Source organism: Nothobranchius furzeri, chromosome 6 (assembly GCF_043380555.1).
Source record: "Nothobranchius furzeri strain GRZ-AD chromosome 6, NfurGRZ-RIMD1, whole genome shotgun sequence".
Lineage (NCBI taxonomy): Eukaryota > Metazoa > Chordata > Actinopteri > Cyprinodontiformes > Nothobranchiidae > Nothobranchius > Nothobranchius furzeri.
In genome coordinates, this window is record NC_091746.1 from 53,467,480 (window position 1) to 53,735,800 (window position 268,321).

Below are 268,321 nucleotides of genomic sequence, written 5' to 3' on the forward strand. Positions count from 1 at the left end.
TGGGCTTGATGGAACCTGTGACATGGTCAAAATGGCGGTGGTGGCCACCTCCCATTTTAGCTCAAAAACTTATTATTGGAGTCTATGGAAACCCGTTGTCCAATATTTATATGTCGATGGTCCCACCTCAATGTCTGCACCCTGGATGTTTGCCGGTGAGTGAGGACTATTTATCTGGAAGTCAGTCACTATTTCCTTTGTCTTACTGTTGTTCAAGCAAAGGTGGTTATGCTCACACCAATCCACAAAGTCCTCGATGACTGACCTTACTCCTGGTCATTCCCCGAGACACACAGCTGACAATGGCCGGGTCATTCGAGAACTTCTGGAGGTAACAGCTGCTGGTGTTGTAGGTGAAGTCCAAGGTGTAGAAGGTGAATAGAAAGAGTGAGAGCACTGTACCCTGTGGAGCTCCTGTTAGGTATTTTGATACTGTCTTAAATGCTTCTCTTTAAGTAATCGTACGTTAATAAGAAAGCCACAGGGTTTTTCTACTTTCCTCATAGCTCTGGAATGTGGGCTGATGAGCATGGGTGTTGGGGAATTAAGAGTCTGCAAGTTGGCTTTCAGCAGACCTCTGCAACTTGAGATTTCCTCTTTAGAAGGTCCCGCCTTAGAAACGCTGTAATTGGTTAACTGTAAACAGTGATGAGTGGTTCTTTGTCCTTCTTCCCTGTGTTTCAATAAAACGGTGCAGAGAACATGCCAGAGTTGATATGACAGAGGCCTGGAGAAGCTTCCGGCCTGTCTCTCTCCACTGTCTCCAACACAGCGCAAAACCTACTGACGTCTCTCCTGTGTGTGGTTCATTTTGGGTTTAGTTTCAGGATCTAAGAAATACCCAACAGCTCAAATACAGACTGTATTCAATAATACAGTCAAAGAACAGAAAGAAAATAAATTAAAACAGGTAACACTTATCAAATTGACAGAAACATCACAGAATCAACTCTGAAGAGTACCTTTCAAAATAAAAGCATGGAGTATCTTCCTCAATAATAATTTTCCAGGCCAAGGGTATATCTGGAACTGGAAGTCCTTTATTTTATTTAAAAAAACTATGTCAAAAACATCTCAGTAATCATCAAGTGTCAACTGATACTCATTTAGAAGTGAAGGTGTTTTGGTATTCCTCTCACAGATTGAAAAGCGTCCATCGGAGTGCCTGAAATAAATCAAAACCAGAAAGCGTCTGGATCCGTCGAGCACAAGTGACTTTTCAACAAAACACAGAGAAAAAGACAAAAAGTAACAATGGTGTAAAAAACAAACTAGAAGTGCTAGTGTGATAATGTCACTGTTTCCCAGTTGTGTAACATAAAAATCCCAATTATATTTAAATCCCTACAGGCACATATACTACACAGCTTTAAACATAACCAGTTATACCAATGATATTTTAACACAGGTGGAACATACATCTAAACGTGTAAAACAAGGAGTTTAAAAGTCTTCAGAGCTCAAAGTCAAACAAACAAATTAATCTGGTGGTAGTTAGAATTCCAAAAAACACTTTATTAAGAACATTGTCAATACACTAGTTTCCAACATTCACTTTTATTTTTTTACAGAATTATATTCAGATATAAACATGTTTAAAGGTCAACTATAATACAGTGGGAGTAAAAATCAAACATCCAAGTTGCTGCACAACAGCGAAGGAACTCCCACACAATGTTTTCACAAACATATCCTTCTCTGCTTTTTCCTGTTTAACTTACACACACCCATATTTAGAAAGTTATGCTTTTGCAATATAATTCCTTCACCAGAACTTTAAAATCTAAACATGTTAACTTTCTTTCTCTGTGGGTAACATAACAGACCCATGGCTGTGGACCGTGACGGCTGTCTTTTAGAGTTATTAACTCTTAGTCCCCTCCTTGGCAGCGTACAGCGCCCGTAACGTCTGTGCCACTTTGTTTGAGAGCCTTTGTCCACTTGTCAAGGGGATCTTCTTGTAAATAATGTCTGACTCCTTAATATTATCCACCCAAGGCACCTTTTTGCGACCGTCCCGTTTCTTTGCCACAGCCCACGGTCCAGAGTACGAACCGGTCATCCAGTGTATGCTGTAGCCACTTCTGGTCTTCTGAACGACCTGGGCGATCTGCGGTCTGTCTTTGTATTTGGGACAGCAGATGGCAACGACGTCCATTAATTCCACTGTCTCTGTCATGTGACCCGAATCCTCAGCTGAGTCCTTGCCTTTCCTTGACTTTTGCTGTGGATTGGACACGCAGTGTCAGTTATCATTGATACAGAATTATGACAGAATAGAAAAGACAAATGTTTAAAATCAGTGATCAATTTCTTCACTTGTAATTTCTCAGACTGCAATTAGATTATATTGTATCATATAAGCCACTTAAAGCTGGAGTACATAGTGTAAAGGTCAACTTTACTCATATCTTTAATACATTTGCAGTGGTCTCTGGTAAGAATGAATGCCTTGTACACCGTACTCTGGGGAAAAAAGCTCTGGTGCGTCTAATGAAGTGTTCAGCTGGAGGTGAAAGTAGCTTCAGACGACAGGATTTGGAGTCTTGATTTTTGATTTTTGCCCATCTCCAGAGAGTGATGATGGCAGAGAATTTAAGTGTGCATCTCGTAACGAAGGTTGTGGGATAGAGTCCTGCTCAAGCTGTCGCAGTTGTTGTGTCAATGAGCAAGACCTTTAACCCGCCTTTCCTGCTGGTGGGGTCAAAGGAACCAGTAGCGCCAGTGCTCAGCAGCCTTGCTTCCGCCAGTGCGCCCCAGGGCAGCTGTGGCTAAAAATGTAGTTAACCACCACCAGCGTGTGAGCGCATGGGTGAATGCCTGATTGTGTTGTGAAGCACCTTGAGGGGTTGTAAAACCATAGAAGGTGCAACATAAATTACAAGCCATTTACCACCATGCCTTGGATTGGCAACTTGACTCTACTACTGACTCCATTTGCTTTGCAATGTTGATGTTTTATCTCCACAATATGGAGGAGCTGACATGTTGTGGAGTTGCAAATGCTAACATTTAACTTCTACTAGCCGAGACGTTCTCTGCTGCTTCCTGGATGCTAAATTTTCCCTTTCGGAAGTCAAGATGGAAAAGTCCATGAATGTTAAGTAACAGTTTGACGTTGATCTGTCAGGCTTTTCTAATCCTAGAGTTTCACCGATAGGTGTAGGAGATTATCTTCATGTTCAGCTGACTGATTATAATCAGAAATAATAAATAAAAAATGGGTTTTTCAGTTAAGCAGCTCCTGCAGAACCCGATGAAGGCTGAGAGGATAACTTAGTAGTTAGATTCAGGTGTGTCTGAGCAGGAACGTAACAAAAACATTACTTGATCGTAAGCACTACAAGGCTATTTATGAGAGTATGCACGGTATGAGGGGCTAATTTCCTTCCTGAAGGGGAGGGGGAGCATGAGTGGGAGCTATACCGTTCAAATTTCAAAATCTCTTCTCGATGACATCACGCTACAGACCCCAGCTTTAAAGGAAAACGTGTAACACCAGATCACAGCTGAGTAACCATCAAAACCAGCTACGAAAAGGTGTGATGCTTTTCATGTAAAAATAGATGGATGTTTTTTGCTGCCTCAAACTCTCTTTTTAAACGTTTTACTTTTATAAACTTTTTATTCTCTTTACTTTTTTCAACAAATACCTCAATCATGCCAATAGAATCATTCTCAGTGATGACCTGCAACAGTTTTGCCCAATTTCCAGTCTTCAAAAATGCTGTTTTCTGCCTCAATTCCTAAAGTATTACATGTAATTGTTCCAGTCGACTTGTATTCACACTGAAGCTCATTTTTTCATCACTTTGAGTCGAAAACGGTATTTTACTTTGGATCAACAAAGACTGACCCTTCAGATCAGATCATTTCCAGTCAGGTCTTCTACGATAAAAATCTAGAGCCGGGCTATTCAATTCTGGTCCTGGAGGGCCGGTATCCAGAATGTTTTAGTGGTGTCTCTGCTCCATCACACTAGATTCAGTGGTTGAATCACCTGTGCAGCAGCTCATCAGGCTCTGCAGAAGCCCGTTAATCACCTGCTGACTGAAATCAGGTGCATTGAAACAAAAGCGTACTGGATACCGGACCTCCAGGCCCAGAATTGAAAACCCCTGATCTAGAGTTTCCATCCTTACCGCGGGAGGCTCTTCCTCCTCACTCTCCTCGTCGTCTGTTTCCAGCGGAGCAGTGTGATTACTGTGGTTCTGGTTCTGGGGTTTTGGGCCCTTCAGCAGCGAATTGATGGCTTTGTTTCTCGCGTTGGCATTTGCTTCGCCACCTTCCTCATCTTCTTCCTCGCGATCCAAGTGCTCCATCAATACCTTAAACTATGAAACAGAAAAAGTTGGCAAAACTTTTATTTAATCTCAACTGGAATTTAAATCCAACACTTTGCGTCTCTTACATAAGTGTGCATCCAGAACAATGAAACACGACGTACTCTAGAAAGATAAAAAGAATAAAAAGTTTGCTTACGTCCAGAAATTGTTTGACGATATTCTTTTTTGTCTCATGGCTGAGTTCGGTGTTGGCCGAATCACTTGTCAGATAATTGAGAGTCTGACGAGGGTTGAAGTGCACCTTTGATTTCCTGTTCACTGCCTTGTCATACACCTTAGCGGACTCAGTAGGAGAATATTTCTGGATTTTGCTGTGAAAACAAAAATGGTGTTGAGAGGCCTGCACAATGAATTCATTTAAGATTTGTCTTGTGGACATTTCTGACCTGTCTGAGAAGCCATAAAGGTTTTTCAGATGCTGTTTGAGCACCAGCAGAAGCAGAACACCCTGCGAAGCATTGGCAAATTCCATCAGCGGGGCTGCGTTTTCAGGCAAACGGTCCATAACCGCGTCCTCATCTTCCAAGTCCGAGTCCGACTCAGCGACTCCAGGCTTCTTCCGTCTGTGGATCTCTTCATCTTCCTCATCGCTGCTGCTGGATGAGCTGCTGCTACTGCTACTGCTGCTGCGCTCTTCATCCTCATCATCCCCGTCGGAACTGTTTCTTCTGTGGTGAGAGTGCTTCTTCTTCCTCTTTTTAGTCTTCACTTTCTTTTCATGCCTTATAGGCTCCTTCCGTAAATTCTGCCAAACAAGAGAATCACATAAAAATATAATTTGTAGTTTACTTGGCTGGTTCTAATCTAGAATTTTAAATTATGCAGCAACGAAAGAGAGCTGAATCTAAATGTTTTGGATTCTACTGAGGCATCCAGGAAAAAAACGACCAAATAAGAGGAATTTCTGTATAATTTAAAATTACTGGTTATATGTTTGTAAATGTTTGACCTTGACAACAACACTGATTTAATTTAATAAATGTTTTACAGAAATCTGCCAAATTGTCAGAAAAGTTATAAACTCAGAATTTCTGAAGCAATCGAGGCAGTCTGACGAAAAAGATAGCAGCAAATAATCCTATTAGCAAGCAGTAGCTGAGTTTCCCCAGCTGTAAATGATTCCCACCTCCTTGAAAGACTGGAGCAGGTTGCTGCCAGAGATGGATAGAGTGATGTCTACGTGGTGCATGATGAAAAGAGGCTCTTCCTGGGTTTGGTAAGGGAAGCAGGCCAAGTTGTCGGCTACAAAGAGCAGCATGTTCACCTCGATTTTCTGCAAACAACATATAAAGAATAAATAAACCAACCTTTTTTACACCAGAACATTAAAGAGTAACTAAACCCCAAAATAACTTTTTTTGCCAATTAACTGTATAATTGGGTCTTTACAAATGCTATCTTTCTGTTTCTGTGCATTTTTTGACATGTTTGTGTAAACGTAATTAAATCTAGAATGTAGGTCTAAAAATGTCTCAGTGGGCTGAACTGTGGCTACTGCATTTTAAATTTGTGATTGACTGGGACTGGTACAATTTCACCTCATCGGTAGACTCCTCCCACTCCTCCTCCCTTCCGGGAAGGAAATTCCCCACACTTGGCCATGCCCATCCGTGCCTCCTGGCAACGCCCACTTTCGTAGCATTTTTCAAATCTTGACTAGGGGTGGAGTTACATTTTCTGATGGTGTGCAGTCCCTCTTTAATGAATGAGACAAACTTACAGAGCTGTCATCAAACAGGTTGAGCAGAGAGATGAGGAACGCCCGTCTGTGCTGTCGGTTTCCCCGGACCATGGTGTAGAGGTGGGAGCAGAGAGCCGAGTCTGAGTCATCGTGACGAAAACCTCGGATCACCACTTTTTTGGATTCGTTTATGGCCTGCTGCACCTGATAGGACATCTTCAACCCTGCAACAGCCTTCATCTGCACAGAGTTTCATGACCAATCAAGTATGCAGATTACACAAAAAATACTTAAAAGTACTTTAATTTGAGTTGATTTAAGCAAAGCCTAGTTGGAGGAGTGGTGGGCAGAAAACAGCAGGATTTGGAGTCTTGGAGTCTTACTCATTACTATTTATGATATGCAAACAGTGTTTCCGTTAGATAGGCTTCCATGAAGACCCCGAGAGACGGAAGGGAAGCATTCAGTGCGTTCCCTGCTCTCACGGACGATGCAACTCACCCCCATCATACTCGTGTGATCTTCTCAGTCCCTACACCCCCAGCAGGTCCCTGAGGTCCAGTGACCAAAGCCTACTGGTTGTGCAGCACCAGGCTAAAGACCAAAGGTGACAGATCATTTACTGCTGTGGCCCCCTGACTCTGGAACTCTCTCCCCCTGAGCCTGAGATCAGTGGACTCAGTGGGGCGACGGTGGCACAGGAGTTAACTGCTCGCCTCGCAATCGGAAGGTCGCAGGTTCGAGACCCGCTCAGTCTGTCGCTGTCGTTGTGTCCTTGGGCAAGACACTTAACCCACGTTGCCTGCTGGTGGTGGTCGGAGGGACCGGTGGCGCCAGTGCTCGGCAGCCTCGCCTCTGTCAGTGCGCCCCAGGGCAGCTGTGGCTACACTGTAGCTCATCCCCACCAGTGTGTGAATGTGTGTGTGAATGGGTGAATGACTGATTGTGTTGTAAAGCGCCTTGGGGGGTTCCAGGACTCTAGAAGGCGCTATATCAAATACAGGCCATTTACCAAAAACAGCTGAAAACTCACCTGTTCAGATTGGCTTTTGCGTGACCTTCTGTTGATCACTACCTTCTCTTTGTACTGCTGTTTCTATCAATTTAGTCTTTTTTGGGATCCTGTGATTACTTTTTTATTTTTTCTTCACATTTTTTAAGTATATTTTGCCCTTTCCCCTCCCTTTTTTAATTATATTTCCAATTCAGTTTTAATTATTTAAAAAAATATATATTGTGATGCGCCTTGTGACTTTTATCTTGAAAGGCGCTATGTAAAAAATAGTTTCTTCTACTTGTTTCTTGAGTCAGAAAAGGGTAGAATGCCTTCTCTGGGTCAGGGATGAGGTCCTGCCCCAAGTGGAAGAGTTTAAGTATCTCTGGGTCTTGTTCACGAGTGAGGGAAAGATGGAAGCATGGAAGCATTGAGTCCCATTGCTAAGGTCTTTGATATGACCTGACCTAGATTTGAACCCTGATCTCCCAGTCCCAGGGCAGACACTCTACCACTAGGCCACTGAGAATGTGCTGCTGGTGATGCGTCTGCAGTGATGCGGGCGTTGTACCGATCTGTCGTGGTGAAGAGAGAGCCGAGCCAGAAGGGAAAGCTCTCAATTTACCGGTCGATCTACGTTCCTACCCTCACCTGTGGTCACAAGCCTTGGGTAGTGACAGAAAGAATGAGATCACAGATGCAAGAGGCTGAAATGAGTTTTCTCTGCAGGGTGTCTGGGCTCTCTCTTAGAGATAGAGTGAGAAGCTCGGTCATCCATTCTGCATTAGCAGCTGATAATACCAGTACTCTTCATCGATGAAGGCAGCATGTAAATCCTCTCAGTTTTACTTTTATCTGCACAGCAATCCTAGATACTCCCACTTCAACTCCTATATGGTCAGAGTTTGCTAAAATAAAGTTTTTTTTTAGTTTTTGACTGATTTCAGTAGCGGTAAAGCAGCAGCTACTCACATGGATGAAACCTGAATATTTCTTGTCAATCTCCACTAGTTGTTGGTCTGCTTTGTTCTTCATGGCTGGCTCTGGGTCTGTTCCAATCGCAATCAAGTACGGTACACACTACAGAAAAGAACAACATTTACATCTTGTGAACTCTAATGTCTTGTTTTGTGATCTGCATGCTTGGTTAAGATTGTGAACACACCTGTACAGGGTGGATGAGGCCCTGGCTGAGAGTCAGCGTAATGACATTCAGCGAGTAATGCCGCACCGTAGACTGAGAGTGGAAAAAGGACTCCAACACCTGCTTTAGGTAAATCTGCATGATGGAGCTGCTCATGCCCGATGAGATGTCCCCCATTTCCTTCAGATCTTCCTGTTTGGCTTGGTTCTTCCCTGAATGGACAACATCAGCAGCATCAGTAATGACGTATGTGTGGACAGGATCTGTGTGAGCTGAGAGTGGTCCACTCACATTCTCGATCTGCTTCTTGCATTCGAGAGTCCTCCTCCTGCAGGTATGTCTGCAGGTTTTTGAGCACCTGGATCTTCAGATTGACTGTACTGCTCTCATCTGACAGGATATTGTTATACAGAACCTTCACATCCTGCACAAACATGAGCTCTGGGTGCATGATGAACTGGAAGCCTTTAAGGAAGAAACAGAAAAATCCCCTCTGAGAATACCAAACTCAACTCAATAGGCAACAAACAGATTAGAAAAGCTACAAACAGCAAAATTACAACATAAATGTTGTGTTATCTGACTGACCTAGCCCTATAATGGCCTTGATCTGGACTTCCTCATCTTCATGAGAGGTGAAATACAGCAGAAGCTCCAATACTTTGTCCTTAATGACAATCTAAAAGACACACATAAAGCAAGATTCATCAAAAAAAAGCTCTAAAAGCAACTTTTAGGGAAAGGACGAGTGTTTACCTTGTTAGAACCCTTAAATTCTTCTTGGTCAAAGTCAAAGTGTCGACAGAGAGCCCCCACGGTGAACAAGGAGCGCAGCAGGGTGGGTTTGCTAGTAGCCAGAGTGGAGCAGCTGGAGTCCTCCTGATGCTGCGTCTTGAGTTTAGCCAGAGCTCCTGAAAAATGAGCGTAAAACAATGAATATAACATATGACCTGTGCAATCTGACTCAATCTGCAACGAGCAGTGGAAACGTACCATAGTACCGGTTAAAACAAGCCCAAACAAACTTGTAGTTGTGTGTGACCTTGTTCACAATGGCGCCGAGACAACTCACACAGTGTTGCACAACCTGAGGAGCACACACAACAAAGAATACAATGATTTAGTGATCACTTTTTTTTTGTTTGTTTTCCAAGGAGTAAGGTGTAACAGCTCTGAGCTGTAAATAAGACTAACCATCATGCCGTATTTCATGATGAGCTTCATCAGGTCTTCCTCTGTGGTGGTGAGGAAAGTCTCACTTGGGTTTTCCATCAGAGGAATAACAAGCTCTAGGATTTTGGCAACATTACAGATCACCATGACATCATTCTGGGTCTGCAATCATAAATTAGAAAAAGGACAGTTATACTTTTTGCATGAACTATGATTTGACCATTTGCAAGAAACAGTGGCAGCTTCATGTAGCTGCCACTAGATGGTGGTATTGTACAACATAAAAGGTTTGTCCAGCAAAAAAAAAAAAATCTACGACTCAATCAAGTTAGAAACTTTGCATGACTGAAAATAAAATAAGATGGTTCTTACAATGCATTTGTTGGTCAGGTAGGGCTGCAATGTCATGGTGTGTTTGACCATAAACTGTGATCTGATTTTAGTGATCAGGTAGAGAGTGGTGATGCACGCCACCAAACGGCTCGAATTGACCCCTTTGTCCTCACAGTCTGAAAAGCACATATTAAAATGCTTTTTATTACCAACAAATCAAATAAAAAATCACTACATTGTCGCTAAATACAGGACATAGATTACTGTTAAAATAAACTGTACCTGCAATGGACTCCTCGTATTTAAGTATATGTTCCACTAAATTGTCCACCAGCTGGACACAGGCTTTCTTGGTAGGTTTGTATGAAGCGTTCTCCTCTGATTTCAGAAGCTACACAATCACAAACAGTAGTTAGAACGACTAAGTAACAAACAAGGATCTTGTTGGTGAATTACAAGAGTTACAAATCTCACATTTTGCAGAAGCTGCTCAAACCAGTCGTAACCAGAATCTCTGCATGCCAACACCTGGGATTAAACCAAAACATGAGTGAAGTTAGATCACAGCAACATCTAAAATAAAAAATGCTTCTTTTGTTTTGTTTTAAATAGCACTCACCACATCTGTGACGTTCAGGACCTTTCTGGTCATGGCGTCTCTGTCGTGACCGGGTGTGGGGGAGAACCAGAGTTTCTGGAACGTTTCATTCACCAGTTTCTGCAAAGGGAACCATGTTTGGGTATATATAATGTATCTAAGCAACAAAAAAGGCCCATATGTACAACACACACACTCACACACACACACATTCATCAAAACACAAACCTTGATCCCTTCTTCGTCATTGACCCTTCGGATCATTTTGACACACATCTCGGTAATCTTGTGGAAGTCTGGCTGCTCCAAACAGATGTCCCTCAGAATCTTAATGACTCTTTTTCTCACACTGATACCCGTGTCCTGCGCAAACGCAAAATGGCATTGGCTACATAACAAAGTGCTTATTTACAATGGCTGCTCTAAGTCATAAAATGTGACTTTACAGTAGACAGATCACAAGAAAAGAAACCATTTCCCATTCCCTGTAACTACTCTGCCATTTTAATCCACAAAGTATTTTTAAACATTTTTATCTCTTAAAACGTGTATACTCATAATCTCCTTTTTGCTCCTTTAATGAATAAAATTACTGTAATCAAAATGTTTCATGGCTCAAAACAGAACACTTGAATGAGTGAACATTTGAACCGATTTGAACACAGCCTCCTGCAGTTCTTCCTTTGATACATAGGTGGTAGCGTTGGGAAATGATCTAACCTCAGTTGAACTTTTGCACTTTAAATGACCTTTTTTGTACAGAATTAGTCAAAGATCCACTTGAGACAGCTGTGTGATAGATGTCTTCTATTTCTCTTCACAAGTCCCCCAAAACAGGACACTAATGATTGCTACCCTTCCCAGATGTGTGTGTGTGTGTGTGTGTGTGTGTGTGTGTGTGTGTGTGTGTGTGTGTGTGTGTGTGTGTGTGATGCACTTGTGCAGTAAAAAAGAAGATTTTTAAAATTACCAGTATCCTTTCAATGAGCATGTCATAATACTGTTCGATGAGCTCAGGTCGACTAAGGACAAAGCGGCCGAGAAGCTCCACAGCTGCCTCTCGGACGCTTGAGGAGTTGTCCATGAGGCGGCAATGCACCCCACGCTGCATATCCAGCTGTGAAACAAACGTAAGCGGTTGGTCCCACAAACTTTAGATTGGGACTGCTTTCGTACAAACAGATAAGAGACAGAAAGTGGAAAGACCCTTCTCATGCGTGAACATTGATCAAAATGTCTCTCAAACAGAATGGATTAACACTGGAGTGTCGGCTTTGACTGACAATCCTGAACCTGGCTAAGCTAAGCTATGCTATGCTAAGCTGCTGTCCGCGTACGCTGAGTAACTTACTCGTGCTAGAATACTTGGATCCACAGCCACGACCTCTGACAGACACTTCATGGCTTTAGTTCTCACTGCAATGGCGCTCTCCCCCAGGACTCTCAGAATCTATAGTAAAAAAATTGAAACATAATAAATATCTGTAACATCAGGCATATTTATGTTACATTTATCATCTTACCTGTGATAAATAAATGTCAAAGCTCTGCGCAAACGGCCTCATAGAGGCCAGATATCTGACAACTAGACACGAGTCTTCATAGTCTATGGTGTCAGAGTTCACCCTGCAAAGAAAAGTCACGAATACTATTAACTTTTATTATTGGTATTATTAGTTACTTAAAAAGAATGAGTACTTACCTCACAGAACTGAAATCCGTCGGTGTCGTCTTAATGATCTTGCGGAGGAACTTCTTCCGGATCTCGGCCATCTGCACGATTTCCTCACTTGAGTCAACATCCTTGAAATGTCGCCGACCTTTAGGGTCCTCGTCGTATTCATTTTGAGACTTTATCGCTTTTTCTACCTCGACTGTAGTGTCCCTGTACCACTGGGCAATATAAAAGTTCCTGGCGAACTGTGTAAAACAAATGCAATCATAAAGAGTATTTTACGCTTAAAAGAAAGTTAAATAAAGTCAATTTTAATCAGTGGAACTCAAAATTCTCACCAGTAAATCTGGTTCTGTATCAATGTTTTCATCCAGGAAGTCCAACAAAGCTTTTTGGAGTTGCTGTACCTCATCGCTACCTGGACTCTGCAAAAAGGGACAAACATGTCAGGAGTGTGTTGAAAACAGATCCCATTGCTCTATTAGTTTATAAGTAATAAACCCTTCCAGTAGCTCATCCACCTCTTTAAGAATGCGATCAATAGCTCTTTGGTTCATCTTGCTAGTAAGAGCATCTTTACGCAGGCGTGAGGCGACCGTGCCGAGGTAGTCCAGAGATGCCACCCTGAGCGCCATTTCTGTCTGCTTGTTACTGAACTGGTGAACCTGGAGTAAGAAATGTCATAATGACAACAAATGATGTAAACAACCAGACGGATGACGAGTGAAAAGTGTCACTCACCAGCAGGCGGCCCAGCAAACTGAGCAGCAGTTCAGCTGCAGGCCACTCAGGCTTACTGACAGCAGACAGCAGGTCATGAACAAAGTTCTCAAACAGAGGCCTGTAGTCCTCCTCTCCCTGTTTACTCCCACATCTGAAACACACCACAATCCTCTATTAAAACGCCTTTGTGAACAGCCGCCTGGTTGATATGAGTAATAAAAAATATAGGTGACAGGAGGGAGCTGAATTTCAAACGGCTGTAGGCTGACACAAGAAGAGAATGGAAGCAGACACATTTCATGTTCCAGAAATAATTACTTACTTCTTCAGAAACACTGAGAGAAAGTTCTGAGCTGTCCTCATGGCGGTTTCATAGGTGTTTGTAATGAGAGCGTCTCTATCAAGCTAAAATCCAAAGTAACATTAAAAAAATATTGTTTATTTTTTTCATGACAATAATGACAAATACAAATCGATCCACTTGTTTATGGTCACCTTTTTGTTCTGCCCCTCCTCGGCCTCTTTCTCAGAGGGAAAGTGAACGATGCACTGGATGAGCTGAAGGACGAGGGCCGACACCATCTGGATATACAACGGCTCTCCGTCTGAGTCAATGCTGTTCAGCCTAATAAAAACGAGACGTTAGCGTGAACAACTAAGCCATAACTCATTATTCTGATTTATGTCACCTTACTAAAAAAAAAAACAAGACAAGTTACCTAAAGTTCCTGAGATTGCGTTTACTTGTAGGAAGCTTAGCCAGGGAGGTGAAAATGTCCTCAAGAATGAGCTGTCTGTGCTTCTCGTAACGACTGAAGACCTAAAGGGAGAAGCACAAACAATAAATAAAAACAAAAATTAATAACGCCACCATGGAGAAAATTTAAAAAGCACGCCAGCTCCAACTTACTGCAGTGACAAGTGTGATGGCACATAACTGCAGTTCACTGACATTCTCCACAAAAAAGGGTGTAGTACCAAGGTTAGACACCTAGAAGAGATGAGCACACAAAAACACTCGGAGGTGACATGAGGGCACACACCTGAGCCTCAGAATCAAAACAGAGAATAAAAACGAACCTGGAGGATTGTGGTGTCGGTGAGCAGCTGGATTTCTAGGAGCTCGGAGATGCTGCTGATGATATCACACACTTTGTTGTAGAGCACCACGACCACTTTCTGTTTGTGGGCAGAAGACTTCGCTCTCTTGGACTTTGATGTGCCACCTGGGTGAAAAACAATAAATGGGAACTGAATTAATTAATTTATAAGACAAGAGACACTTGAAGGAATAGGATATTGCACATGTCAATACTGCAATATGTAATGAGACATCAAGTGTGTCCAAATTCATCCTCGTGAGGACCTGTCCTACCCGGTCCATGTAGGCCAGGTCCTTCCACAGCCGCTAAGACCAGAAGTGAGCGGCTGTGAATTTGGACCATCTAGCCTTTTTATTATTCCCACCTCTCCCTCAGCGTAGATCCAGTCGCCTAGCAACCACGATGCCACTAAGCAGAAGTTAAAATTAAACTTAGCAGCTATAATGAAGAAATACCTGAGACTCCATGCAAGCTCGTTTACAAGAATTTTTCTTATTATTTTTGACCCCAAAAAAAAAAGCCTGACAACACAACCACTTTAAGTTTTAATTCTTTTAATATCCTAACATTTAAAATCATAATCCTCTCCAGCTTTGTCTGCTATTATAACAAGAGCAAAGATCTCACGTTCGACCTGGAATGAAGACCTGTCCTAATTCAGGGACAGTTTAGTTGCTTTGCTGTGACGTCATCAGTCTTAAAATGCGAACTCGAATCGATGCAGCCCCTGGATTTGGACACATCTAAACTGTCCTAAACTTCCTACTTTGTAATCCACTTCCATCTCGTGTTAACTTGTCAAACACAATCTGACAGCTCCTGCCTAACAGGTAAAAAAATAAAATAATGGTGTACTTTTTTTCCTGCTAACTCGACATTGTCTCAGCCACAGAAATGATAAAAATGGCCTGTATTTGATAAAGCGCCTTCTAGAGCTCTACAACCCCACTCCCAAGACATTTTACAACAGTCATTCGCCCACTAACACACACACACACACACACCCTGGTGGTGATGAGCAACAATGCAGCCACAGCTGCTCTGGGGCTCTGAGGCGAGGCTGCCGTACACAGGTGCCACCTGTCCCTCCGATCACCATGGTGCACGCAAAGTAGGTTAAGTGTCTTGCCCAAGGACACAACAGCAGCGACAGACTGAGTGGGACTTGACCCTGCAACATTCCGATTACGGGGCAGATGCTTAACTCCTCGGCTACCGTCGCCCCACAAGCTAGTTCCTTCATATGTTTTTATTGGCTGCAAGCATCACAACAACAGCTTCCTTCCATTTCTTGGCATCTAAAAAACCAGAAGACCTCAGGGTGGAAAGTCACTCCTGAGTTTTATTGCAACATTAATCTCAGATGCAAAAAGGTGCTATTGAAAGGAAAGTGTTAGTGCTGCTGACCTCCGTGGCGATCCCCCCTGTAGGAAGAGTCATACTGAGGGTACACAGAGTTCAGCAGGTGAAACTTGGTGAACTGCAGCACCCTCTCAATCACATCCTCTATGTAAACCACTTTGGGCATGTGTGGAGACGTCATTATGTTGAGCGCCGTCACACAGGCATCGGCCGACTTGGTCACACGCTCCATGATGAGATCACGCCACAAACGCTCCTCGTCCATGGAGTCATTATCCTGCAAATGTGTTAAAATCATAAACAATAAAATCACTTTTGCAGCTTAAAAGTTGAACCCCATCAATATCGTCAGGCCAAAAACGTACATGGTTGATCAAGGTGGAAAGGGTGACGCTGTCCTGAATGTTTTTTTCCAGAATATTCAGAATTTTCACCAGTTTACTGGATGAAATCTAAGAAGAAAACAAACAAGATCGACAGGTTATTTTCATACAATGCTGCTATGGGTTTGTAGTGTAAAAAACAAGACAAAAACACTTTTTTTTTTACCTTGTTGAAGATTCCCATTGCTTTAATCTTAGTAGAATCGCTGCCCAGCTCATTCAGTTGCTGCTTTCCAAGTAAGATCTCTTGAGGTATCTCATCATCATCTATTACAGAGAGCAGGGGATGTTTCTCAGCTTTCCACTTCATCAAACCCTAGTAGGTTTGGAAAAACTGTAACTAGGGTAGTCACGGTAACCGTTGTAGCGGTAAACCCCGGTACAAAAGTTAACAATAATAATAACCGTCTTGTTTTTAAAAAAAATATTATCTCGGTGGATTACCGTGGCTGCGGTGTAGGCGCAGTGACCCTTACCAGCCACCGTATCATCTACTGATGTTGCCGGCGGCACATGCACACTTTGTTGTTTACAACCAAAACTTTCTTGAAGCTAAAGCTGAAATAATGGCCAAAGGAGGAGACGGCAGCGCTCAGGACATTTATTATCCCTCAAAGAAGACAAAGTGGGAAGTACGGGCATTTTTTGGATATTTGAAGAATGCCGAGGGACAGTTGATAGAAGACGGCTATCCTGTTTGCAGCACGTGCAGAAAAAGTGTCTGTGAAAGGCAGCAACGCTTCAAATCTCATGACACATCTGCGTGACCATCACTCACAACCCTACAGTCAACGCAAGGCAAGCTAATGTTAGCGTTTTAGCTAAAATGCGTGATCCGAGGATTTGGGTTGAGGGAGAACGCAAAGAGTCGCTATATAAAGCAGCCGCAGCGTCGCTACCTGCATATAAACCGTGTCGCGGACACCCCCATGTTGAAATGACGCTATGCATTACGGGGCTCCCAGCGGCAGATAAGAGTTGGTCTCTCTCCGAGAATAATTATGAATTTAACAATGATTACTGCCTGATGACATTTTCCCACATCTGCAAAGCTCACTGGAAGGACACAAACCGAGGACAATATTTTCCTGATATAGGGTTTATTACTCAAGTAAGGGTAAAAAAAAGTATCTGATTAGAAGGCTACTTGAGTACTGAGTATCATCTGATCTAATATTTTTAAATGATGACATCAAACAGACAAAAAATAAGAAGTTATGGGCAAATATTGGTATTTTAAAGACTAAAGGGGAAAAATGTAAACAAATAAAAAACTACATAATTACAAAATCACAAATTTTAGGCAACATTTAGACACAAACTGAGGACAATATTTTCCTGATATACAGGGTTTATTTAGTTGTCTGTAAATGTTACATGTTTAAAAAAATACCGCGATAATACCGAAAACCGTGATAATTTTGGTCACAATAACCGTGAGGTTAAATTTTCACACCGTGACAACCCTAACTGTAACACTTCGTATTTACCTGCTTCAGTGAGGTCCACGTCCTCGAGGCTTTCGAGAATGGTGTCCATGCTGGAAGTAAATCTCTTAAATGGAGATGAGTCCATCATTTCTGTAAAAAAACAAAAACAACCCAAATAAAGCAAAAATCTGTAATTTTACAGTCATTATGAACTTGCTAGCATCATACCAGAAGTAAACTTGATACCTTCTAATGACATTTTGGACTGGTACGCCATCCTGTTCTTCTGTTTCTCCTTTTTCTTCATTTTTATTGCAACTGAAAACAAAGACAACAGTTTAATGAAATACAGCTTTTTACAAGACCTGTATGAGCGGACCATTCCACAGGACTACAACACTCATGCACATAAACTATTTCTATTCTGACGTTCGTTATAAATTCTCACCATCACTCAGGTTTGGCGGTGGACTGTCATTATCAGAGTCATCTGAGCGCCAATCCCGATTACGGCGAGAGTTAGAAACCCCACTTCGCTTGTGATCCCTGGAACCCTTCTTCTCCTCAAACTTCCATGTCTTGTCGCGATCCCTCTTTTTTCTTTTTCTTGCAGCTGAAACAAAAGCAGAGACGTGTTTAAAAAAAAACTCACAAACTTGAATTCAAAATGTTTGGTTTTATTTTGAACTCTACACGCATTATCTGTCAAGTAACAAGCTTGTGTCTGAATGCAAAGTTTTCAGGTTTAATACTCACATTCGTCGTCAGAATCAGACGTTTTGTCATCCCCATCCTCCGAGTCCTCTTCAGCATATCTGGATCTCTGACTAATCATGCTGTGCCTTCGCTTGTTTGCTCTCTCACAAAACGTCCCTGTAAGCAAAAGACAGCTAGTTTTGAGCTAATTAATCTGGAGTGATTTGGGATTAATGACTTAAATGCCAGCAGGCTTCTTTCACCTGTATCTACTGTGTTTTATTTTGCTTTATAAAAGTGTACAGCAATTTAATGACCTTTTACTAAAAATCACATAATCGCTCATGACCTTTTTCTAAAAATCACATAATCGCTCACACATGCTCTTTTTGGTGATGAATCTAATGTCTTATAAACGGTAGTTCCTAATTAGCATTAATAAACACCTTGCCAGACTCCATAAAAACACTAGAAGTTAGCCAGAAGAATGGGAGGCAGAAGATGGCAGGCTGAGCCTTATTTCTTGATATTCGCATGATTGTCTAACAGCAACACGACTCTAACACTGACTTCATTTACTTTGCAACGTTGATGCTTTTTCTCCACAAATAACACAAGCCTGAAGGACCACTGCCATGTTGTGGAGTTCTTCATCTTCATCTTCCTCCGCTTATCCGGGTCCGGGTCGTGGGGGCAGCATCCCAACTAGGGAGCTCCAGACCGTCCTCTCCCGGCCTTGTCCACCAGCTCCTCCGGCAGGACCCCAAGGTGTTCCCGGACCAGATTGGAGATGTAACCTCTCCAACGTGTCCTGGGTCGACCCGGGTGCCTCCTGCCGGCAGGACATGCCCGAAACACCTCCCCAGGGAGGCGTCCAGGAGGCATCCTGACCAGATGCCCAAACCACCTCAGCTGACTCCTTTCGATCCGGAGGAGCAGCGGTTCTACTCCGAGTCCCTCCCGAATGTCCGAGCTCCTCACCCTATCTCTAAGGCTGAGCCCGGCCACCCTACGGAGGAAACTCATTTTGACCGCTTGTATCCGCGATCTCGTTCTTTCGGTCATTACCCAAAGCTCATGACCATAGGTGAGGATTGGGACGTAGATCGACCGGTAAATCGAGAGCCTGGCTTTCTGGCTCAGCTCCCTCTTCACCACGACAGATCGGCTCAGCGTCCGCATCACTGCAGATGCTGAACCAATCCGCCTGTCGATCTCCCGATCCCTCCTACCCTCACTTGTGAACAAGACCCCGAGATACTTAAACTCCTCCACTTGAGGTAGGACCTCTCCCCCGACCCGGAGTTGGCAAGCCACCCTTTTCCGGTCGAGAACCATGGTCTCAGATTTGGAGTTGCTGATCCTCATCCCAGCCGCTTCACACTCGGCCGTGAACCTACCCAGCAAGAGCTGAAGGTCAGAGCTGGATGAAGCTAGGAGGAGCACATCATCCGCAAAAAGCAAAGACGAGCTTCTCCTGCCACCAAACTCGACACACTCCACACCACGGCTGCGCCTAGAAATTATATCCATAAAGGTAATGAACAGAACTGGTGACAAAGGGCAGCCCTGGCGGAGTCCAACCCTCACTGGGAACAGGTCAGACTTACTACCGGCTATGTGGACCAAACTCACACTCCTCTGGTAAAGGGACTGAATGGCCCTTAACAGAAAGCCACACACCCCATACTCCTGGAGCGTCCCCCCACAGGGTGCCCCTGGGGACACGGTCATAAGCCTTCTCCAAATCCACAAAACTCATGTGGATTGGTTGGGGAAACTCCCATGCCCTCTCCTTCACCCTTGCAAGCGTATAGAGCTGGTCCACAGTTCCACGGCCAGGACGAAAACCATATTGCTCCTCCTCAATCTGAGATTCAACTATCGATCGGACCCTCCTCTCCAGTGACTTGGAGTAGACCTTTCCAGGGAGGCTGAGGAGTGTGATCCCCCTATAGTTGGAACACACCCTCAGGCCACACTTCTTAAAGATGGAGACCACCACCCCAGTCTGCCACTCCACAGGAACTGCCGCCGATGACCATGCAATGTTGCAGAGATATGTCAACCACGACAGCCCTACAACATCCATAGCCTTGAGATACCCAGAACGAATCTCATCCGCCCCCGGGGCTCTGCCGCTGTGTAGTTGTTTGACTACCTCAGCAACTTCTGCCCCCGAGATTGGACAGTCCATCCCCAGGTCTCCCGGCTCTGGTTCCTCCTCGGAATGTGCGTAGGTGGGATTGAGGAGCTCCTCACAGTATTCCTTCCACCATCCGACTATAGCCCCATTTGCTTTAGCAGCTCCCCATCCCCACTGTAAACAGTGTGAGCGAGTTGCTGCCTTCCTCTCCTGAGGCGCCGGACAGTTTGCCAGAACCTCTTTGGAGCCAATCGATAGTCTTTCTCCAAGGCCTCACCAAACTCCTCCCACGCCCGAGATTTTGCCTCGGCAACTGCCACTGCTGCAACCCGCTTGGCTATCCGGTACCTGTCTGCTGCCTCCGGAGACCCACAGACCAGCCACGCCCTGTAGGCCTCCTTCTTCAGCCTGAAGGCTCCCCGAACCTCTGGTGTCCACCAGCGGGTACGGGGGTTGCCACCACGACTGGCACCGGCCATCTTGCGACCACAGCTATCAACAGCCGCCTCAACAATCGTAGAGTGGAACAGGGCCCACTCGGAGTCAATGTCCCCCACTGCTCTCGGGACGTGGTCAAAGCTCTGCCGGAGATGGGATTTGAAGACCGTCTTGACAGGTTCTTCTGCCAGGCGTTCCCAGCAGACCCTCACTATGCGTTTGGGTCTGCCAGATCCACGCGGCATCTTCCCTGCCATCTGATCCAACTCACCACCAGGTGATCAGTTGACAGCTCCACTCTTCTCTTCACTCGGGTGTCCAAAACATACGGCCACAGGTCAGATGATACGACTACAAAGTCTATCATCGACCTGCGACCTAGGCTGCCCTGGTACCAAGTGTACCAATGGGCATCCTTATGTTCGAAAATGGTGTTCGTTATGGCCAAACTGCGGCTTGCGCAGAAGTCCAATAACGAAACACCACTCGAGTTCAGATCAGGCGGGCCGTTCCTCCCAATCACACCCCTCCAGGTCAAACTGTCAATGCCCACGTAAGCATATAAGTCCCCCAGCAGGACAATGGAGTCCCCTGATGGAGCACTATCTAGCACTCGTCCCAGGGACTCCAAAAAGGGTGGGTACTCTGAACTGATATTTGGCCCATAAGCACAAACAACAGTCAGGACCCGTTCCCCAACCCGAAGGCGCAGGGAAGCTACCCTCTCGTCCCCCAGGGGTAAACCCCAACACACAGGCAGAGAGTCTTGGGGCTAACAAAAAGCCAACCCCAGCCCTCCGCCTCTCACCCGGAGCAACTCCAGCAAAGAAGAGTGTCCAACCCCTCTCAAGGACTTGGGTTCCAGAGCCAATGCTATGTGTCGAGGTGAGTCCGACTATATCTAGCCATGTTGTGGAGTTGCTAATGCTAACGGTTGGTTTCAACTAGCTGAGACGTTCTCTGCTGATTCTTAGACGATAAACTAACCGTTTGACTTCCCCGTCGCGAGTCAAGATGGGTGATTGCAATTGTCACAGGCTTTTCTAATCTGAGCCTTTCAGCATCTATTTTCTGTCAGACTTTTAAGCAGGAAATAGGGCTAAGAGACTATTTTCACATTTAGTCTGCTTGGCAACCTCAGAGTGACCTATCGTGTTTCAAAATAACAAGTAAAAAAATGATTTCTAAGTGAATTTGCTCTTAAGACGGAGTGTCTAACTACATATTTTAAGACAGTGCAACAGATTAAACTGAATTACAAAATTGTCACAATATCAGACACATAAAAGTAAAATAAGGTAAAGCAAATTAAACTGAAGCATTTCTCACTTAATGTTTTATTACTTGTGGTTTCTTTTTGGAAACTCAATTTTTTTTGTCATTTTAATTGTTGAAAGTTACATTAATAGCCTACAGCCTTTGTGTATTCACCTGTATTATTAATTTTTTCTTCTTGCCTATTCACTTAGTGTATATTCTGCCTTACCAGGTGAAATTCCTCATTGTGGGATCAATAAAGTCTATTCAATTATTAACCATGTGGTAAAAGAGTTCTGCTCATTGATTTGCTAATAGAACTAAATAATTGTATTAAAAAATTGAACAGCTTTCTGTAATTTACAGTAACTCAATGATTTGAACCCAGTTTCCAGTCAAGTCCAGTCAAATATGCCAAGCTCTTTGGTAAAACAAATATTATGCACATTTCCCAGGAAGTGGCGGACCACATTTAGAGGTTAGCTTAAAAATGACAGATAAGTTGTGGTGAAATGTATCTAAAACTTTGGTTTAATGAGCTTCCCTGTCAGGCTGATGCTGCAGCAACAAGAATTCTTTGGGTTAATATAGATTATATTCGGTTTAGGATTACAGGACTTTATCGTATGTTATTAAAGTAATTTATTCACTGGATGTTTGTGGTTTGATGAATTAAAACTACGAAACAACATTGACTCTACAGTAATCTAAACCATGTAAAATGTTTGAGAGCATTTGTTATGCAGAAATGTAAATAATAAACATTTAAATAACCTTTGGGTGCCGGTGGATTTGCCTGACTTTAACCCGCTCAGGCTCAAAATAAGTTTTGATAAAAGGATGAACAACTAAGTATGAACTACGTATGTGGAGTAACCAGGTAGGTAGGTTTTAACGTTGCAAATCTGCAACGCCTGCCTCCAGAGGGTTAAATTGGCTCGAAAAACGAGGTATGATGCTGATATATTAAAAAATCATAAATATCAGCCTGTTATGGCCAACCGATGTATCGTCTATCCTTCTCTTTGAAAAAAAAAATCCTCCACCAATGTTGAACTTGTGGAGAACTGTATGTGGGGACTTAGATCAACATTTCTTATTAGTTCTCAAGTAAATGAGGCGACCTAAATCTAAACGGCACCTATTTACCTGTTTTAGGTATTTGCCAGTTTTGATAAAACAGAATATGTGAAAAGGTACTTGAGAATTTATTGGTATGAAAAATCGAGCCAATGAAAGAAAAACAAAAGCACCATGGTCACATACTGACCTAGACTCCATACGTTAGAATAAAGGAGCTCGTACCTCTTGCCGAGGACATGTTCTTGGATCTGTAGCGGCATGCCTCTCGGTTTTCTTTAATCATCCTTTTGACGTCTTCGATGCTGAGTCTCTTCAGCACCACGACTGGTTTAGTTTTTTTGTTCAGCGTCTCCACCAGAGACACTCTCTCCAACCTCACGCAGGGTTCGGCCAACCCCCTCAACAGTTTGCTTTTGATGCTTTTATCTGTTCCATCTCTGCTCAGTTTAGGAATCACAAAGTTCTTGAGGCTTCCTGTGTTTCCACCCAACAGGAACGAGGGGAGCTCGCCAGTCTTCGTCTCGGAGGTTGGACGCTTGTTTCCAGCTATGCAGCTAGTGTTGCCCCCCCCACTCGTTTTATGGTTCTTGTTTTGGGGGTTCTGAAGACTGGAAAGGCCCGTCCCCTGTCGGCCGCTGAGATCTGCTGATTTTCTGCCTCCATCTTGCTTCATCCTGGGACTTTCAGGTTTAGTGTCCTGATCGAGGGGGTTTCTGCTGCCGTTTTCTCTTGACAATGTCCTCTGTTTTCTGTCCCGGTCTTTGTTTGTGTCCCCCTTTTCTTTTTCTCCATCTGTGTTTTTATCTTTTTCTTTGTTCCTGTGTTTGTCTTTATCCCCGTTCGTGTCATTCTTGTCTGTTTTCAGATCTTTGTCTCTGTCCAAAACCTTTTCTCTTTTCTTGTCTTTACTTTTCCTTCTGTCCATGTCTTTACCTTGGTCTTTGTCTGTGTTTTTATACCTGGATTTATCTCTGTCTTTGTCTCTACACCTGGATTTGACTTTATCTCTGTCTGTGTTATTGTCTTTGTCCTTACACTTGTCTTTGTTTTTAACAGTGTCCCTGTCTTTGTTTATTCCACAGTCTTTAACTCGATCTTTGTCCAAGTCTTTGTCCTTACACTTGTCTTTGTTTTTAACGTTGTCCCTGTCTTTGTTTATACCACAGTCTTTAACTCGATCTTTGTCCAAGTCTTTGTCCTTACACTTATCTTTTTCTTTGACAGTGTCCCTGCCTCTGTTTATACTACCGTCTTTACTTCTATCTTTGTTCAAGTTTTTGTCCTTACACTTGTCTTTTTCTTTGACAGTGTCCCTGTATTTGTTTAAATCACTGTCTTTACCCTTATCTTTGTCCGAGTCTTTGTCCTTACATTTGTCTTTTTCTTTTACAGTGTCCCTATATTTGTTTAAATCACTGTCTTTACCCTTATCTTTGTCCGAGTCTTTGTCCTTACATTTGTCTTTTTCTTTTACAGTGTCCCTGTATTTGTTTAAATCACTGTCTTTACCCTTATCTTTGTCCGAGTCTTTGTCCTTACACTTGTCTTTTTCTTTGACAGTGTCCCTGTATTTGTTTAAATCACTGTCTTTACCCTTATCTTTGTCCGAGTCTTTGTCCTTACACTTGTATTTTTCTTTGACAGTGTCCCTGTATTTGTTTAAATCACTGTCTTTACCCTTATCTTTGTCCGAGTCTTTGTTCTTACACTTGTTTTTGTCCCTACACTTATCTTTTTCTTTGACAGTGTCCCTGTCTTTGTTTATATCATGGTGTTTACACTTATCTTTGTCTGAGTCTTTGTCCTTACACATATCTTTTTCTTTGAGAATGTCCCTGTCTTTGTTTACACCACTGTCTTCAACTTTATCTGCGTCGTTGTCTTTAAACCTGTCTTTTTCTTTACCAGCATCCCTGTCTTTCTCCCTGTCGCTTTCTCTGGTTCTGTCTTTATTTCTAACTTTGTCTCGATCTCTGATTTTGGTTTTGACTCCACCTCTGTCCTTCTGTCTATCTGTGTCCATCTCAACATCTACTTCTCTGTCTCCGCCAGTGTCTTCCTCATGTCTGGAGTTGCTGTCTAACTTGCTTTCAGACTTTGGGGTTTCAGGGTGGGTGAGAACAGAGCGGTGACTGTTGTTGTTCTTGCTGTCTTTGTGGCGTGAGTCTTGAAGTCTGTCGTGTCTCTTCCGTGTAGTGTCTGACCGCCTGTCCGCCGAGAGTCCCTTGTCACTGTCAGTTCTGGCGTCGTGTTTGTGTTTTGATTGACGACGGCTTTCCTGTTTCTGCTTATGGGTTTCCTGGGAGGTGTCAGGGAGCTGTTTTATGATCCCAGGTGTGTTTTCTGTGACTTTACTGACCTTTCCTTCAGCATTTTTCTTCATTTGACGTATGTGACCTTCAGACAATGGCCGTGATTCCAAGACAACTACAGGTTGTCCTATGACTCTGCCAGCATGCTGTAGATCGATACTGACCATCAAGGCAGGCCGACTGGCGCCGTTACTTCCAACACTCGACTTCTTGGGTGTCAGCTTATTGACATTTTTGGCCCCGAGTACAGTAGGTCCCTCACTTGTCTCAACTTCAGGCTCCTGAGGAAATGTGTCTTGTTTCCGTTTTTTAAGTGGCTTATCTGCAATGGAATAAAAAAACAGTAAGTCCAGAGTCTCTACAAGCATTGTAATAAAAATAGCTACAAAAATGAACAAAAACAAACAAATAAAAATACACCTTTGTCTTGGACCTCTTTAGGGCATCGTTCTCTCTCACTGGCTGATTCACGTTCTAATCTGTCAATTTCTGTAAGTGTGTCAATCTCAGAGTCCTCAAACACACTGATGATTTCCGTTTCCTTAGCATTTGAATGCAAGCCGACCTGTTGAGCGTTAGTTTGCTCCTCGACTTCAGACTTGCGCAAAAAGTCTTGACGTGTACTAGACAACTGATTGTTATTGTTCAACAAAACTGTTTGGGGGTTTAAGTCCATATCTGATTGTGGATGGAGCTCTTCAGTTATATTCGTGTCTGGAATCTTCACTCGGGAAAGTTTTAAAGTCAGCTTAGCAGAGTCCTTAGATGGAGAACTAACAATGTCGTAGAAGACATTTTTGTCCACGTGCTCATTTTCTTCTTTACTCCTGTCTCTCTGTTTCTTTTTGCGGTCGGGAGTTGTGAGAAGCAGGTCCGGTGATGCACCTTGTGGCACTTCAAGTGGAGGTGACTGCATGATAAGAGATGGCCTGGACTCTGCAGAGACACAGAGAGGTCAAAGTTAAACTGCACCAGAAAATATATCTTTGCAAAAGAACTGTACGATGGGGTGGAGCTTTTGATTCCAAATGAACTTGACGCTAAGGCGGCATACTTTTTGCTGTCTCTTCACCCCCAGCAGGGGAACACGCAGAATGTGATGATTTCACAGGAATTACGGCAACCTTCATGGAAGAGTCATTTTCCTGTTTGAACGAAAAACAGTTGTTACTTCTAACAGTCGGTGTCTGCTAAAATCATGTTCTTCAGTAACACGGCTCACTGGCTTACCTCATTTCCAAGTTTGTTAGCGGTGTTTATGTAGTCTTCATCCAGGCCGAGCCTTGAGTTGTGATTAGATGATTTGCTTGAGGGCTGTCCAGAAACCTTATTGTCATGCAGATTTCTCACACCACTAACAACTAAAACAAAGAGGAAAAGTAAATGAAAAGAATGATTAGTCGCATCTACTTGTTACATTGGTTAGTCGGACAGAAACGTACAAACAGCTGTAATTTGACCCCGCTCCAGGAAGATAACGCCTGATCAAGGGCTTTTTTTCTTGTTACTTTAAGATGCATAATTATATTATTCGAGTTAGGTTTATTTTTGATAGTGCATGAACACACACACACACACACACACACACACACACACACACTTAATTCTAAAATGTTTCGAAGTTACAGTTTATAAAAGCTGCTAACAGTGGTGGTTGACCTGTTGTTTTATTTTTTTATAAAATTCAATAATTAAAGCACCAGGAAGACATTTCACTATCTAAAACAAGGGCAACTATTCATTTCTTAGAATTTCTTGTCGTTTCAAAGGTGAAGATTCCTGCACTTTCAGCAACAGTTCTGGTTGACCGATTTCTTATTTCTACATCCCACTCCCACAATCTCATTCGTCTTGCTTTCCATCTCCAATCTGTTTTGTGAATTCAGTACATTTAGGTTGTCCTACAGGAAGTGCTCATGTCTGATGAAATATTAAATCTCAGTCAGTCCCTTCTGACCCTGACTGGGAAGGAATACTCAAAGAGGCCAGAAGGAGATTGTGGGAAAAAGAAGCAGATCTGTAGCCTGGAAATCTAGACAGACGGCAGCCAAAGCAAAATAATGTTGCTCTGCATGTCGGTCTAGCCACTCTTCATAGGGGCCTCAGCATGCCAGAACAGTCTTGTGTCTTGCCAGTCACAGCGCTCTATTTGTTTGGTGGGCGGGATGATGCGATGGAGGACAACTGAGATGATATTGGCTCATTTGAAATGGCTTCGGTATCAACTTTGGACTATATAGACTTGGGCTTTTCTTTGTGTCTAGAGCCGATAGAGGTACTTAAGTCCCTTATTTAGAAAAAAGATGTATTTGCGCCTTCTTCAACAGTGTATGGTGGACTGCCCCACGACTGACCTCTGTCTATGGGTCGTAGTTAGGCTGTATATTCACATATACAGGATGTCTTGCCAGGCTAACAGGTGTGAGAAGTTGTGAACATGTGTGGGCGACGGTAGCACAGGAGTTAAGTGCTCGCCCGTAATTGGAAGGTTGCAGGTTCGAGCCCCGCTCAGTCTGTTGCTGTCGTTGTGTCCTTGGGCAAGACACTTAACCCACCTTGCCTGCTGGTGGTGGTCGGAGGGACCGGTGGCGCCAGTGCTCGGCAGCCTCACCTCTGTCAGTGTGCCCCAGGGCAGCTGTGGCTACACCGTAGCTCATCCCCACCAGGGTGTGAATGACTGACTGTGTTGTAAAGCACCTTGGGGGGTTCCAGGACTCTAGAAGGCACTATATCAAATACAGGCCATTTACCATTTAACATTACTGGGGCACAGGAATTAAGTGCTTGCCCTATAATCAAAAAGTTGTAGGTTCAAGCCCCACTCAATCTGTCACTGTTGTTGTGTCCTTGGGCAAGACACTAATGTTTATGTTTATGTATTTAGCAGACGCTTTTGTCCAAAGCGACTTACAAGTGATAATCGGCATGTTGCCCTTGAGGCTAACAACAACAACAACAATCAATAAAACACTTAAACCATCTTGCCTGCTGGAGGTGTTCAAAGGGAAAGGTGCTGCCTGTGTACGGCAGACTCACCTCTGTCAGTGTGCCCCAGAGCAGCTGTGGCTACAATGTAGTTCATCACCACCAGGGTGGTTGCACCATTAATTTCAATCAAAAACAGAAACAATAATCAATAAATACTTTCATCTTTTTAATTTGACTTGAATAAATTGAGTTTATTTATAAAGCGCGAAATCACAACAAGAGTCATCAAAGGCACTTCACAAAGTAAACATTCCTGTTGAACCTACGTATCAGTGCACTGAGTTCAGCTCATTATTCCAATTAATTATAAGTTTCCTAAGAAAGAAAACCCAGCAGACTGCACGGAGTCACTGACTTGTGGCAGAAACTTTACAGCAAGTCATCTTACTAAACAAGCATGTAGCGACAGTGGAGAGGAAAAACTCCTTTAACAGGAAGAAACCTCCAACCCAATCTGCCGTGACAGACTGGGGGTTTGATAAGACAGAGCAGACACACATACACACACACACACACACACACACACACACACACACACACACACACACACACACACACACACACACACACACACACACACACACACACACACACACAACAATGAACCAGTAGTAGTACATTCTGTTGCTGGGTTTCACTCATGTGATCCTGCAGTTGCATGAAACTGAAATCTTTTCCATTTAGTAGGGTTGGACAAAAAATTGAAAATGTATCGTTATCAAAATTTCTAACTATTATTGAGATAATTTTTCCCATGTCAATAAATTTGATAATAAAAAAATGAAAAGATGTGTGTAGGTTGGCAACATTCATATTCCATTAAGATGCTGTACCACCTTGAGTCGCGTAACAATGTGACTCAATGTACTAGCCCCATCTAGTGGACAACTTTTGTTTCTGCACGTACCTGTAGTTATCGTTATCGAGGTGAAATCCTCAATATATTGTGATATTGATTTTAGGCCATATCGCCCAGCCCTACCATATAGTTTATAAAAGTTGGTTTTCATACACTCTGGAGGATTTACACTGCGTCGAAGCGATAAGCTACCTCATGCTGCATGCCTCATATTACACTGCAAACCAACTGAAAGCCTTTTATGAACCCGGAATGCTACAGCTATTTTATTTCAGGTTGGGTTAACCATTTAGGATCCAAAGAAGCTTTAAATGGTTGCTGTCTTGTTTTTGCTCGGGGAAGTAGTGAGTTGTGCTATTTTAATTCATTAGCTCATGATAATGATGCTATCACTAATGCTAACGATGAGTATGTTTATGTGCTAGGATCTACTTGTAAATAACTTATTATGCCTTTTTAAATCCAAATTTCTGGTACATTTGTTTGATTCTAATTAGGCACAAAACACCACAATACAACACTAAGCTAACTTCTAAAAACATTAGCACTAATAAAGCTATTTGCTGTACAATAATTAGGACATGTGAAAACAGTATAAAACAGTATACCAGCCATTTAAATGGCTGTTTCTTATTATCTGTTCCATAAAATGCCATAAAAACATTTGGTAAACACTTAGAAAGTGATGGCTGCAAACTCTAGCTCTGTTTTCAGCTGGAGATTACTGATTCACTTCTGCCGTCTTCTTTCAGTAACCTTTTTTTTAATTAAGCTCCTTGTGATGCACTACATTTGGGACATGGGAAAAAAAACCAAGTCCACAAAGTAAAGAGGGTTCTGCTCAGCAGCGGCTACTTCCTGAACCCTACGTCATATGAAACCCAGCAATATTAAAGAAAGTAAAAAGTTAATATTAACTTCACTCTCACCTTGTTGAGTCTGCTGATGGTGAGGATAACTGGGTGGATTGTACTGTAAGTAGTCGGCGGGGCTCTGAGGGGTGTAAGGACTCGGCAAAGGACTGTTCTGCTGAGGTACGAACTGAGTAGCTGTCCCACACTGAGGGGATGTAAAGCATCTGTGAAATAAAAAAAATGAAAGTCAATCTTAAAAGTACAGCAACCTTCACGTCTTCATTGTTCGACAAGTGCTAGAGTCATACCCAGAGGGGCTTTGAGCAACAGTGGCTTGCTGATAGTTTGATGCTGGACTTCCATGAACTTGATTCTGAGAAATCTTATACTGCTGTATCAGTGGCTGCTGTAATGCACCTAAAAAAACGAGTTGAATAAAAAGTGCATTATTAGACTATACACAATCAAACTGAACACATAGCCTGTAGCTCCTGGATCTAATGCTACATTCCTCTAATAATATCATAACCATTAAATGATGAACTATAACCTCTAATATAAGATAAAACTAATTACACGGTGCAGACAAAATGTAGAAATTAATTTGGGAACAAAATCAGACTGCATAAATGTGTCCACCTTTAATAACATCACAATAATGTATTTAAGTTATTTAATCTGTTTAATTTAGAGGCAAAAAAGTTTTGTTTCTTCTGAATGTTCTCTGATTCAGTAAAAAAGAGAAACCTTTGTTCAATGCATGAACTTTCTTTGACAAAAACAAAAAGCAAGACTATTTGGTGAAAGGAACTGGAAGCTGAGCTCTACAGGAAGAGGAAGAATGTGCTTTAAATTCAGTTTCAAATCTTTTAACAAAAATTTTTTACAAATATATATTTTCACGAAATCATATTTTATCTTTACTTGCCTAAAATTTTTGAATGTCTCCAAGTCACTTTAGAACAATATCAAATAAAGAGTTATTGAGCCAGTTGAATTATGTTTTTGGTTTTGTTTGTTTTACAGGAAAATCAAAAGGTCATAAATTGATTTAATAGTTTATCTTGAGCTTGGTTCATACTGTGTGCTTTTCAGCTGTGAACATGAGCGTGACTCGTGAGTCTGTGGCTGTCCAGTGTGACTGACCCACCAACAGCTTATTGAGCACACTCTCACAACTAAATCCAGCCTCTTCAAGCATCGCAAAAAATCTACAGCTCCTGTCCGCAATCGACTAATGAAAACACACCCAAGGAGTGACGCGAAAAACTAATGACAAGAATGAAATATGAGAGTGCAAGTATCCATACCATGGAGGCTACGCACAAGAAAATGTGAAGTGCTCCTTGGAGTTTTGTTTGCAGTCTGATAAAATCCCTCTCATTGCTGGACATTTGTCGGGTTTAGTAGCGTGCTTATCAGCAATGCATGCTCGTGACACTGGTTTGTCCTTCAAGAGCACAACGTCATCCAGACTGACTCACTGAAATCTTGGGACCCTGTAGTGTACCACCTCTCAAGAATTTGCACGGTGTGACAAGAAGACGTCCGACGGATGAAGAAAGCTGCATGAACCGGGTTTAAAAAACACAGCCCACCTCAGAGACGGTCATGGAAATATTCCTTTACGAAATAAGACATCTTTGTGGAACCAATAACTAAATCTTTTAGCAACTGGGTGAAGCCTCTTTAAGTACAAGAACCGGTTTTATTTGAATTCTTTAACTGGGAGGGAATTGGCCATAGCATCAAAGAGAACTTCAATTGTGTTGCGAGTTATAATAGCGCAAAAAACCTGGAAACCCACCCGTAACAGTAACAGACCCAGCTGCTACTGATCAGTTCAACAAAAGCTCTGGTTAACTGAGCTAAAGCCTACAGCTTGGTTCAACTCTGAACTAGAAAGCAAACACATCCTTACCATCCCAAACCTCATACGAAGTTAGCTTACTTTTATCCCGGAAGATTCTGGGGTTTCTGGACAGTAAAGTTTGAAGAAGAACTGGCATGTCACCCTCAGGTTCATCATTTCCCAGGTGGTCCTTCAGCTCTCTGGAAAAACAAGCAAAACAACCAAAAAAAAACAACCCAACCTGTTATTTAAGGTAATGCTGCTATACCGCTGCAAGTTGCTGGTCTATCAAGTAAAGTTGTGGCTGTGGTCACTGGATAATTTTAAGGTCAGCATCCTTTTGCAAAATAAAATTTCAAGCTGGTAGTGCCTTTCAGTATCAGAGATGATGCTTACATGTGTTCAGTGGAGACTTGGTTAAGGCTATGTGCCAGCTGAGTCACCAGAGTCTCATCTCGACACACCAGCAGGCTGCTGACCTCTTCAGAGATCCTTCCATTGTAGAGCAGACTCTTAGCAGTGGTGGCCGGAAGAGGAGAAGGCAAAGGCAGCTGGTTCAACACTTCAAGGAGATTGGGGAAAAAATGAAACAAAAGAAAAAAGATCACGTAAAATAAAATGTCACAATTTAGGTAAGAGAGAATGTTTCTGTATGAATGATTGTTAGATTATAATCAAGTAACTGTTCCTCTTTTGCAGCTAAAATCAATCCTAACTTAGAATTCAATGTCTTTTTTAATGTTTGCAAACTTTTCCATCAGAATGCAGTTTGTGAAGAGCTTTGTGTGAATGTCAAAAACTTTCCAGTGACCTAAAAATACATAATAAAATTATTAAAATACAGTCTATTTCTGGCCAAGATTCACTTCATTTACGTGTATTCTGCAACATAAGTCACTTTGTTGCCGTCTGCATGGGGGTCACAAACTGTGATTATTATTATTTTTTTTTTTTTTTACAATGGGTCACTCAGCTCTGGCCTATTTATCGGTTAAATCTTGCCACATTTCACCCTAAATATTAGTGTTAATGCCAGGGGTACCCAATGGTGGAGGGTTGGCATCCAGCATGTTTTAGTTGTTTCCTTGCTTCAACACACCTGATTTCAATCAGCAGGTGATTACCAGCCTTCTGCAGATACTGATGAGCAGCTGAACAAGTGATTCAGCCACTGAACCAAGTATGCCGAAGCAGGGAAATAACTAGAACATGCTGGGTGCCGGTCCTCCAGGACCCTCCAAAATTGGGCACCCCCAGCTTTAGGCTGTGTGATTAGTTTGCAAAGGAAAGATGTTACACTTACAGTCTGTTAAGCTAGCAATTCCAGCAAGAGTAGTGATGGGAACATGAGGCATATCACCATTCATGCTGAAGATGAGGTCAAGAGGTCGTGTCAATGCACAGGCAGCTAAAAGTCACTGATCCCTTCCTAATCGTCACATCTCCAGTGTGCTGCAAAGACATAGTGACAAATTAAATATTCATCATTGAAATGGTCAAAAGACATAAAATGTAATACTTTTCCATTATAAGCTACTGATATAAGGCCTAAATGTCCTGATGAAGAGGCAATGTTTCTTTGGAAATGGGGAGCTCAACTGTGCTTGGGGGGGGGGGGGGGGCATTATTCGTGTACTTGTGTTATTATAACTGTATCAGACAGTTTATACAGGCCCTTCAGCAAGCATAGACATGTTGTTATGGGTGATTGATCAAACATGTCAATGAAAATATTCTCCCCGTGTCCTGGTCCCTTCATTCATAAATACAGGCCATCAACAAATTCACCTTACCTCGTCCTAAATGTGTAATGCACTGGTTAAAAAAGTACGTCTTCCATTAAACATAGCACGGAACGTGACTATTTCGATGTGATTAATGACCCTGAAAAGTTGCAACAGTTCTGTGTTTTGCGTCTGTCTCTACCTTCAGACGTATGCGTTTTCTGAGTGTTTACTTTCATTATTTTAACCGTCGAAACGTTTCGAACAGCAGCGAAACGCAGCGTGTGCAAACGTTAAATTTGCTAGCTTAGTTATGTCTGATTTTCTTCCTTTTGTTGTCGTGTCAGTTGAGATTACCACAACTGTCCGAAGCCACAACAGCGTCATTAGCTCATCTTGACAACAACTGCGACTGTATTATTACTGTGCTCTTACCATTTCTCCGGTTTATAGACGCATTTTGTGAGGAATGAGAGCTCGTCGACGAGTGAAAAAAAGTGAGCAAAATCAACTCACGGTTGGCCCGGCTAGCAAGAACTGGAGATGTAGCTAATGTATGCTAGCTGGCTAGGAGTAGCCTTAATTGTAAGCGAGCGTGCATCAAAGCCTGTTAGCCGCGGCTTTCTGGATATTCTTCGCTCTTTCTATCACATATACTCGGATACTGGTTACAACTCTCACCACCTCACGCTTGCTATGGCCTTCATCCGCGTATCTTTACCTCACAAAGTGGACCTCGGACTTGCCTAAAGGAAGCGTAACCCCGACCCGACGCCAAGGAGGCAGGGGTACAAAGCAAATCCCCCCATCACAAATCAGAATGATCTCCTTTGGTCAATTCAGCTAGCGTCTGTCTGCTGGGTCTGCTAATGCGGAAACGCGCAGGAGGGCAAGCGATCAGTCTAAAAATAGAACGTTACTATTGAATGGAGCTTATTATTTACCTCTGGATGTGATGAGAAAGAGAAGTGGTTGTGGTGAAGGAGGAGGAGGAGTAGCAGCTGGAGTAGGATGGCAGCTGGAGCTGGAGAAGAGACTCTAGCTCCCTCTCCGTCCTACAGTCCGAACAGCTCCTCCGTGGAGCAGCGACACACTTTCTGGGGATTGCTGCCCTTTCTCACGGCTCGCATATTTTCTGGGAGGCAGCCTCATGGACATCGTTTAACGATTTAATTTGACGTTTGAGGGATACTGTCACCAGCTTACGTTCGTAAAAAAATAATAAAATCAGGAAAAAAGAAATAAACAAGGGATTTATCGGTGTTGATCAGAGCGTCACCTACCGGTTTATCTGCAAATCCTCCAGCAGCTGCAGCTTTGTCCAAAAAAATTAGACAAACTTGATGTCTCTTTTTTTTACAGAAGATAGTTTGCTCCCATTTTGAAATAAAAATTTTATTAGGTCCATGTGGAAGGTTATATTTCAGTACTCAAAAGCAATTAAAATATGGAGAAGTTCCTGTGTCTTTTTAATAACCCAAAGGAAAGAAAAATAGATATTTTTAGGTTTCCCGGGTTTTCAATCTTAAGGCGAAAGGTTAGGATGTTATTTTTTTAATCAGCACTTTATTTATGATTAAGTTATTCCTAGTACTTTTCATCCCCTGAAATTTTTTATGCATCAAATAATCGAAATGTTCTACCTCTTTTTTTCATTTGAAATAAATCAAATGGGATGTGAACATGTAGAAAACTATATTTCATTAAGTTCAGCACACATGTAATTTGGCTTCCAAACAAATACTCTGAGGCAACCAAGTGTTTGACTGCTAAAAAATATTTTGTTAAGAGCAAGGCCAGATTATTGAATGGCTGTTACGGTAACTATTGGCCTATGAAAGGCTGGATCATCCAGTGGCTAATTTGGGCACAGACCCAGGGGCCCACTTCTACTAGGGGCCCGTGCAAAACAAGATTATCCAGTGGGTAATATGGGTACAGGCCCAGGAGCCCACACGGGCCCACAGAAGACCAGATTATCCAATGGTATTATGGGGTACAGACCTAGCGTCCCACCCATATGTTCCCATACAAAACTGGATTATCCATTTTGGGCCCAGACCTTCTAAAGGTCTGTGCAAGGCCGGATTATTCAGTGGGTAATATGGGCACAGGCAGAGGGGCCCATTCTAGGAGCCAATGCAAGGTTGAATTATCCAGTGGTACTAGGTTCATGCTCAGGGTCTCATGCCTAATAGCAGCCCATGCAAGGCTGGGTTATCTAGTGGGTATAATGGGAACTAGGAGTCTATGTAAAGCTGGATTGTCCAATGGGTAATATGTGCAGAGCCCAGGGCCTCAAGCCCACTAGCATGCAAGGCCGGATTATGCAATGGATATTCTGTGCACAGGCCCAGGGGCCCTTGCCTACTAGGGGCCCGTGGAAGGCCAGATTATCCAGTGGTTAAGATAAACTCAGGCCCAGGGGCCCAGTTTCAGGAAGAAAATAAAGGGTTGTTTTCAACTTTCCATGGTTGATTGTGATCATATGTGCTGGTAGATCACAAGACATAAAAACGTTGTGCCCGGGGCCCTCTGCCATTATAATCCAGCACTGGCTAAGAGCTATGAATACACTTACAACCCACAATCGGAACCATCAATACAAAAACAATAATAAATAAAATAAATTGAGCTTGAGGTACAGCATTCTCTCTAGGTTTAAAATCATGTTGTGGTCTCCCTCTTGTGGACAAAAATAAAATGGTTTTTCTCATTTCCACCCAACTGATTTCACTATTGTGGAAATAATTTGAACATTTAAGACATTTTCTGCACAATAGAATGTTTTCAGAGTATAAGCCAATCAAACTGGCTATCAACATATATTTGAGAGTGATTAATTGTCCACACATACACACTCACTTCTTCACATGAAAGGCCAGCAGCTGATGTTTGGAGTTTCACGAGTGAGCAGAAATGAAGCTTTTTGGGCTGCAGGGCTTCACGGTAATTACTTCATTTCAATGGATTTAACCATGAGTCTGGAACCCGTGACGGTCATGAGGGGGTTCTGCCCCCCACTGCTTTCTCGAACACCAAGTGAAATGACTCAGAGCTTCTCAGACCTAGTGTTGAGAGCAGGCTTTCAAATCAGGACAGGTTTTCGCTGACATCCAAGAATAATTTGGTAAGAAAATGTACCTTTTGTCCTACGTTTTCTCTGGAAAAGAATCAGGGATACGACTGGTCCTTAAAGAAAATATTTAAACTTAACTAGAAACTAAGCAGGCTGCAACAGGTGTCTGTTCTAAACTGGAGGGACTTACCAAAGGCTGCTATCTTTAAAAATTGACCTAACTGACATTTCACTTTATAGGACTACTTTCACAGTGACTTGGTGACTCCAGTGTAGTTTTATCCAATAGGAGGTCAGAATTACTCTTTAACTGGATACTTTTGTTTGGTTGTAATGACAGCAAATGTCAAAACATTATTTTTACTTCTATTAAGCTAAAAAAAAGTATTATGTTGCCCCCTGAAGTACTCTCCTGTTGACTTTCAGCTTGATGTTGTGCAATCGTACAGACGGGATGCCTCGTGGAGACTTCAACATCTATTTTGCGAGTGGTAGAAGAGGAAACGTTCGAGCTGAGGAGTGTGTTATTTTCTATTTATGCCGTTTTACACCGGCAGGTTTCACACACACTCCTGGTGGTATCTTAGACGTTTGCACTCTGGTTTACAGGCAGTAAAAACAAATGCTGCACTAAAAAACAACTAAAAACGTGCTGTCGATTCATTCCAGAGCGGTGGGCATTGCTCTCCTGGTGGTGATCCTTGCAGGCCTCTTCATTCTGGGCTGCTGGTATCTCAAGAAGAGGAGTGGCTACAGAATAATCAGGGTGAGACAATTATCTTCACTTTAACTATTTTTTTTTGTTATTCCATCTTATCAGCCTACATATTTAAAAAGTAAAACCTGCTATTTATAAATTCATTTATTTAGTTGTAGTTTGTTCTTTCTTTCTTGTCCCTCTTCTACAGCAGGGGCGTGTCCAGGGAGTGGCCTGGGGTAGCACATGCCACCCTTAGATTCTGATTGGCCACCCCAGGTGCCACCACACTAATTTGCCTTTAAATAGGCTTTTCACTGTCCACATAAAGCTTGGGGCTAAAGCAAAAAATAAAAGCATAACCATTGGTGCCACCCATGCACAAAGTTGTGCCTCACCTGGGCCACCCCATTTTAAAAGATCTGGACACGCCACTGTTCTACAGTAAATTAGTCTTTTTCTTTGTTTTGTTTTTTACCTGCAGAACCCAAGATCTGGATCACCAAGTTTCACAGGAGGACAGTACTCTGAAGCCGGACCTTCAGCAGATAACAAAATGCCTCTCACTGACTTTGGGAGTTTCCGATCCGCGGTGAGTCAACTTAAATAAATAAAACAGCTGATCTTATTTACAACTGCTGAGCAGTCTTTTGTACATATTATTCTTTAGCAGCTTGAATACAAAAACACGTGAACATTTTGCTAACATTCAGGACAGAGAGCCCTTGTTCAGAGTTGTGAGCAGCATAGAGCATGTGAAGCGAACGCAATGCAGCAGATGCCTGAGGGAGATTATTTTGTCACCAGGCTAGGCAAAAGGTATTAAGAATGTCTCATTCCCAGGGAAGGCAAGAGAGCCAGAGGATCAAATCAACTTATATTCACTACTACTACTTTACTATGTGTGTATGTCATAATGCAATTACAAAAATCACCTTAACTAGAATATATGATCAGTAATGTTATAGAACTCCAGTAATCATTTAATTTAAACTTTCTATTTTTTTAGGTACCAAATGCTCCTCCTGCCTATGAAAAAATCTCCTCAGGAACACTCCCACCTCCTTACTCCCCGTGAAAGATGGACAACTACAGGATATATGGAGAAATGGACAACACTAAGACCAAACTAAGAACTTATTTGATGAAATAAGACATTACTGTCAATGTAGTTCCTAATCTTTAGTTTCAACAAACAAATGCAAAAAGACCTCACATTCTGGCTTGATAAGAATCTCAAACATGCTTGTTCGGGACAGTTACAATGTTTATTTTCATGTAGAAATGTCCACTGTTGTTAAATGAAAATGTACCTAGTAAATATTACTTTTGAAATATCTATAATGGTAAAAATAAATAAATGTGACTCTAAAATATTTACAGACTCAGACATGTAGTACAAATCCACGCATTGGTTAAGACTGCTAGAAATGATAAATGTAGTTTTCAAACTCTTGCTATTTGAAAAGAAAAAGAAACCATGACAAAAACACGTAAAAGGATGTAGACAGCTGTATTTTTTCTGAACAAATCTAGAAGAGCAACTTGTAATAATGAATAGTAAACCGCTGGATATGTCTTGAACCAATATCTAATAAAACTGCAGAAGCTCAACTTGAATTTTTTTTTCATCTACTTCTCACCTTACGGATTTGTTGTATTTACTGGCCATGAAGTGAATCCTTGCAAGTTTACAACATTCGTCTCAAGAGGATTCAAGTTGCCACTTGACAAACCCACAGCATACAATTTCAGTATGAAAACACAAGTTCATGTGGAAAATCATTTAACCAGAGGGTAAAATACTCTGCCTAAAATATAAGATGACTCAAAGTATAACTGGAAGTAGCTATTGGTAGAGGGAACAAACAGACATCCTGCCAAAACGAAATGAAAACAAAAACAAAAGAAAATCAGTGTTCTCACTTCGCTGGCTCAGTGCTGTTCTGTTGGTTCACTGGTGTCTGCCCGAAGAGGGTGTAAAGAGGAATCATGTGTTTGTAGTGCTCCAATAGAACTGTTGGAGGAAACCACCAGTGCATCAAGAGGCTTGGGGGAGGCATTCAGATTTGCTGGATTTACCCGGCACTGAACAGTACTCAAAACGGCACCATCAGGACTAACGAGCAGCTTGGATGGTACTCTGGTGTGTGTCCCCAAGGCTGAGATCTGCACAGAGTCTTTTCTAAGGGCTTTATTTGCCGGTATGACAGGTCGTTGGATGGCATTTCTTGATGCCATAGATGTGATTGGTTGCACTGGACTAACTAATACAGCGGTGCTTGCTGGAGCAGCCATGTTCGCAGGTGCCATTTCAAAGGTGCTGACAGTGCTCCCAACTGGTGGAACAGTAGCAACAGGCAGTTGCTTCATCCTGGTCACTGTATTTACAATTGTTGGGACACTCATTGGTGGCAGTATTTGTGTCTTTGTACCAGAAAGCACCGGTTGCAGAACTGGTAAGTGGTTTTTGATCAGAGAGTTTCCTAGCCCAGTTTGCACTAAACTCTGTGGATGAACAGTCGAAGGCGCCGCAAATCTAACTCCAGTCTGCTCTGGCTGTGTAGTGGGTCCAAGACTCATCAATCCAGCCATTTCCTGGCCAGGAAGACAAGGTGCGTCTGTAACCGTCTGAGCTGAAACTGAGCAGAGAGGTGAAGAAACAGGTATAACAGGGCTAGAAAAGGCGCCCGCTGATAAGCTGGGAAATACAGGTAAAGATGATAAGGCTCCTGACAATTTGGGCAAGGGAGTTGATATTGGAGCTATTGTAGAAGAAGATGTAGTCTGGGTAATTGTGGCAGCAGGTATTCCGATTGTGGCTAGTGATGAACCAAGAGCAGGGGCACTAGTTGTTACTGGGGAAACGACTGCTGGTACACTGCCTAACCTTGGCGGGGAAGAAGCTAGAGTGGATGTACATACAGAAGGTGATCCGAAGTTACCTGCATGGACAGATGGGAACCTGGGAAGAGCTGATACTGCATGTGTTTTGCTGGTTATCTGTGTTGAACCCAGGCCAGATGCTCCGAGTCTGAATGGTGTGACATGTGGTGCACTTGGTAACAAAGCAGGTGTGCATGCAACTAAAGAAGAACTTACAGCTGGCACTAAAGGCAGCTTGGCTGAAGTTTGGGGTAAAACTGGTGCCAGAGGGGTGAAGTTGGTAGGGCTTTGCCCTTTGAGAGCTACTGATGGCCCAGTGATGGTATGAGTGGCAGTAGGCACTTGTGGTTCAGGGCTAGATATAATAAGTACATGACTGCCTGGACCCAAGCCCTGGGGAGGGACAACAAATCGTGCATTGTTGAGGAAGATTTGTGTGCCAGCAGTAAGATGCGTAGAGGTGTTGATGATAATCTTTTGCTGAACTGTCCCAGTAGTCAAAGTGGGGAATGAAGCGCAGGTGCTTGGTGCGAAAGAGAGGGTTGTTTGGGTTTTATTATGAGCAAGTTGAGAAGAGGGAGGTAAAGCTACGTGCTCTTCATGTAAAGTGCTTTTGAAGAAATGGGGCTTAGGGTGAAGTACAGATGTCCAAGTTTGGGCTGGGCTACCCCCTGCAGAATTGGTTACCTGAACAGGAGAGCTTCTGGGCGATATACTTGTAAGGATACAAGGGTCATTCTGGTTCAGATTTCCTTTAAGCAGGCCAGGACCAGTAGAGCTAGTGCAGCTCACCTGGGAGATACCAGAGATGGCGGCTACCCCCTGGAGTGGAGAGCTGGTAGGAAGAGAACTGCAAGTGCCAAGCTGGGAGGAACATCTTGTAGCAGAAGTTGTGAATGAGACCTGTCCTGTGGTGATGGCAGCTGTGGAAAAGCTTGTCCCCAATTCAGACACTGGTGTGGTTGTTGAAGAACAATGTGACAGGGCACCGATCGTCTGTCCAATAGAAGTCGTCTTTCCTAACGAGAATGCAATGCCTAAAACAAAAAATATTCTAATTAATATTTGTGAATGATATTTAAAGATTTGGTTATAAATCAATAATGAGCTGAACTGTATTCTTCTTCTACACACTTTAGCAAATTCTATTTGACTGGAGTTTGTCAAAGGCAAATTGGACTAGGTGAATGCAGCAAAGCATAACATTTTCAATCAGCTCCCAATCTGTGATATACAATATTCTTGGTACCTCATAAAACACAACTACCTTACACCACATTAATGTTTAATTTACAATCTAGATCCGACCAGAATAGAAAAAAAAAATCAGAAAATTAAACCAGAAAATTCAAAAAATCAATCTAACACCAAACTTACTTGAAGGCATTGTCATGTTGTTGGCCTTCGGCGATGCCTCTGGGCTGGAGCTGGCATTTGTTGATGATTTTGTTGTTAGAGTCTGACTTGATACTGAAGAAATCATTGACTGTCCACTCCCGGTTGCCATCACCTGCTTTGGTAAATTTCCCATGAAAGTGGCAGTCGAGGTCACAGAGGGCTGACTGATGAGCACAACCTTGGAACTGCTGAAAGATTTTGGGGATGAAGGTGTGTTTTTTGAAGTGGCTTCGTTTGGTGTCATGGAGGAAGATGGTGTGACTAGAAAACGCTTAGTAGCCTGGGGACTCTCATCTGCACTGGGTCGTTTTGCACCAGCCTTTTTAATGAACTCTTGTGTAAGAACTTGCGAAACACCACAGCTACTTAGTGATGGTGCACTGTTATTAAACCTTGAAGCTGGAAAAGAAGAAGCAGAAGTGGATGTGGGCACCAGTTTGGAAATCTCTGTTTCAGCCATAAGACAATTAGAGATTTTAGGGCCTGGACTTAAAGCAACATTAGCGCTTGTAGTTTGGCTGTCTTGGCCTGTCAGAGGAATGCGACCAGTGAGTGTGGTGGGTGTAGAATTTGTAGGGTTGGGACTGTACTTTTGGGCTGTTGAGATACTTGTCACTGTTGAGGCGGAAGATGGGGGTGTCTGAGAGATAGCAGAAGCAGAGAAGGTAGGTAATGCCTTGGATACAAGAAAGGCTTTTAACTGAGGAGAAATGGTGATAATTGGACTGGTAGGAAACAAACCAAGTGTATTGTGGTCTGAGGATGTCTGGACCTTGACAATGCCTGTGTTGCCTCCTCTAGTTGTTACCAGGATGGACTGAGAGCCACGAATACACATGGTCTTTAGCTCCTGTTTAGGTTCTGCCAATTTAACAGTGTCAGCAGAAACTTTCGGAAGAGTTGTGACAGGTGAAGTTGTTGGTACACTACCTTTTGGTGTGGTGGTTTGGACATTGCAAACTTGTGTTTCATTATATCCTACAGTGTTTAAAGTCCCTTTTTGCAAGGGAAGGGGGAAAAAAGGACCAAGATTTTTCCCAGGCTTGGCATCTTTTAGTGTGTCCACATGTTGAACAGTGACATTACTCTCAGGGATGCTAAAACCAGGCACGTCGGTTGATATACATACAGGGCTAGCCACCGTAGAAACTGTAACCTGAATGCCCTTCGATTGTTTTGGATTCAAAATGGGTTTTTTTGTTTCAGTTTGTTTAACGAGAAGGTTGGAAGGCAGAAATACCACCTGCTGCATAACCTTCTCTGCAGTTTTCTGGTCCAAAACTGAATGAACAGACATCTTGACTGGGTTGCTGTTGTCTTTTCTTACAAGGTGACCAAATCCCTCAGGTGCCTTATACACTACTTGGACAGGACTTTTTTGTTCACTTTGGGATGTTTTGGCCTGTGGTGGTTTAGGAAGAGCAGCTGCTTTTGTACTTAGCTGCTCAAGGACTTGTGTCTGCTGAGATGACTGTGCCGTCATTTCCTGCAGGCTCTGTTGGTAAACGGATGGGAAGCTTTGTGCTTTTACAATTTTGGGGTTGGCCACTGTGGAGGTAGAAACCAAAGACCCCTTTCTCTGTTCATCTGCACTGGAACTTAAATCAGCTGGTCTTTTCATCAAGGTCACTTTGTTTCCCACGCTCTTGGCCAGCAGGGTCGGAATGGGCGTGTAGCCCTTGGGTAGTCCACCAGTCAGGTTTAGAATGGGGTATTTGGGTGACAGTGAAAGATGTGCTGGTAGACCTGGTGTCCACGCCGGATCCCTGGATTGATTCATTTGGATTGGCTCCAATTTTAACTCTCTTCTCGACTCCGCAGTAGTGGTGCAAACACCTTTCTCTTTAATGGTCAAAGGGTGTTTGGGGTGGTTGGCAGGTTCGCAGGTTTCTTCTGCAGCAGACTTGGCAACAAACTCCGTGGTGTTTGCTTAGAACAAAACAAAGATATTCATTAGATTTATAAAATTATGTTATCCATTGAAATGCTTTTCTGCAAGTCAATCACACATCACAAGATTGCTCATGTATGGGGCAAAATGAAGTAGTTGCACCTGTTTGTTTTAGAAAGCCAAGCTCCTAAAAGACAACAAACACATAACCAGAAATTGCCAATTATTCCACAGAAATTATGTGTATTTAAATATTTGGCTATATGCAGCTTTTCTTTGATAAAAACAACAAGCTTGTTGTTGACGATGCAAGTAAAATCTCAAGTTAAGAGTATTGTCAGGATTTTTTATTTTCTCACGAAATTCAATGACAAGATGAATAACAATAATAATAAAGGAGTGGTAATCTTTAACTGACATAAAAATATAAAGCAAGATTGCTTAATAATAACTACATAGAATTTACCCAAGCCGGTAATAACGCTAAACTGTTAAATGGCATTTTATTATGAAAAACCAGGTTATTAACGAGCATTTTCTGCTAGCTGCCTTTAGCCCCATGGTTGTAAATAATGTTGCTAAAATTCTAACAATGATACACGCTGAATATTAAAGGTTGAACATGGAACGCGGACAATCTGGTTAACTCTGGTGTTCAGAGGTGGCATCGCAACAACAGAATTAATTTTGCAGCCGTTGGGATATTGATTCACTGCTGACACGTTCCAGCACCATGTTCAGTGACAAATTATATAGGATAAGGACTAATTTATACAAATAAGTTCACTTTACAACAGCATTTACCGTCAGAACATCTTGTGGGCTCAGAAGCAGCTGCTTGACTTGTCTCTGTCAGTGCGCCCCAGAGCAGCTTTGGCTACATGGTAGCTCATCTCCATCGGTGTGTGAATGTGTGTGTGAATGGATGAATGATACACTGTAGTGTGAAGCGCTTTGGAGTCCTTACTCTGAGAGGCGCTATACAAGTGCGGGTCATTTATCATTTATTAAGTCTGCCATTTTACACAATCCCAACCTTGCCTCGCTGAGTGGACTTTTTAGCACAAAGGTGCCCTCTAGTGGCTGGTAGATATAAACATAAACCCAGTGATGTGCCCGTCAAAATAAAATTTTAATAAGATTTTTTTTTTGTTTAACTTTTAAAGTGAAAATTGCACATACATTCTTCACACCTCTAAACGCCTCGTGGAGGTTTTATTTTTTTAAATATATCTTTTTATTAAAATGTTCCATATTCCACCTTTAGTTTCAAGTGTCCTATATTTGATTACATTTTTCATAATTAACAGTGTCATTTATTTGCATTAGTCAGGAAAAAAATGTTATCTTACTTTACAGTGACCAAAATATGAACATTACGATCGTTCCAAAACAGTCTCTTTACCTCCAATCCAAAGGCCTCTGGGAACGGCATGTTCCTGGTCGTTCTCTAATTCTACACAACAATCCTTCTCCAAGTCCCTCTCTTCATAATCATAATCGGATGATGATGATGATGATGATGATGATGAAACACACTCCTCACGCACAAAGCTGTTGTACTCTGGGTGCTTCTTGAAATCATCAAACTCCTTCTTTAAACGAAGCCTGCATTTGCAGAACAATAAGTCTGTTTTAGCTGACCTAAGTTTTTGAACAAGCATTTCATAAAAAACTGTATTATGTAACTTGAGAGCTGAAATTACAAACCTGTTTCTTTGGCAGGCCTTAACGAGTTTGGGTTCCCATGGTAAAAGTTCGTTCAAAAGTCTGATCAGAGTGCTGTGGAGTTCTTTCACGGCTTCTTTCTTGTAATACCACCGACCCTGCCGGTCAACACAAGGAGACAATATTAACACGGGGCTCTTCTCTGTAGACTTTTGGAACAAATCATCTGGACAGAGGAATGACCGTTACCTACCAATCTCTTCTTCATGCTCTCCAGTTCATCAAGCTCATCTTCAATCTTACTGATAAGCTCTCGTAGTTCATCTAGACTGCTGCACACCAACTACACAGGACAACAAATGTAATGAAAGACTGTAAACCGTTCCTTTGAAAGGACTTTTTAAATTATTCAGTCATTTAGGCTACAGAAAAACAAAAAGTGTTCATTACAAAGAGCTTGAGCCGCATGGCTAATGCACATTTAAAAAGCAGCCATTTATTTCACTTTTATTTTATTGCAAACAGACTAAACCTAATATTGTGTTTAGTCTCATCTGCATGTCAGATCTGCTTTACATACTAAAAAACGTGATGAGATCATAAATGCCGTTTCAAACTGGTTATTTTAATTACATTTGTCACAAAAGAAAATTACAATAGCAGTTCTTATAACTGTTTCATATAAACTTGTACAACTGTTATAACAAAAATTTTATCTTTAGGGTTTTTTCTTAAGTTTTTATTTCACTTTATTTTATTTTATTTTATTTCTGGAGCTCTTCCAACAATGTGTTTCATGAATGTGTTCACAATGAAGTCTCAACGGCAGCTTAAAAACACTACAGTGGACTTTACGTTGACGAAAATCAAAATGCTTAAAACTTCTCTGTGCAAAAATAAAAGATTTCTCTGGACTCAGGACCTCAGGAAACTTAAAATAAAAGTCACATGTAGATTTGTAGAGAATCAGCTCCTCTAAATCTGAGACCATGGTCTTGAATCAGAAAAGGATAGAATGTGTTCTCCAGGTCAGGGATGAGGTCCTGCCCCAAGTGGAGGAGTTTCTTGGGGTCTTGTTCCCGAGTGAAGGAAAGATGGAGCGTGAGATTGATAGGCGGATTGGTGCTGCGTCTGCAGTGATGCGGGTGTTGTATCGGTCTGTCGTAGTGAAGAGAGAGCTGAGCCAGAAGGCAAAGCTCTAGATTTACCGGTCGATCTACGTTCCTACCCTCATCTATGGCCACGAGCTTTGGGTAATGACCGAAAGAACGAGATCGCAGATACAAGCGGCCAAAATGGGTCCACAGGGTGGCTGGGCTCTCCCTTAGAGATAGGGTGAGAAGCTCGGTCATCCAACAGGGGCTCAGAGTAGACCTGTTACTCCTCCACATTGAGAGGAGCCAGTTGAGGTGGCTCGGGAATCTGGTTAGGACGCCTCCCTGGTGAGGTTTTCCAGGCATGTCCAACCGGGAGAAGACCCAAAGGAAGACCCAGGACACGCTGGAGAGACTGTCTCTCGGCTGGCCAGGGAACTCCTTGGGATTCCCCTGGAGGAGCTGGCCCAAATGGCTGGGGGGAGGGAAGTCTGGGCCTCCCCGCTTAGGCTACTGCCCCCTACAATTCTAATAAATCATTCATACTAGAGACCACAGCAAAGCCTTTGTGCTCCATCCATGAAGATATAACAAAATCTTTTAAGTTTGTGGAAAAGAGCATTACAATAAATAAATCACAACTTTTGGGGGGATTGTAGGGACTGAAACGCCAGAATGTATTTTACTAAAGTTAAAATGTGTATCTGGTTCATTTGGTTTGCCAGAATGACAGTTTAGAATCCTTTTTTTCTGATTTGTGTCTAAGTGCATTTACCTTAAATGATGGGAAAGGGGGAGCAGCTTCTTTAGCTTTCTTCAGTGACTCAGCTTTTTTCTCTGTAAGCAATAAAACCAGATAGGTGAAAAAAATCTGGAGATAAACGCAAAAGTAAAGGAGTGGATTTACATCAGCATTAATAATCTTTCTCACCAGTCTTGTGCTTTCTCTTCTTCTCTTTTCTCTTTATCGTTGTGGCAGATTTCTGAGCTGAAGACTTGGCAGCCTCGGTCTGGGACAGCCTCGTCTCTTCGTGGAGCAGCAGATGCCCGCGCTCCCGTTTGACTCCCACCAGCTGTTCCCCTGCCCACTTTTTCTTCCGCTTCTTTTTGTTAGTCCAGCTCTTGTCATTCACCCTCTCTTCACTGGAGTTTTGAGTACTCTCAGAGGACAACGGTGTTGCTAGTCTGGACATACTGCAGCAGTAGATGTCCCCTGCAGATTTAGCATCACTAGCTGTGTTTTTGCAACATTCTAAACAGGGGGACATTTGGTGTCCCTGACTGGGACTTACTTCCTCCGACTTCACTCCCAGGAGTTGAGCCAGGGATCCCAGACTTGCTGAGGAAGCAGGCGACCGGCCCATATAACTGTGCTCTCCTACATTCAGACAGGGATCTTCAGTTTCTGCTTTGAAGGTACGTTCAGAAGCCAGTGAGAAGACTCGCTCCTGCATAGATTGCTGCCCCACAACTGAAATCTCATCTTTCATTTTTACATCACACTCCCCAAATAGTTTGCTTTTTGTGACAACCAAGGAGTTAGCATTTTGTTTTGCACCTAATTTAGAGTTGTCACAGGAGTGTCCGTTGGAGGATCGTAACTCAGACGGGGACCACAACTGAAATCTGTGTTTATCTTCTTGACTGTTGCCTTCCAAATTTTTGATCAGGGTCTCTGTTGTCCTTTTTACAAAATCACATTCTTCTGAGTTTATCTGTGCTTCATCGTTTCCATCTTCTTCACTTTTTATTACATCCGACTCTTCACCCTCTGTCCCGGCTTCTGTTTCAACTCTTTTCACCAGAACAGAAGGAAAAGGAAAAGCTGGAGGTGTGCTGGGGCTCTGGCAGTAGATCCTCAGGTCTGCTCCACAGAAATGTGGGAAATGTATGTAGGCATTTTCTTTGCCGTCATAGCCTAGGATGGACTCCCTACATTCATGGATGGGTTGGGCCAACACGGCGTCCTGTACGTCCCTCTGTGTCTCATAGACGTGGTCACACAGGCCCTTCAGAAGCCAAACCCGCTGGTAGAAGGGCAACAAATGAAAGGGTTTCTCCTCCAGAGGACTCGCCTCCCCCAGGATGCTAAAGAACTGGTGACAGAGTCCCAACTGCTCGGCGCGACGAGGCTGATCGCGGGAAGCCCCGATGGCTCGGTACCAGCCTAGAATGCGTTGCCTCAGCTCCGACTCCCAGCGGCGGTACGGCAGTGCAGGCCGGCGGTGCAGGGTCGCCCTCCGCTGTGGAGGGGACAGCAGGGAGGACATGATCTTGGACAGGAGCAAGCTGCAGCGTGGCATCAGCAAACATCGTTCCAGCTCAAAAAACACTATCTCAGGGAGGTTGAGGGCAGTCTGAGCGAGGCAGAGAAAGTGTCCGACAGCAGGGAGTTCCCACACGGTGTCCACCGTGTGGGGGGAAGCTTGGGATAGCAAGCCCTGCTCCCAATCCTCCACCTCCTTGGCTGACATTTCTTCTGCCTCTTTCTTCTCAAGCTCACGTTGCCTAAACAAGTGCAGAGCGAGGGATTTATTATGGTTTGCACAAAACTTTGAAACTTTTCTCCTAAACAACCACTGACCTCTTTTCTTCCTTGGCTCTCTGCTGCTCTTCCAGACGTAGCGTCTGAACCATGACAGATTCATGCCCGCCAACAGTAGCTGTAGCAAAGTATCGAGATGCCTGCCTTTTCCTCGTGGATGTGCCCCCCGAGCCCCGCTCCTCCTCTGCACCAAAACGCCCTTTTGAAGTCATGGCCAGAGTTGTTTTTTCTCGCAGCGTCCTTGTTGGACAGATTGAGAGAACGACAAGCGTCACTATAGGTGCAAATCTGTCACATTTGTTGGAGTAGTATATTCCACAATCACATCTTCCAAGGCCGAATAAACATCTGAACATTAAAAAAAAAAGCATCTCCATACCTGGAAAGCAATGTAAGTTTCTGCTCCATCATAGTTTCCAGCTTTTGAGCCTGCTTGGAGATCCAGTGGTCCACGCCGTAATAGCGATAGCAGTTCTCCAACATGAGCCTGAAGTCTGCAACAAACTCCGTTATGGTCTCGTATTCCTGACTGATAAACTTCTCCTCTATCCTCTTCAAGCACATGGACTGCCTGAGCTGAGACTGAACACGGCCCTGATGCTCTCCATCACCATGACGGGTCTCATGGCGACCGATTGGATGAAGAAATGAGCCGGTGATTCCTTTGTGCTTGTCCGAGAGAAAGCTAGTAAATATCTTATAGGCTTGTTGGACCTCATAGTTCATATCATCCTCAAAGCTATCTCTGTTAGAGGAAATGCAGACCTCGGGCAAGAGGGAATCACTGTCAGGAAACTCTGACACCAAATCGTTGCTCAGAGTCAGATGTTCATGCCCAGCAGTAAAATGTTCCCTGTCTTCAGAACAGCGTAATCCTAACAGAGCCTCCGCCTCACAGGATCCATTGCTGAGCCTGTCTTCAGATGGGTTATCTGAGCTGTTGCTCGCCCGTTTGGATTTTGAAGACATAATGCGAGACGTGGACTGTTGAGGTGCTGAGATACGGTCTAACGCAGTCCGATCCTGCTTAAGGGGCCACTTCTGGCTACAGTCAGCGCCGACTCGGTCTGTCATGTCCTCCTGATCCACTACACAGGTGCCTACAGATTTATTTGTAACAGGGGTAAAACGTTGATTTCACACCAACATAAGTTGAACGTGTTTCAATTAGGAAAAAAGTAAACAGGACGGACAAAGGTTTATACTTGCAGACTTCCTGAAGGTGTCAATTTAACAACATGATTATGATCACTTTAACTTTGCAAAAATAACATTTGACTTGTGCAACTAATAATTTTTATTTTTTATTTGCTGGAAAAATCAATTAAACACACATAGACTGAATGTTTTAGATAACTGTACAAAAAGATTTACGATCAGGGTGAATGCTGGGTGCAACAAGAGAAAAAAAACCTCGATGGTTAAGTAAACATTTTTTGTTAGCCTAAAGCAGGACAACTCAACAGAACATGTCATGTGAATTTGTCACTTCTTTAACATCTCTTGTTTAGATTGTGAGACTATGCCCCAAACAAAATCACAGATGGGTTAAACGGTCAGGATTCCTCATATCTCAGGACGTTGTATTTTTACAGATTTAATGGGACACATGTGATCGAGGTCAAATTACAACCACGTACTTTTCTGATCACCCGAACTTCTGAAAACTTTCATTTTTCCTGAAAATAAAAGGGGTACTTAGCTCGAAGTTAGCGCCGAGTAAGCTAACCCCAATGAAAACAAAAGTAAACAGAAGTTTGTTCTGCTTTGTGATTAAGAAGACTCCCTTTGCGCGTTTCTAATCCTGATCACGTGCAAAACAGGAGCAAAACAAAGCCAGCAGAGACTGAGTTGCTTCAACAACATACCTTGACGTTTTGAGTGCGGCTCCTCATATACACCTTACAGCTTTAGCAAGCTTAGCAGCTACGACAGCTTGCTAGCAGGCTATTGTCTCCAACGTGAGGCCTGCAGTTGCTGCGTTCACTTTCCATATTATTTAGTTTAATCTAATTTTATCTCCACGAGACAAAAAAGTTACGCAGGCTAGTCAATGTCGTCATCGCACGGAATGATGTCAGTGACAGCGGGGAAGCTATTGTAGCTTTAGCCGAAGTAACAGCAACTACTGTTTGGTAATAAATAATAGTTCATTCTCACTAGCTATTCCGCTAACTACGGCGTGTCAAGTTTACAGTTACTTCGTGACATGTGAAAATTTTTACGGTCGCTTCAGAGACAATTGCATGCCATGTGTCGCGTTGGGAAGCCTGGTCGATTATTCCGGGTAACGACAACTGGGCTATCTCTTCTCCAGCATAGATGCTCTACTTCCCTGCGTGCACTCGATGCAAATGTGTCCAACCTGACGTAACAGGCTGCTTCTCATTTTTATTATTATGGAGCAAAAACATTCTTACCCTATTTGTATCTTCGTGTAATTTGTGATTATTTTGATAACTGGTGAAAGAAAACAATTTTAATCGGTTGTTAAGTTTAAACAAACCAAATAAAATAAAAAACAAACGAAAAACTACACTACAGATTTTGTGTACGGCCATTGTTATTTTCGGTAACTCGTGTAAGGCACGAATGCACAACTAGTGCGATTAAGTGACTTTTTTTGGGTACAGACAACAAAGAAAACACTTTTAGGTACAACGAATTTCACTTTATAACCGCTAGATGTCGCTTGTCATTAGTGTACTACGATTGTGTCATTTTATGACAAGCCATTTTATCATTTAAGTGTAAGTAGACATAATTTCGGTTGTCGCTGACGATAAGGATAAAGTGAACTATACACATTCAATTTAGCTGAAATAAATTCAATCTAACTAAAACTAAACATTTCTATCTAATGTGTTTTAGTGTTACCAATATGATCCTTAATGGGTAGAAATGCAATATTCATTATGTGTTCAATGTCAGGACTCAGGTATCTCCCGGCTGACCTTCGGACCACAACTCCCGACATGCCCCTCGTGGGGAGCTCCCAGAGTGCTCCTCGCGGGGATTCCCTCCACGTCACAGCCAAGCAAGGCTATATATGGAAAACGCCGTGACCGGCTTCTCATCTCAGTCATCGTTTCTTCCTCACAGAGATACGACCAGAGAAATAATAAAACTGTTAAACGTCTCACCTTGTTCGTCTCCTTCATCCAGTCTGATCAGCCTGACAGGATGACTGAGTATTGGGGTCGCTCAGTCTGGGTCTTCTTCTACCCCTGTCGCTACTAACCGTCTCCTTATTCCTGTCACCCTCCTCCATGGTGAGGCCTCACTCCACGTAAACGCATTGGTGGACTCGGGGGCCGCGGACAATTTCATGGACCTAGATCTGGCAAAACGCCTACGGATCCCCCTACAACCCCTGGAGAGAGTTATACCAGTGACCTCGGTGGACGGTAGGCCTCTCCAACCCTACCCAATCCAAGACCGAACCCAGTCACTCCGTATGATCACCCAAGGCCACCAGGAGACCCTCCATTCCCTGGTCATTTCTGCTCCCTCTTCTCCTCTAATCCTGGGGTTCCCCTGGCTCCGTCTCCACGACCCTCATATTTCCTGGTCCCAGAACCGCCTGCTGGGCTGGGGGACCTCGTGCCAGACCCACCTCGTTCCTCCTCCATCCTCGGCGGGTCTTCCGGACGGGGGCCCCGGCTCCACACCGCCCCACCTGCCGCTGCCCTATCGGGACCTGGCCGCGGTGTGCGACAAGCGGCGCGCCACCTCCCTGCCACCTCACCGGCCATATGATATGGAGATCAAGCTGCTACCCGGAACCAGTCCTCCCCGCGGGCGCCTTTTCTCTCTCGCGCCTCCTGAGACCAAAGCGATGGAAGAATACATCGCCCAGGCCCTCCAGCAGGGGTTCATCCGACCCTCCTCCTCTCCGGGTGCCGCTGGCTTCTTCTTCGTGAAGAAAAAGGAAGGCGATCTTCGCCCCTGCATAGACTATCGGGGTCTGAACAAGATCACGGTCAAGGACCGCCATCCTCTGCCGCTCCTCACTACCGCTCTGGATGCCATCTCCCAGGCAGAGATCTTTACGAAACTGGATCTCCGGAGCGCCTACAATCTGGTCCGTATAAAGGCCGGGGATGAGTGGAAGACCGCGTTCATAACACCCACCGGCCACTGGGAGTACCTGGTTATGCCCTTCAGACTATGCAATAGCCCTGCTGTCTTCCAACGTCTCATTAATGATGTCCTCCGCGACATGCTGGGATGGTGGGTGTTCGCCTATCTGGACGATATACTGATCTACTCCAAATCCGATGCCGAACACATCCATCATGTTCGCGCCGTTCTGACCCGGCTCCTGGACCACAACCTGTACTGTAAACCCGAGAAATGCTCCTTCCATCAGCAGTCCATATCCTTCCTGGGCTACATGATCTCGGACGAAGGGATAACCATGGACCCTCAGAAAATCCAGGCGGTGAAGGACTGGCCCTTGCCAACCAGCCTGAAACAACTGCAGAGTTTTCTGGGTTTCTGCAACTTTTACCGCCGTTTTATAAAGAACTATAGCACCCTCGTAGCCCCTCTCACCTCTCTCACTCGACCAGGCTCCCCTGGCCAGCTGTTTCGTCTAACTCCCGACGCCATTCGGGCCTTCCGCCACCTGGTCACCCGCTTTACCTCGGCCCCGATCCTCCGCCATCCAGATCCTGCAGTTCCCTTTGTGATCGAGGTCGACGCCTCTGACGTCGGCGCCGGCGCCATCCTGTCTCAAGGCGGGCCCGACGACAGGCTCCATCCCTGCGCCTACTTCTCCAGGAAGTTTTCCACCACCCAGCAGAAGTACGGTGTGGGCGACCGTGAGTTACTGGCCATAAAATGGGCATTGGAGGAATGGAGGCAGTGGCTTCTGGGCACCACTCGGCCTTTCACGATCTGGACTGACCATCAGAACCTGACCCACATTAAATCTGCCAAGCAGCTTAACCCTCGCCAGGCTCGCTGGGCCCTCTTCTTTGAACCCTACGACTTCCATCTCGCCTACCGCCCGGGAGCCAAGAACCAGAAGGCGGACGCCCTCTCCCGCCAATTCACCCACTCCACGCCCTTGTCCGAGCCAGCGCCAATCCTCCCGGAACACCGCTTCCTGGGCCAACTGAGGTGGCCGTTGGAGGAAGCTATCCAGAACGCCCTCCGGAACGACCCCGCGCCTCCAGAGACCCCCGCGGGTCGCCTCTATGTCCCCACGGCCTGTCGCAGCGAGGCGTTGTCCTGGGCCCACTCATCACGCATGTCTGGCCACGCTGGTTTCTCCAGAACTCTTAAATTCCTCCAGCGAGCCCTCTGGTGGCCAGGCATGGCGAGGGATGTGAAAGAATACACCAGCGCCTGTGACGTCTGTGCCCGCTCCAAGAACCCCAACCAGGCCTCGGCTGGTGCCCTCCGACCTCTTCCGGTGCCCAGCCGCCCCTGGTCCCACGTGGGGCTGGACTTCGTCACGGGTCTCCCGCCGGTCAATAACCTCAACACTGTCATGACGGTTACGGACCGCTTTTCCAAGTCTGTCCATTTCATCGCCCTTCCGGGTCTCCCCTCAGCCCAACGCACAGCGGAACTGTTCCTGGAGAACGTGGTGCGCCTCCACGGGTTCCCAGTCGACGTGGTCTCGGATCGGGGGCCCCAGTTCACGGCCCGGTTCTGGAAAGCTTTCTGTCGGCTGATGGGAGCGTCGGTCAGTCTATCTTCAGGCTACCACCCGCAGACCAATGGCCAGACGGAGCGGGCTAACCAACAGCTGGGTCGGTACCTTCGTTGTTTTGTCTCGGCTCAACCCTCGCAGTGGCCTAAATACCTCCTCTGGGCGGAGCTGTCCCACAATCTTCACACCTCATCTGCCACTCGGCTGTCCCCTTTCGAGGTCTGCTATGGCTTCCAGCCCCCGGTCTTTGCCCACCAAGAACCCGAGGTCGCCGTTCCGGCAGCGGAAGCCATGGTGAGACGCTGCAAGAGCGCCTGGATCAAAGCACGAGCCTCCATAACCAGAGCTAACACCAGCTATGCTCACCAGCATCTCCGTCGACACCGTCCTGGTCCCTCCTATGCTCCTGGGGACAAGGTCTGGGTGTCCACGGCTGACCTTCGGGTCCGTGCCGGGTCCAAGAAACTCGCCCCTCGGTTCCTTGGCCCATACCCCATCCAAAGGGTCATCAACCCGGTCACGTACCGGTTGCGGCTGCCGGCTACTCTCCGCATCCATCCCACCTTCCATACCTCCCGGCTCAAGCCCTACGTGGAGTCCTCCCTTCTCCCGCCTCCGGCTCCGGCGCCGCCTCCTGCCCGCTTCCTCGATGGTGAGCCTATCTACACCGTCCGGCGCATCCTGGACGCTCGCCGCAGGGGTCGGGGCTGGCAGTACCTGGTGGACTGGAAGGACTATGGCCCCGAGGAACGCTCCTGGGAGCCGGCTCGGTCCATCCTGGACCCTTCCCTGATCTCTGACTTCTGGGTCCGCCGGGGTCGCGCTGGGACTTCTGGAGCCGTCCCTGGACCGGGGGGTCCTGTCAGGACTCAGGTATCTCCCGGCTGACCTTCGGACCACAACTCCCGACATGCCCCTCGTGGGGAGCTCCCAGCGTGCTCCTCGCGGGGATTCCCTCCACGTCACAGCCAAGCAAGGCTATATATGGAAGACGCCGTGACCGGCTTCTCATCTCAGTCATCGTTTCTTCCTCACAGAGATACGACCAGAGAAATAATAAAACTGTTAAATGTCTCACCTTGTTCGTCTCCTTCATCCAGTCTGATCAGCCTGACATTCAATACTCATTCAATACCGGATTTACATAGTATGTCAGTGTCTCTGCTGCATGGTGTTGGAACCCAAGTTTTTTCCTTTTTAATCGTGGTTTTTAGTGGTCGAAGGTAACAATTCTAGGCGACTACCTATGTGCATATGCATGTAACTTTGTTCTTATTTTTCTTCAAACTATCCTCTTAAAGAGCAAGTCACCCCCTATGTCTTACTCCACTCCCACTTCCTGTTTGAAAAATGCAACAAATGTTGTTGCCTGGCAGACCGAGAGGGCGGAGCTTGAATTAAATTCAAAAGCAGTGCAGAGTATTTACCTGACGACAGCGCAACACCGACCGACCTAAGGCACACTGGAGGCGGACGCGCCACGTCCTCACTCCACCCACATTTTGAGGATGGGTCTGTTGTATCCTCACAGAACAAGGATATCCCAGCATGCTTTGCACGCTGGCTGTGGATTTTCAACAGGAAGCGAAAATGGGGAGAGCTACGAAGTTTGTTTAAAAACTAGCCATAGAAAACTAAAAAGCTTAAAGTGGTTCTGTTTATAGATATTTTTTGTTTGTATTTTTGTTTTTTGGTCTGTCTAAATTGTCCTTAGGTGTGAGTGTGTGTGTGCATGGTTGTTTGTCCTGTGTATCTCTGTGTTGCCCTGCGATGGACTGGCTCTCTGTCCAGGGTGTACCCCGCCTACTTGCCCGTTGACTGCTGGACAAAGCGTGTTCAGAAGATGGATGGATTTTTGTTTTTTAAATTACATTTTAGGCAGAAATCAGCCAGAACAAGTTTGTATCGCGGGTCTCGTAGTTATTCCTGTTTGTGTGTGTGTGAGTGTGTGTGTGTGTGTGTGTGTGTAGAGTGAATTAAACTTGTCATTTGTTTTAGGGACAACAGAGTGTTTTTATTAAGCTTAGAGGTGAAGAGTGAAGCTGTTTACACATGAGTACAGTAGTTCTTCTGTGTTCTGCTGTGAAAAGCAGTTTAACATTCAGGGATTTACACAGTTGACACATTTTAATGAAGTTAAAATTTTTTGTGTGAAGAATATAATTTTTATCTTCTCATGTGGATAAATGTAAAAATGTGTTTATTGCCTTTTTGTCACCTGTGGCCTCTGATTTTCTCTGTCTAGGACTGAAGGTGTCCAGCGTCAGGAGAGGCTTTACCTGGTGGTCCTCTTGGGAGAAAGGCCTTCTACTGTTATCATGTTAATGTTATTTAGCTGTTTGATATTTGAACACATTTATTAAAACAAATACTAAATGATAACTCTTTTTAGTCATTGATTTTATCACCAGTTTTATTATTACAGATGTTATTGAACATGTTACATGAACAGAAAATTAAAAGATGATAAGGAGACAAGATTATTTATAATACGTAACAATTATTTACAGATCAAAACCAATATGGACCAGTTACGTATGGTTAAAGCAGGATTAACCTGAGTGACTCTTCCTGGATCATTTATTTAAACTGAGTGAGCAGGAAGTCTAAGACAGCAAGGAGGCATACAGGAAGAAGCTGGAGAACAAACTACAGAGGAACAATATCAGAGATGTCTGGTCAGGGATGAAGAAGATCACAGGCTTCAAGCAGAGGAAGGATTGCACAGATGGCAGCCTGGACACAGCCAATGAATTGAACAAGTTCTTCAATAGGTTCAGTTCAGGAACAAACCCAGCATCCTCCTTGCCTGTCTCCAGCCAATCAGACATCCCATCCTCTTCTGATCCAACATTTTCAGGTCACACACCAGCTCTTTTGTCCTTTAACACAGTCATGGACTCTTCTGGTTCTATAAATCTGTCTTCAACCAAGTCAGGAGATGCTGCTGCCCCATTTACCTCCCCCTCCCACCTATCTGTCTCTAGAAGTCAGGTGAAGAGGCAGCTGGAGAGATTGAACAAGAACAAGGCTGCAGGTCCAGATGGTGTCAGCCCCATAGTACTGAAGGCCTGTGCAGAGGAGCTCTGTGGGATTCTGCAGCACCTCTTCAACCTCAGCCTGGCCCAGGAGAAGGTTCCAGTCCTGTGGAAGACATCCTGCCTTGTTCCAGTTCCAAAGAAAACTCGCCCATCAGTCAATGACGATTACAGACCGGTTGCCCTGACATCCCACATCATGAAGGTCCTGGAGAGACTCCTGTTGGTCCACCTGAATAAGCAAACTAGGACATATCAGGACCCGTGCAGTTTGCTTATCACCATGGAGTTGAAGTTGAAGATGGCATCATCCAGCTGCTTCAACCAACCCACTGTCATCTGGACAAAGCAGGCAGCACTGTGAGGGTCATGTTCTTTGATTTCTCCAGTGCATTTAACACAATCCAGTCTGATGTACTTTGCCAGAAAATCCAGAAGACACAGGTGGGGGCCTCAACTATCGCCTGGATTAAAGACTACCTGACAAACAGACCACAGTTTGTGAGGCTGAAGAACTGCACATCAAACCAGGCGATCAGTAACATTGGAGCACCACAGGGGACTGTACTCTCACCATTCCTTTTCACCCTGTACACCTCAGACTTCCAGTACACATCAGAGACCTGTCATCTACAGAAATACTCAGATGACTCTGCAGTTGTCGGGTGTATCAGAGATGGACAGGAAGCTGAGCACAGAGAGCTGGTGGAGCGCTTTGTGGCATGGTGTGGAAACAATCATCTGACCTTGAACGTGAGCAAAACAAAGGAGATGATTTTAGACTTCAGACGAAACAGGGCGGAGTCTAACACTGTTTCCATCATGGGAGAAAAGTGGAGGTGGTTGAGGAATACAAATAGCTTGGAGTTCAACAAAACGCAACACTGCCTCCTGGGGTCACAAATTGTGATGGGTCGCAGAATTGGGTGTAACACCAGCCTTGCTAGACCGGCAAGGACCCGTACTCATAAGCATCCTGCCCACGGATTCGGACACACCCATAGTTAATGAGAGTGGGCACACAGGGTCCCAGAAGTATGGCAAGCCATACAGAAGCGCTGTGCCTAGGCAACACGTTCTCACTCCCAACACGTCCTATATTTTTTTTCGCCATCTCTTAACTAGACGGGTTGGGAAAGTGGCGTATTGTCGTGGTTTAGGCATGCCATACCCTTGGACAAGCTCCCCCTGCGTCTGTATGTGACGCGGAGGTGGCGGTAATGCCCCTTCCGTTGCTTGCATCAAAAATAGATAACAGTATCTAAAATGCTTTTACATCAGTACTTTTATATTTATTTCATCTTTGTAATCCATCTATAATGTCTATTGTCCAGATTATGTGGGAAAAAAGCACTTCTTTTACCATCCGGTTTGTATAGCAAAGCTCTTTCATTTATGTCAATTTTTTTAACAAAAGAAAAAAAATTAAAATTTAAACAAGGGAGACATGTGCGAGGGATCTCTTTCAGATTACACAAAGAGACGCATTTTTAAACCAAGCTTTTTTCCTTTTTTCGTAAATTTTCGCGCTCAGGCAAAGCCTGATGGATATTGGAGTCTGAAAATCGTATTTGGTGGAGTGGTTAAAAATTTAGGCTTGCATTGTAGTTTTTAAACTAAGTGGTGTGTTAGGAATAATTTAGTTAGTTAGTTTTATTTTTGTTTCGTTGCTCTTTTATTCTGAGCACGGCTCCAGGACAGTAGGTGGCGATAATGCACCTAGAAGTTGGTTACCGCCCGTCCCTAACACCAGAAAGAAGGGAAAGAAGACGTCATTTGTAGGCGTTGCAGGTAGGCACACGTTTGTTTGTTTTCTCCATAAACAAATTCTTTTGGCATGGACACTGATTTTCAAACACAATTTATCCCCGCAGAACTGTATTATTTGGAATAACTGTGATATTGTTTACAAAAACAAAAGTTTATTTATTAATAACTGGTTTAGTAATGGAATAATCTTGGTTAGTCAGTTATTTAAGGGAGATGGGATTTTAAATAATTATGTTGAATTTCTTAAAAAGTTTAACATACCAATCACGCCAAAAGAATTCTCAATAGTATTTGATGCTATCCCATCTGGTTTATCTATGCTTTTTAGATGTTCCTGCAATTCTCCCATTGCAGTCAGTACACCAGAAGTTATAAATTCCTCTTTGGGTAGTGCTTGCTTCTCCTCAACTAAGTCAAATAATGCTAAAATAAGATAGTTTTTTCAAATTGCAATGGTTTCTGTACCACCAGCTGTGTCTTATTGGTCCACGTTTGTAACATATATTGATTGGGAAAAAGTTTGGCCACTACCACAAAAGTATAAGGTCAAAGAAATCTCCTTCAAATTGATTCACAGATTCTACCCTGCTAAACAGTATCTGTCTAAATTCGTAGCTGATATTAATGTTCTATGTTCTTTCTGTAAAGAGGGACCTGAAACAGTTTGTCACTTATTTTGGTCTTGTAAATTCACCTATAAATTCTGGAAGGATGCCCATAAATTTATTAGTGACTCTGTTCTTCCTGGTTTTCAGCTTTACTACAAGAATTTTATATTTGGTTATCACAATTTTGACAGCAAAGATAAGAATGCTTACTTTTTGTAAATATGTTCTTGTTTTTGGCAAAGTTTCACATACATAAAAGTAAGTTCAATAGCTGAAAACCTGAGATGCTTGTTTTGAAAATGGAGATGGACACTATATTGGAATGATCTCCTCATCGTAGAATAATAAGGCTCTCAAGACTGTTGATATATGTAATCAGTTGGAAATGTTTACGTATTATTAATGACAGCTTGTTTCTCTTGCTTGTATATCTTTAAACCTCTGTGTACGTCTTTTCTTTTCTTAGTTGTGTATTGCTCCAGGTTTTTCCTTTATTTCTTCTGTTCCTTTAATCGCTATAAAATGCAATAGTGGAATATTAATGTACTTTATGTTCTAATGTGCGGATGTTTATGTGAATTACACTAATAAAAAAGTTTGTTGGTTTTCTATGTGAAATAAAACACACAAAAAATGAATGTTTTAGCTCTCAAAATTGTTGTTGGCAGTTTGTGGAGTTAATAACACATTCATGCCACAGACAGTGAATGATTTATGACATTTATCGATACTTTTAGCGTGATTTGAACCTGCACCACATGTGGGGGAAAACATGTGTATGTTGATTATATTAAACGTGCCAAAACGAATATTTTTGCTCAGAAAGTTACTGTTGGCAGTTTAGGGAGATAATGCTAGCAAATTCACGCCACAGTAAATGATTTATGACGTTTATTTATCCTCTTGTGCCACACAAAATGTTCAGTAAGCTAGCTAACGTAGCCGCCGTTAGCCACATTAGGTTAAACAACGGCTGGACCTTTTAAATATAAAAACCATCCGTGGCACAGTACCAGAGAAACATGTACTCTTGGTTATTGCTGCCGCTCTGTAAAATCTGATGTGTTCTTATAAACACCAGAGAGCCAAAACTGTATTTATGATTTACTGTACAGCATGTGGCATTTAAAAGCAAGTCAAACTTTCCCCAGAACCGCCAAAATGTTCTTCATCTGTCAGTGATGTTCATTCATTTTGTCAGCGGCGATTACAGAGACACTGGTGTCTAAATTTTATGAAGTGTTTCTTAATTCTGAACATTTTTTTCTTTCTTTGAACAGGTTCTTCATTGATCCGCCCGTGTGCTTATCAACACTATTTCTGCTCCTCATTAAAACTCCCAAAGGCACTTTTAAGAGCCACGTCTGTCTTGTTTATCTGTTCTTACTGCTGTCCTCATTCTTGTCTGTTGTCCCTTTCCCCGTGTCTCTGCCTCTGTGTTGTCTTAGGTGTATTTTTGTTTGTTGTCTTGTCATATACATTGTCTTTTGTACATCAAGTGTTTCTTTTTTTTTGTGTCCAACATGACACGCCCCAAAGTCAGGCCCTGTCCATCTTGCCAGACTCCCAATCAGGCAAACAGAAAAACCTGCAGTTTCTGCTTCAAATCTCTATCTACTAAAAAAAACTTTAAAAATAAGGTACAATCACTGGATAGTCGGTGGGCTCAAGCTGTCATAAAAAACAGAAACACTGGCCGAATCATCGACTCTGCATGCATTGCAGTAAGTAAAATTTTTTATTACATAGTTTTTTAATGTAATCCACATTCTCAATTTAGTTAAATATATTGTGTGCTCTAAAAACACCCTGTTGTTGCTTTTAACACCTCTAATACATGGTGTGTTGAAGTAATTAGTGCCAATTATTCTTATTAATTTTAGGTGAAAAAACTTGATGCAATTGGATGCAGGCCTGTCTTATTTCTTGGCAAGCAAGTCAAAGTGTCAAATAAGTGGGTAGCAGATGTCATCACCAATTTGGAATCCACTTCCATTACGAGACACCTACTGGAAAAGATGAAGACAGCTTATGAATTTCTCTTGACTATGGGTAAGAGTAAAAATCTTTTATGTGGTAAAATTTCCAACAGTTCAGTCTAACTTGCCTACATACAAGTGAAAAATATATATATATATTTGTATGTTGTGTGTGTATATGTATATATGTGTATGTATGTATATGTGTATGTATGTATATGTGAATGTATGTATGTATGTATGTATGTATATATATATATATATATATATATATATATATATATATATATATATATATATATATATATATATATATATATATATATATATATATTAGTGTGTGTGTTTGTGTCTGTTTTCTAGGCTGCTCCATAACTGTGCAACAGGACACCTCCACAAGCCAGCAAGATGTAATCAACAATCAGGCAGAGACCGTCATCGAGGAGCAATCAGAGGTGGTCGAGGACACACATCATGTTGACCAGAAGACGGGGAAGCTCATTGAAGAGGCGGCAGAAATGCTCAGTCAGGATCATATAAAAGTGCTCCCAGACAATCCAGAAGACAATATATTTGTGCTTCATCTCACTCCAGTTTCTCCCCCTGGCATTTCATGCTCCCAGTCTTCTCTGAAAAAGAAAAGACAGAGGAGCACATCTCCCAAGCCCTCTACCACCTTTCAACCATCCGTTGCACCTACAGATCAACCATCTCCGCAGTCGTCTCCTGCTGACCATGCCGTCCCCCAATCTTTGAGCCAGGATGGCCAAAATGAAACTATGAGGAGAAAGAGTAAGTTTTGTATTGCATGATGCATCCTAAAGTACATTTGTGCCTAAATGACTCAAACTTTTAAAGAGTTCTTCATGATTCTTGATGACCTAACCTGAACTTACCAACCAGCACTGACTTCATGGTGGCACATTTAATTGCCCTGTTGCCTTACAGTGACAGGTTGCATGTTTGAATCACACCAGCAGTCTCTCTGTGTGGAGTTAACATGTGTTCTATGTGCGTAGGTTTTCAATTTCCTCCCACAAGCCAAAAACCAACATATTATGTGAATTTGCTGCATTGGTATAATGAAAATTCTAAGGTGCTTTTGGTAAAAGCTTCTGCTAAATAAACAAAAATAAACATAAGCAAATTATTCATTAGTAATTTTGCTGTATTTTATGGTTACTCTAAAAAGACTAAAGTTAATAACAGTCCCTAACTTAAGGTAATTATTATTTGATTAAAAAATATATATTTGAAAATTGTTAAAAATGTAAATATCCATACAAAAGTTTACTTAGTATAATTGTTTTAATGTTTTAATTTCTTATTCAGTGTATATGGTCATAGTTTATCTTTTCTTTCTCTTTTTATAAGGTTGCCGAAAATGTATTAGGCAGAAGGTGTTCCGGTTTGAAGCCATCACAGAGAGGAGAACAAATGCGGTAAGACTTATAGCCGCTTTAACTTTGTTTTTCTACAGGCCGTTTACATCAGGCTCAGGGCGGTACGTTAACATTTTTAACCTATAGCACTGGTGCTATAAAGGTTCTATGTATTGTAGCACAGAACAAAAAGTAGCTCCATCATAAAAATATTTTACAATCTCTAAAACACAAAAGTAGTTCTTATAATTACTTAAACACAATGACAAACAATATTGAACTATGTCAGTATAGGACGTGTTGGGAGTGAGAACGTGTTGGCCTAGGTGCTGAAGATAGGTGACAGTTCAATCCGAAGCGCGGTGCCTGTACGCTGTGGCTATTTATGACATTGTGGACTACATTACAACAGACATTACGATGTGGACCGTCTTTACAGCACAAACTCAACCACAATTTTGATTACTTTAAAGCACTATTGATCTTAAAATATTCAAACAAACTAATAATAAATAATACTTACCCATTTTTAATTAATTTGAGTCTCAAAAAACACGAAGGCAAGTCTGATCATGTATAAACAATAGAGTCACTTCCCGCTTTCTGTTTTCAAGTTCTGGGTGATGTTGTGACTATTGCGCGACTTTCTAAGAAGCACTCAGCAGCATGGCGCGTCCTGTGTGACTACTTGACTTCTCAAAATTTTGGGCGTGACGCTGCACAGCACGTCCACCTCCGGTGTGCCCCAGGCATTAGACAGAATATGTAAAGTGCAAGTCACCCCCTACCAGAGTCTTATTCCAGTCTCACTTCCTGTTTGAAAAATGCAACAAATGCTGTTTGTTGCCTGATAGACCGAGAGGGCGGGGCTGCTTACAAATAAATGCACACACATGCTCACAACAACAATGTGACATCATAATGTACCAGCTAATGTCTTAGTGTACTTCCTAGCCAATAGTGATGGCAGATTTAAATTCAAATGCAGTGCAGAGTTTTTACCTGAAGAGGGCACAACACTGACAGTTTTAGGCAGAAAATTTACATTTTAACTAAGATGCCCTAAAGTGCTAAATTATTGTCTACACGTGTCTGCAGCACGATTAGACACTCATATAGTTTATCAGTAAAAAAGTTGATTGGGGGTGAGTTGCTCTTCAAGTGTTGGTGCTGCTGTAACAAGCAAATTTTTCCATTGTGGGATCAATAAAGTCCGTTCTATATTTTTCTATTCTAAATGCTGTTTGAATTTAATTTGTTTTCAAATCTAAATAAGAATCTAATTTTGACAGGGACAAATGCTAATACTGACGTCAAACAAAAAAGCCCAAGTAACAAAATGGTTCCGTTTAATGTTACAATTGTCTACCATGTTTGTTTTCCCACTCAGAGAAAATGACAACATTTTGCCCTTTCATTTGACTCTCAGGTAACCTTAGCCTTCATCATCTTCATCGTCATGAGAATAATATAAGGGACAGCAGTAGCTCAGGAGGTAGAAAGGGTTGTCCAATAATCTGAAGGTTGCAGGTTAAATCCCGGCTCAGAGAATCCTGCGGTTGTGTCCTTGGCAAACATTTTACCCACCTTGCCTGCTGGTGGTGGTCGGAGTGACTGGTGGAGCCAGGGTTCGGCAGGCTTCGCCTCTGTCAGTGCGCCTCATGGCAGCTGTGGCTACACTGTAGCTCATCCCCACCAGCGTGTGAATGTGTGGATGAATAATTGATTGGGTTGTGAAGCACCTTCGGGGGTTGTAGAACCCTAAGAATGTGCAATATTAATACAGGCCATTTAGTAACGCACTAAGTAACGATAATAAAGGAACTCTTATTGTACAGCGTTAACATTAGTTTATACTCTTTCTGAAATCGTTCTAGCTAAAAAAAAAAATGTCATAATTTGTGCTTGTGTGTGTTTGGGTTCATGCGCCTATTCTTATGCGACTTAATGTAAAAGATCATTGAAAACTGTCATGATACGACCAAGGAGGAGGTTAGGACCCAAAATGCAGAACCCAGGATGACACGAGGCAGGAGTGGAGATTAAGAAAATCCTTTTATTTGTAGGATGAAGCAAAAAACAAAAATAAATCCAAAAGGCTGGAAGCCAAAATCCAAAAATGTTAAACACAGAACTAGCAATCCAAGAAAGACACTAGAGACTCGAGAAGTACTAAAAACACTAGAGATCCAAAAAGCGAGACGAGACTGACAGAATACCTCAACGGCACAACACAGTGACAAAGACAGGGTTTTATACACTGGGGCTGGAGTGATAGGAGACGAGGAGCAGGTGTGTGGGGAACTGGCACAGGTGAAAACAATAACCGAGAGGAGGAGCAGGAAGGAGCAGGGGAGGACACCAGACCTGACTGGGGAAGTACACACACACACACACACACACACACACACACACACACACACACACACACACACACACACACACACACACACACACACACACACACACACACACACACACACACACACACACACACACACACACACACACACACACACAAACTGAAATAATAGACCTATAGAAACTATGGTGGGGAGACTAAGAGAACATGAAGAAAACCAGGAGGGAGCTGGGGACAAAAAGGGCTGGAGCTATAAGCACATAGAACGTGAAGGGACACCTGGAGGGGCTGGGGATGACTGAAGGAACACAGGACCTGGGAGGAATGATCTGGAGGGCTGCAAACAGGAGACACATGAGGAACACAAAGAGACACATAAATGAGATGTAGACAAGGACACATGAATATCTGATCTTTGCCAGTTTTATGTGTATTAGTACATCTTTAAGCCATTGGTTATGAGAGGGTGGGTGGGGTTGCTTCCAGTTGAGCAGAATGAGACGTCTGGCTACAAGGGTTGTGAACGCCATCACCCGCTGCCTCCCCAAAGGGGCATATTCTGGGCTGTCCGGGTGAGTCCCAAATAGGGCTATGCATATCTCTGGGACCATAGACAATTGAAAAACCATAGAAAATGTGTTGAACACTTGCTTCCAAAAGTTGGTTAATCTTGAACTAGACCAGAACATTTGCGTATGGTTAGCAGGCGCGAGGTTACATCTATTGCAACAATCCTTCACCTCGGGGTAAATTTTTGCCAATCGTGAATTTGTGTAATGGACTCTGAAGAGAATCTTACATTGTTAAAGAATATGTATAGCGCATATAGAGGAGGAATGGACTGCAGTTAATATCGATTCCCAGTGTGTGTTTTATAAACTTAGGCCCATCTCCTCCTCCCAAGCTTGTCTGAGGCAAATCAGCCTTGAGATGTCCTTGTTGCCAATCAGGTTATAAATTGTTAAGATGGCTCCTCTTTTAGTGGGGTCAGTGGTGAGCAGTGTGTCTATTAAAGTCCCTGGAGGGTGATTGGGGAAGTGAGGGTAGCAAGACTTCACAAAATGTCTGATTTGAAGGAAGCGAAAATAGTTAGTTTGGGGGAGGTTAAGTCTAACGGCTAACTCTACGAAATTAGTAAATGTGTTTTACTTATATAAATTCTGGATCTGCATTAGCCCTCTCACATGCCAAATCCAGAATTTTGGATCAGAGCATGAGGGGGTGAACAAATGATTATTAAGTATCACGGCTAGAGTCGATGGGCCACGTATTCCACGTTGTTTGCGAAATTGGATCCATGTTTTTAATTAGTTGAAAACCACCAAGTTCTGTGAAAAATTACTAGTCTTGAGAGGGAGTGGCGCACAGACAAGAGATGTTAATGAGAATTTTGAAGATTTTAACTCTATTTGGGCCCATATTGGGCGTTCTTTGTTTTTATTCGCGAACCAATGGCGAATCTTGTTAATATTACATGCCCAGTAATATCTACTAAAATTTGGCAGGCAGAGACCACCTTATTTCTTAGGAAGCTGCAAAACTGATTTACTTATACGCGGCGGTTTACCTGACCATATGAATGAACCATATGAATGAAGTTAGCATTTGGTCCAGTTGATGAAAAATGACTTTTTTTTTTTTTAGAAATATTGGGATATGTTGGAAGAAGTAGACAAACTTTGGGAAGATTACCATTTTTATGAGATTGATTCAGCCTGCTATTGATAACGGAAGGGAAGACCACCTATTGAAATCTGTTTTACATTTTTCGATGAGTGGGCCAAAATTCCTTTCAAACAACATGTCAAAGTTGAGGGTAACAAACACTCCTAGGTATTTAACACTCTCTTTAACTGCTTAAATGGGAAGGAAGAGAGTGGCAGGTCTCTTGCTGGTTGGTTAATTGGAAGCAAGTCACTTTTATTAAAATTCCATTTATACCCTGAATATTCACCGAATGATCTTAAAATTTCTATAATGGCTCGGATAAATGAGGTGGGATTAGCAATGAATAGAATCAGGTCGTCGGCATAAAGGGATAATTTAAGGGTATTTCCATTTTTAATAATGCCTTTCACCCCAGCGTCTTGTCTTAGCCAAATGGCCAGTGGTTCTATTGCTAGCGTGAATAGTAGTGGAGATAGGGGGCGTCCCTGTCTGGTCCCTCGTTCTAAGTGTAAGGGAGCGATCTTTGGCCATTTGTTAAAATGCAGGCAATGGGGGATTCATAAAGTAATTTAATCCAGGTCATTAATGATGAGCTAAAACCGAACTTAACCAAAACAAAATATAGGTACTGCCATTCAACTCTATCGAAGGCTTTTTCTGCGTCCAGTGAGATAATAACCTCCGGTGTATGCCATGTGTTAACTTAATAGGTTAATCACTAAAGCTCCTCAACACTAATGAAAATATCACGCCTGCTATTTTAGGTCTCAGTCTGGGGAATTATCCATCTGAATCATTTAATGCAAAGATCGTCTTAAAGAAGAAAACTGGTCATGAAGTATATTAAAAATAAATTATCCCTTCTAGAAACACTTTCTGTTTTGTCATGCAAAGTCTTCATCTCAATGGACCTTTACTGTCTAAACTGACATGGGCTTCAGCAAAAAACGCGCTACAGCTGCTACAGTTTCAAAGGCAGTGAAAGGATTACAGGGAAAGCAAGCTTCAGAAAAGCAAACAGATGTTATACTGGCAGTTATGGGATTCTAAGAGACATCCAGCAGGTCTCCAGCTGGGATAATTGTTAATTAAGCAACCATGCCACCAGGGGCTTCTGCTTTACTGTGATTGTAGCTTAGCTGAGATAATGTCAGTGAGGGAAACAGAGCAGTCAGATTTGATCAAATATACATAAAAATACAAATGAGTTTCAAAACTGCTGTAATGTTGCACATTACTACTGTAAGCCCAATGACGTGGGATTACATATACTAACAATGGGGATCCTTTGTGGTTTATACATATATTATCTCACAATAGACTTACTTAGCTTAAACAACATAACATAAAATAAGGGATCGAGTTAAAACATAAGTAAAACCCAACAGATTCTGAGCAATTGATAAAGATTTTGTTTCATTTGTACAGAATAGCAGTTATGTTGTCTTCCTGAAGGGACTAATTATTGGCTTCCTTTAAAAACTTTTCAGCCTTTCAGTTTTATTTTTCAACCAAAGAAGGAATTTATGACGGCTATAAAGAGAGTCAGACACAGGCTGCTGCAATGTAAAATTGATTCAGAATCTAAGTCTAAAAATACGAGGTGTGATATGTGTGATATGTATTTATATATATATTTTAAAAATCCCATCTTACCTTCCGCGGGTGGTCTCATCCTTCCAAGCTTGGGCCTTCTACCAGAGGCCTGGGAGCTTGAGGGTATGGCGCAGTGTCTTAGCTGTTCCTAGAACTGCACTTTTCTGGACTGACAAGTCTGAAGTTTTTCCTGGGATGTGCTTTAGCCACTCCTCCAGTTTGGGAGTTACTGCCCCGAGTGTCCCGATGACGACAGGCAGAGTGTGAAGACATCAGTGGTGCCCGTACCAGGACAAATAAATGTACAACTTCACTATATTCAGTATTTGTAGCCTTCTTATCCTGGTTATGGGACAGAGAACCTGATGAAGTAACCCACTGTGTTGTTTCTCATGGGTCCCACATTTGGAGTGATTTATTTTATATGGGTGTTTTTGACAATTTGCCCTCTGTGTGTTTCTACTGGATATTGAAAAACCCATTCCAGTTGACTGGTGCATGTGATGATCCAGGATTAGACCAAGGGCTTATTGACCCTTTAGGCTCTTGGCCCTGTGCCCAGTGGGCCCCTTCAGCTGCCCAAAGCAACAGGCAAATCACATCCTGTGTAAATGTATGTTTTAATTGATGTGGAAGTAGCAAATCAACAATATTTACTATCCTGAATTATGAAGTCATTTCTACATACCCTTCTTTATTTGAGCTTCTCCAGGTCAGCTTCGGCCATCCAGCTTTTCTCATGCCCTGTGTTCCAGTCCAACTCTTACCTTGTTATGTTGTTATGTTACTCTAGGTGTTGCCCAAGCAGTTCCACTTCACATCCAAGCTGAAAAATCTTTGGTTGGTTCTTGTACACAGTTTAGCACTATTTCAGCTTACAAGAAAAATACAAACGAAGCTAAACATCCCACGTCCCATCACCTCCGTCTCACAGCTGGACAATTTTCTAGGGGAAACACTGGCCCCTAAAGGGATTTTGTTTGCCCCAAATTCAACAACACTATAGAGCTGACTCCCCTGCACAGGTGGTTGATGCGATGGATACTTTAAAAGTGAACATTTTCACTAATGTAAGGCCAAATAAACAAAGCAAAGAATTTGCACATCTGTATTTTCCTTTTATTTTAGCGTCATAGTAAACATGACTGCAAACTCGCTCTGACTTGCCTGACAGACTTGTACACAACAAATACAAGGAATTGAATTATTTTATTTGTAGGCTTATGTATGGGACCCTTTAATTAGTTTGAATGAAGACACATTACTTGTCCTTAATTATGATTTTCTTTCTTTTCAGTAAAACTTTGCATGTTTACTTAATTGAATAGTGGATAAAAGAAATATTTGCATTCTTAATTGTTAATTTTGTTGCAAAAAATGTTGCTCCAAGGCTAAAATGCATATTTTTGACAACATAAAGACTTCACGGGTTGACCTATAAAACTCTACAGACTCACATGAACCACTAAAAATAAACAATGAAAATAAAAGACAATGATGCGCTGTTAAAACTGGTATCAGGTAAGAAAGTATTTGTATACTTACTTTGTAAGAAGTATTTGTAGAAACTTTGGGTAGCCTATCACTGGAGTAATTACCTATTAGCCAACTTTTTACTTCTATTTCTTACATTTTCATGCAATTATCAGTACTTTCTAATCATTATATTCTAAAAATAGCCTTGTTACTTCAATTTTGTCTTGGCTTGTCATTGTCAAAGCAACACAGACAATAATCCCATCCAGATAAATTTGCCATCTGGCTAGTGTGAATTTGATTGCAATTGGATAACAATTATTGACATCTACCATCTGTTATTTAATGTGTTTGCGTTTGTGATATCTTCACTATCACAAAATAATCCATTCAGGTTTTGGGTCTTTGCTAGTTTAGTAAGAACATGCGGTTTCCCATACTGGTCATGGGCTCATGGGCTGGCTACAGCAGTATGTGCTGCCGCCTGGTGGCGGGGAGATGTAACACCCCAAACAAGTATTTACATAACAACAATTGAATCGAAATGAACTGAACTGAATTGAATTTAATTGAAATTAAAGCCTCTATTGTCATTGGTACAACACAATGTTGGGGTAGCAGCTCCATAAAATGACATTATACAAAATAGGCATAAAAAGTCTCCATAAGGTGCATAAGTTATTAGATACAAAATACAAGAACGAGCAGCATAGAAGTCTGACTAACTGAATGACAATATGAACAGTTCTCTACAAGGACTCGACTCTCATCGTTCACTTTGAAAACCCATTCGACTTGATTCATTCATGAACGTCACATCACTATGCAATACGTTACCAGTCAAAGATATGGAAACACTGGTATAACAGTCTTTTTTCTCTTTTAAATTACAGGAAGTTACAATAATTTACTCTTTATTTTTATTTTATTCTCTGAGTCGGGGATGAGGTCCTGCCCCACATGGAGGAGTTGAAGTATCTCGGGTCTTGTTCACGAAAGAGGCAAAGGTGGAGCGCGAGATCAATAGGTAGATCAGTGCTGTGTCTGCAGTGATGCGGGCGTTGTACCGGTCTTTTGTGGTGAAAAAAGAGCTGTGCCGGAAGGCAAAGCTCTCGATTTACCACTCGATCTACATTCCTACCCTCACCTATGGTCACAAGCTTTGGGTAGTGACCGAAAGAACAAGATCGTGGATACAAGTATGAAAGTCTAACATTACAGTACAACAGTAGAGTGAGAAGCACAGGGATTCAGGAGGGGCCCGGAATAGATCCACTGCTCCTCCACATCGAGAGGAGCCAGTTAAGGTGGCTCAGGATTCTGATTAGGATTCCTCCTGGATGCCTTCCTGGTGAGGTTTTATGGGCATGTCCAACTGGGAGGAGACCTAAAGGAAGACCCAGGACATGCTGTAGGAACTATGTCTCTTGGATGGCCAGGGAAGACCTTAAGAGTTGGCCTAAAAGGACGGGGGGCTCCAAAAAGTTACACAGTGCAAATAAAAGTAAGTCTAATGTGCAATAGTCTGCTACGCCTTAGCATTTGTGCAAGTTTGAGTTTAATACTTGCATTTATTGCATTATATGTTTATTAATAAAATAGAATAGAATAGACTTTATTGATCACACAGTGGGGAAATTCACTTACTACAGCAGCACATACACTTAGAAAAAAGGAAGATGACACATAATGAGATTCCAGGTAAACACTGGTGACTGTAGAAAGAGAGCACACAAAGACAGTAAGCTATTATTGCAACCTTCAAACACTAAAAACAATGAATAAAAAGGAAACTTGTGTTTCTGGAACTATGCAGCATAAGGGACACAGACATACTTATGTACATCAGATATGGCAAAAGTATTGAACACATACTGAATATTGCATTGATGCTACTGTGTAACAGGATAATGCCAGTACCAGTTAAACCCACAAGTTATACACTCTTACTGCAGAGGGGATGATTGAAGTAGATATATAACTATTGAGTCTCAGTTTAAAATGCTTTTGTGGAGGTGTGGTAGTGTGGTACGTTGTACTGCAATTTTGATTGCTTTTTTTACTTTTAGTATTATTTAAGTACTTGTTTACTCTCGTAAATAGCAAAAATTTACTTCAATGTTTACATTGTATCAATACTTCTGAGTAACGAATGAAAACACCTTTGACGCCGTTGTTAAAATGACCACAGCCGAACTTTCCGAGTACACACATGAACCCACATGGTTCACCATTCAAATGAGAGCTGCGCCTTTAAGAGCGCTTCGAGCTCGTTAACGTCTCTGGTTTCTTCGCGAGATTTGCTTGGCGCCGCGACCTCATGTGAGACACCTCCTGCGCGAGGCAGTCCGACGTTACCTCTGCAGAGAAAAACGCCATGGACCCTTGAATTTGTTGTTATCGTCCTTGTTTGAGCTCACAAACATAGTCGAAACAAAGCGAAGCGGTTTTATTAGCTGTTTATTTGAAGCATAACCGAACGGTGCGACGATGTGGATCCAGGTTCGGACCATAGACGGGAAGGAGACGCGAACCGTGGAGGATCTTTCCAGACTGACCAAAATTGAGTCTTTACGATTGAAAATACAAGAAATTTTCCATGTTACCCCGCAGCAGCAGCGCCTCTTCTACCGAGGAAAGCAGGTAAAGCCGATTTGTTTGCCTCTCGGCCCCACAGCAGCTAGTTTTGACATTTTGACAGGGCTGGTGAGAAGTGAGGGGTCCTGTCTTGTGTTTCGGACCCACACCAGCTTCCTGTTTTGATAGGAATTCGACAACAATTTTTGCGCAAGACCTCGGAATACGCGGGATGCCGTCCTAATGGAGGGGGAATGTGTTCTGAGGTGGTTTTCACAACGTTCGGGAAGGTGCTGAGGAAAACGTGCAACAAATGTCTCACCGCCGTGGACATGTTTGTTTACATTGTCACTAGAGAAAGCGAGAGAAAAGAGAACAACGGTCCCAGTTTCCACATGTCTACTAAGGTGGTGCAGTGCAAACAAAAAGCCTACAATGTTCACCAGTGCGCGCTATATTTACCCGATTAAACAGCCGATATATATTTGCACGAGTTGCAGAAACTACGTTTGCATGATATTTTGAGGAGCTCACACGTACGTTAAAACAAGTGTATTTGTTTACATCCTGTCGTCACAACGTCACTCAGGATTTTTGTCAGATGCAAACCAACCTGTCCTCCTCTGACATCATTGTTATGTCATTTGTTCTCAACGTGCTGTACAAACAATGGTGTGGAGTGGGTGTGTTGTGGCGTGTTTTTGTGCTAAATCCAGCCCAGCATTCAAACATATAGTTTAACTTCGGTTTCATAATTTGTAAGGCAGGGCTTCAGTATTTAGTAACAGATCAATTGAACCTCTATTACAAAATCATCAACCAATAGTGCACAATATAGAAAACATTTGGAGCGAAATCTGCTATATAAATAGCCTTAGACTTGAGATGCACAAATTCTAGTTTTCAAGGCCAATACCAATTTCTGATTCTTGTACAGCTCTGACTTACTCATTGACTTACCTTAAAGATCAGTATTTACCAAAAGATTCCTGATAATAAATGTAAGTGCAAAGCACTTTGGAGTCCTCTGACTTGGAAAAGCACAGCACAAGTGCAGGCAATGTACAATTTTCCATTTTAAAATTGTATTTCTTGATGTAAAAACTACAAGGAGAATTAGTTTTTTGCTAGTGTGAATTAGCGATTGTGAGTTAGACTTGGGCTTTTCTTTGAGTCAAGAGCAGATGGAGGTATTTAAGTCATTTTATTTATAAAAAAATGTATTTGCGTCTTCTTTGACTGCATGGGGGACTGCCCCATTGACTTATATCTATATCGGTGAGTGTCACATTCATGATTGTCCAAGTGTGGAGACAGTTTGAAAGACAACCATAGATTCCACCTCACAACTGATATCTGTCTGTAGCCACATTTACATGCGCCAAATTTCCTCTATCCGATTAAATATGCGCATGTAAACGTGGCTTGTGTTGTGGTCAGACCATATCTTCACATATATAGGATGGCTTACTAAGCTACTCTCTGCTTTATCTGTGACCAACCGGTGAGAAAAGTCTTTGTTAGTAAATGCTTCATTGCCAAACAACATTAAAATATATATTTTTCTCTGTTCATGGACTCACAAGCCTGGCGGCCCGCCAGGCTTTGCTTGGCCACCCGCCAGGCTAAGCGTCATGCCCCGCCTGCCTCCCCGACAATACAGTGTCCGTTGACACGAACGGTGCAACGAAACTAGAGCCCTCCATCAGCTGATACTGGTGAGAAACAGCAGCTGAACGTGTGCAACACCCCCACCCCCGCTCTCACGGAGGAGCGCTGCGGGACGGAGCGCGCAACCCCCCCACCCCCCCAACGACCAAATCCGCCAGGCTTAACTCATTTTCTGGGGGATACCCTGATAGCATTGTGTTTGTTATTTGGATCCCCATTAGTCATCAAAAACTTGACAACTACTCTTCCAGAGGTCCTTTTCTAAATCACACTAGCAATAACGGATCTATCAAATGTAAGTTTTCAATTCCAAAACAATTGTTTTTGAGGTGATTTAGAGACTTAAAAAGTATTCTGTCTATATTTTTATGAAAATAAAAACAGAATTGGCAAAAATCCACTGTGGCAGGTCAGAGTTGTAGAATAATCAAACACTGGTATTAGCTGTCAAAACCTGAATCCATGAATCTCTTGAGGCAGATTGTACATATCACATATCAGAGGCAGCAGTTGCTTAGGAGCGATCTAACTGTTTCCATGTTCGAGATGGGATGTGAAGATGCATAAGGTTAAGAATGGGTACTATTAAAGAACAAGTCACCCCCTACCAGAGTATTACTCCACTCCCACTTCCTGTTTGAAAAATGCAACAAATGCTGTTGCCTAGCAGACAGAGAGGGCGGAGCCACTAACAAATACACATGCACACAGGCTCACAACGACATTGTGACATCGTATGGTACCAGCTAACGTCCCAGGGTACCTCTTAGCCAATAGCGATGGCAGATTTAAATTCAAATGCACAACGGCACAACACTGACAGTTTTAGGCAGAAAATAAAAATTTTAACTAAAATGCACTAAAGTGCAAAACTATTGACTACATATGTCTGCAGAACAATTAGACATGCATTTATATAGTTTATCTGGGAAATAAAGTTGATTTGAGGGTGACTTGCTCTTTAAAGAACCAGAAAACCAATGACACAATTTTAAAATTAGACTTGTGCTTTGTATAACTTAAATGTAGACAGTAAAGAGAAGACTGGTATAAACTTTTATACGAGAAATTAGTTGTGCTGGATTTAAAGCCAAGATCATGAGAAACAGTTTTTTACTTGTTGAAATATGATGGGTCACAGCAAAGGCTGTGTTGATTTAGCATCCAGAGCAGAGCATGCTGAAAGTTTAGCATTAGCTACTCCACAAAATGGCAGAACAATTTAGGCTTGTGTTATTTGTGGAGATAAAACTTCAACGTTGCAAAACAAACAGAAGCCTCTTTTTTAAAAACGATTCCACCACTTTGCCACAACGCTGAGCCGGCACCAGGGAGCCTTAGGTCGTCTATAATTGCTCAGACCGTGGCCGTAATGTGTCCTTTTTACAAAAGATTATGCAATGACGATATAAAGGGGTAATGGGGCAGTTTCTGCGCTGCCACAGACTTCCATTTATCTTAGATATAACTTGCTTTTTATTGTGATCAAAGCCACGCTCATTAAGTTTCTTTCACTTGCCGCTCCTAAAGGTGGCTGTCACTCACAGTTTCTGTGAACGGCTAGGTGATCTGAGCTCCAACTCTAACGAGGAGGAGCTCCTGGGACTCTGCGTTGCTCCAGTTTATCATCTCAGGTGATCCTGTTAAAAAAGTGAAACTTACTGCCCGTGTTAACTTTCATTTTTAACATAGTTTCCTGCAGAGCTTGGCAGTACCTCCCTACATGATCATGACGCTACCCTCTGTTGAGCCAAGGTGTAATATGCATTCAAGTGTGGCATTGTGGCAATATTACTACCAAGCATAGCGGCACGAATGCTACATCTTTATGTTGTGTAAACATTGCAGGGAAGATTTGAACTAACCACTAGCTTTTTCTTGTATTAGTAAATAAATCTGAACATCATCTGCAAAGCATTGGGACTTGAAATTCAACATTGGAAAGAAAGGGATTAGAGGCAACATTATTTAATAAGACTGGGCCCTGAACAGATTTTAGAGGAGCTCCACATATCAAAGGTTATGCAGTGAAGAATAGTGATCAGGGATATCCAAACTTTTCAAGACCGGGGCCAAAATCATAAAATTAAGTCATCGCAAGCCACACAAATGTGATATTTCTTCATTTACAATAACAAAAATATATTCCTGGTGATTTGTTTTCCATGCACACTCCTCAAAATGGGTCCAAAGTAGACATATTGGTAAAAATCAGAACTTTCAAATATTAGAATGTATCATTCCACAGCCACAACCTGCTGGAGAGACAAAATAAATTGTTCTAGAAATGAAATTGGGGTAACACCCGGTTCTCCCCAGTGGCAGCTCTGCGCATCTCAGATCACAGCGGCGCTTGTCTGCTGTGCGGCTGCCAGCTTGTGGAGCTCTCGGAGACCTCTGTGTTCCACCCGGTTTTACCCAGCGGTCAGCCCGGCGTATCTCTGACTCAGAAGCTCTGGTGTTATGCACAGTTAACTCCAGTTGTAGCTAGGTTGCTACCTCTGTTAGCTTAGCTCCCACCTCCGCATTAGCTTTGGGTTAGCTTCAGGTTAGCTTGTAGCTAGTTCGACCGGTGTCGTCAGTTGATCCCAGCCTTTCAGCCCCTCCCTCAGCTCCACCTCTCTTCCCTTTTATGGAATTGTCTGGGCTTGACGGAACCTGTGACACGTTCAAAATGGCGGTGGTGGCCACCTCCCATTTTAGTACAAAAAATTATTGGAGCCTATGGAAACCCATTGTCCATATATGTATGTCGATGGGTAACACACACACACACATGCACATGCACACGTGCACGCGCGCGTGCACACACACACACACACACACACTTCTAGGGCTGCATTTTTCACATGTCTGATGTAGACTGAGAAAGTCCAATCTCTGTAATATTCTGTTGGATTACATACTGTCTACTAGTCAAGCATCTCACTCTACATAGTTAGGCATAAATTGTTTTAAACCCAGTGATTTTTCATAAAATAATATGCAATTGGGTCTTTAAGTTGACACAAAATGGGATGGCAAAAAAGTCGACTGATTGCTGAGGAATTTTTGAGATCACGTTTTAATATTTGTTTTAAGACCTAAAGGGACTGGTTCAGATTGATACATTTCAGGCCATGTTGTCGTTCTTGTTGTGTACATTCTTTTCCTTCAAAAGTTTGTGACCTCTTTGCATACAAGTTGTTTCTAAAGCCGGTGAAAACTGTAATCCGCTTACTGTGGTGGATGTGTTTGTGTGGCAGACGCCTGCATGTAATGTGTAGCTTCAGTGCCTGTGGTTCACCTTTTGAACACATCCAGACACACTTAATAAAATCCTACAAACACTTTTTCCTCACTTCGTCTATTGAAAGGGGATGTGTGTGAAAGCAGCATCCTTCAGTGTTTGCAGAGGTTATTCTGTGTCTCTAGATGGTGAACTGCAATATGTGTGACTGCTGTTTTTATGCCCAAATACATAAACAAACAAACAAACCCTGATAAAAAGAATAAACAACAGAACAATCAAATGTCCTGACAGGGTTGTGGTGACACGATGCGTTAATACACAACTACAATGACCCAGCCAGAATAAGCCATGTGGAAAATAGTCTTCATTATTTGTTGATTTTACTTTGCTAGTTCGATCTTTCTGTGTTCATATGTGTCAGTAATTTTGACCAAGAACATTCCTTTTCAAATTACAATCTGCGTTTGTAAACTTTTTTGTTGTGCAATCAGGTAATAATGAAGTCATGCTGACTTTCTTCCCTGCACACCTCGTATACATGAACTTGGCTTTAAATGGACAAAAACAACTTACAGTCAGGATGTTTGTATGCTGTCTCAGGTTTGTTTTCAGAGTAGCTGGTTTTACTCACAAACCTAATTATGTGTAAAGAGAACAAGTTGTTTGGCTTGTGCTTAACAACACATTAATAATAATCTTAGCGCTGATATCGATAGTCGTAGTTGATAAGAGGCCGGTTTTGTGAAGTAAATCCAGTGCTTCCTTTATTTCAGTGGAAAATTATTGGGTCGCCATGACGAGGGGATTTCCGTGGGCTAAGTAATGCCTGGAATGAGCCAGTGGCTTACAGCGAACTCTAGCTAGTACCCTTACATGCACACTGGTGCCTGCGCTCTGAGCACCTCGGTGTAGTTCTTTTCAAAATGGCGTCTTGTTTTTCCCCTTCAGCTCACAGCTCTCGCTGCCTCACCAGTTCAAAGTCGTGCTTGCCCTTCACTCAGAGAGGTCCTAAGCTGGAAGCCGCTCACTTTTGCCTTAGTGTTTTCTCTTTTACATCATTTTTTAAACTATTTTTCCCTGTGATTCTTTGACTTTTAAACATCTCTTGTCCCTCGCACAGACAGACTCCCACACACCTTCCACTGGCCATGCGGCCTGCTTGGCGCCCACACGCTTTAGCAGCAGGCTGCATGTTTTCTAATTTTAAAAGATTTGGCTTCTGGTTCAAAGCTCAGCTTATAGTGACTGTGAGATTTAAATACATGGCTGCAAGGCTGTTGAGTGCTTTTTTTTTCTCCTGAAGCAGCAACTTCTTTCATGTTTAGATAGTCTGGTTCTCTGGCTGTTACAAACTGCTGCTCTTTTTCAGACAAGACGGTTGCTGTGACCTAGATATTGTTATAATTTGATTATACATGGGTTGGTGTGATTTTTGATGGGTTCTGGTTGTGCGCTTCAGTTACAGGGGAAGTTGGCAGAAGCCATGCATGCACACAGTCACACCCTTCTTTGACACATGGACCGGACAAAGCGCAAAGACAATGAAAAGCTTTCTACCACTTTCTCATGTAGTCACACTTCTGTCATTCTCAGTTGTAACTCTAGCATACCAATTAGTAAAATGCCCAACCTTTCATCCACCAGCTAACGCAAAAGCAGTGCAAATGGTAGGTCTTCTACCGCTCACATTACAATGGACTCCTTTCTCACTTTGGGTTCATTAGGTCATTGAGGCAATCTAAAGTTGCATTTTTAAGTCAAACTCTAGATAAATATCTAATATCTTACATTGGGGATGCAGAAAAGCATCAGTTCGCTTTTAATGACTGCTCCAAACTAACTTAAAGTCTTTGTCTGCACTAGACGAAGTGCGGTTGGAATTTTCCTTTTTGTACAGAGATCAAAACCTTTTGTCTGAGTTAATATCGGGTTTATAAAAAGCTTCAAATAGGAGTCAAGACAAACACAAAAAACCAACTTTTCCTGGTAGCTCATGAGCAACAGCAGGTAGAATAACCTTGGGCAGAATAAAGTATAAAAAGCAGCGATAGAGGCTTGCAGAGAGCAGACATACAGACACACCCCCATCATTGTTTTTGGTAATATGACCCATTTTGCTCAGCGCTTCACTAACACAGACTGGGGGCGGAGACAGAAAGTAATTGTGCAGGAGTTGGAGCCGTTTGGGCGTCCCTGTCGGAGCAAAAAGAAGCTAGTTTCTTTGGTGCTCTAGACTGGATCCTGCTTGATTCTTCAACATAACACCATTTAGAGCTGGGTGCTCATAATAAATGGGCCACCTCGACTATTATTTTTTTACGCTTAATTTGATACCACCTTTACGTATCGCCTTATTGTTATGGTAACCAGGTTGCTTAGTTACTTCAATGTGAGGTCAATTTCTGCTTAAGTCGCCTTTAAAAAACCTAGAAACAGATTCTCTGCCTTCTAACCTTTTTCTATGTTCCCCGTTTCCTTGACCAGAGATCCAGTGGAGGGAAGCCAGTATTGTTTAAAATCTGAAGTAATGTCTGACTTAAGTGTTTTACAGCAGCCACAGGTTTTTATTTGATATTTGTTTAGACGTAATGCTTTGTTTGCTTTGCTGTCTGTTGTGATCAGACATTAGTCCTTCAGAAACCTGTTCACATCCAGCAGGGGAATTCATTTCATTCCTTTCTGTAATGTGGTACACACTTTCATGCAAGCACACACTCTTTTATTTTCTGTTTGCTTGATTTTGTTCAAGAATCCAAGTCTTAAAGCCAAAAGTCTCTGCAATAGTCAGCTCCATTCATTCCATTATCTCGTAATGAATAAAGCAGAGTCGCCATGCTTCCAAACCACGACGGCACACGCGGGTGGAAAATGTCACGACTTTGGCTAATCTAACAGTATTTCGTCAAATAGATGTTTAAACCTATACAAATTTCTCCAAACGTTTGTTTTGTTGGTGCTTATTTGTTCTGTGGATTTTTTTGTTCCTTCAGTCAAGTGTGACTAAAGTCAACACTTCTGTTTCCTGCTGTTGGAAATGAAGCCGCTGTGAAAAGCGCACACAAACAGCCGAGACATTTTGTGTTTGGTGCAGTAAAAGTCTGCTGTATTCTGTTCTGAAACGCCATCTTCATCCTTCTATCCTACGCTTATAAACCGTGAGACTTCTGCAGCAGGCCCCTCGGTTAAGAAGTCTTGCTGTCTGTTTATCTTTCTTTTAATGATGTATGTGGCAGACAAAAATGGATAGACAACTGAGGATCGGCAATTACTTATCCGGAGTCCGAGCTTAGATGAGGATAGACAAAGAGAGGCTGAGACAGACCGCCACAGAAAAACAAATAGGTGAATCTAACTGGAGGGTCGTGTTTGCACCACCGCTCCTCTGATCTAAATTTCATGAGACTATTAAAAACAGAGAGGGATGGGGAAATAGAGCTTGCTCCTCTGCTACACCTCCAAACACTCTCCTTCTCACTGTCAAATAGCGAAGAAGAGCGTTGGGGGGAGAGAGCCAGGGTGGCAGCCATGCTTGTCTCCCCAGCACAATGGGTTTATAGGACTGAGGGTTGAAATGAATAGCTGGTACTTGTAATGAGTTGGCTGCAATAAGCCACCCTCCTAAGGCAGTAGTTGTATTGTGTGATAAACTTAACTGTAGACCTTGATTTCTCTGAAAGAGGAGCGTTTTCTGATGCACGTCTGTCGCTCTGCCTAAAAGGGTCACGCTGATTGTGTTGGTGGTTTGTGTAGACAGCGTTTGTATATATGATTCAGTTTCATGGGGAGTCTGGGGGGGTGTGTGTCTCTGTTCTGATTGTCATAGCAACCTCATCAGTTCTGTCCCCCAGCTACATATCCTATCACTGTAATTCATGCTTTCATATCTCTTATTTGTTTTTTCTTGTACAACCATCAACTGCATAGGTAATAATTTATTGTCTGCTTATGAGGGACAGCATATATAAAACTAGTGCTCAGCCAAATATCACTAGACTCTTATAATACAAGAGTAGATCATTAAAACAGTCCTTCACTGAAAAAATGTTTTTTACTTATTATTTTTGAAAATGATCGGTCATTCTGAGTTTTTCATGCAGGCTGAACATGAAAATAGTCTCCTACATCTATCTCCTGCATTAACTTCTGATAGAAAATAGACGGTGAAACTCTAGGATTTGAAAATCCTCACAGACCTGCATTACAGTCACTGAACATTCATGGACTCACCCATCGTGACCCGTGATGGGGAAGGCTGTTGTTGGTTTAGCATCCTAGAACCACAGAGTACGTCACTGCTAGAAGAAGCTAACCATTAGCATTAGCAACTATACCATGAAGCAAAACTCATTCAGGCTTGTGTTATTTGTGGAGGTAAAACATTAACGTTGCTGTCTAGGGATGTCACGGTAACTGGTATAGTGGTAAACTCCGGTAAAAATGTTGGCAATAATAATTACCATCTTGTTTTTTTTTTTTTTAATTTTATCTCTGTGAATTCCCGTGGCCGCATTGTAGAGGCGCTGACCCTTACCAGCCACCGTCTCATCTGCTGAAGTTGCCGCACATCCGCACTTTGTAGTTTACAACCAAAACTTTCCTGAAGCTGAAATATTGGCTGAAGGAGGAAAGGGCAGTGCTCAGGACATTTTTCAGCACTTAAAGAAGACAAAGTCGGCATTATGGGCATATTTTGGATATTTGAAGAATGCAGAGGGACCATTGATAGAAGATGGCTATTCTGTTTGAAGCACGTGCAGGAAAAATTGTCTGCAGAAGGCAGCAACGCTTTGAATCTCATGACACATCTGTGTGACATCACCCATAACTCTACAGTCAATGCAAGGCAATTTAAGTTTGCATTTTAGCTGAAATGCTTGATGCAAGGACTTTGAGTTGAGGGAGAATGCAATGAGTCGCCCTATAGTGAAGCCGGAGCGCCCACTGCCAACTTCTTAAATTAAATTTGCAAACAGAATGAAACACCTTGTTTGTTACACTAGGCAGCGTGACTCTGTCTTAATGTTCTGTTAAGCTGCTTCAAGCCAAGAGCGCTCAATTTGTGTACACAAAGGGATATGTGCAGAGGGGAGGAAGGACCGAGGGCAAGTTGATGGATGGATTAGTGTCTGATCCTTAAGAGTGGGACATTCATAAGAATTGGACGATGTTTTTCAAGGATTGTTGGTTTCAGAGGTGATTTTAAATTATTATTTTTTTGACAAAACATTGTAGTCATTGGTTGCCATCGGTATGTGAAGAGTGTTTCAAGCAAAATGGCCAAAATCTTCAGAAAAACATCTAAGAATAAACCAAGGTTGAGAATAATCCCAAAAAGCTAATAACTGCATAGTTTTTAACCTTGAAAACACCACATTTTATTAGCCATCATACTAAATTGTTATGCAGGTATGAATTATGGCAGACAGGTGCCAACAAACCTACCTGAACCCTTGAAAAATGAGCATTACGCGTTCCTTTATTTTGGAGGCACAGTTTAGGGGCGAAGGGGTTTGGACCAATGGATTGTGTATAGTCAAACAGCTTTTCATGGATTTCTATTCTACCTTTAGGTTGAGCAGGGTTTCCCCCAGAAAATGAGTTAAGCCTGGCGGCTTCGGCTATCGGGGGAGGGGTCGCTCGCTCCGTCCCGCAGCGCTTCTCTGTGAGGGTGGGGGGTTTGCACATGTTCCGCTGCTGTTTCTCACCAGTATCAGCTGATGGAGGGCTCTAGTTTCATTGCGCCGTTTGTGTCAGCGCCGGACACGGTAGGGTCGGGGAGGGGGGCGGGGCATGACGGTTAGCCTGGCGGGTGGGCAAGCAAAGCCTGACGGGCCGCCAGGCTTATAAAGCGCTGGGGCAAACCCTGGGCTCAGCCTGCTGTAGTGGCCATTTTGAATCAGGTTTACCATAAAGTTACTGGGCTGTAGATGTACATTTGATTATTACTTTCAATGAGTTTGATTAAAATCAGCCCACTGGCTCAAAATATAAAAAATAAAACTAAAAACAGAGACGGGCAAAAACCTTATAGCCCACCTTTATCCATTTGGTGGCAGGGGATAATTAAGGATCATTTTTTATATTTGTGCAAATAAATCAAAACTCATGTTTTCACACATACCTGGAATTTGACAACATTTTCTTCTTTTTAATTGATTTTCAGGACATATATTAGGTATTTTGTCTCATTTTTATTTTTATTGAATATATAGATAACTGTAGTTAATGGTAACATTAATACCGTAAATCCTCTAATATTGGCCTGTATTCAATTAACGGCCGGGTATCATATTTTGGCCGGTGTCTGAGTCGGCGGAGGTGAATAGTGGCCGGTATTTTATTGTGGCCGGGTGGAATGTGGTAACAAGCAAGTACCACGGGGGGGGGGGGGGGTGGGGGGGGGGTGTCATCCGTCTCACTTTTGATTTGCCAGCGGAAGCAGAAACTACTGTTGTTAAAAGAAATGTGTTTAACTTTGAAAATGTGGGCGCAATTTTAATTGTCAAAAACTCCAGCGAACCATTAGTTAATTTTGCTCAAATAGAAATAGAGGCCTGCCTCTAATTCTGGTCCTCCTTCCAATAAAGGCCTGGAGCTTGATGAGCTTGAGTCAAATACAGGCCTGGGCCTGTATTAGAGGATTTACGGTATTTTACGTTGTTATTCATGTGATTTTCTGCGTGTGTCTATTTGTGCTTGTTCACATATACAGTTGACATTTTATTTTTTTCATTAGATGGAGGACGGTCAGACACTGTTCGACTACAACGTGGGTCTCAACGACATTGTTCAGCTGCTGATCCGCTCTCAGACCGACCCTCCAGACAGCCCTGCAGCCCAAGACACCTCTGGTGTCGCCAGCAGTTCAGCCCTTCTCTCTGACCCCAAGTCTGAAAGCTGCAACTCCTCGGCTCCTATCTGCCAGGCGGCTGCAGAAACTTCAACCAAAAAGAACAATGAGAGCAGCAGCATCACTTCCAGCACTGTAAATGAAACCAAACCAGACACCTGTGCTACCAGTGACTCAGCCAGCACCAAAAATGGGTTCAAGTCCTCCAGTCCAGCACCGGACACCCAGCCACCTACATCCAGCAGAACCACACTAATTAATCCTGGAATCGGCATGTACAAGGTGAGGATGGTTGTGCAATATCAGTGTGTCCTGTCATGTAAACCATTTGCTTTATGACAATGCAGCATTTTAAAAATTCTGACTAAATGACAAGGCTGAACGATTTTAGGAAAAGATTGAATTGCAATTTTTTTTTCGCAGCAGACAGAGGGGTACAGCCAATTTAATATCGGCTGAAGTAACAGCGGTATGTAAGGAAGATTAAAAAAAGAAAATGACCAAAATAGGCAATTCTGTCAGTTGAAGAATTGGGTTCAGCGCCGGTACCACCGACCCTGGTGCTTGCAGCTACCGCTGTAAAGGTTGGTTTATGCTTGACGCGTTCGCGAGGTCCGCGCGGCAAAATTGCGTCATTTTAAAAACCACGCTCCTCCGCACGGCCCAAACTTTCCGCACCGCGCACCTAGGAAATTGTCTAACCACGCGGACGGTCGGACGTGGAAAAACATAGCGGACTGGCAAGAACTAGTATGGCAGAGGTTCGTAATTACAGACATTTGTATGATTCAGCTCTCAAAGATCACCGTGATCAACATGTCGTTAATAATTCTTGGAGAGAAATAGCTCGCACTGTCGGAAAAGACGAGGACGCTGTTAAATGCTGGAATGCCATGTTGTAAACAACAGTAATTTCTACTTCTACTATGGTGTAGTGTTGGATGCATGCCGTAGAGCTCCATGCTGCCCCGTTCAGTTTGGGAGAATATTGGCTCACCGCAGAGACGAGCCACACAAACCATAAACACTGCAAGTTGTGAAGCGCATTCCATCCACGAGCCGCATCACCAAGCGGAAAGTGAATGCGTCAAGCATAAACCAAGCTTAACACTATTAAAGCCAGGGAAAACCCCGGGTGTCTAAAATAGTTGACACAACATATTTTGTGTCAGTCAGGAGCGCTACAAAAAACTGCAGCTTTGACAATCACATGATTGTGTCGTTTTAAAATGCAATCTTATCGTTCAGCCCTACTAAGTAAACAGTAGTAGGCGTATTAAAGATCAAATTTATTGTGAAACCATTTTTTACTTATTTTTGAAATACAATCGGTCACTCTTTGAGTTTAAAGTGTAGGTGGAATGTGAAAATGGTCTTCTACCCCTTTTTCCTGCATCAGTCACTGATAGAAAATAGACAAGAAAAAGCTCTGATTTTAAAAGCCAGTCAGATCTATGTCACACTGAAAATTAGCATTCATGAACTCACCCATGTTGGCTCATGACAGGGAAGGCTGCTGTTGATTTAGCGTCAAGAAACCACAGAAAACGTGTTGGCTAGTAGAAGCTAACCGTTAGCATTAGCAACTCCACAACAGGACAGAACTCCTTCAGACCTATGTGATTTAAATTGATAAAACATCAGTGTTTCAGAGCAAATGGAGTCAGTGGTAGAGTCGTGTTGCTGATGGACAAACAGAGGCAAGATGTCAGAATATCAGGAAATAAAGCTCCCAAACCTGCCGTGTTCTGCTCCTCTGTCCTCTGGTTCACTTCTAGTTCCTGAAACAGGATCGCCAGAGCTTACACACCTTAAGGTGCCTAAACACCTTGATCCTTATGCTATATATCAACAGGCTTTATTGATCTATTAGATTCACACCATAAAACACTTTCATTGAAATAATTTCACACAATAAAATCATATAAACTTTTAGCTTAAATTAACAAAGGGTGATGCTACCTAAACCCTGTTTGTGTTTCCACAGATTAATGAGCTGGTGGACTGCAGAGACGTCAGCATCGGTGCCTGGTTTGAGGCTTGCATTGAAAATGTGACCCTCGCTCCCAAAGGACAGATTGTTCCCACTAAGCCTAGGGTTGGTCGGCCCCCCAAAAGGACTAATGGAAAGCTGGAGGCCGAGCAGGGTCAGGGTCAGACCATGGACAGTAACAGGAATAATTCTGGGTTAAACTTGGAGAGTAATGGAGCCTCCACTTCTCAGACGGACTCTACAGCTGCAGAGATCAAAAACAAAGACGAAGACATAATTTACCATATTAAATATGACGAGTAAGTAATGGTTTCTTATTCTGGGGAAGGGTGCAGATGTAACACATCAAACTGTTGGGCAGGTGTCTGCTCATTTTGCAAAGCCGTGTAAACACATTGCAATTATAACATCAGTGTCGATGGCTCTGCAGGAGTTTTAGGATGCTTTCTTCCGCCAGTGGGATTTAGAGCCGAGGTTGGTGTAGTTGATGCTACAATTCGGACTCGCAACTCTTGTGTTCCTCTTTTCCAGTGAATTCATTCAGAAGTACATGTTTCCATGGTAACCCATGAGTTCTCAGGAGCATTACTTCTTTACTTGCCTCCTTCAGCTTTGTCTGTAATTGCTGTGAACACGAGGCTGGTGAGACGTAGCCTCCTTGCTCCGTCTGACTGTTCATGTATGTTTTTTGCCAAATTCCTGATGAATATGAGGCTAGTTTGTGTGTGTGTGTGTGTGTGTGTGTGTGTGTGTGTGTGTGTGTGTGTGTGTGTGTGTGTGTTTTATGTAGACGTAATTTCGCATTTGACATTTCTAAATTTTGCCATCCTCAGTTTTAATTTGTTTTACTAGTTTTAGAGGAAACTAGGGGGCTCCTGGGGGACAACCTTTTCAGTCCGCTTTTTATTACAATATTAAAAATAAAACACTTTTATTTGTTTATTTTATTATTATAGTCTCCTGAGTCCTGCACCTTATTTGCTTTATTTAACTCAAAGCAAAGAATGTTAGGCAAAAAGGTAACTTAGGACCCAAATGTCACCATAATGTTTGATTTGGAGAGCATCTGTGAAGCAAATTTCCAGCTTTCACTTAAGCTGCAAACTGCACACAGTTCTCAGTTCTAGTGAGCCATTCTAGGTTGGTTTCATCATCCAGTTTGCCAAAGGAAAAAAGGGTGGGTAAGATTTGCTCTTCCCTCACCACCTGCCTGCATCGTCAGAGATAGACAGACAGACCAGTCCACCCAAAACAACCGCCATGCTTGTGTTGTGTGTTTCTGCAGAATCAAATGAGCTGCAAAAACAAAGGAAGTGAAATGTTGGGAGAATCTCTTCTTGGCTGCTCCTGCAATGAGGCGTGTGTTTGTGTTCTGTGTGTGCTGCACTCTAAAATTCTATGAAGTGATTACATTTTGGCTGCTCCAAAGGTGTGCCGGAGGTTCTCTGTGAAAAGATACACAGATAAGGAAAAAAATCTGTATTTTATCTTTTTGCTTGTTTTATTGTGCAATGGCATTTTTAAGTAAACAACGTTAATGTTCTTCAGAGGTAGATTTATTTATTTTTTTACTAGATATTGTAGTGGTATGAATTATGTTTAAATACAGCTTGAAAGGCAGACACAACCACAACTTTTATCAATTATTAATAAGCATATATTAAATTAGCAAACAGGTTTTGAAATGAAAATGCTGCAGCGTTAGAAATGAGTCAACTCTAGTCTGTCTTTTACCATTTTTGGAAACTGGTCACATGTTTAAAACCAAAGTGAAAATCCACCTTTTGCACACCTTTACGTTAAGATGTTGCATCAGCTGATTTCTAAGTGGAAGCTCACGGACCGCCTGAGTGTCTGTTTAGCAGATATGTTCTCAAACTGAGAGCAGAGCAGATAAATCTGGCAGTGATTTGATGTGATTGCTACATGTTTTTGTAGTTTTCTGTAGAAGAAAAGCAGACGATTGGCTCTGATGGGATGTTTTTTAAGCAATATGAAAATTGGTGAATTTTTGGTTGGAGCTCTGTCTCCACAGTCCCCAGCAGTCACACACTGGAATAATGACAACTGTTTTACATAGAGGCTTCATACCTTAAAATAATTTTTATTTTGAGACGGTCTTTTTAATTATAACTCTAATTTCTCTTTTGCTACTGTGCTATGAAAGCAGAGAGGGCCTGCCTGGGAACCCCTGAGGTCTTAGCAGAGGGCGTACATGCTTAAACTGCCGTGGTGTTAATGTATGACCACAGACCTGTATGGAAGAACATTGGTGAATGTATTGCCAGAAAGTACATGGAGACATATTTTGGTATTCTTGTGTGTTTTGCCCTCATTCTGTCATCTTTGTGCTCACTTAAAGAGCCATATTGTTTTAGTCATGATTTGGTGCTGAAATTAAAATACAGATGGGACTGCACAGCGCTCTGACAGAATCAAGGTTGCCACACAGTTGGTGCAACCAGTCCCCCTGACCACCACCAGCAGGGGAGGTGAAGTGTCTTGCCCATGGACACAATGACTGACACAGATGGGACTTGCATTCGGATCAGCAACCCACTTATTACAGGGTGATCTCCCAACCCCTGAGCCACCTTTGTGATTCACTGGGTTTTCTAGGGTGTAATCGTTATTTTAAAGGTCTCATTCACTGAGAAATGTGTCATACTTGTTATTTTAGTATTCGTGACCTGATCCAAAAAGGCTTTCAACCACAGAAGGTGGTTGTTCTTGTACCAGCCAGAAGAGCGCAGAGCACGCCTCGGCTAGTAGAAGCTAACCATTAGCTTCAGCTCTACAACATGGTGGAAGACGTTCAGACTTATTTGTTTGGATATAACATCAACGATGCATTTTCACCCAAGAAAATATGTTTTACAGTATTCTGAGTATTGTTAACATAGGCAGTGGAAGAGTTGTGCAACTGTCAGGCAGTCAGAGGCGATACATTTGCATATCATGAATATTAATTAGTAACCCCCTCACTCCTGCAAAACTGTCAACCTCTTGAAATACGAGCTCAAGAGCTTTTATTCCACCGAAAAATGACTTGCAAGGCATTCATTCATACTAGAGACCACAGCAAATTTATTGAAAAAAAATGTGAGTAAGACATTTAGTTCTAATTTTAGGAGTAATGACTGTGGCCACAACACTAACTCAAGTAAAGGCCGTTGTTTTGAATTGGTGATTGTGCTCACGGTTTTGTAAAAGACAATGAAAAACTGGATGTGGATACTAAAGTTGTGGTGAAGAAAACCATTTCATATCATTTTAACGCTAACAACGCAGACAGAGGCCGGAACAACGCCGACATAGGCTGCAACACAACTAAACCTACAACTGAAGTTAATAAAAGAAAATAAAATGAAATTGAGACTTTAATCAACTAGAATTTACGCTGAAACTGAATTTATGTTAATAATTTAATTAGGGCAAAACATAAATAAATGAGAGATACCAGTATTCAGGCTCATGGGGCTTTACCACAGTGTTGGCTTGCGTTGGTGTTGTCATACACATTTAAAGTGAGTGTCTGCAACCTTTTAACTTGGTTTAAGTCATTTATTATCATGGTGATTCACCACCAAGCTGTTCAGTGTTTATTCCCTCTACAAACTGGGTCTGACCTGCCAGTATTCCTCAGGTTATTGTCTGGTTTGAACAGACATTTTCTAATAGAAAACATTTTGTTTTGAAGTTCATATGAGTGGGAGTTTCAGTTTTGGTAGTGTTTAAACAAAGAGAGCCTGTAAGCAGCAGCAGCAACAACATTTGGCTCTGTGAAGGTCAGTGTGACTATGCTCAAGTTCTTTTGCAGCCTGAAATTTGTGCTCCGAGTGTGTGCTGAATGTGAATGCATCCACATACTGTTCCACAAGACTGCGGCAGGCGTAGTCTTTTCTGTCACTTTATACTTTTCTTATCTTGTGAATAAAATGTGTGTCTTAAAGTGCCAGGATCATCAACTGCAGTCGATTTTAGAAACAAATCTTGAATGAAATTATATACAAGTCTGCGTTAAAATGTACCTGATGCCTGATGCTTGCAAGACTTGTAATTTAAAAGAACATCTAGGTTTTTTTTTTTTTGCCAAACTGCTTCTGTTGCTAAACTAGAGCCAGCCAGCGTCAGAGTGCTGCATAAAGCTGCTTCCAGTTGCTTTTTAGCTGATATCATATACACAGTTTTAAAAAGTATCCATGTTTATAGATCACACAGGAGTAGTTCTGATTCCTATGCAGGTAAAACTCTAAAAATTAGAATACGGTGCAAAGGTTCACTTATTTCAGTAGTTAAGGTGAAACTAATATATGAGAGACTCATTATAAGCAAATCAAGATATTTCAAGTTTTTAGTTGTTGTGATGATTATGGCTTACAGCTGATCAAAACCCCACATTCAAACTCTGACAGATTATTGTGAAAATTTTCAATATTCTACACTCAAAGTGTCACACTCTAATCAGCTGATTCATTCAGTACACCTGCAAAGAGTTCTTGAGCCTTTAAATCACAGGTGTAAAACAAATATGGCCTGTGAGATCAAATGTATATTAAAAATGCCCTGCCAGCTGATTTTGCCACAAAGAATACAAATCCCATAGTATTTTGGTGCGTTAGTGCATCAGTTAAAGCGCTACCTCCTTTCTGTTTACAGTCATTAGCTTACATGCTACTAGTATCAGGTTCAGCAGCGTTACCCTTCTCAGTCTCGAACAAACTGAAAACACTCCTCTAACTCAGCAATTTGCAGACCTTGAAGCCCAGAAATAGATTTCAGCCACTCAGTTTGTGGCTGACAGAGAGAATGCACCAACCAACTTCCAAACGGAGCTGATTTAACTCCAGTTTAGCAACACACTCCAGTCAGAGTATGACTCTGTGGTTGCTGCAGTTTTATCTTTGCTGTCCGACTCACTGACCCAACTGCGTGGTCAAGCTTCTCGATTGCTCTCCGTGTTCAGCAGCACATACAGTGTTGCCAACTTAGCGACTTTGTCGCCATTTCTAAGGACTTTTCAGACCCCCTTAACGGCTTTTTTTCAAAAAAGCACCTAGCGATAAATCTGGCGATATTTCTGACCCCCCTCAGCTACTTTGACTACAACTTTGTAGCCAACTTTACCTGCAGATTAGCGATGCATCTGAAGGGACAGGACCGTCCTTCCTTCCAGAGGATCAGACAGAAAATGATCTGCGCATGTGCATGCAGCATGATCACGCTACCCCCACTGACCAATCAAACCTTTTGTGGGTTTTCACAAGTCCATTATTTGAGATAGCCACTGGAGCTACATAAAGGGCGACCGCTCCTTCCGCCATCATGCCGCATTTCGGCAGCTGAGCTCGGCTGGCTCTGGCAGGCAGCATCACACTCACACATGGTTTCTCGCACCACTTGTGGTGCATTCAGGGAACATTGGAACTCTATGATGAGTTCAATAATGTAGCACATTTAAAACTTTTATTAAAAAAAACAGAATAATACTGTAAGACAAACACCTCAGGTAATTGGCAGTTTGCATGTAACGTTTCTGAATACTAAATACAGCCTGCTTCTTTTTACACAAAAGTACTAAAAACAACAAAACCAAACAAAAACAAAATATATATTTATATATATATTATCTTTTAGGTCAATATATAGCACTGAATCACAACAGAAGAATACATCTCAAGGCACTTGAAAACTACAAGACAAAATTCATTTTAATTCAATCATACATGCTTTCCTATCAATTTAATATTTTTGTGTTTTAAGAGTTCCATTCTCTTCAGACAAAATAGAAATATTCCTTCCATTTTTTATGCCTTCTTTCTTTGATGTTTTAAAGGCTGCTGTTTTGTATTCTATGGGGTTTTATTTTAATAAAATATAAAAAAATAAATTAAATAATTTTTTAAATAAAATCACCTGGGTTTTATTTGATTTACTCTAAAAGACCGGTGACGTCATGACGCAAACATGGTGACGTCATCACGCAAACCAGATGATGTCATTGCGTCATATGTAAATTAGCATGTGACGTCATCTGGCGACATCTAGTGACTTTTGGGGGGAACTTCAGCTATTTTCAGCCAATAACAGTTGGCAACACTGAGCACATACCTATTTGAGGAGCTGTTGTCTGTGATGAAGATGAACAGAACACGGGAGTCTCACTGATTAGCTCCTTCATCGGCTCACAGCCCAACCCCAGAGATGCAGGTATCTGGCTTGCACAGGTGAGCATCGGATTAAATCAGTGGAACAAACCAAGCTTTAACTATTTTTGGTTTGATGCAATTTTTTACACTCCAAATCTCAAAAGTTAGTAGGGGAAATATTGCATTTTCATTTAAGAGAATTACTGTTTATTGGTTTTTATTGTTGGCCTGTGGGAAAAAAAAATGTTTGCCTACTTTAAAACAGGAACTGCAAAGACTGCAGATAGATGAATAGAATGGAAATAAATGGATTGTTACACCATATTCTAATTTTTCAAGATTCACCAGTGTACAAACACCCGCTGTAGAGTAGTGAAGAGAGCATTCACAAACATGACTGTTGTTTAAAACGGTGTTTATATTTAGACTCATTTTTGCTTGAGTAACAATAAACTCTGATCTATGGAGATTAACTTTATTGCTACATCACAATCCTACAGAAACTCATGCAACAAATGAAACATTTACTGGAAGAGACAAACGATGTGGCTCTGAGTTAGCACCGTGGCTGCGGGAACTCAAACAGGTTCTTTCTTGTCAAAAAACATCTCCAACACCAGCCCTGTTCTAATAATGAACATACTTAGTGGAAGAACTCTATGAGACAGTGCGTGTACACGTGGAACCATAAAGTTAACCGTTGCGTATTTGTTCAACAAACTTTATGGGTCTGAAATATGTTGGTGACCGCTCATGTGGCTGGGTACTCAAGCCTCTGTTATGTTGTGCCTTCTCTCATTCTGTTCATTCAGAGTCCCACTGAGCTTCAAAGTTGATAATCCTTCGCTTTTTGCCTGTTTGTGTGTGTACACAATTGAGCGCCGGCATGCGTCTGTGTGTTTTTGTGTTGCTTCTATTCAGACCCCCTTCTCTCTTCTCAAAATCACATTAATCCCTCAGGCCTAGAGGGAAAAAAGGAAGCCTGTGCACTGTTCCCTCGGGCCTCCTCTTCCTGGGAGTGCACTCGGTCTAAAACTCTAGTATTTGTTGGTCCTCTTCAGTTAGTGTAAAGATGTACATGCCCAAGTCTTCTCAGTGAGAAGGGCATACTTCACCATAATACAGGTCCTTCTCAAAAAATGTGCATATTGTGATAAAGTTCATTATTGTATGCAATGTACTGATAAACATTAGACTTTCATATATATTAGATTCATTACACACAACTGAAGTAGTTCAAGCCTTTTATTGTTTCTAGTATTGATGATATTGGCATTCATGAAAACCCTAAATTCCTATCTCAAAAAATTAACATATTTAATCCGACCAATAAAAGAAAAGTGTTTTTAATACAAAAAAAAAGGTCAACCTTCAAATAATTATGTTCAGTTATGCACTCAATACTTGGTCGGAAATCCTTTTGCAGAAATGACTGCTTCAGTGCGGCGTGGCATGGAGGCAATCAGCCTGTGAAACTGCTGAGGTGTTATGGAGGCCCAGGATGCTTCGATAGCAGCCTTAAGCTCATCCAGAGTGTTGGGTCTTGCGTCTCTCAATGTTCTCTTAACAATATTTCACAGATTCTCTATGGGGTTCAGGTCAGGAGAGTTGGCAGGCCAATTAAGCACAGTAATACCATGGTCAGTAAACCATTTACCAGTGGTTTTGGCACTGTGAGCAGGTGCCAGGTTGTGTTGAAAAATGGAATCTTCATCTCCATAAAGCTTTTCAGAAGACTGAAGCATGAAGTGCTCCAAAATCTCCTGGTAGCTAGCTGCATTGATCCTGCCCTTGATAAAACACAGTGGACCAACACCAGCAGCTGACATGGCACCCCAGACCATCACTGACTGTGGGTACTTGACACTGGACTTCAAGCATTTTGGCATTTCCCTCTGCCCAGTCTTCCTCCAGACTCAGGCACCTTGATTTCTGAATTACATGCAAAATTTGCTTTCATCAGAAAAAAGTATTTTGGACCACTGAGCAACAGTCCAGTGCTGCTTGTCTGTAGACCAGGTCAGGCGCTTCTGCCGCTGTTTCTGGTTCAAAAGTGACTTGAACTGAGGAATGCAGCACCTGTAGCCCATTTCCTGCACACGCCTGTACACGGTGGCTCTGGATGTTTCTACTCCAGACTCAGTCCACTGCTTCCGCAGTTCCCCCAAGGTCTGGAACCGGTCCTCCACAATCTTCCTCAGGGTCCGGTCACCTCTTCTCGTTGTGCAGCGTTTTCTGCCACACATTTTCCTTCCCACAGACTTCCCCCTGAGGAGCCTTGATACAGCACTCTGGGAACAGCCTATTCGTTCAGAAATTTTTTTCTGTGTCTTACCCTCTTGCTTGAGGGTGTCAATGATGGCCTTCTGGACAGCAGTCAGGTCGGCAGTCTTACCCATGATTGCGGTTTTGAGTAATGAACCAGGCTGGGAGTTTTTAAAAGCATCAGGAATCTCTTGCAGGTGTTTAGAGTTAATTAGTTGATTCAGATGATTAGGTTAATAGCTCATTTAGAGAACCTTTTCATGATATGCTAATTTTTTGAGATAGGAATTTTGGATTTTCGTGAGCTGTATGCCAAAATCATCAATATTAGAAACTATAAAAGGCTTGAACTACTTCAGTTAAGTGTAATGAATCTAAAATTTATGAAAGTCTAATGTTTATCAGTGCATTACAGAAAAAATTAACTGTATCACAATATGCTAATTTTTGAGTAGGACCTGTATTCCTTGAGTTAAAGAGGCTGCAGTTGGTGTGCTTTACTGCAGATTCACGTATTTTGGGGTCAGCTTTCCTAGTAAGATGTACAGAAGCACTGCTTGCTCATGCATTTAATCCGTTACCACGCTTTTGATCTCACACTGAGTGGAAACTGTCGCTCTTGACACATTGTTCATGTTAGTGTAGTTTCAGATGCTTTGCGGCACTCCCCAGATGATGGAGACGTCCGTGTTGAGATTTATTGCTGCTTAACAAAATGATCATCAGATGTTTGATGAAGAGGCAAACGTCAGAGGAGAACCGTTCTACTCTCGCTCAACTCTTCCCTAACTTATGTTTCTGCTTAGATTGGCTGTTGTTCATCTTCAGTCACACCATCACCGTCTGCAGCAGTTACCAGAAACTATATTCAGGATTTACAGTAAATGATTCAACTGTGATCCAACCATGCTGCTTTTAGGTCGTTTCCTTAACTTTGTGGCTTCAAGAGACAGTTTTAGAGTTACAAGTGTTATTATGTTTATTTCTTGTTTATTCTCTTTTAAAAGAGTTACAATAATTTAATTCAACATAAACAGTCTTAATTGCTAATTGTTAAGTAGTGCGCCTAACAATCAAGTGAATTTTTTTCTGTTTCTTGGCTCAGGAATGTAACGAGGAAAGTCGTGTAAGAACCTGTGTTGTTTAGAAAAATTTTGCACCTAAGCTGAAGCTGATATAAAGTTCTTAAAACACATTGGTGAACCAGTTAATGGAATAAGTAAAATATGTATACCCATAATTTATTTATTTTTTTTCAATACTTCCAGCTATCCAGAGAACGGTGTGGTTGAGATGAAATTGGTAGATGTAAGACCACGTGCCAGGACCGTGCTGCGATGGGACCAGCTCCAGGTGGGTATGCGTGTGATGGTTAACTACAACATGGAGACACCAGATGAGAGGGGCTTCTGGTACGATGCAGAGATTGTGACCCTAAATCAAACTTCTCGCACCAACAAGGAGCTCCGAGTCAATATCCTGCTAGGGTGAGGATTTTGCCTCCTGAGATGAATAGATTTGATAATGGATGTAAATTAGTTCTTCCCCCTCTCCTTAAGTCCACATTGTTGTGCTTTCGTTTATCTGCCTTGACTGGTATGTTTCCCCCTAGGGGTCCTGGAGATGTAATCGGAGATTGTAAAGTTCAATTTTTAGATGAAATCTATCAGATGGAGACAGCAGGGGCTCATCCGCTCTCGAGTGCTGATGGACAGTTTAAACGTACGGATTAGATCTCACACCTATAACACACTGTTGTGGAGATACGTGCATCACCTTTTCTGTTAATTAATGCGTATCTCGTGTATTTGTGGCTCCAGGGAAGAGTGGGCCAGAGTGCAAACACTGCAAGGCCGACCCAGACTCGGAGTGTCGATTCTGCTCCTGCTGTGTGTGCGGCGGGAAGCAGGACGCTCACATGCAGCTGCTGTGTGATGAGTGCAACATGGCATTCCACATCTACTGCCTCAACCCGCCGCTGGCCACCATCCCAGATGACGAGGACTGGTGAGAGAGAGCTTTCAGCTCAATGATCAGCCACAGAATCTTCTAAACAAGACAGTGTTAGCTGTGCATTTATGCAGCAAGTTAGAGGTGATTTAGGTTCAAATCGTTGTGAAATGATGACTTAATGTTCAAGTGAAAGTTTAAAGTAGTGGATTTAAATTAATTAATTATTTTCCTGCAAAGCAGAACCTGGGTTGTAGAAATAAAGAGGTTCTTCACTGGGGGGGAGACGACTTCGGACGGCAGGATTTGGACTCTTATTTCATGAAATTTAGACATCTCGTCTCTGATTGGCTAACAGCAACGCAACTCTACCACTAGATTCTTTTATAAAACAATGCCGCCAATTTGCCGTAATGCTGAGCTGGCATCCGAGAGCTTTAGACCGGATAAGTGGTTAGACCGTGGCCGTATAAAGGGGGCATGGGGGTGGTCTCTGTGCTGCCATGGACCTCCATTTAACTTGGACATAACTTGCTTTTTATTGCAATCGAAGCCACGCTCACCAAGTTGTTTTGACAAGGCGTTCCTTAAGGTGTCTGTCCTCCACAGTCCATCTGCAGTCTCTGGTGATCTGAGCTCCAGCTCTAACAGAGAGAAGCTCCCGTAGCTCTGTATCGCTCCACTTTATCCTCTCAGCTTGTTCTTACTGCTTACTGCCCTGTCATTTTCAATATTGTAGCTGGCTGGAGCTCAGCAGTAACTTCCCACGTGACCATGATGCCACCTTTTGTTGCACCAAGGCGCAATATGAATTCACAAGTCCGGCGTTGCGGTAATATTACCACCAAGCTTGGCGGAGCAAATGCCTCAAAATTCCTGCATCGCCATGGTGCCACGGCACGTTCGTCAGATTAGCTGGCATGGCGTGTCTTCTAAAAAGGGCCACTGACTCCATTTGCTTTGCAGCGTTGATGTTTTATCTCCACAAATTACTCAAGCCTGAAAGAGTTCTGCTGTGTGGTGGAGTAGCTAATGCTAACAGTTAGCTTCTACTAGCCGAGACTTAAGCTGCTGATTCCTAGACGCTAAACCAACAAAAGCCTTCCTCAGCGTGAGGCAAGATGGGTGAGTCTTGAATGTTAAGTGAAAGTGTGATGTAGATCTGTCACGATTTTCAAATCCAAGAGTTTCACCGTCTGTTTTCTCTCAGAAGTTAATGCAGGAGATGGGTGTAGGAGTTCACGTTCAAGAGTCACTGATCATTTTCAAAAAAGTAAACAATGGTTTCTCAGTGAAGTACCTCTTTAGGAAAGGTATAAGACTCATGGGGATGAAAATCATCTCCATTATTCACTATCTTGCTTCTTGTTGCAACTTAAACAGCATTATTTTTAGTTTTTCTTTTTTCAGTAATTCACAACCTTTTGATATTTTAGAGATTAAACAGGAGAAAATCTTGAGGCCTGTGTCTTTTTATTTTCAAATAAATCATTAAAAAAAGACTATTAATGACTTTTTATCGACTGCAGTTAATAAATTATATTAAAAGCGGATGACACGGAAGTTCTCGCCTTATATAGTTTCAGATGAAACAAAGTTCAGGTTTTGTGTACATTGTTGAGGGTTTCAGTGTTCTTTAATGCTTTATTTCTTACGCAAATCAAGTTAATAAATAACAGAAACATTATCACTTGAATTTTAAAGTTTCCTTCAATTCTTCTGCTTTAAAAAAACTTTCCATGAATCATTCCCCACTTAACTAGTTGAACAGATAAGATCATAAAAATGTCACAGCATCTTAATGTTCGATTACTCATTAGCTCACAGCATTAGTAGTTTTTCTTCTAAGCAACTTTCCATTAAACAAATCTTTTCCTCCATGTCTCATTGATGTCACATCTCTGCCAGAAGAAAAACACAACGTCAGATTGTAATTTAGGTTTTACCCAACTCATAATACTCCAAAGCTTTCAGATCTCAAAAGCGCAGAGTATAAAATTGATCTGTTGTTGCTCTGCCAGGTACTGTCCGACCTGTAAAAATGACACCAGTGAAGTTGTGAAGGCTGGCGAGAAGCTCAAAGCCAGCAAGAAGAAAGCCAAAATGCCTTCAGCTACAACGGAGAGTCAAAGGGACTGGGGAAAGGTGAGACAGCTCTCAGGGTTACCAGGAACAAACCACAGCCGAGTGGGAGATCTTGCCCAGTGTTAACATTTCTCAGTAAAGGTAGAAAAATGAAAGGAAACCATCTGCATGATGTAGCTTTAATCCAGTTGTCTGGTCATAGCTTTAAGAAACCGTGTGTCTCTCTTCCACGGTGGATATGCCGTTTCCTTGACGCTCTTCTCCGTGGGGTAACGTGAACATTGCCATTAGCCATGACTTAGCCACTTTCCTGGAATGGCTGATGGAAAATAAGTCCTTTCTTTACCAGAATGCTCCCTCTCTCTGTGAACTAATTGAAAACAGGCTGACTCGCGTGCTTGGGTACATTTTAATGGCTCTGAGTCACACAGCGTTCACTTAAATATCTTTAACCCTTACAATAAGATGTTTGTGTGGGGTCTGGTATTGTTGCCTAAAAAATAGAATGTTGTTTTCTGTTCTCTGCTTATTTGCTGCCATTGGGTTTGTTGTTCTGTAAACACAGATCAGTTTTCACCTATGCACACATGACTGCCAGGTCATGCTTCATGTTCCCCTGAAGCGTGGTGCTGCAGCCTCGGTCCAGCCTCTAATAGACTGTATGTCGGAGGTTAAAGCTTGGGTGGCTCTAAACTTCTTGAGTACCAATGATGACAAAACTGAGGTTATTCTCTTCAGCTCTATAGTGAGACGCGACACTGCTAGCAGCTAGACGCATTAGCATCCATGCGTTTATAAACTCACGCCTGGATTGCTGTAGTTCCCCGCTTGTTGGGATAAGCCAGATCTCCATCTCTAGACTGCAGATGGTCCAGAACTCCTCAGCTAGATTTGTAACCGGTACTAAGAGGAGAGAGAGCACGTCATCCGGGTCTTGGCTAACCGGTTAGGTACGGAGTCAATTTTAAAGTTCTTTTATTTGTTTTTAAAGCGTTGCATGGAGGGGACCGTGCTTTTTCGGTTTCAGGTCCGAGGCTGTAGAATGTTCTGCCATTGAAAATCGGAAAGGCTCCCTAAGTAGGGATTTTGCTGTTTAATAGTATTATTGTGGTAAAAAGGTGTTTTCTTTCCTTTTTGTGTACAGGGTATGGCTTGTGTGGGACGCACTAAAGAGTGCACGATTGTTCCCTCAAACCACTATGGACCTGTTCCTGGCGTTCCTGTTGGAACTACCTGGAAATTCAGAGTACAGGTTAGTGGTAGATACTTGGCTGTAATTTAGGCATTTTATTTACACGACCAGAATAAATGAAAAAAAAAATACAGATTAGAGCAAGAACGAAACGTTTTTCAGTCCCCATTTAAATTTATTACCTTAGCTATAAAAGCTAATTGGATAACCGGCATGTTTAAAATCGCCTGATGGTCCAACAAACACAAAATCCCAGTTAGAAGCATAAGGCATGGAGCACCAGAGGTTTTAGTCCTCTGCAAAGAGCCAAATCTGTCATGTGGTTGTATTTTAGTATAATTAACGATTTTATAAACAAGCAGAAGAGCAGCCCCCTGGTGGCTGGCTATTGAGAAGTTTTAACCCCGCCCCTTTTGTGGTAAAGAATTGGACATTTTCCTAAATAATAAAAATGAGTCCTTAGATAATCTTATGAGTTTTTAGCATGATGAAACGGACTGTTACAAAGCTTTTGGTTAAAAAAAATAAGTCTTCAGTGCAATTTTTATTTTCCCAACTTTGTCAAATACAGCAGAAGCTAAATTTCCTTCAAAATAAGAGCATCAGCATATACACTACATGTATTAATGTTGAAAAAGCATTTTTAACCCATTGTAAAAATACAAGGACAATGAAAAAATACATTATACAAACTTTGTATAATTCAATCTCTACAGTGCGAAAATAAGTGTTCAAATAAAACCTGCATTATAGTTAAAATCATCAGCATTTGTAGACATGTGGCTTAAACCTGAGAAAGAAACAACTTGTTACTGGTAAAAACTAGTGGTATAAAAATAAAAATGTGTGTATCTTTACTTTTATACGTAGACAGAAGCTACAGCATTTTTACAGTACATTACTAAAGTAGTCAAACCCATGCTTGCTTTCAAAAGAACGCAGATCGTTTTATTTTTTCCTCGTATGCTTGTTCTCTGTCCTATCACCTCCTCAGGTGAGCGAGGCAGGTGTCCACAGGCCACACGTCGGCGGCATCCACGGCCGCAGCAACGATGGCTCCTATTCGCTGGTGCTGGCTGGCGGCTTCGAGGACGAAGTGGTGGGTTTCACTCTGGCATGTGAAGCAGACTGATGTATCGTTATTGGCTATGTTTTGAAAAACTGGTATGATAACGTCAATCTCCGGTAGGACCGGGGAGATGAGTTCACCTACACAGGCAGCGGGGGTCGTGACCTCTCGGGAAACAAACGGATCGGAGAGCACTGCTTTGACCAAACGCTGACTCACATGAACAGGTCCAACACTTACCAAAATCCTAATGACAGTAATGAACGTTGATTTAGTGATTCTAATTTTAAGGAGATCATTATTTTTCATCGTTATACTTGATGATGTATCTCGAATGCTGACTCTTGCAGAGCTTTGGCCCTAAACTGTGATGCACCTCTGAATGACAAAGACGGAGCAGAGTCCAGAAACTGGCGAGCAGGAAAACCAGTCAGAGTGGTGCGCAGCTCTAAAGGTAGACGTATTAGCAAATATGCACCAGAGGAGGGAAACCGCTATGATGGCATTTATAAGGTACACTCAGAGGTTCTCCATCAAAGAAAAATTAATGTCAAAGCTGGTTCAAAACTCACGTGCATCTTGAGTATAAAATATTTCACCATTGTTTTTTGTGGTGGTTTGCAGGTGGTCAAATACTGGCCAGAGATTGGGAAGTGTGGTTATTTAGTGTGGAGGTACCTGCTGAGACGGGATGATCTGGAACCGGCACCGTGGACCCCTGAAGGTCTGGAGAGGATAAAGAAACTGGGCCTTTCTGTTCAGGTTAGACTGCCGTTTGAGATGGAGTGGTTGTTATCCACACCAGTGAACCTTTTGTTTCTTTTTACTTCTACTACACTCTAAAATCCATTTTTCTGCAGTACCCGCCTGGCTATTTGGCTGCTATGTCCAACAAATCAAAGAAGGAGCCGTGCGCTAGACCTGGCTATGGCGGTCGCAATAAGCATTATCCCGGAAGGGGGAGGTCCCGGAGACGCAAGGCCAAAGTGAAAGAGGAGAATGAAGTGGATGGAGAGGAGGAAGACGAGGAGGTGGAGGAGGATGGGGAGGATGAGCTTCTACACACCAAGATGCCAGAGGATGTACTTCAACGTAATGGAGAGCAGAAGACAGCTGCAGATAATGGTGGGTGCTTTTACACACAATGCTCAGAGCAGATCAGACAAGGTGTTGTGAGAAGAGGACAGGTGAGGACAGCCGGATCAGTGAAACCATTTAAAGACGGCTTTAAACATCTCAAAAACATCACATTTAGAATGTTTTAGTTATTATTACTTTAGCCAAAAAAAATTAGCTGTTAGTTTTTAAGTCATATTTTGTGTTTTAATCAGAAGTGCCACCAGCGACGGAGCCTCCATCCAAACGCGTGAAGATAGAGGAGACGTTCCAGCTGTCGGAGCAGCAGCAGCAGCTGATTCAAGATGACACGGCCAACAAGAAGCTGTGGGATGAAGCCATGGAGAACCTTAAAGAGGGGCCGGTAGGAATCCGAACACATTTATTAGACACTGACAACTTCTTGATTGTCGCACCAGAGTGAGGTAGTCTCCTTCATTTCTCTATTATTTATTTATTTATTTATTTTAGAGCATCACTGATTGAAGCAAAGCTCTAAAAACAGCTAGAACACAAACCGGACTAATTCATTATTTTTTGTGTTGCCCTCCTCCTGTGATGTGTTCTTGTAAAAGAATTTCCTGCAGAAGATGGAGCAGATCTTCATGTGTGTGTGCTGCCAAGAGCTGGTCTTTCAGCCCATCACCACTGTCTGCTCGCACAATGTCTGCAAGGTACAAACGTTTAGCACAGTGCTGTAAAAAAGTATTTACCCCCTTGTTACACTGTAAAAAAGTAAGAAAATCTTACGTGTTTTAGACGAGCAAACAAATTTAAACATCAGCGGCAACCTGAGTTAACAAAAAGGGCAATTTGCTAATTTGTATTTTATTTGGTAATTCTAAAAGCTACCCTGGCCTGCCTGGCCCTATGTGGGGGGGGGGGGGGGGGGGAATCATATCATGAATTAATTAAAATTAACCAAAATATTTGCAACACTGGATTAAATTTTAGAAACCAGACTATACAATAGTTAAAAATCACTTCAACAAAACCTGTCTGACAACCTGAAGTAGGCTAGGGGTGTGCATTAGCAAGAATCTGGCGATACGATGTTTATCATAATACCAGACAATACGATATTTGCTATTTTCAAGACTTTAATTGGAAAACTCGGAACGGATGCTTCCAAGACACAATTGGTGTTATGGGAGATTTCATTTAATCAGAATGAAGATGGTAAAAAGTGCTGCCACCTAGCAGTCGGAGTTTGAATTGCATCTCACAAAAGAAATACAATAAATGTTGGCACGTAAATTTGCAATAGAAAATTAATACACTGCTTTTAAATATATTGATTCAGTGTTACGACTCATATTTCAGTGTAATGATAATTCCTTACCAGAAATAGGCCTAAATATGTCAAAAAGCAAAGACCATAAGGCTGTCTGTCACACGACCACTCGGTGTGGGACAAGCTTGGAGGAAGTTGGTGTTGCTGAACAAGCCTAAATTCTTCTAAATCCAGATCTGTGATGAGCACAAACTGCTGCTCACACTTTCATGTACCCCTCCTTAATCAGTTGATGTAATGTTGAGTTCAGTTTTTCCTCGGAGAACCCTACTTCCGAGTAGGAAAAATGAAACTCCCCCTAAAGTCGGACCTGCCAATCGGAAACTTGGAAGAATTTCAGAACTCCGACCTCGACATCCAAAATGGCAGCTCTCCGTATTAGCAACAGTAAGTTTTGGGTGAATTATGTTTATTTAACAAGACAAGCAATGGCTACTTGGGTGGTGTGCATCGCCATATTGGAGTCCTGACTTCTCCGACTACGGTAACCAGAATGCGGTAAACTCGAGTGTGAAGTCGTTCTCAGTTCCGACATCCGAGGTAAATCGAACGCACCATAACTCCCAGACTTTTCCCTGACAAGATCATACTCCTTCCTAGTTAGACGTAAACCCATTTTTGGTCTCCCAACAATCGGCACCAAGCCGAGTTGGTCGGTTTGTTATCTTGCTGGATGTGTAAAGAGCGTAAGGGGACCGATACTTTTCAGCAGCACATGGGTGGATGGTCTTTGCCCTTGAACAAAAACCTGTCTCTGTAAAATTGACGTGGCTTCTCCTATCCTCAGACTTGTCTCCAGCGCTCGTTCCGCGCACAGGTGTACACCTGCCCCGCCTGCCGCCACGACTTGGGCAAAGACTATGTCATGAACCAAAACAAGACGCTCCAGATTCTACTCGACCAGTTCTTTCCTGGCTACAGCAAGGGACGATGAGGTCCAAGTGGCAGTTATTCCTAGGGTCCACGCACACAAGCGTCCGTTCTGTGCACCCTCGTATATGGTCAAGTACCTTAGAGCTCCACCTTAAAACACATTGCACTCACATGTACTCACCCATGAGTAGTTGTAAATCGCATATACAGCCATTAATGTATACAATCAATCACACACAAACCACCTCAGTAGGGACTGACCTCATCTGCTGGAACTTGGACCGTCTCCATCAACATCACTTGCCTGAAATTCCAATTAACGACTTTTCCTCCCCCTCTGACCTGTTCCAGCCGCCCAAGTGGGCACAAAAGAAACGCACAAATAAAAGAATCACCAACTCATATTGTCACCAATCATCTCAAAGCAATTGCTCGTTGTTTTAGTTCTGCATTAACCAGATTACTTTTGTTACTTTCAAATGTTTTTTTCCCCCATAAAACACCTGCCAACCTGCTTGCATTTAGTGTACCATGTATATGCAGATGATCTGAGTGTTAGTTGCTCATCAAGTTAGAGATTCAAATGTGGGAAGTTGAGAGCTAAACAAGGCCAGTCAGGAGCATTCGTCTGCAACCTGTTAGGTGCTCTTGTCACTTGGAATATTGCCATTTCTTTGCCTTGAGCTAACGGGAAAAAACAAAAGCCTAACCTGGGGTCAATTTCTGTTTATTGGCAGCTGAGTCTAGTTTGTTTGCAGCAATGCAAATCTCAGAAGTACTTAAATGAACATTTAAGAAGGCATAAGAAGAGAATTTTGTGACGATTTCTGGTTCTGCGTTATGGCTGTCCATCTTTTGGACGATAGGAGCGTGTGTTCTCGCGTTAGAAGAATTTCTCAGACGAAATGAAAAAGGTCAGGATTCACCTGCAATGTGCATCGGGTGAGCTGCCTGTGTGTCTTTCCTATGACATTTCAAAAGGCAGAGTGTGGTTGTCCCTGGTGTTTCCAAGCAACCACCATGCATGGACGGTTAGCTAATAAAGTGCTCCGCAAACCTTCATCTGCTCTTGTTCTACTTGTAAATGTTCACTGGTGAGCCTGATGTCTGTCTTCATGCTAGGAAAGCAAATCCACTGATCGTTTTGAATCCTGAGAATGGAGATGAATGGGTCTTTCTCAGCTATCAAACATTTGATAATGGATGCGTTATAGAGCCTAAATGACGTCTACATAGATATAAAGCCCAATGTTGACACAAACAGAAGTAAAAACTGCTCCTGATGTTCCTGAAAAAAATCTTTTTAGCAGTTCTGGATTTTCAGTATTTTTTAATATCCGTGTAAGACACACTAGCATAAACAGACCAAAGGCACAAGAGGGGCAGCTGGAAGGCAAATCCAGTGTTTACATCCTGATAACGTCTTTGACTAGATCCCCCAAAATAAAACTGTAAATGGGCAAAAAAAAAAAACGACTCCGCTAAGATTTATTGTTGCTCCCTAAAAGCATGATATGGTTTATTCATGTTACCATGTGCATGCTAACATTATGTCCACTTTCCTGGTGTATTTCTACAGATATTTTATAACTAAGAATGAAAAAATCTGGGATGAAATAGTGCTCGGTTTCCTGTTGCTTTATAGAAGAAATACACGTTTTGCTTGTAGTAAAGTCTAAGCGAGCAAAAGAAAGTAATCTCAAAAAGAATATTTTTATAAGCATTGCAAAAATCATAATTGTTGATTGTTTCTGACTAGTTTCACGAGAGAAGCGGCGTTGTTTATTTTTGTTCTAGAAGAGCAAAACTGTAAAAAGTAAGGATTTAGAGCTTGTTTATTTGAAAAAGGCTGTTTTCTTTTATATTCTCTGTAGTTTTTGTCCAGGTGCCTTTGGTGTCCCTGGCTCAAGATTAAAACTTGTATTGGATGCAGCCAACCATAAAGCCACAAATTCAGTTCAAACAGACAAGAAGACTTCTCTTAAAACCAACGTGTTTTTGGTTAAAAATGAGAATATTTTGTTTATCTTTTTAGTAAATTTTCTGGGCTGTTGTGGAAATTAGACGGGTAAAAGCATTTGTAAAGAAACACGTCACTTATGATCTAACCTACATAAAATTCTCTTTTTATGCTTGTTATTTGTTTAAATGAGCTGTTTTATGGTTTTAAAATGCAATTCTTTTGCTTTCGGATTGAACACCTTTAACACCAGACAGTACTAATGTTATGGTTATGTCAGTTGCCCATAGCTGTCCTGGTTTTTCAAGTATTTCAAAGAATAAAAAACAAATGTGTATACATTTGTTTTTTATTCTTTGAATAGAATTGGCGTGTGAGTGACTGGGCCAGACTTCTACGCACTGTTGTGGTACTGTAAAATGTTCTGGGTTGGCAGGTCTGATCCTTTGGAGAGCAGAGGCTGATGTGGACGGAGGTCGCCTTCAGCGCTGCAGTTCAGAAAGTCGCTCTTGTAAAAAACAGAAATACGTACGTTTATCAGCCTTTGAAGCAGTCCGGTTTGAGTCCAGTGAACTCATCAGCTTCTTCTGTTTCTGTTGACATTCAGACCCCCCTCCATTAATTTCCAGGCTGTTTGTGGTGATGTCCTTGTTTCCGTTCATTCAGGATTTTTGTTTGTTTTGTTTTTAATCAACAACATGCAAGTATCAATGCTACTATGGTGTTTAAAGCTAACTGTGATGTGCATTATTTCCACTGTTTTTTCTTGTTGATGTTATTTTTGTCCTGCATAGACTGATGAGCTGAGTCCTCTTTACTTCCTCTCTCTGTCGTGACCTTTGCTCCTCTTTCCTCCCTCTTCTGCTCTCCGTGAACCTACAGTACTAACTACTTTTAGACCTATTGTGGGCGCTTGGCTTCAGTGCTGTGTTGTTTTACCTTTTCTGCACTCTACTGAAAAATACATTAGATCTGGTTTAGTTTCCTAGAATGTGTTCTATTATCTTTCGGCGCACCTCTTTTTCTGCCTGTTTAGTTGCTAAACTTGTTTTCATCATTATTAGTCATTTTTACCTTGTCAGCCTCAAACACCTGCAGCAGTCTGAGAAGTTTCATTGCTTCATATTGTGATTTGAAATTTTATACATGTCGTAATAATACTTAATATGTACCAATTAAATATTTGGATTCAGTACATGGCTGTTGTGTTTGTCTTGTAATTTACAGATTTCTTTTGGGCAAATGTCACTAAAGAGCTTGTTTATTCTATTGTTTTATTAATTGGACTTTTTTTTATTTTGCAGTAAAACCTGCGTTTTCTTGGTTACACTCGGAAGGAAAATGAGTATCAGAGGGACGGTAGGCAGTTTTGGCTTGCCTTAGCGCCCCCTAGTGTCTGTCTGTAGAACCAAAAGCAAAACTTAACTCCTCACTGTGTTTTTTTTAACACCTTAATCTAACACTAAATTATACAAATCAGTTGTGTTCGGAATCTAAAACTTTCAGGAAGCGTGCTCAATTTTTCTAAGTCCCTCAATTTTTGAAGCAGGACCAAAACTGGGGCATCAAGCCCCCTTACATTTAGACTAAAATCTTGTTTGCTTGCAAATATTTAGTTCACTAAAAAGGCCACCTGTCAGCACAAGTCACTGTGTATCTTTATAGTTTGTATATTTTCACTAACAAATTAATTCATAAGGTAATAGTTCAAATTGAGATTTAGTTACGCTAGAACAAAAAAATCTGTTCAAACCATTTAAATTAGAGAATTTATGACAACTTTAACTACGTTTACTAAACTGCTGCCTTTCAAACATCTCCCAAAGTTGTTCATTTTTAAACGAGTATGAATCAGAATCAAGTACAGCGAGTCAGGCTCCAGCTCGTTCTGGTTGGGATTTACAGACATGCAACATGGTGGAGTACACCGGTGACTCCTATGAGGAGCAGATATAATTATAAGGACTCTGGTAATAACTGTAGGAACCAGGTCTAATAACAGGTACAGATTTAGTGGCTTCCTGGTCTGCAGACTGCTACATCTTCTGCCAGCAGGAAGGAACTCCGGAAACCTTTGTCCAGGGTGAGAAGGATTGAGGGGGGGCAGCAGTAGCTCAGGCGGTCTGTGTGCCCCAGGGCAGCTCACCACCACCAGGGTGTGAATAGATGAATGATGCACTGTAGTGTTGAGCTTTGGAGTCCTGACTCAGAAAGGCACTACATAAGTGCAGGTTATATCATTCTGCAGGTTTACCTGCTCCAACACACCTGATTCAATGGTTGCCTCACCTGTTTAGCAGGTCACCAACTCTGCAGAAGCTAGTTAAAACCATAGACTGTACATACAGTCTATGGTTTTATATGCATATGGTTAAAACTGAAGTCAGGTGCGTTGGAGCAGACCACCCTCTACATCTGGGGTCAAGGTGCCCTCATGCCTTTTCTCTAAATCGCACAAGTCTACGATGAAAAGAAAAATATGCCATCTTTTTAATCAAATGCATCAGTATAGACAAAAACATTAAAATTATTATACACGAAGTTTAGTTTACCTCTGATCTATTCAAGTTCAAAGGTCAGTATTGTCAACCTAGTAGCCATGAAGTAGCTAGCTACGCGGGTTGGTGACCTGCTTTACATGCAGGACGGTGGCTCCGGAGGACCAGGATAGACTACATGCGCATACTGCACTTTTGAAGCCACCTGGTGGTGGAGAAATATAACTGCATCTACATTGTTTAGGTTTCCATGATCCATTATAACATAGGTGGCAAAAGTGAATGACACAAAATGAGTTTTTGTTTTTATTATCACAGAAGCACAACAGGTACCACCACTATGCAGGTGAACAGCATATTCATAAAAATAAAAGGTGTAAAGGAATGCTAATTCAAATCACATCACCACAGCTTTTATTTCAACCTCAAAATCAAAATTCTACAAAATTGTCAGATACAAATGGCAGAAAGAAGCAAAAAGCACTTTGGATTATTCACTGTTCCTCTCTTAGTACCACTACATCTTTTACTTGAAACAGAACCACCTACATCAAACACAGGAGCATTCGCTCTTTCACTCGTCCTAGCAGAAAGTGTTTCTCTACAGCTAGAAAGTACCAGGTATTGGGGTTGCTGATCCAAATGTAACATATTACTAGTACAGGAATACAATGTGACCAAAAAGAGAAAAACCAGTCTTACTGATGTAATCCAGTCCAAAAAGAAGGTATTTAAGGAATTTAAACAGCACTGTTGAGCCAATTTTAAAAAGAAAAGCTGAGATTACTCAAGTGTAAACCTGATGGCTTTTCTCTTTAATGAACATTCAAGTAAAGAAAAATCCTTCACTTTAAACTTGATGGAAGGAGAAATAAATCTGACTTAATAAAACAAGAAAAATAATGAATACTAAGAACTGCAAGAAAATCCCTCCTTTTCAGGTGATATCACATAATCTTCAGTGAGAACAATTGAATGTTACACAAACATAAATGCAGACGCAGAACATCATATTCCCTTCAACAGAAAGTATGGAGTAGCGAGCGCTTGTATACAGAAAGCTGTAACCCGGGTTTCAGACAGCTGTTTATGTAAGGGGAGGGAAAAAAACACAACAGGAGGAATAAAACTACCAACTGGAGGAGAAGTTGTCAGGAGGGTTCACTCATCGTCCGAGGAGTCCCTGTCAAAATTATAGGCCATGAAAAAGACATCGGGTCGAGGTGGGACGAGGGCATGGCCCGGTTTCACAATCTCAAAGCCCAGGAAACTGAAGGTGCGCACCAGTTTAGCTGGAAAAACGAACGAGACAATGATTTAATACAACAGCTACAAAATGATTATTAATATATCTGACCTCCAGGCTGTTGGCACTAACCACGATCATCTCTGTTCTTGTAAAAGCAGACAAACACACTAACGACTTTCAGATGTTCTTCAGCATACTCCAGGAGAGCTGTGAAACTGGGGAGAGGAATACAAAGACGCGAGGGTCAGCTAAACAGCAGAAGAGATGAGGAGTGGCGGTTTTAACCTTGAGTTCACTCTGAGATTCTCAGAAGTTTAAACAAGGCGGCCGCCAGGATCACATGTTTATGGCCATCATAACCAGCTATTCTCTGTTCAAAGCTTCAAAGTCCAAAAGGCCTGGCCTTACCTCTCCTTGCTGCCTTCAGGAAGAGGGTCGCGAGGTATCTCCACATAGAGTGCACTGCTGCCTAAGACAGCATCCCACTGTATTGTCTTTGTAACTGTGGGACGACTTAGGAAGTGGAGTATCCCAGGACGTCCATTCCCTGCAGGCTCTTCGGTTACTGTCAGTCTTCGGTCCTGAAATATGCATGAAAGCATATTAGAACAGCAGGAAGCACACACACACACACACACACACACACACCATTTTATTGACTTACTGTATAGAGCGGCCGAGCTGAAAAAGTGTGATCCCGTGTGCCATTCCCTCGCCCACCTGGGATCTTCAGGGGTGGGAGAGGGACATCAGGAGCACCACAGAGGCCCCGGACCGCGGGTACTACTACTGTGCAGGGACAGGCTGAAAAAGATCAAAGACAGAGGGACAACTGTGATTCCCAAATATATTTTCCAACAGGACATCCAAACAATCTAGAATATGTGGCAAGAACAAAAACTCCAAAAATGGTTCTCAAAAGTTGTTATAATACCAAATCTAGCAATTAGACAAATATTTACAGATGAAACACAAGCATTTCCTTGAACCGAATTAAAACCACACTATACTTCTTAAGTAAATAATTAAATTCACCTGCTTTTTAAAAATCCAAATGTAAAAGGTAAATTTTAAGTAAAAACTCAATTACCTTCAGAGGTTAAAAGTTCCTTCTTAAACTGAATCATTCCCTTGCCAATATTGCCAAAAAATATAAGCATATTTAATATATTTTTAAATTATTTTGTCAAAAGAGTGACAGATTATACTCCAACATAAGATGAAAACGCATTTATTGGCCACTTTTATTCTCAAACTTACGCCTAATCAATCCTAAAACATTGCTCAGGCATCCATGATGTTTTTATTTTCTTAAACAGTAATCAATCTCATAATTTCATTACGAGTCTTAATTGGATTACTACTTTAAAAATCTGTGGCGCAGGTGCGACTTAACGTGCGTAACTGCGTGAGTCAGAGACGTCGTCCTGCCGTAAAGACTCCTCCAGCTGTAAAACGATAGTTGCGTAATAATTGACCAGATGGGGTCAAGGAGGGTGACGCCTGATCGCCTGTGCTGACATGGCGTAACCTTTCCTTTCTCCTGACTTTTAGCCTGAAACACACAATGTTAGCCTACTTTTACTGAGCAGAGCGCGACTGCCAATGTTTATCCAGCGAGGCCGTACAAATAAACGATACGTCACTCGCTGGCCGTTGTGGGGCTGTTTTACTTAATCAAATACTAGAAAACAATGTCCGAGAACTGACATTTTATTCAAAATCATAGTCTAAAACGACAGTATATTCACACTACCTCATAGCTGACTGTTGAAACATTACTCTGTAAATGCTTTAATTGTTTTCGATAGTTGCCAAGTTTGCTAGCAAAGGCAACCGTGACGCAACACAAGTTCGACGTCCATTAGCTACCCTAAGCTAACATTGTTCAAGTTTACTATAAGGACACAAACGAATAATTCACGTTTTCTGATTATAATTTTCAATTAGGATTGAAGTTAGAACTGACAACAATGTTTAAACAAACAGTACGGCTACAAGTAATTTCCTTCCGCTTTTCTGTTCTAACTAGGAGAAATATCTTTGCCACCCCTCCCCCACAAAACGGTTAGCACATAGCTACAAGAGCTACTTTTGGTCGTTTACTTACTTCCCAATCATGTCACAAATACCACTACTTAAATCCGCCATGGTAGTAAAGGGCTGCTGTTTTCCTTCTTTCTCGCGAGCAAAGCAATGACTGTTTAAGATCCGCTGGAGGTTGGATTTTACCATCCGGCCTCGGAAAGAGACTCGACTGGCTGACTGCTCTCCGCTATGCTATGCTGGGTAATGATGTTCCAGAGCTGGGAAGCTGCTTACCAAAGAGGACCGACCAAGTCAAGTTCAGTACTAAGACGCTGTGCTGCTTCCTTTTAATTTCAAAATAAAAGAATACACATAGAAGCGTGAGTCACGTTTCACATTTTACAAACTTGATTTTCCTGATTTAAGACATTAATTCCCTTAATACTGTATGTTCTTGCAATTGAAAAAGTGATGTAATGATTAGTTGTTTTGCATCAAGTCACAATGAGTAAAAACACATGATACAAAATCAAATTGTGACAAAAGTTAAATTTAAAGAATAATTATTAAAATGTATTAACATGTAAAAGCAGTCAATAAAGTATGTTACTGGCTTTACACAATTTATTTTTCATATATGCCCTTATATAAATCTACTACAGAATCTAATACAGAAAAACCTGTTCACAAATTACCATGTTTGTAATACCACTGATCACTTTTTGTGGATCTGTGTTGTTGGCATTGAATTAAGAATTAAAATCAGTTAACATTGGTGCCACCTCAATCTGTATGTAGACTTTGAAAGCTTTAACGGACGGTTGAATCGCCTGCCATCAAAAACACAATCTAATAAAAATGTAATAGTTAAGCCATTTATTTTCATTAACATGAAACAAGTGAAAAATCTACTTTCCATTTATTTTCAGTTAACTTGACTGTATAAAATTAAATGCAATCAATTCCACTTAACAATTAAACTGAATCTTTTATTTTGAAAGAAAGGGTTTAACTTGCAACTATACTTTAAAGAAACTTGACTAGTAACTAATGCTAACTGTGCTAAAATGCTAAGGTCGATAGTTGTTGATGTTAGTAACTTTTGTTTTGATCTGACTTGTCACCTGAAACAGCAATGAAAGACTTTCATAAAATCTTGGATATTGTCATTTTTTATCACTTTTGTTTACGAAACCGGATGTAGTTCCTGTTTACGTTTAGCTGGGGTAAAACATTAGCCTAGCTTATGCTTGCAGCTATTGGCCAGAGGGTTTCTTCAACGAAAGAGGCCCAACTGTGCAGCAGAAAAACAGAAAATAACAAAAACAAACAAACAAAAAAAAAAAACATGCTGATTAATTAAAACATGATGAACCTCTAGGCATAGTAGTTCAAGTACTAAGTACACTAAAACTGGTCTCATTGTTCTAGGCTGTTTTAATTATTACAAATTAATTATTATTTTGCATCATTTAAACGTTCATAAAGCTCTGCTTCCTCTTCATCTTAAAGTCATCTGATCTCTGCTGTGAGACTTGGATTAGGATCATTTCAAATATTTTTTTGCTGCCTTTAAATTGTGTTTTAGACTTGTGTCAACATATTTCAATTTTTAAAACAAATGCATTTTCTTGTATCACAGGCTTTGCAATATTTAGTTATTAAAATCTCTCTTATTTTTTTAAAGAAAACCTATCTTTAATGTGCTCCTTTCATGAAGGCATTGTGGAGGAAATAGGCCAACCAGATATGAAATTGAAAACATCAGAGCAAAAGATGTGACCATTTCATGCCACAAAATCTAAATGAGTACAGGTCCTTCTCAAAAAATTAGCATATTGTGATGAAGTTCATTATTGTCTCTAATGTACAGATAAACATTAGACTTTCATATATATTAGATTAATTACACACAACTGAAGTAGTTCAAGCCTTTTATTGTTTCTAATAGTGATGATTTTGGCAAACAGCTCATGAAAACCCAAAATTCCTATCTCAAAAAATTTGCATATTTCATCCGACCAATAAAAGAAAAGTGTTTTTAATACAAAAAAAGGTCAACCTTCAAATAATTATGTTCAGTTATGCACTCAATACTTGGTCGGGAATCTTTTTGCAGACATGACTGCTTCAATGCGACGTGGCATGGAGGCAATCAGCCTGTGGCACTGCTGAGGTGTTATGGAGGCCCAGGATGCTTCGATAGCGGCCTTAAGCTCATCCAGAGTGTTGGGTCTTGTGTCTCTCAACTTTCTCTACACAATATCCTACAGATTGTCTAAGGGGTTCAGGTCAGGAGAGTTGGCAGGCCAATTGAGCACAGTAATACCATGGTCAGTAAACCATTTACCAGTGGTTTTGGCACTGTGAGCAGGTGCCAGGTCGTGCTGAAAAATGGAATCTTCATCTCCATAAAGCTTTTCAGCAGATGGAAGCATGAAGTGCTCCAAAATCTCCTGATAGCTAGCTGCATTGACCCTGCCCTTGATAAAACACAGCGGACCAACACCAGCAGATGACATGGCACCCCAGACCATCAATGACTGTGGGTACTTGACACTGGACTTCAGGCTTTTATTTTGGCATTTCCCTCCCCAGTCTTCCTCCAGACTCTGGCACCTTGATTTCCAAATGACATGCAAAATTTGCTTTCATCTGAAAAAAGTACTTTGGACCACTGAGCAACAGTCCAGTGCTGCTTCTCTGTAGCCCAGGTCAGGCGCTTCTGCCGCTGTTTCTGGTTCAAAAGTGACTTGACCTGAGGAATGCGGCACCTGTAGCCCATTTCCTGCACACGCCTGTACATGGTAGAACTGGATGTTTCTACTCCAGACTCAGTCCACTGCTTCCACAGTTCCCCCAAGGTCTGGAATCGGTCCTCCTCCACAATCTTCCTCAGGGTCCGGTCACCTCGTTGTGCAGCGTTTTCTGCCACACTTTTTCCTTCCCACAGACTTCCCACTGAGGTGCCTTGATACAGCACTCTGGGAACAGCCTATTCGTTCAGAAAAATTTTTCTGTGTCTTACCCTCTTGCTTGAGGGTGTCAATGATGGCCTTCTGGACAGCAGTCAGGTCGGCGGTCTTACCCATAATTGCGGTATTGAGTAATGAACCAGGCTGGGAGTTTTTAATAGCCTCAGGAATCTTTTGCAGGTGTTTAGAGTTAATTAGTTGATTCAGATGATTAGGTTAATAGCTTGTTTAGAGAACCTTTTCATGATATGCTAATTTTTTGAGATAGGAATTTAGGGTTTTCATGAGCTGTATGCCAAAATCATCAATATTAGAAACAGTAAAAAGCTTGAACTACTTCAGTTGTGTGTAATGACTCTAATATATATGAAAGTCTAATGTTTATCAGTACATTACAGACAATAATGAAATGTATCACAATATGCTAATTTTTTGAGAAGGACCTGTATATTCTATTTTCTCCCCCATCAAATCAGGCATAGACATTACTAAACTTCTGAAGATAAGTATTAGTAAGCACAAAACCACAAAGAGCTTCAAAGTTCGTTTTTAATAATTTTTCAATAGTTAACACAATGTGTTTTAAGGTTACATTTACATGAAAAACAGAAAATGTTGACCAAAACACCACACTACTCATTTAGACTTATTTTATTCTCATCGGTGTTTGCTGATGTCATGTCTTCCCCAGACAAAGGAAGCACACATACCCAGCACACATGACTAGAATAAAAATATTTTTTTAGACCAGACCACTTTATCTAATTTATTCAGTTCTGACACTTTTTTGTTCTGTTTTGAGTTAGGTGTCTTCACTCATAGATACAGATTAGTAATGAAACAATCATGGAGAAATTTTACTGGTTTTACTTTACTGGATCACTATGAAGGGCATCCCAAACAAGCTGCAGTCATGGCACATGTGCTAAAATGATCACAGTGGCATATATGAATAAATTAGTTGCTAATGCTAACAGTTAGCTTCTACTAGCCAAGACGTTTTCTGTTGCCTCCGGGACGCTAAACCAACAGCCTTCCCCATTGCGAGTCAAAATGGGTGAGTCCATGAATGCTAAGTGACAGTGTGTTGTTGATCTACGTCAGGCTTGTCAGATCCTAGAGTTTCACCATCTATTTTCTATCAGAAGATTATACAGGAGATAGGTGTAGGACACTGTTTTCATTTTCAGTCTACATGAAAAACTCAGAGTCCATCCATCCATCCATCCATCCATCCATCCATCCATCCATCCATCCATCCATCCATCCATTTTCTTCCGTTTATCCCAAGTCGGGTCACGGGGACAACAGCCTATGTTGAGAGGCCCAGACTTCCTTCTCCCCAGCCACTTGGGCCAGCTCTTCCGGGGGAATCCCAAGGTGTTCCCTGACCAGGTGAGAGACATATAGTCCCTCTAACGTGTCCAGGGTCTCCCTTTAGGCCTTCTCCCAGTTGGATGTGACCGGAAAACCTCACCAGGAAGGCATCCATCAGGCATCCTATAGATGCCCGAGCCACCTCAACTGGCTCCTCTCGATGTGGAGGAGCAACAGATCTACCCCAAACCCCTCCCAGATGACTGAGCTTCTCACCCTATTTTTAAATAGAGCTCAACCACCCTGTGAAGAAAACTCATTTCAGCTGCTTGTATCCGCAATCTTCTCCAAATCCAAATTGTAAAAGCCTTCTCCAAATCCACAAAACACATGTAGATTGGTTGGGGAAACTCCCACGCACCCTCCAGGCCCCCTCTAAGGGTATAGAGCTAGTCCAGAGTTCCACGGCCAGGATGAAAACTACATTGCTCCCCCTGAATCTGACGTTTGACAATCCAACAAATCCTCCTCTCCAGAACCCCTGAACAGACCTTACCTGGGAGGCTCAGGAGTGTGATCCCCCTGTAGTTGAAACATACCTTGCGGTCCCCCTTTTTAAAAAGGGGAACCACCACCCCGGTCTGCCAGTCCAGTGGAACTGCCCCCGATGTCCACGCGATATTGCAGAGCTGTGTCAGCCAACACACCCCTAAAACCCAGAGCCTCCATCCAGAGAAGAGTGAGAGAGAATAATCAGAAATAATGTTTAAAAAGAAAATGTCAGTGTTCCACACCTTTAAAAACTGTCATGTGTCTCATAATTATGACTAAGCTATCTCATAATAATGAGATTCTATCTCATGGGGCAACAGTAGCTCAGTTTGCCTTGTAATCAATGGGTTGCCAGTTTGAACTCAGGCTTCTGCAGTCATGTCCTTGAGCATGGCACTTCACCCTTCTTGCCCGCTGGTGGTGCTAGTGTAACGGGCGAGCTGTAGAGGTTCGAGCTCATGGTCTTAGGACAAAGAAGAGATAGGCGAAATACCTTTGGAGTATGGGAACACATCTCTGTTTATTTGGAAGCTTCACCAGTCAACACAACAGCCTGCGAACGAATGAATGTCTCCACAGAGAGTCTAGTGACTCCACCCCCCAGTCCAGCAGTTCAAAGTTAACAGCACATGCGCACAACACATCACCCGCTTACAGTCGTCCCCCCCCTCACAAAGGAAATGTCCCCATTTCGTGAACAACACTGTGAAACGGACAACAGCATAGTAGGTATAGCATAAAGGCCTCAAATATAACATGGTACTACATGGCAGGAACCCAACATACCAGCAGCTAACTTGTACAAAACAAAATAAAATAAAAACCCCAAATATTACCTCATCACATAGTCAGCAAAACGTGCTGGTGGTTTGGTACGGCGTCCAGCATGAGAAACCTGTACTGGAGTACCCATACAAAAAGAGGACCCTTCCAAACTAGGACTGGTACTAACACCAAACTCAGGTGAGGGAACAGGGGTCCCCGAATCATAACCAGCTGGTGACAGGGCAAGATCTGGAGGTTCGAGGCATGGTAAGCACACAGGTGGAGTCTGAGATGGGCCAGTCAGTGGGAAGGTTACAGGAAGGAAGTAGCGTCGAAGTCGGTCATAGTGTACAGTTTGGATGGGAGCCTCATCTCCAAATGGGCTACTGATCACATAGGTAACCCCAACCGAGTTGTCCCTGTCCAGCCTCTGCTGCACAATGTAAGGTCCTTTCCAATGGAGAGCCAGTTTACGACAGCTCTCTGTCGGGTCATTTAACCACGCTAGATCCCCGGGCTCATATGGATGATGTCTCTATCCTCTGTCATAGAATGTTCTCTGTCACTGGCAGTTACGCTGTTGTCCCTACACTGTCGAAAAGCAGTCCGTAGGCGTCTGTGTAGGAATAGAGCAAACTCATTTGAAGAGTCCTGCCCAGGACCACATTGCAGACTCGGGCCGTCAACTGGAGTGCGAGCCTCTCGCCCGTGGGTGAGAAAATAAGGTGTGAATCCAGTACTGGAGTGTACGCTAGTGTTGTAAGCAAAGGCGACTTGTGAAAGGAAGGAGTCCCACTCACCCTCCACATGCCAGTAGAATCTTAGCAAGCTGATCAAAAAGGGTTCTATTTAGCCTCTCCACCACGCCATCTGACTTGGGGTTGTAGGGTATGGTATGTGTTTTTTTTTTTACCTATGGAGTACGGGAACACGTCTCAGTTTATTTGGAAGCTTCAACAGTCAACACAACAGCCTGCGAACGAATGAATGTCTCCACAGAGAGTCTAGTGACTCCATCCCCCAGTCCAGCAGTTCAAAGTTAACAGCACATGCGTACAAGCACAACACATCACCGCTTACACTAGGACTGCTGTGGCTACATTGTAGCTTATCACCATCTGTTTGTGAATGGATCAATGTATGAATGGCTGTAGTGCAAGGTGCTTTGGAGTCCTCTGACTCGGAAAGGCATACAAGTGCAGGCTTTTATATATATATATATATATATATATACATATATATATACATATATATATATATATACATATATATATATATATATATATATATATATATATATATATATATATATATATATATATATATATATATATATATATATATACGAGACAGTGGATTATTTTCATCAGAGTGGTAGGAATGGGCTTCCATAGAGTAAGCTGGTTCATTTATTTTAGTTTTTTATTCAAAATGGGCCATTTGGTCTCTCCTCTCACGCGCCGCCCGCCAGCCCCACTAGCTTTGTCCCTCACTGCGATCCGTCTCTGTCGTCCTGAGAGAAAGCATCAGCCGAGTGTACTCACTTACTTTACTGACTCAAAAATGGAAAGCGACACAACTGTTCGGAGAATAAAATCCCCCGCGACACGACATTTTGTAGCTCAAGACAACGACGGAGCCCGTGACCGGCGCGAGGATAACGGTTACAGCGGTGACCAGAAGAGGAAGCCAGAAGTGAGCCTGTACTTACTGCGGGAAGGGCTGACAGCCTCACTGGTCTCTGTGTTTATTTTGCTGCTGTGGGGTCTCGTTCATTTGTCGTTGCAGCAGCTTGTTATCGGGAAACTAAGCGGGGAGTTTAACGCATTAAGAGCTAGGTGAGTTTTATGCAAATATTTTAATTCTTCCGTAGATTTAGCAACGAAGCGTAAAAGCTAACCTTTCGGCAACGGCTTTTCTTTCCTTCCCGACCGGTACCTGTGGTAAACTAGCTGCGGAAGGGAGGACAAGTGCTTTGAGATTGTTTTTGCATGCAGGTTAAGACACTGATCTAGAAGAAATGTAGAAATCAAGGGGACACGGTGATCAGTGACAGAGAAGAGATTGTTTCTCTGTTTATTGTAATATAACAAAAGGTTAAAGAGATTGGGATGTCTTGTTTGTTAAATGATGATTCAACACGTTCTGATTAAAAGGGGTTTCTCCTGCCAGACGGCTCACTTGACCGCCAGACCGGTTGCAGGGATTTGAGTCTGAGGTCAGCAGGCTTGGGGTTGAGTTTTTTATAAAATGCAGGGCAGCAGGATTCGTCATCATTTAACTGGTTGCCTCAAATATTCGTGCTGCAATAAAACTGGTTAGTGATTTGAGCTTCTTTGTTCAACAATCTGCCAATCCAGATTAAATTGTAAGCATAAACCAATCTCCTAAAATATCCTAAACCAAAGGAGCAACACTTTATTACAACGGAACATGTAGTATCATGTTATAGGTTTGATTAGAATCACAATTGGAATTGGTCTATACACTTTTGTTATCAGTTATTACTGCGGCAGACGTGGGGACTTGCATTTATATTCAAAAGACTGTTGGATGCTGATTGGCTTGGGGGTGGCATATGGCCATTCACACACAGACACAATCTGACTCAAACCACCATTTTTAAGAAACAATTCACAACGGCTATATGGATTTTTAATTACTCACAATGGCAAACATGATGAATCTTATACCCTTGACCAACAGTTTTTGTGTTCCAAAAGTGAAAATGCGCAGATATTCAACATATCGTTACCGAAAACTGATGATGTGATTTTAATTAGTTTTAGCACGGCAGGTGAATTGGCGACTCGTTTCAGCTCTACAGGTGGAAGTAGATGCATATTTCTGCAGACTGTTTTAAGAGTACACTCACAAAAACTTATGGTATGGTTTGTTTAACCTGAAACATTTTAATACCCAAATGAGATTTCCATCTGGTTGTTTAAATCACAAACACCTTAAGGGTGTGTCTGTACACATATCAGCAAGCTGACCTATGATTGCAGCTTCAAGGTCAATCTTGTATCCACACATGCATATGGTTACATAAACAATGATTAACTCAACCAGAGAGGGTATTTCCATATGCTGCCATTTTTTTATGTGTTAAACACTGTTCAACTTCCTTTTTGCATTTTAATGTGCACTCTTTTTGTCTTTCAATCATTCTTCACCTCACAATCTAGACAACACTTGGAGCAGATTACCAGTGTTGGACCTCGGCCAGTTGGCAGCGAGGAGAACGAGGTCCTGACAGTGGGTTACTTGTTGGAGCAGATAGAGAGCATCCGAGCGACAACAGCAGCAGGGCCTCATCAGCTGACAGTAGACGTACAGCGACCCACTGGCACTTTCTCCATCGACTTTCTGGGTGGGTTCACAAGCTTCTACGACCATGTCACCAACGTTGCTGTCAGGCTGGAGCCCAAAGGTGGAACAGAGCATCTCATGCTCGCCAACTGCCACTTTGACACAGTGGCCAACAGTCCAGGTACGAAAACATTATTTTTCTTTCTTAAGGGTCTTTTTTTTAAAATGTGAGAACAACAATTACCCGTGAGCCGGTTAAGTCAGAATTGGATTTCTAAACTAAGACCAGTGTTTACAGGCCAACATGTCGCTACACTTACGGACAGCAGAGATAAAAAAAAATGACAAATGTATATTTTTTATTTTCTATGTTGAATTAATTCAAAGAAAAATACTTATTTTTGGTCTAGGAGTATGATCATTGCTTGGGGTTTGAGACTTCACAGGTTCATATCCCGGACGAGCCCCCAATATTAGGACCCAGCTCGTTTGGCCATTACAAAAGAAGATACATATAATGGAAAAGTTAATAAAATATTATTTATTCAACCAAAATGACCTCAAGTAAATCTGAAAAACCAAAGGTTAAAAAAAGGAGGTGCAAACTGAAGGATACCTGTGGGGAGAGTGAGGTTAGAGACTACAGCAGGATTTTGGTAGACACTCTCCAGGTCCTTACTTCAATAAGCCAGGTGTGTGAGGTAGACTGCCGTGATTTGCCACAAAACGAACCACAGCATCATCACGCTGTGTTTGAAATGTTTCAAGGCCCATTTTTTGTGTGCAGATAAAACAGTTTATAAAATCAGGAAAGGAAGAGGGTCATGAACTTTTATAGTACTTATATTCAAGTCAAATGTTAACATCCAGTGATGCTGTTAGTGTGTTTTCTCAGAACACTTTCTGTATGTGTTTTTGTGGTTAACGTTTAGTAAAAATGTCAAAACTGCCAAGGTTCATTCAGACAGGGTTGATCAAGAGCAGTAATATACTTCATGTACATTTTGTAAAGCTTTCGCCCTTGAGCCTGCTGAGGAGACAATGTTTCCTCAGATTATGCACACTTATACACATCCTGGTGCACATTCACACATACACAGCTTCACAGATGAGAGAAGTAGATCCAAGAGGTACGGACCAGGACAATACACATGATTGTTTTTGAAATCCTGGGATTCCAAACATTTGTGAAACATAATAAAGGAAGAAAAGAGAGTCTGTATCTGATTTGGGACCTCATTTTTCCTTAACACAGTCTGAATTAATGTGTAGGTAGTTTACTGTCTGACAAAGCCTCTCTGGAATGAGGATTAATATATTGCTGACATGGTGTAGCAGTTCCACCCCCACACCACGAACACACTTACTCCATAAAGCTCAAGCACATGATGTCGCTGACCTTCACTCCAGTTGTTTGCCTTTTTGCATTTATTCTTGATAAATAGTTCTTCTGAAAAGTTTTTAGTATAATCTGGTTGAAACACGTGACCTTGATCATGTTCTCCCTTTTCTTCCCTTTGTCCTCACCAACACAGAAGTCAGGATTTCTAACCAAGTTGCTGCATTTTTCTTTAACATCTGCTCCCAATCTGTTTGTACCTTCATCCCATTGTATTCCAGAATGATCAACTCTGTTTTTGTTTCTAACCTCGCACCTCTTCACTGCTTTGATTAAACTCCAGCCTTCATGTGGGAACAACGAGACAGTTCACTGCTGCTGTGCTCCACATACTGTACATGTGTTTGTTTATCGGTTTCAGGTGCCAGTGATGATGCAGTGAGCTGTGCGGTGATGCTGGAGGTCCTCCATTCTTTAGCCAGTCAGTCCACCCCTCTTCGTCACGGTGTGATCTTCCTCTTTAATGGAGCTGAGGAAAATGTCTTGCAGGTAAGAGGATGAGCATGTGGCACACTTCAAAGCAGCAAACGTAGCTGTTATTGAATTTAATATGTTTTATTTTTTTCTTTTATTTTGGTTCTCATCTGTAATTTCAGGCCAGCCATGGATTTATTACGCAGCATCCTTGGGCTGAGCAGGTGCGTGCCTTCATTAACTTGGAGGCTGCAGGTGTTGGAGGAAAGGAAGTTGTTTTCCAGACAGGTATTGTACAATTCACATTATTTTCTTTTCTTAAAGGCATCGTTTTTTTAGGGATGTGTATTGGTGAAATTCTGGCAATACAATACGCATCACGATCATCGACATATATACGATATCACGATACGGGGAGACAATACGATATATCACAAGATATTGCGATGCATTCAGCCAGATGATATTAGCGATTTTTTAATACTGAATTTATTGTAGGAAAATTCAATAAACAGTCCAAATTGAAACGTGACTTATTTAACGTGAGGTATCTGAACCATAATAGAGGGATTTACATTTCAGTGGTGGAAACAAAACCCATTGCACACTGCTGCCATTTAGTGCCTTTGAATTGCACCAAAAGAAAAGAAAATACACAAACGTTTGCATGTAAATTCTTCCAAAAATTTGATACACAGCTTTTACATATCAAGATAATATCACAGGAAAAAATATCACAATATATTGTCATATCAATATTTTCTTACATCCCTAGTTTTAATTTAGTTCATGCTTCGCGTGCTGCCTTACCTGGGACAAAAAGGCTTTTAAAATAGACACTGCTTTTTTTTAACACTTCAAAACATTTGTAAATCTAAAAACACTGTCGAGATTTTTGCAACACTCACAACAACCATTTTTAAGTAAAGGTAAACATTCTAACATCTATGGAAACCCTAGGGGAAAAATGCAGTTGTTAGAAATAAAACGTGGCTACAGTTTTGTTGTAAATGTTTCTACTTTCTGCTTTGGTCCCTTTTTAATTTACACCTGGGTAACTTTTCACTAAAATCACAATTTTTCAATGTTCACAAAGTTTAGCTACACAGTCAAAAATAGTGAAAATTAGCATGAGAGGAACATGAATAATTAATATATATTTCTTTAAATATCATAAAAATGGTACAGCGATTTTCTCCATTAGCATTGAACACCATTGACAGACCTTTATGATTTATTTACTTTGCAAAACAAAAAATATCTTATTTCTAACCAGTAGGGATGCACAGTATATCGGTATCGGTCGATGTTAGCTACTTTTTAACATATCGGTATCGGTCCATTAAGTCCATTGCCTGTATGGATCAGCAGCCACTGGAAAAAGGAGTTGCTGAGCAGAACTTTTTCTCCCTTTTACATCTAAAGGTCCAGAGAACCCGTGGTTGGTCCAGGCATACGTTCATGCAGCCAAACACCCCTTCGCCTCCGTGGTTGGGCAGGAAGTCTTCCAGAGTGGCGTCATTCCCTCTGACACCGACTTCCGCATTTACAGAGATTTTGGCAACATCCCAGGTAAGGGCAACAGTGGTGCTGCAGATAAAAGGAAGCCTTGTGCTTTTAATTTTGTTCAAAGGTAAAAAATAAAAATGCTTTGGGCACCAAATAAACAGAATGTCCTCTAATATGTTTTATGTCTCTGTTTTGGTGTCTGAAACAGGCATCGATCTTGCTTTCATTGAAAATGGTTTCATCTACCACACCAAGTATGACACTGCGAACAGGATCCTGACAGACTCCATTCAAAGAGCTGGTATATAAACAGTCTTATATGCATTTTACTTAAATATCTTGTGTTTTCCATCTATATTAGCCACATGAGGCAGTCTCAGGCTTATTGTTGGGTCTACATACACTCAAAAAAAGGAAATGTTGAATATGCTTCACCAATTTATGGCTTGCAAAATATTTTGCTCCCGTACATTGTCCGTGGGGGTGGGGTGTGTGTGGGTGGGTGGGGGGGTGGGGGTGGGGGGTTAGCGCGTGGAACATTTTGCTGCCTGCAGTGAACAAAAACAATTGTTTCACCTCCACTTTCAACCCAACTTCCCATCAGCTCCCTGATCTCCAGCAACAGACTGCTTCTCATTTACTCATTGCTTCTGTTTTACTGAATTAATGGCCTTTACTAAGCAGAAAACCCAGTCAATCAGCACTAAAAACCCGAGACGGTTGGCATCTTCCCTATCTCTCCCAGCAGCTTCTGGACATGTCCCTCCTCCTCTTCTGAACGCGGCAACTTGCTGTGACAGACATGAATTATTAGAGAGGACAAGTGAGATTTCAGAGGGAAGAAGAGAGTAATCTTCAGAGAAGACAGAACAGCTTCGTAAGATGGAGATTCAGACACAGCACATGAGATGATGATGATGATGATGATGAACCTCAAGCTCTCTATTTGAAACCTTGATGGAAACACTAGATTTTTAATCTCCTCTTTGAAATCGGTTTCAGAACTCAGCTTTTTTTTGCAGCACTTTCCTGCAATTTCAGTTAAAGTTATTCTGAACTCATTTTTACGAAGACATTTATTGTGCAGCTAAGCTAAAGTGTGTAAATCGGTTTGTTAAATAGAAAAAGGAAGTGGGCAATCTAGGTCTGAATGTGCGCGTAGGTGTTGAACACTCCTTTGTTTACACTTGAGGTCCTCGGTGAGCCCACAAGGCGAAAGAACAATCAAGCTTTGTTTCAAAGGTGTGTTTGTGTGTGTAGACAATGAGGCGGCACTAAAAAAAAAAAATATGCCAACTTCAGCTGCAGTGACACTCAGCTACTTCCTACTGATGCTACAAGATTTTTCATTCACATTAAACTCTGTAGCCACTCTGATGAATCAACTGATAGACAGCTGCTGTGTGTCATAAGACAAGCCACAAAAACCTTCACACACACACACACACACACACACACACACACACACACACACACACACACACACACACACACACACACACACACACACGCGCACGCACGCACGCACGCACGCACGCACGCACACACACACACACACCAGTTTGAGTCACATTAGCTTATGCAAACTGTTGGAATGTCTTTCTGCAAGTGTCAGCTCACACTCTTTCAGTCTACAGCAAAAGTATTAAATCACCCCTTAATTTATTCAGATTTTGCTGAAAGATGACCTACTTCTTGTCATGTGACAGCGAGTTACCTCTTTCACATTTAGTCACATAAATCATTCACTTCCTCTCTTTGTGGCTGAATTAGACAAGATAAAAGTTCTCCAACCTCTAAGGTGTTCCATTTCCCTCTGATGACAAACTTACAGTTTGTTTTTGCAGCTTAGCTCTAAAAGTCACCTCCCCTTTGTAGGTGACAACATCCTGGCTGTGTTGAAGCACCTGCTGATGTCAGAGACATTGGCAGAATCCTCAGAGTATCGTCATGGCAACATGGTGTTTTTTGATCTGCTGGGAGTTGTAGCGGTGGCTTATCCCGCTCGCGTCGGCACCATCCTCAACTACATGGTGGCCGCGGCCACCTTTCTCTATCTGGCCAAAAAGGCCTCGCTGCCTGGTAACGGAGGTAGGCTTCACACCCTGGTGGTTTGTTTTGTTTTTCTTTAAGAATCATAACACATGATGAAAATGATCTTTTATCTGTCTAAGGTGGACGCTATGTCCGGGATCTGGCCTGTGCCACGGGTGTAGCTGTGCTGAGCTGGGTGGTCACCCTGCTGTCGGTGCTGATCGTCGCTCTGCTCGTCACCCTGCTGGGGCGCTCCATGTTTTGGTACACTCACTTTTACGCAGCTATCGGCCTGTATGGATCAGCAGCCACTGGAAAAATGATCCTCATCCACACGCTGGCTAAAAACCTGTACTACGGGGTGAGCCTTTCTTTTTGGGCTAACAAACACACGGGGCTGTATATTTGCTGGTTGTTAAATTAAATCGATGTTTGCGAACCAAATTTTTTGTTTTATTTCTCCAGACCTTGATGAACACATTTCACATTTTACAATAACAGGTGCAGAATTAGAGAAGTGAAGGAGCATAAATTAGATTGGCTTCTGTGAGTTTAACCTGCCGATTTAAGGGGTTTAAACCCAAAGTTCATATTGACTGTACAGCTGTTTATACACACACACACACACACACACACACACACACACACACACACACACACACACACACACACACACACACCAGTAAATCTTCCAGCTCTCTGGTTCTTGTATGTCGCTGGTTTTTTATTTCATCGCTGTCAAGGTTTGTGGTGTTAAAATGAGCACAAAAACTGGTCACCATCATTGTTGTGTTTTTTTATTATTATTATTTTTTTATAACTTCCTGCTTTAAATGAAAGGTTTTTCTTTCAGGGTGTTCGTCTGTTGGAGCTGGGCGACCTGTACTTTGACGTGAGTTTGTTGCTGTGGTGCTGCAGCCTGGTGTGGCTGACCCAGAGGGGTCTGTGTTCTGCCTACGTGCCCATGCTGATGGTGGCATTCCCTCTGATCACCAGGCTCCTGCTGAGCAAAGAGCTCAAACACAAAGGTCCGTGTCAACAATAACACTGCTACTGAAAACCATTCATAGATTATTGAATTCAGAACCCTGCAAAGTTCAGAAATGTAGGAGGTTTTTGGTAAATAGTCACTTTTTAAATGTACTTTTTCCCAGGAGCATCACTGAAGTACAGTTTTCTGTACCTTCTGGGCCTCACACTGCCGTACGTCCACTTCATGTTCCTGATCTGGGTGGTTTTTGAAATTTTCACCCCCATCATGGGCCGCAGTGGAACAGAGATCCCCTCTGAAGTGGTGATGGCCTCTCTAGTTACCCTGGCAACCATCTTCCTCTCCACATTTTTTGTATGTATCCCTCCTTTAAAATGTTTTATATAGAGGCTGACCGATGTTTTATTTTATCTATCTATATCTAAAGCCGATTATTAAGGCTGATATATATATATATTTTTATTTATTTATTTATTTATTTATTTATATATATATATATATATATATATATATATATATGCACTCACTGTGTGTAATATACATTAAGTAAGTCGATAAATATCTTATATTTATTGAACTTCTAATATAAATAAACTCAAAACATTTAAAAAAACAGTGTGTTGGGGTCCTTAAGGTCCCTTCTTCAGTCCAGTAGTGGCGGCAGTTGGCCTGAATTTTTTTATTGATTTTTTTGTCGGCTTTAAAAAAAAATTTGGCCAATGTAGAAAAGATTGAATATATCCGCTCGATATATTTTTTCAGCCGATATCTTGGTCTGCCTCTGGTTTTAAGCTAAAAACTTGTGATTTAATCATTATTATTGAAGAAAAATAGCAACTTCTAGCTGATAAAATCAGAGATTATGTCTTCATGATTGTTCTTAATCACGTTCTGCTTTGTTATTTCTATGTTTTTTTAAATTTTTTCAGCTACATTTCATGTACCTGGTGAAGAGCACCAAGTGGATCCTGACTGGTTTGGGTTCAGTCTTCATGGTCATGTTCCTGTTGGTCTCCAGTGGTCTTTTCTTTCCTTATTCAGATAATCCACAGAGCCCGCGGCCAAAGAGAATCTTCCTGCAGGTTAAGAACCACAACACACACAGATGTGCACACGTACACAGAAACCCAGGCACACATCGTTGTTCTAGAGGTAAATGCTTACCCTCGTTTTCTGTCTGAAGACATTTTAGATGAAGACACAAGGACAAATGCCTTGTTTTGGTTCAAAAACACATTTTGAATGCATGATAATGTAAAAAGATGACGTGGTTCACGTGATCTGATAAACACGCGTCCTTGTAGATTATTACAGCAGCGTAAAGCTTCCTACTCTCCCTGCAGCACACGACTCGGACTTTCTACAACCTTCAGGGCCAGGTGGAGAGCCGAGACGCCGGGCTCTGGATAAACAGCTTTGACTTCACAGGCATTCAGCACATCACACCCCACATCCCAGAGATCAACGACAGCATCCGGACCCACTGTAAAGACGACAGACCCTTCTGCGGTTACCCCTGGTTCCTGCCTGTGAAGTTCCTCAGCAGGTCAGGACTGTTTTTTTTTTTTACTTTTTCCTTCTGAACTTTATGTCCTCAACTTGATATCATGTGTTTTTGTAGGAAGAACTGGTATCTTCCTGCTGCCGAAGTGTCTCCGAGTTCTCCGGTGGAGTTCAGCCTTCGGTCCAAAGAGGAGACGAGCTGGGGGACTGTAAAGATGACTTTCGATGTGAAAGGTGACAAGCTCTCAAAAGGGTTGAGAAATATTTCTAAAACATGACACATTAATAAAACTGTGTGTGTGTGTGTGTGTGTGTGTGTGTGCTTGCTGCAGGACCCAGCCACATGTCTCTGTATCTGATGCCCCACCGAGGATCCGCCCTGACCAGCTGGTCCTTCGGTGACGGGACGCCTCAGTTCGATCTGAGCGGAGAATATTTTGTCTTCTATTCTCACGGCCTCAACACGCCCGTGTGGACCTTCTGGTTTGAAATACAGGTATGGTCTAAAGGGACGTCCTAACTTCGTTGTTGCTTATTAACATTTAATGTTTCGATTCTGTTTTTATTGTAAATAAATAATTAAGTCGTCTTTGTTTCAGAAGGCGAGGGGAGGTAGTGTTGCAAGGAGATCAGGTTTTGTTTAAACTGGACTTGGATTTAGAAATCAGGCCTTTAAATGAAAGTTTATTTGCATTTTCTGTGATGAATCAGGAGTAGCCCAAAATCAGCAGGTCAGAGCTGCAAAACAGAAAAAAAATCACAAGCTGGTATCAGCCCTCGACAAAAGTTTTAATGCTTTTGAGCAACATTTAGTTTTCATTTTCAGGCAACATGACAGATGTTTAAACAGGGAAGTTTAATTCTATTTTTAGATTATGACTTTCAGTATTTTACATAATTAAACCATTAATTAATTTACTGCCACTAATGACTAAAGTCGTCAATTGCGTTTTTTTAACGGGGCGGGCGTGGGAACAAGCCCCCGCACCGTGAGAGTAAGCATCACGGCTCTAAAGCGGATCTTCACCCGTGTGTGTCACACGTCATGTGATCAGGAAGCAGAAAATCCATCAATTAGATCGATTTTGGACGCTGCTGGGAAAAAAATCGATGCACTAACCGGGGAAGCGTCTGCAGCTCACACTTCCACAACGGATTGTGAAAGAACAGAAAAAGCTAGAAACAAGCGGATTCTTCCTGGTGTAAGAAGAGAGTCTACTCTTTCTTTTGTTTGTTTGGTGTTTACATGGTTACAAAAGCACAGTGTTCTGTGACTCTTTAGAAAACAGTAAAACGCTCAAAAACGCCGGCAGTCAGGGGCTTTCTGTTCAGAATACAGCCGGCACTTAATCTGATCAAAGTTTTTATTTATTTCTTTCTTTCTTTACGAAACACAACATGGTTGAGCTCCAGCCAACAGCAGGTTAGGGTTCTTGTGGTTTTGAAAGCTTGAACTTTAAAGTTTCTGAAACTGTAGCAGAAATTGGCTTTATGTCAATAATGTTTTTATTTTTATGTGATCATTGTTTTGATGATTTATGTACAGTTCACCTGTGTGTAAATCATCACCAATGTAAAGTTTTGGCGTTTTTTTTGCAGCTTTTCTAACTAAAGGCATGATCTTGAGCTCATCTGATTTATTTTACACAATTATTCACTATTATAGAAAACTATTATGTAAATGGGAAATTAAAACCCCACGACTCTTTGCTCCGTCTCTAACCCCCTCAAGGTTCACATTTTTTCAGCTATTGAATATTTTCTGTAAGTTCAGGATAAAATAATTTAATTTCTTTAAAACATTTTGGGAGCTTCATGTTCATAATTAGCTTTTATCATTATCAAAAAACTTTTTATACTCTTTCACAATTTTCCAGTGTAATTCAAGGCAATTTAAGCATTTAAATGACATCTTACACACAAATAGATTTTTTCCTGTGAGTTTTGACTCTCTGTGATCCGGTTTTACTTCCAGACTGAAACTGTGTTTTAAATCTCAGCAGGAAGAAGTTAAAGTGATTTCCTGACTAGCAGAATCCTGTGAAACATCTGTTGTTCTGCTCTTTTGACTGCCTGGTTTTCCTCTTTATACAAAGGCCGGTTTAATAAGCATTCCTTCTTTTTTCCCAAGTTCATTCCTGACATTTCTGGAATTGGGCCAGTCCTGTTCTGAAGCCAGAAATGTCTGTAGGAGATTAGTTTGCTGAACACTGCCCTGTTGTGTTTGAACGCATACCTTCCCTCTTAAGTCTCCAGAGCATTTATTTAATTAATGATAATTAGGACTGGAAAAAAAAACAAGGTTCATTTATTACAAACTCATCAGAATTAATTGATTTGATTTTTCTGTCTTTCAGCCTCCCACAGAACTGAACCCAGCCGGTCCAGAGGGAATGATTTCAGTCGCTATTTCCACTCATTATTTCTTCGGTGAAGCCAGGCGGACTCCTCAGTTGGAGGAAATCCTCCTCCAGTTTCCCACCTGGGCTTTTCCCTCGTCCTGGGTCAGTACCTACGACATGTACCGATACTGAGGAGAAACGTCACAGAGACTGAGGAGAGCCAAGGGCTAACACTAACACCCGCCCGCGCTCTGTCCCGGCCAGCCTGAGAGACCTCCGTCGTAGTGTCACAAGTAGCTAACGGAGCAGCACCGGCGCTCAGCTGACCACAAACCTCGTGCTCACTACTGGCTTAGTGAAACAAAGGAGTTAAAGGATTATTTTTATTTTACTAAGCTGTGCCTTTACTTTCCACACACACACACACACACTCTCTCTCTCTCTCTCTCTCTCTCTCTCTCTCTCTCTCTCTCTCTCTCTCTCTCTCTCTCTCTCTCTCTCTCTCTCTCTCTCTCTCTCTCTCTCTCTCTCTCTCTCTCTCTCTCTCTCTCTCTCTCTCTCTCTCTCTCTCTCTCTCTCTCTCTCTCTCTCTCTCTCTCTCTCTCTCTCTCTCTCTCTCTCTCTCTCTCTCTCATCCTCCTTCCTTTCTCGTGCTGTTGAATGATTAACACCCTTGTTTACCGTCATCAGCTGGAACAAGTAACACCACCGTCTCCACCAACACTCAAGCTGTCGGTCGAAACAAACTGGAACATTTTTACTTTTAAAAAGTCACTTTTAATGCACTTTGTCTATCGGGAGCAAATAGGTCCAGTTTGAGTGAACGGGTGAAACGGTTCATCGTTCCTGCAGCAGATGGCCTCCACGTGAATAAATAAGCAGTTGAAATAAGGAACAGCTGCTCCAGCTATCAGAGGTCTGGAAAAAATCCAGCAAACTAAAATCTAGTCTTTGCATTTCATTTTAATGTAATGAAATTTGTTTAAAAACTGGGCCACATCGGCACCAGTTACTTCTGAATCACAATTAAATGCTTTTTAAAAATTCTGAGAAAAACAAAACATGAATCTTTACTTGTGGGGAAAAATGTCAAATATTGGAGCAATAAAGTCTTAAAGTCCCCTCAGTCATCGTCACACCGGTGAAATTACATCTCCGCGTATGACCCATCCCCGTGGGCAGCGGTGAGGTGCAGCAGTGGCTGTGCTCGGGAACTATTTGGAGGTTTAGTCTTAGAGTTACCTCAAAATGTGAAACATTCTGAATAAGAGTTGTCAAGCGTTTGTCCATTTTGCTTTTATTTCAGCACATTCTTTAATTAGTTTAATGAAAAGTAACGATTAGCATTTATCCATTTTATGCCAAGAATTGTACATTTTTACTACCACTTTTGCAAATGTCAATATAATTTTTATGTGCAATACAGAAGAGTGACAGTACGAGTAGAATTGACTATAGAACATAATTAAGATTTTAGATATTAATTTATTTTAAAAACAAAAAACATGTTTGGATTTAATTGACTTAAAAAATCCTTACATTTAAACTGTTTTGATTATTTATGCCCCAGGTTGTATTCTTCACAATTTTTTTTTAAATCTTTTTTAGTTCTCAAAATATTTTAAGTTTAACCTAATTTGTATATTTTAAAAAAATCTATAATAAGACGTTTGTGTTTATTTACTTACCTGAAAAATCTAAACATTTTCTCATTAAAAACACTCAAATTCCTCCTTTTAAAAAATGTTTTAGCTTTATTTTATTAACATTTATTTATTTAATAAAATGTCCCAAACTTACAGGATATTTGCATGTAAAGTAGGTTTCGTTTAAAAAAGAAATAAAATGTGATAAAATGTACTTTCACTGATATATTTTGGGTTTCTCTCAGTAAAGATTCATTTTTCATCAGGAAGAAAAAAAAACATCAAAAAATGTCAAGAAGTTGTATTAAATGAGGTAAAAACAACAAAAGCACTGGTTACCTGATTGAGGTTAACGTGTGTTGTAGAGATTTTATTGGATGTAACTGGGTGAATAAAATGCACCGCCTCTGTTTTCAGGAGATTTATTAGAACTTTTCCACCTTTAGGCTCTTTTTTTAATACTTTATCCTGATGAGTTTGCTTAGATTTAAGCTGGAATTTAGTTAAACTTTAGTCTTAAAAACAAAATAGTTTACCTCAAAGCGATGCTTTGTCAAGAATTTTGAGCAGAAGACGCCTTACAGTTTTGCTCCCAAAGACAAACACGGTGTTTACTGCTGTGGACACAAACGTCTCTGGTCTTAAAGTGCCACTTTGTGTTTGTGTTGTGTTTGCAGATGAACAGAACCGAATTATTCTGCAGCTTCTGAATGCAGTAGATGCCTTTTCTTTGCAAGCTGTGTTTGTTTAATGTGGTATTTCGTACAGGCTTTGCCCTTGAATGAGCCAATTCGTAGCAATTAACCCATAGCGTAGCCTTAAAGAACAAAGCCTATACTCATGGAATACATAACCATCGTTTTCATCAGATCAGGTGATCTCATCAGGTGTCCTGGAGGTCACGCCAAAAATCAAACCATTAAATGGTCAGCTTGTTTTTGTGCTACAGGGAGATGAAACGTGTGTTCTGTGGTGTTTTACAGATGGATAGATCACCTGATCTGATGACTTCTGAGTGACAGAGTGGCTCAGAAGTCATCAGATAAGCTTCAGATTGAGCTTAAATCTTATTTTAACCCATAATGAGAAACTGGCTGAAAAACCTCCGATCTAAATAGAAGGATGTCTGGCTGAATGTTAGACCTTAGTCTACAGTCACTTGTGAGTCGCTTTGGACAAACGCGTCTGCTACATACATAAACATAAATATGAGTTTCAGAGTATATGCAGTCTAGAAGAAGAAAAGTCCAAAACTACTGGATTATTGCTCTAAAATTAAATGAAAACAAATTTGAATGTGATTCAGTTTATATTTTCAAACTCTGAGCGTCAGAAATCTTCCCATTTCTAGTTGTGATGATGGATGAAAAACGTGAAATGCTGTGAAACGTTCTTCATTCACTCTGGGCGCCGCCGCCGTATTAAAAACCGTTTTCTGTGTTGAGCACAAGTTCACTCCTGTATGTTGCTCCATCTAAAACTACAGGAACAAGATTCACAATGTAAAAATGTCTTAAAGTATTACATCTCATTATCTTTTCCTGTTACCTATTTTCTGTCTGTAGAGCCCTTTTGGGTTAAAAGTATACGACAGATGGTTTGTCACTAATAAAACCGATTATTAATCTGTGGGTGACTGGTTTTACTGGGATTGATGTGGTCAACAGGTATCTCTGTCTAAAGGATGAGATGGTTTTAGATTATGCAAAAAGCTTGAACGTACTTGTTTAACAATTAAAAAGCTTGTTATAACTGCTGTCTGTGTGTTCTTTCAGCTGCATCATACTTCTGTGTAATAGTCATCAGCCTCTACAGACCCTTTAAGGAACAAAAAACCCATAATGCAACTCCAAACTGACAAATTTGACTAATTAAAGTCAGACATAGCTTTTTAATTTAATTATTTAAAAAAATGAAACTTGTCTGTTAAACTGATGTTACTCCTAGAAATGATTGGAAAAGGAAAGCAACAGGAAGGAGGCTTGGCTCTGTTCTGGAGTGAGATGTTCTGCTCAGTGAATGCTTTGAAACCTGTGTGTGTGTGTGTGTGTGTGTGTGTGTGTGTGTGTGTGTGTGTGTGTGTGTGTGTATGAGTGAAAAATGAAGCATGCAAAACATTTTAAAAATAATTTATTGGTCTTTTATGTACAGGAAGGGAAAAAAAATTAAGTAGAAAACTGAATGAGTAGAAAAAGCGAATGTACAAGACAGCATCTTTACACTGCATTCAGTATGTCTGCCATCCCAGAGATTAAACATCTCTGAGTAAACAGGAGATACTTTTAAACTGTACACAGAAGGGTGGGGGTGTCACTGTCCATTACACACCTGACTGACTCCTCCCACTCAGCCCGCAGAGAGAAAAAAAAACATCAAGCATCTGCAATGTTCATTTCCGTAGGAAACTGTCTTGCATGCCGTCAGTCCTAGTTTGGGGCCGGGAATCATTAGGTTTGAACTGTTTTTTAATATTTTTGTTCCCTCGGAGTAACGACTCAAGCGTTCAGTTAAACGTGCTTTAACAGAAGGCCTCTGGACGTTAAAAGTCTTTGGTTCATCGTGTTTTCGTTTTCAAGTCAGGTGAAGCTCACAGCGGAGCGTGGCTGTAGGCGGGTCTACCGGAACAGGACAACAACACAGGTGTGCATGTGTCGGCCAGTTGCCCTTCTGAATAAAGAGGATTAAAAAAAAAAGAAAAAGTCTACGAAACAAACAGAGAACTTCCTGTGTTTCAATAGAAACGCAACATTTTGGTCAACACAGACAAAAGGAAAGGGGCGCACATAAAAACATAAAGCTCCAGTAACATTTTCAACTCATTGCACGAGATAATACTGACACATCTGACAAACCTTGTAGATGAGAGCTGACCTCACAGTGGCGTAAGGTGGTAAAGGTTATCAGTTATTAAAAAAAACCTCAATTCAGCAATTATCACTCAGCTATAACGCCAATAAATAAGAACTAAACAACTAATATGATAAAAATCCGCTCCAAGTGATCAACCGTGTTAATACATAAAGAATACAGGGCTACAAGGCTAAATCATGATCTTAACACTGCCTAGAGGGACTCAAGTGAAGCTTTTTCTGATGATAGGTCCAAAATATAAGCAAGGCTTAAATAACACATCGACCTGCTGCACTGACGACAGGAAATCTGGAGTTTGACCGAGTTGAAAGAGTCGGCTGATTTGGTTCTGCAGCATTTTTTTTAAAAAACACTGATCGTCTAAATACTTGGAAAGGAAGCAAGTTGTTTAATCTGGCTTGACTTCAGCTAAGGTCGGGTGTGAAAAAGTGAAAGGTGAGTGGCGAGAAACGGCACAAACAACAAATAATTCCTCATAATAATAATAATCCTATAAGCGTTAGTGAATCACACAGAGTTCATATGTTTTCTTCACGGAAAATTCAAGAGCAGGTAGAAAAATAGTCGTATTTTTTGTTACATCGAAAAAAGTTATCAAAACATTTTAAAATCATGAGGTATGAAAAGTATGAAACAGCTCTCGTGCAGGCACACGTCAGCGTGCGGCGTAAATGGTTTCTTCTACTTTAGCGTCGTAGCGTAGCTGATCAGATTCTCTGATGTAGAACAAAAAAAAAAATACTGGTGCTTTGATGTGCTGCTCTGCAGCCTCCAAAACACCTGGAGGAGTAAAAACTGACAGGTGACCCTTTTATTTCTAACAGCGTGTTTTGGTGAAATGTCAGACTGAAACCCAGCAGCCTGCTGAGAAGATGCTTGTTCAGGGGGCTCTACTCATCACAAAGGGCAAATCTGAAGGTTAGATAATACTGACTGCAGAGAAAGGTACTTCCTGAGCACGCACACACACACACACACACACACACACACACACACACACACACACACACACACACACACACACACACACACACACACACACACACACACACACACACACACACACACACACACAGTCTGTTTCCAGTCGGCTGCTGCTGCTTCCTCACATCTCTCCCTCAGTCGAAAGTTCACAGGTTAGTCCAGAAAAGGCCCCAGTGTTCAGGACAAGGTGCAGTCGTAGGTTCCCTCCTCCTCTCCCTGCTCCTCGGTTTGTTCGGGAGGGGAGTCCTCTGAGGGGAGGCGTGGAAAACCTCCCGTCGGTTCTAGTGAGGGTAAGGCCAGGCCCAGAGGAGCTACCACCCCTCTGTTGTCTTCGGCTCGAGGTGTGGGAGCTCCTCCCGGACCTTCGGCGGCGCTGAGCTTCGAGGTCTGGCTGGCGGGCTGGAATGCTTCAGGCTGCACCTGCTCAGATGTCACCTCTATCAGCTGCTGCAGCTGTGGTTGGATCAGGCTGAGAAACGGTTTGTATCCCAGGCTGCTGGGAGAGGGGAAAATGTGAAAAAAGATCTCCCCAAAACAATGCAAACATAAAATAGGTGCGTATTGCACTCACCAGTCAGTAGAGACCCACGAATCAACAGCCAACAAGCCGTTTCGGACACTCTGCACCGTTTCTGGAGGAACCTCAGGGTTGTCGAGGAAACTAATCACCTGTTTGATGACGTTTGAATCCCGCAGAATCAAACCGATCACAACGCACCACTCCAAACAGCCCGCCTCCATGAACACGTGTAGGAGGTACCTGGAGGACCGCCGAGATGTCAGCCATCAGCTCGGATGGGATTAGGATTAAAGATCCGGAGAGCTGGTCTCACCTGAGCTGCACCTGGGACTTGTGCGGCCCTTTGTTGGCCAGCTCCATGGAGATGTGCTCCAGCTCGGCCTGACTCAGGCAAAGCGCGGAGGAGTTCTCCTCCACCATCGTCCAGTCGCCGTCCACCACTGAGCTGGTCTCTGTCAGATCAGTGGCCGAGCCGATGCTGTACTCCTCGACTGGGAGTCGCAAAAAGTGAAGTTAGCGGAATGTAAAAGTCGTTTGTTGGTGATAAACTACAAGCTCCAGCACGAAGGAGGCGTGTCGTTACCTTTATTAGTGAGCAGAGACAGGAAAGCGTCTCGTGTCTGAGGCGAGTGTGGGTCAGAGTGAGCGGACGAGGCTGTGTCCATGTCTTTGTCCCTCTGTCCAATTCCGTCCATCCAGGTGTGGTTGGTGGGGGTTGTGGAAGGCGGCGCCGAGTCCATGTCGCTGTTTAGCAGGCTGTCTGCAGACTGTGACTTCAGCAGCTGGGCGCTCAGAACTTCAACAAAAACACAAGACAGATTCAGACTCTTCCAACTTTAAACGTGGCCTTAATCCCTCACCTGTGCGGCAGCGTCCGTTCTTCAGCGGCGAGTTGAGACTTCCCACGGGAATAACGGGGAAGGGCCAGAGGAAATCCTTGTGAAGTTTCTTCAACGCTGACACAAAGTCGTCTACTCGAGCTACGCGATTCCTCTCGCGGCACAGCCAGCCGATGAGCTCGAAGCCAAGCTGCGCAGAAAAGCACCCCAGGTCTCGAAGGCGCACCTGCTCCAGGAGGTGGCGGGCATGGCGCCAAAGCATCATATCGATGTACATGTTCTCCGCGCACTCCGCATCCCGACTGGAAGGAGACGACACAGCAAGGAAACAGTGGAAGAGCACGTAGGAGGCTAACGCATTACAACATAATCAGCGGATGGTCCGTACCCTTTAGCAGATGCTCCAGTGGGCATGCTGAAGGTCTTCTGCAGGTTGAACTTCCCTGTTGTGATGGCATCTGCCGACTGAGACAAACTGATGCTGCGATTCCTAAAGAACTCAAAGCCTCCGGTAGAGCTAGGTTCCTAAGAAGAACAATGACATTTTAAGCCTCGCCGATCCACTAAAGAGAAGGTTTGCGTTCATTCCCGTTTGGTTTAGCCTCACCTGAGTGGATGGAGTGGAGGGCGGGGACTCCATCTCCCCTGAGCCAATAGCTTTGAGGAATCTAATCATGTGTCGGCAAAGGTCCCACTTTCCCTGCTCCAGCGCGGTGTTAAAGAGGAGAGTGGCGTGCTGCCGGCTCACAGCTGGAACTTCCATGTTCTGAAAGGAAATATTTATATGTGACTTTAGAAAATTTCACATCAACTCAGAGAAAAGCTTTTACAAAGTCCAGACCAAAATGCTGGGTACAGATATTTATAGAAACTGAAGGTTTTAGTAGATGTGCTGCAAAGAGATAATTATTTTTTTAATGACAAAGTTCAGATAAAAAAACCTGCCGTTTCTACAAAATATCCTCATTAAAATGTGTTTTTTTTTTTGTTTAGAAAAGCCTTCGGCAATCTAAAATGCTGTTGTGACTACAGCAGGCCTGACACGGTCACAGGTTAAAGCATATGCATGAGCCCTGTGCACTGGGTAAAAGAGAACAAGACAAAGGTTACATGTGTGTAAGTTAGACATGGGGCCGTGACATCACTGTTTTTAAATGACTGCATTTTCGCTGTCCACATAAAAAGATGAGGCTGGTGTTGGAAAATGTTTCCACCAGTTTGTCTTTGGCTCACCCCAAGATCGGTAACAGATTTCTCATACAGGGCCAATGAAGCTAGGTCATAGCAGTGGGTCATCACACTTGCCTGCGAACCCCCCCCCAAAGGCAGAAGATACACAGCAAACAAAAGTGGACCAAGAATGGTGCCCTGTGGTACCCCCCCATTTAAAATCCACACAGGAGGATGAGCTCTACCATCATGATCCTACATTTTCTGTCTTTCTGTATTTTTTAATCACAGCAACTACCTGTAGAATAATCAAATAAGAGGCTGCTGTGTCCAGATCTTGAGCCATGAGGCACTCCTCAAAAAGATCTTTGGGGTTTCCCACTGCCGCAAACAGGTAGTTCCACAGCGCGTACTCCGTTTTCCTGGCGCAGTGGACAATTGTCTGGAGGAAAAGGGGGAACTCAGTGATGAACTTTGCCACGGTGGGGAGCAGAGGGTCGGGAATTGGCTCCCGTGATGTTGCTTCTTCTTCCAGGACCACATGAACCATCAGCTCCAAGACGTGAGGGAAGTAGGGCAGGGAGGCACAGGACTGAGCAAGCATCAAAGCCTGCAAGAAAAAAAAAAAAGGTTGTTTTTCTCCTCAGAAACCCTCTCATAAGCCAGTGTCACACTCCCATGTACCTGTTCACCCAGGTTTCGAACCAGCAGCTGCCTCAGGATGTGATGGAGATAGATTTGGGAGGTCCTCTCTACGGTGCAGTAGGGAAACAGCGCCTCCAGTGGTTCAGTGGATCCCTGCAGCCCGTCGTAGAGCACGGTCTCATTGGTTGCCCCCAGAACCAGCGCGTCCTCAAACAGCACAGCCAGAGGGTAGATGTTGATGTGGAAGGGCAGCATGATGCGTCTGGAGAGGAACGAGTGGGGCTTCCGGTGGTCCCGCGGAAACAGCGGCAGCCACACTTTCATTCCTGCTTCTCCACAGGACAACCACAGGGCCTCCAGCAGGTGGCGCTTCTTCTTGTTTGAGCGACAGGTGGTCCACACGTTCTCCACACACTGGGCCAGAACCACCGGAGGACAGAATGGCAGCTAAAGAATAAAGATAAAAACTATTAAATAAAGAGAAATCCTAAAATCTGAAGAGACCAATGAGGAGTTTGGACTCACTAGCTTCTTGTTGACGACGGGCGTCTCTTTCTCCCGTACCTGCGGTCCTGAGCGGTCCCTCTGCAGCATGATCAACTGGCCAGCCAGATTCAACATGATGCTCTCTGCGGTGCAGGCCTGACACGAACGCACGAACACAGATTAAAACACACCTCTGGTTTCGCCTCAGAGATCAGCCTGCTCATGTGTGCTGACTGATACCTGCTGTGGGGCTTTCAGGGTGATGCCGGTCTCTGTGCGCACAGACGTGAGCGTGACAGAGACCACGAGAGCCGGGTGAGGGATGTAGCGAGACATGGAGACCTCCTGCAGCAGCTCCACACTTACAGATGGATTTGGACTGGAAGGAAAAGTGCAAATAGGCAAATTGTTGGTCAGGAAATACTAAAGTCAATGCAAATAAATATTATCATAAATTGTCAATGCTGCTGTCTATGTCAGCTTTAAAAAAAATGCTGTTCTGTTATTATTTACAATTTTGTTTGTGAGTATTTCCTCTCTTTGCCAGAAGGGGGAGACAAAAGCTCAGGAGAAGATTTTGAAAATGACAAGAACAAACTGTGCCAAGTTATAGATCAGATGCCCAATAGATCTGAACTGAACCCACTCACCCATCATTCCTCTTCTCTAAGCTGTAGAGGCAGATGGAGCAGTCGGATCTGAACAGGATGACCATGTCTCTGAAGACGTTGAGCAACAGAGTGTCAGAATGCAGCTTGGTGACAGATGCAAAGGCGTTATCCAGGTTGGATGAGCGTTGATAGATCCTCAGCTGGAGCCAGAGGATAGAAAATGAAGTCAGAACTTTAAATCATATGACGCTGATGTCATACGGAGTGATGCTCTCACCTGCTCTTGTTGGTCTGTAAAATTGTAGCACGCCACTACAACAAAGTTGTTCCACCAGGCCAGACCTCCTGTCACGGTCATGTTTTGCTCCTACGAAGGAACAACTTTGGGTTACTTTTGCAAGTTTCCAGGATTTTCAGTCTTGAAAAATGACACCAGGAACGTTCAGCATTAAAGGGGAAAAAGTATACTAATCTGACATTTTGCATCTTTTGTGCTGCCATACTGGCATAGAACCACACCTCCACCACCACCAACTGCTAAAGCCTAATGTATACTTCTCCATCAGCTCCACGAGGGAGAGACACGCACACACGGACGGAGACAATTTGCCCTCAAACCTCTCCGTCTTCTGGGGAGTGTTGCAAAAGCAATTCCCCGCCAGGACAACAGAGGGCGTAGCGCTGTTCTGGGTTACCCTGTCATGCATCCGGTCCAAGATAATGTGTTTATATCGTGTTTTTCTGTATTTAAGAGACTTTTTAAGACGGACAAATTTGCCCCTCATTCTCCTCCACCTCGCCACCTCTAATCCCACGTTTCTTGTCATTTCCGTCCACTAATAAAATGCTTGCTGCACATTCTTTCACTCCTCCAGCCACGGGGGAATAAGACAGTCACATTTTTTAAGTTTTTCCATGGGTACTCTTCAAGCTGCTCTGTGTCTGCCGCTAGATGTCCTCGGCACTCTTTATGTTTTTGAGGGAGCAATGGCGGTGCTGTGGACGACAGCCGCGTCCTGACCAGTCACAAGCTTGCGTTCTTTGTCTCGATGGATGGATGTTTAGAAAAGAGAGCTCGACACCGTCTGTCCTTGCGAGCCTGTCGGAAAGCCCTCGAAAGGACGGACAATCGCGTTGCGTGCGTCCGTCCCGAAGTATAAATTAGCTAGTTTTAACTAGAGCGCTGATTGTAGCGAAAACATGAATGTGGCACGTGACACAATAGGTTTTAAAAAAGCCAATTAGGGGATGGATGGGCGTGACCCTCCAGCTTGTTCTCCTTAACCCTCTGGAGGCAGGCGTTGCAGATTTGCAACGTTAAAACCTGCCTACCTGGTTACTCCACATACGTATTTAATGAGCATTTTTTAACTCAGAAGTACCCTGAAGGACTTAGTTGTTCGTCGTTTTATCAAAACTTATTTTGAGCCTGAGAGGGTTAAAGTGACAGAGCCCTGGAACGGCTCATTCTGGAAGGTACTGAAAACGTCATGAATAAAACTGCTGAAATCCCTTTATGTGAGAGGGATGTGGTACTTTAAAAATCCATCGTGAACGTGTTTTATATCAACCATAGAACTGTTATACCTTAAGAAAAAAGGTCAGTGAACCGATTCTCACACTACACCCTTACGTATTTTTGAGTGGAACCTGTAAATAAGCAAATCAGAAAGCTTTTCATGATCCTCAGTTAACAGAGTCAACGTACCTGAGTGACGTTCCCAAACAGCTTCCACTTCCTGGTGAATAAGGAGTAGTGTGCAAAGCCCCGCCTGCCCGCTACAGCTATGCACTGGCCCACTGAGTCTATGGCTGCAAACTAAAAACACACACACACACACACACACACACACACACACACACACACACACACACACACACACACACACACACACACACACACACACACACACACACACACACACACACACACACACACACACACACACACACACACACACACACACACACATGCAAACATTAGGAACCCTTTACACAAAATTACACGCATAACTTTGTTTCAATAGTTTCAATAGACATTTTTTGATTATGAACACGTGAAAAAAACCATTTTAAGTTTGTTTGTACAGAATTATATCAGCTTAATGAACTCTGGGTGGGGGCACCTAAGACTGTTGTAGGGACACACAAACAATCCTGCAGCATAGCTACTTAGACTCAGCATCTGAGCAAATGCAGTCTCATCAAGATAAGTAAAATGCTACTAACATGATAAAAGGCCTTGCATTTACATTCAAACAGCAGTGAGACTAAACAGACTTGAATGTAGACACAGATAAAACAGCAGGGTGTGAGATTTAAAAAAAAGCTAAAACTGCCTCCAGATTATTTGTAAATACAGCTCATGAAAGAGGAAATGAGAAAGAATCTGAACCCTTAAAATAAAGTAGAGCTTCATTTTATTATAGAGGAAGTCATTAAAACTGCTGAGGGATTGTTTCTGAAGACGTTGTTTCAAACATAAATAATACCACAATTTACATCCTACCTGATTTATATTACACACACAAATATAAATGTCACATCCCAGAAAATAAATAAATAAATGAACTAAAGGAACAATTAAAGCTATAAAATTACAATGTAATGGATTTTATAAGTTTGTATAACGCACCATCATGCACTTACCCGTATTGGCCAGTTGCTCTCAAGGTATGTGCTGTGGATCTACAAAAGTAAAAGCATCTCATCATTCACCTGGACTTTTTAATGATTAGTTCTTGCAGACAGGACCCCCCCCCCCCCCCCCCCCCGTCTCTCACCTGGACCACCTGCCAGTGCTTGTGTCCCAGTAAAGTGCTGAGTCCCTGAGAGAGAGAGGAGTCGGGGTTGGGGGGTCGATGCAGCGGGCTACCGTCACGTGGGTGCAGGTGCGAGTGTGTGTCGGAGGTGCTGTGGATCTGCGTGGGGTCACCACAGGTCAGGTAGAGGCGGTCTTCACCGTGCAGCAGCACCTGCTCCTGGTTGGTCTGTTCAGCCAGGAAAGGAACAAAATAAAGAATGAATATTTAATGCAGTGGTTTGTTTGTGTAAATAAGCAGCAGGAAAGTTTCTTCTCACCGTGCAAGGGTTGACTGTGAGGGCGCTCTTAATGAAGTGGAACTGCAATATGCCGGCCTGCAGCGAAGGGTGAGGAGGGGAGATCATCTCCACATCCTGCTGCTCCTCCTCCTGTTTCCTCCTCTCCTGTTTGTAAGGGAGCACCCACAGGTGGTAGCCCTCTGCTCCCCAGCTCTGGGAACCAGCAGAGAGCCAGTGTGAGACAGAGAGCAAAGTATGTGCTTCTAGTAAACGTACTAGTGTACAAAATCAATGCTTTATGATAGAAATGACAGAAATAAATGGCAATCGGTGCTGAATTTGGGTTTTCACAATGAAACACGATTATTTTAGCAAAGCTGGCTCAAGATACTCAAACAAATCAGGACTTTTATTTCAAATTTGGCCTAAAGACATGACAGTGAGAATCCACACACCATAGAGCTGATTTTAAGTGGGTCCTTCTTCGTACCATCAGAATGATACCTGAGAAAAACAGACAGAACACAGAGATTTACACAAAAAACACACAGTTAGTTTTATTTATGGTGAGAATGAATGAGATGCTACAAACTCTCTCTCTCTGTGTGAGCGACCACTTACGCAAAGTCCTCTCCCAGAGTGCAGATGAGATGAGCACCAAACACACTCCACAGCGAGAGACCGCCACACTCCCAGGTTACCATGACAACGCTGTAGTCAGGTGACCAGCAGATCAGCTTCACGGAGCCGGTCTTGTTGTAGATGTCTAAAGGGGAACAGACACAGAGATCCTAGGCTCTTTTCTCTTCTCACAGGGATACATATATTTGTATCCATTTGAATGGAAAAGAACAGATGTTAACAACAAAAAAGACCTAATAATAAGCTAAAGAAATAAAGATATTGGGAATATCTAAACAGGAAATGGTTTGTTGCGATGAATCAAGAGAGAATACCTGGATAGTGTTTTGGTGTGAGCTCCAGTTTGTGAGAGAGCTGCATGGATCCTGTGGTGGTGTCTATCATGTACACCAGAACTGAGCCGCTGTTATGGGAATAAGAAACTTAAGGTCAGTTTAAACCCGCACATGTGCACAGATACAACAACCCGGCAGCAGCAACCCTTCTTTTATTGTAGTGGTGGAAATTCCACTGATGTTTAAAAGCTCCTTTTTATCGTACAATGTTCATTCAAGTGGGTTTCTCCTTGTGAAGCAAAACTGTTTTCGTAGTTCAAGGGTCTTCTTTTCTCTCCTCTTCCAGAGGACTGGCCAGGCTACATGGAAAAAACTTTAGACACTAAAAAGGATAAATAAATAAGTAGGGAGCAGCGAGGAGACCAAAACTCCTGGCAGGAGGAGATCCTGACAAGCACACAGCAGCAGGCCTCAGCAAACACAAACACACACATTCACACAGTGGACACACACCACAAGGACAACAAGCTCACCATAGCACACCGATACCAGCAAACACACCTAGTAAGGTGTTGTAAATGCAGAGAGGGAGAGGAAGAGAGAGAGGGGGAGAGGAAGAGAGAGAGGAAGAGAGAGAGAGAGAGAGAGAGAGAGAGAGAGAGAGAGAGAGAGAGAGAGAGAGAGAGAGAGAGAGAGAGAGAGAAGGCAAAGTGAAAGAGCAAGAGAGAGAAATGAACCCACCTGGAGCAGCCAAAAGCCATCAGTCTGTATTTGTTGTTGACAGCAACACAGGTACCATCGAATACGTCAGCTGCCCAGACCCCCTGCAGCTGCTGAACACACACACACACACACACACACACACACACACACACACACACACACACACACACACACACACACACACACACACACACACACACACACACACACACACACACACACACACACACACACACACACACACACGAGTTAAGGTCAACAGTACTTTACTATTCAGTAGCAAATCTGAATTGACTTCGACATCTGTAGTGTTACCATGGTCACCTCTAAACCCACTATGCAGTTTAAAGGTCCTCGTAATACAATAACCGTCTATTTGGATGTGAAAATAAGCAGCTGATGAGGCCACAGTGGTTAGCATCCTACAACGAACGCTAACAACTGCAAGCACAGTAGTAATCGGATTACATTTTAATATTGTATGCTGTGAGTCACTGTTATTGTTTTGTATGGAGGTTTTGTGCGGTCACATAAGTATGAAAAGGAATGCCAAAAATAACACAGAGGGGGCTCTGTCACCCAAAAACTCTTCACAACTCAGAAAGCAACGCTGACTCGAATTTTCTTCAAATAAACGAAGATTTTTTAGAAATTCGGGAATCGATGCAGGAACTTTCCTTTTTGAATCATGTACAAAATATTAAAGTACAGGGCTAGCCTCGTTCTGCAGTTAGCATTAATGTGACCAACATTTCGAAGGTCTTTGCTGGAGTGGGTTGCCACATGCTACTGTAAGGTGGCGTGCCTAAGCTTATGATGTGTTGAAGCAGCTTTTATCAGGACGAATCGTTTCTCAGCGGCCATTTTAACATTACTGACCTCCAAGCTGCCTATATTCAACAAAAAGGTAAAACTGTTGTTTGAGACCATAAACTCTTGAATTTAAGGGTAAAGTTGATTCTGTGGCTCCCTATAAGTAAATAGAAGAGATGCTAACAGCGGCTCCTGTAGTCATTAGCTTGCAGACCTCTTCTCATGTTACAATTAAACAGTGCAGCAACCCATTGACCTCATATGAGTAAACAGGGTCTGGGGAGGGTAACGTACGCACCAGGATGGTGTAGTGTTGCTTCTGTTCAGCCAAAGAAAGATGAGCAACAAGAATAGCATAAAGAGGAGATTGTCTCTATGGGTTTATAATGAGATCTCTGTGTGAGGACAGCGTGTGTGTGTGGGAATCGTTACATCTGCAGTGATGGAACTACTCAGAGGCGTGATGAAGCCCAGGCGCCCATCGCTGAGAACTACAGCGAAGCCGTCCAGAGTCACGCAGTACTCCATACAGCGGATGTAAACCCCCTCCAGGTCCAGAGAGGGACCACCTACACCAGATAGATTTATGAGTAAACATCACAGAATCACAGCTGTATATGTGTGAGGCCACTTATCTGACCTCGAGCGGACTGCAGGTCTAATGAAAAGGGAATGGTAGTGAGGCAAATGGCCTTGTGTCCGTTGCTGCCCAGTCCGTCCCAGTGCAGGACATGGAGATATCCGTCTGCGGTGCAAACCAGTAAGTCCTCCTGGAGGGACTGCAAACTGCAAAAAAACACTCATGAGTCATTTTGATACTGAAAAACAGCAGCCTTGATGTGGCTGTCACCAACCTACAGAAGAGAATTAGTGCCACTGAAAATAAAAGAATGAAAAGAAAGAACTTTTTTTTAAAGAATTCTGACTTTTTCTCAGAATTATTAAAGTCAGAATTCTGAGATTAAAGGTGCAGTGTGTAAGAATATAGTGAGAATTATACAGTGAGAAAATCCCAAAAGAGTCTAAAATGTTTCAGTCATTTTAGAAGGATGGTTATACTGAAACATATTTCATATCCAGCTGGCTGTGGGGATTGTCAGTTTTTCTCCTTTCTAAACAAAGGAAGGAGGGACGCAACTACTGTTTAGCACCAGTGAGCGTGGGGTTGCCGTGTCTCCTGTGAGCTAATACTGCAAGGCCAACAATTGTAATTTGACGACAGTTGGCAAAAAGCTCCAGAGTTGTTTTAATTGGCTCCAGTAACCAAATTTTAAAGTCAAGATTCAGAGAAAAAAGGTTAGAATTATGAAATTAAAGGTCGACTATAGAACACGGACAATCTGGCAAACTCTGGTGTTCAGAGGTGGTATTGCAAAAACAGAACTAATTTTCCAGCTGCTGGGATGTTGGTTCACTGCTGACACATTCCAGCACCATGTTCAGAGACAAAACATACAGGATAAGGAATAATCTCTACTAACTTTATTTTACAACAGTATTTACCGTTAGAACAACGTCTGGCTCAGAATCAGCTGCTTGACTTGTCAGGTCTGCTAACACAGTCCCAACCTCGCCTTGCTGAGCGGACTTTTTAGCGCAACGGTGCCCTCTAGTGGCTGGTAAATGTAAACATAAACAGTGTCATGCCCAACAGAATAAAAATTTGATTATATATGTGGTCCTCCTAGCTTCATCCAGCTCTGACCTTCAGCTCTTGCTGGGTAGGTTTGCGGCCGAGTGTGAAGCGGCTGGGATGACGATCAGCACCTCCAAATCTGAGACCATGGTTCTCGACCAGAAAAGGGTGGCTTGCCAACTCCGGGTCGGGGAGAGGTCCTACCTCAAGTGGTGGAGTTTAAGTATGTCGGGGTCTTGTTCACGAGTGAGGGTAGGAGGGATCGGGAGATCGACAGGCGGATTGGTTCGGCGTCTGCAGTGATGCGGACGCTGAGCCGATCTGTCGTGGTGAAGAGGGAGCTGAGCCAGAAAGCCAGGCTCTCGATTTACCGGTCGATCTACATCCCAATCCTCACCTATGGTCATGAGCTTTGGGTAATGACCAAAAGAATGAGATCACAGATACAAGCGGTCGAATTGAGTTTCCTCCGTAGAGTGGCCAGGCTCAGCCTTAGAGATAGGGTGAGGAGCTCGGACATTCGGGAGGGACTCGGAGTAGAACCGCTGCTCCTCCGGATGGAAAGGAGTCAGTTGAGGTGGTTTGGGCATCTGGTCAGGATGCCTCCTGGATGCCTCCCTGGGGAGGTGTTTCGGGCATGTCCTGCCGGCAGGAGGCCCCCGGGTCGACCCAGGACACATTGGAGAGGTTACATCTCCAATCTGGTCCGGGAACACCTTGGGGTCCTGCCGGAGGAGCTGGTGGAGAAGGCCGGGGAGAGAACGGTCTGGAGCTCCCTAGTTGGGATGCTGCCCCCGCGACCCGGATAAGCGGAGGAAGACGACGATATATTTTTAAATATAGCTTTTAAAGGAGAAACTGTACAGCCCGGCAAACCTCTGAACGCCCCGCGGAGGTATTTTTTTTAAATAGTTTGTTATTAAATTGTTCCATATTCTAACTTTAAAGTCAGAATTCTGAGAAAAAAGTCAAAATTCTAAGATTAAAGTCAGAGTTCTGAAAAAAAAGGCCAGAATTGTCTTTGTATTAATTTTTTTTCTTTTCAGTGGCCCTAATCCTCTTTCTAACCCTCTTAATCCATACCAACTGGTCGTCTAACACACAAAACAACAAACAACCCCGTGTTTGTGCCTGCGAGGAACATTTTATTGGGTTTTTTTTAATGTGAGGGGTTTAACTGGAGCACAACTGGGATGAGAACACCAAGAGAGGAGAGAACGAGAGAGGACAGAACTGATAAGAGCTGGTGCTCCGCTGGTGGAGGAGGTAAAGTGTTTTACAGCAGCTTCACAGCAGGAGACACCCACTCATCTCCTGTACAATCAAGCTGTGCCTGTGAAATGCCAACACAGTGCTCTCATTCAGAGGACTGCCCTGTAATCACCATCAAGTGGGGGAAGATTTGGCAGATGAGTGAAAGACAGAAAAAAAAGAAAGAAAGCTGCTGTCAGTCTGCAGACAGAAATGATTAGAGGGGAAACAAACGGCATGAAGGACAGAACATGACAACAATTAGCAAGTATGACATGTTTTTTTTTTGCTGTTTATTTATTTATTTATGCTAAAATCTTGTTTTCCTGTTTATGCACCAAAATCTGATGTTTCTCTTTGGGGAAAAAAGCTGCAAAAACTTTAGTTTACTTTAGATTGATACAAGATGACGACGAGTACATGAAAGATGTAGTAGTTACTAAAATATAATATAACTTAAAAATGTGATTTTTTTAAAAGTCAGTTTTATGTCAGATTACACAAAACAAGCCAACAAAACATCACGGCCACAGTCGGGAAAAAAAACATATTCATGAAGGAATGTGACGAACAATAAATCTCACACAAACAGTAACAAAGGAAAACCGAAGGATGGCGTCTGGTCAGTGAAATTAATGATCATTTTATTATTTTTATTTTAGTGTGACTTATTTGGGTCAGTTTGCTCCTGCATGCATTTGTTCATCACCCTCTTCTCTCTCTCCTTTTCCTGCAGATTTCTGCTGAATTTCAGCCATCTCCTCCTGTCAATAATAACTTTCATAAGAGCTAAAAAAAGCACTTTTTTATTTTGGTTTATCAAGTCAAACTTCTCTTAAAAATACATCAACAATCTATGGGAGGAGAACAACCAAAATAAAAAAGTTTGTAGGATTCACACTGATGCATCTGGGTAGGGAGAGAGAAACTCTTTCACCAGCCTTGGAGTGCACCTGACACACAATCCAAGGCTGTGAGATAGAGGCAGACAACACACTCACACACATTCCAGGACAGTGTCTACCTGGTGATCGGCACCTCCAGATCCACTGGCTTCTTCATTTCCAAAGATAGAGCGGGGGCGCACTGCTCCTCCTTGTAGCCGGTGGTCACCTTGACACGAGGACTTCCTCTGTGGAGACACGCGACTCCTCGTCAGCAACTAGCTGATTTACTGAAGCCTAATTAGACACCACAAAACTCAACAACAACAAAAGTTGCCCAAAGTCTTCGAAATGAACTCAGGCTCAACTCGCGGAGCTGACAAGGATCTGTGTGCGCGTCCCGACTGGCCCAGCTTCAGTCGGCATGTTGATGAAGAAGGTGACCCACTCATACTCATCCTTACAAATGCATTGGTGCATTGCATTATTTCCCATGCACACATTTAGTTTTCTCTTTTGACAGAAGTAAACAAAAGACACATCAACCTTTGTGCACGTGCATGTGTGTGTGTGTGTGTGTGTGTGTGTGTGTGCGCACTCACTTTGGATAGACAGGCTCATATAGAGACTTTTCATCTCTTCCACCCAACACATCAAACAGGAGGATGTACCCTTTTGCAGTCTGAAAAATGGAAAAAAGCCATTAAAATGACACATAAAGGCCACTGAAACATTTTAATGCAGAATAAAAGAGCAGAAAGGTTGCATGGACAATAACAGATTTGAGTAAGAATTTTAAAGCAATTAAAGTGACTGTGTGTATTTTTCCTGGCGATAGGGGGCAGTAGATACCTAAATCATTGCAAGCAAGCATTATTTTTTTGTGTTGGAGTAAGACCTTACCAACAGATGGATGCTCATTAGGGTCAAAAATCCCAGGGGAGTGCTAACTTTAGCAAACTAAAAAGCACATTAGACTCCCTTTCATCACTGGCAATGAGTGAAAAGGTAAATGTGTAAAACAACAACATTGTCTCTTTAATGTGACAATGTTGTTGTTTTTACCTTTAATCTCTGGAAATAGCCATTGAAATGTTGTTGTAAATGAATTACAAGATACCCAGTTGTTGAAAAATATTGGCGGTTTTATAACGGATAACCATAAAAATCAGGTCTAAAATACATGGGAGCAGGTCTAAGTCTCTGGGCGACGCCATATTGGATGCCATGTTTTCTTCTACGGAAGCCCATGAGGACAGAATGCATTTATTGATCTGTAACAAACGGTTACAAAACTTTCAGCATTAATAAACATTGTTCTTTTGTACATTTACCTCTTCACTTGTTGCCAGTGATGAAAGGGAATTTGATGTTCTTGTAATTCAGCTGGAGGTTGCACTCCTAAGGAGTTTTGACCCTAATGGCCATCCGTTGGTAAGGTCTTTCTCCAACACAAAAATAATGCTTGCTTGCAATGATTTAGGTATGCACTGCCCCCTATCGCCAGGAAAAATACACACTGTCACTTTAAAGTGCTAAAACAGGCATTCAGTGGCTTTTGAGGTAATAAACCAGAAGGTTTCTAAAGAGGAGGTCTTGATTGTCACTAAATGCGTTCAACGGTATAAGCTAGCGTCACTCATTCATTAGTCCTATAACCTTCATATAATGGTTGCTTATATCATTATAATCTCTCACACCAGACATGTGTGGGAAATGAATCAAGTCTTCCCGCTCCTTTAAAGGTTGCAGGAGTGCATTTGAGTGCAGTTGTGTTTCTTTAACTACTGAACCAAACAAAGGTTTCTATCACATAAATGAAATACAAACATGTTTTAAAGAATTTCTAACAAATGCAGCCTTTTCTGCTAAAGTTTAAAACCAAGTTCGTTTTAAACTGAGGGATGATGGAGTTTTAGCTTTCATTTAGTTCAATCTTGAAAACAGCAATCGCACAAGAAATCAAACATGTTAATATGATCCGTTACCCTCATTAGTGTAAGTCATGCACGATTCTCGGCTACCAGCACAGAGCTTTAGCTCCATCTCTGTCAAACTGACAGGGTTAGAGCTATTTTTGTATTTTCTAAGGTAAAGCCGCTGTGGCGGCCATCTTGGATGGTTCTTGAACCAGTTCTAGATGCCAACCTCTGATAATTTTACCTATGCAAGAGGAGGGAGGGTTTTGGAGCTAAGTGATTAGCATAGCAATAAACCTTACATTATATCAGACTATTGTCTTAGCTTGTTATAGCATTAGCAGAGATCACTAGTGCCAGATTCCTGCTGGTTTCAGATGTTACTCGCAGCAGATTTGATTACAGTGACCGATCAGCAGCTCCTGCCGAACTCGCTGAAGCCTTAGGAGATAACTCAGCAGTAAGAATCAGGTGTGTCTGAGCAGGAACTTATCAAAAACACTTCCTGTCCGTTAGCGCTGCAAGGCCACTGCTAATTGCGCGGTACGAGGCGTGGCTTTCAGCTCCTTCCTGGGGGTGTATAGCCGTTCAAACTTCTAAATCTCATCTTCCTCTCCTCGATGACCACATATTTTAGATCTTCCACACACAGCTGCTATTCGGGTTTAGTTTCATGAATAAATAATGTTACTTCCAGAACTGTGAACAGTGATGCAGCATTTCTACATTAGACAGCAAATATCAAGTAGTGAGAAACCATGATAAAGGAGGTGTCCCCCTCAATGCCTGTCTGGAGGATACAGAACCAACTCATGGTGTGTGTGATGAGAGGAAGCATACAGGCCCTTCTCCAAAAAATTAGCATATTGTGATAAAGTTCATCATTGTCTATAATGTACAGATAAACATTAGACTTTCATATATATTAGATTCATTACACACAACTGAAATAGTTCAAGCCATTTATTGTTTCTAATAGTGATGATTTTGGCAAACAGCTCATGAAAACCCTAAATTCCTAAATGCTTGAAGTCCAGTGTCAAGTACCCACAGTCAGTGATGGTCTGGGGAGCCATGTCAGCTGCTGGTGTTGGTCTACTGTGTTTTATCAAGGGCAGGGTCAATGCAGCTAGCTATCAGGAGATTTTGGAGCACTTCATGCTTCCATCTGCTGAAAAGCTTTATGGAGATGAAGATTTCATTTTTCAGCACGACCTGGCACCTGCTCACAGTGCCAAAACCACTGGTAAATGGTTTACTGACCATGGTATTACTGTGCTTAATTGGCCTGCCAACTCTCCTGACCTGAACCCCGTAGAGAACCTGTGGGATATTGTGTAGAGAAAGTTGAGAGACGCAAGACCCAACACTCTGGGTGAGCTTAAGGCTGCTATCGATGCATCCTGGGCCTCCATAACATCTCAGCAGTGCCACAGGCTGATTGCCTCCATGCCACGCCGCACTGAAGGAGTCATTTCTGCAAAAGGATTCCCGACCAAGTATTGAGTAAACATAGTTATTTGAAGACTGATTTTTTTGTATTAAAAACACTTTTCTTTTATTGGTCGGATGAAATATGCTAATTTTTTTAGATAGGAGTTTTGGGTTTTCATGAGCTGTTTGCCAAAATCATCACTATTAGAAACAATAAAAGGCTTGAACTACTACGGTTGTGTGTAATTAATCTAATATATATGAAAGTCTAATGTTTATCAGTGCATTACAGACAATAATGAACTTTATCACAATATGCTAATTTTTGAGAAGGACCTGTAAATGAGCAGGATGGAGAATAGAGGCTGTTTCAGAACCGCTCCACCAGTTTGGTGTTTGATCTCATTCACTGTGAGGCTCATCACAGAAAAGCTAAACTATTATTACTTTTAATCATCATTCAGGATGTTTTCTGCCCATTTTAAAGACTGAATTGAACTCAAATGCATTGATTGAATTAATAATTGCTAGACTGTTGCCATGGTGATGGTCAGTCAGAAACAAATTTGCTAAAAACCTGCTTCTCTCCCTGCTGCTAAGGAAACTTCGGCAAACTGAGTGCAGACTGAAACATGAAACGAAACCCGATCTGCGTCCTCTTCTCAAAGATAACGTCTCATGGATTTGCTGTTGGTGCACAAAACAACCTCTGTCACGCATGAATGGGATGAGTTCAATGGACAACAAAATTCTTTGTTTTCACATTATGTTCACTCAGGCTTCAATAATGTCAGTTCAAGCCTGTGTGCAACAAAAATCATGTGCTCTGGAGTGGCGCTGGCGCTACAGGTGGCCAACACGTCGCTGGGGAAAGTAGAAAAGGCAGAGAGGAGAGGAGAGAGGAGGTGAGGCCAAGAAGAAGAGGAGCAGCTGCCAGAGGGAGGACAGAGGAGCCGAGCTGAGGTCTGCTAGATATATCCAGAGTCTTGGAGCTCCGCGGAGATGGTGATGCCAACAAGCTTAAATCAGAGAACTGAATAATCTGGATTACAGAAATAAAAAACATAACTTCTTTAAGCAGCACCATGAAACCAATGGTTAAATACTATACAAACTTCTAGATGCACACTGACATGCCCCAAGATTATAACCCCCTAATAGAAGATGATGGAAAAATCTAACTAAATTGTTTTTTAATCATCTGTGTTATTTTAGCAGATGTTCATATTTGCATTCTCAATATTTGGGAATTTAAAAAAAGCCTAACAGCAGGCTGAGACGTAACAAGTCAATAGGAGGCGATGTTAAAAGTATTTAATCGCTTGCAGAAAAAAAAAAGAAATTTTCACACTTCACAGTTTTTACAATAATCTGAATTTTTGTTCTGCGTGAGTACGCACCTCATCCATCTGGTCTACAAGATCTAGTTTTATGCTTCAAAACTATGGAGGCCACTTTTTTGATTGACTGATTTGAGAGAGGAATGGCTGAGTGAAGAAAAGATGCTTCTTGGTGGAGTTAAAAATAATCAAGACTAGATTTAGCATTTGTCGTTTTAGTCTTCTGTAAAGGATCCGTAGTTGAAGCTCAAGCTTACACAAGGCTTATGTGCAACAGAAGAATAATTATTCTAAGATTAATCCACTTGAAATATGATCAGTAACAGGATGCAGGTAACTTAAGATGGCGAGGTGAAGGGCAGGAAACCTGTTTAGCAACTTGGTAACGGATCAACGGTAACGGATCGTCCTCTGAACACTTTTATTTTTAGATAAAAAAGAGAGGAAGAAACAAAGAAGTCCACATCTATTCAAAGATTTGCTTTAACTTGTCAGAGGAAAAAAAACTGGATGAAGGGAACAGCAGATAAATGAAAAGTCCGAAACCGGGATTAAAGTGTTTCAAGAATCCCTTTTAGTCTTTGTGATAACAGTGAAACCTCCCAGCCTCTATAGAAGGTCTATGAAACAGGATCTAAAGATGAACTTTAGCGATGAATGAACTCAGGGTTCAACCCTATCTGACCTAAATCTGAAAATCAGATCACCCGCATCATCAACAGGGACAAATTCCTCAGCTTTTCCTCCTCCTGCACTTTCTAAACCTGATGCTGCATTTAAAATAATAAAAAAAAAACATTAAAGTCCTGACCTCATGCCAATACATGAAACTGGATAGCAAGAAGGAAAAAAAAGCTGACTTCAGGCAAGGAAAATGAAAGAGTTTGAAAGTTTCTGTAGAGAAAAGGGAGAAGTCAGCAGATGTGTGTGCAGTGTGATGTGTACGGAAGCGTCCTCTGCATGTCTAAACAAGCCCCAGAGGTGCTATGACACACACACACACACACACACACACACACACACACACACACACACACACACACACACACACACACACACACACACAAGCATGCTCTAAAGTGCACTTATTTTAACCGAGGCATCGGACAATGTAGAAATCTGATTAGTCAAAAGCCTGCAGATGATCTGAACAACAATACGTTTTTGTAAAAGAGTGGTGACTGACTGCAGACTGCAAACAGGATAAGTGCAGCTGCTGTGTTGCTGAAGTTTGTAGCTTGTCTAGGAGTCCCAACTTCCCCTTAGCGATCACGATGGACTGCAGCTGGTAAAGCTGTCTGACGGAACTCATTTATCTGACTAATCCTCATCTGCCACCCTCAGATGAGAGGCAACTGGTAGAATTTAAAACATAGATCCACTGTACCGTCTGCCAAGCATGGCGGTGGAAGCATCATGCTGTGGTACTGGTACCCTTCACAAGGCAGATGGAAAACCAAAGGAGGACCAACTCCAAATGTATCCATCGAATCCCAAATCACTAAATAGGTCCAACTAAATTGATTGACACAGGACAATAACTCCTAATGAAGGTAGGGCAATGTATAAAAACGTTCTAAGTGATATTCACCAGTCCAAAAAATGACATTGGGATATATTCTCGTTGATTATGTTTAGATTTTTTTTGGGCCCGACACATTTTACACAACGATCCACCATCACAATCGGTCTTAATAGGCTTGCAGAGCACGAGGGTTTCACGTGAGACTTGATTTTTTAATGACAACTGGTTTGAGCTACTCCCATGAGAATAAGGGAGCAGTACTTCTGACCTATAGGCTAATAAATACAGCGCGGAGGCGCTGGCGACGCGGAGCACCGCCTTTGCCTCCGCGAACACATCAGACTACAAACACGCACATTACCAACTCCGGAAGACGATCAAAGCAGCCAAACGTGAGTACAGAGACAGGGTGGAGCAACAGTTTGACAACCCCCGGAGTATGTGGCAGGGACTAAACACAATCACAGACTTTAGAGGGAGAACCAGCACACCGCAGACCACGGCCTCTCTGTGTGAGGATCTAAACGCATTCTATGCCAGATTCGACACAGCGAACTCCATGAGACCGGACAGTGAGCGCACCGCGGATGACGTCAGTGCGCACACTGTGTTTGAAGAGGATGTGCGGAGGTGCTTCAGGAGGGTGAACGCACGCAAAGCTACTGGTCCGGACGGGATTCCCGGCCGCGTCCTCAGGTCATGCGCGGGTCAGCTGGCTGGAGTGTTTACACACATCTTCAACCTTTCCCTCTCTCTGTCTGTAGTCCCAGCCTGCTTCAAAATGGCCACTATTGTCCCTGTACCCAAATCCTCTACCATCTCCACATTGAATGACTGGCGACCTGTAGCCCTGACCCCCATCGTGAGCAAATGCTTCGAGAAGTTGGTCAGGGACTTCATCTGCTCTGCACTGCCCGATTCACTGGACCCTCTACAGTTTGCATACCGCCACAACAGGTCCACTGATGATGCCATAGCCCTGACACTCCATGCTGCCCTGTCACACCTGGAGAAGAGAGACACGTATGTGAGAATGCTGTTTGTCGATTACAGCTCAGCATTCAACACCATTGTTCCCTCGAAGCTGGACAGGAAACTGCAGGATCTAGGACTGAGCAGCTCCCTCTGCAGCTGGATCCTGAACTTTCTGTCTGACAGATGCCAGGTGGTCAGAATGGGCGGCACCACCTCATCTCCCGTAACACTGAACACTGGTGCACCGCAGGGGTGTGTGCTGAGCCCTCTCCTGTACTCACTCTACACCTACGACTGCACGGCCACGAGAAACTCCAACATCATTGTGAAGTATGCGGACGACACCACAGTGATAGGTCTCATCACCAACGACGATGAGACGGCCTACAGGGAGGAGATCAGTGCCCTGACCCACTGGTGTCAGGACAACAGTCTCACCCTCAACGTCACAAAGACAAAGGAGTTGATAGTGGACTTCCGGAGGAGCAGAGGAATACACCCCCCCCCCCATCACCATCAATGGCAACGCTGTGGAGAGGGTGAGCAGCTTCCGTTTCCTTGGAGTTCACCTGGCAGAGGATCTTACGTGGTCAGTGCACATGGAAAATACAGTGAAGAAGGCACAGCAGCGCCTCTTCTTTCTCAGGAGACTGAAAAGATTTGGCATGAGCCGCCGCATCCTCAGGACCTTCTATCGGTGTGCCATTGAGAGCATCCTCACTGGATGCATCTCCGCCTGGTATGGCAACAGCACCACTTACAACCGCAAAGCTCTCCAGAGAGTAGTGCGATGTGCTGAAAGGATTATTGGAGGTGAGCTTCCCTCCCTCCAGGACATCTATAAGAAGCGGTGCCTGAGGAAAGCGGGGAGGATCATCAAGGACTCAAGTCACCCCAGCCATAAACTGTTCAGACTACTTCCGTCAGAAAGGAGGTTCTGCAGCATCCGGTCCAGAACCAGCAGACTGAGAGACAGCTTTTTCCATCAGGCCATCAGACTGCTGAACACATCGCAGACACCTCACCCTCACTACTGAAACTCCAACATTACACACTCCATACTGTACATTAATGCCACTGTTTTGCACATAACAGCCTCTGTATATTTATATCTCTTATCTTATTGTTTACTTTATTCATTTGTATATTTAGATTAGCCATTTTTATATTTTACTTGTTTTTACATTACTGTATTTTTACAACTCTGTTGCTGTGAAGCTCGCACACAAGAATTTCACTCGCATGTACTGTACCAGTGTACCTGCACATGTGACGTGACAATAAAAGTGATTTGATTTGATTTGATTTAATACCTGACAGATATTTTTGACCCTGTGTGTGTGATTATAACCCTGGATTTTTAATTCACAAACTTTTAAAAATCAATCAATAAAATTCTCAGATTAATGACATTTTTTACTCATGGTGCTCTAAAGGTGCACAGCTGTCAAGTGTACCAACAACCAAATAAGAACTGTCAAGACGTTTCCTCAACATTACCATCAGTGTATTCTTAGGTGGTACTAGGGCTGGGCGATATAGCCTAAAGTCAATATCCTGATATATTGAGGATTTCACCTCGATAACGATAAATGGAAGATAACTACAGGTATGCGCAGAAACAAAAGCTGTCCACTAGATGGGGCTGTCACATGTATTGAGTTGAGTCACACTCAAGGTGGTACAGCTTCTTAAAGGTACATGAGCGTTGCCAACCTACACACATCTTTTCACTTTTTATTATCACATTTATAGACATGGGAAATATTACCTCGATAAGAGTCAGAAATTTCCATAATGATACATTTTCGTTTTATTGCCCAGCCCTACGTGGTGCAAAAGAAACACCAAACCACGGCAGAACTTAAATGTTTAGATAAAGTCCCAACAAATCTGTATTTACCACAATGGCACGCTAAGGTTATTGAGCTGCATCGTGAATGTTGGAGACACAGGTCAGAACCTGAGAGGAGCCTTTGTTTACAAAAAAAAAGGTCCTGCTGCAGCCCATGACTCTCACTGAACAGCCTTAAACCCTTTTGCTTTTTACTTGCCATACATAAAGCACGGCTGAGTGTGTACACTCCACTCGGGTCAGAGAAAACTGCACCAAATTCTTGGCAAATTATGCTTTTTCCTCAGTGGTGCTGTGTGTGAGTTTAAAAACAGAGAGAAAACATCTTGGCCTCGACGAGATCCCAAAACAGATATAAGAAAAGCTCCACGGAACAAAGTCTTCCCTCTGGTTTGAACACTCTGTTCACTCTTTACGTTTTTATTGTTGTTATCGTTTCACTTGGATTCTCAGTCTGAGACAATAAGCTAAAATAGATGGTTGAGGAGGATGACGAAGTTGGACTCAAGGGGAGTGTGAGCAGCCTGACATCTGGAAAACAGCTGGTACTCAGAGTAAGTACCACTGCTTGGGTAAAGAGGGCCTTTATTCTTCAGTGTTCTCTCTCTGTTATTAAACAACAACGGGAGAAGATAATGTCTTCTAGGAAATTACAAAATCCTGTTCAGCGAGCCATGATATCGTTTGTGATCTTTATTTTTATGGATCTGTATAAGATTACAATTTAAACAAAAACTGATGACACTAAACTAAAATTGAAACATTTCCAGTCAGTAGCTCTCCATATAACGTAACTCGACTGCGTTGCGAGGCTTGTGGGTCCTCACATGTAAACTGTTGCTTCAAAGTTGGTAGACCACTTGGTCTGAAGACTTCCTGTTTAAAATAAATGTCTAAACATCTAGAAAATATGAAAGGGAGGAGAAAAAAAAAGAATACACATAAAACACTTTAAAAATGCACACAAATTCCCACAAGGGGAATATTACATTTGACAAGAGTAAATCATTTTGAAGGAATAATCCTGCATTAATATGAGAATCCTCTACAAGCAGATGTCACTCATGAGTATCCTTTAACGTTATTGGGATGAAGTCAGGGCGTCTGTGGTCTATGACCGAGTTACGGCTTGGCCACAACTTTTAACTACTTTCACCGCTCAGACATGATCCAAAGTAAACTGTTTGAGTAGCGCAGGATGTGAATGTTGAGTGGAGGCTGATATTTTTAACTGGTGCACCTGCTCCTTGTTGGGTTAAGACCAGACGAGTGTGACGCTGAGGCAGACGTACTGCTTTTCCAGACACATTCACAACATTCCTTCATGGGGTAGGAATAAACTCAGGACAAGAGAAAGTGGGAAGAAAGTAACCTTGGTGAAAAGCAAGTCTGCAAAGACAGGAAGTTAGCTAGTCATGCACCGTTTTCAAATATTTTTAGTTTCCTTGACATTGCTTGTCTGTTTACAAGAACAGGGAATTTCTCATACACAGTAAATTTCTTACCTGTTCTAGAAAGTTTGTTGAATGACCTCCATTTGGAGAAATAGAGATCCTTTCTGACCAGACTAACAAGCTACAGTTATACATGCTACCTAGGGCTGCACAATATATCGAAAAATTATCGTAATCGCAATAACAGGGCGTGCAATAGGCCCATCGCAAAGCACGTCAAAAACGGCGATAAATGTTTGGTTCAAACATTTCCATCCATGTCATACATCAACTTTTGGTAAACCAGCTCTGTTTTTTACGCGGAAGTATTATTTGACCAATCAAATGTAGCCCTTCTGATATGCGGCCAATCAGATGGGTCCGTTCAAGTAATAGGCCCGCCCCCTACGTAGACCCTTAGGATGGGTGGAACGCAACACCCAAACTGAGTTAGCGGCACCGTTCCCTCGTTCGTCATGCTGGCTCAGATTAATGAACGCACTTTGTGCTGAGGTTTCTGGAATCAGCGCTGCTTTCAAACATGGACGTGAGTCCGCTCGGTGTCGTTAAGCAGCTGATAATAACCGGGATGACTCCAACACGTGCCGGTGAACCAATCCACCTACCTCCATGTCGCTAGTGTTCCACCGGGTGGTGATGTTAGCCCCAGGCTCTGGTTAGCTTCCAGCTAAAAGGCTACAGCACTCTCCTCCCAGTCCCACCCTGCTAAAGAGGGCCTGGAAAAGTTCCCCCACACATCAAAGTAATTTTTCATTTATGAGCTTTTATAACCTTGTTATTCAGGATAGTTGATTTGCTGCTGCACATTAACTGTCAGTCAGAAGCTCTGCTAGCCGGTTATCTTAAGAGGAGCTAGATCAATTTGTTAGCTTGTTATCAGAATCATAGTTGCAGTTTCATCATCTGAGCTGCTTTTTAAGATCTAGGCAAACTTGTTCAATTTGGGGTTAAAAACAAACGTTTTCAAATATTTTTCATGTAGTTTTTTTTGCCAGTTCCTCTTCTGAAAGGTAGACAATTGTTTTTCTCTTTCCCTCAGAAAATCTTAATATTCTCCTAGTTTGGCCCAGCACAGATCACTTCCCAATTACAGCAACAGCCTTAAATCATAACCACATAAGTGGAGAAAATGCTCAGTAGCAATGAGAGACTTTGCTGTTGCATTTAAGTGATGTTAACTATTATTTAACATTTAAACTTGTTTTCTGATTTTTATTTATTTATTCTAAAAACCCTGGTAAGGGGTGTTTTTCTGTATTTGGAGCATCAGAAAAAGTTTTATGGTGGTGCTGATGTTTTAAAGTCACTGAGAAACTGCATGCATGCAGTTTGTTGTTTTGCTGCTAATACAGTAGCAGGTGCAGCTGCATATTTTTGCAATACAAATGTTATGTTGTAATGGAATTCATACATTAGTTTTTGTTTGCTTTGAACCCAGAGCAGACGTCACACGCCAGATGACATCAACACTGCATACTTTAGTATTTGTTCATTTATCGTGAGTAATATCGATAATTCGATATCGCAATATTAAGCACTGTTATCGAATATCGCAGGTTTTCCTAATATCGTGCAGCCCTACCGTTTTTCTCCTGGTTTCTTATTGTGCGAACTGACGACATCACGTGATCTTTCTGCGACCAGTTGCGTGGGACGCGTGCACATCTGAGATTCTCAGTACGGTGAGGTCATGGGGAAAACTCATAAATGACGTTATGCTATTATGTCATTTTTGGGGATTGGAGTTGTTTTAATGCTGTTAAATCTTTGTGTTGCTGTGTCTAGCCATTAGCTTATTAATCTTGTCAGAAATAATCTCCATTTCATCCAAATACATCATTTTTAATACCATTTTTAAAATAAACCACATAAAAAAACTGAATCATCTCTTGAACTGAATTCTTTTCCAGACACTTCTTCTGAAACTAAAGGTTTGCCTTTAAAACACAGATTACAGATTTGTTTGACAAAAGGTTCTCAAGGACAAGAGGTGGTGTTTTGGGACAAACAGGGACACCAGGTGTCCCTCACAGCATTTCAAATCAAAGCAAATGCCCTCAGTTTCTGAAACACTTGTGAAATGAAAAACGAATGCACCAAAGAAGAACTCATCCTCCACTGCTGCTTCAAACATGTTGATGGCAGCAAATTTATACTGTTGTAGCAACAATTTTAACTTCATACAAAGTTTTTATCATTTATGAGTCGCTGAATATAGTATTCATGAATATAGCATCGCAAACAGCTGTAAGAAAACGTGACCAACATAGAGAGACTTGCTGAAATGGGAACAGCAACACTGGATTTCAGGATCAGACAGAATTATTCTAATGAACCTGTTGCTTTTACCAGACTGCTGCTGTCTGACATCTTGGTCCTTCCTGCATGTTGCTGATCACATGACCTTTAGAGCCTGAATGCGTCATTTGCTGACTCAGGTAGCTATGCATACGATTACTTAAGATGACGATTTAGCTTCAATTTATCTTTGCAGCAAATCGCTCAGCTCAAAAGCTTAGGTAACGGGAGGCAAAACGCAGTTTGTGTCAAAGGGCTGTCTCTGGACCCATACGTAGTAACCATCATGTCTTTTTAAAGTTAGTTTACAGACTGAGAAAACCTCTGATGGGTGAAAAGACGTCCAATTAAAATAAAGCATGAATTTTTAAACAAAACTGCATAGATTTTAGCTTTGTGAGGGGATAAATTACATATTTTTAGTCATTCAGGCGGTGCAGATATAATGAGAAGAAGGTAGACATTTTAGGACTATTGAAACACAATTATTCCAGATCGTAAGTGTGTGCTCTCCTAATCACACATAACATAAAACCAGAAAAAGATGAGATGGTTATTAACATTTAGACAAAACTATTCTAAATAAAGAGTCCCGGCATCGCTCTTCCTTATCGGTGAGGAATGGGATCAGGGTTCAACAAGCTCCTAAAACTTGATTTCACGCCAACATAAACTTATCTGACTGTTTCTCCCAAACAGAAAATGAAATCCTTCAGACTGATCACCCGTTTGTGTTAGAAACAGAACCACCATTTTGCTTTGAGGAGATCAAATCAACGCTGGAAAGCTCAGAGATCAACAGAGAACAAAGTATGAAGATAAGGAACAAAGATTGAAGCCTTTGAGCGTCACCTGAGACGATTACTCAGGTCTGAGTCCTTCACTTCACAATTTGTGTCACAAACTCATCCTCTGCAGGATTTTGTCCTGCTTATTGTACCGTGAAACACCACAACCACAAAAATGCTGCTCCTGAGGTATCAAATACCACAGGGATCGTCAAAAAAATCCTGCAGTTTTCATCCGATGAATGGAAAACCATCAAGCTGGTAACCAAATCTACAGGACTGATTAATCAAAGCTGACATGAAGTGTGTTCTAGTGCAGAGAACAGGTCAAACGTCTGACAAAAGCAGCTCGTTGTGCAGCCATTTTTGTTTTAGCACATTACAATTGTGCCTGCATGAATGTAGGAGGGTCTTGTTGGGTTTTTACACCAACATACAGTGGTTACAGTGTTTTGGGATGACCTCACACCCAGACGTTGACATTACTGCTTTACACACCGTTTACACAGAAAATACAAAAACCGGCAAATCTCTACCCGTCCAGCAAGAAATATTTTAATTTCCAAACATGCAAATATAAACGTTCGCACCAACAGGGCACAAAATGAGACTGATCAATCAAACTGGAGACAAACGGAGAAGGTAAGGCAGCGTACTTACCACCACGGCTATCATGGAGTCGTCTGGTTTCCATTCTGCTTTCTGGTAGAAGCCAAACTGGGCCGCCGCCTTTACCGACGCGATGTAGCTCACTATCAAAACACTGGGCTGCGTGTGAAGAAAAAAAAGGAGATATGGAAAAGAAAATGAGCACTTCCAGATGTAAACTTGAAATGTTTGTCAAAACTCATGTAGGAGCTCTAGAAGAAAATCATCGAGGAGCTGAAAGGACTGTGATGGACAATGACTGAACAGCATTGAGCTAAAATGTGTAATAAATCCGATATTTACATCGGCCCAAAGACACTGTATCGGATTATATTGGACAGCATCAAAAATCTCCGATATTAGCAGTACAATCCGCTTTAAATTCCATTCCAGCAATTCTATCCAGCAGCACCCAGATCCAGCATGCAAAGTCCACGTGATCACAACAGTGTGTGCTAGCAAAGTAGCTTGGAACAATGTCGGCCATGCGGCTGTATTTTTTGTTAAAGTCTGAAAAAGACAGTTTGGCTCAGTTCAACACTTGTCATGCACGAGCTTCCCGCGGTGGAACAGAACCGGGGAAGATTAGTACGTCCAACCTCATCGGGCATTTGAAGCAGGATCACAAAACATAGCGTGAGGATTTTCACAGTGTGTGAAATTGAAACTTTAGATGCTCAAATTGTAGCAGTTGGTCAGTTGTGTTTTTTTCCTTATGTCCCCAAACTCAGCTGTTCACATTTTTGCAGCAAAAGGTTAATAAAAAAATTGGTCAGTTTTTTAAACCTACTGTTGCTGGTTTTTGTTTTCTGTTTGAGTAATATCACTTGATCAAGTATTTTATACATTCCACACTATGAAATAGGTAAACGTATGTATGGTTTGTGCTGATATCATATTGGATTGATATCGGTCAATACTGAAGGCTGCGATATCGGTATCGTATCGGTAGTGAAAAAAGTTGAATCGGGACATCCCTAATATCAGGCTTTGATATTCAGAAGATGGAATTTGGTGTTTTTAGGAATTAAATGGATGGGATCTTGGTCATTCTGCAAATGCTTTGTGCAAGACAAAAAAACAAGAAGCTTAGTTTGTTTTTGTTTTTTTTGTCTTGATGGGAAACAAAATCCAGAGTTCACATTTTGAGGAATGCCAAATTGACACCAGCAGGGGACAGAGTTGAGTTGTTTAGTGGTGATTAAATCCTGTGGCAGAATGAATTATGAGACCATGAAACCTTAAAATTAATACAGACGACATACAAGTGTTTAGGCCTCAGATGACAATCATATTAAATAAATATTTTAGTAACATTCAGAAATCAATCACAGGTAATTTTTATAGTGCTGCTATAAAAGAAAAGAAGAGCTGCTACTGGGGCCCGGAAGTACAAATAGTGAGAACAGCGAGAAGTGAGTGAGAACAAAATGTTTTTAGGGAGCGCTGATGCTTGGGAATGGATGGGTTAGTAACAAGACAGCTCCTGTGCTTGGCTTAGCCACAGTCACCGGCCACTTTTTCAAACTTTTCTCCATTAACCTCCTCTTTTCCACCTTGCTCCTGTCTGCGATCCTCTTCAGTAGTGTCCCTGCTACCATCTCCTATGATCGCCAGACTCTTTTGTCCTTCCATTCCTTCACGATCGCCCAAGATGCACCGAGGAAGTACCTCCCTGTTTGTTTACCTGAGTGGCGCACTGGCCCGGAGCCAAACGACGATTCCAACCAGGGCGCCTCCAGCGATGTTTATCCGGTCCCAGGAAAACGTCGGAGGAAAAGAGGTAAACGAGCAGGAATCCAGGTGAGAATAAGACTTCTCTTAAAGCGTGGTTTATCTAGTAAACATCGGGGTGATCTTCTGGCTTCTTGTCCTTTGTTTGGCGACTTGAGCGCCACTTCCGCATTCCTGCCAGGCCGCGTTGCAGCGCGGTTCATCCATCCAAGTTTTTTAAGGTCGGTTTATCCTCATTCCTCAGTGGTTTCTCATCCTGTTCCCTCCATAAGTGGTTTTTATAAACACCGTGGATCTAACCCCGCTAATTTACGTCCACTAACTCCAGCTGTTTCTGTAGTTTCTGATTCCTCCACCCCACTCAGCATGGCTCTATTAAATACCCGCTCTGTTAACAATAAGTCCTTCCTGCTACATGATCTAATTCTCTCTAAAATTCTCCCTCCCACCTGTGGCTACAGTGGCTGCGCGCCATAGGGCTGCTCTCACTGGGGAAACAGGATCCCAGCCCCCCCGCCTTCCTCTCGGTGTCTCATGTTGAGAATTGTTGATGTCTGTGCTTATGTGTTTGAGGCGTTTTTTTGCATAGTAAAGCTACGCCCTGCCGGGAGTAACTCTGGTATGCCTTTTTTTTCCCTCCCCCAATTTATCCTCATTTTCATCTCATTAACGGTAGCGCAACTCTTGTTGCGAATGACCACAGTACCAATTCTTCTGTGCTGAAACAATTGCCCCTCGGGGATGATTAAAGTTTTTTTTAAATGAATTTGAATTGAATTCAAATTCATGGATTTGCTGTTTCTGACTGAAGTTTGGCAGCAAACATCTGATTATTCTGGTCTGATTGAACTCTGCCCGAGTGGTTATCCTTTTCTTAGCCAGCCCCGGGGTTCTGGTTGTGGTGGAGGCCTAGCTGTTGTTTTCAGAGACCATCTTCCATGTAGCTCTACAACCTCTGGTCACTTTGCTTCCTTTGAACTGCAGCTGATTAAAGTCGGGTGTCTATCGTCCACCTGGTCCAAACAGTTCTTTCCTTCAGGAGTTTAGTGACTTTCTATCCTCCACTGTGAAGCTGTCCAGACTGGTGATTGTTGGCGACTTTAACATCCACGTTGATGATCCCTCTGATCATTTTGCCATGAATTTCTCCAGCCTTATGGACTCCTTCCGCTTTACCCAGCATGTTTCTGGCCCCACACACACCAGGGGACACACTCTAGACCTTGTTTTTACCCCGAGTCTAAATGCTGACAGTGTTTGTCCTGAGGACATTTATATTTCAGATCACCATTGCATTTCCTTTAACTTGTCAGTTTCTGTGTCCCCACCTCCTGCTCGCCGTATGGTTAGTTCTCGTTTTCTTAATGAGAGCACAGCTGACCATTTTTCTGCTGCTTTTGATCCACCCTGTTCCTCTGATAACAACCCAGATTCCTTAACTTCTCAGTTTAACGAGCACTGCCTCTCCATTCTGGACAACATCTGTCCTGTCAGAACCAGATCAGTTCCTGCAGTGAGCCCCACTCCCTGGTTTAATGACAGCCTTTGCAGCCTAAAGCGCCAATGCAGAAAAATTGAGCGCCTGTGGAAGAAAACCCATCTCCACATCCATCTGCTGCACCTAAAGGATCTTCTGACATCCTTTAAGTCTGCAGTCAGAGACGCTAGGGTTTCCTATTTTTCCAACCTGGTGTCCCAGAGCAAAGGGACCCCGAAGGTGCTGTTTAACACCATCAGCAGCATTGTCTCTCCTGCCACTCCTACAGCCTCCACCCACTCTGTTACAGACTGTGAGAACTTTTTGTCTTTCTTTGTGGACAAAGTCAATAAGGTTAGATCTAGCATCTCTCCTTCAGCCTTATCGCTGCCTCTCCCGACTCCAACCAGGCCCATCATCCTAGATAGCTTTGCTCCTGTTTCTTTGCCTGAGTTAACCAAACTAGTTAACTCTATGAAGACCTCTGCATGCCCCCTCAACATCTTACCCTCATCTTTGTTTAAAAGTGCTTTTCAGTCCATCGGTCCCAGAGTGCTCTCTATAATTAATGCTTCTCTGGTTTCTGGTCAGGTCCCTGCTTACTTTAAGAACACTGTAATCCACCCGCTTCTTAAAAAACCGAGTCTTGACGCCTCTCTCCATAGCAGCTTCAGACCCATCTCTAAACTTCCGTTCATCTCCAAGATCTTGGAAAAGGTTGTGGCTAAACAACGCACAGCTGCTCTTGATGAACATAACATCTATGATAGCTTCCAGTCAGGTTTTCGTGGAGCTCATTCTACTGAAACAGCTCTTCTTAGGGTCTCTAATGACCTTCTGACTCACATGCAGGGGACTGTTCTGTTCTGGTCCTGCTGGACCTGACTGCAGCCTTTGACACTGTTGAACATCACCTGCTACTGGAGAGGCTGAGAGACTGGGTAGGCCAGGAACTGCTCTGGAGTGGTTCTCCTCTTATCTTTCTGAGCGCTCCTTTTCTGTGGCCATATCCAAGTTTAGGTCCTCTACCATTTCCCTTACCCATGGTGTCCCACAAGGTTCTGTGCTGGGGCCTCTGCTCTTCCTCCTCTATCTGCTTCCTCTTCAGCACATCCTGAGCTCCTTCAAAGGAATCTCCTACCATCTTTATGCAGATGACATCCAGCTGTACATCTCCTTTAAGCCCCATGAGATGTCTAAGCTGCAGCTGTTACACACCTGCTTAGACTCTATCAAAACCTGGATGGCTGGGAGCTTTCTGCAGCTGAATGAAGATAAGACTGAGATCCTCATCTGTACCCCAGACAAGCTGGTTCCCAAAGTCAGAGACTCTCTTGGTCAGCTTGCTTCCCACACCAAACCGTCCGTCAGGAATCTTGGCGTGACCTTTGACCCAGCTCTCACCCTGGATTCTCATGTCAGTTCTCTTGTTCGCTCTTCCTACTTCCATCTCAGGAACATTGCTAAGCTGAGTCCCATTCTGTCCCGCTCTGAACTTGAGACAGTTCTCCACACCTTCATCTCCTCATGCTTAGACTACTGTAACTCTCTTTTCACGTGTCTGAGCAAAACCTCGCCGAACCGTCTGCAGGTGGTTCAGAATGCCTGTGCTCAGCTTCTGACCAAGTCGCACCAGGCTTAAGACCAATGGTGACAGATCATTTGCTGCTGTGGCCCCCAGACTCTGGAACTCTCTCCCCCTGAGCCTGAGATCAGTGGACTCAGTGGACTCACTTTAAAAAGCAGCTGAAGACTCACTTGTTCAAGCTGGCTTTTGTATGACCTTCTTCACCACTCTCTCTTTATTCTGCTCTCCCCACCTATTCCACCTTCCTCAGGATCCACTGATTTCCCTCTTTCCTATTCACTCTCTCTCTTTCTTAACTTTTTTTAATCACAATTGTCTATTTTTGCTCATTTTAAATATATTTTAACCATTTTCTAAATTCTTGTTTATATTGTTACATTTTTTGTTTTGTGAAGCACCTCGTGATTTTTATCTTGAGAGGTGCTATAGAAATTATATTTTCTTCTTCTTCTTCTGTGTGGGGAAATATTGCTGATCGCTGGAGAATGTGGAGGTCACAATTTAAAAGAGCAAGTCAACCCAAAATCAACTTTTTTGCTGATAAACTATATAAATGAGTGTCTAACCGTGCTGTTGACATATGCAGTAAATAATTTGGCACTTTAGTGCATCTTTGTTAAAATTTAAATATTCTGCCTAAAACTATCAGTGCTGCACCGTCTTCAGGTAAAAATTCTGCACTGCATTAGAATAGAAATCTGCCATCGCTATTGGCTAAGAGGTACACTATGATGTTAGCTGGTGCATTATGATGTCACAATGTCATTGTGAGCCTGCGTGTGTGTGTATTTGTTAGCAGCTCCACCCTCTTGGTCTGCCAGACAACAGTATTTTTTGCATTTTTCAAACAGGAAGTGGGAGTGAAGTAAGACTCTGGTAGGGGGTGACTTGCTCTTTAAATAATTGATGTATATTTTATTATGTGCCTCTAATGCATACCTTGTGTTTTGCCATCTTTAAATGTGCGGACTTACTAAAATACATGATCTGGATGAGTTTAGCTTTTTGGAAGAGAGGAAGTGAGCAGCATAAGGAGGGTACTACAAAATAAGAGCATGTTTGTTAAGTGAAAAGCAATTAAATCCTTTTAAGTTAGATTTGGATTGTTTCTGTGATTGTTCAGAGTCATGTTTTTTAGTCAAAAGCAGAGAAAAACAATTTTTCCAAAAAAGTTCAAATTAATACAACCAGAGAACTTTTGTCACTTTTAGCATCGTCTATCCACTTTATTTACCGTCAGATCAGAATGTAAACACAAAATCTGTTTAATCGTGACTTTTACACCAGACTGTTTCTCACTTCTGTGTATTATTTTGAGTAAACCTGAATACAAAATTCACCCTAGCAAACAAATGCTTGTTAATTGTACTGTTAATTAAAATTAAAAGAAAAGAACAAAACATTGCCCTATTGTGACTACCTTGTCCACTATGAAGCAGTGACTCACATATTATTTACAAATATTTAACTGCAGCTAAAAGTCCTCAGTTATGGAAATGGATGTTGAGGAAGAGAGCTGGAAAAAAATGTTTCTCAACATAAAAAATCTTGGTCTTTGGCAAAGTCTCATTTTGAGGAATTTCCTGCAAAACCCAGGCTCCAATTGGAAGATAGTTGTAGAGTCGAACTAAACCAAAGGTGTATTCATGTTTGTTTGGAGTGATTTAATCAGAAATGTGACTTATGATGCCGTTCTTTCCACCAGGCGCATGCACAACTGTAAAAATCCCATCTTATACCTTTTCTTTATTCTGGTCACAATGTGGATGAACCAGAGCGCTCCATGTTGGTCCGGTAACAAAACTAGACAGGGCTTGTAACTCTAGCTAGAATGATGCGTGCAGGTGCTGTAATTAGACAACTGCTTCTGTCCCAGTGTCTTTTTCATAGAATTAAAAATGAATAAGCAGACGCGCTGGAAACCTGAAACCAGTCTCCTATTATAGTTGTATCACTACCATGTTCAATAAGATCTGGTTTCCAAGAATTAAAACCTTTTCTCTAAACATAACAATGAGTTCAGTGCTTATTCAAGTATTACTGGACTGATGCATTGTTCAGCTTGTATTATTGACCATTATGACATTTTTCATATCAGCATCAAAAGTGACCAATAGGAATTTTTAGCTATCAGATCTGCTTCAACTCCACAGTTTACGGTGTGTTCTGCACAAAATTCGCCTAAATAGCTTCCAATAAAGAATATTAATTAAGCAATTAGCAGATAACAACTGGCCATGGAACACTGGACCAGTTCTATTCCTTTAGGGGGATCCTGGAGGGTGTGTGGGAGTTCGCCCAACTACTCTACACGTGTTTTGTGGATGTGGAGAAGGCAGTCGACCGAGCCCCTTGGAGGGGTACTTCTGGAGTACGGGCTACCAGGCCATCTGACACGGACAGGTCCCTATGTGACCGGTGTCAGAGCTTGGTCCACATTGCCAGCAGTGGTGAGAGTTGGACTCCGCCAAGGCTGCCCTTTATCACAGATACTAAATAATAATAATAATAATAACAACAACAACAACAACAACACATTTTATTTCAGGCGCCTTTCTAACACCCAATAAATTACACCATTAAAACACAATAAAACCACCAAATTAAAAACAACCAGCATAACGCCATCACTGGATCACAATTACACTGCATAGTTAGCCTTAGATAAATGTGTTTTCAGCCTAGATTGAAAAAGATTCTGTTCATAACTTTTATGGACAGGATTTCAAGGTGCAGCCAAGATGTTGAGGGGATCCGTTTTGGTGGCCCGAGGATCAGGTCTTTGCTTTTTGCAGATGACGTGGTCATGATGGCTTCATCAGACTGTGATGTCCAGCTTTCGCTGGAGCAGTTCACAGCAAAGTGTGAAGCAGCTGGGATGAGAATTGGCTCTGCTAAATTTGAGACCATGGTCTTGGATTGGAAAAGGGTAGAATACCTCCTCCGGGTCAGGGATGAGGTTAGGGATGAGTACCGAATTCGGTACTTTTTAAGGTACCGACCGAATTCCATAGAACCGACCGAACACCGATTCACGTCATTTCAAACGGTGCCTCGTTTCGGTACTGCCAAGACAGTTGCGCATGCGCAAGAGCGTTATGTCGCCGGTCCCTGCGAGCCCGTTGTAAACAGAGCAAGCATGGTAGAAAGAACGCACGCTAAAGCTTGGGTCCACTTCACTAAATGTGATGGGTAACTGGGTGATGAAACTAACGACAGACAACGATCTAAGTGAGACATCCTCATCTTAATCTGCTCCAGTAGGTAAATAAAATGTTTAAGATAACGTTACCTTGATTTGTTAGCTTCCGTTTCGCTAATGGTGCGTTCGCTTTCTCCTCGGAACTCCGAATTTCCGACTAGAAGAACATGAACGCGCTCTAAAGTTTGGCTTTACTTTACTAAATGCGACGGGTGATTGGGTGAAGGTAAAACCAGTGACAACGATCTAAGTTTGAGGCATCATCGTTTTAATCTGCTCCAGCAGCTAAATAAACTGTTAAAGATAACGTTAGCTTGATATGTTAGCTTCCATTGCCACCATTGTTATCAGCTAATGGTGCGTTCGCTTTCTCCTCGGAAATTCTAACTTCCCAGTAGGAAAAATCAAACGAAAATGGACGGCAAAAGGAATGAAGATACACAGTAAATTTAGTTCACAGTAAAGATGTTTGCTTCAGTTTAACTATCAGCTTATAAAACTACAAGGACGATGTTAAAATACAAACTTGTATGTTATTTATCGTGATATTTATCAAATATGGTTATATATTGAGAAAAATATATATTTAATTATAAAAGAGAATTAAAATAATAAACACTCAAAAGTATCGAAAATTGGTACCGTTAAGTACCGGTATCGACTCGTAGGTACCGGGAATTAGTACCGGATCGATTCAAATGTCAAAGGTACCCATCCCTAGATGAGGTCCTGCTTCAAGTGGAGGAGTTTAAGTATCTCTGGGTCTTGTTCACGAGTGAAGGAAAGATGGACTGCAAGATAAAATGGTGGATTGGTGATGTGGTCTGTTGTGGTGAAGAGAGACCTTAGCCAAAAGGTGAAGGTCACAATTTACCGGTCCATCTACGTTCCAACTCTCACCTTTGGTCACGAGCTTTGGGTCGTTTTGTCCGAACGAGATCACGGACCTAAGCAGCCAAAATGAGTTTTCTCAGGATGGCGGGGCTCTCCCTTAGAAATAGGGTGAGAAGTTCGGTCATCCGGGAGGGGCTCGGAGTAGACCTGCTACTCCTACACATTGAGAGGAGCCAATTAAGGTGGTTCAAGCATCTGGTTAGAATGCCTCCTGGACGCCTCCCTGGTGAGGTTTTCCAGGCACGTCAAACCGGGAGGAGACCAAAAGGAAGACCCAAGACACGTTGGAAGGACAATGTCCCATGAGATGTCTACAATGCAGCTGTTACACTCCAGCTTAGACCTGGATGGCTGGGAACTTTCTACAGCTGAAAGAAGATATGAACCTCATCTGTACCCCAGACAAGCTGGTTCCCAAAGTCAGACTTGGTCAGCTTGCTTCTCACACCAAACCACTGTCAGGAATCTTAGTGTGACCTTTGACCCAGCTCTCACCCTGGATTCTCATGTCAGTTCTCTTGGTCGCTCTTTCTTCTTCCATCTCAGGAACATTGCTAAGCTGAGTCCCATTCTGTCCCGCTCTGAACTTGAGACAGTTCTCCACACCTTCATCTTCTCACGCTTAGACTACTGTAACTCTCTTTTCACGTGTATGAGCAGATCCTCCCTGAACCGTCTACAGGTGGTTCAGAATGCCTGTGCTCGGCTTCTGACCAAGTCCTCCGAACACACCCACATCACCCTGCTTCTCCTCCAGCTTCACTGGCTGCCAGTCAATATCAGGGTTCATTTCAAGATCCTGGTTCTGGTCTATAGGGCCTTACATGGACAAGCACCATCTTACACTGGTGATCTTCTTAGTCCCTACACCCCCAGCAGGTCCCTGAGGTCCAGTGACCAAAGTCTACTGGTTGTGCAGCACCAGGCTAAAGACCAAAGGTAACAGATCATTTGCTGCTGTGGCCCCCAGACTCTGGAACTCTCTCCCCCTGAGCCTGAGATCAGTGGACTCAGTGGTCTCCTTTAAAAAGCAGCTGCACCTGTTCAAGCTTTGGTGTGACCTTCATCACCACCCTCTCCTTATTCTGCTCTTTCTACTTTTTCCAACTTTCCTGGGATCCACTGACTAATCTCTTTCCTATTTATTTTTCTTCCTCCCTGTTCTTACAACTTTAATCACAATTTAAACTTTTTTGTTCATTAAAAAAATATTTTAATAATTGTTTGAAATCTTTTTTTAAATATATTTAAAAAATTTTGTTTTTGTAAAGCGCTTCATGATTTTTATCTTGAGAGGTTATATAAAATATTGTTTTCTTTCTTTATGTCTCTCCCCTGGCCAGGGAACACCTTAGGATTCCCCCGGAGGAGCTGGCCCAAGTGGCTGGGGAGAGGGAAGTCTGGGCCTCCCTGCTTAGGCTGCTGCCCCCACGACCCGACACGTTTCACTGAGTGCTAAATATGTTTACATAAACACTTATAATGTTCTGTCTGCAGTCTAGCATTCCCTATCTAGCACCACAACTGCCACATGCAGTCACAGTTGGCATGACAGGCTGAAAAACTTCTCAGACAGAAACAAACCATTTCTATCAGCTGTTTTTCAAACACAAAATGTGTGTTTAGCATCGAGCCAAATGTAAAAGACAAAACAGTGTATAGCTGTGGTCTGGATGGAGGCTGCATCTGAGGGTAGATCAGATCGAAAATAACCAAATCTGAGGCAAACCGATGGCTTAGAGGAGATTTATCAAATCACACAAGAGACCTAATATAATTTTCATAAAGAAAAACAAACAACAGAACATCAGGAAGCTTGATTTGGACTAATCACTTATAGATGAGTTCTTAAAGCCCTTACAGATCATATTTAACAGATGTAATACAATTTTTATATTTGCAAAATTACAGTTTTGATTACATTTTTTTAGTAACAAGCATTCTTTAAGTCCATGTGCAGCAAACGGTGGGAATACCTCCGAGCCACATCTCTGAGAAATTCCTCTTTCAACATTCCTGATTGGTTCTTGCAGGCAGAGAGGCTCTTAGGAAAGAAAGGAAACTAAATATTCTCACATCCTGTGCGCGGATCAGGAAATTAGCTACAACCCTCATCCATTGTTATTACATCTCAGAAATATACATACAACTGAAAACACAGACCGGTATAAACAATGAGCTGTGCTATCTAGAAGAAAATAACCTCTCTGTAGCTGCTGACGGAAATTCTCTTGACAAATAATGAAAACAAGGACTTATTTTAAGTTATAACACACTAGAGCTTTTAATTTGCCTTTATTATTTGCACAGCTCTCAGGGACTAAGACGCTGGTTAAATAGCCCTCTCCTTGACTTGTAAATATGTCGATATTAGCATCTAAAGTAAAAAGTTCATATTTTAGTTTGAAATCAGAAAACTACTGAATGATTTCTGTTATAGGTGATGTCAGATCAGTCAGTCAGTCAGTCAGGAAAAAGCAGACAAAACATCAACACAGCTAAGGAGTAAAATGTGGTGGTATAGTCGTAAACGTGATAGCTCCCTACAAACATGAAAGGACGTGCATCACCACCCCGTTCCATAAAACATGGAGGTGGAACGGGGGTTCAAGTTGATGCATCTAAGCTGGTAAAGCTGCTGGTCACAGAGCCAAAATGGTGTGCATGTGTTGAGTGGGAAGTGACATGATGTAGCTAAGCTTAGTGCGCTTCCCAACAATATGGTGAGGGTGCTGAGTGGGAAAACGGGACATCTCTCTAACTGTATTACTCATGAATGTGTGAGTAGATGAAGCGGGACTCTGGCTGCATCAAGGGGATGCTCTTTGTTCAGAGATCTGCTTCTAACCACCTCCAACCAAGGAGGAATCATCTTTGTCTGGCACACAAACCCAATTTCTCCTCCCAGCAGAATATATTTGACATGCAGAAGAGATCGAGCTGTTTTAACACATTTCTGTCAACTTAATGTGACGGATTGTTGAGCAGTGTGTGAAACATGACACAGGAATGCTACAGAATCCTTCAAAATCCCCCTCACTTTTTATCTTCATAGCCTGTTTTGACCCTAAATTCTTTTGTTTCTTGTTGGCTTTTTCTAGATTAAACATTTCAGGTGAGGAAATATGGAAGCTATGAAAAACGATTCAAGTGGATTTACAAGTCTGTAATAATAAAGCATTTGAATAAAGATCGGAGATCGTCCCGTTGAAAAGTGTATTAGCTGGACACGAATGAAGTGAAAAATGTAATGAGGACTGGTTTTATGTATGATTGTGAACCTAACTGTTAGGGCACAGAAACTACCTCATCAGCATGGTGCAGGTGAGTGCTTGTTTTGATCTCTATTGGGGCTTCTCTGCTGATAAACAAGTAAACTATGAACCTTTATCTGAGAGCTCGGGATTAGCCAGAAAGAGGAACTGCCAGTTCTGAGTGAGGATATGCAGCACTCTGTGATGACGCGTGGCAATGTCACCTGTCATTTATTTGGCAGGTGCATGTAGGTGGAACTATTTGCCAACACATCAATGTAAATACGGGTGAGATTCTCACCGTCCAAAGTCACTACTCTTTTTACCTCGGTTAACAAAAGGCGATTATAAAGAATTAAATGCAGCCGGACAGCCATGCTGTAGCAAAAACAATCCACCTGTAGTCGCTGAAACAGTTTAAAGAGCATCTTCAAGTGAACGGAGAACTACTAGCAATTGTTTATGACTTGATCGCGAGTTGCGCGATGCTAACAGCTGTTTGACACAACTTACCCTACTAAACCAAATGCTGAGTTGTGTCTCCGACAACAGGGCGAAGTAAAACCTCTGGGAGCTGGGCTGGATGTAGAAGGGCTCTTCTGCACTCCTCAGCGGACAAAGCAGCCTCCGGGGCCAGCCGGTTAGAAAATACATGACGGCGAACTCCCTGGCTCTCGACACTCCGAACAGTCCGGTAGTGCCAGATCCTCCTCGGGTAGTTTTTAATCCAGGTGACACATGAGCGGCTGTTTCTGTGGAAAATAACTCGGACTGAGACCAGCTTGGAAGCCGCTTTGATTATCAGTAGGTAGATGCCGCACAGAGACGATCGAGCAACCTATGAAGCTACGCGGCTAGCCCTGGGCTAGCACTGGCTTTTCAACTTGAAGCTAATAAGCGGTTCGAGGCAACTACAGAGTACCCGAAAACACAACCAGACCCAGGGCGTCACCATAAAACCGCAAATAGAAAACAACACCCTAGAATTAGATCGATTAACTTTCGTTTTCGGTGCCGCTAACAGCCTTTTGGGTGTTTGTTAACGGCTAAGCGTCTACTTTTCGCTCCTCTGTGGCTCACCGAAGCCATTTTTACAAGTCCATGAACTCAATGCTGATTGGCCAGGGCAAACGTGTTGACATCGAACGTCACTCTTGTGCTATGTGAAACGATGCGGCGAGTGCAAAGTGGCTCGAGCCTGACATCTAGTGGCCACTTTGGCTATCTCCCCAAACCCCCAAAATGACACATGACACATTTGTTAAATGAATGGATGAATGACTTAATTAATAAATAGTATTGCAATTCAGCTATTTTTGTCAACAAAATAACGAGAAGTATTCACAAGAATACATAACATTCCCTGATTCACTTAACTAATAATAAAAAAATAAAGTGTATTAAAGATTACCGATGGAATGACCGGAAGGAATATAAATACGTTTGACAAATATTTTATGGCTGTTGATAATCTATTGTTTTCATGTATAAAAATATGGAACACAAAAGTATTCAAAATTAAATAAATAAACAAGACATTATAAAATAAATAAATTCAATAAATAAATAAGACATTAGAAAATAAATATCTACATGAAGAAATACTAGACAATCATGTAATCTGACAATGAAATGATGAAATCACAGAATGTCATGTAAAATCTAAGCTCAATATTATGAAATATTTTTTCAATTAAATTCAATTCAAGTTTATTTATATAGCGCCAAATCACGACAAGAGTCGTCTCAAGGCACTTCACATAATAAACATTCCAATTCAGGTCAGTTCATTAAGCCAGTCAGAAATAATGTTTCCTATATAAGGAACCCAGCAAATTGCATCGAGTCACTGACTAGTGTCAGTGACTATACAGCAATCCTCATACTTAGCAAGCATAAAGCGACAGTGGAGAGGAAAACTCCCTTTTAACAGGAAGAAACCTCCAGAGAATCCTGACTCAGTATAAGCAGCCATCCGCCACGACTCACTGGGGATCGAGAAGACAGAGCAGACACACGCACACACCAACACCAATCTGGGCTAACATCAGATTTTAGCCATAGGCCCTATCAAATAAAAATGTTGTAAGCCTAGTCTTAAAAGTAGACAAGGTGTCTGCCTCACGGACTAAAGCTGGGAGCTGGTTCCACAGGAGAGGAGCCTGATAGCTAAAAGATCTGCCTCCCATCCTATTTTTAGATATTCTAGGAACCACCAGTAAACCTGCAGTCTGAGAGTGAAGTGCTCTGTTAGGAACATATGGAACAATCAGATCACTGATGTATGATGGAGCCTGATTATTAAGAGCTTTGTATGTGAGAAGAAGGATCTTAAAATATATTCTGAATTTAACAGGCAGCCAATGTAGGGAAGCAAAGACAGGAGAGATATGATCTCTCTTTTTAATTCTCATGAGAACTCTAGCTGCAGCATTTTGGACAAGCAGAATATTTTTAACTATATTCTGTGGACTTCCTGAGAGTAATGTATTACAGTAATCCAGTCTTGATGTAATAAATGCATGAACTAGTTTTTCAGCATCACTCCTGGAAAGGATGCTTCTAATCTAAGCAATATTCTGAAGGTGGAAATAGGAAATCCTTCTTCTTTTAAAATATCTTTATTAATATAAAGTTTTATTTCTAAAGTCATTTTTTTCATAATAAACCAAATGATCATTGAGCCATTTTAATTTAATTCATTCAGTTTTTATTACATAACTTCTTTTTAATAGTGTTTTTTCCCATGGCTGATTTATTTCATAATGAGACTTTACAGCAGAATGTCTCAGTCCGTCAGTCAAACCAGTGGGTGTGACCTGCCATTTTAAAAGAAGAATGAAAAATATTTCATAATATTGAACTTAGATTTTACATAACATTCTGTTATTTCATCATTTCATTGTCAGATTACATGATTGTCTAGTATTTCTTCATGTAGACATTTATTTCATAATGTCTTATTTATTTATTGAATTTTGAATACTTTTGAGTTCCATAAAACAAAGCTATTTGCAGAGATAAGTCTGGGTTGGGGTGTTTGAAAAAATTAATTTGAGAGCAAAACAATAAAAAAGATTCTGACCTAGCCTAGAATCTAGACCGTCAATTGCTGAAGCAAAAATAATCTTGCATTATACTATATATATGTATTTTTAAGAGTCCACAATAAACTTATAGGGATGGCATTGGGATTATAGATATTTTAAGAACTCATCAAAACATTAATTACAGTTGAAAAAATACTGGATTGAGCTGAGAATGTATTAATTTAAATGGCATACATCTGTAAACATGAAAAGAAAAAAATTGATGTTTGGCTGTATTGTTGAGCTAACTTAAGAAAGCTCTAGAAAGGAAACAACCCCCAGGAGTCTGCATCCAAGTGTGAAATCCTCCTCATCACTGTTGTCTGACCTATGCATGCTCCAGGGGATGAATCAAAGTAAAGGCTGGGTGCAATCTGATGGTTTTCTAGGCTATATATTTTTGTACAAACTTTCATGAAAACAAATTTGAATTTATTTAAAAAGTCCAACCCTAATTATCCTGTTTTTGTATATTTTTCTGGAATATGTTTTTACCTTGCCTAATAAAATCACAAATTCTGCAAAGTAAACAAAAACTGAGGGAAGTGAAATTGATAAAGAAGAAATAAAAGCCCTGAATTAACAATTAAAGCGGGCTTATAAGATTCCACCAGTAAAACTGTGATGAATCTTATGATCACAGAAGTGGAATGATTTAGCTATTATTGAGTTGTTTGTTAATCTGAACCTGGCTGAGTCAGTAGTACTGCATTGATCTTTATTTGGCGGAAAGAGAGCAGTAACAAAACATCAATTTCTGTCGCTTTTACTCCGTACCAGTAGGGGGCGTTAGCTGGTCTCACAAACTACGTAACAGAGCAGAAGTAGGAGAGTGTGCTACCTAGCATCACAGACATGCATGGTCTGTTATAGTTATATTGTTGTCCATTTTTGTAGCTTGTTGAGCCAGTTGGTTTTTAAACGACTGTTAACTTTGGGGAGGAAACCCTTTCTTAAATTTTCTTCACTATTCTAAGTGTGCACATAGAAGTAAAGCCCTGTGGACTCTGTCGCGAGCGGGAAAAGTAAGAAGAAACAAGCATGGCAGTGGACATGAGATTACCGACTGTTAAAAAAACAATGACTTTGTCGGCTCCCGCTGTATACCGGAAAGATTTGGTAGTTCCCGGCGATGTTATCACCTCAGACACAGGTTTCATGAGGTGGGTACTGGTTCTACTGTGAAGCCTGGGAGTAAAGGCCTGGTAACCATTACTTTACCTCGTTTTCTCACAGGGGTCATGGAACATATGTCGACGATGATAAACTAACGGCTTCAGTTGCAGGAAAGGTGCAAAGAGTTGACAAACTAATCTGCGTCAGACCTCTAAAGACCAGGTACGCCATTAATTTAAGAGCCATGAAACATCATTTACCTCTGCACTGCTTTCACTTGCTATGTGTCCTGCTTTTATCTAAATGCAGTCCTATAACTCTGATGTGAATTACAGATTTAACGGTGAGGTTGGAGATGTGGTTGTTGGCAGGATCACGGAGGTGAACAAATGTTTTTGTGATCTAAAAACAGTAAAAAGATGTAGTACTTTCATCAAGAGTTTTCAGAATGGGGATGTTTTCAAATTCAGGTTCAACAGAAGCGGTGGAAGGTGGATACCAACTCCAGACTAGATTCGGTCCTCTTATTGTCATCTGTCAATCTGCCTGGAGGAGAACTGGTGAGATAGTAGAACGTAGCTTCATATGTTTTGGTTGAGATTTTTGTTTTTACTTTTGCTAAACTGATTGATTTTGCCTTTTAGAGACGAAGATCTGCAGAAGACGAGCTCACCATGAGAAAATACATCCAGGAAGGCGATCTAATCAGTGTAAGACACATTTGATTCAAAATGACCAACTTTTACTACCAGTTTTTTTTTATTCCTGACTGGGTTTGAACTTTTGTTTGTTTTTTAGGCAGAAGTGCAGTCTGTTTTTTCAGATGGAGCACTCTCACTTCACACTCGTAGTTTAAAATATGGAAAAGTAAGTTATAGCACACAGTGACACTGAGTAATCCCACTAATTTTTACACTAACACGTTCCTAATTATAAAAAGCTTCTTTTGTGGGAAAATAATCTGTAGTAATAATAATAATAATAATAATAATTTTAATCTCAATCTTATTTCAATTCTTTTTGACTGTCAGTTGGGTCAAGGAGTGCTGGTCCAGATTTCTCCTTCTCTGATCAAGAGGCAGAAAACACATTTCCACAATCTTCCATGTGGTGCATCTATAATCCTTGGTAATAATGGCTTTGTGTGGTTGTATCCCACGCTGGGACAACAGGATGAGGAAGCTGGGGGCTTCTACACCAGTTTGGAGGTACATTCAGAACCAGTCAAGAGAAGTTGTTCATAAACTTTATTGACTTGATTTTGATAGATGTGTGTGAGCGTTAAAGTGTGAGTAAAGCAGTTCAACATAATAAGTGATTTGTTTGAGAAACCTTGCTGGGTCTATTAAAGGTCAGTTTTGTGAGACATGATCTAGTATTTTAAGACATCATAAATGATAAACTACATGAATTTACCTAAAGGCACAAAGTATTTTTATGTCAAGAGAAGGAAAAGCTTCCTAAGGAATGAAAATTTGACCCTCTGACCTGACTTCTCACCTCTGTTTGTGAAGAAATACTTATTAAACATAATCTATTTAACACATCCAGACATGTAATGCTCTAAGAATTCCTCCTGGAGGAACGGGGCAGCCTTAGAGAGAAAAGCAACTTGAGACTGTTAAAGTATTGGGTATTGACCCTTTGCACGTGACCTCACGCCACTCATGTGACCGCCCCCTTCGCCATGACGGACGGCAAAAATACCATTTACACCTGTAGAATCCCCAGTGAAGCTGGTCAAAACAAGCCAGTTTGTAGCCTTTTATCGCTTTTATTTAGTTGATTTGACAGTAAAATGGTTTTAGCCTGCTGCATGGTCGGCTGCACTAAGAGACAAGGACATAAACTCAACTCGTTTTTTCTTTTTAATAAATTTGATGGGAGACTGAGGACGGAGACAAACTGCAGTGATCAATTAAGCGAAGTAGCCCTCAGATTTGCAGCGAACATGTTTTTACCGGGTAAGATTAATGTTCATTTATTTCACGAGGAAGACAGGGACAGGGATAAAGGTGATGTGTTCATACAAGTTATTGATAATCCTGATGGATGGGTATTTCACCCCGGATGACGCGCGCCGTCCACTGTTGTATAAAGCGAGACAATTATTAACAATATTAAAGCTCCGATGTATGATTACATGTGTTAAAATTACGTTATTTATTTATTTATATGAGCTTCAGCGTTCAGAGATCTCATTCCGATGTGAGAGCAGCAGCTGAACCCGGTAACACCACCAGCAACAGGAGCTGGTAGAGATCCAGACTTTTTAAAAATCTGCTTTGGTGTGAAGTGAAACGCTGTTTACAACATAAAGTTATAAATCCAGAGGGGTGGATTTAGGCAAAGTCAGCAACATGTTTACATCGGTGAACAGCTGCAGAGAGAACGTAAGCTAACGTTGGTAAGCTAGTTAACATACCGCTCTCTATGAGCCCCCGCTAGATGCGCTACTTCTGATAATGGAACTGGGCAAGAACTAGTTGAAGGAATGCTGGAAGAGTTTAATTTTTGTTTTGATGGCAAAAACTATTTCAGGCTCTAATTTTCCCTTTGTTTAGTACTCGTGTCGCTCGCTGTTTACATGCTTTTGCCGTCCACCATGGACCCACGTGATTAGGTGACGTCAGTGCAAAGGGTCAATATGATTGGTCAATTTATAGGGCTGGGGGTAAACGATTATTTTTAAAACGATTATTCTGACGATTATTTTATCGAATAGTCGACTATTCTAATGACTATTTAGAAAATTAATCTAATGATTATTTTTCTATTGCACAATTAACAAAAACCAGAAAATCTCAAATAAATTCCTCAAAAAATTGATAAATTCTTACTGTAAGAGAATAAACACTACAGGCCTTCCATTTTGTATAACACTGCTTTTATTGTGTTGGTTGGTTATGTTCTGGTGACGTGTAGAACTTGGGAGTGCAGGCTGCTGCCTGAGAGGTGGTAGAAGATGGAGTGTCTCCATGCTGCTTTGTTTTGGTCACTTATGTGCGTGAGGCGAGTGGTCTTACGGGTTAAACCAAACTCAGGTGATATTTTACACTAAACCGAAAACCCACAACACTCTAAATGTAATGAAAGGGAGATCTACACCACAAAAAAGATGAACTCTAAACCAAAACGTAACAGCTTATCCCAACGCAAGAAGCTGTTAGCGAAGATGCTAACAGTAGCTTTACCAACATTAAGTTCAAGTTACCAAGTTTAAATAAACCAAAAACACCCAGCAGCAAACAGACCAGCACGGAGGAGAGACTGCTACCACCAAAACAGCTCTCCTCATGTCTGAAAGAAGCTCCTTAATGAAGGGAGAAGCGCTCCCGGTGATTTTCTACATCTGCGGTAGACACGAAGCAGCGCATCTGACCCCGGAAGTTGTTGTCCGTTGCCGGGAGATGAAGGGGCAAAACAGGAAAATAATCTAGTAGTGGACGGACATTGTTCCGGGTCTTCGGTATTTGGCGGAGATGTTAGTGAAGGCGGAGAAGAGGGCGAACTAGAGGAAAAACAGGCAGATTCCTCCTCTATTTACAAACTCCTGGGGATGCAACAAGTGGGCGCGGTGCGTCGACTTCCGGATCTGACGTCGACTAAATTTTTAGAATCGAGCCGTCGACTTCGTCGAGGCTTCGCTACAGCCCTATCAATTTAATTGAATCCTCATTTTACTTGGATTAAAAGAACACAACACTTATTTTAGCTTTTTCTTATGTGCAGATATAACACAACATTGTAATACACCAAGTTATATTTATTCATTTATAAAAACAGGATTATAGTAAAACATAAAGCCGGTGGAGCTTTTAACCATGACTGTATTACGTTTCCGACACTTGTAAAGAATTTGTTTTTGTGTGTCTGTCTTGTCTTCAGCCAGTAAGCTTGCCAGATCGAGAGGTGATTTCACGTTTGAGAAATTGTCTTCTGGCCTTGGCCGCACAAAAAGTGCTTTTGTATGACACAAGTGTTCTCTACTGCTACGAATCATCACTCCAGCACCAGGTAGGAGTTACCAATGTTGTACGTGATGCTCTTGTATTTAACTGCAACTGTGTGTTTTGTTTTAAACTGTAGTTACAAATCAAAATGAATGAGATTTAAAAAAAAATTTGAGTGAGCAAAGTAGACCTTTCCCTTATATATTGCACCATCTGGTGGCTGTGAGACCAAATTTGCTACAGTTGAGCACTTTTCATTGCAAACTATGAAATTTGAGTACTTTTAACAAATCAGTCACCAGATATAATTTCTGTATTTGTACAAAAAAGTGGTAAAAATTTTTATTTTCTCTTTATAGGTCAAGGACATCCTGAAACCAGAAGTGATGGAGGAGATTGTCATGTTGACACAGCAGAAGCTGTTAGCACAGGAAGGTTAAAGAGCTCAAGCATCTATGTAACTAGAACACATACCTAAAGACCAACCTGGCTATGTTTCCCCTACATGTTCTATTTGTGATAATAAGGTGCCCAGATCTTTGTTTTTGTTTTTTTTCTAGATGAATTTAAGGGTCATTATGTAATTTCCCTTAAACCCTGCATCTAAAAAGACATTTGAAGTTATTGTAATACTTTCCATATGTATCTATTAAAAAACTTTCACACATTTAAAATAAATGTTTTAATATTTCTATACTTGTGTTCTAATTCAGCTTGGTTCTTTCTGTGGAAGAATAAAGATGGGCAAACACTAGTTCATTAGTGCAAACCTGAACGTTTTATTGCAACTATCTTTGATGTTTGAGCTTTTCATTGTAGAAGGCTTTGCATCCTCAGGGGTGTCCGGAGCTGCAGATTTTGGGACTGTTACTGCAGCATTTTCTCCTCTGTGTCAACAAGAAGTCGAGCTTTTTACTTCTGCCCTGTTCTCGTTCTCCCCTCATCCGCACTAGCCCACGCACTCTCTACGTCATACGTGGCTCCACCCACATTTTTCTGTAAACCACCTTGCGTATGGAAGTATGGTGGCCTCGGCGACAGTGCTGCTGCTACTTGGCCAAAGTTTACTTCGCTTTTCACGTGAAAGCGATGAATAAATACGCAAATAGAGGACAGCGCAAAGAAGAGTTCAGAAGCTGTAAACAGAAGAAATAATTTGCAAAAGGAGGCGTTTGTGTCCGGCCCGGAAGAGTTCCCTCAACTTCTCTTCGTCTTCTTGGTTAAAGTCTAGTTCGACTTCCAGAGGGGGAGACGCTCCAAAAGATGGGAAAAGTGGACGCGGAAGTTTAAAAGAAACTTGTGATTTTTGTTGAGATTGGTTGCAACATGGGAAAATATGTTTTCCATGTGCTTTTTGGGAGACATTTTGGTACAATTGTCCGAGGATATTAGCGGAGAACCAGCGCGAGCCAACTGTTGACTCGAGCCGATGTGCATACCACCAGCAGACGTCGGTTAGCTTCATGGCTATCTTCAACGTTAGCTGGAGGTCGCCGGCTAACCAGATATTTCGCAGTTTTTCTGCTCGTGTAAGTTTGCTTTTTCGTCTTTTTACACTCTTATAAGAATTCAAGTTAAACGAGTGTTAAAAATCTGTCCTTTTAACAGCAGGGCTAGTTATTGACATTTCTGACTTCGGAAAATAAAATCTAGCCCCCTGATTAATCCCTTCCTTGGGATATAAATCTTTTTAATAAAAAATCTCACCGATTTACTTCAGATCAGTATAGAAATAATATAACCAGAGTGTGGTAATGTTTTTAAAGTTGTCTGTGTGATAAAAATGATGATAATTGACTAATAGAACGAGAAGGAAACACCCATGATTTAGGTGATCCTTGACTTTGTCAGTGACTCTTATGCTGTGGATGGAATTGTGCTGGCATTGTTTTTATTGGGTTGACTCTTGTTTGAATAGTCACAGTAAATCAATACACGTGTACCAAGTGATCCCTTTCCTGTTCAGACATGTCTAAAAACAATATTGGAAGTGGAACCCATCAAATCGAATACTTATAGAACAGCTTTGTTGGTTTTTATAATTTTACACTCATTTGTACACAGAATCATTTAATTGTCAAAATATGAATACATTTTTGAAGGATGGTGTTTCACTACAGCAGATAAAACTACAGTTCAATATATGAGGGATGCTTGACTAGCCCGTGGAGAATGATTTTGAATGTCAATTGCTTGAATAATTTGTGGGTTTTAATCGTTTTGAATTAATCATTGAGTCATCCATTATTTTTCCCCTAGACTCCTGTCAAACATCTTGTCATCTGAAGGGCCCAGAATCTATAAATGCATGATACACAGGGACATCCTGGAGAGATCCGTCCAACAGACTTGAATCACCCATTTTTTAGTGGGGACTGTCCAAGTCGGGGAACAGGCCTCCTGATTTCTCCTGAACTTTTTCCTGCCCGGAGCCCATTTGCTGGAGGGTGAGCAAGTGATACTGGCTTGGAGAGTCCCGGCTGCAGCCTGGCACCCTGGCCTTATGGGGCAGCAGCCGGGGAAGTTTGCAGGGGACCAAAGGAGACCCAGTTTGCCAGCCTTTATTAAGGGGGGAAAGAGAGAGTCATCACGCCATGTGAGCCAGCCCTGGAATGTTTTCGATAGGCATGGTAAGATCGAAACACTTTTCTAAATTTCCTGTAAGGGTTTATTTGCAGTCATAGTTGACAGACACTTTTTCCCTCCCTGTATCTTGTTGGCATTGGCCTAAACTTCTCTGTCATCTAAATATTAAGAAGGAAAAGTTGACAATCCAGTTTTATTTACAGCAATCAACATTTTATATTTATTCTCTAATCTAGTGGCAATGCAACAAAGTTGTGTGTATTCTGTTTGGACAGGACAGGAATTCCCTTTTATGTTAGAACAGCCAAGAGCAAGATGAAGAACATTTTAATGGTGTGGAACATTAAAAAAAACATTTTTAAAATCTTATTCAGGGCTTTTCCTGGCTCAAATTGAGGCAGAGGTGGTACCATCCTGACCATGCGCCAGCACATGCATACTCTGTGCATTCAACTGCCTCACTTTTTTAAAGGCAAATATATTTTCGTTAAGTGATCTAATCTAAGCTTCTGTTGATTAATAGAATATTCCATTTGACAACATCTCAAGTGAAACAAAACTGGTTTGCTGCTCAAAATATGAAATAAAACAACATTTTTAGGCTGAAGTAACAGACTCTTATTATAAAAGGCTCAATAATATGCATTAGATTGGTGTTTAGTTCCCATTTTCCCATCTGATATTTATAGTTGAAATATTTTTTAATACTTGACCTACATTTCAGTAACATTTTAGGTTTGTTTTAATAACACTCATCTTAGTCAAAATAACACATAAATATATCCAGTAAAAAATAATGCATTTCATTAACATGCATTTGTGTTGGAAATGATAATAACTTGTATTTTCTGCTGCTAACAATGTAATGGTAACATGTCTATTATGTACGGGTTGGCAATAATCCAATTTAAATTATGTTCAAAGATAGAAGCGTTTGTTAATTATATTCTACAATGGCTTGCACTACATCCTGCTCCTGTGTAACTCGTATCTGCAGCGGTTCTGGTCCATAGCGCTGCAGGATGCAGAATAAACAGGATGGTGGGGACCTTTCATCCACTTGTTGAGTTTAGTCTTTCTTTGTTTTACGATCATCATATATCCACTTGATCGTGCGACTGCTACCCATTAGCTTTAGCATTAGCCAATCTGCATGTAGCTGCACTTTTGATCCCAAACTTTGGACCGGTTCTGCCTTTGTGCCTTTGCTGGTTCCTTTATTTTCCTCCACTGCATCCAGATTATCACACTGTGCACCTGTGAAAAGCATTTTTCTTACTTTTGTTCAATAACGTTCTGCAGTAAATAGTAATTCAAAGATGTTGCACCAGCGCTACATTGAAAAATAGACAGACACACACAATGTTTTACGTTGCACTGTACACCCCTGCTCTGATAGGGAAGAAGTGCCTGGGGGAAAATCAGGACGTCAGTAGCACCAAACATAGATATGTACCAACTAGCGAGAAAAGCTATTTTTGATCATTTTCTGCAGTGGTTTTAGCGCGTTTCAGTGCACCGCTGCTGATACAGCGCCCCTGTAGTGGCGCAATGCTGCAACTGCAGTTACAATAACATCCATATAGCTGGGGGCAGAGTGAAATCAGGCTGGGGCGGCACAAAATTAGCTGGAGTCGGCCGCCACGCAAATTTGAACGCAGGTAAAGCCCTGTTATTTTTGATGATAATTGGTCAGTCTGAGTTTTTCTTGCAGGCTGAACATGGAAATGGTATTTACACCTATCTTCTGCATTAGCTTCTGATGGAAAATAGGATTTGAAAAGCCTGACAGATCTACGTCAAACTGACACAACATTCATGGACCCACCCACCATGACTCGTGACAGGGAAGGTTGTTGGTTTTAACGTCCAGGAAAGGGCAAAAAATGGCTTGGCTAGTAGAAGCTAACTGTTAGCATTAGTAACTCCACCACACAGCAGAACTCCTTCAAATTTGTGTTATTTGTGGAGATAAAACATCAGTTTTGCAAGTTAGTGGTAGCCACGTTGCTGTTATCTAATCCGGTCATGATATCCAAAAATCAGGAAATAAGACTCCAAAACGTGCCGTCTGAAACTCAGCAGTGATGTGGCTCACTTCTAGTTCCTGGAAATGGTGCACTGGAGCTTTCCCCCTAGAGTATGACTTATGGACTCGACACACAGAGGCAACAAACGACTGCGTTAAGTGAAACTTTTCGCTATTGCTTTGATAACCTGACACACGGGAGGTGACGTGGCAGTGGCAAAAGCAAGCAACCTGTTCTGTTCCTGGGCAAATAGCAAGTCTTCCGTTGTTTTGATTGGCTGTCAGATTGGAGGGAATGTTGGGTTATTACAGCAGTTCAGAGTTGAAAAAGTGGTAGATATGAAGCCTCACAAGGTTTTGCTAGAGTTAAAGTGAAGTCTTACATCTGACTTTACTATATAAAAAATTAGTGAATGTGTTTATCCCATATTACAAACCATTAAAAGAAACAATGAATATGAAACCACACCAACAACCAACTCACCATGCTGCTGCCTTTTTGTAAAAATCTCTATATTCTTTTGTAAAAAATGTGTTAACGCTCTGGGAAATCTCACACAACAATTGATAACTTTTCCTTCATGTTTGCCCAGAGATGTACTGAAAAGCATCCTATCCACATATTGGTCAGTCAATGAAACCTTCGCTGATTGGTCCTTGTTTGAGCTACGGAAATTAAAAGTTGCTGGCTTGCCTGTGCACGACACATGTACAAGCGCAAAGTTTCACATACACGTTTTCCGCGTGTCGCTTAGCAGGAGGGAGACCCGCGATTATTGCTTTGAAAAAAAAGGAAAGAAAGCAATCTTTTAGATGAGCCATGCCGGTGTCGGTACCAGATCGACTCTGGAAATAACGTCACAGCAGATGAAATCGACTGAATGTTAGACTTACGGAAGTTACAATACCACGTTTGTAAAAGTTACATTAGCACGTTGACAATGATGATTTTGATTGGTCAGAATGAATTTACGATTGTAGTCTTAGTGGTTGTAGTCCTGTAGTCCAAAAATCAACACTTTTCGAAGAAAATATGTTAGAATTAACAAAATAAATGTAAAATGAAAGCAAAGATTTCAACTGATAAACAGTGACCCTCAAAACTCTTGATTTTGATTAAATGGAGCTAAATAAAACATAAAATCTTAATTGAAAAGACAGCAAGCAACATTTTGAATGAATGAATGGATGTATTTTAACAACTAAGGAAATATCCACACGAATTTCACATTAATACAAACAGATATGGCTTCACATAAAAGAACAGTTTTTTTTGGCAGTCTGATGTTGGTTTTATGTAGTTTCACATTCTTTACAAAACAAAGATAATATGGTGTTTAACACATTCCAATTATAATGTATAACTTTAGGTGGAAACAAACAAGAATTTATCAACAAAACTGCTGATGTCTTTCCAAAACTTAAGTGTAAAAGTCAATTCAATTCTATTTTATTTATATAGCGCCAAATCACGACAAGAGTCATCTCAAGGCACGTCACATAATAAACATTCCAATCCAGGTCAGTTCATTAAGCCAATCAGAAAAAACATTTCCTATATAAGGAACGCAGCAATCCTCATACTAGAATTGTTACTTACTGTAATGTTGTTATCAGCAGGCGCAGGACCCTGAGCCGATCTGGCAGCCCGGGCAGATCTGGTACAGACGACGACAAATCGGCATGATATTACCACAACAGTGTGTCTTATAAAGCATGTTCGGCATGGTGTTGCGCAAATGTAGCGTCATTCGTTCTGAATTGCTTGGTAGTTGCTAATACTGTGGTAGTGGTAATGGTCTGGCTCATGAACAGCTATTGCCTCATGGCGCAACAGAGGGAGGTGCCATGATCACGTAGGGCGTTACTGCCGAGCTTCGGCAGGCAACTATATTGAAAATAAAAGTAAGCACGGGTTGTAAGTTTTGCTTTTTGATCAACATCAGCTGAGACAGCAAACTGGAGTGCTGCAGTGTTCCTGGAGCTTCTGTCCATTGGAGCTGGAGCCTAGGTCACCTGAGACTACACAGGGTCTGTCAAGGATAGACACCTTTAAGAGTGGCTTGTTAAAAAAACGTAATGATCGCGGCTTCAATTGCAATAAAAAAGCAAGTTGGCTCCTAAAGAAATGGGAGTCCGTGGCAGCGTAGGGACCGCCCCATACTCCCTTTATGCCGCCATTGCCTAATCTTTTATAAAATAGACACAGTTGCGCCACAGTCTGACCACTTATAAAAGGCTCCCTGATGCCACTGCGTTGGGGAAAATTGACATAATTGTTTAGTAAAAATGACTATAAAGCCTCTAAAGATAAAAATCACAAGGCACTTCACAAGAACAAAATATTTTAATATAAAAACAGATGGAAAAATATCGTTAAAATGAGGAAACAAATTTGATAAAAATGTGAAGAAAGGGAAAGAGAAAACGAATAGGAAAGAGGGAAATCAGTAAATCCCGGGAAATGCGGAACTAGTAGAAAGAGCAGAATAAGGAGAGGGTGGTGATGAAGGTCACACCAAAGCCAGCTTGAACAGGTGAGTTTTCAGCTGTTCTTTAAAGGAGACCACTGAGTCCACTGATCTCAGGCTGGATTATTCTTATAGTAAGCAAGGACCTGTCATGCATGTATCTGAAGGTGAATGGAGGAGAGGCGATGTTGCCTCCCGTGTTTGGAGCCCATTGCAAGGCATTCATTCCTGCTAGAGACCACTGCAAATGTATTGATTAACCCAATAAGGCTGGTTTTCGCAAATTAGCTTCTAACCTGCATTCGCTCCAAATGTAACCAAAATACTGCATGTACCTGAAAAAAAAATCCACAAGAGAAAAAAAAATTCATAATTCAAAACAAATTGAGGCCTTAAGGGGTTACACGAATGTTCCACACCTTTAAAAGCCTACATGATTATAATACAAGTGGTTTGCAAAACCACTCTGTCACTAACAACTCTGTCGCTGTCAAAACTTACATTTTTCTCTAACCCCAGACTCTTCAGAATAATGTACTCTAAATTAAAAAATACACACCCAAGTACACATGTATTAAATTCTACTGGACTTTACGCAGCTCTGTCACTAAATGTAAGTACCTTCACTAAGGTCTGTTTCTAATTATTTAATATTATCCCCATACAGTGACAAGAAAGGAGGAGATTTCTGGGTTCTTTTGTACTCTTGTTCAGCTGTTGGAGCACTACGACTCTTCTGTAGTGTTAAACTATTATGCATATTGTTATGAAGTGTTGATTTAATAATTTTCTGCCATAGCTAAAAGTACCAGCAGTGTTGCTGTTTTAAATGTTCTGAAATTCCAAATATAATTTTTACATTTCAATAGAAAAAGCAAATATCTGTATTTTAGAATTTGATGCTTGTTAAAAGTTTGCTGGGTCATATTTTGTGCTTGTAGTAAAAATGTATGTACAAATATAACTATCTATGGGGATAAAGGGTTGATTTACTTGATTAAAACCTCAGTTAATCTAAAACTGACAATCATCAGCTAATTTCTTAGTCATAAACCAGGTTGTAAGTGCTTAAATTTAGGATTGCACTCCTGCTAGTTATTCATTCACTTTTATTTAACTGTGAGATGTGATAGATGGATGGATGAGAGATTAAAAATCAGCAATCAGCAGCAGCACTGTCTTGTATATATTTAACAACAGGTTTGCAAAGCCGCTAGGTATGGAAAAGCATTATGAAGAAGTCATTCAGAGGCTCATTTGAGAACGACTTGGAAGGGTTCACTTCACCACAAAGATGTTCAAGTGGAAGTAATATTTGCTATTTTGATTTTGGATATGTCTTGGCTTTTATACTTTGCATTCTTCCCACATGAAAAAAGATTTGTTTAACAATTTAAGGGAGAATTAAGATAAAACAGCAGGTTGATCCTTTGGTGATAAACAAATAATGGTTTTATTTAGTATTCAAAATAGTATCTTATTTTCAAACTAAAATGTCTTTAAAAAAAGATGCACCCTATGCATCCATCTGTTTACCTAAAGTGTAGGATTCTGATTGCTTTGGCAGGAGCACTTTCCACTGACTCAAAGCCTTGCAGAACCCAGAGGGGGGTGACAGGACATGGAAGGTTAGAAAAACAGAGCCAAAGCCTTTGTCGATAAACGGGTCGAGTATGGTTAGGGGTCAGTGACGGGGCATATTTGCTTTCCCTTTCTGCCCCTTTCCTCTTGTGATGAGCGGGTTACATCATAAGAGAGGTGAGTCATGGTGCAACTGGAGAGTACTGTCAGCAGTTTGTTTTTCGTCTTTCTCCTGGTAAACCATGGCTAGCTAAAAGTGGGAGAACCAGCGCAGTGCTGCTTCCCAGCAGGCAGGTTCAGACCTCAGCGTGCAGCTGCCCTGGAGAAAGACACAGGCTGTGAGGGGGCAAGCAAAGACCTGTTCTTGTTTTTTGGCTCCTCTGTGTACTGTACAGTGGGTAGGTGTGATCTCACTGGCTAGCTAGCACAGACTGCTGGGACTGAGAAGAATACTGCATTTCCTGAAGCTTTTGTCACTGCAGCATATTGAATTATTTTTTTTTTGCATGAGGTTTGGAGAAGGATTTTGCAACCCGATGGACAATGAAGGAAATTACAGGCTGTAGTATGTTATGAAGCGTACCAGCCCTGCTTTAAATAATACACCTGATCACGGCGGGTTAACTCTTTTGCGATGTTTTAGTTTATGTTTCCGTAAAAAGTTTACTTGGTGACTCAAACAATCTTCTAGGTGAAAATGCAAATGGATTAGTCATCGTCGTCGTCTTCCTCCACTTATCTGCATCCGGGTCGCGGGGGCAGCATCCCAACTAGGGAGCTCCAGACCGTCCTCTCCCTGGCCAGCTCCTCCGGCAGGAACCCAAGGCGTTCCCGGACCAGATTGGAGATGTAACCTCTCCAGCGTGTCCTGGGTCGACCCGGGGGCCTCCTGCCGTCAGGACTTGCCCGAAACACCTCCCCAGGGAGGCGTCCAGGAGGCATCCTGACCAGATGCCCAAACCACCTCAACTGGCTCCTTTCGATCCGGAGGAGCAGCGGTTCTACTCCGAGTCCCTCCCGAATGTCCGAGCTCCTCACCCTATCTCTAAGGCTGAGCCCGGCCACCCTACGGAGGAAACTCATTTCGGCCGCTTGTATTCGCGATCTCGTTCTTTCGGTAAATCGAGAGCCTGGCTTTCTGGCTCAGCTCCCTCTTCTTGGGATGTAGATCAACCGGTAAATCGAGAGCCTGGCTTTCTGGCTCAGCTCCCTCTTCACCACAACAGATCGGCTCAGCGTCTGCATCACTGCAGACGCTGAACCAATCCGCCTGTTTATCTCTCGATCCCTCCTACCCTCACTCGTGAACAAGACCCCGAGATACTTAAACTCCTCCAATTGAGGTAGGACCTCTCTCTCGACCCGGAGTTGGCAAGCCACCCTTTTCCGGTCGAGAGCCATGGTCTCAGATTTGGAGGTGCTGATCCTCATCCCAGCCGCTTCACACCTACCCAGCAAGAGCTGAAGGTCAGAGCTGGATGAAGCTAGGAGGAGCACATCATCCGCAAAAAGCAAGAGACGAGATTCTCCTGCCACCAAACTCGACACACTCCACACCACGGCTGCGCCTATAAATTCTGTCCATAAAGGTAATTAGGGCTGAAACGATTCCTCGATTACCTCGAATAATTCGAGTACAAAAAATCCTCGAGTCAAATTCTCTGCCTCGAGGCTTTGTTTAATTCATGTTTAATTAATTTATGGCTTTGCAATCACCCGGGATCATGTTTCACCCGGACCGAAATAAGTGACGCTCATACATACTGCACTGAATGTACACACGAGTAGCGAATGTTACTTAACTTTCTCTTAAGCCATGGCGGACAACGTGGACCCCGGTGGAGTGCGAAAAAGACAGAAAATGTCAAAGGTGTGGGACCATTTTTCACATCGTAAGGCGGAAAACGTAATCCAGTTTAAAAACTGTAAAACGGATTTGGCCTACCACAAAACCACATCCTCCAAGCTGCAGCACCTGACCAGGAAACATCCACATGTAAATGTCACTTCTGCAAGCGGACTCGGAGCCTCTACAAGATAATGCATTTTAGCCTGTATTTCTATATACGGTATTCTGCAGACACTGTGCGACTTTGTCGTTTGTAGCATTCAGTTTCAGTTCACACTGTGCACCTGGTAGCAACACGTCGGTCTTAAAATGTGCTAAAAATAGCAGTTTTTACAACACGTCGGACTTTTTATTGTGTTGTTATTGATGCCCGTTGTCCCTCGGGATTGCTGCAGGAGGACACAGGTATTTATGAGAGTGACGGAGGAAAACGAAAGAAAGTAAATAAATGTTGTGTGATCAGTATAATTTGACATAACCACGGCAAACATGCTTTCTCGACAATCCTTGTTAGTGTGAGAAAAAAAAAGTGTAGAAATCGAAACGGACGTGTGTTGATAGGGAAATAGCTGCCGAGCCCTGTTTGCACATGCGCCGTGAGCGGTTCTGGTGCTGTTTGGGCCGCAGCCGCTCGCATTTGTTTACTGTAAAGTTGAGGTGCTGAAGTTTTGAAAACTAATTTTGAATAAAACTTGAAGAATAACTGGCAATTGCGTGCTCATTTTAAGAGGTCTCTCATATTTTATAACATGCTATTTGATATAATGGTTTACAAACGCAAAAGGGTAATTTATTAGAGTACTCGATTAATCGATAAAATATTCGATAGAGTACTCGATTACAAAAATATTCGATAGCTGCAGCCCTAAAGGTAATGAACAGAACCGGTGACAAAGGGCAGCCCTGACGGAGTCCAACCCTCACCGGGAAAAGGTCCGACTTACTACCGGCTATGTGGACCAAACTCACGCTCCTCTGGTAAAGGGACTGAATGGCCCTTAACAGAAAGCCGCCCACCCCATACTCCTGGAGTGTCCCCTACAGGGTGCCCCTGGGGACACGGTCATAAGCCTTCTCCAAATCCACAAAACACATGTGGATTGGTTGGGCAAACTCCCATGCCCCCTCTATCACCCTTGCAAGGGTATAGAGCTGGTCCACAGTTCCACGGCCAGGACGAAAACCACATTGCTCCTCCTCAATCTGAGATTCAACTGTCGATCGGACCCTCCTCTCCAGTACCTTAGAGTAGACCTTTCCAGGGAGGCTGAGGAGTGTGATCCCCCTATAGTTGGAACTCACCCTCAGGTCACCCTTCTTAAAGATGGGGACCACCACCCCAGTCTGCCACTCCACAGGAACTGCCCCCAATGACCACGCAATGTTGCAGAGACGTGTCAACCACGATAGTCCTACAACATCCATAGCCTTGAGATACCCAGGACGAATCTCATCTGCCCCCGGAGCTCCGCCGCTGTGTAGTTGTTTGACTACCTCAGCAACTTCTGCCCCCGAGATTGGACAGTTCATCCCCAGGTCTCCCGGCTCTAGTTCCTCCTCGGAATGTGCATAGGTGAGATTGAGGAGCTCCTCAAAGTATTCCTTCCACCGTCCGACTATAGCCCCAGTTGATGTTAACAGCTCCCCATCCCCACTGTAAACAGTGTGAGCGAGTTGCGTCCTTCCTCTCCCGAGGTGCCGGACAGTTTGCCAGAACCTCTTTGGAGCTGATCGATAGTCTTTCTCCATGGCCTCACCAAACTCCTCCCATGCCCGAAATTTTGCCTTGGCAACTGCCACTGCTGCACCCCGCTTGGCTATCCGGTACCTGTCTGCTGCCTCCAGAGATCCACAGACCAGCCATGCCCTGTAGGCCTCCTTCTTCAGCCTGACGGCTCCCCGAATCTCTGGTGTCCACCAGCGGGTTGCCACCACGACTGGCACCGGCCTTGCGACCACAGCTAGCAACAGCCGCCTCAACAATCGCAGAGTGGAACAAGGCCCACTCTGAGTCAATGTCCCCCACTGCTCTCAAGACGCGGTCAAAGCTCTGTCGGAGGTGGGAGTTGAAGACCGGCTTGACAGGTTCTTCTGCCAGGCGTTCCCAGCAGACCCTCACTATGCGTTTGGGTCTGCCAGGTCTACGCGGCATCTTCCCCTGCCATCTGATCCAACTCACTACCAGGTGGTGATCAGCTGACAGCCCCGCTCCTCTCTTCACTCGGGTGTCCAAAACATACGGCCGCATTTCAGATGATACGACTACAAAGTCTGTCATCGACCTGCGACCTAGGCTGCCCTGGTACCAAGTGTACCGATTGGCATCCTTATGTTCGAACATGGTGTTCGTTATGGCCAAACTGCGGCTTGCACAGAAGTCCAATAACGAAACACCACTCGAGTTCAGATCAGGTGGGCCGTTCCTCCCAATCACACCCCTCTAGGTCAAGCTGTCATTGCCCACGTGAGCACTGAAGTCCCCCAGCAGGACCATGGAGTCTCCTGATGGAGCACTATCTTGCACTCCTCCCAGCGACTCCAAAAAGGGTGGGTACTCTGAACTGATATTTGGCCCATAAGCACAAACAACAGTCAGGACCCGTTCCCCGACCCAAAGGCGCAGGGAAGCTACCCTCTCATCCCCTGGGGTAAACCCCAACACACAGGCAGAGAGTCTTGGGGCTAACAAAAAGCTAACCTCAGCCCTCCGCCTCTCACCCGGAGCAACTCCAGCAAAGGAGAGTGTCCAACCCCTCTCAAGGACTTGGGTTCCAGAGCCAATGCTATGTGACGAGGTGAGTCCGACTATATCTAGCCGGTACTGCTCAACCTCTGCCACAAGCTCCTGCTCCTTCCCCACCAGCGAGGTGACGTTCCATGTCCCAAAATCCAGTTTCCTTGTCCGGGATCGGACCGCCAAGACTCCTACCTCGGTCTGCCACCCGATCCACACTGCACCGGACCCTTCATGTTCCTCCTGCGGGTCCACAGTTGGATGAGCCCATGTATCCGGTTCGTGCTGGGCCCAGCCGGGCCCCATGGGCGAAAGCCCGGCCACCAGGCGCTCGCTCACGGGTCCCAACCCCAGGCCTGGCTCCAGGGTGGGACCCCGGTAACCCTCCGGGCCGGGTACACCGACTCTTTGATTGTACATCCATGCAAGATCCTCTGAACCGTTCTTTGTCTCACCCTTCACCTAAGACCAATTTGTCATGGGAGACCCTAAGGGGCACTTTGTGCCCCAGACAACATAGCTCCTAGGATCATTAGGGCACTCAAACTCCTCCACCACGATAAGGTGATGGTTCTAGGAGGAGTAAATGCATTGGTGATAATTGCAAAGATAAATCTGGTTTTATAATTGCACAATTTAGTTTCTAGTTATTTTTATTTAATTTAATTAGTAGGTGACACTTAACCATGTCATATCTAACAAATTTCAAATTACAGCATGTGCCAATAATCTATTTCTATTTTATCTAACCAGGAAATTATTCAGGAGAAATTTACGTAAAACAAAATTACAGACATTTGCGTTCATTTTGCAGTATTAGTCAAGTAATAAACAATGGTGAAAAAATGCCTTTTCATTGTAGTTTCAAATGCTGTTGCAGAAAACATGGCAGTGTTGCATATTTTCTGGCTAAACTCTCATTTTAAAAAAACTGTGTAGGGCTGCACAATATATCGCAAATATATCGTTATTGTGATATCAGCATGTGCAATATGCATATCGCAAAGAACAGATAAATATCGCAATGAATGGTCAGTTCAAATGTTTGCTAAACATTATGCATTCTATCAATCAAACGGAAGCATTATGTTTTGTTTAACAAATCAAATAAAGCTCTTCACCCATTTGGCCAATTGGGTGGGTTCTCATATGTTAGATGCCCACCCCTGAGGCAGACGGCACTCAATTTTGATGGTTAGCAAACACCTGAGTTATCTTAGTTCTGCTCTTTCTGCTGATTCTGCTTTTCCCGGGATCCACTGGTGGCCTTTTCTTGTACATTTTCATTTTGCCTTTCTTCCCATCTTTTGCTTTTCTCATTTTTATGATATTTTTTGTCATCTTTTATTTCTTTGTGGATTGTTTTTGTTCCTGAGTTAATGTTTTATTTATCGCAAGTAATATCGTCATCGCAATATTAATCACTGCTATCGCATATCGCAGGTTTTCCTAATATCGTGCAGCCCTACTTCTGTGGTATTTTAGTAAGTTACAGTAACATAATTGTTGATAGAGATCATCAGAATTTTTACATGTATTCAGCAGTAGGGATAGACCAATACCATTTTTTCTAAATCATTGTCGGCCAATAGAATCAGAATCAGAAGGGTTTTATTGCCATATGTCCAAGAAATCGCAACATTAAGAAATTGCTGCAGTACTTGGTGCAAAAAGAAAGATGCAAATATAGGAAGTAAGAATATAATCATGATAAAATAATATAAAGTGGCAATAACTAGAGAAAGGGCTACTATATACAAGACAGTGTAAGTACTGATCAGAGCGGAACAGTTCAGGTACAAACACAACACAGGGTCATGTGACGGAAACCAAGCGACTGGAGTGGGCAGCCCTAGGGTTGTCATTCATGAGTTCAACTGCAGAGGGGAAGAAAGCCTTTGTCAATATTCGGGTCAAGGCTCTGTTCTCCTCCCTACACCAATCAACAGCCTCTGCCATCGCTAGCCAAAATGGGTGAGTCCATGAATGCTAGTTTACAGTGTGACGTAAATCCATGTGGTTTTTGTAATCCAAGCGTTTCCCCTTCTATTTTCTGTTTAATGCTGGAAATAAGGGTGGAAGACTATTTTCATGTTCAACTTGCATGTGAAACTCTGAGTGACCGATTATATTTAAAAAATAACAAGTAGTGATGCACCGATATGAAATATTTGGGCCGATACCGATATCTGATATTAAGATAACTGTTATGGCAGATAACCGATATTTCCAGATATCTATATACTGACATTAATTATTCTAAAATCAGCAGATTTAGTATAGAATTAAATTATTAAAGCTGAATTTATGTTATGTACACACATCATACACATTAACGCTTCTGAGATGATTACAATCACTATCACATGACTAAACAAATACACATCACTACCCTCTGAAACAGGCAAACAAATGGTGACAAGATGAAAAAACATTGGTTGATAATATTGGCCCGTTTTTTTTAATAGAACCGATACCGATATGCAAAAAAAAAAAGACTAACATTGGCCGATACCGATATTGATGCCGATACATTGTCCATCCCTAATAACAAGAGAAAAACAACTTCTCAGTCAATTTGCTAATTAGATCCAGCAGTTGGTTACTTCAAAAACTGATTAGGTTAAGAAAAGTGTGACATTAGTTAGCAAACGTTTAGATATCGGCCTTGAACATTGGCTCAAAAACATCAGCTGATCAGGACTTCTACATATCAACAACGGTATCAGCAATAGAAAACCCAAATCCATCGTTTTGTAATCAGCAGACACTGTTTAGGTGTTTTAAACATTCCTTTGATGTTTGTTTCTGTATTGAGATGAGAGCATCACGTGGTTGTTGCAGAGTTTTCGGCTGCACATCCAGTCACCCCAGTGCATTTAGTTGCTGCCATGAGATGGGCTGATTAGTCCATTGCAGGGTTTTTCGTGGCTCAAATTGAGGCAGACCATCCTGACCTGCACCCTGTGCATTCAACTGCCTCACTTTTTTAAAGGCAAAATATTTATTCTAATCTAAGCTTCTGTTGATTAATTTAATATTCCATTTGACAATGTTTCAAGTGAAACAAAACTGGTTTGCTGCTTAAAAAATATGAAATAAAACAACAAAATTATCAGGCTGAAATAACACTTATTATAAAAGCCTCAATAATATACATCAGATCGGTGTTTAGTTCCCCTTTTCCCATCTGATATTTATAGTCAAAATATTTTTAAATATTTGACCTACATTTCAGTAACATTTTAGGATTGTATTAATTACACTCATCTTAGTCAAAATAACACAAATATATCCAGTAAAATATAACGCATTTCATTAACATGCATTTGTATTGGAAATGCTAATAACATTTCATTTCTGCTGCTAACAATGTACCGGTAATGGTAACATGTCTATTATGTACGGGTTGGCAATAATCCAGTTTAAATTATGTTCAAAGATAGAAGCGTTTGTTAATTATATTCTAAAATGGCTTGCCGTACTTCCTGCTCCTGTGTGTGGAGCAGACTTGTAGCAGTAATGTGACTTGTATCTGCAGCGGTTCTGATCCATATCGCTGCAGCATGCAGAATAAACAGGATGGTGGGGACTTTTCATCCGCTTGTAGTATAGTCTTTCTTAGTTTTACGATAATCATATATTTTTCTGTGCGCCACTTGATCGTGAGACTGCTTCCCGTTAGCTTCAGCATTAGTCAATCTGCGTATAGCTGCACTTTTGATCCCAAACTTTGGACCAGTTCTGCCTTTGTGCCTTTGCTGGTTCCTTTATTTTCCTCCACTGCATCCAGATTACCACACTTTGCGCCAGTAAAAAGCATTTTTCTTACTTTTGTTCAATAAAGTTCTGGGGAAAATAGTAGGGATGCACCGATCAGGTTTTTTGCTGCCGATCACCGATACCGATCACCAATACTGATCACGCGGATTGGCCAGAAATTTTCTACAACATTATAATGAGTGCTACAAACTACATAATCTGGGAATAAAGGAAATGTAACCTAATCTAAAATGGTCTGTATTTGGGTTGTCACGGTGTGAAAATTTAACCTCACGGTTATTGTGATCAAAATTACCACGGTTTTCGGTATTATCGCGGTATTTTTTTTAACGTGCTTTATTTTCACACAATTAAATAAACCCTGTATGTCAGGAAATATTGTCCTCAGTTTGTGTCTAAATTGAGCCTAAAATGTGTTATTTTGTAATTGTGTTGTTTATTTGTTTACATTTTTTCCCTTTAGTCTTTAAAATACCAATATTTGCCCATAACTTCTTATTTTTTGTCTGTTTGATGTCATCATTTTAAAAATATTAGACCAGATGATGCTCAGTACTCAAGTAGCCTTCTAATCAGATACTTTTTTTACCCTTACTTGAGTAATAAACCCTATATCAGGAAAATATTGTCCTCGTTTTGTGTCCTTCCAGTGAGCTTTGCAGATGTGGGAAAATGTCATCAGGCAGTAATCATTGTTAAATTCATAATTATTCTCGGAGAGAGACCAACTCTTATCTGCCCCTGGGAGCCCCGTAATACATAGCATCATTTCAATATGGGGGTGTCCGCGACACGGTTTATATGGAGGTAGCAGGCGCTGCGGCTGCTTTATATAGCGACTCGTTGCATTCTCCCTCAAGCCAACTCCTCAGATCACGCATTTTAGCTAAAACGCTAACGTTAGCTTGCCTTGCGTTGACTGTAGAGTTGTGGGTGATGGTCACGCAGATGTGTCATGAGATCTGAAGCGTTGCTGCCTTTCACAGACACTTTTTCTGCATGTGCTGCAAACAGGATAGCCGTCTTCTATAAACTGTCCCTCGGCAATCTTCAAATATCCAAAAGATGCCCGTACTTCCGACTTTGTCTTTGAGGGATAAAAAATGTCCTCCTCCTGAGCACTGCCGTCTCCTCCTTTGGCCATTATTTCAGCTTTAGCTTCAAGAAAGTTTTGGTTGTAAACAACAAAGTGTGCATGTGCCGCCGGCAACTTCAGCAGATGATGCGGTGGCTGGTAAGGGTCACCGCGCCTACACCGCAGCCACGGTAAACCCACCGAGATAATATAGTTTTTTTTAAAACAAGACGGTTATGATTATTGACAACTTTTTTACCGGGGTTTACCGCTACACCGGTTACCGTGACAACCCTACCTGATCGGTCTGCTTTGATCTATTTTGAAAACTCCGATCAAAACCGATAGGGGCGCTATCGGCCGATTGGGATCAAATGCCGATCCATCGGTGCATCCCTAGAAAATAGTAATTCAAAGATGTTGCACCAGTGCTACGTTTAAGAATAGACAGACATGCACATACAGTTTTTTTCGTCGCACTATACAGCCCTGCTCTGATATGGAAGAGCCTGGGGGAAAATCGGGACGTCAATAGCACCAACAATATGTACCAACTAGCGAGAAAAGCAAATTTTGATCTTCTTTGTCTGCAGCAGTTTTAGCTTTTTTCGATGCACCACTGCTGATACAGCGCCCCTATAGTGACACAATGCTGCAATTGCAGTTAAAATAACATCTATATAGCTGTGGGCAGAGTGAAATCATCCTGGGGCGGCACAAAATTAGCTGGAGGCGGCCGCCACGCAAATTTGAACGCAGGAAAAACCCTGCATTGATAATAAAGTGTTTGAGTTTATATTTTAATGCTGTAAATAGTAGCCATGTTTGAATATGTTGTCATGTTTTGCTGTAAATAGTAGCCATGTTTGAATATGTTGTCATGTTTTCCTTTTTTTTAATTATTAATGCAGATTTAAAACAAACACCAAACTTGTAACATGAAACGGACACAAGTGAAACTTCTGTTGTGAAACTGTGTCACAGGCCTTGATAATAGCATACCAGGTCACTGGCATACAAAGAATCTAGACATTCAGACGGCTTCATTTTATCATGATCTCTTAGCATTTTTGTAATTGTTCTAAATTTTGAAATGAGTTTTTGTGGTGTTTAGTTGATTCTTTCTTTTTATTCCTTCATAACGTTTAGGCAGCAGCATTTTATTCTCTTCCCCTAAAAAAAACCATATGAGCAAAACGAGGAACCGTGTTGGCACATGGTTAGCTTGTACACTGGACTTTAGTGCCAAATTGCATGAAAAAAGTTGTATTCATTGTTAATCAGCCAGCTGAGCGAGTTGGGTGACAGGAAGTGCACGGCCGTTTGACATCTTGCTTGGCAAAATATCAGTAAATGCACAGCAGGGTTTTTCTTCTTACTCACAAACTTCAGCCCACGTGTTTTCCACCTTATTTAATGCTGGCAGTTGGCAGAACACCACAGAAAGGTGTAGGGACCATGGAGGACTCTACCACCCTTTCCAGTTCTTCTATTTGTTGGGCTGCATGACTGATATTGGATTATTTTAGGTTTGCCCGGCTTGACCCATAACTAACACTAAAATTGACATTTTTTATGTGTGTACACAATGTGTAGGCCACAAATCAGCACGGGTCATAAAGTAACCATAGTTGGCTATTTTAATCATCTTAAAAGGATTAAAAATAAAACCAGAAGAAGCACAAGAGGAGTTAAAAGCCACTATAAACAGCAGATTTGTACAGAGAGGTATGTTTTGCTGCTCACTTTACTGCTCAGGTGGTGTTGGTTTTCCATTATTGTGTCAGCTGCATTCCAAGTCGAGCTCACTGTCTGAGGCCTATAATTTGTATCCAGGAGACAAATGTAAATAAATATTTAATAGTTTAATTGTTGTAATAAGCCAGCTGCAATTTGCCATGCATATAGTTAGAATAATAACACCACATCTGACAGTAAATCAGTTTTTTACCCTCCTAAATAACACGTTGAAATGTGCTCTAATTTATTTGTAATTGTAGTCCTGTTATCTGATGGTCTTTTATATTTTGAGGCATCTAAAAAAAGATAAGAGCTACTGTCTGGTGTGTAAAGGAGATGTAGAGTCAGTCCTTTTCAGCTGGGTCATATTTGTACAATTAGATGACTGTGAAAGCTCTGTAACTTGATGCTGTTTTGTATGTAAATTAACTGTTTATTTTGAACACAAAAAAAAATTATTCAACTGTAAATTGGAAACAACAAAAATAGTAATTATAGTTTTTAAAGAAAATTGGCCAATTTTACAATATTTGGAAATTGGGATTGGTTTGGAATACTGATCACTTCAGCTCAGTCAGGTCAAAATAAACACCTTCATCCTAGTTCATGGAAGAATTGTTGTCAACTGTGAAACCGGATCAGCAGCCTTCAGGCATGTCATGAATTCCAGATACTTGAGCACATTTCTTTCATAAGTATGACAAAAAAATCAGTTGATTGGGGTGGGGGTATACATTTTCCTCTGCTCCTCCTTGCTGCAACATCTTGTCTAGAATCTCACAATATTGAGTTGGTTGAAGTGTTTTGGCCACTGCAGCTCTTTATTCCTGTTTCCTGATTAAATGGGGGAGGAGTTTAGCACGGTACTCCACACAAGCAGGATAAAGAAAACTGCTTTGGGAGCTACGGTGAAAAGGCTTGCTCTGAAACAGCAAAATGCAAAATTTAGGATGGAACATCGACCCAGAGGTTTCCTGAATGAGCAGACGCGTGAGAATACATTTAATGCCCACTTACAGACAAAGCAAGCTAGTGGTTAGCAGTGTCTGCTAACTAGAAAATTCACTGGGTGTATGCATCAGTTTAAACACTACTGAGTCATCTTATTTCTTATTAGAAAATATTGTCCAGCATTAGTTGGGAGTAAATAATGAATTTAGCATTAAGCTACCCAATAGGCTATAGTGAAAAATAAAGGAAACTTTTATTGATTTTTTTTAATAATCCATTTTTTCCCCGTCACACCTCATGTCTATCGATACATATATCATTATTGAAATATTGTCCAGCCCTAATATCTCCTAATATCATATGTCTGTCTGTATATTCCTATATGTCTGCAAAAATTATTTTTGAATGAAATTGAAAGCTCAACTATTTACCACGATCTTTCGTTAACGTTGATGACACAAAAACTCCAAATACTGATAACAAAAGAGAGATGTACAGTGCAAACATTTGTGATATAAAAATAAAGAGAAAAACATGAACCTCTATGTTGTAGTGAACTTCCACGACCTGCTGTATAATAATGTTGTCCTGTCCAGCGGTGCTGTAGGGGAGTGTGTACAGTAGCACGATGCAAGATGTCGCTCAGCTAGATTAACAATTACTATTTTCCAGCCTGAGAAATAGGTGTGGCGTGAGAGTGCATGTAGACAGTCAAATGCGTATCCCGAGCCCATTGCATGAATTAGAAGTCCTGAAACAATATAAATTCTCTTCAGATATAGCTCGCTGTATTTTGAATTTATTATGCTTGTACAACTCCTGGTTTTGTGAGCGAGTGAGATCCACTGAGAAAGTTTTATGATTGGGCATTTGATGTAATGTGATCATGCTTCACATGTGCACATCATTCTCTTTCCTAATGTCCAGAAGGACAGTCCAGAGCGCAGACTGCGTGTTTTGCTAGCCTGCAGAGGCTACAGATAGTAGCTAAGAGTTAGCAAAAATGTTGCTAGGTTGTTCAATAGGTGCTTTTGGGAAAAAAGTCACAAAGGGGATCTGAGAAGTTGTTTGAAATAACGATAGTGTTTTAAGTTGGCAACACTGTGTGGGAGGTGCGCTCGATTTGTTACTCAAAGCAGTACAAGAGTAAACTGTGAGGGGGAGCAAATAATCTGCTGATTTTGTTTTTATAATCATTCAAATCCCAGATCATTTGTGATTAAAATTCAATTAGCTGAGCAGCTCTACTGTCTGTCTTAGTTTAATTAACACACACACACACACACACACACACACACACACACACACACACACACACACACACACACACACACACACACACACACACACACACACACAACGAGCAGCCCCTCATGTTGCTTATTCAGGCCAGCTGCCTGGCCCCTTGTGATTTGCGCCACTCCCCCCCCCCCACTACTACTGACCGTGCAAACTCATTTATGGGTGTTCATATAGCAGCACAGAACTTCCCAGCTAGTACTTACCTCCTCTTTTCTGTGTTGTAGTGACAGAAAGGATTCAGAGAACTTGTTTTTGGTCTGTAGCAACGTGAGTGTGACACACACTTGTTCCCGCCTGGATAATGCATAATTTCTGATTAGTTTTCCCTCTTATCAAGTCTTGACTACAAGGGAAACAGTCCATTCTGTCACATGGTTCAGTAGTTAGTGACAAATCCAAGCAGCTGTGTAGAATAGCTCTCTTTTATTGCTTTGCAATGTCTTCAAGAACACTATAAATACTTGTAGGAGGGTAAAAGTTGTTGATGTACTTAATTTTCAAAAGAAAGATTTCACTCCATAAAAGCTATTCAAAAACTGGAGAAAAAAATCTATTTATCAAAATTATTTATTTAATTTTAAGTGGCCAGATTATTAGAAATTAAAATGTTTATTTGTTTAAAGTTATTTTTAAAGGGGTTGCTGGTATAAGCTTCTTCTAAGCAAATAAAAGACTTATTTGTATTTGTGGCATGTACCTCTAACTCAGTGAAACGGTAAACAGCATCTTGTGAATGTGTAATTGTGATGTTGATCTCACCACAGCTGTTTTTCTGATTTCAGTTCTTTTGCTCTTGTGTGACACCCAGTGGGTTTCTAAGGATGTTGTTTAGAAATTGAGTTTAAATCATTTGCTCCGCTGCAGCTCTTTGTTCCTTTGTTCTTAGAAATGTTTTCTTGTTTTAGCTTGTCATAACAGAAAGATGTTACTAATATTATTACAGATGGCAATGAGATTTGTGTGCAGTTTAGCACTAAACTGTTAAACTGGGGCTGTAGCACATTAAACAGACCCAAACATCTTCGGTGTAATGTGTTTGTGTTGCCTTTGTCAGTTTTAATACCTTTACCTGCTATTATTCCCCTGAAAGTTGACAAAGGCCTGTTGCATAACTGTTTATTATTAGTTTGGCCATATACTTCCTATTTTCTTGCCAGATTATCTTTGTTTTCTTTCTCTTTAAAAAGTTTCACTCGGCTTCCCAGTGAATCCTGTGTTTTTATAAGCTTTGTTGCACCAAAGGTGTATTGACTCATAGTGCTTCTTTTGCACAAAGTGAAAGAGTAAAACATAGGGCACGCTGCAGCAGCACAGAGAAATATGTGACCTCTTGTGCATTCCACTCTCAAACAACTGATGCAATACCATCTGTTCCCTCTCTTTCCTTTTCCTACAAAGCTTTTTTGCTTTTATCTTAAAAGTCAGGATAAACAATCCTCATGTGTTATCTAAAGAAACCAGGCTGGGGTGAGATTGTGCATCTGTTAACTTTAACAACACAAAAACAAAACCATAACTCTTTCCTGGAAACATTCCGTTACTACCGTATTTTCCGGACCATAAGGCGCTACTTTTTTCCCACGCTTTGAACCGTGCGGCTTATAATGAGGTGCGGCTTTACTTAAGATTTCCATTCACCTGCCAGGGGGCGCTTTAGCAGAAAGTGAAACAGGTGGAAGTCAAAAGTGGAAATCGAAGAAAGTGCTCATTTTAATTTAGCACATGGAAGCAGCTGGCACGACGAAGAATTTTTTTCAAATCCATACCCCCCTCATCATGGTAACTACACGTATGAGTTCATATGTTGCCACATTTAAGTTGAAGGCCATCGATCTGGCAGTAAAGGAGGGAAACAGTGCTGCCGCACGTAAGCCTGGCATGAATGAATCCATGGTTTGGCAGAACCATGCCGGTTCCATTCCATTCCATGCCAACCATTCATGCCGGTAATAATTCGGCAGAGACGGCAGCGGGAAGAACTCATTCACGCCAGCTTCACCTGGGGAGGATGACAGCAACACGGACAGTGACACTGACATCGCCACAGAAAAGGTATGTGACGAAGCTCTTCTGAGGCTGTTTAACTCCACACTGAAGAAGAGGACTTTAATGGCTTTAGTGCGCAAGAGGAAGATGAGAGCGAATGACTTTTTCTGGTAGGCAAGTGTGTTTTATTTACTAACCAGGCATGTTTTGTGTGCAGTTTTTATTTTCTAATCATCCAGGGCTTATTAATGCTGTGTCAGCGCTGTTCTTTTCTTCTAAACATGCATGCAAATTACCGGTAATAACGTGTCAGTTCTGTTTTTATTTTATAACCATCCAGAAATATGAATGCTATCAGTGCTGTTTTCTTTTCTAAACTTGCAGGCATGTTCAACCATGTTTAGAATTAGTTTTGTTGAATTAAAACTACAACGAAAAACCTCCGTGTAGCATCTTTCTGTCTAATTATCTTATGTTATGGCCATACATGCGCCGGAGACCTGCATGTGGCTGCTGCGCCACGGCTTGTGTTTGAGTGCGGCGTGTGTGTGTAGAAAACCTTTTGTTTTGTTGGTGCGGCTTATATTGAGGTGCGTTCTATAGCCCGGAAATTACGGTATTTTAACTTTAAAAATAGATCAGTAAGGCTTTAATCTCAGAGGTTCCTAATTTACTTTAGTTATGCTTTTGTCAAGCTTATTGTTAAATTGACAAAATTTAATTTTAGGCATGTCTTTATGTCAGATAATATTTTTAATTTATAATCAGTTTGCCAAAGTTGTAGTAGAACATGTGTAACTTGACAGAAATAAAATACAAATTTAGTTAGTCTGACTTTTAGTTAAAGCTGCAATAGTAAACCTGAAAACAAGCTTTTTGTGGGTTGGGTGGTGGGAGGGATAGAGCTTAAGCCACGCCCATCTACTTCTGGACCATGGGTCCCCAGAACATCAAACAAATTAATGAATGTGAGTCAATGAGGATACAAAAGCTATTTTCTAATTCCATTTGTTATGCGCCTTGGATTTCACCTTTGATGTCCTTGAATTTTAAAGACACATTCTGATGCCAAAAAGTGCTTATTTTAGATTTAGTTTTTAAGCAAACATTATTTTAGGTTTCGTGTGGAAATATGTCCAGGACCACAAATGCGCATCACCAAATTGACGTTGTCGAACCAGAAACGGAGACAAGCTGAAAAGAAATGGTTGTAAATTCAGCAAACTTTTAATCCTTCCTTCAAGAGGACCCCCCCCCCCCCCCAACCATAAATCGTGTCATGTGGTAAGTAGCAGCTATGTTGGGGGAGAGGAGATTCTGTGGTGATGTCATATTTGCTACTTGCCAACGTCTGATTTGTAGTCATAGGAATTACGAATTTTTACAAGAAGATTAATCTCAAAGAAAAGTGACAGGTGTGGTCGAAACACACATGTATCAGTTATATTAAAAAAATTTTAATTTATTTTTTTCTCTTTTTTTCAAAAAGTATATTTTATTAAATTGTCAGTTTACTGTACACCTTTTACACGGTATTATGTTGTATATTGAAAGTACATTCTGAATAAAATCATCATGGAACAACAGAACAATAGAACAATTTTGGTTGTGCTTCGGCTTCTGGTGATTCTCTCCAACGTAAGAGCATATATAGTATTGAAGGTAATATACACATAGACATGTTTAACAAAACTTTGAGCAAGAAGTCCCCAAATTACACATTGCTTTTGCTTCTCCCATTCCAGTCTTCATGCTGGTCAGAAGAACGAGTATTTTCCTTCTCTCCCACTTTATAAGTCCTCAGATTTTTATGTCCATCTTCTTAATATATGTTAGAAAAGGTGTCCATATTTCATCGAATAAGTGTTGCTTGGCTTTTAAGATATAGGTAATCCGTTCCAGCGGCATTACCTGTAACATCTGTTTCATCCAATTCTTCACATTGGGCCTATGGAGAGATTTCCATGCCATAGCTTTTTGCTACCATTAAACTAAGATCCAAAAAGACACACTGACATTTGCTATAAGCATATTCGTTAGGGCAAAGTCCTATTAGAAACAATTTAGCATCCAATGGTACCTCCTTTTTGATATTTTTTTCAGTATAAATTCTTACATCCTCCCAGAACTTTTTGATTTCTGTACACTCCCAAACACGATGCAATGTCCCTTTATGAACAGCACATTTAACACGTGTATCTGGTATAGTGCTATTGTACTTATTCAGTCTCTCTGGGGTGACATAATGTCCACATTAAATATTTATGCTGGATTAATCTTAACCTTGCATTGATGAACTTGGAATGAGCGCCTCCACAGGCCTTCTCCCAGTCCTCTTTACTCAGTTCTTGCCTGAGGTCGTCTTGCCACGCTGCTCTTCTATCGTTCGCTCCGTCTGAGTGATGTTCCACGATTGTTCGATAACAGTCCGAGACTATTCCTTTTCGTGTGGAATCCTTTGTCATCATTTCTTCCAGGATGGTGATGGAGGGTTTGGAGCCCCCATTTTTTGCTTAGATTTTAGAAAACTTCTGAGCTGGAGGTACTTAAAAAAATATTTCTTTTCTATTCCATATTTAGTCCTTAGCTGTTCAAAGGACATCAAATTATCAGCATTTTGCAAATATAAGTCCTTAACTGATTTAATTCCCTGGAGGTACTAGCTTTTAAATATGGCATCTGCTCTTCCTGGTGTAAATCGCTGGTTACCCCATATGGGACTGAAATGAGACAATTCTTGTTATTTTTTAAGATGCTTTTTCACTCAGAACCAAACTTTTATCATATTTTTCACTGTCGGATTCTTTATAATTAATTTTCTTTTGTGAATCGGAGTATACATATAAAAAGAATGGCAACTTTAGATCTCGTGACTAATTCTGCCCAGTGTGTGGGATTTGTGGCTGAAAAGGAGTATGTAATAGTCCTTAACTGTGCGGCCCAGTAATACCATTTCAAGTTGGGGCATTTCAGCCCACCTCTCTCATAGGGTAGATACATTAAGGAGAGTCTAAGTCTTGCCTGTTTGTTCTTCCAGATAATTCTCCAGTCTGGGGAATAGTTCCGTGGGAGGTGGCAGGAACAGGTAGAGCAGTTTTGGGAGTACATTCATTTTTAAAATATTTAGCTAATATTTATTCTTCCGATTAATGATAGTGGTAGATAGACCCATCTCTCCATTTCGTCACTAATTTCTTTTAGCACTGGTGCATAGTTTGCATCTGCTATCTGTTCTAGCCAAGACATAATTTGTATTCCTAAATATTCTATTTTGTCAGTTATTTTAAATTGAGTTATTTCTGACAGGGGATTTCTTCTCTCATCATCATTAAGCATCAGGATTGAGGATTTATTCTTATTAATTTTATATCCTGAGATGTCACCAATTTTTTTAAATTACTTCTAATAATACTGGGATCAACTTTTTTAAAGGAGCATTATGGAAGTTTGACAGCCAAAACATTTACAGAAATACATTTCTTCTTCATACATTCTCCTGCAATGCCCTGGTCCTGTAGAATGAGCCCTGGCATTTTTACTGTGATTGCCTGTTTTTCTGTAAAATCACAGAAAAAGAGAGCTGCTCGGGTCGAGCAGGCTGCTTCATGCGCGTTCACGCATAGTCCGTAGCATTTGCATTTGATAGAACCACACCTGCTGGTTTTTGTACCGGATTTCTTTCTTGTTCCGTGCTGCCGCAATGACTGCCACTTTACTTTTGTAGCTAAGGAACCTCATGATGAGAGTTCTGGGCCGCATCTCCGCGTCCCCCTTTGGACCGATGCGGTGCGCCCTCTCCAGTGCTACGCTGCAGCTCTGTGTTTCCAAACCCAGCACCTCCGGGATCCACTTTTCCAGGAAAACACAAGGGTCCGGTCCCTCTGCCCCCTCCGGAAGGTTAATCAGTCTTGAGATTATTCAGCCTGGTTCGAGTTTCCAGGTCGAGGATTTTATCTTCCAGTACTGCTTTATGTTCTTTTAGATCCTTAACGTCGGCCTGCAGGCTTTGCAGCTCGTCCTCTACTCCTGATATCCACTGCTCGGCCCGGGTCACTCGTTCAACACAGTCATTGGTTTCTTTCCGTACCTTTTCAATTGCCTCCATGACATTATCCAGTCTCGCTGAGAATTCAGATTTTAATGAGTTAATCGCTGCTAGAATCTCGTTTGCTTTCTCTTCATTCATTACCACCGTTGCTGCATCACTCGTAGCCATTTCCTTAGCTTTCGGTGTGTCGCTGCTAATCCGGAGGTCCGTCAGTTTAGGCTGTTTGGTTGCTGACTTTACTGCTGGGTCTGTCTTACGAGTTGTAGGCATCATAAAGAACCTAAACCTTTGTTGTTCTCTTCTGAGTGGAGCTGTTCTCAATGTTTTAAAGAAGAATTGGTGGCGGGGCCGTGGTGCGCCCGTCCTCTCAAATGGCAGCCATAACCCACATTTATCAGTTTTAATTTAAATTGAAATCCAACATGTGTGATTCAGGGCATAAGGCTAAGCGGATTAGAAATTAGCTTTTTTAGCCCCATTCACTTGCATTCATTATTTTTGGTCTCACACAGGGCACTCACTGAGTGCTCTCTAAATAAATTCCATATAGAGCTAGGAATGCAGGTTGGGATCGTGTTGCCACCTGGTTTCATGCACGCACACACATGCATGCACGCACACACTCACACACACACAGACCCTCCATTTCCCACTCCATGCATAGGTTGGCTGTCGCAGCTTCAGACCCAGCTGTTGTTTTCTCTACAGACAACCTGTTACTTCAGATCCCACAAAGACTGAACTGGAACCAGCTTTGCACTACTTTGAATGTCTGTCATACAGATACATACAGATATTGTGACATTAGGGCATCTGGTTTCCTTTAGACAAGGTTTGTTGAAAATGTAATTTTTCTTGAACTCAGATCAAGCACGGCATTTGTTTGGCCAGTCTGCTTGTTGTCATTCTTTTACTTTTAATTTTCCACCCCAAGCCATATTTCTCCTTTGTATTGTATGAAACTCCTCTTCATTGCGCCGTAAGAGGTGGGCTATAAAGTTTTCTGCATCTGGATCCATTTAGACACTAAGAGGAGCCTGAGCAGTTTTAGCACGGCAGCTGAAGAGTCTCATACCCAGAGTCTCTTCCATGTGTAGCTGTTTTTATTGCACTGTCTATTCAGACATATGAGGCCCTTTCCCCCTTAGATATCTAGTTAATGTTTCAGAGGCTTGGGTAGAAAAGCGGCACACAAACACCTTTCTTTTCCAAAAACCTTGTGGTCTTTTTTCCTCTTTAAAATACTTAGTCTTTTAGTTTGTGCACATAATACAATAAAATGATAAAATTAGGCTTTAAAGTGTATCTTTAATGTTCTTAAAAATGGTGGAAATACATAATCTAAGGTGGAAAAGTTACTTTGGTTATCCTTCCAGTAGGGCTGAACGATTTAGGAAAATAATCGTGATTCATTTTCTTCGATATTGCAATTGCGATTTAATTCACGATTATTTTCTCAAGGAGCTTTTCTCATATTTTCAACTAATGGAAGCAAAAAACAAAAAAAAACCTTTGTAACTTGTACTGAATATAAACCAGTTTATGTATCTACATATTTATGTACAACACTCACAAGTAAAGACAACATTTTGTATTTGAAGGTGCAATACTTTGCAACCAGGAGCACATCCCTCGAAGGAGCATAGGTATTAGCATCAACTGTGAAAATGTTTAGCAGGAAAGAAGTGCGTCTCATTTATTGAAGTCCTTCGTGTTTATAGTTTTTGACGTCTTGTCCTTGCAGAGCTTCCGTAGTTCAGTTACGTTCATAGCTGTTAGCCAAAACTCTGGAGTTAAAGTCTTTTACAGTTTTCTAGCTTTACTAAAATACCTGTCTGTGCTTATTTGATTGATGGCAGTTTTTATATTTTATTAGACTCCAAATGTAATCATTTGGCACACTCCTACTTAGTAATTTGCAAGAATCTAATCAGCGATATTAGCATTAGCATCCCTATGGGTTCTTCCATGTAATTTAGCATTGTGCTAACCACTCGCTGCCAGTCAAATCACAGCCTTTGCGATTAGAAAATCTCCTTTTGTCACATCGCAAATTTGTTGAGTTGTGCAAACTCCTGTTTGTGTTCGTGTTCCACGATTTCCACAACAGAAAATGAATGTGAGAAGCACAGAGATCAGCTCATATAAAAGTAGAGACGGAATGGGCTGGGGCTTTCTATCGGCACTGGTGTACCTGTTGGCGGCCATCTTAGATGGGTCTCCAATTGCCCCCAGTGCATTCATTGGGCTAGAAAAGTCAATAGTAATCACACATAATCAGTTTTCAATATGACGCTGGTTCTTGGAACTGTAGACTGCACAAAAACAGGCATAGTTGCTCACTCTGCGTTAATTTTGATTAGGATTGTAGAGTGAGGGACCCATCTAATATGGCGGCAAAGTGGTTACACTCCATTTTCTCCTCTACATATTTCGTTTTCATTTAATCTTGTTCCCACCTTTTGTGGCAACTAGCTGTTTGTTTCATAAAAATAATACATTCGTACTAGGGGTGCTCTGAAGTGAAAATTCTTGGCAGAAATCAAGACCAAAAACTGAAACACCGAAATAAACGATTAAGTCAATAATTGGAATAGCATTTTTGGCTAACATTCTAATGTGTATTAACTTCACCTAAATCAAGAGATTGCGTTAAATCAATTACAAAACTATGAATATATTTATTTAGCACTGACATAACAACAGTGCACAATATAAATTAGAACTCTAAATGAAATGTTTCACTTGAACCCACTCGTGTGTACATTAAAAAATAATAAATTATAAATAAATAAAATAATAAATTACAAATGTACAGGCTTATAACTGAAAGGCCCGCTGAAGAATGTAAAATGAACCCTTTATGATCCAACGTCTCAATATTGCGTTAGATGAGCTACAGCTGCAAATGTAATCCCTCATGAAGTTATTAATTTACACTAGAAGATATGGAAGATGTGTAACTTTAATCTGAGCAACACTTTTGGGTGTTTCTATTGAAAGTTACGGAGTTTAGAGTTTGAGGACGGAGTTAGAGGAACCGAAAACGGGATTCACCCGACGGCCTCTTTTGGCCGCTTTGTTTTGGTAATTTTGGTGTTTTGGTCAAAAACCGAAAAAGCACTTTTGGTTCATTTTCAACAGAAAAATTTCGGTGGCCAAATTTTCGGTGCATCCACAATTCGTACTGATTTCAAAAGCTTTTAATTCTGTTCGCTGTTTGAATGTGGGACTACTTTCATTTCGTATTGCAAAAGTAGTAAAGCAGCTCTAACGTGATCGTTTTAGACCAATGCCGTGCTCAAATTTTCTAAACAGGAAGCCAACATAGCGGTGTACTTAAAGTCGTAAAATAGCAGCGATTATGATTTTATTACCTTAGAAACTCATAAATTAGAGAACACAAATTATTTTTATTGAAGACGTGTTTGATGTAAAATATCAGGAGGCAAGTTTCTGTCTGAATATATTTTTAAAAAATGCTCTTACCAGTTAGTGTTTCCAAGTCGGTGTGCATTTTGAAGTTCCCACGCTTCAGCAGCTCTTCTTTCACCATTTAATTTCAGTCAATCAATCAAACTTTATTTATAAAGTGCTTTTCCTACCAAAAAAAAAATGCAACTCATAGTGTGTATTTTTATGAAAACATTCTTATTGATGATTTGAAGTGGTTGCTACAACTGTAACCCTGTACCCGAGCAGACTGTTTTGATCTCAAGTGTCCTTTCACCCCCTGGACCAAACTGAGTGGCAAATTATGTGGAAATCTAAGCCCCTTAACCTCATCTGCTGTCTTCATGCCTCAGACTTTCTGGCTGCATTCTCTAGGGCCCTGAGTAAACAGCCACATGTTCAAACACACACCACACACACAATACCTGGTTCCTCTGTGTCTGATACTTGGCAAAACTTGACTTTTCTAGATTGCTTTGAATGCAAAGCAGGAACAACAAAGAAATAATAAGCAGTGTGCAGCATTGAAACACTGTTAAGGATGTACGCAGCTTGTTGTCACTCAGTCTGCCACCATTTTTTTTTACTATGTAATTAGGACGCTTGTTTGTTTTCAGTGTTAGTGTAATTAATATCTGTTGTGCCATAGCATGATTTATAATGTGTTGGCTGACTTAGACTTTTACCATTGTTGGTACTGTGATTATGTTTGTGTGGAGCAGAACACAAGTCAAACAGTCCTGAAATGATGTACTGCTGCCTTGATCAACATGTTTAAAGCTAAAAAGTCATGTCAAACATACTCTTGGTAGTAACAGTTAAAGTGTCACTAAAGCTCATGCATATTCCTTGTGTTAAGGTTTGAAGGATTTTTGTGTGCAGGAGGGGACATGCGAAAAACCAAACACCTTGTGGGTGGATGTACGTCAGCTAAATGTTAACATATTAGTCCACAGTATAAAACACCAGGAATTCTGCTGTGAGCTCATTTCTAAACAATGTGCTCTGTGCTTCTCCATCTGCAATCTTTTTTTCCACTCAATCTTTTTTTTTTTCACGCTCTTGCTCTCATCCTGTCATCTCCCCGACACTTGGTGACTGCGGTAAGTTAATAAGCCTTCCTCTGAGCTTGAGGATGCCTGCATTTTTTCTTAATTGGTGTTTGGGGTAGTGCATGAGAAGAAGGCAAATGTTTGCCATACCAGCACTGCAGTGATGATGTAGAGGCCTGGTGCCATGTGACTCCATGTTCAGCGTGTTGACTGTGTTATGTAGAATGCTAGTTGGACTGATATTAAGAATCTGTTGGACTGCTTTAAATGTTTGGATATGAAGTCACATTAAGGATTATAATTCTTGTATTTCTTCATTAATTGGGGAGTTGGAGTCGTTTGAAAAGCAGTGAAATCTTAGTGCCCCATCTTTATAGGTCAACTTTACTCATATTTGAATACATTTGCAGTGGTCTCTAGTAGGAACGAATGCCTTGTAAGTCAATCTCTGGAGAAACAAAGCTCCAGTGTGTCTGTTAGAGGACGTAGAAGTCAGCTGGAGGAGAAAATTGCTTCAGATAACATGATTTGGAGTCTTATTTCCTGATATTTGGACATCTCACCACTGATTGGCTAACAGCAATGCAACTCATTGACTAACCCTAACACAAGCCTGAGGTGTTCCGTCATGCTGTGGAGTTGCAAATGCTAACGGTTAGCTTCTACTAGCCAAGACATTCTCTGTCGTTTCCTGGACGTCAAACCAAGAACAGCCTTCCCCGTCACAAGCCAAGATGGATGAGTCCATGAGTGTTAAGTGACAGTGTGACGGAGATATGTCAGGCTTTTCCGAACCAAGCGTTTTTCCTTCTGTTTTCTAACCGTAGCTAAGGCAGAAAACGGGGGTAGATGTACGTCAGCTAAATGTTAACATAGATTAGATTAGATTAGATTAGATTCAGCCTGCTTGTTAAATTCAGAGTGACTGATCATTTTAAAAAAAAATTTAGAAATGGTTTCTCAGTGAGCCTGCTCCTTAAAGGGGTTGTAGAGCAATCTTTGATCCAATTGCACACTGTTGTTTGAGCCTCTATAAAGCATATCAATTTCCCTCTGGGATTAATAAAGTATTTTTGAATTTGAATTTGAATGAAACTTTGTTGGAGCTCACAATGGTTCAGGAGCCTTGATAAATATCCAAATACAAACTCACAATAAAGCCATAGATTGGAAGACTGGTTTATCTGACCCACTCAGCTAGTAGAGGTGTAAGTCTTCACTTGTCTCCCAATTCGATTACGATTATTGGGTCAATGATTCAATTTGATTCGATATCCTGATGCATCACGATTATTTCATATGGATTTGTTTTCATCGATAAATAGAAGATGTCAGATAATTGCTTTTTTTTTTAAAATCAAAACGTGGCTGACACAACCTGCCATCCCCCAAAAGCTCTCCATTCACAACAGTCCTTAGGACAATGTAAGAGTGAACTCTAATAGACATAGGTGGGAAAATTGGTTATTTTTTGATAAACATATTTTAGCTAAATTCGCTCACTAATGGGTATCTGATGATAAATTGGGCCTGGTAAGCAGTTTATCGTCCATGCTGTGTTTGGATAAAGTATGTAACAATCCATTTGTGGGATTTCTTATCTCTGACGTCAGTCCTACTCAGTCATGGATTTTTTCAATTTGCTGGGAAATCTTTTGAGACTTAGTCAGCAGTATGCAGCTGTCATAATGAATTTTTTTTATTAGTGTAATTGCAATATTTACTCCTGTTAAGTTAAATGACAAGAACAAGAAAAATGTTAAATTTGTCCTGCAATAAAGCCAAAATCACATCTAAGAAATCACTCAGAATCAACCAATTTGGGTATATATATCTAGATAGATAGATAGATAGATAGATAGATATTTTAGAAATTACTTCATTTTATGCTGCCAACTTAATGTTCTTTTGGGCAGCTTTTGATAAATTGGTCAGTTTCCTCTCGTGTAAGCCTGTGGGCTTACTAAATGAATAAGGTTGAATGTAAACAGATGATCAGGGGTGATGTGTTTTGTTCGTGTGGACCAAAACTAGAGAGGGCAGGAACAAAACAGAGTTAAGTAAAAAAAAATAAAAAGGGATTTTGAGTGCCGACTTACAAAAAATTAAGATAGGTTTGTTCAAACTTGTGAACATGGGGTCTCACAAAACGAGTGATTGATGAAATCATTTAGCTTCAGATGGCCCTGTGTTTGTGTGTTGAGGGGCAGTTTAAGTGCTATGAAGTGCATAGGAAACTGGTAAGATGAACCTTTCTGCACTGCTGATTTGAATCTAAGGTTATGCCTGTAACATGCCAGTCCTCTTTCCAGAAGTAATTTTTCAACCTGTAAACATTTCAAAGCGGAGAGAGGGAGAGGGAAAACCCACAGCTGAGAAGTAGAGAGAATTGGGAAAAAGATGGAGTTTGGGGGAAGGGGTTGAAAAGTTGGAGGAGGAGCATCTTGTAATCACACCATAACTTTCATAGAAGGAGGAAAATATATAAGAACTATTGTGATTTCAGGTTCTTTGGTGTTGTAAATGAGACCCTTTAAACCTTCTGTTTTACTTGTCAATGGGATATTTGGGTGCAGTAGCAGGTAGGAGTTGAATATTCTTTTTGAAGTGTGTGTGTGTATGTATGTGTGGTAGCAAAATCTCCCACCCACTTTTAGAGGTGGGAGGGCTCAGCTGATGTCATTGAGTGCAGTAAGCTGAGCTTGAAAGAGGCCCTTTGTTGGCTGCTGTAGCACGAGTGGTCCCTGTGCTTCAGATACACTCACACACACAGGACAGAGAGAGAGAGAGAGGAATGGCTCCGCTCAGACTGCCTTACTGCCTACTCATCTGAGACATCCACAACTCTCTGGACTCAATCTGCTCTGCTGGATTTTTGTTTTTAGGTCCTAATGCTGGAGTTAACCAAAAGTTATCAAGTGGGCGGGGGAAGATGGCGTCGCACAGAAGAAAAAGTTGGTAGTTTTTGCCGGACAGCACACATTCAGCTTTGCAAGGAAAGATAAAAAGTATTCCCAAGAGAGGGGAGGACTTGTAAAAAGCTACTTTTTTTGTATCGTCGTCTTCTACTTGTTGGATACATGTGGATGAAAACCTTTGAGAGCGATCTGATTTGAACAAGCATCAAAACTTTTAGCAGAAAAGGGAAAGAAAGCAGATGAAAATGTTGGAGATATGCCTAAAATTGGTGGGGTGTAAATCTAAGAAAGGCCTCTCGTCATCCTCCAGCTGTTACTTGGAAGGTAAGCATATTTAGTAACGACCGTAGATGTCTCTACTTCAGCTGTGTTTTTTTCTTCCTTATTTGTAGTTTGACAAAAAAGAGATTAATGTCTAAGGAGAGATACCCGAAATAAAGAGAAAAGTCAAAGTTAATGAAGGGAATGGAACATAAAAAAAGATTAGGGATGGCTGTATTAAGTCTCAACAATGACTTCTGAGCTGTGGAAACTAAAGAATTTGGGGGGGGGGGGGGGGGGGGCATTGGCTGGCTGCAAAGGAAAAAACTGGGGGAAAACATGGAGGAGATAATACCAGGAAATCTGACTCCTGGCCATGTTACACTTAAGTCTTGTTTATGAGAAGGGGGATCTAATCTCAATTTGCACTTTTCGTTTCACCAATCTGCTGTTAACTTGTTTGCCATGATTATACTGAATTTGGAAAAGGATTGCAACCTAATTCTAACATTTTGCTTGGTTCATTTCCACGTGAAGTAAATACCAAATGTTAACTTGTGGCAGACATAGTTCCTACAAAAGTTTTGGCAGACCAAAGATCGCACACGCATGCATGCTTCCTAAGAAATGGTGGTAGTGTCTGTATCAGTGGTTCCCAAACAAACCCATAAGATAACTATGGCATCAGAAATCCCTGGCTGAGCTATACTGTATTGTTAAAATGAAAAATAATCATTTATAGACAAGCAGTTTCATCTAATAGTACATATTAGAGTACATATAGTACATCTTTTAGCAGTTTTTATCCTTTATGTACATTTTTATGACTTTTTTCAATTGATTTCTTGAAATAATCTCAAAATCCCAAATACAGATTTTTGCAACCCACAATGGAGTCTTGATGCCAACTTTGCAAACTACTGGCTTAGAATAACAGCAGATAGCACACTGAGATGTTCTAAAAGGTGTGGTTCACTGAAAAAACACTTATTTCTGATCATAATCGGTCACTCTGAGTTTTTCATGTAGGCTGAACATGAAAATAGTCTCTTACACCTGTCTCCTGTATTAGCGTCTGATAGAAAATAGACGGTGAAACTCAAGAATTTGAAAATTCTCAGATCTCATGGACTCACCCATCTTGACTCACGACGGAGAAGGCTGTTGTTGTTTTAATGTCTGGGAATCAGCAGCGGACATCTCTACTAGTTTTTGCTAACCGTTAGCATTAGCAACACCACCACACAGCAGAAGCTCCACCATTCTTGTGTTATTTGTGGAGATAAAACATCAGTGTTGCAAGTCAGTGGTAGAGTTGTTTTTCTGTTATCCAAAATGGGATGAGATTTCCAAATATCAGGAAATAAGACTTCAAAACCTGCTGTCTGTAGCTCAATTGTGATGTGAGCAACATTTAGATCCAAGAAATTGTGCACCGGTATATGTTTTCCCCCCAAGAACGGCTTACAAGGCAACTAGAGACAACTTCAAATGTATTGATTAAACTTCTCCTTTAACCCTGGGTCTAATGGCCTTCATTAAGCCATTTGACTTATTTGGATTATTTGTAGTTGCATATAGAACCACAAGCTAACAGTCTCATGAAATCCCCCCCCCCCCCCCCAACCTTCTACTTGGATGATGACAGGTGATTTAAGAAAAATCTTTTCCCCCAGCCATCACAGATATGCTGATGTCATGGAACTAGACCACACACACTAACACACACCTACTTAGACTGATTCAATGAGCTAATATAACTTATGCCACACTGAGTTGTCTGTTTTGGAAGAACATTTTGTCTTGCCTTTAGTGCAATGTCTTCACAAGCTTCACACAAATGTGATCCTTATGACTGTCATCTCAGAGATTAGAAGCCAAGAAAGTGCTGTAATTTTTCCCACTTCCTACACTCCGGAGAGCTCCAGTATGAAGAAGAGTATCTCATTCTTTCTGTTTCTTTCTCCATTACTTTGTGGGTTTCATTTTTCATAAGACTTTTATTTTCCTCTTGCATACTGAAGTGTTTGTTTTGGGCCATGTGTTGGTGTGCCGTCACCTTCTCATTAAAAAAGGCTGTGGCATTTGTGGCGTTAAAGTGGATGTGTGGCAGTGCCTGCTAAAATGTGCTGCCCACACATTTAATGACCTGGCAAAATGATCAGAAATTCAGTCTTTCTTCATCTCAGATCTACATTCTTTTTTTTATTGGTTCCCCTGTTCTACCTGGCTGGATTTCTACCTCATCTGTTCATTCTTAGGAGGAACACACCACCGTTTTAGTGTTATTAAGAGATAAACAGAAATTGAAACTTGGACTGCTAGACAAGAAATCCTTCAGTGTTATGAGACAATCTGATTTTGAAGAATTTTTCAATCTTCTCTTTAAAATAACACCAGTTAGTTACTGTTAAGGACATGACAAATTGTAAGATTTATCCATGGTGCAAAAAGTCTTCATGTCTGTCTGTGGGTATTATTTTGGTGCTCCAAAATAAAACATGTGTATTAGTTAGAATTCTCTAATAGCAGTTTTCCTGTTTCTCTTTATATCAGTGTACTTGAACAATTTTTCTATGTTTTAGCACCTCTTCTGCATTTTTCAGCTATTTCAGCAAATTATGTATCAAAACAAGGTATTCAAATATAGGGTTGGGCATCGTTTGATTTTGAACGATTCAGATTCCGATTCCAATTCCTCGTTTCGATTCCGGTTCCTATCGATTCCTGATTCCAATTCTTTCAAGACATGATATGCTTTACATGAGCCAATTAACCACAGGTCCTACTTGATGAAATAATCTTAACTTCAACACGAATGTTAATTCTATGGACAATAACATCACCTTCATTTAGACAAAAACATGTTTCGGAGAAAAAAACCGAAAAAGACTTGCAGCACAATCAGTGTGTTTGTTTCTGACCACAACCAAAGTGTGGAAGAAGCCTCTGGGATGAGAGGCTAAATGTCTCCAACATATCCAGAAACGTCCAGCAGTTTTCAGCTAAAACTCTCAGGATGGTCACGTCCAGGATGACTGAGAACTACACCTCCATGCTGCAGCAGCATTCAGTCAGAACAGAAAGTAGCTGCTGTCAGTAACAATCTAACAGATTTTAAACATTAAAACTCAACAGAAATAGTTCAGAAAGGAAATTAAAATGTTCACAACTTTGTGTGTGATTTATTGTTATTATTATAATTATTGTGGCAGAAGCTGGTGTGGCCCACCACAGAGAAGCTGCTCTAGCATGATGACTTTAATTATTCTACAGGTTATTGTTCAGCCTCCTGATGCTCACACTCACACACACGAGTGTTGGTGAGTGGCTGTGTCTGACTGCTGACGCTCGGTGTGTGTTGTTATTTCTGCAGTGAGACAAACTCACCGGCCAGAGTTTGTTCTTTAAAGCTTCTATTAAATGCTCCGTGTAGACGTATTTTAACAAGTTTCCTCTACGCTGCAGGAGTTAAAGTTTACATTATAGAGTAAAAGTTCATCAGTTTGTTTAAATTTGGCTGCTGCATGCGGGGTGGGGGCAGGGAGGGGGGACTCAGTGCTGCATACAGACAGCTGGTGTGATCAGCTCTGAAAAGCGTTGATCACAATTTGCAGATCACGTTTATTTTTCACGGAGATTGACTGCGGAGTCCTCTTCCGTCGGCACACTAGGAATCTAAACTAGGAATCGAAATAAAAAAAACGTTGGGAGATTCCGGGAAAAATTAACAGTTGGAACCGGTTCCAATCGATGCTCAATTTTCGATGCCCAACCCTATTCAAATATTATAAACCTTTGAAAAAAGTTACACTTTTTTCTGCAGTTTTTCTGATCTTTGATATTAATGTAAGCTCCTTCACGTTTAGCAAATCTTCCAGCTTTTTCAGTTTTAACTACTTGTACATAAACCTCGAAACTTCATTCTAACTTTAACGCAGTTATTCTCGTTTTGTCTTTTTGCCTCTTAAAGTCATGTTTAGGAAAGTTGTAATGTTTTAAATCTAATTGCTGCTTAACTTTTAACCTTAAACCCATTCTGCTCATATTGAAAGTTTAGATAATGGTGAAATTTCTACCCTTAAAGGTCTCAATCACTGAGAAACAGTGTAATACTTTTTGAAATATGACGAGTCAATATGTAATGCACATTAATGCCGAACGTGAAATTTTACAGAAAAATCCAGTCCCTTCAAATGTCAAAAGGAAAATTTAGTTTTCATAGAGCTCTGGGAGTTGACGTCACTTCTCCCGGCATGCAACAGTTAAAATCGAAACAGCGCCATCTTGGCAGGCAGAAGCCTGCAGCTGGGTGATTTGTTATTGTCAGAAAACTCAAACAGGAAATATGGTAGATTCCTGTTGTACCCCAGGATGTCAGAACAGAAGTGGATGACATAAGGGATCAGCCATGACCGTCTACAGGATTCCCCAAGGTCCGGAACGCCGCAAACGTTGGATCATTGCAATAAAACACACTAGTGGCCGGGCTAAAATGAAGCTGTGGGATCCTGAGAGTAAAGGTTTTTGCTAATGCAGCGACCACTTAATATCAGGTACTTAAACCAACGTTTCCTCAACTGTACATGGTATTTATTTTTAAATGCTTTTATTGCAATTCTTAGTGGGCTTCCTAAACTTATTTTGGCGTGGCTTTTTCTGTCTTGTTACTCATAGCAACAAGTAAACATCACGTAAAACGTTGCCTCGTGATTTCTGCGTGCTGCCGTTTACGTGTTTTATGATCACAGCAATTAACCGGCTAAGCTGTATTTAATTTTTAAGCAATGGTTGATCAATTGTCAGATCACACATAAAAAGCACTTTGGATTGCTATTATCTGTCTCACCGAGACAGATCCTGAGACGCTCCTGCCTGACATATTTACTTTATTCACGGAAAAAAATCAGACTAGTGATTTCTCTTGGCACTCAGTTTATACATTCAAACAGCACAGCACTCTATTAAAACTTCTTACATGTAAATCTATGTTATTTGTCCATCCATCCATCCATCCATCCATCTATCCATCCATCCATCCATCCATCCATTCATTCATTCATTCAATTTCATCCGCTTATCCGGAGTCGGGTCGCGGGGGCAGTAGCCTAAGGCGAGAGGCCCAGACTTCCCTCTTCCCAGCCACTTGGGCAAGCTCCTCCGGGAAATCCCAAGGCGTTCCCTGGCCAGGTCCACTCTGACAGCTTCTGGCGTTTTTAAAAAGTATCCCATGGGCATGGTAAGGGTCGGAGATGTTTAGTCTATTTAATTTCTGACTATATAAAATGATTTCTTCGGTTTTAAAAGTGTGAAGTAAACTCAGACGGAGTAAAATCCAAGCCGATCCTGTTAATTTTGTTTACATTTCTTGCCTGCCAACATGGCGTCTACTCTCTGAGAGTCACATGACATCCGGAGTTCTATTACCTCGCCCACTTTGGCTTGTAAACACTGTTGATTTTGCAGCCAGGAGAGAACAGAGCACGTCTCGGCCAGTAGAAACTAACCATTAGCATTAGAATCTGGGATGTTACAATCCATCAGCCACCAATCAAAACTGGCCAGTCTCTGTGGAAAAACATGGTCAGCTTATTCTGATCTCAGCCTTTCAGAGCCAATCATACCAGCTATCTCCTGTCACTTATACTTTATAGCCGGCAGAGACCCTGTGCCACGTCACAATTGCAGGGAGCAGTTGTATTTAAAATGATGACTTTAGTTGTCAGTGGAAGTGAATAGAATTTAATAGAACAGAATAGATTTTATTGATCCCACAGTGGGGAAATTCACTTGTTACAGCAGCACAAACACTTAAGAGAGTAATTTGGAAAAAAAAGTAACAAAGGTTCATGTATATACACATAGGCAGTAAGCTAGTACGGTATCTTTGGTCCACTAAAAGCCACGAGTAAAAAAAACAAGAAAAATCTTGGGTTCCAGAACAATGCAGCATACTGTAAGGGACACAGACATACTATGTAAATCCGGTATTTAGGGCTGCAGCTTTTCAATATTTTAGTATTCGAATATTCTATCAAATCCAAGTGAAACGAGATAATGGCATGCTGCTAAAAATATAAAAATAAAACAACAAAATTATAAGAGTCAACACTATGTATTAAATTTGTGTCTTCTGGTTTCCTCCTTCCCAGCTGATAATAGGTAATGAATAATTTATGGAACAAAATTTGACTTATCGTTTATTTTTTCTGAACTCCACTTAAACGTGAGCGTGCTACAAAGCCATCTTAGCACTAATTAATCTGCCCGTGGTTAAACTCTTGATCCCAAACTTTGGACCATTTCTGACTTTACAATGTTTTCTGTCTTTGCAGGTTTCTTTATTTCAATTCAATTCAATTTAAGTTTATTTATATAGTGCCAAACCATGACAGGAGTCGTCTTAAGGTGCTCCACACAGTAAACATTCCAGTACAGTTTAGTTCATTAAGCTTATCAGTAAAAAGTTTCCTATATAAGGAACCCAGCAAATTGCATCGAGTCACTGACTAGTGTCAGTGTCTTTACAACAGTCCTCATACTAAGCAAGCATGCAGTGACAGTGGAGAGGAAAACTCCCTTTTAACAGGAAGAAACCTCCACAGGATCCTGGCTCAGTATAAACAGCCATCCGCCTAGGGCTGGGCGATATGACGATTTTAGACCGTTTTACGATCTACACATCTGACGGTCTGCCATTTTTGAGAGACCTTTTTATCACGATTCACAGCTCTGCTGTTGAAATTCCGTCTTTGAATGAAAAGGAAACTTACCTCAGGCGAATGACACGCCTTTGTTTGACCCTTAACCAATCAGAGTCAGTCATAGTAATATATTAGTGCCCCGCTTGTTTTCACCTGTGTGTGAACAAACATGGCTTCGGCCACGGCTGAGAGCGACAACGAGGTTTTCTTCCGAAGAGGAACGCCTCGTCAAACCAGTTTGGTTTTTCACCAGATGACAAAGAGCAGCGAAATGTCATTTGCAAAGTTTGCAAGGAGAGTGTCAAGGCAAGTGATGGCAACACCACAAACTTGTTTAATCACTACCGACCGAATTCCATAGTACCGACCAAGCACCGATTCACTTAATTTGAAACGGTGCCTCGTTTCGGTACCCGTCCTTCACAACGAGAACTTGCCTAGACAGCTGCGCATGCGCAAGAGCGTTAAGTCATCGGTCGCTGCGAACCAGTTGTAAACAGAGCAGCATGGGTAGAAAGAACGCAGGCTAAAGCTTGGGTCCACTTCACTAAATGTGATGGGTAACTGGGTGATGATGACAATGATCTAAGTGAGACATCCTCATCTTAATCTGCTCCGGTAGGTAAATAAAATGTGAGATAACATTAGCTTGATTTGTTAGCTTCCGTTTCACTAATGGTGCATTCGCTTTCTCCTCGGAACTCCAAAATTCCGACTAGAACACGAACGCGCACTAAAGTTTGGCTTCACCGCCACGACTCACTGGGGATCGAGAAGACAGAGCAGACACACACACACCAACACCAATCTGGGCTAACATCATATTTTAACCATAGGCCCTATCAAATAAAAATGTTGTAAGCCTAGTCTTAAAAGTAGACAAGGTGTCAGCCTCACGGACTAAAGCTGGGAGCTGGTCCCATATGAGAGGAGCCTGATAGTTAAAAGATCTGCCTCCCATCCTATTTTTAGATATTCTAGGAACCACCAGTAAACCTGCAGTCTGAGAGCAAAGTGCTCTGTTAGGAACGTATGGAACAATCAGATCACTGATGTATGATGCAGCTTGATTATTAAGAGCTTTATATGTGAGAAGGAGGGTCTTAAAATATATTCTGAATTTAACAGGCAGCCAATGTACGGAAGCAAAGACAGGAGAGATATGATCTCTCTCTTTAATTCTCATGAGAACTCTAGCTGCAGCATTTTGGACAAGCTGAAGACTTTTAACTACATTCTGTGGACTTCCTGCGAGTAATGAATTACAGTAATCCAGTCTTGATGTAATAAATGCATGAACTAGTTTTTCAGCATCACTCCTGGAAAGGATGCTTCTAATCTAAGCAATATTCCGAAGGTGGAAAAAGGAAATCCTACAAACCTGTTTAACATGGGTTTTGAATGACATCTGCTGGTCAAAGATAACACCAAGGTTCCTTACTTTGTTCTCGGAGGCAAATTTAATGCCCTTCAGGCCAGGTGAACTTCAGTCTTTCCTTGATTTAAAAGCAGAAAGTTTAGAAAGTTATTTTCCTCCACAGCACCTACATAACCACATAGTACGTCAGTAAAATGTGTTCAGACTGTGGTGCGCACATTTAACGAAGCTTCGAATCAGTAAAAAATTGAATTGAGGAATTAAATTAATCAAACCATTCGATGATTTGTATCAGCCCTACCGGTATTGCACAAGTATTGAGCACATACTGAGTATTGCATTGATGTTAGGGCTGCTCGATTATGGCAAAAATGATAATCACGATTATTTAGACTGAAATTGAGATCTCGATAATTTAATCTTTAATTAATGTTTATTTATTTATTCGGTCATAAAATTGCATGGGGCACAATCAGGACAAAAACAAATGAGAAAAAGAAATAAGATAATCACAAAAACAATTCCTGATTCCTAGTTTTAAAAGGCCAATACACTTGATCTTAGGGTTTGTAGGGCAAAAATAGGCTGAAGTTTAACTTAAGCGTACCTAATACAGACCCAAAAACCCAACCAAGGAACTTATTTCTATTTCTAACTTATTTCAAAATTATTTATTTACAGGTCTTATCAATTAATGTGAAAATTGTCCCAGGTACAGCGATCGGAGATGTGCTGCAAGCTGAAGGCTCAGGTCGAACACATGCTTGACCACAAAACTGGTCAGCGCAGTCTTTGAGCAGTCTGGGGCTGATCCCATCAGGACCTACAGCTTTTATGCTCTTAAGCCACCTGAATGAATTTATGAATGCATATTCATATGAATGAGTTACAAACGCATGTGAATCAATACAGCGGATTATAAAAGACTAACAGAACAAATTCTGGGTAGAATGAGGTGAGTTTTCAAGGCTCAGTGCAGAAATAAACAATGAACCCAGTAGGGCTGTAGCGAAGCCTCGACGACGTCGACGGCTCGATTCTAAAAATTTGTCGACGTCAGATCCGGAAGTCGACGCACCACGCCCACTTGTTGCATCCCCAGGAGTTTGTAAATAGAGGAGGAATCTGCCTGTTTTTCCTCCTCTAGTTCGCCCTCTTCTCCGCCTTCACTTACATCTCCGCCAAATACCGAAGACCCGGAACAATGTCCGTCCACCACTAGATTATTTTCCTGTTTTGCCCGCCTTCGTCTCCCGGCAATGGACGACAACTTCCGGGGTCAGATGCGCTGCTCCGTCTCTATCGCGGATATAGAAAATCACCGGGAGCATTTCTCCCTTCATAAAGGAGCTTCTTTCAGACATTAGGAGAGCTGTTTTGGTGGTAGCAGTCTCTCCTCCGTGCTGGTCTGTTTGCTGCTGGGTGTTTTTGGTTTATTTAAACTTGGTAACTTGAACTTAATGTTGGTAAAGCTACTGTTAGCATTTTCGCTAACAGCTTCTTGCGTTTGGATAAGCTGTTACGTTTTGGTTTAGAGTTCATGTTTTTTGTGGTGCAGAGCTCCCTGTTATTACATTTAGAGTGTTGTGGGTTTTCGGTTTAGTGTAAAATATCACCTTGAGTTTGGTTTAACCGCCCAGTTTAGAGTTTGGACTTTTGGAGATCCTTATTTTGGTCCAGAACCCAATAATCTTTGTCCAGTGGGACATCCCTAGTTATTTGTACTTTGTTTTAATTGCCCACAGGCAGAATTAGTTTTATTATTCCAAACCTGTGGATGGAAAGGTTTGTTTTTTTGTAGTTGTAAATAAACCTGATCATCATTTTAACTTTTAAATCCCGTTATTGTCCCTTCCTTTTTGCACACGAGCCAAACTCCCCAGGAAGGGTCGTTACACCACTCGCCTCACGCTCATAAGTGACCAAAACAAAGCAGCGTGGAGACACTCCGTCTCCAACCACCTCTCAGGCAGCAGCCTGCACTCCCAAGTTCTACACGTCACCAGAACATAACCAACCGCAACACTATAAAAGCAGTGTTATACAAAATGGAAGGCCTGTAGTGTTTATTCTCTTACAGTAAGAGTTAATCAATTTTTTGGAGGAATTTATTTGAGATTTTCTGGTTTTTGTTAATTGTGCAATAGAAAAATAATCATTAGATTAATTTTCTAAATAGTCATTAGAATAGTCGACTATTCGATAAAATAATCGTCAGAATAATCGTTTTAAAATAATCGTTTACCCCCAGCCCTAGAACCCAGAGCAGCCACGGTCCTAAACACTCGTCTTTATGAGTGTGGTCATCAAATGGCGAGCAGCTAACCGGATAAATAAATAGTCATCATGCTAGATGAGCAGCCTTTCTTTGTGGTGGATGACCAGGTTCCGCCCACTAAGAGCCGCTACTGGTTATAAATCAATAAACCTAATAATAATGTAACCACTCTGACTCTGAGTGAGTCCATTGTCATGTTCAAGAAACCAGTCTGAGATGATTCGAGCATTATGAGATGGCACATTATCCTGCTGGATGTAGCCATCACAAGATGGGTATACTGGGGTTAATGCAATGGACATTGTCAGCAACAAAGATCAATTACTAAGGGGTCCAGAATGTGCCAAGAAAATGTCCCCCATACAGTTACACCACCACCACAAGCCTGAACCTTTGATACAAGGCAGGATGTGTCCATGCTTTGTTGTTGACGCCAAATTCTGACCCTACCATGTGAATGATGCTGCAGAAATCGACTCATCAGACAAGGCAACATTTTTCCAATTTTCTGTTGTCAGTTTTTGTGAGCTTGTGCAAATTGTAGTCTCAGTTTACTGTTCTTAGCTGATAGGAGTGGCACCCGGTGTGGTTTTCTGCTGCTGTAGTCCATCTGCCTCAAGGTTTGACATGTTTTGCATTCAGAGATGCATAATTTGTTTATAACAAGTGGTTATTTGAGTTACTGTTGCCTTTCTATCATCTTGAACCAGTCTGGCCATTCTCCTCTGACCTCTGGCATCAAATTTATTTAATTGTTTTCACCTTTGTGAGTATCCATCTCATTTGCAGTTTTATTGACTCGTTTCCTCTTCCATTAGTAGTTCTGAAAGTTGCTAAAGCTGAAATGGCCTCATCAGCCAATTAGCAGCCAAATTGTTATTTTATTAGAACAATATGTCACTGGATGAGTGGATGCATTTGAAATGAACTAATGTTGATGTCTGATTTAAATCCTGTGCTGTGAATCCTTAGCACCAATAATGGGGCAAAGCAGTTGGAGATTCTGATAATGTGGGATATGACAAAAACCAAACTAGATTTACTCAAATCCAAGCACACAAACCAGTGTGTATATGAGACGTTGTGGTGAAGTTCCACTGTCAGAAGTGATTTAGAAAGGGAAAGTCAAGGCCCTGATTTTAAAGCCGATGAGGCTGAGGTGAACTAGATTTACCAACAACATCACTTCGTTAAACAGCCGACTGTAGAATAGGCCAAGATGGTGTCCAATACAAAAAGCTGAAATGTTTTTGCATTCAAATGTTTTCATTGGGCCAGTTTGACCTAAATCTGCATATTAGTTAACACACACACACACACACACACACACACACACACACACACACACACACACACACACACACACACACACACACACACACACACACACACACACATTATAGTTATCCAACAATTATACAATTTTCTAGGATTAAGTTCACGTTTTATGAGCTTTGTGGCTATTAAATTCAACCTTGACATTTAAAATGAAAATTTTCTGTTTCACATCTAACTGCAAATTTAAAACCAAATGCAGGTAAGCCTGGTGTTAAAAATATTTGAGCTGTGCTGGGGGTATTAAATGTCAGACGTGTATCAACATTGGTAACCAACCAGCTAAACTTGTGTTCACCACAAACAGTCTTTGTGATCTTGCTTTCAAATGCCATATTCCTTTACTCTTATTTTCTCACATACCTTATTTTATCCATCACTTATACTGCTCTAAAATTGCTATAATTCATATAGTCTGTCATTAACATAACTAGAGCTCTTTGAACTTGGGTTGTCTTGCTGTGAGGTTTATGCATTACAATTTACAGACACCATGAAAGTTACAGGTTGAGTTGGATGCTCGTGGTTTTGATGTGGGATAGTCATCTACATTCAAGTTTCAGAGAAAATTAAAAGGTAAGTAAGGATAATCCAGGAAGTGAAAAGTTGCTGATTCATGAGGGACAGTGGAGGTCGTAAGATCGGGTTCATTACTTCTACCCCTTTGTGGGATCACAGGTGACTTACTTGTGAGCAGGTGGAGCAATTCTACAAAATTCTTGCTGAATTGTTGAGTTTTTATAAATCTGTGTTGGGGAAAAAGGGGCATCACAGGCTTGTATCACATTCACCTACATATCTTGTGTTTGTCACTCTTCTGATGGGCTTTTATCTTTGTGTTTTTCTTAGAAGCTCTCCAAAGGCCAGACTTTGAGAGTCAGGGTCTGTCAGAAGCAGCCCGCTGGAACTCCAAAGAGAACCTGTTGGCAGGACCCAGCGAGAATGACCCCAACCTTTTTGTTGCACTCTACGATTTTGTTGCAAGCGGTGACAACACACTGAGCATCACTAAAGGTAACGGCTTATTTGGGGTGTGTTCAGCAAGAAGGTTTTGTAACCAGGCATGAATCAGGGTAATCGCGGGGTCTTGCAAAGTCTTTAAAAGCCTTAAATCGAATTAAAGACCCGTAAATTTTCCTAAATCATCTTAGATCATCTTTCTTAAATACCGGTAGTTTTAAATTTGGTTAGTATTGACGTGGATTAAATACATTTGTCTCATACTTGCAAACAAGCCAGACTAATTATGTGAGTATAAACTTTGCGAAGCAAGAATTTGGTCTAGTTCGCTAGGCTAGAATATGGTCCCTGTAGAAGCCAAATATGACATTTGTCACCTTTTTCACACCTTCAGAGTTTGCAGGTATGAAAAATAAATGCAAGTAAACTAATAAAATAAGATTATTTTTTGTTCTCCTATGCCGGCTGTTTGCTTGCGTTTTCGTACCACGCAACTTTTCGTACCACTGCTACAGCCTTGCCTTCCTGGACGTGGCATATCCCGCCACCTGTTGAAGCGGAAAACGAAGCAATGCAGTATTTTGTGCAGTACTTGAAAGGATCTTAAATTAAATTTTTAGATCCCTGCTTATACCTATGTAATTAACTAGTAGAATATTTCTAGTCACCTTAAACGCATAGTCAGCACAAACTATTTACAGCAAACCTTTCCTTTTTTTTTTTTTTTTCCAAAATGTCCAACCTTAGGAGTGTCCTTTGATTGGAAGGGACACAGATAGTGAATAAATGTCCCTTTAGGGAGATTTTCCCACTGGGAATCTCCTTGTTTGTGCCCCCTCTTTTTCCCGCTCCCATCTGATTCCCACTTCCTGACAAAGCTCTGACTCATGGGTCTTTTTCCACCGAAGCAACTGTAAAACAATACTGCAGATGGATCACCCAGACAAATGGAGGAAGGAAGGAGGGAACATAGTCGTTAAAGTAAACAATAAAACGTCTAGCATCGGATCACTCCGCATGTTGATAAAATTAAGACTTGTTTTTCTTAGGATATATTTTGCTAGATAACAGATCTTATAACTATTAGGTTTACTTCATGACTTTTTTCCATTATCTAAAAATAATTAGTGTTTGAGATTTCAGGCTAATTTTGACTCCTTTTTGTTTTAGGAGAGAAGTTACGCGTTCTGTGTTACAACCCCAACCGTGAGTGGTGCGAGGCCCAGACCAAGAATGGCCAGGGATGGGTGCCGTCCAACTACATCACTCCGGTCAACAGCTTGGAGAAGCACAGCTGGTACCACGGACCCGTGTCGCGCAACGCCGCAGAGTACCTGCTCAGCTCCGGCATCAACGGAAGCTTTCTGGTCCGAGAGAGCGAGAGCAGCCCCGGACAGAGGTCCATTTCTCTGCGTTATGAGGGGAGAGTGTACCATTACAGGATCAACACTGCATCAGACGGCAAGGTTGGCCATATCAGAAACTTGGAGTATATATTTCAAACATGCCTTCTCTCAAGTTACAGATGATCATAAATGCATTTTATTTCATCTTTCAACCTTATAGCAGAGCCTTCAGCTCACATCTCTTTTTACTGTCATACCGGTTTGATACATTTTCAGTTCAGGTGTGGAGTCTAAAGAGAATAATAGGGGAAATGTTTGTGTTGGCTAGTGTTGACAATAGTGCTGCCAGTCTTTATGTGCTGACTTAAGTGTTACAAAAAATAAGGATTAAACATCCTGTTTGTACCCTTCGCTGCTGCTCTAAACGCTGTAAAACATTCTGCAAAGAGCTTGTAACATAGTGTGAAAGGCACAAATTTTACTGTTGAAACCAAACAAAAAAGTCACTCAAAAGCTTCTCAATTCTTGTTTTTAACCCTTTAAATGAGTTTTATGGATGAATGCATTTTGACATTAGTTGAAACAAAGCTGTAGCACACTAGTATCGTTCCTTTCATATTGGTCTATGAAAATCCCACAACACTATTTGACAGCTGTATTGCTGTGCTCAGATAAGTTCAGGAGTTCAGGTTAGGTTGAGATTAGAGCTTAGTCCTTGTTGTGGGACTGCCTTTTGCTTGTGCCACCCTTCTGTGTGTGATGAAACGAGGTGAGCTAGCTTCAGGAACTTTAGCTATGACAAAAATGTCTTTGACCACCACTGTGCTTCTGGTAACAAGCAGCGAACAGGAGGCCTGACCCAGATATTCACACCCATGCTGAGAAAGGCTTAGTGCAGACAGATGTAGCCAAGTATGTCTGCTCGCACATGAAAAAGCAAATGCACAAACACAGACACATGGATATTTCTCCTCTCGCATCGTTTTCCACTCACTCAGTGGCAGGATAACCGATGGTTCCAGTATATCAAGACTGCATATCATTTGTCCAATTAGTTCTATTTTTACGCTTGTGCACATCTTTTAAGGGTTTTTAAGAGTATTCTTTACCTCTGTCTTCTGTGTCCCCCTAGTCTTGCACAATGCAAGCTAATAAAATGCAAAGTAATTCACACGGAACATACTGGCGGAAACCATTTTTAGTATTATGTAAGACTTGAATAATGGAAAAGTCTGTGTCCACTGAGCCCTGACCAATATCCTTCTGTCCACCAGCTTCCTGACAAATGCCGTGCAAGCTTGGAATTGGCCAAGAGCACAACTTTTCCAGTTATAACTGTTTCCAGATTATACCATTTCATTTTGTTTTCAGACCAGACTTTCTAGCACTAGAACGCAGTTAAAAAGTCTTTTTCTTAAATAATAAAGTAAATTTAGATTGTGTTAGTGCTGAAATAATGTTTCTAATATATTTGATTGACTGTAAAAACTCTTCTCCCATCAGCTGTATGTCTCATCAGAGAGCCGTTTCAACACATTAGCAGAGCTGGTGCACCACCACTCCACCGTGCAGGATGGACTCATCACCACTCTGCATTACCCAGCAGCAAAACGCAACAAGCCCACCATCTATGGAGTTTCTCCCAACTATGACAAGTGGGAGATGGAGCGCACTGACATCACCATGAAGCACAAACTGGGAGGGGGCCAGTATGGGGAGGTCTACGAAGGTGTCTGGAAGAAATACAACCTCACTGTGGCTGTCAAGACACTTAAGGTATGAACAAAGGACGGGAGTTAATGTAGCTGTGCCCGGTGGAAACATTGTGAATCTGACTAAATAATGCTGCCATCTGCTGCAACAAAGAAGCAACTGCACCCAGTTTACAGTTTTTTTTCTTTTGGTCAAATCTGCAGGAAGACACAATGGAGGTGGAGGAGTTTCTCAAAGAGGCTGCTGTTATGAAAGAAATCAAACACCCTAACCTTGTGCAGCTGTTGGGTATGTTCTAAATACATGTGCATATGAAAAATTCTCCAAATGTCTCACTAGATTCATTCAACACGGCTGTAACCTTTCATGAAATCTGATTAAGGAGGCATCAAAGTCTAACTTTGTTTTCGTTTTTTATACACGTTGCTGGCAGGTGTGTGCACACGAGAGCCGCCGTTCTACATTATTACAGAGTTCATGACCCACGGAAACCTGCTGGACTACCTAAGAGAGTGCAACAGAGAAGAGGTCAATGCCGTGGTGCTGCTGTACATGGCCACTCAGATCTCTTCTGCCATGGAGTACCTGGAGAAGAAAAACTTCATACACAGGTGGCTAAATTCAATTATAGAACAACTGAAGGGTCATTGATGCTGCAACATCCGTGTGTAGATGGTATTTCACATATCTTTATCCTACTAATGGCAGTGAGTTACCATTACCGTTACCTACAGTGTCAGTGTGTTACATAGAGTCCTATTAAAGGGATACTAAGCAGTTTTGCTTGCTTTTAGCACCCCCTTGTGTCAGTTTACTCTCCTCCTCGCTTTGCGTTCATCTTTTTAACACTTCAATCTACCAGCTGAAACGTCTGCCAGCGGTCCTAAGTGTCTACAGGAGTGATTCATCACTAAATTAAACAAATCAGCTGGGTTCATGATCTAAAACATGCAGGAAACATGATGGAAGCAGACTGCTGCGTCAGGTACCTCAGCTCATTTTTTTCTAAAGTCTAATTCATACTTCTGCATCAGCTCCACAAGGGAGAGACACGCACGCACAGACGGAGACTGTTTGCTTTCATACTTTCCGTTTGCTGGGAAGTGTCACAAAGCAATTCCCCGCCAAGACAACAGAGGGCGTAGCGCTGTTCTGGGGTATCCTTGTGTTAGTTTTATTTCATACTTTTACACGGGCAAATTTGTCCGTCGTTCTCCTCCACCTCTTCATGCACTCACCACCTCTAAACCCATGTTTCCCGTCATTTCCGTCCACAAATTAAACACTTGCTGCGCATCTTTTCACTCCTCCAGTCACGGGGGAATAAAACGTTCATATTTTTAGAGTTTTTCCACAAAGTCTTCTTCAAGCTTCTCTGTGTCTGCCGCTCGATATCCTCGGCTCTCTTTGTTTTTGAGGGCGCAGTGGTGGGGTTGTAGACGACAGCAGCGTCCTAACCAATCACAAGCTTGCGTTCTCCGTCTCGTCGAACAGATGTTTAGAAAAAAGCTCAACTCCGCCTGTCCTTACGAGGGATCTCCAGCAGGCTTGCGAGGATGGATAATGACGTTGCGTGTCTCCGTCCCGGCGCAGACGAAGTCTAAATTAGACTTTAGTCCCAGCAGACCGGACCAGCAGCTGTGATGTTGCAAGTACAATATTCTGGCCACAGGGGGCAATAGGGGCTGGGTGGCCTTTCATTAATCCTGTAAAGGGTCATTTTAGCACATACTGGCAGAGGAAAATGATTTAAAAATATGAAAAAGTTGCAAATTGTCCCTTTAACTAGTCTTTATCCTCAGGGACTTGGCTGCCCGCAACTGTTTGGTGGGTGAAAACCACCTGGTGAAGGTTGCAGACTTTGGTCTGAGTCGCCTAATGACTGGAGATACGTACACCGCTCATGCTGGTGCCAAGTTCCCCATCAAGTGGACTGCTCCAGAGAGTTTGGCCTACAACACATTCTCTAATAAATCTGATGTTTGGGGTAGGTTTTCTTATTTTTTTATTCCCCTATTACATTATCTAACTCTTCCTGTAAACTCTTTATTTTTGTCTCTTGATTAGCATTTGGTGTGCTGCTGTGGGAGATTGCCACCTACGGCATGTCTCCTTACCCTGGCATAGACCTGTCACAAGTCTATGAGCTGCTGCAAAGAGACTACCGCATGGAACGACCTGAAGGCTGTCCAGAGAAGGTCTACGAGCTCATGACAGCTTGTGAGTACAAAAATCCAGCCATTTTCTTTTCTTCAGGACATGTTTTGATGCATATTCCACTTTTCCTGTCAGGTTGGAGGTGGAACCCTGTGGAACGGCCAACTTTTGCTGAAACACACCAAGCCTTTGAGACCATGTTCCAGGAATCCAGCATCTCTGATGGTCAGTGCTGCTTCTTATCATCAGAAAAACAATTAGTGTTGAATTATAGATATCCTAATTAAAAGAAACGAATCACAGTGGTATTTGAAAATGTTAACACATGATCTGTGTAATTACAGAGGTTGAGAAGGAGCTGGGGAAAAAGGGGAAGAAGACAACATTAGGCTCCACCCAGCAGGCTCCAGAGCTGCCCACCAAGACCAGACCTTTCCGCAGAAACACGGAAAACAGGGACAGAGACAGTCCAGGTGGGATGCACGTCACGTTCTCTGGTTGCTTGTCTTCTTTATGGTTGATTTATCTTTTTAGTTCTGGTTGGGCTTCAAGGTGTTGGACTTATTTCCACTTTCGGAACTTCTGGGTAATTTTTTACCAGACCTTCACAGTTTTTTTGCGTTGCTCCATTTTACTGGGCCGAGCCGAAAGGACTGCTTTCTAAGCCATTCAGTGGGAAATAATTCTATCGGTAGACGTCACCAAACAGCTGGTATTTAGAAATTGGAAGGGTTTCTGGTGAAGCAGAATGGAAGAAAAAGAAAATAAGCCGCGTTGGTACTGCTTTAAAGTTGCTGTTTCTAGAGTCCCAATGCCAACAAGTCTGGCAACAGTTCCTCCACAACGCACCACTTTCTGCTGCTGTATGGTCTTTAGTAAGAGCACAATAAAAACTAGTGTTTCTTCTGTTTATTGATTGCAGCTTTTCATGTCAAACAAGAGCTCTCTGCCATCCCTAAACCAGTCGTTCCCAACCTGCGGTCCATGACTCCCCAAGGGGTTCCCCACAATTTTGTATGTGCTGCAGTTATGAGATTACCAGGATTATAGTTGTAAAAACTACATTTATAAAATCCAGATAACACACCCAATAGAGGCACCACTCTGTATATATTTGTAATTATTCACTTTAATTGTGTGCATGCACGTAGGAGTAAGGGTTGGGGGGCCCTGGCTTGTCTTGGACACAGGAAAGGGTGTTCTCGTGAAAAAAGGTTAGGAACCATTGCCCTGAACGATGTGACCTACGTACTTTGACAAAATCAAACTCCTTTAATGTTATAAATGTCTGTGGACGCCTTTTGCATCTAATCAGTGACGTCCCTCACCGCCAAAGCAGTTGTGTTATACTGATGTAATAGCTAAGTCCTAAAAGGGCTGGGAGGACCAGACCGAGCCATCATATTTTCCCTCTCTCAGAAATTTTGTACAATTTTTATAGTGGAGTTGTGGCTATAGAAGTGGTTTCAAATGTTTCATTTTCAAATGTCACATAAATTTTAGTAGTTTTCATTATTTTATGTATTTTTTATTGGATAACTTTTTCCTGTTTTTCTCACCTGCGACGTGTCTGTGGTGTTCCTCAGACCCAGTGGATCCGGAGGTGGCTGTTTCCTCACCAATGCTTCATAGGAAAGAGCACTCCATGCTGGACAACAACTTGAATGAAGACGACCGCTTGATGCCCAGAGACAAGACACGTGTCAGTAATTTCCTCAGCCTCATCAAGAAAAAGAAAAAGAGTGCACCAACTCCACCTGTACGCAGCTCCTCCTTCAGAGACGACTTCCACACCGACAGGAGAGTTGTGACTCCTGATCCTCAAGACAATGACAATTTCAACAACGGTGCATCTTTGTCACTTAATGACACATCCCCTAGCACTGAATCTTCAAAGTTTTTGGTTGCTATCAATAATGGTGCAGGAGGTAATGCTAACTACCCAGGAACTTCGTACTCCAGAAAGAAGGCAGCTTCTACAGCACCTGGTCCTGGGAGCAAGATGGCCATGACACCACCTAGTGAAGAGGAGTCCGTTTCTAATTCAAACCGGTTCCTCTTGCCTTCCAACATGTCCAATGGTCGAGGTGGTACTGAGTGGAAATCAGTCACTTTGCCACGAGATCTGGGCCAGCGCCACTTTCAGTCAGGCACTCTTGGAGGTAAACCAGCTCTCCCGGTAAAGAGGACCAATGAGCAGAAAGGAGAGAACACCCGGCGAATGGGCACCCTGACTCCTCCACCACGTCTGAACACTTCCTCAGAGGCCTCTTCTTCTCTCCTTGGAAAAGACACAGAACCCTGTTCTGGTCCCAGTTTCCAGGCATTGACACCAAAGGTGGTAAAGAGACCCGGTGTGCCCGGGCAGGAGAACTCCAGGATCGGTGCTGAAGTGTTACTCACTTTAGGAGGAGTTGAAGAGTGCAAAGCCCGCAGAGGCAAGCACATGGTAGAGTCCTCGTCTGTCAGGGGAAGAGGGAAGTTCCAGAAACCCAAACCAGCCCCACCTCCACCTCCCACTGGTGCCAAAACCAGTAAGATCGCCCGTAGCCCCACTCAAGAACTCCCCTCACCTTCGTCTTCCCCTTCGTCTTCCCCCTCAGACATCAAAATCAAGTACCTTCCTTCCATTTCAGATTCCCACCACACAGTTGCTGCTAGTGACCAAGCACGCTCGCCCACCAGTGAGGGATCCAAAAAGGCGCCCCTGAGCTCTACCTATAAACCGCTCAAACCCTCCACTTCATTGACCCTTTCTCCCTCCAGCTTGAGCCAGGGAGGCTTCTCTCTCACCCCCAACACCGATCAGAACTCAACCGCATTTGCTCGACGCTCTCTCCGCAAGACAGCGCCCCGCCAATCCTCCGAGCGCACACCAAACTCAGCCGTGACGCGTGACATGTTGCTGGATGGGGCAGAGCAGCTTTTCCTCGCCATCTCCCGCATGGAGGATCAAACTGGGAGCCACAGCGCCGTGCTGGAGACCGGCAAGAACCTGTCGAAGTACTGCACGAGCTATGTTGACTCCATTCAACATATGAGGAACAAGTTTGCTTTTCGAGAGGCCAACAACAAGCTTGAGACCAGCTTGCGTGAGCTTCAAATCTGCCCCTCTGCCACGGGGGGCTCTAGTGCTCAGCAGGACTTCAAAAAGCTGCTGTCCTCGATTAAGGAGATCACGGACATAGTTCAGAGGTAGCACCTTAAACGTCCAATGATCGAGACTATATGAACTTAAATTCCATTACTCCTTCTGTGTTGTGGCCAGTGAGGGGTGTGATGCATTTGAGAACAGCGCTGTAGGTTCGTTACAGTTGACTATTAATCCTGTGGTTACAATGAACTGAGTCAGCTGAAAATGTATGTGGATCTTTTTAGACAGTTGTATCTTTGAATGCACATCACGTAGGCCTTAATGAGGCTGGGGCCAATTCTCCATGTCACCAATCATCTTCCAATTGATGTCTTATGTATTCTATTTGATTTAACCCCTCCCACAAATCAGTACGATCATGAAAATGTCTGCTTTCATTCGTTTTTGTTGAGCTTCGACAATTACTATAAACACTTAACCTCATCGATGCATTTTAAGTTGTATTTTCGTATTGGGTTGTATGCGGATGAGATTGTGCAAGTGTGTTTTTAAGAGTGTTGGCAACCACGTGCCATAAAGTAATGGGAGCATTGGCTTAAGGTAGTTTTGAGCCTCCAGCCTTCCTTCACTATGTTGCTTTCCTGCACACTTGGGTAACAAACGGTGCCTGTAACACTACCAGCAGGCCTGCTTCAGCCTTCACACGTTCAGGTGCAAATATAAAGCTTTGGCATGCTTGAGAGTGGCTTTTGGTTCACGGAACGTAAATGTTTGCAATTCCACTAGAGAAAAAAAACAGCACGCCTCTTGGCTGTACCGACTGGCACAGGTGCATGATCTGCAATTTGGTGATCTGTTGAACCCTTTTCTTAGACTGGATCTTATTTTTTAATATATGCAAATGTTTGACGATACAGATTTCTCTCAAATAAAAGCCATCGGTAGCATAGCGTTGGATCGGGGCAACAAGGTCAACAGGCTGTTTTCCTGATAGGGTTTTATCAAAAATAAAGGCCTACAGTATGTAAAGACCTTCCACCCCAGAAATAAAGAAGTCCTGGGGGAAACACTGGACTGAAAATGTACTCATCTTTTTATTTTCCTTCATTTGCATCTCTTGAACATTTTCAGTATTTGTTCTGTAGTGGTTGTATTATTTTGTGCCCCGCCTGACTGCGAAGCCTGAGGACAAATGTTTCTGTTACCTGCGTTGACTTTTGGTACGGTCATGGTTGCCTTTTATTCCCCTCTATAAAAAAACCCGTACATACCACTAAGTTTTGTAAACAAATTGCCTTCTTTTGTAAATGTTTCTTTTCTAACCTGGGTGCAATTTTTGTTGCAATAAAATACAAAGCCATTGTGCGACTTGAAATACAAATTAGAATCTTAATGTTATTTCCTGCCACCACATTTTCTTTCATAAAGTCAAACACACACACACAGATTCAGGTTATGTATAATTTATTTTTTTCTGACTAGAGTATTTTATCATTAAAATCAAAATGTCAACATTTTAAAATCATATACACGTAAGAACGCATTTAAATGTTAGCGCAGCTCCTTAAAAATGTATACATATTTACGTATTTTCACTCAAAATTGTACTGAAGAGGAACACAGAGGGAAGCTCAGCCGTCCCACAAAAACAAATACCCCCCCCCCCCCCAAAGTTAAGATTGCAATGACGGCTCCTCCCGAACAGGTGAACCATGGTTGGGTGGAAAAAGAAAAATATAAACATGAATGTGCTCTGTTCTTCACTCTTTACGGAAATAAGATGAGACAAAATTTGCAGACGTAAGTACTGGCTTGCATGACATCATCTCATTCCACCTCCTTGCCCCTTGACAAGCAAGTTCAGTAGTGTGCAGACAAGGTGGTTGGGGGAGTGAGGGCTTTCTATGTGTCTGTCCTTTACAATTATTAGAAACTATGTTACACAATTTTCCAAGCATGAATTACAGGCAACCCACAAGCACACAAACTGTACAAGATCTCAGCAGAGCCACCAAATAAGTTTTAAACCGGAAGTACAGTAACGAGGTCGTCACCAGCAGGAAAGCAATATATACAGCAGTCGGGAGGGTGGCCGCTGTTACAGAAAAGTCGTACTTGAAAGGAAATTCAAAGATTTTGATTAGCACAACTTCATGTTTCTAAGATGAGGGACATACTGCTTTGCGTCACAAGGCAGAGCAACAATGATCCAAATGAACAACCATCAGCTCTTCAGTGCAGCTTCGTTAAGATAGGAGCTAGATGCGTTTTGTTTTTTAACACCTAATCATGCCGAGTACACTTCGTCATTTCAGATTTTTTTATAAATAACATTAACCCTCAGGAGGCAGGCGTTGCAGATTTGCAAGTTAAAACCTACCTACCTGGTTACTCCACATACGTATCTCATGAGCATTTTTTAACCCAGAAGTACCCCTGAAGGACTTTGTTGTTCGTCCTTTTATCAAAACTTATTTTGAACCTGAGAGGGTTAAGAGCAACTTTTTATCCAATTAGGGTAATCTCAACAACAGTGAAGAGCAAGTACATCAAAACAAAGACTAATGTATTCATAATAAGGCAACAAACGATGACAGAGATGCTGGTACAAACATGTTGATATGATCGGGGGTGGGGTGATCCATGCAGAAGAGCTGGTGCTAAGCACACAGATGCAAATGAAACCAGATTTCATTTTCGTTAAAGTGACATTTTAACTGTCTAAATAACCATTCATCCATCCATCTTTGTAACACACAGACCAAAACTCCAACGCCTCAGCAGGGACTCAGGAATCACCCAGGCGGTGTTTAACGAGTCATTCCTAACATCTGGATGGGATTACCTGAGTTCATCACTTCTCACAAAGGATATTTACTTTTGTGCCAAGCAGCAAAAAACAGAATTAAAAGCCACTAGCAGGTTCAGATCCTGCTGGAAAAAAGAGCTCACTACTACATTCTTGGACACACGGTGAAGAGCCTGAACCCGCGTGGCTGTGTGTCACGTCATTACCTTCTGCCCTCACACACAATATCTCATCTGCATTTCTTCCTAAAACGATGGAATCATGATAGAGAGGAGTTTGGGATTATAATTTAGATTTATACAAAAAAAGGACATGTGGTGGATGAAACTTGATGCAGTATTTACATTTCATATGTAGCTATAAAACCAAACATAAAAAACAGTCTTGCTTTGTTATTGTTTGAACAATACATCTATCTAAAGTGTCAGTGACCAGCGTAATTCATGGTGCTTATCTATGATACTACTGATGAGGGGAGAGGGGACTGAGTGAGAGAGGGAGGACAGTTATGAGACAGAATACACTGAAAGTCTTAAGAGGGTTGAGACAGGGAGGAGGAGATGTAGTCCACGCTGTCCAGCTCAGTCGAGATTCCCCACCGCTCTTCCTTTCCACTGTCAACTCCGCCCTCTCATGCAGCTCCTGGTGCAGTGAAGGATGAACGAAAGAAGGTCTCGGAATGAATGAAGGAGTTGTTTGAAGAGAGGGCAGGCAGAACAGATAGGAGAAGAAGAGGGCACAGCGGCCTTTTGCTTGGTCATTAGCAGCCGCAACCTTCCCTCTGGGGCTGTGGTTCGCTGGTTAGCCGACCACCTTGTGGCGCTGATGGCTTGTGCTGGACCCCTGACTCCGCAGCGTTCAGGTCCAGGCTGCCATCTTGGATATTCTGGTAAATTTTTTTAGCAGCTTCAAGGAACGCATCCTCGACGTTTTCACCTCTGCAAAGATAAAACATTTAATAGTAAGCGATGTGGCAAAAATTAAAGAACGTAAGAAAAGAATTGTTCAGAAGTTTTTTTTTTCCACTTACGTTTTTGCACTGGCCTCCAGGAACAACAAACCTGATGAACACAGACAGTGACTGAATCATTTAAACATCCCTCAAGCTTACACACACAGGCCATAGGGGCTGGGCGGCCTTCCATTTACCCTGTAAAGGGTCATTTTGCACATACTGGCTCAGGAAAATTATTTTCTCTCATATCTCCTACTTCAAGTTACTGTATCAAAAAAATAAAAAGCTTTTGTTAAAACATGTGGAAACATCTGTTCAGCAGATGTGAGACTCACCGTTCTCCTCTGCAAACTGCTTTGCCTCCTCATACGTGACGTCTCTCTGGGCTTCCAAGTCTGCCTTGTTTCCTATGAGAATGATCACCTGTTGGTACGGAAACAGGAAGCAGAGGAGTGAGACGATCACCTGGAAAGGCAGAGTGTGTCTGGAAGGATCCAACACCAGATGATGAACCCTGATGTAATATAAGACAGCTGCTTATCGACATAAACATGGACACAGACCGACGGGCAGCTAAATTGTTACTGTGCCTCTAGAATGAACTGGAGTAGCTGTAACTCAACCAGGATTACTGTAAAACAACCTGCAGCCATTAAACTTCACCATCTTTTGCATCTTTTCTTAAGAGCCAGAAAACGTTTGTTTAATATAGCGGCAATCTGAACTTATAGATGCAGATCTGTGGGGGTTTAGCTGACTTTTCTTTTAAATGACTGAAGTCTTTGTTATTTGAATGATGTTAATGATCATGATATGTTAATGATAATGGTGGCTGAACTAAAATGGTAAAAACGGATGATTGGGTTTAAAATCAGGAACGTAAAAAAAATAAGATAAAATAGAAAAAACTTTAATGAAGTGGCCTGCTGCACACTGATGGAAAGCAGGATGATTTAATCATGTCTACCACGAAAATCTATTTAAGTTATAGACAGGGTCTGTGTTAGCCTGGCAAGCTGTCTGGCAACGCTCCATTGACGGCTCTCAGTCGTGGGACGGTAGGGCTGCTCGATTATGGCAAAAATAATAATCACGATTATGGTGACTGAAATTGAGATCTCGATTATTTAAGACGATTTTTCAATTAATGTAGATTTTTATTTTTTATTTTTATTCAGTCATAAAACTGCTCAGGGCACAATCAGGGCAAAAATAAACAAGAAACAAGATGATCACTAAAATAACTCCTGATTCCCAGTATAAAAAGACCAATATACTTATAGCTCATAGTTTATGACCCAAGGGCTATAGACCTTGGTTTAACTCATTTAAGTCTAACCAGTACAGACCCAAATACCAATATCTTGCAAAAACTGACAGCAAGAATTATACAGTGGCATTTATAACAAATAAATTGATGTTCACAAAATGTTGAATAACATTTATTTAGTCGTGTCAAGGTGCTGTAGGAGCGTGCACTAGCACCATGTCCTCAGAGAGATTAGTTATTATTTATCAGCGTGAGGAACTTATTTCTACCTTATTTATAAACTATTTATTTACAAGTCCACAAGTAATAATTGTCCCAACCACAGCTGCACCCCCCCCCCCCCCCCCCAAACCCGGTCTCACAGCAATCAGTGGCAAGCTGCACGTGTGTTTAGCACGCCGCACGCGCACATTTAGCCGTTTTTAGTGGCTCGGGAGTCCGCAGGTGCGACGTGTGTGTCACTCACTCTGGTTACTCCAACAGGGAGCCGGCTCCGAGAGCTGTCTTTAGCGACTGACACATCACTACATCATTCCCTTTCCTAATGTCCTGAAGAACGGTCGGGAGCACAGGCGGAGTGTTTAGCTAACCTGCAGGAAATGTCGACGACAATTATCCAGAAAGTAGCTAAGGGTTACCAGAGATGTTTCTGAGGTGTTCGCTAGGTACTTTTAAGATTTAAAAAGTCAAGAAGGGGGTCTGAAAAGCTGCTAGAAATAGCGTCAAAGTCACTAAGTTGGCAACACTGGGAGGAGCGCTTCATTTGCAACTCAGGGCAGCGCAAGCGGGAGGAGCAAATAATCGGCTTGTTTTGTTTTTTATAATCGTTCAAAACTCAGATCGTAATCGTGATTAAAATTCGATTAATTGAGCAGCCCTATGGGACGGGTTCTACTGTTGTCTTTCAAATGACGCTGCACGCTACTGGACGATGAACTTAAACACATCTATCTGCTCCTGAATCTAATAAATCCCAAGTCCAAATGGCCCAAAATTGATGTAAAAGCCATTTCAAATTAGCCATCGCCATCTTGTTCCACTCTGTTGCATCATCCCGCCCACCAGACGAATAAAGGGCCCTGATTAGCCCACAAAGTGTATAGAGCGCTGTGATTGGCCCACCATTATGGACCAACCACAGCTCTATATGTGTTTGAAACCCCTCTAGAGAGCTGTGATTGGCCAGCCAGAATGCTGCTGGGGCTGCGGAGGTTCCAATCAAGTGTTCCTAGACCAAACTTTGCAAAGCAAGAATTTGGTCTAGTTCACTAGGCTAGATCTGCGTGGCTTTTAATAGAACTGAGGAAAAACAGTAAGTCTGAAAAGAATCTATTAAGGGACAGAATGAAAGAAATACATAAGAAAAAGAAAATATACATTTAAAAGAAGTGCAGTCATGCAGGTTTGAGACATGGAAACAAGATGCTGAACGTCTAAAGTGGGAATGAATTGTATCTGTATGCTTACGGTATTGGGGTTGGTGAGGTTTCTGGCATCCGTCAGCCAGCTGCTGAGGTGGTTGTAAGTGCTTCTCCTATGTGGGAAACAACAGGGGCAGATGTTACTATGAGAACAAACTCCTGCTGTCATCTTCCTGTCGGAAACAACACCAGTGACCTCCAAAGCCAGATCATCTCTGTTGTCCTGATGAGAACCACCATGTGAACCAAGAAGAGCACAAGCAGCTACCATACTGGTTCTGAAATCTAATGTGGATCTTTGTAATTCATTTTTTCTTCTCTGTAATCACTGATTACATCCAACACACTTTCTTTATTGGACTGAAATATGTTTTGACAAACGACAGGAAACACTGCAAAGATCTGTGCGATCACAGCTTCCATGTGAAGCTAAACAGTTAAACCAAATAGAAGAATTGCCAGTAATACCAGCAACAAAACAGTACATACCGTATTTTCCAGACTACAAGTCGCACTTTTTTTCATAGTCCGGCTGGTCCTGTGACTTACATACCAAAGTGACTTATATACCAAATTATGTATACCGTGCTGCTGCGGGCCGGCTCCTAACCAGGAATGAGCTTCCCTGTCCCGCTGGGAGGGTTTCAAACACCGCCATCACCTGCTGCAGCCTGTGGCGGGGTGCTGCGGGCCGGGTGCCTCCGGCTCAGGAATGAGCTCTCCCTCCTGCCCACTGGGAGGGTTTGAAACACCACCGTCCTCTGCTGGAGACCGTGGTGCGATGCTGCGCCCGCGTTGTTTATTCTGTTATTGTTACCGGCACTTGTCTTGCAGTATGAAATGCTTGGTCTCAGATTTTGTAAGAAAAATAATAAAATTTCCCCCAAAATGCGACTTATAGTCCAGAATGACTTATATATGTTTTTTTCTTCTTCATTATACATTTTATGGCTGGTGCGACTTATACTCCGGAAAATATGGTAACCAATGGCAATAGCTTCTAGAGTTTCCAGCAGTCTGAGTTATGTTTGTTTATGAAGCTTTAGAAAAACTCGTCTGCATCAGATGGCTATTTGCAAAAGATTCTAGATAGCGAGCGTGTAGTTTATGAAAGATTGATGCAGGACTCGTCTTACCTAGTGATGTCGTAGACCATAAGTGCTCCTGCAGCTCCACGATAGTAGGAGCGGGTGACGGCCCTGAAGCGCTCCTGTCCTGCTGTGTCCCAAATCTGCAGCTTGATCTTCTGCCCGCTCACCTCGATTATCCTCGTTCCAAACTCCACCCCAATTGTGTGAGGACAGTCTGCCATAACTGTGGAGAGAAAAGCCAGCTAAAGTAATCTCAGTCTTAGCTCTGAAGTTACAGTATGTAGTTTCCTGGTGCTAGGGAGCAGTAATACAGTGCTCAGCATAAATGAGCACGCCCCCTTTAAAAGGTATTCATTTAATCAGCAGTTCAAAGAACTAAAGAACCATTTCCAGAATGTTCACAAGGCTGGGTTTATTGAACACTTGTTTAACTCCAATTAAAGGTTAATAATATAACTAAGATCACAAAATGTTCTGTTTTACTAAAATTGGTTGAGCAACAATGAATATACCCCACAACAAAACTACATCTAGTATTTTGTATGACCACCGTGATTTCCAAGGACAGCATATTGGTGACATATTGCATCATCTATCTTTATCCATTCTTCAAGAATAACCTCTTTTAGAGCCTGGATGCTGGAGGGAGAGTGAGGATCAACTTGCTGCTTCAGAATTCCCCACAGGTGTTGGATTGGGTTCAGATCAGGAAACATACATGTCCGTTCAATCACCTTCACCCTGTTCTTCTTCAGAGATGCAACAGTAGCTTTAGATGTGTGTTTTGGATCATTGTCGTGTTGGAAAAGTGCACAATGACCAAGAGCACGGAATGATGGCAGCATCTTCTTCAGTATAGAGCAGTACATTGTTGATGAACAGGGTTAGGGTTGAGCTGCAGCTCCCCACCAGCAGAAACGCATGCAGCCCACACAAGGACACCGCCAATACCATGCTTCACTGTAGGCACCATGCATTTCTCTTTGAAATCCTTTACGACGCCATGCAGTTTTGAAACTATTAGTTCTAAAAACAGTGATCTTTGTCTCATCATTTTAGAGTCTAGAGTCCCAGCAGTCTTCATCTCTTCCAGCATGGGCCCTAGCAAATCCTAGGCGTGTTTTTTTGTGCATGGGCTTTAGGAGAGTTTTCCTTCGTGGACGATGCCCATGCATGCTATTCCTCTGCAGGGTGTGCCGTACGGTGTCACAGAAACGGTCGCTCCAGTTTGGCTTTCTACTGCTTTAGCTAACTGCAGTGAACTTGCATGGTGATTTTCTTCAACCCATCTCATCAGAAGATGCTCCTGTCAAGATGTTAACTTCCGTGGATGGCCTGGACATCTCTGTAAGATGTTGCACTTCCACCTTTCTTACATTTTTGGATCACTTTTACTACAGTAGTCTGACTGATGTGTAAAGCTTTGCTGATCTTGTAGCCCTCACCTTTTATGTGTAAAGAAATGATTTCCTTTCTCAGACTTAGTGACATTTATCTTCCATGTGGAGCCACTGCTGACAGCATGAAATGGGAAGGGCTTTTCTTTATTAACGCCCTTTTATAGTCACCTGTCTGCTGGACACCTCTTAAATGAATCATTAGACTCACCTGTGGTTGACTGCCTGTTCATTTGAATGGTGTAGTCTTAAAGGGACTTTACGGACTTTTGAATTTTTGTGCTCGCGATTGCCCCCTCAGGCCAAAAGCGTAATGGCAGCTTCAATAGTAGGCTCGTGCACGAGGCGAGCATGCTGTACATGCACACTCCTTAACGAAAATAATAGCTGAGAAGCTCTGTGAAGCTGACACCCCCCCGTCAGCTTCAAAAATGCAAGCAAATAGGCTGCTCTGAGACAGTCCCTTGTGAGTGTGTGTGTGTCCCGGAGGACAGGAGAATGCGCAGCTAATTAATAAATTATTTGGTTCTGTACCTTTCTCTTCAGCACAGCCGACAAAGGTTTATGATGGGTCCGTCCTCCTGCATGCTCAGATCATTCCCTTCCCTTGCTTGAAAAATTGTTCCAAAATGAAAGTTGAACCCACATCTTTTTTATCTGTGAATTCAATGCCGTTCGGCGAGTCTCAAATAAAAATTTGGGCATCTTACTGTCAAAAAATACACCATTAATGTAAAAAAGAAACTCTAAATGAACCATGTTCACATCCAGAATCGAACCCGGGTCTTCTGCATGAGAGTCGGACATCTTACAAGGTGAGCTAAAGCGCCAGTAACATTCATAGCATCTGTAACTTTTATATCCTTGATGACGCCTGAAACAACGTCAAACCAAAGAACGGTTCGGAGCGAAAATGGCTATTTTGTTACTAATTTGCAGGAAATATCTAGCAAAAAGTTCTACAGAAAGTAGCTAAGGGTCCTGAGAAATGTAGCTAGCTTTGTCACTAGGCGTTAGGAACAGCAACAAAGTCACTGAGATGGCACCATCGACATATATACTATCTCTCTCTCTGCTGCTAAAGCTACTGATAACAAATGCTACGGGCTATGCCTGAGCGTGAACGCGCATGAAGCAGCCTGCTCGACCCGAGCAGCTCTCTTTTTCTGTGATTTTACAGAAAAACAGGCAATCACAGTAAAAATGCCAGGGCTCATTCTACAGGACCAGGGGATTGCAGGAGAATGTATGAAGAAGAAATTTATTTCTATACATGTTTTGGCTGACAAACTTCCATAATGCCCCTTTAGGCTTTTCTCCTAAGACTATAAATAGGGTGTACTCATTTATGCAACATGGGCTTGAATGGATTTGTTAGGAAAATTACTTTTTGTGTGTGAAAATTAACAAATCTTGTTTGAGACCAATGGCCCACATTTGTGGGAGTATTTTGTAGTTTGGTATCTCATAGAAAATGTTGATTCTGAAAGGAAACTAAAGGTTTTCTGACAAATGCAGCAGAGTTTACTCATTTATGCTGCGCAATGTACATACATTTCAGAGTAGTTTAAAACCACATCTCAGTGACTGTCGCTAGTTTAGAAATGTGCAGCCCAAGCCGGTTCGCGTAAAACATGGCGTCTAATATGGCATCGGACACAGACTTAGACCTGCACCCATGTATTTTAGACCCGGTTTTTATACTTATATGTCATGGAGCTTACAATATTTTTCAACAACTGGGCATCATTTAATTCATTTTCTACAACATTTTGATGGATATTTGCAGAGATTAACAATAAAAATTACACATCTTCACTTTAAATGGCAATAAATGCTATTGTTAATTCTACCTACTCTTAAAAGTTAAGTTCAGTGTGGCAATCCAGGTCATTTTTTTAATCCAGCTGCATCAATAATTATTAAAATATTTAGAATCATAGAAATGTGTAAACTCAAAGTATAAACAACCAAAAAAGTGTCAGATTTCTCTGAAAACATCCTCTACATCCCTCCAGTGTGTGTGGATACGGGCAGGATGTGATCATGCACCCGTGAACGAGCAGCACAGCATCTGGCTCATTAATAGCAGCACCAGGCATAACCCAGCTGAATGGCAATGGGAGGCTGCAGCTGGCTCATACACAGGAGAAGAGACTCACTGTGAGTTCACACTCATCTCCTTTGATACGGATTTCCGCTGAAGTTAAAAAAACAACTTGGAAAAAATCTAAAGTGATTTGAGCACTCCAGTGAAATCTGGAAACCTTACACACACTGAAGCATGCACACATGTACATAAAAGTTAGGCAAAAAAAGGTGACACTCACATTTCTTTTCTGTGAACTGGTGAAGCAAACAGGACTTTCCTACACCCATGTCCCCTGGGTAGAGAGAGACGGACAGACAGACGGGGTCAGCCAAGCAAACAGACGGGCTGGTCGTGCTGAGACGTTGCAGCGACTCCTCGGTCACATTCAAAACTCACTAAACATTTCATGTCCAGAAATAACTCATAACGTTCATTATGGTACATGCATGTGCACACAAATAATTAGCAAGTAGTGTTGGATGTGTTAATGCTGAGAAAAAAAAAATTATTTGATTATGTTTTGACAAAGTTGTAATTCAGCAAGAAGAATTTCGAGGTTCGCTACATCTCTTATATCAGGATACCTTTCAAACCTACATAATCCTCTCAATCAGTTTTTCACAGGAAAGATCCGATGACTTTTTTGCTCCTGATCCGATTCAAAGCCATTTGATTTTAAGAATCTGCTGACACAAGAGTCCCGCTATGATACTTCAGAAAGGTGTTAAGGAAAAAAGGAGAACACACTAGGGCTGTCCTTTAAGTATTTTTAAATAAGTAACGTGTTTATTTTTTTCGATATTTGTCATTTCTTTAGTTTATCTGCCATAAAACATCACTCATTTAGGAAGTACATTAATAAGAAACCTATTAATATTAAGAGTAAAAGTAAGAGTGGCCTTGTCACTAATATTTCTAGTTGTTTACTCAGTGTGTGGCTGTTTATAGTGAGTGGGATGGCACGGCACATGACGGTCAGCAGCAGGGTGACTCTTTTCTACACAACACCTGTAGTGCTGCTGCGTCTGTAAAGTTAGGAAGAGAAGCAGATCATACCAGGATTCAAGGAGACTGCAAAAACCTGACGTTTACAACCACAGACACTCATCCAGGGTGATAAATATACTGCTAGCTTGGCATTTTTGCTCTTCGTAGGCAATTTATTGTTTCCCCAACATATTTTATTCACGTCAGCTGGCTTTTCAGTATTGATGCAGTGAACTGAGCAGGGTTCGTTTGGATAATACAAATGGAAACGGTGTTCCCTCACCCGGACGTGGGTCACCAGGGCCCCCCTCTGGAGCCAGGCCTGGAGCTGGGGCACGTTGGCGAGTGCCTGGTGGCCGGGCTTTTACCAATGGAGCTCGAATGAATTAAAAAAGTAATGTTTGTTGTTTTATATGGATAAATCTGACCTTTCTACTTGATTCGATACATTCAAAATAACGATTGGCCCCGATTTCCAATCACACGATCGGAGCATCCCTAGTTTTTAGCAAAATAAACTACCTAAATTAGTCTATGAATTAGTGTTTTTATGCTACACCTTCTGCACTATAACTGCTTACCCTTTAACATGGCCTTTTATCCGATTCTTAAATCTGAATGAAATTAGTGTACTTAATTTGATCAAAATTTATTTGTGTAGTTAAATATGCTGTCACCTTGATTTTGCTGTTGTTGCTCCTGGAAAGCACATTGAATTGCCTCTGTGTATGAAAAGTGTTATACAAATAAAGTTGCCCTGCCGAAAGTTGTGAGTTTTCAGAGATTATGCACAATATGCGAATGTGAATAAGGTTTGGCGATATATACGATTTTCCCAAACAATATTCACCAAAAATTGTGGGTGATAAACTGACATTTAAATGTTTCATGGGTCTGACACACACAATGACCCACCAATCTAAATACTTCCTTAATCACAAGGGGTCCTGATGTGAGAGACTGTTTTCTGAATTTCTTTGGCTATTTGATGCATCAGTCACCAGTTGACTGTGCTGTAATTGGTTCAAGCTACCCACATGAGAATAGAGGGCGGTACATCTGACCTATCAGTGAATACATGAAGATTTTGCTTCAGCAGAGGGGTTGACCCTTCACCTGTTGGATAAGGTAAGATGTCCTGTTATTCACAAGTATGAAGCTAACGGGGCTAATGGAGGTTATGGTGAAAATGTTGTGTGAAAGAAACACCTGAAGGAAATCCAGAAAGTTTTCAGCAATATATTAGGTTGGATTTTGGAAGTAATACTTGTGTACTCTTATTGAGGAATATTAACTGGACCCTTGTGGATGTAACAAGACTGTTTTTCTTCAAGAAGACTGCGCTGTCAATGATGACATTTAGAATTTGAGTGGTTTGACAAAAGCGTTTACCGTGTCTACAGTTATGATTGTATCCCTGATTGCCATCATTGGAATCACAAGAATCCTTAATTTTTAATGATGTATACTTTTTTATATGTACATGGAAAGGCAAATTCATAGGCATTAAAAATATTGCTCGTAAAAAAACATTGGAGAAGGGCTCGGACTACAACTGATGGTCTACAAATTCATCCAATTGCCCAATTTTATGTTTGTGTACAGAAGTAAAAAACAAAAAATATATGTTGTCCATAGAGAATGCTCTCTAAAATAAATAAAAAGGCAACACACAATGAGAGAAACAGAAATTTGAGACCAGATGCATCTACTCCATAATGTTGTTCCTCTGACTTTTTTCTGAAGGGAAAATTTATGCCAAACATGCAAACTTCTCCCAAAGAGGAATCAAGATGAGTCACTTCTAGTGTTTTCACAAGAGACGTGACAGGAAAGGACTGATTACTCACCGATTATGATGTATTTGAAAATGTAGGAGTAGTTATATGGTGCAGTGGCCATCGTGGCTCTGGAAGAGAATTAAAAAAAAAACAGGCCTGTGTTTAAACCTGGGTTCATAAATTATTAGCAAAAGCAGTGAGTAGAATTAAAAGCCTTTCATTTTAAAAACAAGTTAACTATATCCTGACTAAAGCATAAGCACTAATAATCAGACACCAAAACATTAAGCAACTAAAACAGATTCTAATCTTTTGTGGACCTGAAAAAAGGGAGATTATGTGGACTCTTTTTGACTCCTGATAACTGCACAGTAACACTAGTTGTTACTTTTTGCGTTGCCCTGCATTTACACAGGAACACCTTCAGCACGAGGGAAGTATAAATAACTGACACCTATCTGAGACACAGTGATGTATTCCAGTTCACTCTGTTGACAACACATACATGGACAAGTCTGTTGGTTTACCACAAAATAACATCACTTCCTGTCAAAAACAAACATTCCTGCACCGATCTGGATGTAAGTAAGTAAGTAAGTAAAAGTTTATTTATATAAAAATATGTCCTTTTGAACTGGCAAACATTTCTGAATAAATAATCTAAGAGATCAACATCACAGGGTTCAATTATACACGTTAACCTAAAGGTTTTATGGGTTGACCATTTTATTTTTAAGAAACAAAAAGCAGACGATGATGATCATCATCATCCTCCACCCCATCAAGGACTGAATACTAAATGGGCCGAATTCAGCGCGTTTGATTTAGACTCATTAACTAACTAGAATTCTAAATTACTCAAATTCAGTAGCTAAAAACTCCAGAAATATAACTGCTTCTTAAATATTTATATAATTTACTTACATTAGTGAGAGTCAGACATAAAGCATCCAGGATTTAAAAAGATACCAGCGTTTTTAGGGATGATTCTTTATTTAAATAAAAACAAATCTGCCTGCTGCTGTTAAATCTTAGCATTTAAATAGTAGGGCTGGGGGTAAACGATTATTTTTAAAACGATTATTCTGACGATTATTTTATCGAATAGTCGACTATTCTAATGACTATTTAGAAAATTAATCTAATGATTATTTTTCTATTGCACAATTAACAAAAACCAGAAAATCTCAAATAAATTCCTCAAAAAAATTGATAAATTCTTACTGTAAGAGAATAAACACTACAGGCCTTCCATTTTGTATGACACTGCTTTTATTGTGTTGCGGTTGGTTATGTTCTGGTGACGTGTAGAACTTGGGAGTGCAGGCTGCTGCCTGAGAGGTGGTAGAAGATGGAGTGTCTCCATGCTGCTTTGTTTTGGTCACTTATGTGCGTGAGGCGAGTGGTCTTACGGGTTAAACCAAACTCAGGTGATATTTTACACTAAACCGAAAACCCACAACACTCTAAATGTAATAAAAAGGGAGATCTACACCACAAAAAAAGATGAACTCTAAACCAAAACGTAACAGCTTATCCCAACGCAAGAAGCTGTTAGCGAAGATGCTAACAGTAGCTTTACCAACATTAAGTTCAAGTTACCAAGTTTAAATAAACCAAAAACACCCAGCAGCAAACAGACCAGCACGGAGGAGAGACTGCTACCACCAAAACAGCTCTCCTCATGTCTGAAAGAAGCTCCTTTATGAAGGGAGAAACGCTCCCGGTGATTTTCTACATCTGCAATAGACACGAAGCAGCGCGTCTGACCCCGGAAGTTGTTGTCCGTTGCCGGGAGACGAAGGGGCAAAACAGGAAAATAATCTAGTAGTGGACGGACGTTGTTCCGGGTCTTCGGTATTTGGCGGAGATGTTAGTGAAGGCGGAGAAGAGGGCGAACTACAGGAAAAACAGGCAGATTCCTCCTCTATTTACAAACTCCTGGGGATGCAACAAGTGGGCGCGGTGCGTCGACTTCCGGATCTGACGTCGACAAATTTTTAGAATCGAGCCGTCGACTTCGTCGAGGCTTCGCTACAGCCCTATTAAATAGTTCACTACATTTATTCATTTCCTGACTTCAAAGCTATTTAGAGACTGTGTTTAATGATGAAAGCTACATATAATCCTATTGAGGTGCTACTGGAGAGAAATGAGCAAGTAGTTAATGAAAAAGGTCTTCTATTCAGCACATTGATGTTCTCTTGGTGCTTGTTCAACTGCCTTAAAGCATTTACTTAATCAGTAAAATCAATGCCTGCATCACAGCCAAGTTAGACTGGCTAGATTAGTACAAACAATCAGAAAACATGTAGATGGACCGTGATATCAGAAGCCACACAACCACAGGAGCAGGAGTTAAAAGCTAGGCATGAGGTCCCAGAATAAGAATCCATCTAGAAGTAGGCAAGTCAAGTCCATGTGACCAGACTGCCGCCTCAGCAATTCCTATTATTCCTCAACATGCTGAATCTCATTCCAGAGAAACAGTACCACAGCATTACCACTCCCCAATAGTGATTACTCATTAAAAAGGATTCAGTCAGACTTATATACAGTTTCTAACAATATTAAACTATTGTTTTCACCCATCTGCACTGAAAGGGCTGAATGCAGCAAGCAGAAATGGAGATGTTCCAACTTGTCAAACTGAACTTGAACTGAATTTGTATTTTTAATGACACTAGTCTGAAGGTTAAAAGTGGCATTATGTAGAAATGAAGTAAAAACGACATCACATGGTAAAATTTGGTTACTGCAAAACCACTTTAAACAACTCTGGAGCTTTTTGCCGGCCGTCGTCAACTTACAGTTGTCTGCTGCAGTATTAGCTCGCAGGAGACACGGCAACCCCACACTCACTGATGGTAAACAGTAGTAACGTCCCTCCTCCCTTTGTTTTGAAAGGAGAAAAACTGACAATCCCCTCTGCCAGCTGGATATGAAATATGTTTCAGTATAGTATAACCTTCCTTCCAAAATGACTGAAACAATAGACTTTTGGGATTTTCTCACTGTAAAATTCTCACTATATTCTTACACACTGCACCTTTAATGTAAGCAGGAGAAAACTTCTAAAACTCCTGTGGTTACAAAACTTGGGAACCTTGAGGGCTTTGAAAGATTCCCAGAAATCAAATAAAACTGAAACATAAGATATTTTCTTATGAATTGTTGTAAATTTTGCAATGTTTAGGTTTATAAACAGTTATTGTCAGAACCAAAATGATTGCCCGCTGTTATAAATTACTGCACAGTTCATTAAACTTCGTTTTAGTAATGGACCATATTGGTTAAAAAAATCAAATAAAAAATTTTGAGGGGTTTGATGAAAGGTGCTAAACACTTATTGTCCTTTAAAAATATAAATATTCACCCTCACCCATTTCATAGATGCAATCCTTTTTAAATTCATATTTAATTTGTGTCAACAAATAGCCTCTTGTCTCCTTACTCTATGCATCATTTATTAAATCACTTTGCAGATTATAGTTAACTGTGCCATTTGAAAACTGAAGACTCCAATGCACCTCTCAACCTAAATCTTAAAATTTAAAAGATAATTTTGGGGAGAGAATTGATACCACTAACACTACTGGTAAGTCACGAAAGATTTTCAGGCAAATTTCTGATGTGACGTTCAGGGTCAAGGTTAAAATCATGTGACTCCCTTTAAACTCTGAGAACAATGTGAAGAGACGTTTACTGAGGGATCACAGCTCTCTACAACACTGATTTAAAAAAACAACAACAACTAAGTATCAGAATGATGGCAGATGTAAAAAAAAATACGTTTACACAATGCAGAGGTACACATCAGAGAAATTATGCATCACGTTAGGGCTATAAACGTCAAATGTAAATTCTGTTTCTAATATTTTTTATTTGCATTTATAAGGGCAAAACCAAAGCTAACACACTACTGGCTGAGAATTAGCATTAAATATTATGTCCAATGCTGCTCTTGAGATGATAAAATCTTAATTTTCTTAAAAGAAACAACGCATAACAGAATACATAATCAAAAACAATGTTACTGGTGCACGTAATGGAAATGATATGTTCCCCCAGTTACTTCTCGCTTGGTACTAGCAGCGTTAGCTCAATAACCGGCAAGATGACAAGCCTGTTTTGAATCATTTCTCCCATTTAATATAATGCACCCATAAAGAAATCAACATTATAAGCGGAGGGGGAAAACAGAAGCTAAGTTAGACATTTAGCATGATAGTTTAATCAGAAAAACGCTCACACTGATTTTTTAGCGTATTTTGATAGCTAAATCGGCGTTAGCTGCGGCTAATGACCAAGACACCAACGTATGCGTGATAACAACCCCATAAAAGCACCGTGCAATGTTAACGTCACTACCATTAGTTATAAGGTCGATGTAATGTACATTACAGTATCAAGAACCGGAAAAAAAACTTGGCATCAGCGCTATTCCACGAAAGCCACCACACAACAAACTAAACACAGCTAGCCTGAGCTTTAGCAAGCTAATTTGCCAGCGAACAGTAAACACCTTGCTGGACATTCTTGTAAATTCAAAACGCGCACGCGATGTGACATCTACACCATAATTCCCAACCAACAAATATGCGAACGCTTGTATTATTAGAGCTAGCAACCAAGCGTTCTGCTGGGAAGCTCCGTTAGCTTTACACTTAGCTGACTCTTGCCAAACAGCTTAAGCCAAACAGCTCCTGCTGTTCGACCATTTAAATGTCTGCATCTTTATTGAATATAGAAAGTGTTTAAAGGTGGGTTCAAGTATCTCTTGATATATGTCCTTACCAGGAATATAATTTTCTATCTTAGACTTCTGGAGCTGTTCAGAAGAGGTTTGCAGGTTCTCCTCCTGGCTGATCTGTGTTTCCAAGATGGCTGCCGTTTGGTACAGGGTTTCCTCTGCACTATTCAATGGGCTTCTGGGGGACAAAGGAGCAGTATGTGGATATCTGGACTCACAGGGAAGACTATTTTCTTTAAAGCAACCATTTTCACATGTGTGTTTGGTTAATAACAGAATACATTTAATTATTCACATGCTCTTTAATCACAAAAAATGTCTGTAATTGCATATTTGTAGCTATCAGACGAGACCTTTAGTATGATAAGTGGATAAGTGTACTTTAAAATAGGAGATTCTAACTAATACAAAAAATAAAATAAAGCAACACATTAAGAAAATGTATATTCTATGCAAATAAAACAAATTTTGATGTTTTCCAATATGTATTAAGAGTACATTTTCTCAAATTGTTTAGTAAGGAAAAAAAACATTTATTAGACTTTTTGTGGGGCTTTTGTAACTTGGTAACATAAACAAAAGATCTAATGTAGTCTGTATCACAGATGATAGTTTATAACCAAACGATTCATAAAGAGCATATTTAAGGGGAATTCAAATTTTTTTGTCTTGTTGGACCCTTCTTTGACTTTGTCTGTAGAAATTTCTGATCACTGCACCTTGAAACATTGCAGTGAACTGGAACTGTTTAAAAGTGGTGCCGATTTGACCTTTTAAACATATACTTTTACTGCGTGCCACGTTTGGAGCCACCCCTTTTTTTACTATATACACCCACAGATGATTGATGAATGTCATGTTGTTTCCTAACAGGTTTCTGACATTCAGCTGCAATGCTCTTTTAACAATTTTGAGTTCTTCAACGCATCTTGATTGCCTGTCAGAAATTATTAACAGGTTAAAGGAACAGCTCCTTCAAATAAACTCCAACCTTGATGCATCTGATCAAACAGGTCCTTTAAAGAGCAAGTCACCCCCAAATCAACTTTATTTTCCTGATAAACTATATAAATTGTGTGTCTAATCGTGCTGCAGACACGTGTAGTCAATAGTTTAGCACTTTAGTGCATTTTAGTTAAAATTTTATTTTCTGCCTAAAACTGTCAGTGTTGTTCTGTTGTCAGGTAAAAACTCTGCACTGCGTTTGAATTCTGCCATAACTATTGGCTAAGATGTACCCTAGAACGTTAGCTGGTTCCATATGATGTCACAATGTCGTTTTGAGTTTGTGTGTGTGTGTGTGTGTGTGTGTGTGTGTGTGTGTGTGTGTGTTTGTTAGGCAACCCTAGGCAACAGCATTTGTTGCATTTTTCAAACAGGAAGTGGGAGTTAAGTAAGAATCTGATAAGGGTGACTTGCTCTTTAAATTCTTCAGTCAAGTCAAATTTGAAGAATGTTGCTGTTTTTCATAAATTAATGTCATTTCCTGGTCACTCAAAACAACTTTTCTCAAGCATATACTGTGCATTTGCATTTTAGAGAGGATTGTTGTTGAGTATTATTTGGTAAATAATTTCATGCATGCCAGCTACAAATTTGTAGACATGTGACTCCTTCAAATTGTTTTTTTAGACTAAGACTTTCCCCCTATAGTCAGAACAATAACAGTCAAGTCAGTTTGAAAAATATGAAACATTTAATGGACTGATTTACATGACATGCTTTAACAGAAGAATGTTTTGCAGAATAATTACATGCAGCTGGCCTCTTTGAAAAGTAAGTATCCTGTGACTTCACAAGACCCAAACACCTGTTGAATCTGGTGAAAGAGACCAAACTCCTTAACAGAGAAAATGATGTATATCTTCACAAATAAGTGGGTTATTAATCTGAAATCTGCGTATTCATCGGACACAATTTGTTTTTGTAAAATTCCATATCGGAAGTTGCGTTACAGTGGATGTATTCTTTCCCCAAACACCTCCACAGTGTTATTTTGCCTCCACTGTGATCCAAACTATCTATGTGACAGAACCTACTTCAAGGTGCTCCCCGGTAACACCACAAGACGTTACGCGCTCATCCAAACAGTTAAACGAGCAGCTATGAGACGATTCTGATGGCTTCGTGTTTCTCCAGGGTCCCACTTTAGCTCACAACCATATACTTAGCAGCAGGATGCTGAGCAGTGAGCAGATGTAGTGGAGTGTGCTTGGATGCCAGAGGGGGGTGCTGTTACACAGGTCAGAGTCACAGCAGTGGATTCGCACCCCAGGCAGTTCTTGTTGCTGGCAGTGTCTGGACGTAGCACATCCACTGGTCAGGACGATACCCAGGGCCGCTGAAGGGACAGAATCAGTGGGAGACAGTCAGTCAGTCAAATAGGAGTGATGAGCTGGTGTTTGGCTCAGCAAGAAAATGAAAAAAAGCACAATAAGCACCAAATGCTGCAAGCAGATAATGAGGTAGTTATTTACAAAGCGTGAGAACACACAAGAAAGAGAAAGCTTTTAACAAGCAGGGCATTATGTGCCTTTAAATGGAGGAGATAAAAACTTTACTGCACTGGTCGTACACACTGCTTAGTGTGGAAAATGCAGCTACATGTACAGAAATGAGCGATTTTAACTGAAAACACATTCAAATCCTTTGATTTGTTTGTCTCATAGATTTTTTCTTTTCCTTTTTTTCAGCCTGACATTAAATAATTAATAAAGTTGTGCAAAATCTTATTGATTAATAAACTATAAGAACATACTTTTCAAAGTTCCAATACATTCTTAAATAAATGCAGGTTGTAAAAAATTTCATATGCGATGGTGGGTTTACAGGCTTGGAAACATTTAGGAATTTTTAGCTGCTTGACAATGGTGCAGCTAAGAACTGATAAAAACTCTGTTTTTTTGTATTTCATACAAGAAATTGGCCCAATGCTGATCAACAGATGTTTTTTTTTTGGTGCATGTATCATTTAACTGACTGACCGTCTGGATTTCTGAGGTTCATCAAGCTGTCATGATAAAAACAAAATAATCCATCCCCTTTTCTGTACCTATTCTAATATTTAATGTGCATCTACCAACGATCGTTGTGTCGATATGTTCCTAACAGCGTTTCTGTCACTTTCAACCCTGTAAATCCCAAAATTCTAGATGGTTTAATATCTGATTGTCATTAATCCATATCCACGCTAAACACACAGCAGTCTTGCCCTATGAAAGATGCTCTGGCATGAAAAGCCAGACTGATTATGAAAGGACCCGTAAAACATGCATTTAATAGTTTCTTTTGAATTGTAGGACTGTAACAGAAAGCTACTAGTCTGCTGTCAGCTGTGATTACCACGTGACCATTAAAAAACATCTGTTTTGTACTGACTGTTGCATAATTACAGCATTTAACATATTTTTCTTGTTGAAAGTGTACTTAATCATGAGCTGGGAGCAGATAAGGAGTGTAGGAAGAGTTAGGGAAGGGGTGTCTTGCATCTGAGGACAAGGGAGACTGAAACAGTGAGACTCCCATGGAACTTGGTCAGCTTCTGTTTGATACAACAGGGTCACATGAAGATTAGCAGGCTGACTGGCCACGCAGTTTACAACCAAGACATCACAAGATTTTGACTAAGAGCTTGTCTTGCTGTGCACAAGGATCCGTTCCTGTCTGCGCTTGCTGTTTTTCTAAGCGGGTAGAAAGAGGTGCCTCATCAGCCTTTTTAATGCCACATGTCAAGCAGAGAAACAGCTGGGTTGTCTACGCTTCCATGGACACGCTCAACCATCATCATCATCACCATCCTCCCTCCTTGAATGTCTTCCGTTTGACACGACATTGAGTGACATATAATAATTTTCTCAGCAAAGATCAAAGTTATGTAACTATCCTCTCTGCAAAAGAAATAGAATATTTACATCTGCCAGAAAAGAAGCATTCACATGAAAGTCTGAATTAAAGTGATTATGTCGGCGCGCAGTGGCTTGCCAGGGTGAATTTATCAAAACTTAATCATCTTCTACTCTATAAATACTCTCCAGAATATTGACTCAGTGCATTAGTAAAGATTGTGCTGATGGAGGGTTTACTCACTGCTTTCTGTCTTGATGCAGAATCGGTGTTTGAAACCCTTGTGTGAGTGAGCGCAGGTGATGACCTCAGGGTTGGAGCACCCCACGTCCACGTACCTCTGGCCCTGGATGATGTTGCAGCCATAGCACTGCAGACCCGTAACTGCAAGCAGAGCAGGAGAGACATTAAGAAAGTGTTATGGTAAATCACTGATGAGGAAACAGAGAAGATGCAGGGAAGCCTGATAAACTCAAACTCAGGAGAATAGCTAGGATGAGGCCATTTCTTTCACTCAAACATTTGGAAATGGTCATTCACGCCTTCATCACCAGCAGGCTGGACTATTGTAAGTCGACTTATACAAGCATCAAGCAGGCCTCCTGGCGAAACTTCAGATGGCCCGGAATGTGGCGGCCAGGTTATTGACCGATACCAGGAATTCAGAGCACATCACGCCCATCTTAGCGTTACTACACTGGCTTCCGGTCTCTTTTAGAATGTAGTTGAAGGTTCTGTTGTTTGTTTTTAAATGTTTTAACGAGTTGGCTCCGCAATATCTATCAGACCTGATTCAACCTTACATTTCATCGAGGCCCCTTCTGTTGGCGGAGCGGGGACTGTTGGTAGTGCCCAAGCACAGGCTCAAATCACTAGGGAGTCGTGCTTTCTCAATACTGGGGCCGAAGCTCACCGGCAGGAGGTAGGCAGGCAAATTTGTTCGGTCCCACCCGGATTTTAACTACAAGTTTGTAAATGTTTTATAATTGCTTTTAAATGTTTCTACACTTTTGTGTCAATTTGTGTCACTTTTTGTGCTTTCTTCTGTCCCATGGGCCATGTGAAGGCGCGATATAGTCGTAGTAGGAGTAAACAATGGCAAAATATGAACACAAACGGTGTAAAAATACTGAAATAACATGCCTGCCATAAAGGTACAAATACCAAGGCTTTATAAAATGAGAGATTTTAATTCATTTATGAAAAATGCGTTTTCTGGCCACATATCTGTCATGTAGGATGGCACTTTAGGTAGATTATTCTGAGTCAGAGTCAGGTTCACATTGAAGTTTCTCCCTCCAGCAGTTTTGGTATAACCTGCTTTTGGTTATTTATTGAAAATAGGATATAGATTTTTTATTAACATTTTTTACATTTTTTTCTCAAAGAAATTCGGTCAGTTTTTCCTCTACAATTGGAATTAACTCTGGAAATAGCATGGCTCTGTTCTAGCCATTTCAAGTTTTATCTTGACACCAGGTCCTTGTGTTTTTTAGTAGCCCTAATATGGCATCATGGAGAACAGCATTCATACCAACAATTCATACCAGCTCACATACTTACTTAGTTTTTCCTTTTTATCTGTTGGTGATAGCTATACTGTAAGATGGAAGGATGCATAATATCAGAGTAATGCAGTAGTTGCAAACTCTGTGAATCCAAAAGTACAAAAATAAATTTCATTTTGCTTAGTTCTTGTGCTTTATTTGGCTGTTCTGTCATCTTTGCTCAGTATTTTTACATTTTCACGTTTTCTTTCTCAGAATTAATTTTGCTTTCTCTACAGGCGAAACAAGAAAAATGAGAATATGATGCAAAAGTCCATTATTTCAGTGATTCAGCTTAGACTGTGAGACCATATAAAGGCTCAGGAACTCTTTGCTGGTGTTTTGAGTTAATTTATTAATTAAGAAAGAAAGAAAACATCTTTTATAAAGTGCCTCTCAAGATAAAAATCATGAGACGCTCACATAAACAAAAAAAAAAACAAAGTACAAAACATATTTTAAAAAATGATAAAAACTTTGTTTAAAATGAGAGAAAAAAATTGTGATTAAAAAATAACAATGTAAAGGGAGAGAGAAAATGAATAGGCAAGAAAAAAATCAGTGGATTGTGGAAAAGGAGGAATAAGTACAAAGAGCAGAATGAGGAAAATTAAAAAAGATGAAGAAAAATTAGCTGATTAAAGTGTGAAATTTGGAGTCTAGAATATTGAATCTTTTCACAATATTCTAGTTGTCTGAGATTTAGAATTTTGGGTTTTTATAAGCTGTAAGCCATATTCATCACAATCATAACAAATCCATCCATCCATCCATCCATCCATTACCGTCCCGTTAACATAGTCCCTCCAGGGTCTTCCATTGGTTCTCTTCCCGGTTGGATGTGCATGAAAAACCTCACCAAGGAGGTGTCCAGGAAGCATCCTAACCAGATGCCTGAGCCACCTCAACTAGCTCCTCCTCTCGATGTGGAGTTGCAGCGGGTCTACTCCGAGCACCTCCCGGATGACCGAGCTTCTCATCCTATATCTAAGGGAGAGCCCATGCAGCCACCCTGCAAAACTCATTTCGGCCACTTATATCCACAATCTCGTTCTTTCGGTCACAAAGCTCATGACCATAGGTGAGGGTAAGAACGTAGATCTATTGGTTAATCGAGAGCTTTGCCTTCTGGCTCAGTTCTCTCTTCACCACAACAGACCAGTACACCACATGACTGCAGATGCAGCACCATTTACAACAAATAAAGGCTTTAATTATCTGGCATTACATGTAATGAGTCCATCTCATATATTAGTTTTACCTTTGGAGTTGAATTACTGACACAAACAAACTTTTGCACCATATTCTGACTTTTCCAGTTTCACCTGTGTTGCATGAACTATTTCCAGCATTCAGCAGGATTTCACATTTGCTTTTAGTCTTTTCTCCTGTCCTGATTCTGTTTTCTAGGCTCACTGCATCTCTCTTGTGTCATTTTTAGGGGTTACATTTTTAGCCTGGAACCAACCCGATGTCTTTTTGGAGACGCCATTCTTCCAGAGATAAATAAAAACAGCAAACAGGGAGGGAGGTCTAAGATTTCAACTCTAAAACTTAGATTATAATGTCCTGTGCCACAACAGTCCACACCTGCAAAAATGTAACTAAAACATCTCAAAGGACAACAATGTTCCCAACAACCCTCAGGAGGGAAGAGAGGGGGAGGGATGAGTAAACAAGCTTGCATTAATGAAACTCTCTACTATTTAAATGCTTGATAATCTGCACTTTTCATTTTGAAATGATAAAGATCCTCGGATGAGAAGTCAAACATCATCAAGACATTAAAGAAATCCTGTTGCTTTTTGTTCTGAACCAAAAGATACACAAAGAACAAACATCACCAGTCAACATATTTCTGAATATTATAGTGTTTAAAAGTTTTTATGGGGTAATAATTATGCTTATCATTAAAAAACTGACATCCTTGTTTGAATCCTTGAAATTTTTCATATAATACTTTACATGTCATCATTTCACCTTCTGCATTTTGTTGAATGAAATCCCATTATTACAAACACATTTAAGGGAAATTTATGCAAGAGCTGCACACAATAAAACACACTATAATTCAAGGGTCATAACTCCAAATACAAGTGTAGCCGTTTCCTTGAGATGTCTAATGTTTTTCCTGGGATCTGCTTTAGCCGCTCCTCCAGTCTGAGGGTTACTGCCCCGAGTGGCCCGATGACCACGAGCGCCACTGATGTCTTCAATCTCCAGGCTTTTGCAATTTCTTTGAAGCCCTGTTACAAACTTTCTGTCCTGATATATATAACATATATGTATAAAACATTTCCTACACAGAAGTGTTTGACACGGCTTGAACATTGCTGCTAACTACTTAACATTCTCGCTCTCCTGATAATAACTTTTTACTTTCTTTGACATGGAACATGCTACCACTAGTTCACCGGTTAATAAATTATAGATTCACTAAGATAAGGACAATAACGTTTATGTCTTACTAAATAGAATATTTGTTAAGAAATCACAATGTAGCCATAGAAATATTACGTACTTGGTATGATGTGTGTGTGTCGGTGGTGTGGATGTGTGTGTCTGCTCTGTCTTCTCAATTCCCAGTGAGTCGTGGCGGATGGCTGCGTATACTGAGCCTGGATCCTCTGGAGATTCCTATACAGTTCAGTTCATTAAAGGGATATTGCACCCCAAAGGGAAAATTAGTCTATTACCATATTCCCCAGACTCAGATAAGTGAGATAAATGCATTTTGTAACCAGTGAAGGAATTCTCCTGATCCGGCAGCAGTTCGTTTGCTTTTGTCGAGCATAAAAAAATGGCGCGAATGGGAACTAGTAGCATTTTGGTTGCAAATGACTCAATAATGATACCAATTATTCCTGGTGAGCTCAATAATCATGTCGAC

The 268,321-nt window shown here is 41.7% G+C and overlaps 12 protein-coding genes across 23 annotated transcripts in view; 6 read left to right on the forward strand and 6 right to left on the reverse strand.

The window, feature by feature from the left end:
• Positions 1 to 1,494: 1,494 nt before the first annotated feature.
• On the reverse strand, positions 1,495 to 34,238 carry LOC107373962 (NIPBL cohesin loading factor). Of its 3 annotated transcripts, none has more exons than XM_015942107.3 (47): positions 34,099 to 34,238; positions 32,734 to 32,882; positions 31,827 to 31,992; positions 31,530 to 31,630; positions 29,887 to 29,995; positions 29,654 to 29,802; positions 26,108 to 26,238; positions 25,932 to 26,022; positions 25,298 to 25,813; positions 22,788 to 25,199; positions 17,702 to 17,818; positions 17,394 to 17,558; positions 17,192 to 17,263; positions 17,006 to 17,095; positions 15,682 to 15,782; positions 15,498 to 15,584; positions 15,178 to 15,409; positions 13,748 to 13,893; positions 13,578 to 13,658; positions 13,387 to 13,487; positions 13,163 to 13,292; positions 12,990 to 13,072; positions 12,686 to 12,818; positions 12,466 to 12,609; positions 12,283 to 12,369; positions 11,972 to 12,189; positions 11,793 to 11,895; positions 11,621 to 11,719; positions 11,240 to 11,386; positions 10,498 to 10,632; positions 10,291 to 10,389; positions 10,146 to 10,199; positions 9,954 to 10,062; positions 9,711 to 9,847; positions 9,360 to 9,500; positions 9,159 to 9,252; positions 8,922 to 9,076; positions 8,754 to 8,844; positions 8,457 to 8,630; positions 8,187 to 8,377; positions 7,994 to 8,101; positions 6,067 to 6,267; positions 5,473 to 5,619; positions 4,733 to 5,091; positions 4,483 to 4,657; positions 4,143 to 4,334; positions 1,495 to 2,224 (listed from the first exon to the last, which is right to left on the reverse strand). In XM_015942107.3, exons 2-47 carry the CDS (start codon positions 32,795 to 32,797, stop codon positions 1,865 to 1,867), a joined length of 8,997 nt encoding a protein of 2,998 aa, XP_015797593.3. In that variant the 5' UTR covers positions 32,798 to 32,882; positions 34,099 to 34,238; the 3' UTR covers positions 1,495 to 1,864. The 3 variants fall into 3 exon arrangements, with proteins under 3 accessions (XP_015797593.3, XP_015797598.3, XP_015797602.3); XM_015942112.3 differs by lacking the exon at positions 34,099 to 34,238 and adding an exon at positions 33,876 to 34,013; XM_015942116.3 differs by lacking the exon at positions 34,099 to 34,238 and adding an exon at positions 33,590 to 33,728.
• A 1,939-nt stretch (positions 34,239 to 36,177) lies between these two features.
• Positions 36,178 to 38,544, forward strand: mlana (melan-A). Of its 2 annotated transcripts, XM_015942152.3 has the most exons (6): positions 36,187 to 36,284; positions 36,474 to 36,525; positions 36,660 to 36,752; positions 36,903 to 36,999; positions 37,415 to 37,522; positions 37,940 to 38,544. In XM_015942152.3, the coding sequence occupies exons 3-6, from the start codon at positions 36,664 to 36,666 to the stop codon at positions 38,006 to 38,008; spliced, it is 363 nt and encodes a 120-aa protein (XP_015797638.1). In that variant the 5' UTR covers positions 36,187 to 36,284; positions 36,474 to 36,525; positions 36,660 to 36,663; the 3' UTR covers positions 38,009 to 38,544. The 2 variants fall into 2 exon arrangements, with proteins under 2 accessions (XP_015797630.1, XP_015797638.1); XM_015942144.3 differs by lacking the exon at positions 36,474 to 36,525 and having other exon boundaries at positions 36,178 to 36,284.
• LOC107373981 (uncharacterized bromodomain-containing protein 10) lies at positions 38,177 to 68,661 on the reverse strand. Of its 4 annotated transcripts, XM_070552768.1 has the most exons (11): positions 68,541 to 68,661; positions 64,442 to 64,615; positions 48,792 to 48,906; positions 48,452 to 48,652; positions 46,799 to 48,375; positions 46,643 to 46,704; positions 45,027 to 45,116; positions 44,816 to 44,931; positions 44,511 to 44,713; positions 41,194 to 43,143; positions 38,177 to 40,853 (listed from the first exon to the last, which is right to left on the reverse strand). In XM_070552768.1, the coding sequence occupies exons 1-11, from the start codon at positions 68,557 to 68,559 to the stop codon at positions 38,866 to 38,868; spliced, it is 6,495 nt and encodes a 2,164-aa protein (XP_070408869.1). In that variant the 5' UTR covers positions 68,560 to 68,661; the 3' UTR covers positions 38,177 to 38,865. The 4 variants fall into 4 exon arrangements, with proteins under 4 accessions (XP_070408869.1, XP_015797610.3, XP_070408870.1 ...); XM_015942124.3 differs by lacking the exons at positions 64,442 to 64,615; positions 68,541 to 68,661 and adding an exon at positions 50,281 to 50,492 and having other exon boundaries at positions 48,792 to 49,512; XM_070552769.1 differs by lacking the exons at positions 64,442 to 64,615; positions 68,541 to 68,661 and adding an exon at positions 50,281 to 50,317.
• On the forward strand, positions 51,388 to 64,328 carry LOC129164412 (uncharacterized). Its single transcript, XM_070552696.1, has 11 exons — positions 51,388 to 51,396; positions 55,379 to 55,496; positions 56,323 to 56,397; positions 58,054 to 58,183; positions 58,276 to 58,332; positions 60,774 to 60,855; positions 61,134 to 61,217; positions 61,377 to 61,545; positions 61,836 to 62,264; positions 62,847 to 62,914; positions 64,284 to 64,328. Exons 1-11 carry the CDS (start codon positions 51,388 to 51,390, stop codon positions 64,326 to 64,328), a joined length of 1,266 nt encoding a protein of 421 aa, XP_070408797.1.
• A 3,640-nt stretch (positions 68,662 to 72,301) lies between the features above and the next one.
• LOC107374022 (E3 ubiquitin-protein ligase UHRF2) lies at positions 72,302 to 104,664 on the forward strand. 2 transcript variants are annotated; one of them, XM_015942166.3, is made up of 16 exons: positions 72,302 to 72,599; positions 84,173 to 84,568; positions 86,274 to 86,578; positions 95,962 to 96,180; positions 96,306 to 96,415; positions 96,514 to 96,700; positions 98,665 to 98,788; positions 99,873 to 99,980; positions 100,915 to 101,019; positions 101,110 to 101,216; positions 101,340 to 101,502; positions 101,614 to 101,751; positions 101,850 to 102,114; positions 102,321 to 102,469; positions 102,681 to 102,779; positions 104,187 to 104,664. In XM_015942166.3, exons 1-16 carry the CDS (start codon positions 72,447 to 72,449, stop codon positions 104,331 to 104,333), a joined length of 2,775 nt encoding a protein of 924 aa, XP_015797652.1. In that variant the 5' UTR covers positions 72,302 to 72,446; the 3' UTR covers positions 104,334 to 104,664. The 2 variants fall into 2 exon arrangements, with proteins under 2 accessions (XP_015797652.1, XP_070408422.1); XM_070552321.1 differs by having other exon boundaries at positions 101,340 to 101,751.
• A 4,359-nt stretch (positions 104,665 to 109,023) lies between these two features.
• Positions 109,024 to 112,305, reverse strand: oaz1b (ornithine decarboxylase antizyme 1b). Its single transcript, XM_015942173.3, is given in 6 exon segments — positions 109,024 to 110,022; positions 110,109 to 110,194; positions 110,388 to 110,560; positions 110,644 to 110,730; positions 110,732 to 110,783; positions 112,090 to 112,305. Coding segments are annotated over 6 exon segments (654 nt in total). The 5' UTR covers positions 112,215 to 112,305; the 3' UTR covers positions 109,024 to 109,891.
• Positions 112,306 to 119,088: 6,783 nt separating this feature from the next.
• LOC107374041 (endoplasmic reticulum metallopeptidase 1) lies at positions 119,089 to 131,480 on the forward strand. Of its 2 annotated transcripts, XM_015942184.3 has the most exons (15): positions 119,089 to 119,454; positions 120,805 to 121,109; positions 122,689 to 122,816; positions 122,924 to 123,029; positions 124,167 to 124,313; positions 124,459 to 124,551; positions 126,129 to 126,341; positions 126,425 to 126,645; positions 127,138 to 127,312; positions 127,439 to 127,629; positions 128,205 to 128,357; positions 128,619 to 128,821; positions 128,897 to 129,012; positions 129,111 to 129,274; positions 131,136 to 131,480. In XM_015942184.3, the coding sequence occupies exons 1-15, from the start codon at positions 119,180 to 119,182 to the stop codon at positions 131,310 to 131,312; spliced, it is 2,667 nt and encodes an 888-aa protein (XP_015797670.1). In that variant the 5' UTR covers positions 119,089 to 119,179; the 3' UTR covers positions 131,313 to 131,480. The 2 variants fall into 2 exon arrangements, 1 of the variants encoding a protein (XP_015797670.1); XR_008563998.2 differs by lacking the exons at positions 129,111 to 129,274; positions 131,136 to 131,480 and having other exon boundaries at positions 119,090 to 119,454; positions 128,205 to 128,427.
• A 5,132-nt stretch (positions 131,481 to 136,612) lies between these two features.
• On the reverse strand, positions 136,613 to 177,426 carry ric1 (RIC1 homolog, RAB6A GEF complex partner 1). Of its 3 annotated transcripts, none has more exons than XM_015942204.3 (27): positions 177,057 to 177,426; positions 164,407 to 164,514; positions 150,761 to 150,840; positions 150,299 to 150,406; positions 147,028 to 147,173; positions 146,820 to 146,956; positions 145,593 to 145,681; positions 144,891 to 144,979; positions 144,556 to 144,700; positions 144,390 to 144,438; positions 143,974 to 144,147; positions 143,676 to 143,882; positions 143,542 to 143,580; positions 142,601 to 142,711; positions 141,170 to 141,259; positions 140,932 to 141,092; positions 140,522 to 140,660; positions 140,321 to 140,437; positions 139,835 to 140,242; positions 139,449 to 139,760; positions 138,588 to 138,746; positions 138,369 to 138,505; positions 138,002 to 138,282; positions 137,725 to 137,937; positions 137,455 to 137,632; positions 137,193 to 137,381; positions 136,613 to 137,117 (listed from the first exon to the last, which is right to left on the reverse strand). In XM_015942204.3, exons 1-27 carry the CDS (start codon positions 177,195 to 177,197, stop codon positions 136,799 to 136,801), a joined length of 4,326 nt encoding a protein of 1,441 aa, XP_015797690.3. In that variant the 5' UTR covers positions 177,198 to 177,426; the 3' UTR covers positions 136,613 to 136,798. The 3 variants fall into 3 exon arrangements, with proteins under 3 accessions (XP_015797690.3, XP_015797681.3, XP_015797678.3); XM_015942195.3 differs by having other exon boundaries at positions 136,613 to 137,114; positions 145,593 to 145,684; XM_015942192.3 differs by having other exon boundaries at positions 145,593 to 145,684.
• A 3,026-nt stretch (positions 177,427 to 180,452) lies between these two features.
• On the forward strand, positions 180,453 to 185,395 carry exosc2 (exosome component 2). The gene is made up of 9 exons (XM_015942237.3): positions 180,453 to 180,795; positions 180,869 to 180,970; positions 181,084 to 181,129; positions 181,219 to 181,308; positions 181,393 to 181,458; positions 181,547 to 181,615; positions 181,780 to 181,956; positions 184,637 to 184,765; positions 185,061 to 185,395. The coding sequence occupies exons 1-9, from the start codon at positions 180,674 to 180,676 to the stop codon at positions 185,139 to 185,141; spliced, it is 882 nt and encodes a 293-aa protein (XP_015797723.1). The 5' UTR covers positions 180,453 to 180,673; the 3' UTR covers positions 185,142 to 185,395.
• Positions 185,396 to 186,974: 1,579 nt separating this feature from the next.
• abl1 (c-abl oncogene 1, non-receptor tyrosine kinase) lies at positions 186,975 to 242,026 on the forward strand. Of its 2 annotated transcripts, none has more exons than XM_015942218.3 (11): positions 186,975 to 187,331; positions 233,065 to 233,229; positions 234,346 to 234,641; positions 236,025 to 236,297; positions 236,438 to 236,522; positions 236,668 to 236,845; positions 238,037 to 238,221; positions 238,302 to 238,454; positions 238,527 to 238,616; positions 238,736 to 238,864; positions 239,978 to 242,026. In XM_015942218.3, exons 1-11 carry the CDS (start codon positions 187,205 to 187,207, stop codon positions 241,588 to 241,590), a joined length of 3,294 nt encoding a protein of 1,097 aa, XP_015797704.3. In that variant the 5' UTR covers positions 186,975 to 187,204; the 3' UTR covers positions 241,591 to 242,026. The 2 variants fall into 2 exon arrangements, with proteins under 2 accessions (XP_015797704.3, XP_015797710.3); XM_015942224.3 differs by lacking the exon at positions 186,975 to 187,331 and adding an exon at positions 220,269 to 220,583.
• A 2,823-nt stretch (positions 242,027 to 244,849) lies between these two features.
• rab14l (RAB14, member RAS oncogene family, like) lies at positions 244,850 to 260,206 on the reverse strand. Its single transcript, XM_015942245.3, has 8 exons — positions 260,086 to 260,206; positions 255,358 to 255,416; positions 252,759 to 252,812; positions 249,077 to 249,254; positions 247,987 to 248,053; positions 245,585 to 245,672; positions 245,325 to 245,355; positions 244,850 to 245,232 (listed from the first exon to the last, which is right to left on the reverse strand). The coding sequence occupies exons 2-8, from the start codon at positions 255,407 to 255,409 to the stop codon at positions 245,055 to 245,057; spliced, it is 648 nt and encodes a 215-aa protein (XP_015797731.1). The 5' UTR covers positions 255,410 to 255,416; positions 260,086 to 260,206; the 3' UTR covers positions 244,850 to 245,054.
• Positions 260,207 to 261,715: 1,509 nt separating this feature from the next.
• Positions 261,716 to 268,321, reverse strand: part of LOC129164413 (uncharacterized) — a 9,723-nt gene continuing 3,117 nt past the window's right edge. The window contains exons 2-3 of the mRNA XM_054744352.2: positions 264,128 to 264,268; positions 261,716 to 262,382 (exon numbers count right to left, since the gene is read on the reverse strand). Coding sequence (XP_054600327.1) covers positions 262,195 to 262,382; positions 264,128 to 264,268 — 329 coding nt within the window. The 3' untranslated portion in view covers positions 261,716 to 262,194. The remainder of the gene's footprint in view (positions 262,383 to 264,127; positions 264,269 to 268,321) is intronic.

What these genes read in the sequence shown, in the direction of transcription:
- LOC107373962 (XM_015942107.3), bottom strand. Translation starts at nt 32,797, where the DNA reads ATGAATGGTGATATGCCTCATGTTCCCATCACTACTCTTGCTGGAATT. An exon ending in TTTCCACCTTGATCAACCAT is followed by an intron (nt 15,410 to 15,497) that starts GTACGTTTTTGG and finishes ACACATTTGCAG; the next exon opens with GATAATGACTCCATGGACGA. An exon ending in CCATCACACTTGTCACTGCA is followed by an intron (nt 13,488 to 13,577) that starts GTAAGTTGGAGC and finishes TTCTCCCTTTAG; the next exon opens with GTCTTCAGTCGTTACGAGAA.
- mlana (XM_015942144.3), top strand. Translation starts at nt 36,664, where the DNA reads ATGTTGTGCAATCGTACAGACGGGATGCCTCGTGGAGACTTCAACATC. An exon ending in GTGGCTACAGAATAATCAGG is followed by an intron (nt 37,000 to 37,414) that starts GTGAGACAATTA and finishes TTTTACCTGCAG; the next exon opens with AACCCAAGATCTGGATCACC. An exon ending in TTGGGAGTTTCCGATCCGCG is followed by an intron (nt 37,523 to 37,939) that starts GTGAGTCAACTT and finishes CTATTTTTTTAG; the next exon opens with GTACCAAATGCTCCTCCTGC.
- LOC107373981 (XM_015942124.3), bottom strand. Translation starts at nt 49,486, where the DNA reads ATGACAGACCGAGTCGGCGCTGACTGTAGCCAGAAGTGGCCCCTTAAG. An exon ending in AAACTTACATTGCTTTCCAG is followed by an intron (nt 48,653 to 48,791) that starts GTATGGAGATGC and finishes CTGTCCAACAAG; the next exon opens with GACGCTGCGAGAAAAAACAA. An exon ending in CAACATGACAATGCCTTCAA is followed by an intron (nt 40,854 to 41,193) that starts GTAAGTTTGGTG and finishes TTTTTGTTTTAG; the next exon opens with GCATTGCATTCTCGTTAGGA.
- LOC129164412 (XM_070552696.1), top strand. An exon ending in AAGGCACTTTTAAGAGCCAC is followed by an intron (nt 60,856 to 61,133) that starts GTCTGTCTTGTT and finishes TTTAAAAATAAG; the next exon opens with GTACAATCACTGGATAGTCG. An exon ending in CAGAGAGGAGAACAAATGCG is followed by an intron (nt 62,915 to 64,283) that starts GTAAGACTTATA and finishes TTTGACTCTCAG; the next exon opens with GTAACCTTAGCCTTCATCAT.
- LOC107374022 (XM_070552321.1), top strand. Translation starts at nt 72,447, where the DNA reads ATGTGGATCCAGGTTCGGACCATAGACGGGAAGGAGACGCGAACCGTG. An exon ending in AACTGGGCCTTTCTGTTCAG is followed by an intron (nt 101,752 to 101,849) that starts GTTAGACTGCCG and finishes ATTTTTCTGCAG; the next exon opens with TACCCGCCTGGCTATTTGGC. An exon ending in GCTCGCACAATGTCTGCAAG is followed by an intron (nt 102,780 to 104,186) that starts GTACAAACGTTT and finishes TCCTATCCTCAG; the next exon opens with ACTTGTCTCCAGCGCTCGTT.
- LOC107374041 (XM_015942184.3), top strand. Translation starts at nt 119,180, where the DNA reads ATGGAAAGCGACACAACTGTTCGGAGAATAAAATCCCCCGCGACACGA. An exon ending in AGATTTTGGCAACATCCCAG is followed by an intron (nt 124,314 to 124,458) that starts GTAAGGGCAACA and finishes TGTCTGAAACAG; the next exon opens with GCATCGATCTTGCTTTCATT. An exon ending in AGACTCCATTCAAAGAGCTG is followed by an intron (nt 124,552 to 126,128) that starts GTATATAAACAG and finishes TCCCCTTTGTAG; the next exon opens with GTGACAACATCCTGGCTGTG.
- ric1 (XM_015942192.3), bottom strand. Translation starts at nt 177,197, where the DNA reads ATGTATTTTCTAACCGGCTGGCCCCGGAGGCTGCTTTGTCCGCTGAGG. An exon ending in CACTTAAAATCAGCTCTATG is followed by an intron (nt 144,148 to 144,389) that starts GTGTGTGGATTC and finishes GCTGGTTCCCAG; the next exon opens with AGCTGGGGAGCAGAGGGCTA. An exon ending in TTAGAGAAGAGGAATGATGG is followed by an intron (nt 140,661 to 140,931) that starts GTGAGTGGGTTC and finishes TTTTCCTTCCAG; the next exon opens with TCCAAATCCATCTGTAAGTG.
- exosc2 (XM_015942237.3), top strand. Translation starts at nt 180,674, where the DNA reads ATGGCAGTGGACATGAGATTACCGACTGTTAAAAAAACAATGACTTTG. An exon ending in ATCTGCCTGGAGGAGAACTG is followed by an intron (nt 181,309 to 181,392) that starts GTGAGATAGTAG and finishes TTTGCCTTTTAG; the next exon opens with AGACGAAGATCTGCAGAAGA. An exon ending in GTAGTTTAAAATATGGAAAA is followed by an intron (nt 181,616 to 181,779) that starts GTAAGTTATAGC and finishes TTTGACTGTCAG; the next exon opens with TTGGGTCAAGGAGTGCTGGT.
- abl1 (XM_015942218.3), top strand. Translation starts at nt 187,205, where the DNA reads ATGGGGCAGCAGCCGGGGAAGTTTGCAGGGGACCAAAGGAGACCCAGT. An exon ending in CACACTGAGCATCACTAAAG is followed by an intron (nt 233,230 to 234,345) that starts GTAACGGCTTAT and finishes TTTTTGTTTTAG; the next exon opens with GAGAGAAGTTACGCGTTCTG. An exon ending in CTACGAGCTCATGACAGCTT is followed by an intron (nt 238,455 to 238,526) that starts GTGAGTACAAAA and finishes TTTTCCTGTCAG; the next exon opens with GTTGGAGGTGGAACCCTGTG.
- rab14l (XM_015942245.3), bottom strand. Translation starts at nt 255,409, where the DNA reads ATGGCCACTGCACCATATAACTACTCCTACATTTTCAAATACATCATA. An exon ending in CCAGTTCACAGAAAAGAAAT is followed by an intron (nt 249,255 to 252,758) that starts GTGAGTGTCACC and finishes TTCTCTCCACAG; the next exon opens with TTATGGCAGACTGTCCTCAC. An exon ending in CTGGAGGCCAGTGCAAAAAC is followed by an intron (nt 245,233 to 245,324) that starts GTAAGTGGAAAA and finishes TTATCTTTGCAG; the next exon opens with AGGTGAAAACGTCGAGGATG.